The sequence below is a fragment of the Macaca fascicularis genome, chromosome 18 (assembly GCF_037993035.2).
Source record: "Macaca fascicularis isolate 582-1 chromosome 18, T2T-MFA8v1.1".
NCBI lineage: Eukaryota > Metazoa > Chordata > Mammalia > Primates > Cercopithecidae > Macaca > Macaca fascicularis.
Genome location: NC_088392.1, coordinates 33,721,368 through 34,009,725, shown reverse-complemented (window position 1 = coordinate 34,009,725; position 288,358 = coordinate 33,721,368).

Genomic DNA, 288,358 nt, shown 5'->3' with positions numbered 1-288,358 from the left:
GACTATAGGGCCAAAGGAAATATCCTCCGATAACAAAGAGAAAGAATCTTTCTGTGAAACTTCTTTCTGTTCTGTGAAATCATCTCACAGAGTTACAGCTTTCCCCTCAAGAAGCCTTTCGCTAAGACTGTTGTTGTGGAATTGGCAAAGTGATATTTGGAAGCCCATAGAGGGCTATGGTGAAACAGGAAATATCCTCACATGAAATCTGGAAAGAAGCTTTCTGAGAAACTGCTTAGTGTTCTGTTAATTTATCTCACAGCGTTACATCTGTATTTCGTGGATCTCTTTGTTACACTTATTTCTGTGGAATCTGAGAACAGATATTTCGGATCCCTTCTAAGACTATAGGGCCAAAGAAAATATCCTCCGATCACAAAGAGAAAGAAGCTTTCTGAGAAACTTCTTTGTGTTCTGTGAAATCATCTCACAGAGTTACAGCTTTCCCCTCAAAAGCCTTTCGCTAAGACAGTTCTTGTGGGATTGGCAAAGTGATATTTGGAAGCGCATAGAGGGCTATGGTGAAAAAGGAAATATCCTCAGATGAAATCTGGAAAGAAGCTTTCTGAGAAACTGCTTAGTGTTCTGTGAATTCATCTCACAGAATTGCATCTGTATTTCGTGGATCTCTTTGCTAGCCTTATTTCTGTGGATTCTGAGAACAGATATTTCGGATCCCTTTGAAGACTCTAGGGCCAAAGGAAATATCCTCCGATAACAAAGAGAAAGAAGCTTTCACAGAAACTTCTTTGTGTTCTGTGAAATCATCTCACAGAGTTACAGCTTTCCCCTCAAAAGCCTTTCGCTATGACAGTTCTTGTGGAATTGGCAAAGTGATATTTTGAAGCCCATGGAGGGCTATGGTGAAAAAGGAAATATCCTCAGATGAATTCTGGAAAGAAGCTTTCTGAGAAACTGCTTAGTGTTCTGTTTATTCATCTCACAGAGTAACATCTGTATATCGTGGATGTCTTGGCTCTCCTTATTTCTGTGGAATCTAAGAACAGATATTTCGGATACCTTTGAAGACTAAAGGGCCAAAGGAAATAAAATCCGATAACAAAGAGAAAGAAGCTTTCTGAGAAACTTCTTTGTGTTCTTTGAAATCATTTCACAGAGTTACAGCTTTCCCCTGAAGAAGCCTTTCGCTAAGACAGTTCTTGTGGAATTTGCAAAGTGATATTTGGAAGCCCATAGAGGGCTATGGTGAAAAAGGAAATATCCTCAGATGAAATCTGGAAATAAGCTTTCTGAGAAACTGCTTAGTGTTCTGTTAATTCATCTCACAGAGTTACATCTGTATTTCCTGGATCTCTTTGCTAGCCTTATATCTGTGGAACCTGGGAACAGATATTTCGGATCCCTTCTAAGACAATAGGGCCAAAGGAAATATCCTCCGATAACAAAGAGAAAGAAGCTTTCTGAGACACTTCTTAGTGTTCTGTGAAATCATCTCACAGAGTTACATCTTTCGCCTCAAGAAGCCATTCGCTAAGACAGTTCTTGTGGAATTCGCAAAGTGATATTTGGAAGCCCATAGAGGGCTATGCTGAAAAAGAAAATATCCCAAGATGAAATCTGGAAAGAAACTTTCTGAGAAACTGCTTAGTGTTCTGTTAATTCATGTCACAGAGTTACATCTGTATATCGTGGATCTCTTGGCTAGCCTTATTTCTGTGGAATCTGAGATCAGATATATCGGATCCCTTGAAGACCCTAGGGCCAAAGGAAATATCCTCCGAGAACAGAGAGAGAGAAGCTTTCTAAGAAACTTCTTTGTATTCTGTGAAATCATCTCACAGAGTTACATCTGTATTTCGTGGATGTCTTGGCTATCCTTATTTCTGTGGAATCTAAGAACAGATATTTCGGATACCTTTGAAGACTAAAGGGTCAAAGGAAATAAACTCCGATAACAAAGAGAAAGAAGCTTCCTGAGAAACTTCTTTGTGTTCTGTGAAATCATCTCACAGAGTTACAGCTTTCCCCTCAAGAAGCCTTTCGCTAAGACAGTTCTTGTGGAATTGGCAAAGTGATATTTGGAAGCCCATAGAGGGCTATGGTGAAAAAGGAAATATCCTCATATGAAATCTGGAAAGAAGCTTTCTGAGAAACTGCTTAGTGTTCTGTTAATTCATCTCACAGAGTTACATCTGTATTTCGTGGATCTCTTTGCTAGCCTTATTTCTGTGGAATCTGAGAACAGATAATTCGGATCCCTCTGAAGACTCTAGGGCCAAAGGAAATAAACTGCGATAACAAAGAGAAAGAAGCTTTCACAGAAACTTCTTTGTGTTCAGTGAAATCATCTCACAGAGTTACAGCTTTCGCCTCAAGAAGCCTTTCGCTAAGACAGTTCTTGTGGAATTGGAAAAATGATATTTGGAAGCCCCTAGAGGGCTATGGTGAAAAAGGAAATATCCTCATATGAAATCTGGAAAGAAGCTTTCTGAGAAACTGCTTAGTGTTCTGTTAATTCATCTCACAGAGTTACGTCTGTATTTCGTGGATCTCTTTGCTGGCCTTATTTCTGTGGAATCTGATAACAGATATTTCGGATCCCTTTGAAGACTACAGGGCCAAAGGAAATATCCTCCGATAACAAAGAGAAAGAAGCTTTCACAGAAACTTCTTTGTGTTCTGTGAAATCATCTCACAGAGTTACAGCTTTCCCCTCAAGAAGCCTTTCACTAAGACAGTTCTTGTGGAATTGGCAAAGTGATATTTTGAAGCCCATAGAGGGCTATGGTGAAAAAGGAAATATCCTCAGATGAATTCTGGAAAGAAGCTTTCTGAGAAACTGCTTAGTGTTCTGTTAATTCATCTCACAGAGTAACATCTGTATATCGTGGATGTCTTGGCTCTCCTTATTTCTGTGGAATCTAAGAACAGATATTTCGGATACCTTTGAAGACTAAAGGGCCAAAGGAAATAAACTCCGATAACAAAGAGAAAGAAGCTTTCTGAGAAACTTCTTTGTGTTCTGTGAAATCATCACACAGAGTTACAGCTTTCCCCTCAAGAAGCCTTTCGCTAAGACAGTTCTTGTGGAATTTGCAAAGTGATATTTGGAAGCCCATAGAGGGCTATGGTGAAAAAGGAAATATCCTCAGATGAAATCTGGAAAGAAGCTTTCTGAGAAACTGCTTAGTGTTCTGTTAATTCATCTCACAGAGTTACATCTGTATTTCCTGGATCTCTTTGCTAGCCTTATATCTGTGGAACCTGGGAACAGATATTTCGGATCCCTTCTAAGACTATAGGGCCAAAGGAAATATCCTCCGATAACAAAGAGAAAGAAGCTTTCTGAGACACTTCTTAGTGTTCTGTGAAATCACCTCACAGAGTTACATCTTTCGCCTCAAGAAGCCATTCGCTAAGACAGTTCTTGTGGAATTCGCAAAGTGATATTTGGAAGCCCATAGAGGGCTATGCTGAAAAAGAAAATATCCCAAGATGAAATCTGGAAAGAAACTTTCTGAGAAACTGCTTAGTGTTCTGTTAATTCATGTCACAGAGTTACATCTGTATATCGTGGATCCCTTGGCTAGCTTTATTTCTGTGGAATCTGAGAACAGATATATCGGATCCCTTGAAGACCCTAGGGCCAAAGGAAATATCCTCCGAGAACAGAGAGAGAGAAGCTTTCTAAGAAACTTCTTTGTATTCTGTGAAATCATCTCACAGAGTTACAGCTTTCCCCTCAAGAAGCCTTTCGCTAAGACAGTTCTTGTGGAATGGACAAAGTGATATTTGGAAGCCCTTAGAGGGCTATGGTGAAAAAGGAAATATCCTCAGATGAAATCTGGAAAGAAGATTTCTGAGAAACTGCTTAGTGTTCTGTTAATTCATCTCACAGAGTTACATCTGTATTTCATGGATCTCTTTGCTAGCCTTATTTCTGTGGAATGTGTGAACAGATATTTCGGATCCCTTTGAAGTCTCTAGGTCCAAAGGAAATATCCTCCGATCACAAAGAGAAAGAAGCTTTCTGAGAAACTTCTTTGTGTTCTGTGAAATCATCTCACAGAGTTACAGCTTTAGCCTCAAGACGCCTTTCGCTAAGACAGTTCTTGTGGAATTGGCAAAGTGATATTTGGAAGCGCATAGAGGGCTATGGTGAAAAAGGAAATATCCTCAGATGAAATCTGGAAAGAAGCTTTCTGAGAAACTGCTTAGTGTTCTGTTAATTCATCTCACAGAGTTACATCTGTATTTCGTGGATCTCTTTGCTAGCCTTATTTCTGTGGAATCTGAGAACAGATATTTCGGATCCCTTTGAAGACTATAGGTCTAAAGGAAATATCCTCCGATAACAAAGAGAAAGAAGCTTTCTGAGAAACTTCTTTGTGTTCTGTGAAATCATCTCACAGAGTTACAGCTTTCCCTTCAAGAAGCCTTTCGCTAAGACAGTTGTTGTGGAATTGGCAAAGTGATATTTGGAACCGCATAGAGTGCTATTGTGAAAAAGGAAATATCCTCAGATGAAATCTGGAAAGAAGCTTTCTGAGAAACTGCTTAGTGTTCTGTTAATTCATCTCACAGAGTTACATCTGTATTTCGTGGATCTCTTTGCTAGCCTTATTTCTGTGGAATCTGAGAACAGATATTTCGGATCCCTTTGAAAACGATAGGGCGAAAGGAAGTATCCTCCGTTAACAAAGACAAAGAATCTTTCTGTGAAACTTCTTTCTGTTCTGTGAAATCATCTCACAGAGTTACAGCTTTGCCCTCAAGATGCCTTTCGCTAAGACAGTTGTTGTGGAATTGGCAAAGTGATATTTGGAAGCCCATAGAGGACTATGGTGAAACAGGAAATATCCTCAGATGAAATCTGGAAAGAAGCTTTCTGAGAAACTGCTTAGTGTTCTGTTAATTCATCTCACAGAGTTACATCTGTATTTCGTGGATCTCTTTGTTAGCCTTATTTCTGTGGAATCTGAGAACAGATATTTCGGATCCCTGAGAAGATTATAGGTCCAAAGAAAATATCCTCTGATCACAAAGAGAAAGAAGCTTTCTGAGAAACTTCTTTGTGTTCTGTGAAATCATCTCACAGAGTTACAGCTTTCCCCTCAAGAAGCCTTTCGCTAAGACAGTTCTTGTGGAATTGGCAAAGTGATATTTGGAAGCCCATAGAGGGCTATGGTGAAAAAGGAAATATCCTCAGATGAAATCTGGAAAGAAGCTTTCTGAGAAACTGCTTAGTGTTGTGTTAATTCATCTCACAGAGTTACATCTGTATTTCGTGGATCACTTTGCTAGCCTTATTTCTGTGGAATATGAGAATAGATATTTCGGATCCCTTGGAAGACTATAGGGCCTAAGGAAATATCCTCCAATAACAAAGAGAAAGAAGCTTTCTGAGAAACTTCTTTGTGTTCTGTGAAATCATCTCACAGAGTTACAGCTTTCCCCTCAAGAAGCCTTTCGCTAAGACAGTTTTTGTGGAATTGGCAAAGTGATATTTGGAAGCCCATGGAGGGCTAGGGTGAAAAAGGAAATATCCTCAGATGAAATCTGGAAAGAAGCTTTCTGAGAAAATGCTTAGTGTTCTCTTAATTCATCTCACAGAGGTACATCTGTATTTCGTGGATCTCTTTGCTAGCCTTATTTCTGTGGAATCTGAGAACAGATATTTCGGATCCCTTTGAAGAATATAGGGCCAAAGGAAATATCCTCCAATAACAAAGAGAAAGAAGCTTTCTGAGAAACTTCTTTGTGTTCTGTGAAATCATCTCACAGAGTTACAGCTTTCGCCTCAAGAAGCCTTTCGCTATGACAGTTCTTGTGGAATTGGCAAAGTGTTATTTGGAAGCGCTTAGAGGGCTATGGTGAAAAAGGAAATATCCTCAGATGAAATCTGGAAAGAAGCTTTCTGAGAAAGTGCTTAGTGTTCTGTTAATTCATCTCACAGAGTTACATCTGTACTTCGTGGATCTCTTTGCTAGCCTTATTTCTGTGGAATCTGAAAACAGATATTTCGGATCCCTTTGAAGACTATAGGGCCAAAGGAAATATCCTCCGATAACAAAGAGAAAGAATCTTTCTGTGAAACTTCTTTCTGTTCTGTGAAATCATCTCACAGAGTTACAGCTTTCCCCTCAAGAAGCCTTTCGCTAAGACAGTTCTTGTGGAATTGGCAAAGTGATATTTGGAAGCCCATAGAGGGCTATGGTGAAACAGGAAATATCCTCACATGAAATCTGGAAAGAAGCTTTCTGAGAAACTGCTTAGTGTTCTGTTAATTTATCTCACAGCGTTACATCTGTATTTCGTGGATCTCTTTGTTACCCTTATTTCTGTGGAATCTGAGAACAGATATTTCGGATCCCTTCTAAGACTATAGGGCCAAAGAAAATATCGTCCGATCACAAAGAGAAAGAAGCTTTCTGAGAAACTTCTTTGTGTTCTGTGAAATCATCTCACAGAGTTACAGCTTTCCCCTCAAAAAGCTTTCGCTAAGACAGTTCTTGTGGAATTGGCAAAGTGATATTTGGAAGCCCTCAGAGGGCTATGGTGAAAAAGGAAATATCCTCAGATGAAATCTGGAAAGAAGCTTTCTGAGAAACTGCTTAGTGTTCTGTTAATTCATCTCACAGAGTTAAATCTGTATTTCGTGGATCTCTTTGCTAGCCTTTTTTCTGTGGAATGTGAGAACAGATATTTCGGATCCCTTTGAAGTCTCTATGGCCAAAGGAAATACCCTCCGATATCAAAGAGAAAGAAGCTTTCTGAGAAACTTCTTTGTGTTATGTAAAATCATCTCACAGGTTACAGCTTTCCCCTCAAGACGACTTTCGCTAAGACAGTTCTTGTGGAATTGGCAAAGTGATATTTGGAAGCCCCTAGAGGGCTATGTTGAAAAAGGAAATATCCTCAGATGAAATCTGGAAAGAAGCTTTCTGAGAAACTGCTTAGTGTTCTGTTAATTCATCTCACAGAATTACATCTGTATTTCGTGGATCTCTTTGCTAGCCTTATTTCTGTGGAATCTGAGAACAGATATTTCGGATCCCTTTGAAGACTCTAGGGCCAAAGGAAATATCCTCCGATAACAAAGACAAAGAAGCTTTCTGAGAAACTTCTTTGTGTTCTGTGGAATCATCTCACAGAGTTACAGCTTTCCCCTTAAGAAGCCTTTCGCTAAGACTGTTCTTGTGGAATTGGCAAAGTGATATTTGGAAGCCCATAGAGGGCTATGGTGAAAAAGGAAATATCCTCAGATGAAATCTGGAAAGAAGCTTTCTGAGAAACTGCTTAGTGTTCTGTTAATTCATCTCACAGAGTTACATCTGTATTTCGTGGATCTCTTTGCTAGCCTTATTTCTGTGGAATCTGAGAACAGATATTTCGGATCCCTTGGAAGACTATAGTGCCAAAGGAAATATCCTCTAATAACAAAGAGAAAGAAGTTTTCTGAGAAACATCTTTGTGTTCTGTGAAATCATCTCACAGAGTTACAGCTTTCCCCTCAAGAAGCCTTTCGCTAAGACAGTTCTCGTGGAATTGGCAAAGTGATATTTGGAAGCGCATAGAGGGCTATGGTGAAAAACAAAATATCCTTAGATGAAATCTGGAAAGAAGCTTTCTGAGAAACTGCTTAGTGTTGTGTTAATTCATCTCACAGAGTTACATCTGTATTTCCTGGATCTCTTTGCTAGCCTTATTTCTGTGGAATCTGAGAACAGATATTTCGGATCCCTGAGAAGACTATAGGGCCAAAGAAAACATCCTCCGATCAGAAGGAGAAGGAAGCTTTCTGAGAAACTTCTTTGTGTTCTGTGAAATCATCTCACAGAGTTACAGCTTTAGCCTCAAGAAGCCTTTCGCTATGACAGTTCTTGTAGAATTGGCAAAGTGATACTTGGAAGCGCTTAGAGGGCTATGGTGAAAAAGGAAATATCCTCAGATGAAATCTGGAAAGAAGCTTTCTGAGAAACTGCTTAGTGATCTGTTAATTCATCTCACAGAGTTACATCTGTACTTCGTGGATCTCTTTGCTAGCCTTATTTCTGTGGAATCTGCGAACAGATATTTCGGATCCCTTTGAAGACTATAGGGCCAAAGGAAATATCCTCCGATAACAAAGAGAAAGAATCTTTCTGTGAAACTTCTTTCTGTTCTGTGAAATCATCTCACAGAGTTACAGCTTTCCCCTCAAGAAGCCTTTCGCTAAGACTGTTGTTGTGGAATTGGCAAAGTGATATTTGGAAGCCCATAGAGGGCTATGGTGAAACAGGAAATATCCTCACATGAAATCTGGAAAGAAGCTTTCTGAGAAACTGCTTAGTGTTCTGTTAATTTATCTCACAGCGTTACATCTGTATTTCGTGGATCTCTTTGTTACCCTTATTTCTGTGGAATCTGAGAACAGATACTTCGGATCCCTTCTAAGACTATAGGGCCAAAGAAAATATCCTCCGATCACAAAGAGAAAGAAGCTTTCTGAGAAACTTCTTTGTGTTCTGTGAAATCATCTCACAGAGTTACAGCTTTCCCCTCAAAAGCCTTTCGCTAAGACAGTTCTTGTGGAATTGGCAAAGTGATATTTGGAAGGGCATAGAGGGCTATGGTGAAAAAGGAAATATCCTCAGATGAAATCTGGAAAGAAGCTTTCTGAGAAACTGCTTAGTGTTCTGTGAATTCATCTCACAGAATTACATCTGTATTTCGTGGATCTCTTTGCTAGACTTATTTCTGTGGAATCTGAGAACAGATATTTCGGATCCCTTTGAAGACTCTAGGGCCAAAGGAAATATCCTCCGATAACAAAGAGAAAGAAACTTTCACAGAAACATCTTTGTGTTCAGTGAAATCATCTCACAGAGTTACAGCTTTCCCCTCAAGAAGCCTTTCGCTAAGACAGTACTTGTGGAATTGGCAAAGTGATATTTTGAAGCCCATAGAGGGCTATGGTTAAAAAGGAAATATCCTCAGATGAAATCTGGAAAGAAGCTTTCTGAGAAACTGCTTAGTGTTCTGTTTATTCATCTCACAGAGTTACATCTGTATATCGTGGATGTCTTGGCTATCCTTATTTCTGTGGAATCTAAGAACAGATATTTCGGATACCTTTGAAGACTAAAGGGTCAAAGGAAATAAACTCCGATAACAAAGAGAAAGAAGCTTTCTGAGAAACTTCTTTGTGTTCTGTGAAATCATCTCACAGAGTTACAGCTTTCTCCTCAAGAAGCCTTTCGCTAAGACAGTTCTTGTGGAATTGGCAAAGTGATATTTTGAGACCATAGAGGGCTATGGTGAAAAAGGAAATATCCTCAGATGAAATCTGGAAAGAAGCTTTCTGAGAAACTGCTTAGTGTTCTGTTAATTCATCTCACAGAGTTAAATCTGTATTTCGTGGATCTCTTTGCTAGCCTTATTTCTGTGGAATCTGAGAACAGATATTTCGGATCCCTTTGAAGACTCTAGGGCCAAAGGAAATATCCTCCGATAACAAAGAGAAAGAAGCTTTCACAGAAACTTCTTTGTGTTCAGTGAAATCATCTCACAGAGTTACAGCTTTCCCCTCAAGAAGCCTTTCGCTAAGACAGTTCTTGTGGAATTGGCAAAGTGATATTTGGAAGCCCATAGAGGGCTATGGTGAAAAAGGAAATATCCTCATATGAAATCTGGTAAGAAGCTTTCTGAGAAACTGCTTAGTGTTCTGTTAATTCATCTCACAGAGTTACATCTGTATTTCGTGGATCTCTTTACTAGCCTTATTTCTGTGGAATGTGAGAACAGATATTTCGGATCCCTTTGAAGTCTCTAGGGACAAAGGAAATATCCTCCGATAACAAAGAGAAAGAAGCCTTCTGAGAAACTTCTTTGTGTTCTGTGAAATCATCTCACAGATTACAGCTTTCCCCTCAAGACGCCTTTCGCTAAGACAGTTCTTGTGGAATTGGCTAAGTGATATTTGGAAGCCCCTAGACGGCTATGTTGAAAAAGGAAATATCCTCAGATGACATCTGGAAAGAAGCTTTCTGAGAAACTGCTTAGTGTTCTGTTAATTCATCTCACAGAGTTACATCTGTATTTCGTGGATCTCTTTGCTGGCCTTATTTCTGTGGAATCTGATAACAGATGTTTCGGATCCCTTTGAAGACTACAGGGCCAAAGGAAATATCCTCCGATAACAAAGAGAAAGAAACTTTCACAGAAACTTCTTTGTGTTCAGTGAAATCATCTCACAGAGTTACAGCTTTCCCCTCAAGAAGCCTTTCGCTAAGACAGTTCTTGTGGAATTGGCAAAGTGATATTTGGAAGCCCATAGAGGGCTATGGTGAAACAGGAAATATCCTCACATGAAATCTGGAAAGAAGCTTTCTGAGAAACTGCTTAGTGTTCTGTTAATTTATCTCACAGCGTTACATCTGTATTTCGTGGATCTCTTTGTTACCCTTATTTCTGTGGAATCTGAGAACAGATATTTCGGATCCCTTCTAAGACTATAGGGCCAAAGAAAATATCCTCCGATCACAAAGAGAAAGAAGCTTTCTGAGAAACTTCTTTGTGTTCTGTGAAATCATCTCACAGAGTTACAGCTTTCCCCTCAAAAGCCTTTCGCTAAGACAGTTCTTGTGGAATTGGCAAAGTGATATTTGGAAGCCCACAGAGGGCTATGGTGAAAAAGGAAATATCCTCAGATGAAATCTGGAAAGAAGCTTTCTGAGAAACTGCTTAGTGTTCTGTTAATTCATCTCACAGAGTTACACCTGTATTTCGTGGATCTCTTTGCTAGACTTATTTCTGGGGAATCTGAGAACAGATATTTCGGATCCCTTTGAAGACTATAGGGCCAAAGGAAATATCCTCCGTTAACAAAGACAAAGAAGCTTTCTGAGAATCTTCTTTGTGTTCTGTGAAATCATCTCACAGAGTTACAGCTTTCCCCTCAAGAAGCCTTTCGCTAACACAGTTCTTGTGGAATTGGCAAAGTGATATATGAAAGCCCATAGAATGCTATGGTGAAACAGGAAATATCCTCAGATGAAATCTGAAAAGAAGCTCTCTGAGAAACTGCTTAGTGTTTTGTTAATTCATCTCACAGAGTTACATCTGTATTTCGTGGATCTCTTTGCTAGCCTTATTTCTGTGGAATCTGAGAACAGATATTTCGGATCCCTTTGAAGACTATAGGGCCAAAGGAAATATCCTCCGATAACAAAGAGAAAGAATCTTTCTGTGAAACTTCTTTCTGTTCTGTGAAATCATCTCACAGAGTTACAGCTTTCCCCTCAAGAAGCCTTTCGCTAAGACAGTTCTTGTGGAATTGGCAAAGTGATATTTGGAAGCCCATAGAGGGCTATGGTGAAACAGGAAATATCCTCACATGAAATCTGGAAAGAAGCTTTCTGAGAAACTGCTTAGTGTTCTGTTAATTTATCTCAGAGCGTTACATCTGTATTTCGTGGATCTCTTTGTTACCCTTATTTCTGTGGAATCTGAGAACAGATATTTCGGATCCCTTCTAAGACTATAGGGCCAAAGAAAATATCCTCCGATCACAAAGAGAAAGAAGCTTTCTGAGAAACTTCTTTGTGTTCTGTGAAATCATCTCACAGAGTTACAGCTTTCCCCTCAAAAGCCTTTCGCTAAGACAGTTCTTGTGGAATTGGCAAAGTGATATCTGGAAGCGCATAGAGGTCTATGTTGAAAAAGGAAATATCCTCAGATGAAATCTGGAAAAAAGCTTTCTGAGAAACTGCTTAGTGTTCTGTTAATTCATCTCACAGAGTTACATCTGTGTTTCGTGGATCTCTTTGCTAGCCTTTTTTCTGTGGAATGTGAGAACAGACATTTCGGATCGCTTTGAAGTCTCTAGGGCCAAAGGAAATATCCTCCGATAACAAAGAGAAAGAAGCTTTCTGAGAAACTTCTTTGTGTTATGTAAAATCATCTCACAGGTTACAGCTTTCCCCTCAAGACGACTTTCGCTAAGACAGTTCTTGTGGAATTGGCAAAGTGATATTTGGAAGCCCCTAGAGGGCTATGTTGATAAAGGAAATATCCTCAGATGAAATCTGGAAAGAAGCTTTCTGAGAAACTGCTTAGTGTTCTGTTAATTCATCTCACAGAGTTACATCTGTATTTCCTGGATCTCTTTGCTAGCCTTATTTCTGTGGAATCTGAGAACAGATATTTCGGATCCCTGAGAAGACTACAGGGCCAAAGAAAATATCCTCCGATCAGAAGGAGAAGGAAGCTTTCTGAGAAACTTCTTTGTGTTCTGTGAAATCATCTCACAGAGTTACAGCTTTAGCCTCAAGAAGCCTTTCGCTATGACAGTTCTTGTAGAATTGGCAAAGTGATACTTGGAAGCGCTTAGAGGGCTATGGTGAAAAAGGAAATATCCTCAGATGAAATCTGGAAAGAAGCTTTCTGAGAAACTGCTTAGTGATCTGTTAATTCATCTCACAGAGTTACATCTGTACTTCGTGGATCTCTTTGCTAGCCTTATTTCTGTGGAATCTGAGAACAGATATTTCGGATCCCTTTGAAGACTATAGGGCCAAAGGAAATATCCTCCGATAACAAAGAGAAAGAATCTTTCTGTGAAACTTCTTTCTGTTCTGTGAAATCATCTCACAGAGTTACAGCTTTCCCCTCAAGAAGCCTTTCGCTAAGACTGATGTTGTGGAATTGGCAAAGTGATATTTGGAAGCCCATAGAGGGCTATGGTGAAACAGGAAATATCCTCACATGAAATCTGGAGAGAAGCTTTCTGAGAAACTGCTTAGTGTTCTGTTAATTTATCTCACAGCGTTACATCTGTATTTCGTGGATCTCTTTGCTAGCCTTATTTCTGTGGAATGTGAGAACAGATATTTCGGATCCCTTTGAAGTCTCTAGGGACAAAGGAAATATCCTCCGATAACAAAGAGAAAGAAGCCTTCTGAGAAACTTCTTTGTGTTCTGTGAAATCATCTCACAGATTACAGCTTTCCCCTCAAGACGCCTTTCGCTAAGACAGTTCTTGTGGAATTGGCTAAGTGATATTTGGAAGCCCCTAGACGGCTATGTTGAAAAAGGAAATATCCTCAGATGACATCTGGAAAGAAGCTTTCTGAGAAACTGCTTAGTGTTCTGTTAATTCATCTCACAGAGTTACATCTGTATTTCGTGGATCTCTTTGCTGGCCTTATTTCTGTGGAATCTGATAACAGATATTTCGGATCCCTTTGAAGACTACAGGGCCAAAGGAAATATCCTCCGATAACAAAGAGAAAGAAACTTTCACAGAAACTTCTTTGTGTTCAGTGAAATCATCTCACAGAGTTACAGCTTTCCCCTCAAGAAGCCTTTCGCTAAGACAGTTCTTGTGGAATTGGCAAAGTGATATTTTGAAGCCCATAGAGGGCTAAGGTTAAAAAGGAAATATCCTCAGATGAAATCTGGAAAGAAGCTTTCTGAGAAACTGCTTAGTGTTCTGTTTATTCATCTCACAGGGTTACATCTGTATATCGTGGATATCTTGGCTATCCTTATTTCTGTGGAATCTAAGAACAGATATTTCGGATACCTTTGAAGACTAAAGGGTCAAAGGAAATGAACTCCGATAACAAAGAGAAAGAATCTTTCTGAGAAACTTCTTTGTGTTCTGTGAAATCATCTCACAGAGTTACAGCTTTCCCCTCAAGAAGCCTTTCGCTAAGACAGTTCTTGTGGAATTGGCAAAGTGATATTTGGAAGCCCCTAGAGGGCTATGGTGAAAAAGGAAATATCCTCATATGAAATCTGGAAAGAAGCTTTCTGAGAAACTGCTTAGTGTTCTGTTAATTCATCTCACAGAGTTACATCTGTATTTCGTGGATCTCTTTGCTGGCCTTATTTCTGTGGAATCTGATAACAGATATTTCGGATCCCTTTGAAGACTACAGGGCCAAAGGAAATATCCTCCGATAACAAAGAGAAAGAAGCTTTCACAGAAACTTCTTTGTGTTCTGTGAAATCATCTCACAGAGTTACAGCTTTCCCCTCAAGAAGCCTTTCACTAAGACAGTTCTTGTGGAATTGGCAAAGTGATATTTTGAAGCCCATAGAGGGCTATGGTGAAAAAGGAAATATCCTCAGATGAATTCTGGAAAGAAGCTTTCTGAGAAAATGCTTAGTGTTCTGTTAATTCATCTCACAGAGTAACATCTGTATATCGTGGATGTCTTGGCTCTCCTTATTTCTGTGGAATCTAAGAACAGATATTTCGGATACCTTTGAAGACTAAAGGGCCAAAGGAAATAAACTCCGATAACAAAGAGAAAGAAGCTTTCTGAGAAACTTCTTTGTGTTCTTTGAAATCATTTCACAGAGTTACAGCTTTCCCCTCAAGAAGCCTTTCGCTAAGACAGTTCTTGTGGAATTTGCAAAGTGATATTTGGAAGCCCATAGAGGGCTATGGTGAAAAAGGAAATATCCTCAGATGAAATCTGGAAATAAGCTTTCTGAGAAACTGCTTAGTGTTCTGTTAATTCATCTCACAGAGTTACATCTGTATTTCCTGGATCTCTTTGCTAGCCTTATATCTGTGGAACCTGGGAACAGATATTTCGGATCCCTTCTAAGACAATAGGGCCAAAGGAAATATCCTCCGATAACAAAGAGAAAGAAGCTTTCTGAGACACTTCTTAGTGTTCTGTGAAATCATCTCACAGAGTTACATCTTTCGCCTCAAGAAGCCATTCGCTAAGACAGTTCTTGTGGAATTCGCAAAGTGATATTTAGAAGCCCATAGAGGGCTATGCTGAAAAAGAAAATATCCCAAGATGAAATCTGGAAAGAAACTTTCTGAGAAACTGCTTAGTGTTCTGTTAATTCATGTCACAGAGTTACATCTGTATATCGTGGATCTCTTGGCTAGCCTTATTTCTGTGGAATCTGAGATCAGATATATCGGATCCCTTGAGGACCCTAGGGCCAAAGGAAATATCCTCCGAGAACAGAGAGAGAGAAGCTTTCTAAGAAACTTCTTTGTATTCTGTGAAATCATCTCACAGAGTTACATCTGTATTTCGTGGATGTCTTGGCTATCCTTATTTCTGTGGAATCTAAGAACAGATATTTCGGATACCTTTGAAGACTAAAGGGTCAAAGGAAATAAACTCCGATAACAAAGAGAAAGAAGCTTCCTGAGAAACTTCTTTGTGTTCTGTGAAATCATCTCACAGAGTTACAGCTTTCCCCTCAAGAAGCCTTTCGCTAAGACAGTTCTTGTGGAATTGGCAAAGTGATATTTGGAAGCCCATAGAGGGCTATGGTGAAAAAGGAAATATCCTCATATGAAATCTGGAAAGAAGCTTTCTGAGAAACTGCTTAGTGTTCTGTTAATTCATCTCACAGAGTTACATCTGTATTTCGTGGATCTCTTTGCTAGCCTTATTTCTGTGGAATCTGAGAACAGATAATTCGGATCCCTTTGAAGACTCTAGGGCCAAAGGAAATAAACTGCGATAACAAAGAGAAAGAAGCTTTCACAGAAACTTCTTTGTGTTCAGTGAAATCATCTCACAGAGTTACAGCTTTCGCCTCAAGAAGCCTTTCGCTAAGACAGTTCTTGTGGAATTGGAAAAATGATATTTGGAAGCCCCTAGAGGGCTATGGTGAAAAAGGAAATATCCTCATATGAAATCTGGAAAGAAGCTTTCTGAGAAACTGCTTAGTGTTCTGTTAATTCATCTCACAGTGTTACATCTGTATTTCGTGGATCTCTTTGCTGGCCTTATTTCTGTGGAATCTGATAACAGATATTTCGGATCCCTTTGAAGACTACAGGGCCAAAGGAAATATCCTCCGATAACAAAGAGAAAGAAGCTTTCACAGAAACTTCTTTGTTTTCTGTGAAATCATCTCACAGAGTTACAGCTTTCCCCTCAAGAAGCCTTTCACTAAGACAGTTCTTGTGGAATTGGCAAAGTGATATTTTGAAGCCCATAGAGGGCTATGGTGAAAAAGGAAATATCCTCAGATGAATTTTGGAAAGAAGCTTTCTGAGAAACTGCTTAGTGTTCTGTTAATTCATCTCACAGAGTAACATCTGTATATCGTGGATGTCTTGGCTCTCCTTATTTCTGTGGAATCTAAGAACAGATATTTCGGATACCTTTGAAGACTAAAGGGCCAAAGGAAATAAACTCCGATAACAAAGAGAAAGAAGCTTTCTGAGAAACTTCTTTGTGTTCTGTGAAATCATCACACAGAGTTACAGCTTTCCCCTCAAGAAGCCTTTCGCTAAGACAGTTCTTGTGGAATTTGCAAAGTGATATTTGGAAGCCCATAGAGGGCTATGGTGAAAAAGGAAATATCCTCAGATGAAATCTGGAAAGAAGCTTTCTGAGAAACTGCTTAGTGTTCTGTTAATTCATCTCACAGAGTTACATCTGTATTTCCTGGATCTCTTTGCTAGCCTTATATCTGTGGAACCTGGGAACAGATATTTCGGATCCCTTCTAAGACTATAGGGCCAAAGGAAATATCCTCCGATAACAAAGAGAAAGAAGCTTTCTGAGACACTTCTTAGTGTTCTGTGAAATCACCTCACAGAGTTACATCTTTCGCCTCAAGAAGCCATTCGCTAAGACAGTTCTTGTGGAATTCGCAAAGTGATATTTGGAAGCCCATAGAGGGCTATGCTGAAAAAGAAAATATCCCAAGATGAAATCTGGAAAGAAACTTTCTGAGAAACTGCTTAGTGTTCTGTTAATTCATGTCACAGAGTTACATCTGTATATCGTGGATCTCTTGGCTAGCCTTATTTCTGTGGAATCTGAGAACAGATATATCGGATCCCTTGAAGACCCTAGGGCCAAAGGAAATATCCTCCGAGAACAGAGAGAGAGAAGCTTTCTAAGAAACTTCTTTGTATTCTGTGAAATCATCTCACAGAGTTACAGCTTTCCCCTCAAGAAGCCTTTCGCTAAGACAGTTCTTGTGGAATTGACAAAGTGATATTTGGAAGCCCTTAGAGGGCTATGGTGAAAAAGGAAATATCCTCAGATGAAATCTGGAAAGAAGATTTCTGAGAAACTGCTTAGTGTTCTGTTAATTCATCTCACAGAGTTACATCTGTATTTCATGGATCTCTTTGCTAGCCTTATTTCTGTGGAATGTGTGAACAGATATTTCGGATCCCTTTGAAGTCTCTAGGTCCAAAGGAAATATCCTCCGATCACAAAGAGAAAGAAGCTTTCTGAGAAACTTCTTTGTGTTCTGTGAAATCATCTCACAGAGTTACAGCTTTCCCCTCAAGACGCCTTTCGCTAAGACAGTTCTTGTGGAATTGGCAAAGTGATATTTGGAAGCGCATAGAGGGCTATGGTGAAAAAGGAAATATCCTCAGATGAAATCTGGAAAGAAGCTTTCTGAGAAACTGCTTAGTGTTCTGTTAATTCATCTCACAGAGTTACATCTGTATTTCCTGGATCTCTTTGCTAGCCTTATATCTGTGGAACCTGGGAACAGATATTTCGGATCCCTTCTAAGACTATAGGGCCAAAGGAAATATCCTCCGATAACAAAGAGAAAGAATCTTTCTGTGAAACTTCTTTCTGTTCTGTGAAATCATCTCACAGAGTTACAGCTTTCCCCTCAAGAAGCCTTTCGCTAAGACAGTTCTTGTGGAATTGGCAAAGTGATATTTGGAAGCCCATAGAGGGCTATGGTGAAACAGGAAATATCCTCACATGAAATCTGGAAAGAAGCTTTCTGAGAAACTGCTTAGTGTTCTGTTAATTTATCTCACAGCGTTACATCTGTATTTCGTGGATCTCTTTGTTACCCTTATTTCTGTGGAATCTGAGAACAGATATTTCGGATCCCTTCTAACACTATAGGGCCAAAGAAAATATCGTCCGATCACAAAGAGAAAGAAGCTTTCTGAGAAACTTCTTTGTGTTCTGTGAAATCATCTCACAGAGTTACAGCTTTCCCCTCAAAAAGCTTTCGCTAAGACAGTTCTTGTGGAATTGGCAAAGTGATATTTGGAAGCCCTCAGAGGGCTATGGTGAAAAAGGAAATATCCTCAGATGAAATCTGGAAAGAAGCTTTCTGAGAAACTGCTTAGTGTTCTGTTAATTCATCTCACAGAGTTACATCTGTATTTCGTGGATCTCTTTGCTAGCCTTTTTTCTGTGGAATGTGAGAACAGATATTTCGGATCCCTTTGAAGTCTCTATGGCCAAAGGAAATACCCTCCGATATCAAAGAGAAAGAAGCTTTCTGAGAAACTTCTTTGTGTTATGTAAAATCATCTCACAGGTTACAGCTTTCCCCTCAAGACGACTTTCGCTAAGACAGTTCTTGTGGAATTGGCAAAGTGATATTTGGAAGCCCCTAGAGGGCTATGTTGAAAAAGGAAATATCCTCAGATGAAATCTGGAAAGAAGCTTTCTGAGAAACTGCTTAGTGTTCTGTTAATTCAACTCACAGAATTACATCTGTATTTCGTGGATCTCTTTGCTAGCCTTATTTCTGTGGAATCTGAGAACAGATATTTCGGATCCCTTTGAAGACTCTAGGGCCAAAGGAAATATCCTCCGATAACAAAGACAAAGAAGCTTTCTGAGAAACTTCTTTGTGTTCTGTGGAATCATCTCACAGAGTTACAGCTTTCCCCTCAAGAAGCCTTTCGCTAAGACTGTTCTTGTGGAATTGGCAAAGTGATATTTGGAAGCCCATAGAGGGCTATGGTGAAAAAGGAAATATCCTCAGATGAAATCTGGAAAGAAGCTTTCTGAGAAACTGCTTAGTGTTCTGTTAATTCATCTCACAGAGTTACATCTGTATTTCGTGGATCTCTTTGCTAGCCTTATTTCTGTGGAATCTGAGAACAGATATTTCGGATCCCTTGGAAGACTATAGTGCCAAAGGAAATATCCTCTAATAACAAAGAGAAAGAAGTTTTCTGAGAAACTTCTTTGTGTTCTGTGAAATCATCTCACAGAGTTACAGCTTTCCCCTCAAGAAGCCTTTCGCTAAGACAGTTCTTGTGGAATTGGCAAAGTGATATTTGGAAGCGCATAGAGGGCTATGGTGAAAAACAAAATATCCTTAGATGAAATCTGGAAAGAAGCTTTCTGAGAAACTGCTTAGTGTTGTGTTAATTCATCTCACAGAGTTACATCTGTATTTCGTGGATCACTTTGCTAGCCTTATTTCTGTGGAATATGAGAATAGATATTTCGGATCCCTTGGAAGACTATAGGGCCAAAGGAAATATCCTCCAATAACAAAGAGAAAGAAGCTTTCTGAGAAACTTCTTTGTGTTCTGTGAAATCATCTCACAGAGTTACAGCTTTCCCCTCAAGAAGCCTTTCGCTAAGACAGTTTTTGTGGAATTGGCAAAGTGATATTTGGAAGCCCATGGAGGGCTAGGGTGAAAAAGGAAATATCCTCAGATGAAATCTGGAAAGAAGCTTTCTGAGAAACTGCTTAGTGTTCTGTTAATTCATCTCACAGAGTTACATCTGTATTTCGTGGATCTCTTTGCTAGCCTTATTTCTGTGGAATCTGAGAACAGATATTTCGGATCCCTGAGAAGACTATAGGGCCAAAGAAAATATCCTCCGATCAGAAGGAGAAGGAAGCTTTCTGAGAAACTTCTTTGTGTTCTGTGAAATCATCTCACAGAGTTACAGCTTTCGCCTCAAGAAGCCTTTCGCTATGACAGTTCTTGTGGAATTGGCAAAGTGATATTTGGAAACGCTTAGAGGGCTATGGCGAAAAAGGAAATATCCTCAGATGAAATCTGGAAAGAAGCTTTCTGAGAAACTGCTTAGTGTTCTGTTAATTCATCTCACAGAATTACATCTGTACTTCGTGGATCTCTTTGCAAGCCTTATTTCTGTGGAATCTGAGAACACATATTTCGGATCCCTTTGAAGACTATAGGGCCAAAGGAAATATCCTCCGATAACAAAGAGAAAGAATCTTTCTGTGAAACTTCTTTCTGTTCTGTGAAATCATCTCACAGAGTTACAGCTTTCCCCTCAAGAAGCCTTTCGCTAAGACAGTTCTTGTGGAATTGGCAAAGTGATATTTGGAAGCCCTTAGAGGGCTATGGTGAAACAGGAAATATCCTCACATGAAATCTGGAAAGAAGCTTTCTGAGAAACTGCTTAGTGTTCTGTTAATTTATCTCACAGCGTTACATCTGTATTTCGTGGATCTCTTTGTTACCCTTATTTCTGTGGAATCTGAGAACAGATATTTCGGATCCCTTCTATGACTATAGGGCCAAAGAAAATATCCTCCGATCACAAAGAGAAAGAAGCTTTCTGAGAAACTTCTTTGTGTTCTGTGAAATCATCTCACAGAGTTACAGCTTTCCCCTCAAAAGCCTTTCGCTAAGGCAGTTCTTGTGGAATTGGCAAAGTGATATCTGGAAGCGTATAGAGGTCTATGTTGAAAAAGGAAATATCCTCAGATGAAATCTGGAAAAAAGCTTTCTGAGAAACTGCTTAGTGTTCTGTTAATTCATCTCACAGAGTTACATCTGTATTTCGTGGATCTCTTTGCTAGCCTTTTTTCTGTGGAATGTGAGAACAGACATTTCGGATCGCTTTGAAGTCTCTAGGGCCAAAGGAAATATCCTCCGATAACAAAGAGAAAGAAGCTTTCCGAGAAACTTCTTTGTGTTATGTAAAATCATCTCACAGGTTACAGCTTTCCCCTCAAGACGACTTTCGCTAAGACAGTTCTTGTGGAATTGGCAAAGTGATATTTGGAAGCCCCTAGAGGGCTATGTTGATAAAGGAAATATCCTCAGATGAAATCTGGAAAGAAGCTTTCTGAGAAACTGCTTAGTGTTCTGTTAATTCATCTCACAGAGTTACATCTGTATTTCCTGGATCTCTTTGCTAGCCTTATTTCTGTGGAATCTGAGAACAGATATTTCGGATCCCTGAGAAGTTTATAGGGCCAAAGAAAACATCCTCCGATCAGAAGGAGAAGGAAGCTTTCTGAGAAACTTCTTTGTGTTCTGTGAAATCATCTCACAGAGTTACAGCTTTAGCCTCAAGAAGCCTTTCGCTATGACAGTTCTTGTAGAATTGGCAAAGTGATACTTGGAAGCGCTTAGAGGGCTATGGTGAAAAAGGAAATATCCTCAGATGAAATCTGGAAAGAAGCTTTCTGAGAAACTGCTTAGTGATCTGTAAATTCATCTCACAGAGTTACATCTGTACTTCGTGGATCTCTTTGCTAGCCTTATTTCTGTGGAATCTGAGAACAGATATTTCGGATCCCTTTGAAGACTATAGGGCCAAAGGAAATATCCTCCGATAACAAAGAGAAAGAATCTTTCTGTGAAACTTCTTTCTGTTCTGTGAAATCATCTCACAGAGTTACAGCTTTCCCCTCAAGAAGCCTTTCGCTAAGACTGTTGTTGTGGAATTGGCAAAGTGATATTTGGAAGCCCATAGAGGGCTATGGTGAAACAGGAAATATCCTCACATGAAATCTGGAAAGAAGCTTTCTGAGAAACTGCTTAGTGTTCTGTTAATTTATCTCACAGCGTTACATCTGTATTTCGTGGATCTCTTTGTTACACTTATTTCTGTGGAATCTGAGAACAGATATTTCGGATCCCTTCTAAGACTATAGGGCCAAAGAAAATATCCTCCGATCACAAAGAGAAAGAAGCTTTCTGAGAAACTTCTTTGTGTTCTGTGAAATCATCTCACAGAGTTACAGCTTTCCCCTCAAAAGCCTTTCGCTAAGACAGTTCTTGTGGAATTGGCAAAGTGATATTTGGAAGCGCATAGAGGGCTATGGTGAAAAAGGAAATATCCTCAGATGAAATCTGGAAAGAAGCTTTCTGAGAAACTGCTTAGTGTTCTGTGAATTCATCTCACAGAATTACATCTGTATTTCGTGGATCTCTTTGCTAGACTTATTTCTGTGGAATCTGAGAACAGATATTTCGGATCCCTTTGAAGACTCTAGGGCCAAAGGAAATATCCTCCGATAACAAAGAGAAAGAAACTTTCACAGAAACTTCTTTGTGTTCAGTGAAATCATCTCACAGAGTTACAGCTTTCCCCTCAAGAAGCCTTTCGCTAAGACAGTACTTGTGGAATTGGCAAAGTGATATTTTGAAGCCCATAGAGGGCTATGGTTAAAAAGGAAATATCCTCAGATGAAATCTGGAAAGAAGCTTTCTGAGAAACTGCTTAGTGTTCTGTTTATTCATCTCACAGAGTTACATCTGTATATCGTGGATGTCTTGGCTATCCTTATTTCTGTGGAATCTAAGAACAGATATTTCGGATACCTTTGAAGACTAAAGGGTCCAAGGAAATAAACTCCGATAACAAAGAGAAAGAAGCTTTCTGAGAAACTTCTTTGTGTTCTGTGAAATCATCTCACAGAGTTACAGCTTTCCCCTCAAGAAGCTTTTGGCTAAGACAGTTCTTGTGGAATTGGCAAAGTGATATTTTGAAGACCATAGAGGGCTATGGTGAAAAAGGAAATATCCTCAGATGAAATCTGGAAAGAAGCTTTCTGAGAAACTGCTTAGTGTTCTGTTCATTCATCTCACAGAGTTAAATCTGTATTTCGTGGATCTCTTTGCTAGCCTTATTTCTGTGGAATCTGAGAACAGATATTTCGGATCCCTTTGAAGACTCTAGGGCCAAAGGAAATATCCTCCGATAACAAAGAGAAAGAAGCTTTCACAGAAACTTCTTTGTGTTCAGTGAAATCATCTCACAGAGTTACAGCTTTCCCCTCAAGAAGCCTTTCGCTAAGACAGTTCTTGTGGAATTGGCAAAGTGATATTTGGAAGCCCATAGAGGGCTATGGTGAAAAAGGAAATATCCTCATATGAAATCTGGTAAGAAGCTTTCTGAGAAACTGCTTAGTGTTCTGTTAATTCATCTCACAGAGTTACATCTGTATTTCGTGGATCTCTTTGCTAGCCTTATTTCTGTGGAATGTGAGAACAGATATTTCGGATCCCTTTGAAGTCTCTAGGGACAAAGGAAATATCCTCCGATAACAAAGAGAAAGAAGCCTTCTGAGAAACTTCTTGTGTTCTGTGAAATCATCTCACAGATTACAGCTTTCCCCTCAAGACGCCTTTCGCTATGACAGTTCTTATGGAATTGGCTAAGTGATATTTGGAAGCCCCTAGACGGCTATGTTGAAAAAGGAAATATCCTCAGATGACATCTGGAAAGAAGCTTTTTGAGAAACTGCTTAGTGTTCTGTTAATTCATCTCACAGAGTTACATCTGTATTTCGTGGATCTCTTTGCTGGCCTTATTTCTGTGGAATCTGATAACAGATGTTTCGGATCCCTTTGAAGACTACAGGGCCAAAGGAAATATCCTCCGATAACAAAGAGAAAGAAACTTTCACAGAAACTTCTTTGTGTTCAGTGAAATCATCTCACAGAGTTACAGCTTTCCCCTCAAGAAGCCTTTCGCTAAGACAGTTCTTGTGGAATTGGCAAAGTGATATTTTGAAGCCCATAGAGGGCTATGGTTAAAAAGGAAATATCCTCAGATGAAATCTGGAAAGAAGCTTTCTGAGAAACTGCTTAGTGTTCTGTTTATTCATCTCACAGGGTTACATCTGTATATCGTGGATGTCTTTGCTATCCTTATTTCTGTGGAATCTAAGAACAGATATTTCGGATACCTTTGAAGACTAAAGGGTCAAAGGAAATAAACTCCGATAACAAAGAGAAAGAATCTTTCTGAGAAACTTCTTTGTGTTCTGTGAAATCATCTCACAGAGTTACAGCTTTCCCCTCAAGAAGCCTTTCGCTAAGACAGTTCTTGTGGAATTGGCAAAGTGACATTTGGAAGCCCATAGAGGGCTATGGTGAAAAAGGAAATATCCTCAGATGAAATCTGGAAAGAAGCTTTCTGAGAAACTGCTTAGTGTTCTGTTAATTCATCTCACAGAGTTACATCTGTATTTCGTGGATCTCTTTGCTGGCCTTATTTCTGTGGAATCTGATAACAGATATTTCGGATCCCTTTGAAGACTACAGGGCCAAAGGAAATATCCTCCGATAACAAAGAGAAAGAAGCTTTCACAGAAACTTCTCTGTGTTCTGTGAAATCATCTCACAGAGTTACAGCTTTCCCCTCAAGAAGCCTTTCACTAAGACCATTCTTGTGGAATTGGCAAAGTGATATTTTGAAGCCCATAGAGGGCTATGGTGAAAAAGGAAATATCCTCAGATGAATTCTGGAAAGAAGCTTTCTGAGAAACTGCTTAGTGTTCTGTTAATTCATCTCACAGAGTAATATCTGTATATCGTGGATGTCTTGGCTCTCCTTATTTCTGTGGAATCTAAGAACAGATATTTCGGATACCTTTGAAGACTAAAGGGCCAATGGAAATAAACTCCGATAACAAAGAGAAAGAAGCTTTCTGAGAAACTTCTTTGTGTTCTTTGAAATCATTTCACAGAGTTACAGCTTTCCCCTCAAGAAGCCTTTCGCTAAGACAGTTCTTGTGGAATTTGCAAAGTGATATTTGGAAGCCCATAGAGGGCTATGGTGAAAAAGGAAATATCCTCAGATGAAATCTGGAAATAAGCTTTCTGAGAAACTGCTTAGTGTTCTGTTAATTCATCTCACAGAGTTACATCTGTATTTCCTGGATCTCTTTGCTAGCCTTATATCTGTGGAACCTGGGAACAGATATTTCGGATCCCTTCTAAGACTATAGGGCCAAAGGAAATATCCTCCGATAACAAAGAGAAAGAAGCTTTCTGAGACACTTCTTAGTGTTCTGTGAAATCATCTCACAGAGTTACATCTTTCGCCTCAAGAAGCCATTCGCTAAGACAGTTCTTGTGGAATTCGCAAAGTGATATTTGGAAGCCCATAGAGGGCTATGCTGAAAAAGAGAATATCCCAAGATGAAATCTGGAAAGAAACTTTCTGAGAAACTGCTTAGTGTTCTGTTAATTCATGTCACAGAGTTACATCTGTATATCGTGGATCTCTTGGCTAGCCTTATTTCTGTCGAATCTGAGAACAGATATATCGGATCCCTTGAAGACCCTAGGGCCAAAGGAAATATCCTCCGAGAACAGAGAGAGAGAAGCTTTCTAAGAAACTTCTTTGTATTCTGTGAAATCATCTCACAGAGTTACATCTGTATATCGTGGATGTCTTGGCTATCCTTATTTCTGTGGAATCTAAGAACAGATATTTCGGATACCTTTGAAGACTAAAGGGTCAAAGGAAATAAACTCCGATAACAAAGAGAAAGAAGCTTTCTGGGAAACTTCTTTGTGTTCTGTGAAATCATCTCACAGAGTTACAGCTTTCCCCTCAAGAAGCCTTTCGCTAAGACAGTTCTTGTGGAATTGGCAAAGTGATATTTGGAAGCCCATAGAGGGCTATGGTGAAAAAGGAAATATCCTCATATGAAATCTGGAAAGAAGCTTTCTGAGAAACTGCTTAGTGTTCTGTTAATTCATCTCACAGAGTTACATCTGTATTTCGTGGATCTCTTTGCTAGCCTTATTTCTGTGGAATCTGAGAACAGATAATTCGGATCCCTTTGAAGACTCTAGGGCCAAAGGAAATAAACTGCGATAACAAAGAGAAAGAAGCTTTCACAGAAACTTCTTTGTGTTCAGTGAAATCATCTCACAGATTACAGCTTTCGCCTCAAGAAGCCTTTCGCTAAGACAGTTCTTGTGGAATTGGAAAAATGATATTTGGAAGCCCCTAGAGGGCTATGGTGAAAAAGGAAATATCCTCATATGAAATCTGGAAAGAAGCTTTCTGAGAAACTGCTTAGTGTTCTGTTAATTCATCTCACAGAGTTACATCTGTATTTCGTGGATCTCTTTGCTGGCCTTATTTCTGTGGAATCTGATAACAGATATTTCGGATCCCTTTGAAGACTACAGGGCCAAAGGAAATATCCTCCGATAACAAAGAGAAAGAAGCTTTCACAGAAACTTCTTTGTGTTCTGTGAAATCATCTCACAGAGTTACAGCTTTCCCCTCAAGAAGCCTTTCACTAAGACAGTTCTTGTGGAATTGGCAAAGTGATATTTTGAAGCCCATAGAGGGCTATGGTGAAAAAGGAAATATCCTCAGATGAATTCTGGAAAGAAGCTTTCTGAGAAACTGCTTAGTGTTCTGTTAATTCATCTCACAGAGTAACATCTGTATATCGTGGATGTCTTGGCTCTCCTTATTTCTGTGGAATCTGAGAACAGATATTTCGGATACCTTTGAAGACTAAAGGGCCAAAGGAAATAAACTCCGATAACAAAGAGAAAGAAGCTTTCTGAGAAACTTCTTTGTGTTCTGTGAAATCATCACACAGAGTTACAGCTTTCCCCTCAAGAAGCCTTTCGCTAAGACAGTTCTTGTGGAATTTGCAAAGTGATATTTGGAAGCCCATAGAGGGCTATGGTGAAAAAGGAAATATCCTCAGATGAAATCTGGAAAGAAGCTTTCTGAGAAACTGCTTAGTGTTCTGTTAATTCATCTCACAGAGTTACATCTGTATTTCGTGGATCTCTTTGCTGGCCTTATTTCTGTGGAATCTGATAACAGATATTTCGGATCCCTTTGAAGACTACAGGGCCAAAGGAAATATCCTCCGATAACAAAGAGAAAGAAGCTTTCACAGAAACTTCTCTGTGTTCTGTGAAATCATCTCACAGAGTTACAGCTTTCCCCTCAAGAAGCCTTTCACTAAGACCATTCTTGTGGAATTGGCAAAGTGATATTTTGAAGCCCATAGAGGGCTATGGTGAAAAAGGAAATATCCTCAGATGAATTCTGGAAAGAAGCTTTCTGAGAAACTGCTTAGTGTTCTGTTAATTCATCTCACAGAGTAACATCTGTATATCGTGGATGTCTTGGCTCTCCTTATTTCTGTGGAATCTAAGAACAGATATTTTGGATACCTTTGAAGACTAAAGGGCCAATGGAAATAAACTCCGATAACAAAGAGAAAGAAGCTTTCTGAGAAACTTCTTTGTGTTCTTTGAAATCATTTCACAGAGTTACAGCTTTCCCCTCAAGAAGCCTTTCGCTAAGACAGTTCTTGTGGAATTTGCAAAGTGATATTTGGAAGCCCATAGAGGGCTATGGTGAAAAAGGAAATATCCTCAGATGAAATCTGGAAATAAGCTTTCTGAGAAACTGCTTAGTGTTCTGTTAATTCATCTCACAGAGTTACATCTGTATTTCCTGGATCTCTTTGCTAGCCTTATATCTGTGGATCCTGGGAACAGATATTTCGGATCCCTTCTAAGACTATAGGGCCAAAGGAAATATCCTCCGATAACAAAGAGAAAGAAGCTTTCTGAGACACTTCTTAGTGTTCTGTGAAATCACCTCACAGAGTTACATCTTTCGCCTCAAGAAGCCATTCGCTAAGACAGTTCTTGTGGAATTCGCAAAGTGATATTTGGAAGCCCATAGAGGGCTATGCTGAAAAAGAAAATATCCCAAGATGAAATCTGGAAAGAAACTTTCTGAGAAACTGCTTAGTGTTCTGTTAATTCATGTCACAGAGTTACATCTGTATATCGTGGATCTCTTGGCTAGCCTTATTTCTGTCGAATCTGAGAACAGATATATCGGATCCCTTGAAGACCCTAGGGCCAAAGGAAATATCCTCCGAGAACAGAGAGAGAGAAGCTTTCTAAGAAACTTCTTTGTATTCTGTGAAATCATCTCACAGAGTTACATCTGTATATCGTGGATGTCTTGGCTATCCTTATTTCTGTGGAATCTAAGAACAGATATTTCGGATACCTTTGAAGACTAAAGGGTCAAAGGAAATAAACTCCGATAACAAAGAGAAAGAAGCTTTCTGGGAAACTTCTTTGTGTTCTGTGAAATCATCTCACAGAGTTACAGCTTTCCCCTCAAGAAGCCTTTCGCTAAGACAGTTCTTGTGGAATTGGCAAAGTGATATTTGGAAGCCCATAGAGGGCTATGGTGAAAAAGGAAATATCCTCATATGAAATCTGGAAAGAAGCTTTCTGAGAAACTGCTTAGTGTTCTGTTAATTCATCTCACAGAGTTACATCTGTATTTCGTGGATCTCTTTGCTAGCCTTATTTCTGTGGAATCTGAGAACAGATAATTCGGATCCCTTTGAAGACTCTAGGGCCAAAGGAAATAAACTGCGATAACAAAGAGAAAGAAGCTTTCACAGAAACTTCTTTGTGTTCAGTGAAATCATCTCACAGATTACAGCTTTCGCCTCAAGAAGCCTTTCGCTAAGACAGTTCTTGTGGAATTGGAAAAATGATATTTGGAAGCCCCTAGAGGGCTATGGTGAAAAAGGAAATATCCTCATATGAAATCTGGAAAGAAGCTTTCTGAGAAACTGCTTAGTGTTCTGTTAATTCATCTCACAGAGTTACATCTGTATTTCGTGGATCTCTTTGCTGGCCTTATTTCTGTGGAATCTGATAACAGATATTTCGGATCCCTTTGAAGACTACAGGGCCAAAGGAAATATCCTCCGATAACAAAGAGAAAGAAGCTTTCACAGAAACTTCTTTGTGTTCTGTGAAATCATCTCACAGAGTTACAGCTTTCCCCTCAAGAAGCTTTTCACTAAGACAGTTCTTGTGGAATTGGCAAAGTGATATTTTGAAGCCCATAGAGGGCTATGGTGAAAAAGGAAATATCCTCAGATGAATTCTGGAAAGAAGCTTTCTGAGAAACTGCTTAGTGTTCTGTTAATTCATCTCACAGAGTAACATCTGTATATCGTGGATGTCTTGGCTCTCCTTATTTCTGTGGAATCTAAGAACAGATATTTCGGATACCTTTGAAGACTAAAGGGCCAAAGGAAATAAACTCCGATAACAAAGAGAAAGAAGCTTTCTGAGAAACTTCTTTGTGTTCTGTGAAATCATCACACAGAGTTACAGCTTTCCCCTCAAGAAGCCTTTCGCTAAGACAGTTCTTGTGGAATTTGCAAAGTGATATTTGGAAGCCCATAGAGGGCTATGGTGAAAAAGGAAATATCCTCAGATGAAATCTGGAAAGAAGCTTTCTGAGAAACTGCTTAGTGTTCTGTTAATTCATCTCACAGAGTTACATCTGTATTTCCTGGATCTCTTTGCTAGCCTTATATCTGTGGAACCTGGGAACAGATATTTCGGATCCCTTCTAAGACTATAGGGCCAAAGGAAATATCCTCCGATAACAAAGAGAAAGAAGCTTTCTGAGACACTTCTTAGTGTTCTGTGAAATCACCTCACAGAGTTACATCTTTCGCCTCAAGAAGCCATTCGCTAAGACAGTTCTTGTGGAATTCGCAAAGTGATATTTGGAAGCCCATAGAGGGCTATGCTGAAAAAGAAAATATCCCAAGATGAAATCTGGAAAGAAACTTTCTGAGAAACTGCTTAGTGTTCTGTTAATTCATGTCACAGAGTTACATCTGTATATCGTGGATCTCTTGGCTAGCCTTATTTCTGTGGAATCTGAGAACAGATACATCGGATCCCTTGAAGACCCTAGGGCCAAAGGAAATATCCTCCGAGAACAGAGAGAGAGAAGCTTTCTAAGAAACTTCTTTGTATTCTGTGAAATCATCTCACAGAGTTACAGCTTTCCCCTCAAGATGCCTTTCGCTAAGACAGTTGTTGTGGAATTGGCAAAGTGATATTTGGAAGCCCATAGAGGGCTATGGTGAAACAGGAAATATCCTCAGATGAAATCTGGAAAGAAGATTTCTGAGAAACTGCTTAGTGTTCTGTTAATTCATCTCACAGAGTTACATCTGTATTTCGTGGATCTCTTTGTTAGCCTTATTTCTGTGGAATCTGAGAACAGATATTTCGGATCCCTGAGAAGATTATAGGTCCAAAGAAAATATCCTCTGATCACAAAGAGAAAGAAGCTTTCTGAGAAACTTCTTTGTGTTCTGTGAAATCATCTCACAGAGTTACAGCTTTCCCCTCAAGAAGCCTTTCGCTAAGACAGTTCTTGTGGAATTGGCAAAGTGATATTTGGAAGCGCATAGAGGGCTATGGTGAAAAAGGAAATATCCTCAGATGAAATCTGGAAAGAAGCTTTCTGAGAAACTGCTTAGTGTTGTGTTAATTCATCTCACAGAGTTACATCTGTATTTCGTGGATCACTTTGCTAGCCTTATTTCTGTGGAATCTGAGAACAGATATTTCGGATCCCTTTGAAAACGATAGGGCGAAAGGAAGTATCCTCCGTTAACAAAGACAAAGAATCTTTCTGTGAAACTTCTTTCTGTTCTGTGAAATCATCTCACAGAGTTACAGCTTTCCCCTCAAGATGCCTTTCGCTAAGACAGTTGTTGTGGAATTGGCAAAGTGATATTTGGAAGCCCCTAGAGGGCTATGGTGAAACAGGAAATATCCTCAGATGAAATCTGGAAAGAAGTTTTCTGAGAAACTGCTTAGTGTTCTGTTAATTAATCTGACAGAGTTACATATGTATTTCGTGGATCTCTTTGCTAGCCTTATTTCTGTGGAATCTGAGAACAAATATTTCGGATCCCTTTGAAGACTATAGTGCCAAAGGAAATATCCTCCAATAACAAAGAGAAAGAAGCTTTTTGAGGAACTACTTTGTGTTCTGTGAAATCATCTCACAGAGTTACAGCTTTCTCCTCAAGAAGCCTTTCGCTAAGACTCTTTTTGTGGAATTGGCAAAGTGATATTTGGAAGCGCATAGAGGGCTATGGTGAAAAAGGAAATATCCTCTGATGAAATCTGGAAAGAAGCTTTCTGAGAAACTGCTTAGTGTTCTGTTAATTAATCTCACAGAGTTACATCTGTATTTCGTGGATCTCTTTGATAGCCTTATTTCTGTGGAATCTGAGAACAGATATTTCGGATCCCTTTGAAGACTATAGGTCCAAAGGAAATATCCTCCGATAACAAAGAGAAAGAAGCTTTCTGAGAAACTTCTTTGTGTTCTGTGAAATCATCTCACAGAGTTACAGCTTTCCCCTCAAGAAGCCTTTCGCTAAGACAGTTCTTGTGGAATTGGCAAAGTGATATTTGGAAGCCCATAGAGGGCTATGGTGAAAAAGGAAATATCCTCACATGAAATCTGGAAAGAAGCTTTCTGAGAAACTGCTTAGTGTTCTGTTAATTCCTCTCACAGAGTTACATCTGTATTTCGTGGATCTCTTTGCTAGTCTTATTTCTGTGGAATCTGAGAACAGATATTTCGGATCCCTTTGAAGACTATAGGGCCAAAGGAAATATCCTCCGTTAAAAAAGACAAAGAAGCTTTCTGAGAAACTTATTTGTGTTCTGTGAAATCATGTCACAGAGTTACAGCTTTCCCCTCAAGAAGCCTTTTGCTAAGACATTTCTTGTGGAATTGGCAAAGTGATATTTGGAAGCCCATAGAGGGCTAGGGTGAAACAGGAAATATCCTCAGATGAAAACTGGAAAGAAGCTTTCTGAGAAACTGCTTAGTGTTCTGTTAATTCATCTTACAGAGTTACATCTGTATTTCGTGGATCTCTTTGCTAGCCATATTTCTGTGGAATCTGAGAACAGATATATCGGATCCCTTTGAAGACTCTAGGGCCAAAGGAAATATCCTCTGATAAGAAAGAGAAAGAATCTTTCTGAGAAACTTATTTGTGTTCTGTGAAATCATCTCACAGAGTTACAGCTTCCGCCTCAAGAAGCCTTTCGCTTCGACTGTTCTTGTGGAATTGGCAAAGTGATATTTGGAAGCACTTAGAGGGCTATGGTGAAAAAGGAAATATCCTCAGATGAAATCTGGAAAGAAACATTCTGAGAAACTGCTTAGTGTTCTGTTAATTCATCTCACAGAGTTACATCTGTATTTCATGGATCTCTTTGCTAGCCTTATTTCTGTGGTATCAGAGAACAGATATTTCGGATCCCTTTGAAGACTATAGGGCCAAAGGAAACATCATGCGATAACAAAGAGAAAGAAGCTTTCTGAGAAACTTCTTTGTGTTCTGTGAAATCATCTCACAGGTTAAAGCTTTCCCCTCAAGACGCCTTTCGGTAATACAGTTCTTGTGGATTTGGCAAAGTGATATTTGGAAGCCCCTAGAGGGATATGGTGAAAAAGGATATATCCTCAGATGAAATATGGAAAGAAGCTTTCTGAGAAACTGCTTAGTGTTCTGTTAATTCATCTCAGAGAGTTACATCTGTATATCGTGGATCTCTTGGCTATCCTTATTTGTGTGGAATCTAAGAACAGATATTTCGGATCCCTTTGAAGACTATAAGGCCAAAGGAAATAAACTCCGATAAAAAAGACAAAGAAGCTTTCTGAGAAACTTCTTTGTGTTCTGTGAAATCATCTCACAGAGTTACAGCTTTCCCCTCAAGAAGCCTTTCGCTAAGACAGTTCTTGTGGAATTGGCAAAGTCATATTTGGAAGTCCTTAGAGGGCTGTGGTGAAAAGGAAATATCCTCAGATGTAATCTGGAAAGAAGCATTCTGAGAAACTGCTTAGTGTTCTGTTAATTCATTTCACAGAGTTACATCTCTATATGGTGGATCTCCTTGCTAGCCTTAATTCTGTAGAATCTGAGAACAGATATTTCGGATACCTTTGAAGACTATAGGGCCAAAGGAAATATCCTCCGATAACAAAGAGAAATAAGCTTTCTGAGAAACTTCGTTGTGTTCTGTGAAATCATCTCACAGAGTTACAGCTTTCCCCTCAAGAAGCCATTCGCAAAGACAGTTCTTGTGGAATTGGCAAAGTGATATTTGGAAGCGCATAGAGGGCTGTGGTGAAATAAAAATATCCTCAGATGAAATCTGGAAAGAAGCTTTCTGAGAAACTGCTTAGTGTTCTGTTAATTCATCTCACAGAGTTACATTTGTATTTCGTGGATCTCTTTGATAGCCTTATTTCTGTGGAATCTGAGAACAGATATTTCGGATCCCTTTGAAAACGATAGGGCGAAAGGAAGTATCCTCCGTTAACAAAGACAAAGAATCTTTCTGTGAAACTTCTTTCTGTTCTGTGAAATCATCTCACAGAGTTACAGCTTTCCCCTCAAGATGCCTTTCGCTAAGACAGTTGTTGTGGAATTGGCAAAGTGATATTTGGAAGCCCATAGAGGGCTATGGTGAAACAGGAAATATCCTCAGATGAAATCTGGAAAGAAGATTTCTGAGAAACTGCTTAGTGTTCTGTTAATTCATCTCACAGAGTTACATCTGTATTTCGTGGATCTCTTTGTTAGCCTTATTTCTGTGGAATCTGAGAACAGATATTTCGGATCCCTGAGAAGATTATAGGTCCAAAGAAAATATCCTCTGATCACAAAGAGAAAGAAGCTTTCTGAGAAACTTCTTTGTGTTCTGTGAAATCATCTCACAGAGTTACAGCTTTCCCCTCAAGAAGCCTTTCGCTAAGACAGTTCTTGTGGAATTGGCAAAGTGATATTTGGAAGCGCATAGAGGGCTATGGTGAAAAAGGAAATATCCTCAGATGAAATCTGGAAAGAAGCTTTCTGAGAAACTGCTTAGTGTTGTGTTAATTCATCTCACAGAGTTACATCTGTATTTCGTGGATCACTTTGCTAGCCTTATTTCTGTGGAATCTGAGAACAGATATTTCGGATCCCTTTGAAAACGATAGGGCGAAAGGAAGTATCCTCCGTTAACAAAGACAAAGAATCTTTCTGTGAAACTTCTTTCTGTTCTGTGAAATCATCTCACAGAGTTACAGCTTTCCCCTCAAGATGCCTTTCGCTAAGACAGTTGTTGTGGAATTGGCAAAGTGATATTTGGAAGCCCCTAGAGGGCTATGGTGAAACAGGAAATATCCTCAGATGAAATCTGGAAAGAAGTTTTCTGAGAAACTGCTTAGTGTTCTGTTAATTAATCTGACAGAGTTACATATGTATTTCGTGGATCTCTTTGCTAGCCTTATTTCTGTGGAATCTGAGAACAAATATTTCGGATCCCTTTGAAGACTATAGTGCCAAAGGAAATATCCTCCAATAACAAAGAGAAAGAAGCTTTTTGAGGAACTACTTTGTGTTCTGTGAAATCATCTCACAGAGTTACAGCTTTCTCCTCAAGAAGCCTTTCGCTAAGACTCTTTTTGTGGAATTGGCAAAGTGATATTTGGAAGCGCATAGAGGGCTATGGTGAAAAAGGAAATATCCTCTGATGAAATCTGGAAAGAAGCTTTCTGAGAAACTGCTTAGTGTTCTGTTAATTAATCTCACAGAGTTACATCTGTATTTCGTGGATCTCTTTGATAGCCTTATTTCTGTGGAATCTGAGAACAGATATTTCGGATCCCTTTGAAGACTATAGGTCCAAAGGAAATATCCTCCGATAACAAAGAGAAAGAAGCTTTCTGAGAAACTTCTTTGTGTTCTGTGAAATCATCTCACAGAGTTACAGCTTTCCCCTCAAGAAGCCTTTCGCTAAGACAGTTCTTGTGGAATTGGCAAAGTGATATTTGGAAGCCCATAGAGGGCTATGGTGAAAAAGGAAATATCCTCACATGAAATCTGGAAAGAAGCTTTCTGAGAAACTGCTTAGTGTTCTGTTAATTCCTCTCACAGAGTTACATCTGTATTTCGTGGATCTCTTTGCTAGTCTTATTTCTGTGGAATCTGAGAACAGATATTTCGGATCCCTTTGAAGACTATAGGGCCAAAGGAAATATCCTCCGTTAAAAAAGACAAAGAAGCTTTCTGAGAAACTTATTTGTGTTCTGTGAAATCATGTCACAGAGTTACAGCTTTCCCCTCAAGAAGCCTTTTGCTAAGACATTTCTTGTGGAATTGGCAAAGTGATATTTGGAAGCCCATAGAGGGCTAGGGTGAAACAGGAAATATCCTCAGATGAAAACTGGAAAGAAGCTTTCTGAGAAACTGCTTAGTGTTCTGTTAATTCATCTTACAGAGTTACATCTGTATTTCGTGGATCTCTTTGCTAGCCATATTTCTGTGGAATCTGAGAACAGATATATCGGATCCCTTTGAAGACTCTAGGGCCAAAGGAAATATCCTCTGATAAGAAAGAGAAAGAATCTTTCTGAGAAACTTATTTGTGTTCTGTGAAATCATCTCACAGAGTTACAGCTTCCGCCTCAAGAAGCCTTTCGCTTCGACTGTTCTTGTGGAATTCGCAAAGTGATATTTGGAAGCACTTAGAGGGCTATGGTGAAAAAGGAAATATCCTCAGATGAAATCTGGAAAGAAACATTCTGAGAAACTGCTTAGTGTTCTGTTAATTCATCTCACAGAGTTACATCTGTATTTCATGGATCTCTTTGCTAGCCTTATTTCTGTGGTATCAGAGAACAGATATTTCGGATCCCTTTGAAGACTATAGGGCCAAAGGAAACATCATGCGATAACAAAGAGAAAGAAGCTTTCTGAGAAACTACTTTGTGTTCTGTGAAATCATCTCACAGGTTAAAGCTTTCCCCTCAAGACGCCTTTCGGTAATACAGTTCTTGTGGATTTGGCAAAGTGATATTTGGAAGCCCCTAGAGGGATATGGTGAAAAAGGATATATCCTCAGATGAAATATGGAAAGAAGCTTTCTGAGAAACTGCTTAGTGTTCTGTTAATTCATCTCAGAGAGTTACATCTGTATATCGTGGATCTCTTGGCTATCCTTATTTGTGTGGAATCTAAGAACAGATATTTCGGATCCCTTTGAAGACTATAAGGCCAAAGGAAATAAACTCCGATAAAAAAGACAAAGAAGCTTTCTGAGAAACTTCTTTGTGTTCTGTGAAATCATCTCACAGAGTTACAGCTTTCCCCTCAAGAAGCCTTTCGCTAAGACAGTTCTTGTGGAATTGGCAAAGTCATATTTGGAAGTCCTTAGAGGGCTGTGGTGAAAAGGAAATATCCTCAGATGTAATCTGGAAAGAAGCACTCTGAGAAACTGCTTAGTGTTCTGTTAATTCATTTCACAGAGTTACATCTCTATATGGTGGATCTCCTTGCTAGCCTTAATTCTGTAGAATCTGAGAACAGATATTTCGGATACCTTTGAAGACTATAGGGCCAAAGGAAATATCCTCCGATAACAAAGAGAAATAAGCTTTCTGAGAAACTTCGTTGTGTTCTGTGAAATCATCTCACAGAGTTACAGCTTTCCCCTCAAGAAGCCATTCGCAAAGACAGTTCTTGTGGAATTGGCAAAGTGATATTTGGAAGCGCATAGAGGGCTGTGGTGAAATAAAAATATCCTCAGATGAAATCTGGAAAGAAGCTTTCTGAGAAACTGCTTAGTGTTCTGTTAATTCATGTCACAGAGTTACATCTGTATTTCGTGGATCTCTTTGATAGCCTTATTTCTGTGGAATCTGAGAACAGATATTTCGGAACCCTTTGAAGACTAAAGGGCCAAAGGAAATATCCTCCGATAACAAAGAGAAAGAAGCGTTCTGAGAAACTTCTTTGTGTTCTCTGAAATCATCTCACAGAGTTACAGCTTTCTCCTCAAGAAGCCTTTCGCTAAGACAGTTCTTGTGGAATTGTCAATGTGATATTTGGAACCGATTGGAGGGCTATGGTGAAAAAGGAAATATCCTCAGATGAAATCTGGTAAGAAGCTTTCTGAGAAAGTGCTTAGTGTTCTGTTAATTCATCTCACAGAGTTTCATCTGTATTTCGTGGATCTCTTTGCTAGCCTTATTTCTGTGGATTCGAGAAGAGATATTTCGAATCCCTTTGAAGACTACAGGGCCAAAGGAAATATCCTCCGTTAACAAAGAGAAAGAAGCTTTCTGAGAAACTTCTTTGTGTTCTGTGAAATCATCTCACAGAGTTACAGCTTTCCCCTAAAGAAGCCTTTCGCTAAGACAGTTCTTTTGGAATTGGCAAAGAGATATTTGGAAGCCCATGGAGGGCTTTGGTGAAACAGGAAATATCCTCAGATGAAATCTGGAAAGAAGCTTTCTGAGAAACTGCTTAGTGTTGTGTTAATTCATCTCACAGCGTTACATCTGTATTTAGTGGATCTCTTTGCTAGCCTTATTTCTGTGGAATCTGAGTACAGATATTTCGGATCCCTTGGAAGACTATAGTGCCAAAGGAAATATCCTCCAATAACAAAGAGAAAGAAGCTTTCTCAGAAACTTCTTTGTGTTCTGGGAAATCATCTCACAGAGTTACAGCTTTCTCCTCAAGAAGCCGTTCGCTAAGACAGTTCTTGTGGAATTGGCAAAGTGATATTTGGAAGCCCATAGAGGGCTATGGTGAAAAAGGAAATATCCTCAGATGAAATCTGGAAGGAAAAATTCTGAGAAACTGCTTTGTGTTCTGTTAATTCATCTCACAGATTTACACCTGTATTTCGTGGATCTCTTTGCTAGCCTTATTTCTGTGGAATCTGAGAACAGATATTTCGGATTCCTTTGAAGACTCAAGGGCCAAAGGAAATATCTTCCGATAACAAAGAGAAAGAAGCTTTCTGAGAAACTTCTTTGTGTTCTGTGAAATCATCTCACAGAGTTACAGCTTTCCCCTCAAGAATCCGTTCGCTAAGACAGTTCTTGTGGAATTGGCAAAGTGATATTTGGAAGCCCATAGAGGGCTATGGTGAAAAAGGAAATATCCTCAGATGAAATCTGGAAAGAAGCTTTCTGAGAAACTGCTTAGTGTTGTGTTAATTCATCTCACAGCGTTACATCTGTATTTAGTGGATCTCTTTCCTAGCCTTATTTCTGTGGAATCTGAGAACCGATATTTCGGATCCCTTGGAAGACTATAGTGCCAAAGGAAATATCCTCCAATAACAAAGAGAAAGAAGCTTTCTCAGAAACTTCTTTGTGTTCTGGGAAATCATCTCACAGAGTTACAGCTTTCTCCTCAAGAAGCCGTTCGCTAAGACAGTTCTTGTGGAATTGGCAAAGTGATATTTGGAAGTCCTTAGTGGGCTATGGTGAAAAAGGAAATATCCTCAGATGAAACCTGGAAAGAAGCTTTCTGAGAAACTGCTTAGTGTTTTGTTAATTCATCTCAAAGAGTTACATCAGTATTTCGAGGATCTCTTTTCTAGCCTTATTTCTGTGGAATCTGAGAACAGATATATCCGATCCCTTTGAAGACTATAGGGCCAAAGGAAATATCCTCCGATAACAAAGAGAAAGAAGCTTTCTGAGAAACTTCTTTGTGTTCTGTGAAATCATCTCACAGAGTTACAGCTTTCCCCTCAAGAAGCCTTTCGCTAAGACAGTTCTTGTGGAATTGGCAAAGTGATATTTGGAAGCCCTTGGAGGGCTATGGTGAAAAAAGAAATATCCTCCGATGAAATTTGGAAAGAAGCTTTCTGAGAAACTGCTTAGTGTTCTGTTAATTCATCTCACAGAGTTACATCTGTATATCGTGGATCTCTTGGCTCTCCCTATTTCTGTGGAATCTAAGAAAAGATATTTCGGATCCCTTTGAAGACTATAGGGCCAAAGGAAATAAACTCCGATAACAAAGAGAAAGAAGCTTTCTGAGAAACTTCTTTGTGTTCTGTGAAATCATCTCACAGAGTTCCTGCTTTCCCCTCCTGGAGCCTTTCGCTAAGACAGTTCTTGTGGAATTGGCAAAGTGATATTTGGAAGCGCAAATAGGGCTATGGTGAAAAAGGAAATATCCTCAGATGAAATCTGGAAAGAAGCATTCTGAGAAACTACTTAGTGTTCTGTTAATTCATCTCACAGAGTTATATCTGTATTTCGTGGATTTCTTTGCTAGCCTTATTTCTGTGGAATCTGAGAACAGATATTTCGGATCCCTTAGAAGAATATAGGGACAAAGGAAATATCCTCCGATAACAAAGAGAGAGAAGCCTTCTGAGAAACTTCTTTTTGTTCTTTGAAATCATCTCACAGAGTTACAGCTTTCCCCTCAAGAAGCCTTTCGCTAAGACAGTTCTTGTGGAATTGGCAAAGTGATATTTGGAAGCGCATAGAGGGCTATGGTGAAAAAGAAAATATCCTCAGATGAAATCTGGAAAGAAGCTTTCTGAGAAACTGCTTAGTGTTCTGTTAATTCATCTCACAGAGTTACATCTGTATCTCGTGGTTCGCTTGGCTAGCTTTTTGTCTGTGGAATCTAAGAACAGATATTTCGGATCACTTTGAAGACTATCGGGCCAAAGGAAATAAACATCGATAACAAAGAGAAAGAAGCTTTCTGAGAAACTTCTTTGTGTTCTGTGAAATCATCTCACAGAGTTACAGCTTTCCCCTCAAGAAGCCTTTCGCTAAGACAGTTCTTGTGGAATTGGCAAAGTGATATTTGGAAACCCTTAGAGGGCTATGGTGAAAAAGGAAATATCCTCAGATGAAATCTGGAAAGAAGCATTCTGTGAAACTGCTTAGTGTTCTGTTAATTCATCTCACAGAGTTACATCTGTATTTCGTGGATCTCTTTGCTAGCCTTATTTCTGTGGAAACTGAGAACAGATATTTCGGAACCCTTTGAAGACTATAGGGCCAAAGGAAATATCCTCCGATAACAAAGAGAAAGAAGATTTCTGAGAAACTTCTTTGTGTTCTGTGAAATCATCTCACAGAGTTACAGCTTTCCCCTCTAGAAGCCTTTCGCTAAGACAGTTCTTGTGGAATTGTAAAAGTGATATTTGGAAGCCCTTAGAGGGCTATGGTGAAAAAGGAAATATCCTCAGATGAAATCTGGAAAGAAGCTTTCTGAGAAACTGCCTACTGTTCTGTTAATTCATCTCACAGAGTTACTTCTGTATATCGTGGATCTCTTTAGTAGCCTAATTTCTGTGGAATCTAAGAAGAGATACTTAGGATCCCTTTGAAGAGTATAGGGCCAAAGGAAATATCCTCCGATAACAAAGAGAAAGAAGCTTTCTGAGAAACTGCTTAGTGTTCTGTTAATTCATCTCACAGAGTTACGTCTGTATTTCGTGGATCACTTTGCTATCCTTATTTCTGTGGAATCTGAACACAGATATTTCGGATCCCTTTGAAGACTATAGGGCCAAAGGAAATATCCTCGGATAACAAAGAGAAAGAAGATTTCTGAGAAACATCTTTGTGTTCTGTGAAATCATCTCACAGAGTTACAGCTTTCCCCTCAAGAATCCTTTCGGTAAGACAGTTCTTGTGGAATTGGCAAAGTGATATTTGGAAGAACATGGAGAGCTATGGTGAAAAAGGAAATATCCTCAGATGAAAAATGGAAAGAAGCTTTCTGAGAAACTGCTTAGTGTTCTGTTAATTCATCTCACAGAGTTACATCTGTATATCGTGGATCTCTTGGCTATCCATATTTCTGTGGAGTCTAAGAACAGATATTTCGGTTCCCTTTGAAGACTATAGGGCCAAAGGAAATAAACTCCGATAACAAAGAGAAAGAAGCTTTCTGAGAAACTTCTTTGTGTTCTGTGAAATCATCTCAAAGAGTTACAGCTTTCCCCTCAAGAAGCCTTTCGCTAATACAGTTCTTGTGGAATTGGAAAAGTGATATTTGGAAGCCCTTAAAGGGCTATGGTGAAAAAGGAAATATCCTCAGATGAAATCTGGAAAGAAGCTTTCTGAGAAACTGCCTAGTGTTCTGTTAATTCATCTCACAGAGTTACATCTGTATATCGTGGATCTCTTGGGTAGCCTTATTTCTGTGCAATCTAAGAAGAGATACTTCGGATCCCTTTGAAGACTATAGGGCCAAAGGAAATATCCTCCGATAACAAAGAGAAAGAAGCTTTTTGAGAAACTTCTTTGTGTTCTTTGAAATCATCTCACAGAGTTACAGCTTTCCCCTCAAGAAGCCTTTCGCTAAGACAGTTCTTGTGTAATTGGCAAAGTGATATTTGGAAGCCCCTAGAGGGCTATGATGAAAAAGGAAACATCCTCAGATGAAATCTGGAAAGAAACATTCTGAGAAAGTGCTTAGTGTTCTGTTAATTCATCTCACAGAGTTACAACTGTATTTCGTGGATCTCTTTGCTAGCCTTATTTCTGTGGAATGTGAGAACAGATATTTCGGATCCCTTTGAAGACTCCAGGGCCAAAGGAAATATCCTCCGATAACAAAGAGAAAGAATATTTCTGAGAAACTTCTTTGTGTTCTGTGAAATCATCTCACAGAGTTACAGCTTTCCCCTGAAGAAGCCTTTCGCTAAGACAGTTCTTGTGGAATTGTAAAAGTGATATTTGGAAGCCCTTAGAGGGCTATGGTGAAAAAGGAAGTATCCTCAGATGAAATCTGGAAAGAAGCTTTCTGAGAAACTGCCTAGTGTTCTGTTAATTTATCTCACAGAGTTACATCTGTATATCGTGGATCTCTTTGCTAGCCTTATTTCTGTGGAATCTAAGAAGAGATACTTCGGATCCCTTTGAAGACTATAGGGCCATTGGAAATATCCTCCGATAACAAAGAGAAAGAAGCTTTCTGGGAAACTTCTTTGTGTTCTTTGAAATCATCTCACAGAGTTACAGCTTTCCCCTCAAGAAGCCTTTCGCTAAGACACTTCTTGTGGAATTGGCAAAGTGATTTTTGGAAGTCCCTAGAGGGCTATGGTGAAAAGGAAATAAACTCAGATGAAATCTGGAAAGAAGCTTTCTGAGAAACTGCTTAGTGTTCTGTTAATTCATCTCACAGAGTTACAACTGTATTTCGTGGATCTCTTTGCTAGCCTTATTTCTGTGGAGACTGAGAACAGATATTTCGTTTCCCTTTGAAGACTATAGGGCCAAAGGAAATATCCTCCGATAACAAAGAGAAAGAAGCTTTCTGAAAATCTTCTTTGTGTTCTGTGAAATCATCTCACAGTGTTACAGCTTTCCACGCAGGACGCCTTTCACTAAGACAGTTCTTGTGGAATTGGAAAAGTGATATTTGGAAGCCCTTAAAGGGCTATGGTGAAAAAGGAAATATCCTCAGATGAAATCTGGAAAGAAGCTTTCTGAGAAACTGCTTAGTGTTCTGTTAATTCATCTCCCAGAGTTACATCTGTATATCGTGGATCTCTTGGATAGCCTTATTTCTGTGGAATCTAAGAAGACATACTTCGGATCCCTTTGAAGACTATAGGGCCAAAGGAAATATCCTCCGATAACAAAGAGAAAGAAGCTTTCTGAGAAACTTCTTTGTGTTCTTTGAAATCATCTCACAGAGTTACAGCTTTCCCCTCAAGAAGCCTTTCGCTAAGACAGTTCTTGTGTAATTGGCAAAGTGATATTTGGAAGCCCCTGGAGGGCTATGATGAAAAAGGAAATATCCTCAGATGAAATCTGGAAAGAAACATTCTGAGAAAGTGCTTAGTGTTCTGTTAATTAATCTCACAGAGTTACAACTGTATTTCGTGGATCTCTTTGCTAGCCTTTTTTCTGTGGAATGTGAGAACAGATATTTCAGATCCCTTTGAAGACTCTAGGGCCAAAGCAAATATCCTCCGATAACAAATAGAAAGAAGCTTTCTGAGAAACTTCTTTGTGTTCTGTGAAATCATCTCACAGAGTTACAGCTTTCCCCTCAAGAAGCCTTTCGCTAAGAGAGTTCTTGTGGAATTAGCAAAGTAATATTTGGAAGCCCATAGAGGGCTATGGTGAAAAAGGAAATATCCTCAGATGAAATCTGGAAAGAAGCATTCTGAGAAACTGATTAGTGTTCTGTTATTTCATCTCACAGAGTTACATCTGTATTTCGTGGATTTCTTTGCTAGCGTTATTTCTGTGGAATCTGAGAACAGATATATCGGATCCCTTAGAAGACTATAGGTACAAAGGAAATATCCTCCGATAACAAAGAGAGAGAAGCTTTCTGAGAAACTTCTTTGTGTTCTGTGAAATCATCTCACAGAGTTACAGCTTTCCCATCAAGAAGCCTTTCGCTAAGACAGTTCTTGTGGAATTGGCAAAGTGATATTTGGAAGCCCTTAGAGGGCTATTGTGAAAAAGGAAATATCCTCAGATGAAATCTGGAAAGAAGCTTTCTGAGAAACTGCTTAGTGTTTTGTTAATTCATCTCACAGAGTTACATCTGTATTTCGTGGATCTCTTTGCTAGCCTTATTTCTGTGGAATCTGAGAACAGATATTTCGTATCCCTTTGAAGTCTATAGGGCCAAAGGAAATATCCTCAGATAACAAAGAGAAAGAAGCTTTCTGAGAAACTTCTTTGTGTTCTGTGAAATCATCTCACAGGGTACAGCTTTCCCCTCAAGACGCCTTTCGCTAAGACAGTTCTTGTGGAATTGGCAAAGTGATATTTGGAAGCCCCTAGAGGGCTATGGTCAAAAAGGAAATATCCTCAGATGAAATCTGGAAAGAATCTTTCTGAGAAACTGCTTAGTGTTCTGTTAATTCATCTCACTAAGTTACATCAGTATTCCGTGGATCTCTTTGCTAGCCTTATTTTTGTGGAATCTGAGAACAGATATTTCGGATCCCTTTGAAGACTATAGGGCCAAAGGAAATATCCTCCGATAACAAAGAGAAAGAAGCTTTCTGAGAAACTTCTTTGTGTTCTGTGAAATCATCTCACAGAGTTACAGCTTTCCCCTCAAGAAGCCTTTCGCTAAGACAGTTCTTTTGGAATTGGCAAAGTGATATTTGGAAGCCCATGGAGGGCTATGGTGAAAAAGGAAATATCCTCAGATGAAATCTGGAAAGAAGCTTTCTGAGAAACTGCTTTGTGTTCTGTTAATTCATCTCACAGAGTTACATCTATGTTTCGTGGATTTCTTTCCAGCCTTATTTCTGTGGAATCTGAGAACAGATATTTCGGATCCCTTTGAACATTATAGGGCCAAAGGAAATATCTTCCAATAACAAAGAGAAAGAAGATTTCTGAGAAACTTCTTTGTGTTCTGTGAAATCATCTCACAGAGTTACAGCTTTGCCCTCAAGAAGCCTATTGCTAAGACAGTTCTTGTGGAATTGGCAAAGCGATATTTGGAAGTCCTTAGAGGGCTATGGTGAAAAAGGAAATATCCTCAGATGAAATCTGGAAAGAAGCTTTCTGAGAAACTGCTTAGTGTTCTGTTAATTCATCTCACAGAGTTACATCTGTATTTCGTGGATCTATTTGCTAGCCTTATTTCTGTGGAATCTGAGAACAGATATTTCGGATCCCTTTGAAGACTCAAGGCCCAAAGGAAATGTCCTCCGATAACAAAGAGAAAGAAGCTTTCTGAGAAACTTCTTTGTGTTCTTTGAAATCATCTCACAGAGTTACAGCTTTCCCCTCAAGAATCATTTCGCTAAGACAGTTCTTGTTGAATTGGTAGAGTGATATTTGGAAGCGCATAGAGGTCTATGTTGAAAAAGGAAAAATCCTCAGATGAAATCTGGAAAGAAGCTTTCTGAGAAACTGCTTCGTGTTCTGTTAATTCATCTCACAGAGTTACATCTGTATTTCGTGGATCTCTTTGCTAGCCTTGTTTCTGTGGAATTTGTGAACAGATATTTCGGATCCCTTTGAGGACTCTAGGGCCAAAGGAAATATCCTCCGATACTAAGTGAAAGAAGCTTTCTGAGAAACTTCTTTGTGTTCTGTGAAATCATCTCACAGAGTTACCGCTTTCCCCTCAAGAAGACTTTCGCTAAGAGAGTTCTTGTGGAATTGGCAAAGTGATATTTGGAAGCCCATAGAGGGCTATGGTGAAAAAGGAAATATCCTCAGATGAAATCTGGAAAGAAGCATTCTGAGAACCTACTTAGTGTTCTCTTAATTCATCTCAGAGATTTACATCTGTATTTCGTGGATCTCTTGGCTAGCCTTATTTCTGTGGAATCTGAGAACAGATATTTCGGATCCATTTGAAGACTATAGGGCCAAAGGAAATATCCTCCGATAACAAAGAGAAAGAAGCTTTCTGAGAAACTTCTTTGTGTTCTGTGAAGTCACCTCACAGATTTACATCTTTCCCCTCAAGAAGCCTTTCGCTAAGGCAGTTCTTGTGGAATTGGCAAAGTGATATTTGGAAGCCCATGGAGGGCTATGGTGAAAAAGGAAATATCCTCAGATGAAATCTGGAAAGAAGCTTTTGCTTAGTGTTCTGTTAATTCATCTCACAGAGTTACATCTGTATATCGTGGATCTCTTGGCTATCCTTATTTCTGTGGAATCTAAGAACAGATATTTCGGATCCCTTTGAAGACTATAGGGCCAAAGAAATAAACTCCGATAACAAAGAGAAAGAAATTTCTGAGAAACTACTTTGTGTTCTGTGAAATCTTCTCACAGTGTTACAGCTTTCCCCTCAAGAAGCCTTTCGCTAAGACAGTTCATGTGGAATTCGCAAAGTGATATTTTCAAGCGCATAGAGGGCTATGGTGAAAAAGGAACTATCCTCAGATGGAAAGAAGCATTCTGAGAAACTGCTTAGTGTTCTGTTAATTCATCTCACAGAGTTACATCTGTATTTCGTGGAACTCTTTGCTAGCCTTATTTCTGTGGATTCTGAGAACAGATATTTCGGATCCCTTATAAGACTATAGGGCCAAAGGAAATGTCCCCCGATAACAAAGAGAAAGAAGCTTTCTGAGAAACTTCTTTGTGTTCTGTGAAATCATCTCACAGAGTTACAGGTTTCCCCTCAAGAAGCCTGTCGCTAAGACAATTCTTGTGGAATTGGCAAAGAGATATTTGGAACCCTTAGAGGGCTATGGTGAAAAAGGAAATATACTCAGATGAAATCTGGAAAGAAGCTTTCTGAGAAACTGCCTAGTGTTCTCTTAATTCATCTCACAGAGTTACATCTGTACTTCGTGGATCTCTTTGCTAGCCTTATTTCTGTAGAATCTGAGAACAGATATTTCGCATCCCTTTGAAGACTATAGGTCCAAAGGAAATATCCTCCCATAACAAAGAGAAAGAAGCTTTCTGAGAAACTTCTTTGTGTTCTGTGAAATCATCTCACAGAGTTACAGCTTTCCCCTCAAGAAGCCTTTCGCTAAGACAGTTCTTGTGGAATTGGCAAAGTGATATTTGGAAGTCAATAGAGGGCTATGGTGAAAAAGGAAATATCCTCAGATGAAATCTGGAAAGAAGCATTCTGAGAAACTGCTTAGTGTTCTGTTAATTCATCTCACAGAGTTACATCTGTATTTCGTGGATCTCTTGGCTATCCTTATTTCTGTGGAATCTAAGAACAGATATTTCGGATCCCTTTGAAGACTATAGGGTCAAAGGAAATGTCCCCCGATAACAAAGAGAAAGAAGCTTTCTGAGAAACTTCTTTGTGTTCTGTGAAATCATCTCACAGAGTTACAGCTTTCCTCTCAAGAAGCCTTTCGCTAATACAGTTTTAGTGTAATTGGCAAAGTGATATTTGGAAGCCCATAGAGGGCTATGGTGAAAAAGGAAATATCCTCAGATGAAATCTGGAAAGAAGCTTTCTGAGAAACTGCTTAGTGTTGTGTTATTTCATCTCACAGAGTTACATCGGTATTTCGTGGATCTCTTTGCTTGCCTTGTTTCTGTGGAATCTGTGAACAGATATTTCGGATCCCTTTGAAGACTCTAAGGCCCAAGGAAATATCCTCCGAAAAAAAAGTGAAAGAAGCTTTCTGAGAAACTTCTTTGTGTTCTGTGAAATCATCTCACAGAGTTACCGCTTTCCCCTCAAGAAGACTTTCGCTAAGAGAGTTCTTGTGGAATTGGCAAAGTGATATTTGGAAGCCCATAGAGGGCTATGGTGAAAAAGGAAATATCCTCAGATGAAATCTGGAAAGAAGCATTCTGAGAACCTACTTAGTGTTCTCTTAATTCATCTCAGAGATTTACATCTGTATTTCGTGGATCTCTTTGCTAGCCTTATTTCCGTGGAATCTGAGAACAGATATTTCGGATCCCTTAGAAGACTCTAGGGCCAAAGGAAACATCCTCCGATAACAAAGAGAAAGAAGATTTCTGAGAAACTTCTTTGGGTTCTGTGAAGTCACCTCACAGAGTTACAGCTTTCCCCTCAAGAAGCCTTTCGCTAAGGCAGTTCTTGTGGAATTGGCAAAGTGATATTTGGAAGCCCATGGAGGGCTATGGTGAAAAAGGAAATATCCTCAGATGTAATACGAAAAGAAGCTTTCTGAGAAACTGCTTAGTGTTCTGTTAATTCATCTCACAGTGTTACATCTCTATATCGTGGATCTCTTGGCTATCCTTATTTCTGTGGAATCTAAGAACAGATATTTCGGATCACTTTGAAGTCTATAGGGCCAAAGAAATAAACTCCGATAACAAAGAGAAAGAAGCTTTCTTAGAAACTTCTTTGTGTTCTGTGAAATCATCTCACAGTGTCACAGCTTTCCCCTGAAGAAGAATGTCGCTAAGACTATTCTTGTGGAATTCGCCAAGTGATATTTGCAAGCGCATAGAGGGCTATGGTGAAAAAGGAAATATCCTCAGATGAAATCTGGAAAGAAGCATTCTGAGAACCTACTTAGTGTTCTCTTAATTCATCTCAGAGATTTACATCTGTATTTCGTGGATCTCTTTACTAGCCTTATTTCTGTGGAATCTGAGAACAGATATTTCTGATCCCTTTGAAGACTATAGGGCCAAAGGAAATATCCTCCGATAAAAAAGGGAAAGAAGCTTTCTGAGAAACTTCTTTGTGTTCTGTGAAATCATTTCACAGAGTTACAGCTTTCCCCTCAAGAAGCCTTTCGCTAAGACAGTTCTTGTGGAATTGGAAAAGTGATATTTGGAAGCCCATAGAGGGCTATGGTGAAAAAGGAAATATCCTCAGATGAAATCTGGAAAGAAGCTTTCTGAGAAACTGCTTAGTGTTCTGTTAATTCATCTCACAGAGTTACATCTGTATTTCGTGGATCTCTTTGCTAGCCTTATTTCTGTGGAAACTGAGAACAGAAATTTCTGATCGCTTTGAAGACTAAAGGGCCAAAGGAAATATCCTCTGATAACAAAGAGAAAGAAGCTTTCTGAGAAACTTCTTTGTGTTCTGTGAAATCAACTCACAGAGTTACAGCTTTCCCTTGAAGAAGCCTTTCGCTAAGACAGTTCTTCTGGAATTGGCAAAGTGATATTTGGAAGCCCTTAGAGGGCTACGGTGAAAAAGGAAATATCCTCAGATGAAATCTGGAAAGAAGCTTTCTGAGAAACTGCTTAGTGTTCTATTAATTCATCTCACAGAGTTACATCTGTAATTTCGTGGATCTCTTTGCTAGCCTTGTTTCTGTGGAATCTGAGAACAGATACTTCCGATCCCATTGAAGACTCTAGGGCGAAAGGAAATATCCTCCGATAACAAAGAGAAAGAAGCTTTCTGAGAAAGTTCTTTGTGTTCTGTGAAATCATCTCACAGAGTTACAGCTTTCCCCTCAAGAAGCCTTTCGCTAAGACAGTTCTTGTGGAATTGCCAAAGTGATATTTGGAAGCCCATAGAGGGCTACGGTGAAAAAGGAAATATCCTCAGATGAAATCTGGAAAGAAGCTCTCTGAGAAACTGCTTAGTGTTCTGTTAATTCATCTCTCAGAGATACATCTGTATTTCGTGGATCTCTTTGCTAGCCTTGTTTCTGTGGAATCTGAGAACAGATGCGTCGGATCCCATTGAAGACTCTAGGGCCAAAGGAAATATCCTCTGATAACAAAGTGAAAGAAGCTTTCTGAGAAACTTCTTTGTGTTCTGTGAAATCATCTCACAGAGTTACAGCTTTCCCCTCTAGAAGCCTTTAGCTAAGACAGTCCCTGTGGAATTGGCAAAGTGATATTTGGAAGCCAATAGAGGGCTATGCTGAAAAAGGGAGTATCCTCAGATGAAATCTGGAAAGAAGCTTTCTGAGAATCTGATTAGTGTTTTGTTAATTCATCTCACAGTGTTACATCTGTATTTCGTGTATCTCTTTGCTAGCCTTATTTCTCTGGAATCTGAGAACAGATATTTCGGATCCCTTTGAAGACTATAGGGCCAATGGAAATATCCTCCGATAACAAAGAGAAAGAAGCTTTCTGAGAAACTTCTTTGTGTTCCCTGAAATCATATCACAGAGTTACATCTTTTCCCTCAAGAAGCCTTTCGCTAACACAGTTCTTGTGGAATTGGCAAAGTGGTATTTGGAAGCGCATAGAGGGCTACGGTGAAAAAGGAAATATCCTCAGATGAAATCTGGAAAGAAGCATTCTGAGAAACTGCTTCGTGTTCTGTTAATTCATCTCAGAGTTACATCTGTATTTCGTGGATCTCTTTGCTAGCCTTATTTCTGTGTAATCTAAGAACAGATATTTCGGATCCCTTTGAAGACTATAGGGCCAAAGAAAATATCCTCCAATAACAAAGAGAAAGAAGCTTTCTGAGAAACTTCTTTGTGTTCTGTGAAATCATTTCACAGAGTTACAGCTTTTCCCTCAAGAAGCCTTTCGCTAAGACAGTTCTTGTGGAATTGGAAAAGTGATGTTTGGAGGCGCCTAGAGGGCTATGGTGAAAAAGGAAATATCCTCTGATGAAATCTGGAAAGAAGTTTTCTGAGAAACTACTTAGTGTTCTGTTGATTCATCTCACAGAGTTACATCTGTATTTCTTGGATCTCTTTGCTAGCCTTATTTCTGTGGAATCTGAGAACAGATATTTCGGATCCTTTGAAGACTGTAGGGCCAAAGGAAATATCCTCCGATAACAAAGAGAAAGAAGCTTTCTGAGAAACTTCTTTGTGTTCTGTGAAATCATCTCACAGAGTTACAGCTTTCCCCTCAAGAAGCCTTTCGCTAAGACAGTTCTTGTGGAATTGGCAAAGTGATATTTGGAAGCCGATAGAGGGCTATGGTGAAAAAGGAAATATCCTCAGATGAAATCTGGAAAGAAGCTTTCTGAGAAACTGCTTAGTGTTCTGTTAATTCATCTCACAGAGTTACATCGGTATTTCGTGGATCTCTTTGCTAGCCTTTTTTCTGTGGAATCTGAGAACAGATATTTCGGATCCTTTGAAGACTATAGGGCCAAAGGAAAAATCCTCCGATAACAAAGGAAAGAAGCTTTCTGAGAAACTTCTTTGTGTTCTGTGAAATCATCTCACTGAGTTACAGCTTTCCCCTCAAGAAGCCTTTCGCTAAGACAGTTCTTGTGGAATAGGCAAAGTGATATTTGGAAGCCCATAGAGGGCTATGCTGAAAAAGGAAATATCCTCAGATGAAATCTGGATAGAAGCTTTCTGAGAAACTTCTTAGTGTTCTGTTAATTCATCTCACAGAGTTACATCTGTATTTCGTGGATCTCTTTGCTAGCCTTATTTCTGTGGAATCTGAGAACAGATATTTCGGATCCCTTTGAAGACTATAGGGCCAAAGGAAATATCCTCCGATAACAAAGAGAAAGAAGCTTTCTGAGAAACTTCTTTGTGTTCTGTGAAATCATCTCACAGAGTTACAGCTTTCCCCTCAAGAAGCCTTTTGCTAAGACAGTTCTTGTGGAATTGGCAAAGTGATATTTGGAAGCTCATAGAGGGCTATGGTGAAAAAGGAAATATCCTCAGATGAAATCTGGAAAGAAGCTTTCTGAGAAACTACTTAGTGTTCTGTTAATTCAACTCACAGAGTTACATCTGTATTTCGTGGATCTCTTTGCTAGCCTTATTTCTGTGGAATCTGAGAACAGATATTTCGGATCCCTTTGAAGACTACAGGGCCAAGGGAAATATCCTCCGATAACAAAGAGAAGGAAGTTTTCTGAGAAACTTCTTTGTGTTCTGTGAAATCATCTCACAGAGTTTCAGCTTTCCCCTCAAGAAGCCTTTCGCTAGGACAGTTCTTGTGGAATTGGCAAAGTGATATTTGGAAGCCCATAGAGGGCTTTGGTGAAAAAGGAAATATCCTCAGATGAAATCGGGAAAGACGCTTTCTGAGAAACTGCTTAGTGTTCTGTTAATTCATCTCACAGAGTTACATCTGTATTTCTTGGATCTCTTTGCTAGCCTTATTTCTGTGGAATCTGAGAACAGATATTTCGGATCCCTTTGAAGACTATAGGGCCAAAGGAAAGATCCTCCGATAACAAAGAGAAAGAAGCCTTCTGAGAAACTTCTTTGTGTTCTGTGAAATCATCTCACAGTGTTACAGCTTTCCCCTCAGGAAGCCTTTCGCTAAGACAGTTCTTGTGGAATTGGCAAAGTGATATTTGGAAGCCCTTGGAGGGCTATGTTGAAAAAGGAAATATCCGAAGATGAAATCTGGAAAGTAGCTTTCTGAGAAACTGCTTAGTGTTCTGTTAATTCATCTCACAGAGTTACATGTGTATTTCGTGGATCTCTTTACTAGCCTTATTTCTGTGGAATCTGGGAACAGATATTTCGGATCCCTTGGAAGACAATACGACCAAAGGAAATATCCTCCGAAAACAAAGAGAAAGAAGCTTTCTGAGAAACTTCTTTGTGTTCTGTGAAATCACCTCACAGAGTTACAGCTTTCCCCTCAAGAAGCCTTTCGCTAAGGCAGCTCTTGTGGAACTGGCAAACTGATATTGGAAGCCCATGGAGGTCTGTGGTGAAAAAGGAAATATCCTCAGATGAAATCTGGAAAGAAGCTTTCTGAGAAACTGCTTAGTGTTCTGTTAATTAATCTCACAGAGTTACATAAGTATATCGTGGATCTCTTGGCTATCCTTATTTCTGTGGAATCTAAGAACAGATATTTCAGAACCCTTTGAAGACTATAGGGCCAAAGGAAATAAACTCCGATAACAAAGAGAAAGAAGCTTTCTGAGAAACTTCTTTGTGTTCTGTGAAATCATCTCACAGAGTTACAGCTTTCCCCTCAAGAAGCCTTCCGCTAAGACAGTTCTTGTGGAATTGGTAAAGAGATATTTGGAAGCGCATAGAGGGCTATGGTGAAAACGGAAATATCCTCAGATGAAATCTGGAAAGAAGCATTCTGAGAAACTGCTTAGTGTTCTGTTAATTCATCTCACAGAGTTACATCTGTATTTCGTGGATCTCTTTACTAGCCTTATTTCTGTGGAATCTGAGAACAGATATTTCGGATCCCTTTGAAGACTATAGGTCCAAAGGAAATATCCTCCCAAAACAAAGAGAAAGAAGCTTTCTGAGAAACTTCTTTGTGTTCTGTGAAATCATCTCACAGAGTTACAGCTTTCCCCTCATGAAGCCTTTCGCTAAGACAGTTCTTGTGGAATTTGCAAAGAGATATTAGGAAGCGCATAGAGGGCTATGGTGAAAAAGGAAATATCCTCAGATGAAATCTGGAAAGAAGCTTTCTGAGAAACTGCTTAGTGTTCTGTTAATTCATCTCACAGAGTTACATCTGTATTTCGTGGATCACTTTGCTAGACTTATTGCTGTGGAATCTGAGAACAGATATTTCGGATCCCTTTGAAGACTATAGGGCCAAAGGAAATATCCTCCGATAACAAAGAGAAAGAAGCTTTCTGAGAAACTTCTTTGTGTTCTGTGAAATCATCTCACAGAGTTACAGCTTTCCCCTCAAGAAGCCTTTCGCTAAGACAGTTCTTGTGGAATTGGCAAAGTGATATTTGGAAGTCCATAGAGGGCTATGGTGAAAAAGGAAACATCCTCAGAAAAATCTGGAAAGAAGCTTTCTGAGAAACTGCTTAGTGTCCTGTTAATTCATCTCATAGGGTTACATCTGTATTTCGTGGATCTCTTTGTTAGCCTTCTTTCTGTGGAATCTGAGAACAGATATTTCGGATCCCTTAGAATACTACAGGGCCAAAGGAAATATCCTCCGATAACAAAGAGAAAGAAGCTTTCTGAGAAACTTCTTTGTGTTCTGTGAAATCATCTCACAGAGTTACAGCTTTCCCCTCAAGAAGCCTTTCGCTAAGACAGTTCTTGTGGAATTGGCAAAGTGATATTTGGAAGCCCATAGAGGGCTATGGTGAAAAAGGAAATATCCTCAGATGAAATTTGGAAAGAAGCTTTCTGAAAAAGTGCTTAGTGTTCTGTTAATTCATCTCACAGAGTTACATCTGCATTTCGTGGATCTCTTTGCTAGCCTTATTTCTGTGGAATCTGAGAACAGATATTTCGGATCCCTTAGGAGACTATAGGGCAAAGGAAATATCCTCCGATAAAAAAGAGAAAAAAGCTTTCTGAGAAACTTCTTTGTGTTCTGTGAAATCATCTCACAGAGTTACAGCTTTCCCCTCAAGAAGCCTTTCGCTAAGACAGCTCTTGTGGAATTGGCAAAGTGATATTTGGAAGTCCATAGAGGGCTATGGTGAAAAAGGAAATATCCTCAGATGAAATCTGGAAAGAAGATTTCTGAGAAACTGCTTAGTGGTCTGTTAATTCATCTCACAGAATTACATCTGTATTTCGTGGATCTCTTTGCTAGCTTTGTTTCTGTGGAATCTCAGAACAGATACTTCGGATCCCTTTGAAGACTCTAAGGCCAAATAAATATCCTCCGATAACAAAGAGAAAGAAACTTTCTGAGAAACTTCTTTGTGTTCTGTGAAATCATCTCACAGAGTTAAAGCTTTCCCCTCAAGAAGCCTTTCGCTAAGACAGTTTTTGTGGAATTGGCAAAGTGATATTTGGAAGTCCATAGAGGGCTATGGTGAAAAAGGAAACATCCTCAGAAAAATCTGGAAAGAAGCTTTCTGAGAAACTGCTTAGTGTCCTGTTAATTCATCTCACAGGGTTACATCTGTATTTCGTGGATCTCTTTGCTAGTCTTAATATTGTGGAATCTGAGAACAGATATTTCTTTTCCCTTTGAAGTCTATAGGGCCAAAGAAAATATCCTCCGATAACAAAGAGAAAGAAGCTTTCTGAGAAACTTCTTTGTGTTCTGTGAAATCATCTCACAGAGTTACAGCTTTCCCCTCAAGAAGCCTTTGACTAAGACAGTTCTTGTGGAATTGGCAAAGTGATATTTGGAAGCCCTTAGAGGGCTATGGTGAAAAAGGTAATATCCTCAGATGAAATCTGGAAAGAAGCTTTCTGAGAAACTGCTTAGTGTTCTGTTAATTCATCTCACAGAGTTACATCTGTATTTCGTGGATCTCTTTGCTAGCCTTATTTCTCTGGAATCTGAGAAGAGATATTTCGGATCCCTTAGAAGACAATAGAACGAAAGGAAATATCCTCCGATAACAAAGAGAAAGAAGCTTTCTGAGAAACTTCTTTGTGTTCTGTGAAATCATCTCACAGAGATACAGCTTTCCCCTCAAGAAGCCTTTCTATAGGACAGTTCTTGTGGAATTGGGAAAGTGATATTTGGAAGCCCATAGAGGGCTATGGTGAAAAAGGATATATCCTCAGATGAAATCTGGAAAGAAGCTTTCTGAGAAACTGCTTAGTGTTCTGTTATTTCATCTCACAGAGTTACATCTGTATTTCGTGGATCTCTTTGCTAGTCTTATTATTGTGGAATCTGAGAACAGATATTTCGTTTCCCTTTGAAGACTATAGGGGCTCAGGAAATATCCTCCGATAACAAAGAGAAAGAAGCTTTCTGAGAAACTTCTTTGTGTTCTGTGAAATCATCTCACAGAGTTACAGTTTCCCCTCAAGAAGCCTTTGGCTAAGACAGTTCTTGTGGAATTGGCAAAGTGATATTTGGAAGCCCATAGAGGGCTATGGTGAAAAAGGAAATATCCTCAGATGAAATCTGGAAAGAAGCTTTCTGAGAAACTGCTTAGTGTTCTGTTAATTCATCTCACAGAGTTACATCTGTATTTCGTGGAGCTCTTTGCTAGCCTTATTTCTGTGGAATCTGAGAACAGATATTTTGGATCCCTTAGAAGACCATAGGGCCAAAGGAAATATCCTCCGATAACAAAGAGAAAGAAGCTTTCCGAGAAACTTCTTTGTGTTCTGTGAAATCATCTCACAGAGTTACAGCTTTCCCCTCAAGAAGCCTTTCGGTAAGACAGTTCTTGTGGAATTGGCAAAGGGATATTTGGAAGCGCCTAGAGGGCTATGGTGAAAAAGGAAATATCCTCAGATGAAATATGGAAAGAAGCTTTCTGAGAAAGTGCTTAGTGTTCTGTTAATTCATCTCACAGAGTTACATCTGCATTTCGTGGATCTCTTTGCTAGCCTAATTTCTGTGGAATCTGAGAACAGATATTTCGGATCCCTTAGAAGACTATAGGGCCAAAGGAAATATCCTCCGATAAAAAAGAGAAAGAAGCTTTCTGAGAAACATTTTTGTGTTCTGTGAAATCATCTCACAGAGTTACAGCTTTCCCCTCAAGAAGCCTTTCGCTAAGACAGCTCTTGTGGAATTGGAAAAGTGATATTTGGAAGTCCATAGAGGGCTATGGTGAAAAAGGAAATATCCTCAGATGAAATCTGTAAAGAAGATTTCTGAGAAACTGCTTAGTGTTCTGTTAATTCATCTCACAGAATTACATCTGTATTTCGTGGATCTCTTTGCTAGCATTGTTTCTGTGGAATCTGAGAATAGATACTTCGGATCCCTTTGAAGACTCTAAGGCCAAATAAATATCCTCCGATAACAATGAGAAAGAAGCTTTCTGAGAAACTTCTTTGTGTTCTGTGAAATCATCTCACAGAGTTAAAGCTTTCCCCTCAAGAAGCCTTTCGCTAAGACAGTTTTTGTGGAATTGGCAAAGTGATATTTGGAAGTCCATAGAGGGCTATGGTGAAAAAGGAAACATCCTCAGAAAAATCTGGAAAGAAGCTTTCTGAGAAACTGCTTAGTGTCCTGTTAATTCATCTCACAGAGTTACATCTGTATTTCGTGGATCTCTTTGCTAGTCTTATTATTGTGGAATCTGAGAACAGATATTTCGTTTCACTTTGAAGACTATAGGCCAAAGGAAATATCTTCCGATAACAAAGAGAAAGAAGCTTTCCGAGAAAGTTCTTTGTGTTCTGTGAAATCATCTCACAGAGTTACAGCTTTCCCCTCAAAAAGCCTTTCTCTAGGACAGGTCTTGTGGAATTGGGAAAGTGATATTTGGAAGCCCATAGAGGTCTGTGTTGAAAAAGGATATATCCTCAGATGAAATCTGGAAAGAAGCTCTGAGAAACTGCTTAGTGTTCTGTTAATTCATCTCACAGAGTTACATCTGTATTTCGTGGATCTCTTTGCTTGTCTTATTATTGTGGAATCTGAGAACAGAAATTTCCTTTCCCTTTGAAGACTATAGGGCCAAAGGAAATATCCTCCGATAACAAAGAGAAAGAAGCTTTCTGAGAAGCTTCTTTGTGTTCTTTGAAATCATCTCACAGAGTTACAGATTTCCCCTCAAGAAGCGTTTCCCTAAGACAGTTCTTGTGGAATTGGCAAAGTGATATTTGGAAGCGCCTAGAGGGCTAAGGTGAAAAAGAAAATATCCTCAGATGAAATCTGGAAAGAAGCTTTCGGATAAACTACTTAGTGTTCTGTTAATTCATCTCACAGAGTTACATCTGTATTTCGTGGATCTCTTTGCTAGTCTTATTATTGTGGAATCTGAGAACAGATATTTCGTTTCCCTTTGCAGACTATAGGGCCAAAGGAAATATCCTCTGATAACAAGGAGAAAAAAGCTTTCTGAGAAACTTCTTTGTGTTCTGTGAAATCATCTCACAGAGTTACAGCTTCCCCTCAAGAAGCCCTTCGCTAAGACAGTTCTTGTGGTATTGGCAAAGTGATATTTTGAAGCGCAAAGAGGGCTACGGTGAAAAAGGAAATATCCTCAGATGAAATCTGAAAAGAAGCTTTCTGAGAAACTGCTTAGTGTTCTGTTAATTCATCTCACCTAGTTACATCTGTATTTCGTGGATCTCTTTGCTAGTCTTATTATTGTGGAATCTGAGAACAGATATTTCGGATCCCTTTGAAGACTATAGGGCCAAAGGAAATATATTCCGATAACAAAGAGAAAGAAGCTTTCCGAGAAACTTCTTTGTGTTCTGTGAAATAATCTCACAGAGTTACAGCTTTCCCCTCAAGAAGCCTTTCTCTAGGACAGTTCTTGTGGAATAGGCAAAGTGATATTTGGAAGCCCATAGAGATCTATGGTGAAAAAGGAAATATCCTCAGATGAAATCTGGAAAGAAGCTTTCTGAGAAACTGCTTAGTGTTCTGTTAATTCATCTCACAGAGTTACATCTGTATTTCGTGGATCTCTTTGCTAGTCTTATTATTGTGGGATCTGAGAACAGACATTTCGTTTCCCTTTGAAGACTATATTGCCAAAGGAAATATCCTCCGATAACAAAGAGAAAGTAGCTTTCTGAGAAACTTCTTTGTGTTCTGTGAAATAATCTCACAGAGTTACAGCTTTCCCCTCAAGAAGCGTTTCGGTAAGACAGTTGTTGTGGAATTGGCAAAGTGATATTTGGAAGAGCATACAGGGCTACGGGGAAAAAGGAAATATCCTCAGATGAAATGTGGAAAGAAGCTTTCTGAGAAACTGCTTAGTGTTCTGTTAATTCATCTCACAGAGTTACATCTGTATTTCGTGGATCTCTTTGCTAGTCTTATTATTGTGGAGTGTGAGAATAGATATTTCGTTTCCCTTTGCAGACTATAGGGCCAAAGGAAATATCCTCCGATAACAAAGAGAAAGAAGCTTTCTGAGAAACATCTTTGTGTTCTGTGAAATCATCTCACAGAGTTACAGCTTTCCCCTCAAAAGCGTTTCGCTAAGACAGTTCTTGTGGAATTGGCAAAGTGATATTTGGAAGCGCATTGAGGGCTACGGTGAAAAAGAAAATATCCTCAGATGAAATGTGGAAAGAAGCTTTCTGAGAAACTTCTTAGTGTTCTGTTAATTCATCTCACAGAGTTACATCTGTATTTCGTGGATCTCTTTGCTAGTCTTATTATTGTGGAATCTGAGAACAGATATTTCGTTTCCCTTTGAAGACTATAGGCCAAAGGAAATATCCTCCGATAACAAAGAGAAAGAAGCTTTCCGAGAAACTTCTTTGGGTTCTGTGAAATCATCTCACAGAGTTACAGCTTTCCCCTCAAGAAGCCTTTCTCTAGGACAGTTCTTGTGGAATTGGGAAAGTGATATTTGGAAGCCCATAGAGGTCTATGGTGAAAAAGGATATATCCTCAGATGAAATCTGGAAAGAAGCTTTCTGAGAAACTGCTTAGTGTTCTGTTAATTCATCTCAAAGAGTTACATCTGTATTTCGTGGATCTCTTTGCTTTTCTTATTATTGTGGAATCTGAGAACAGATATTTCCTTTCCCTTTGAAGACTATAGGGCCAAAGGAAATATACTCCGATAACAAAGAGAAAGAAGCTTTCTGAGAAACTTCTTTGTGTTCTGTGAAATCATCTCACAGAGTTACACTTTCCCCTCAAGAAGCCCTTCGCTAAGACAATTCTTGTGGAATTGGCAAAGTGATATTTGGAAGCCCATAGAGGGCTATGGTGAAAAAGGAAATATCCTCAGATGAAATCTGGAAAGAAGCTTTCTCAGAAACTGCTTAGTGTTCTGTTAATTCATCTCACAGATTTACATCTGTATTTCGTGGATCTCTTTGCTAGCCTTATTTCTCTGGAATCTGAGAAGAGATATTTCGGATCCCTTAGAAGACAATAGAACCAGAGGAAATATCCTCCGATAACAAAGAGAAAGAGGCTTTCTCAGAAACTTCTTGGTGTTCTGTGAAATCATCTCACAGAGTTACAGCTTTCCCTTCAAGAAGCCTTTCGCTAAGACAGTTGTTGTGGAATTGGCAAAGTGATATTTGGAATCCCATAGAGGGCTATGGTGAAAAAGGAAATATCCTCAGATGAAATCTGGAAAGAAGTTTTCTGAGAAACTGCTTAGTGTTCTGTTAATTCCGCTCACAGAGTTACATCTGTATTTCGTGGATCTCTTTGCTAGTCTTATTATTGTGGAATCTGAGAACAGATATTTCGTTTCCCTTTGAAGACTACAGGCCAAAGGAAATATCCTCCGATAACAAAGAGAAAGAAGCTTTCCGAGAAACTTCTTTGTGTTCTGTGAAATCATCTCACAGAGTTACAGCTTTCCCCTCAATAAGCCTTTCTCTAGGACAGTTCTTGTGGAATTGGCAAAGTGATATTTGGAAGCCCATAGAGGTGTATGGTGAAAAAGAAAATATCCTCAGATGAAATCTGGAAAGAAGCTTTCTGAGAAACTGCTTAGTGTTCTGTTAATTCATCTCACAGAGTTACATCTGTATTTCATGGATCTCTTTGCTAGTCTTATTATTGTGGGATCTGAGAACAGACATTTCGTTTCCCTTTGAAGACTATATTGCCAAAGGAAATATCCTCCGATAACAAAGAGAAAGTAGCTTTCTGCGAAACTTCTTTGTGTTCTGTGAAATCATCTCACAGAGTTACAGCTTTCCCCTCAAGAAGCCTTTCGATAAGACAGTTCTTATGGAATTGGCAAAGTGATATTTGGAAGCCCATAGAAGTCTAAGGGGAAAAAGGAAATATCCTCAGATGAAATCTGGAAAGAAGCTTTCTGACAAACTTCTTAGTGTTCTGTTAATTCATCTCACAGAGTTACATCTGTATCTCGTGGATCTCTTTGCTAGCCTTATGTCTGTGGAATCTGAGAACAGATATTTAGGATTCCTTTAAGATTTTAGGGCCAAAGGAAATATCCTCCGATAACAAAGAGAAAGAAGCTTTCTGAGAAACTTCTTTGTGTTCTGTGAAATCATCTCACAGAGTTACAGCTTTCCCCTCAAGGAGCCTTTCGCTAAGACAGTTCTTGTGGAATTGGCAAAGTGATATTTGGAAGCCCATAGAGGGCTATGGTGAAAAAGGAAATAACCTCAGATGAAATCTGGAAAGAAGCTTTCTGAGAAACTGCTTAGTGTTCTGTTAATTCATCTCACAGATTTACAACTGTATTTCGTGGATCACTTTGTTAGCCTTATTTCTCTGGAATCTGAGAAGAGATATTTCGGATCCCTTCGAAGACAATAGAACCAAAGGATATATCCTCCGATAACAAAGAGAAATAGTCTTTCTGAGAAACTTCTTTGTGTTCTGTGAAATAATCTCACAGAGTTACAGCTTTCCCCTCAAGAAGCCTTTCGGTAAGACAGTTCTTGTGGAATTGGCAAAGGGATATTTGGAAGCGCCTAGAGGGCTATGGTGAAAAAGGAAATATCCTCAGATGAAATTTGGAAAGAAGCTTTCTGAGAAAGTGCTTAGTGTTCTGTTAATTCATCTCACAGAGTTACATCTGCATTTCGTGGATCTCTTTGCTAGCCTTATTTCTGTGGAATCTGAGAACAGATATTTCGGATCCCTTAGAAGACTATAGGGCCAAAGGAAATATCCTCCGATAAAAAAGAGAAAGAAGCTTTCTGAGAAACATTTTTGTGTTCTGTGAAATCATCTCACAGAGTTACAGCTTTCCCCTCAAGAAGCCTTTCGCTAAGACAGCTCTTGTGGAATTGGAAAAGTGATATTTGGAAGTCCATAGAGGGCTATGGTGAAAAAGGAAATATCCTCAGATGAAATCTGTAAAGAAGATTTCTGAGAAACTGCTTAGTGTTCTGTTAATTCATCTCACAGAATTACATCTGTATTTCGTGGATCTCTTTGCTAGCCTTGTTTCTGTGGAATCTGAGAATAGATACTTCGGATCCCTTTGAAGACTCTAAGGCCAAATAAATATCCTCCGATAACAAAGAGAAAGAAGCTTTCTGAGAAACTTCTTTGTGTTCTGTGAAATCATCTCACAGAGTTAAAGCTTTCCCCTCAAGAAGCCTTTCGCTAAGACAGTTTTTGTGGAATTGGCAAAGTGATATTTGGAAGTCCATAGAGGGCTATGGTGAAAAAGGAAACATCCTCAGAAAAATCTGGAAAGAAGCTTTCTGAGAAACTGCTTAGTGTCCTGTTAATTCATCTCACAGAGTTACATCTGTATTTCGTGGATCTCTTTGCTAGTCTTATTATTGTGGAATCTGAGAACAGATATTTCGTTTCACTTTGAAGACTATAGGCCAAAGGAAATATCCTCCGATAACAAAGAGAAAGAAGCTTTCCGAGAAAGTTCTTTGTGTTCTGTGAAATCATCTCACAGAGTTACAGCTTTCCCCTCAAAAAGCCTTTCTCTAGGACAGGTCTTGTGGAATTGGGAAAGTGATATTTGGAAGCCCATAGAGGTCTGTGTTGAAAAAGGATATATCCTCAGATGAAATCTGGAAAGAAGCTCTGAGAAACTGCTTAGTGTTCTGTTAATTCATCTCACAGAGTTACATCTGTATTTCGTGGATCTCTTTGCTTGTCTTATTATTGTGGAATCTGAGAACAGAAATTTCCTTTCCCTTTGAAGACTATAGGGCCAAAGGAAATATCCTCCGATAACAAAGAGAAAGAAGCTTTCTGAGAAGCTTCTTTGTGTTCTTTGAAATCATCTCACAGAGTTACAGATTTCCCCTCAAGAAGCGTTTCCCTAAGACAGTTCTTGTGGAATTGGCAAAGTGATATTTGGCAGCCCATAGAGGGCTACGGTGAAAAAGGAAATATCCTCAGATGAAATGTGTAAAGAAGCTTTCTGAGAAACTGCTTAGTGTTCTGTTAATTCATCTTACAGTGTTACATCTGTATTTCGTGGATCTCTTTGCTAGTGTTATTATTGTGGAATCTGAGAACAGATATTTCATTTCCCTTTGCAGACTATAGGGCCAAAGGAAATATCCTCCGATAACAAAGAGAAAGAAGCTTTCTGAGAAACTTCTTTGTGTTCTGTGAAATCATCTCACAGAGTTACAGTTTCCCCTCAAGAAGCCTTTCGCTAAGACAGTTCTTGTGGAATTGGCAAAGTGATATTTGGAAGCGCATAGAGGGCTACAGTGAAAAAGGAAATATCCTCAGATGAAATCTGGAAAGAAGCTTTCTGAGAAACTGCTTAGTGTTCTGTTAATTCATCTCACATAGTTACATCTGTATTTCATGGATCTCTTTGCTTTTCTTATTATTGTGGAATCTGAGAACAGATATTTCGGATCCCTTAGAAGACAATAGAACCAAAGGAAATATCCTCCCATAAAAAAGAGAAAGAGGCTTTCTCAGAAACTTCTTTGTGTTCTGTGAAATCATCTCACAGAGTTACAGCTTTCCCTTCAAGAATCCTTTCGCTAAGACAGTTGCTGTGGAATTGGCAAAGTGATATTTGGAATCCCTTAGAGGGCTATGGTGAAAACGGAAATATCCTCAGATGAAATCTGGAAAGAAGCTTTCTGAGAAACTGCTTAGTGTTCTGTTAATTCATCTCACCGAGTTACATCTGTATTTCGTGGATCTCTTTGCTAGCCTTGTTTCTGTGGAATCTGAGAACAGATATTTCGGATCCCTTTGAAGACTATAGGGCCAAAGGAAATATCCTCCGATAACAAAGAGAAAGAAGCTTTCTGAAAAACTTCTTTGTGTTCTGTGAAATCATCTCACAGAGTTACAGTTTCCCCTCAAGAAGCCTTTCGCTAAGACAGTTCTTGTGGAATTGGCAAAGTGATATTTGGAAGCGCATAGAGGGCTATGGTGAAAAAGGAAATATCCTCAGATGAAATGTGGAAAGAAGCTTTCTGAGAAACTGCTTAGTGTTCTGTTAATTCATCTCACAGAGTTACATCTGTATTTCGACATCTCTTTGCTAGTCATATTATTGTGGAAACTGAGAACAGATATTTCGGATCCCTTTGCAGACTATAGGGCCAAAGGAAATATCCTCCGATAACAAAGAGAAAGAAGCTTTCTGAGAAACTTCTTTGTGTTCTGTGAAATCATCTCACAGAGTTACAGCTTTCCCCTCAAGAAGCGTTTCGCTAAGACAGTTGTTGTGGAATTGGCAAAGTGATATTTGGAAGCGCATTGAGGGCTACGGTGAAAAAGTTAATATCCTCAGATGAAATCTGGAAAGAAGTTTTCTGAGAAACTGCTTAGTGTTCTGTTAATTCCGCTCACAGAGTTACATCTGTATTTCGTGGATCTCTTTGCTAGTCTTATTATTGTGGAATCTGAGAACAGATATTTCGTTTCACTTTGAAGACTATAGGCCCAAGGAAATATCCTCCGAAAACAAAGAGAAAGAAGCTTTCCGAGAAAGTTCTTTGTGTTCTGTGAAATCATCTCACAGAGTTACAGCTTTCCCCTCAAAAAGCCTTTCTCTAGGACAGTTCTTGTGGAATTGGGAAAGTGATATTTGGAAGCCCATAGAGGTCTGTGGTGAAAAAGGATATATCCTCAGATGAAATCTGGAAAGAAGATTTTTGAGAAACTGCTTAGTGTTCTGTTAATTCATCTCACAGAGTTACATCTGTATTTCGTGGATCTCTTTGCTTGTCTTATTATTGTGGAATCTGAGATCAGATATTTCCTTTCCCTTTGAAGACTATAGGGGCAAAGGAAATATCCTCCGATAACAAAGAGAAAGAAGCTTTCTGAGAAGCTTCTTTGTGTTCTTTGAAATCATCTCACAGAGTTACAGCTTTCGCCTCAAGAAGCCTTTCGCTAAGAGACTTCTTGTGGAATTGGCAAAGTGATATTAGGAAGCCCATAGAGGGCTATGGTGAAAAAGGAAATATCCTCAGATGAAATCTGGAAAGAAGCTTTCTGAGAAACTGCTTAGTGTTCTGTTAATTCATCTCACAGAGTTACATCTGTATTTCGTGGATCTCTTTGCTAGCCTTATTTCTGTGGAATCTGAGAACAGATACTTCAGAACCCTTTGAAGACTCTAGGGACTAAGGAAATAAACTCCGATTCAAAGGGAAAGAAGCTTTCTGAGAAACTTCTTTGTGTTCTGTGAAATCATCTCACAGAGTTACAGCTTTCCCCTCCAGAAGCCTTTCGCTAAGACAGTTCTTGTGGAATTGGCAAAGTGATATTTGGAAGCGCATAGAGGGCTATGATGAAAAAGGAAATATCCTCAGATGAAATCTGGAAAGAAGCTTTCTGAGAAACTGCTCAGTGTTCTGTTAATTTATCTGACAGAGTTACATCTGTATTTCGTGGATCTCTTTGCTAGCCTTATTTCTGTGGAATCTGAGAACAGATATTTCGGATCCCTTTGAAGACTATAGGGCCAAAGGAAATATCCTCCGATAACAAAGAGAAAGAAGCTTTCTGAGAAACTTCTTTGTGTTCTGTGAAATCATCTCACAAAGTTACAGCTTTCCCCTCAAGAAGCCTTTCGCTAAGACAGTTGTTGTGGAATTGGCAAAGTGATATTTGGAAGCCCAAAGAGGGCTATGGTGAAAAAGGAAATATCCTCAGATGAAATCTGGAAAGAAGCTTTCTGAGAAACTGCTTAGTGTTCTGTTAATTCATCTCACAGAGTTACATATGAATTTCGTGGATCTCTTTGCTAGCCTTATTTCTGTGGAATCTGAGAACAGATATTTCGGTTCCCTTTGAAGACTATAGGGCCAAAGGAAATATCCTCCGATAAGAAAGAGAAAGAAGCTTTCTGAGAAACTTCTTTGTGTTCTGTGAAATCATCTCACAGAGTTACAGCTTTCCCCTCAAGAAGCCTTTAGCTAAGACAGTTCTTGTGGAATTGGCAAAGTGATATTTGGAAGCCCATAGAGGTCTAAGGTGAAAAAGGAAATGTCCTCAGATGAAATCTGGAAAGAAGCTTTCTGAGAAACTGCTTAGTCTTCTGTTAATTCATCTCACAGAGTTACATCTGTATTTCGTGGATCTCTTTGCTAGCCTTATTTCTGTGGAATCTGAGAACAGATATTCCGGATCCCTTTGAAGACTATAGGGCCAAAGGAAATATCCTCCGATAACAAAGAGAAAGAAGCTTTCCGATAAACTTCTTTGTGTTCTGTGAGATCATCCCACAGAGTTACACCTTTCGCCTCAAGAAGCCTTTCTCTAGGACAGTTCTTGTGGAATTGGGAAAGTGATATTTGGAAGCCCATAGAGATCTATTGTGAAAAAGGAAATATCCTCAGATGAAATCTGGAAAGAAGCTTTCTGAGAAACTGCTTAGTGTTCTGTTAATTCGTCTCACAGAGTTTCATCTGTATTTCGTGGATCTCTTTGCCAATCTTATTATTGTGGAATCTGAGAACAGATATTTCGTTTCCCTTTGAAGACTATAGGGCCAAATTAAATATCCTCCGATAACAAAGAGAAAGAAGCTTTCTGAGAAACTTCTTTGTGTTTTGTGAAATCATCTCACAGAGTTACAGCTTTCCCCTCAAGAAACCTTTCTCTAGGACAGTTCTTGTGGAATTGCGCAAGTGATATTTGGAAGCCCTTAGAGGTCTATGGTGAAAAAGGAAATATCCTCAGATGAAATGTGGAAAGAAGGTTTCTGAGAAACTGCTTAGTGTTCTGTTAATTCATCTCACAGAATTACATCTGTATTTCGTGGATCTCTTTGCTAGCCTTATTTCTGTGGAATCTGAAAACAGATATTTCGGATCCCTTAGAAGACTATAGGGCAAAAGGTAATATCCTCCGATAACAAAGAGAAAGAAGCTTTCCGAGAAACTTCTTTGTGTTCTGTGAAATAATCTCACAGAGTTACAGCTTTCCCCTCAAGAAGCCTTTCGGTAAGACAGTTCTAGTGGAATTGGCAAAGTGATATTTGGAAGCGCATAGAGGGCTAAGTGAAAAAGGAAATATCCTCGGATGAAATGTGGAAAGAAGCTTTCCGAGAAACTGCTTAGTGTTCTGTTAATTCATCTCACAGAGTTACATCTGTATTTCGTGGATCTCTTTGCTAGTCTTATTTCTGTGGAATCTGAGAACAGATATTTCGTTTCCCTTTGAAGACTATAGGCCAAAGGAAATATCCTCCGATAACAAAGAGAAAGAAGCTTTCTGAGAAACTTCTTTGTGTTCTCTGAAATCAACTCACAGAGTTACAGCTTTCCCCTCAAGAAGCCTTTCGCTAAGACAGTTGTTGTGGAATTGGCAAAGTGATATTTGGAATCCCAAAGAGGACTATGGTGAAAAAGGAAATATCCTCAGATGAAATCTGGAAAGAAGCTTTCTGAGAAACTGCTTTGTGTTCTGTTAATTCATCTCACAGAGTTACATATGAATTTCGTGGATCTCTTTGCTAGCCTTATTTCTGTGGAATCTGAGAACAGATATTTCGGATCCCTTTGAAGACTATACGACCAAAGGAAATATCCTCCGATAACAAAGAGAAAGAAGCTTTCTGAGAAACTTCTTTGTGTTCTGTGAAATCATCTCACAGAGTTTCAGCTTTCCCCTCAAGAAGCGTTTCGCTAAGATAGTTCTTGTGGAATTTGCAAAGTGATATTTGGAAGCGCATAGAGGGCAATGGTGAAAAAGGAAATATCCTCAGATGAAATCTGGAAAGAAGCTTTCTGAGAAACTGCTTAGTGTTCTGTTAATTCATCTCACAGAGTTACATCTGTATTTCGTGGATCTCTTTGCTAGCCTTTTTTCTGTGGAATCTGAGAACAGATATTTCGGATCCCTTTGAAGACTATAGGGCCAAAAGAAATATCCTCCGATAACAAAGAGAAAGAAGCTTTCCGAGAAACTTCTTTGTGTTCTGTGAAATCATCTCACAGAGTTACTGCTTTCCCCTCAAGAAGCCTTTCTCTAGGACAGTTCTTGTGGAATTGCGCAAGTGATATTTGGAAGCCCTTAGAGGTCTATGGTGAAAAAGGAAATATCCTCAGATGAAATGTGGAAAGAAGCTTTCTGAGAAACTGCTTAGTGTTCTGTTAATTCATCTCACAGAATTATATCTGTATTTCGTGGATCTCTTTGCTAGCCTTATTTCTGTGGAATCTGAGAACAGATATTTCGGATACCTTAGAAGTCTATAGGGCAAAAGGAAATATCCTCCGATAACAAAGAGAAAGAAGCTTTCCGAGAAACTTCTTTGTGTTCTGTGAAATAATCTCACAGAGTTACAGCGTTCCCCTCAAGAAGCCTTTCGGTAAGACAGTTCTTGTGGAATTGGCAAAGTGATATTTGGAAGCGCATAGAGGGCTAAGTGAAAAAGGAAATATCCTCAGATGAAATGTGGAAAGAAGCTTTCCGAGAAACTGCTTAGTGTTCTGTTAATTCATCTCACAGAGTTACATCTGTATTTCGTGGATCTCTTTGCTAGTCTTATTATTGTGGAATCTGAGAACAGATATTTCGTTTCCCTTTGATGACTATAGGCCAAAGGAAATATCCTCCGATAACAAAGAGAAAGCAGCTTCCTGAGAAACTTCTTTGAGTTCTGCGAAATCATCCAACAGAGTTACAGCTTTCCCCTCACGAAGCCCTCCGCTAAGACAGTTCTTGTGGAATTGTCAAAGTGATATTTGGAAGCGCATAGAGGGCTACGGTGAAAAAGGAAATATACTCAGATGAAATCTGGAAAGAAGTTTTCTGAGAAACTGCTTAGTGTTCTGTTAATTCATCTCACAGAATTACATCTGTGTTTCGTGGATCTCTTTGCTAGTCTTACTATTGTGGAATCTGAGAACAGATATTTCATTTCCCTATGAAGACTATAGGCCAAAGGAAATATCCTCCGATAACAAAGAGAAAGAAAATTTCTGAGAAACTCCTTTGTGTTCTGTGAAATCATCCAACAGAGTTACAGCTTTCCCCTCAAGAAGCCTTCCGCTAAGACAGTTCTTGTGGAATTGGCAAAGTGATATTTGAAAGCGCATAGAGGGCAATGGTGAAAAAGGAAATATCCTCAGATGAAATCTGGAAAGAAGCTTTCTGAGAAACTGCTTAGTGTTCTGTTAATTCATCTCACAGAGTTACATCTGTATTTCGTGGATCTCTTTGCTAGCCTTATTTCTGTGGAATCTGAGAGCAGATATTTCGGATCCCTTTGAAGACTATAGGGCCAAAGGAAATATCCTCCGATAACAAAGAGAAAGAAGCTTTCCGAGAAACTTCTTTGTGTTCTGTGAAATCATCTCACAGAGTTACAGCTTTCCCCTCAAGAAGCCTTTCTCTAGGACAGTTCTTGTGGAATTGGGCAAGTGATATTTGGAAGCCCTTAGAGGTCTATGGTGGAAAAGGAAATATCCTCAGATGAAATCTGGAAAGCAGCTTTCTGAGAAACTGCTTAGTGTTCTGTTAATTCATCTCAAAGAATTACATCTGTATTTCGTGGATCTCTTTGCTACCCTTATTTCTGTGGAATCTGAGAACAGATATTTCGGATCACTTAGGAGACTATAGGGCAAAGGAAATATCCTCCGATAACAAACAGAAAGAAGCTTTTTGAGAAACTTCTTTGAGTTCTGCGAAATCATCCAACAGAGTTACAGCTTTCCCCTCAAGAAGCCTTCCGCTAAGACAGTTCTTGGGAATTGTCAAAGTGATATTTGGAAGCGCATAGAGGGCTACGGTAAAAAAGGAAATATCCTCAGATGAAATCTGGAAAGAAGTTTTCTGAGAAACTGCTTAGTGTTCTGTGAATTTATCTCACAGAGTTACATCTGTATTTCGTGGATCTCTTTGCTAGCCTTATTTCTGTGGAATCTGAGAACAGATATTTCAGATCCCTTTGAAGACTATGGGGCCAAAGGAAATATCCTCCGATAACAAAGAGAAAGAAGCTCTACGAGAAACTTCTTTGTGTTCTGTGAAATCATCTCACAGAGTTACAGCTTTCCCCTCAAGAAGCCTTTCTCTAGGACAGTTCTTGTGCAATTGGGAAAGTGATATTTGGAAGCCCATAGAGGTCTATGGTGAAAAAGGAAATATCCTCAGATGAAATCTGGAAAGAAGCTTTCTGAGAAACTGCTTAGTGTTCTGTTAATTCATCTCACAGAGTTACATCTGTATTTCGTGGATCTCTTTGCCAATCTTATTATTGTTGAATCTGAGAACAGATATTTCGTTTCCCTTTGAAGACAATAGGGCCAAAGGAAATATCCTCCGATAACAAAGAGAAAGAAGCTTTCCGAGAAACTTCTTTGTGTTCTGTGAAATCATCTCAGAGAGTTACAGCTTTCCCCTCAAGAAGCCTTTCGCTAAGACAGTTCTTGTGGAATTGGCAAAGTGATATTAGGAAGCCCATAGAGGGCTATGGTGAAAAAGGAAATATCCTCAGATGAAATCTGGAAAGAAGCTTTCTGAGAAACTGCTTAGTGTTCTGTTAATTCATCTCACAGAGTTACATCTGTATTTCGTGGATCTCTTTGCTAGCCTTATTTCTGTGGAATCTGAGAACAGATACTTCAGATCCCTTTGAAGACTATAGGGACAAAGGAAATAAACTCCGATATCAAAGGGAAAGAAGCTTTCTGAGAAACTTCTTTGTGTTCTGTGAAATCATCTCACAGAGTTACAGCTTTCCCCTCCAGAAGCCTTTCGCTAAGACAGTTCTTGTGGAATTGGCAAAGTGATATTTGGAAGCGCATAGAGGGCTATGATGAAAAAGGAAATATCCTCAGATGAAATCTGGAAAGAAGCTTTCTGAGAAACTGCTTAGTGTTCTGTTAATTCATCTCACAGAGTTACATCTGTAGTTCGTGGATCTCTTTGCTAGCCTTATTTCTGTGGAATCTGAGAACAGATATTTCGGATCCCTTAGAAGACTATAGGGCCAAAGGAAATATCCTCCGATAACAAAGAGAAAGAAGCTTTCTGAGAAACTTCTTTGTGTTCTGTGAAATCATCTCACAGAGTTACAGCTTTCCCCTCAAGAAGCCTTTCGCTAAGAAAGTTCTTGTGGAATTGGCAAAGTGATATTTGGAAGCCCAAAGAGGGCTATGGTGAAAAAGGAAATATCCTCAGATGAAATCTGGAAAGAAGCTTTCTGAGAAACTACTTAGTGTTCTGTTAATTCATCTCACAGAGTTACATATGAATTTCGTGGATCTCTTTGCTAGTCTTATTTCTGTGGAATCTGAGAACAGATATTTCGGATTCCTTAGAAGACTATAGGGCCAAAGGAAATATCCTCCGATAACAAAGAGAAAGAAGCTTTCTGAGAAACTTCTTTGTGTTCTGTGAAATCATCTCACAGAGTTACAGCTTTCCCCTCAAGAAGTCTTTCGCTAAGACAGTTCTTGTGGAATTGGCAAAGTGATATTTGGAAGCCCAAAGAGGGCTATGGTGAAAAAGGAAATATCCTCAGATGAAATCTGGAAAGAAGCTTTCTGAGAAACTGCTTAGTGTTCTGTTAATTCATCTCACAGAGTTACATCTGTATTTCGTGGATCTCTTTGCCAATCTTATTATTGTGGAATCTGAGAACAGATATTTCGTTTCCCTTTGAAGACTATAGGGCCAAAGGAAATATCCTCCGATAACAAAGAGAAAGAAGCTTTCTGAGAAACTTCTTTGTGTTCTGTGAAATCATCTCACAGAGTTACATCTTTCCCCTCAAGAAACCTTTCTCTAGGACAGTTCTTGTGGAATTGCGCAAGTGATATTTGGAAGCCCTTAGAGGTCTATGGTGAAAAAGGAAATATCCTCAGATGAAATGTGGAAAGAAGGTTTCTGAGAAACTGCTTAGTGTTCTGTTAATTCATCTCACAGAATTACATCTGTATTTCGTTGATCTCTTTGCTAGCCTTATTTCTGTGGAATCTGAAAACAGATATTTCGGATCCCTTAGAAGACTATAGGGCAAAAGGTAATATCCTCCGATAACAAAGAGAAAGAAGCTTTCCGAGAAACTTCTTTGTGTTCTGTGAAATAATCTCACAGAGTTACAGCTTTCCCCTCAAGAAGCCTTTCGGTAAGACAGTTCTTGTGGAATTGGTAAAGTGATATTTGGAAGCGCATAGAGGGCTAAGTGAAAAAGGAAATATCCTCGGATGAAATGTGGAAAGAAGCTTTCCGAGAAACTGCTTAGTGTTCTGTTAATTCATCTCACAGAGTTACATCTGTATTTCGTGGATCTCTTTGCTAGTCTTATTATTGTGGAATCTGAGAACACATATTTCATTTCCCTATGAAGACTATAGGCCAAAGGAAATATCCTCCGATAACAAAGAGAAAGAAAATTTCTGAGAAACTTCTTTGTGTTCTGTGAAATCATCCAACAGAGTTACAGCTTTCCCCTCAAGAAGCCTTCCGCTAAGACAGTTCTTGTGGAATTGGCAAAGTGATATTTGGAAGCGCATAGAGGGCAATGGTGAAAAAGGAAATATCCTCAGATGAAATCTAGAAAGAAGCTTTCTGAGAAACTGCTTAGTGTTCTGTTAATTCATCTCACAGAGTTACATCTGTATTTCGTGGATCTCTTTGCTAGCCTTATTTCTGTGGAATCTGAGAACAGATATTTCGGATCCCTTAGAAGACTATAGGGCCAAAGGAAATATCCTCCGATAACAAAGAGAAAGAAGCTTTCCGAGAAACTTCTTTGTGTTCTGTGAAATCATCTCACAGAGTTACAGCTTTCCTCTGAAGAAGTCTTTCTCTAGGACAGTTCTTGTGGAATTGGGCAAGTGATATTTGGAAGCCCTTAGAGGTCTATGGTGAAAAAGGAAATATCCTCAGATGAAATGTGGAAAGAAGTTTTCTGAGAAACTGCTTAGTGTTCTGTTAATTCATCTCACAGAATTACATCTGTATTTCGTGGATCTCTTTGCTAGCCTTATTTCTGTGGAATCTGAGAACAGATATTTCGGATCCCTTAGAAGACTATAGGGCAAAAGGAAATATCCTCCGATAACAAAGAGAAAGAAGCTTTCCCAGAAACTTTTTTGTGTTCTGTGAAATAATCTCACAGAGTTACAGCTTTCCCCTCAAGAAGCCTTTCGCTAAGACAGTTCTTGTGGAATTCGCAAAGTGATATTTGGAAGCGCATAGAGGGCTAAGTGAAAAAGGAAATATCCTCAGATGAAATCTGGAAAGAAGCTTTCCGAGAAACTGCTTAGTGTTCTGTTAATTCATCTCACAGAGTTACATCTGTATTTCGTGGATCTCTTTGCTAGCCTTATTTCTGTGGAATCTGAGAACAGATATTTCGGATCCCTTAGAAGACTACAGGGCCAAAGGAAATATCCTCCGATAACAAAGAGAAAGAAGCTTTCTGCGAAACTTCTTTGTGTTCTGTGAAATCAACTCACAGAGTTACAGCTTTCCCCTCAAGAAGCCTTTCGCTAAGACAGTTGTTGTGGAATTGGCAAAGTGATATTTGGAATCCCAAAGAGGACTATGGTGAAAAAGGAAATATCCTCAGATGAAATCTGGAAAGAAGCTTTCTGAGAAACTGCTTAGTGTTCTGTTAATTCATCTCACAGAGTTACATATGAATTTCGTGGATCTCTTTGCTAGCCTTATTTCTGTGGAATCTGAGAACAGATATTTCGGTTCCCTTTGAAGACTATAGGGCCAAAGGAAATATCCTCCGATAACAAAGAGAAAGAAGCTTTCTGAGAAACTTCTTTGTGTTCTGTGAAATCATCTCACAGAGTTACAGCTTTCCCCTCAAGAAGCCTTTCGCTAAGACAGTTCTTGTGGAATTGGCAAAGTGATATTTGGAAGCCCATAGAGGTCTATGGTGAAAAAGGAAATATCCTCAGATGAAATCTGGAAAGAAGCTTTCTGAGAAACTGCTTAGTGTTCTGTTAATTCATCTCACAGGGTTACATCTGTATTTCGTGGATCTCCTTGCTAGCCTTATTTCTGTGGAATCTGAGAACAGATACTTCAGCTCCCTTTGAAGACTATAGGGACAAAGGAAATAAACTCCGATATCAAAGGGAAAGAATCTTTCTGAGAAACTTCTTTGGGTTCTGTGAAATCATCTCACAGAGTTACAGCTTTCCCCTCCAGAAGCCTTTCGCTAAGACAGTTCTTGTGGAATTGGCAAAGTAATATTTGGAAGCGCATAGATGGCTATGATGAAAAAGGAAATATCCTCAAATGAAATCTGGAAAGAAGCTTTCTGAGAAACTGCTTAGTGTTCTCTTAATTCATCTCACAGAGTTACATCTGTATTTTGTGGATGTCTTTGCTAGCCTTATTTCTGTGGAATCTGAGAACAGATATTTCGTTTCCCTTTGAAGACTATAGGGCCAAAGGAAATATCCTCCGATAACAAAGAGAAGGAAGCTTTGTGAGAAACTTCCTTGTGTTCTGTGAAATCATCTCAGCGAGTTACAGCTTTCTCCTCAAGAAGACTTTCGCTTAGACAGTTCTTGTGGAATTGGCAAAGTGATATTTGGAAGCCCAAAGAGGGCTATGGTGAAAAAGGAAATATCCTCAGATGAAATCTGGAAAGAAGCTTTCTGAGAAACTGCTTAGTGTTCTGTTAATTCATCTCACAGAGTTACATCTGTATTTCGTGGATCTCTTTGCTAGCCTTATTTCTGTGGAATCGGAGAACAGATATTTCGGATCCCTTTGAAGACTATAGGGCAAAAGTAAATATCCTCCGATAACAAAGAGAAAGAAGCTTTCCGAGAAACTCGTTTGTGTTCTGTGAAATCATCTCACAGAGTTACAGCTTTCCCCTCAAGAAGCCTTTCGCTAAGACAGTTTTTGTGGAATAGGCAAAGTGATATTTGGAAGCCCTTAGAGGGCTATGGTGAAAAAGGAAATATCCTCAGATGAATTCTGGAAAGAAGCTTTCTGAGAAACTGCTTAGTGTTCTGTTAATTCATCTCACAGAGTTACATCTGTATTTCGTGGATCTCTTTGCTAGCCTTATTTCTGTGGAATCTGAGAACAGATAGTTCAGCTCCCTTTGAAGACTATAGGGACAAAGGAAATAAACTCCGATATCAAAGGGAAAGAATCTTTCTGAGAAACTTCTTAGGGTTCTGTGAAATCATCTCACAGAGTTACAGCTTTCCCCTCCAGAAGCCTTTCGCTAAGACAGTTCTTGTGGAATTGGCAAAGTAATATTTGGAAGCGCATAGATGGCTATGATGAAAAAGGAAATATCCTCAGATGAAATCTGGAAAGAAGCTTTCTGAGAAACTGCTTAGTGTTCTGTTAATTCATCTCACAGAGTTACATCTGTATTTTGTGGATCTCTTTGCTAGCCTTATTTCTGTGGAAATGAGAACAGATATTTCGGATCACTTAGAAGACTATAGTGCCAAAGGAAATATCCTCCGATAACAAAGAGAAAGAAGCTTTCTGAGAAACTTCTTTGTGTTCTGTGAAATCATCTCACAGAGTTACAGCTTTCCCCTCAAGTAGCTTTTCGCAAAGACAGTTCTTGTGGAATTGGCAAAGTGATATTTGGAAGCCCATAGAGGGCTATAGGGAAAAAGGAAATATCCTCAGATGAAATCTGGAAAGAAGCTTTCTGAGAAACTGCTTAGTGTTCTGTTAATTCATCTCACAGAATTACATCTGTATTTCGTGGATCTCTTTGCTAGCCTTATTTCTGTGGAATCTGAGAACAGATATTTCGGATCCCTTTGAAGACTATAGGGCCAAAGGAAATATCCTCCGATACCAAAGAGAAAGAAGCTGTCTGAGAAACTTCTTTGTGTTCTGTGAAATCATCTCAGAGAGTTACAGCTTTCCCCTCAAGAAGCCCTTCTCTAGGACAGTTCTTGTGGAATTGGCAAAGTGATATTTGGAAGTCCCTAGAGGTCTATGGTGAAAAAGGAAATATCCTCAGATGAAATCCGGAAAGAAGCTTTCTGAGAAACTGCTTAGTGTTCTGTTAATTCATCTCACAGAGTTACATCTGTATTTCGTGGATCTCTTTGCTAGCCTTATTTCTGTGGAATCTGGGAACAAATATTTCGAATCCCTTTGAAGATTATAGGGCCAAAGGAAATATCCTCCGATAAAAAAGAGAAAGAAGCTTTCTGACAAACTCCTTTGTGTTCCGTGAAATCATCTCACAGAGTTACAGCATTCCCGTCAAGCAGACTTTCGCTAAGACAGTTCTTGTGGAATTGGCAAATTGATATTTGGAAGCCCATAGAGGTCTATGGTGAAAAAGGAAATATCCTCAGATGAAATCTGGAAAGAAGCTTTCTGAGAAATTGCTTAGTGTTCTCTTAATTCATCTCACATAGTTACATCTGTATTTCGTGGATCTCTTTGCTAGCCTTATTTCTGTGGAATCTGAGTACAGATATTTCTGATCCCTTAGAAGATTATAGGGCCAAAGGGAATATCCTCCCATAACAAAGAGAAAGAAGCTTTCTGAGAAAATTCTTTGTGTTCCGTGAAATCACCTCACAGAGTTACAGCTTTCCCCTCAAGAAGCCTTTCGCGAAGACAGTTTTTGTGGAATTGGCAAAGGGATATTTGGAAGCCCATAGAGGTCTATGGTGAAAAAGGAAATATCCTCAGATGAAATCTGGAAAGAAGCTTTCTGAGAAACTGCTTAGTGTTCTGTTAATTCATCTCACAGAGTTACATCTGTATTTCGTGGATCTCTTTGCTAGCCTTATTTCTGTGGAATCTGAGAACAGATATTTCGGATCCCTTTGAAGACTATAGGGCCAAAGGAAATATCCTCAGATAACAAAGATAAAGAAGCTTTCCGAGAAACTTCTTTGTGTTCTGTGAGATCATCTCACAGAGTTACACCTTTCCCCTCCAGAAGCCTTTCTCTAGGACATTTCTTGTGGAATTGGGAAAGTGATATTTGGAAGCCCGTAGAGGTCTATTGTGAAAAAGGAAATATCCTAAGATGAAATCTGGAAAGAAGCTTTTTGAGAAACTGCTTAGTGTTCTGTTAATTCATCTCACAGAGTTACATCTGCATTTCGTAGATCTCCTTGCTAGTCTTATTATTGTGGAATCTGAGAACAGATATTCCGATCCCTTTGAAGACAATAGAACCAAAGGACATATCCTCCGATAACAAAGAGAAAGAAGCTTTCTGAGAAATTTCTTTGTGTTCGCTGAAATCATCTCACAGAGTTACGGCTTTCCCCTCAAGAAGCCTTTCGCTAAGACAGTTCTTCTGAAATTGGTAAAGTGATATTTGGAAGCCCATAGAGGGCTATGGTGAAAAAGGAAATATCCTCAGATGAAATCTGGAAAGAAGCTTTCTGAGAAACTGCTTAGTGTTCTGTTAATTCATCTCACAGAGTTACATCTGTATTTCGTGGTTCTCTTTGCTAGCCTTATTTCTGTGGAATCTGAGAACAGATATTTCGGATCCCTTTGAAGACTCTAGGGACAAAGGAAATGTCCTCCGATAACAAAGAGAAAGAAGCTTTCCGAGAAACTTCTTTGTGTTCTGTGAAATCATCTCACAGAGTTACAGCTTTCCCCTCAAGAAGCCTTTCTCTAGGACAGTTCTTGTGGAAATGGCAAAGTGGTATTTGGAAGCCCATAGAGGTCTATGGTGAAAAAGGAAATATCCTCAGATGAAATCTGGAAAGAAGCTTTCTGAGAAACTGCTTAGTGTTCTGTTAATTCATCTCACAGAGGTACATCTGTATTTCGTGGATCTCTTTGCTCGTCTTATTATTGTGGAATCTGAGAACAGATAATTCGTTTCCCTTTGTAGACTATATTGCCAAAGGAAATATCCTCCGATAACAAAGAGAAAGCAGCTTTCTGAGAAACTTCTTTGTGTTCTGTGAAATCATCTCACAGAGTTACAGCTTTCCCCTCAAGAAGCCTTTCGCTAAGACAGTTCTTGTGGAATTGGCAAAGTGATATTTGGAAGCCCATAGAGGGCTATGGTGAAAAAGGAAATATCCTCAGATGAAATCTGGAAAGAAGCTTTCTGAGAAACTGCTTAGTGTTCTGTTAATTCATCTCACAGAGTTACATCAGTATTTCGTGGATCTCTTTGCTAGCCTTATTTCTGTGGAATCTGAGAAGAGATATTTCGGATCCCTTAGAAGACAGTAGAACCAAAGGAAATATCCTCCGATATCAAAGAGAAAGAAGATTTCTGAGAAACTTCTTTGGGTTCTGTGAAATCATCTCACAGAGTTACAGTTTTCCCTTCATGAAGGCTTTCGCTAAGACAGTTCTTGTGTAACTGGCAAAGTGATATTTGGAAGCCCATAGAGGGCTATGTTGAAAAAGGAAATATCCTCAGATGAAATCTGGAAAGAACCTTTCTGAGAAACTGCTTAGTGTTCTGTTAATTCATCTCACAGATTTACATCTGTATTTCTTGGATCTCTTTGCTAGCCTTATTTCTGTGGAATCTGAGAACAGATATTTCGGATCCCTTTGAAGACTCTAGGGCCAAAGGAAATATCCTCCGATAACGAAGAGAAAGAAGCTTTCTGAGAAACTTCTTTGTGTTCTGTGAAATCAACTCACAGAGTTACAGCTTTCCCCTCAAGAAGCCTTTTGCTAAGACAGGTCTTGTGGAATTGGCAAAGTGATATTTGGAAGCCCATAGAGGGCTACGGAGAAAAATAAAATATCCTCAGATGAAATCTGGAAAGAATCTTTCTGAGAAACTGCTTAGTGTTCTGATAATTCATCTCACAGAGTTACATGTGTATTTCGTGGATCTCTTTGCTAGCCTTATTTCTGTGGATTCTGAGAACAGATATTTCGGATCCCTTTGAAGACTATAGGGCCTAAGGAAATATCCTCCGATAACAAAGAGAAAGAAGCTTTCTGAGAAACTCCTTTGTGTTCTGTGAAATCATCTCACAGAGATACAGCTTTCCCCTCAATAAGCCTTTCGCTGAGACAGTTCTTATGGAATTGGCAAAGTGATATTTGGAAGCCCATAGATGGCTATTGTGAAAAAGGAAATATCCTCAGATGAAATCTGGAAAGAAGCTTTCTGAGAAACTGCTTAGTGTTCTGTTAATTCATCTCACAGAGTTACATCTGTATTTCGTGGATCTCTTTGCTAGCCTTATTTCTGTGGAATCTGAGAACAGATATTTCGGATCCCTTTGAAGACTATAGGTCCAAAGGAAATATCCTCCGATAACAAAGAGAAAGAAGCTTTCCGAGAAACTTCTTTGTGTTCTGTGAGATCATCTCACAGAGTTACAGCTTTCTGCTCAAGAAGCCTTTCTCTAGGACAGTTCTTATGGAATTGGGAAAGTGATATTTGGAAGCCCATAGAGGTCTATGGTGAAAAAGGAAATATCCTCCGATGAAATCTGGAAAGAAGCTTTCTGAGAAACTGCTTAGTGTTCTGTTAATTCATCTCACAGAGTTACATCTGTATTTCGTGGATCTTTTTGCTAGTCTTTTTATTGTGGAATCTGAGAAGAGACATTTCGGATCCCTTTGATGACAATATTGCCAAAGGAAATATCCTCCGATAATAAATAGAAAGATGCTTTCGGAGAAACTTCTTTGTGTTCTGTGAAATCATCTCACAGAGTTACAGCTTTCCCCTCAAGAAGCCTTTCGCTAAGACAGTTCTTGTGGAATTGGCAAAGTCATATTTGGAAGCCCATAGAGGGCTACGGTGAAAAAGGAAATATCCTCAGATGAAATCTGGAAAGAAGCTTTCTGAGAAACTGCTTAGTGTTCTGATAATTCATCTCACAGAGTTACATCTGTATTTCGTGGATCTCTTTGCTAGCCTTATTTCTGTGGATTCTGAGAACAGATATTTCGGATCCCTTTGAAGACTATAGGGCCTAAGGAAATATCCTCCGATAACAAAGAGAAAGAAGCTTTCTGAGAAACTCCTTTGTGTTCTGTGAAATCATCTCACAGAGATACAGCTTTCCCCTCAATAAGCCTTTCGGTAAGACAGTTCTTGTGGAATTGGCAAAGTGATATTTGGAAGCCCATAGATGGCTATTGTGAAAAAGGAAATATCCTCAGATGAAATCTGGAAAGAAGCTTTCTGAGAAACTGCTTAGTGTTCTGTTAATTCATCTCACAGAGTTACATCTGTATTTCGTGGATCTCTTTGCTAGCCTTATTTCTGTGGAATCTGAGAACAGATATTGCGGATCCCTTTGAAGACTATAGGGCCAAAGGAAATATCCTCCGATAACAAAGAGAAAGAAGCTTTCCGAGAAACTTCTTTGTGTTCTGTGAGATCATCTCACAGAGTTACAGCTTTCTGCTCAAGAAGCCTTTCTCTAGGACAGTTCTTATGGAATTGGGAAAGTGATATTTGGAAGCCCATAGAGGTCTATGGTGAAAAAGGAAATATCCTCCGATGAAATCTGGAAAGAAGCTTTCTGAGAAACTGCTTAGTGTTCTGTTAATTCATCTCACAGAGTTACATCTGTATTTCGTGGATCTGTTTGCTAGTCTTATTATTGTGGAATCTGAGAAGAGACATTTCGGATCCCTTTGAAGACTATATTGCCAAAGGAAATATCCTCCGATAACAAAGAGAAAGTAGCTTTATGAGAAACTTCTTTGTGTTCTGTGAAATCATCTCACAGAGTTACAGCTTTCCCCTCAAGAAGCTTTTCGCTAAGACAGTTCTTGTGGAATTGGCAAAGTCATATTTGGAAGCCCATAGAGGGCTACAGTGAAAAAGGAAATATCCTCAGATGAAATCTGGAAAGAAGCTTTCTGAGAAACTGCTTAGTGTTCTGTTAATTTATCTCACAGAGTTACATCTGTATTTCGTTGATCTCTTTGCTAGCCTTATTTCTGTGGAATCTGAGAACAGATATTTCGGATCCCTTTGAAGACTATAGGGCCTAAGGAAATATCCTCCGATAACAAAGAGGGAGAAGCATTCTGAGAAACTCCTTTGTGTTGTGTGAAATCATCTCACAGAGTTACAGCTGTACCCACAAGAAGCCTTTCGCTAAGACAGTTCTTGTGGAATTGGCAAAGTGATATTTGGAAGCCCAAAGAGGGCTATGGTGAAAAAGGAAATATCCTCAGATGAAATCTGGAAAGAAACTTTCTGAGAAACTGCTTAGTGTTGTTTTAATTCATCTCACAGAGTTACATCTGTATTTCGTGGATCTCTTTGCTAGCCTTATTTCTGTGGAATCTGAGAATAGATATTTCGGATCCCTTTGAAGACTATAGGGCCAAAGGAAACATCCTCCGATAACAAAGAGAAAGAAGCTTTCCGAGAAACTTCTTTGTGTTCTGTGAGATCATCTCACAGAGTTACAGCTTTCCCCTCAAGAAGCCTTTCTCTAGGACAGTTCTTATGGAATTGGGAAAGTGATATTTGGAAGCCCATAGAGGTCTATGGTGAAAAAGGAAATATCCTCCGATGAAATCTGGAAAGAAGCTTTCTGAGAAACTGCTTAGTGTTCTGTAATTCATCTCACAGAGTTACATCTGTATTTCGTGGATCTTTTTGCTAGTCTTATTATTGTGGAATCTGAGAAGAGACATTTCGGATCCCTTTGAAGACTATATTGCCAAAGGAAATATCCTCCGATAACAAAGAGAAAGTAGATTTCTGAGAAACTTCTTTGTGTTCTGTGAAATCATCTCACAGAGTTACAGCTTTCCCATAAGGAAGCCTTTCACTAAGACAGTTCTTGTGGAATTGGCAAAGTGATATTTGGAAGCCCATAGAGGCCTATGGTGAAAAAGGAAGTATCCTCAGATGAAATCTGGAAAGAAGCTTTCTGAGAAACTGCTTAGTGTTCTGTTAATTCATCTCACAGAGTTACATCTGTATTTCGTGGATCTCTTTGCTAGCCTTATTTCTGTGGAATCTGAGAAGAGATATTTCGGATCCCTTAGAAGACAATAGAACCAAAGGAAATATCCTCCGATAACAAAGAGAAAGAAGCTTTCTGCGAAACTTCTTTGTGTTCTGTGAAATCATCTCACAGAGTTACAGTTTTCACTTCATGAAGGCTTTCGCTAAGACAGTTCTTGTGTAATTGGCAAAGTGATATTTGGAAGCCCATAGAGGGCTAAGTTGAAAAAGGAAATATCCTCAGATGAAATCTGGAAAGAACCTTTCTGAGAAACTGCTTAGTGTTCCGTTAATTCATCTCACAGATTTACATCTGTATTTCGTGGATCTCTTTGCTAGCCTTATTTCTGTGGAATCTGAGAGCAGATATTTCGGATCCCTTTGAAGACTCTAGGGCCAAAGGAAATAACCTCCGATAACGAAGAGAAAGAAGCTTTCTGAGAAACTTCTTTGTGTTCTGTGAAATCATCTCACAGAGTTACAGCTTTCCCCTCAAGAAGCCTTTTGCTAAGACAGTTCTTGTGGAATTGCAAAGTGATATTTGGAAGCCCATAGAGGGCTACGGTGAAAAAGGAAATATCCACAGATGAAATCTGGAAAGAAGCTTTCTGAGAAACTGCTTAGTGTTCTGTTAATTCATCTTACAAGTTACATCTGTGTTTCTTGGTTCTCTTTGCTAGCCTTATTTCTGTGGAATCTGAGAACAGATATTTCGGATCACTTTGAAGACTATAGGGCCTAAGGAAATATCCTCCGATAACAAAGAGAGAGAAGCTTTCTGAGAAACTCCTTTGTGTTCTGTGAAATCATCTCACAGAGTTACAGCTTTCCCCTCAAGAAGCCTTTCGCTAAGACAGTTCTTGTGGAATTGGCAAAGTGATATTTGGAAGCCCATAGAGGGCTGTGGTGAAAAAGGAAATATCCTAAGATGAAATCTGGAAAGAAGCTTTCTGAGAAACTGCTTAGTGTTCTGTTAATTAATGTCACAGAGATACATCTGTATTTCGTGGATTTCTTTGCTAGCCTTATTTCTGTGGAATCTGAGAACAGATGTTTCGGATCCCTTAGAAGACTATATAGCCAAAGGAAATGTCCTCCGATAACAAAGAGAAAGAAGCTTTCTGAGAAACTTCTCTGTGTTCTGTGAAATCATCACCCAGAGTTACAGCTTTCCCCTCAAGAAGCCTTTCGTTAAGACAGTTCTTGTGGAATTGGCAAAGTGAAATTTGGAAGCGCATATAGGGCTATGGTGAAAAAGGAAATATCCTCTGATGAAATCTGGATAGAAGCTTTCTGAGAAACTGCTTAGTGTTCTGTTAATTCATCTCACAGAGTTACATCTGTATTTCGTGGATCTCTTTGCTAGCCTTATTTCTGTGGAATCTGAGAACAGATATTTCGATTCCCTTTGAAGACTACAGGGCCACCGGAAATATCCTCCGATAACAAAGAGAAAGATGCTTTCTGAGAAACTTCTTTGTGTTCTTTGAAATCATCTCACAGAGTTACAGCTTTCCCCTCAAGAAGCCTTTCGCTAAGACAGTTGTAGTGGAATTGGCAAAGTGATATTTGGAACCCCTAGAGGGCTATGGTGAAAAAGAAAATGTCCCCAGATGAAATCTGGAAAGAAGCTTTCTGAGAAACTGCTTAGTGTTCTGTTAATTCATCTCTCAGAGTTACATCTGTATTTCGTGGATCTCTTTTCTAGCCTTATTTCTGTGGAATCTGAGAACAGATATTTCGGATCCCTTTGAAGACTCTAGGGCCAAAGGAAATATCCTCCGATAACAAAGAGAAAGAAGCTTTCTGAGAAACTTCTATGTGTTCTGTGAAATCATCTCACAGAGTTACAGCTTTCCCCTCAAGAAGCCTTTCGCTAAGACAGTTCTTGTGGAATTGGAAAAGTGGTATTTGGAAGCCCATAGAGGGCTGTGGTGAAAAAGGAAATATCCTAAGATGAAATCTGGAAAGAAGCTTTCTGAGAAACTGCTTAGTGTTCTGTTAATTCATCTCAAAGAGTTACATCTGTATTTCGTGGATCTCTTTGCTAGCCTTATTTCTGTGGAATCTGAGAAGAGATATTTCGGATCCCTTAGAAGACAATAGAAGAAAAGGAAATATCCTCCGATAACAAAGAAAAAGAAGCTTTCTGAGAAACTTCTTTGTGTTCTGTGAAATCATCTCAAAGAGTTACAGATTTCCCTTCATGAAGACTTTCGCTAAGACAGTTCTTGTGTAATTGGCAAAGTGATATTTGGAAGCCCATAGAGGGCTATGTTGAAAAAGGAAATATCCTCAGATAAAATCTGGAAAGAACCTTTCTGAGAAACTGCTTAGTGTTCTGTTAATTCATCTCACAGATTTACATCTGTATTTCTTGGGTCTTTTTGCTAGCCTTATTTCTGTGGAATCTGAGAAGAGATATTTCGGATCCCTTTGAAGATTGTAGGGCCAAAGGAAATATCCTCCGATAACGAAGAGAAAGAAGCTTTCTGAGAAACTTCTTTGTGTTCTGTGAAATCATCTCACAGAGTTACAGCTTTCCCCTCAAGAAGCCTTTCGCTAAGACATTTTTTGTGGAATTGGCAAAGTGATATTTGAAAGCGCATAGAGGGCTATGATGAAAAAGGAAATATCCTCAGATGAAATATGGAAAGAAGCTTTCTGAGAAACTGCTTAGTGTTCTTTTAATTCATCTCAGAGTGTTACAGCTGTATTTCGTGGATCTCTTTGCTAGCCTTATTTCTGTGGAATCTGAGAACAGATATTTCGGATCATTTTGACTACTATAGGGCCAAGGAAATATCCTCCGATAACAAAGACAAACAAGCTTTCTGAGAATCTCCTTTGTGTTCTGTGAAATCATCTCACAGAGTTACAGCTTTACCCACAGGAAGCTTTTCGCTAAGACAGTTCTTGTGGAATTGGCAAAGTGATATTTGGAAGCCCATAGAGGGCTATGTTGAAAAAGGAAATAGGCACAGATGAAATCTGGAAAGAAGCTTTCTGAGAAACTGCTTAGTGTTCTGTTAATTCATCTCACAGAGTTACATCTGTATTTCGTGGATCTCTTTGCTAGCCTTATTTCTGTGGAATCTGAGAACAGATATTTCGGATCCCTTTGAAGACTATAGGGCCAAAGGAAATATCCTCCGATAAAAAAGAGAAAGAAGCTTTCTAACAAACTTCTTTGTGTTCTGTGAAATCATCTCACAGAGTTACAGCTTTCCCGTCAAGAAGCCTTTCACTAAGTCAGTTCTTGTGGAATTCGCAAAGTGATATTTGAAAGCCCATAGAGGGCTGTGGTGAAAAAGGAAATATCCTAAGATGAAATCTGGAAAGAAGTTTTCTGAGAAACTGCTTAGTTTTATGTTAATTCATCTCACAGAGTTACATCTGTATTTCGTGGATCTCTTTGCTAGCCTTATTTCTGTGGAATCTGAGAACAGATATTTCGGATCCCTTTGAAGACTCTGGGGCCAAGGAAATATCCTCCGATAACAAAGAGAGAGAGAAGCTTTCTGAGAAACTTCTTTGTGTTCTGTGAAATCATCTCACAGAGTTACAGCTTTCCCCTAAAGAAGCCTTTCGCTAAGACAATTCTTGTGGAATTGGCTAAGTGATATTTGGCAGCTCATAGAGGGCAATGGTGAAAAAGGAAATATCCTCAGATGAAATCTGGAAAGAAGCTTTCTGAGAAACTGCTTAGTGTTCTGTTAATTCATCTCAGAGAGTTACATCTGTATTTCGTGGATCTCTTTGCTAGCCTTATTTCTGTGGAATCTGAGAACAGATACTTCGGATCCCTTTGAAGACTATAGGGCCAAAGGAAATATCCTCCGATAACAAAGAAAAAGATGCTTTCTGAGAAACTTCTTTGTGTTCCATGAAATCATCTCACAGAGTTACAGCTTTCTCCTCAAGAAGCCTTTCGCTAAGACAGTTGTTGTGGAATTGGCAAAGTGATATTTGGAAGCCCATAGAGGGCTAGAGTGAAAAAGAAAATGTCCTCAGATGAAATCTTTAAAGAAGCTTTCTGAGAAACTGCTTAGTGTTCTGTTAATTCATCTCACAGAGTTACATCTGGATTTCATGGATCTCATTGCTAGCCTTATTTCTGTGGAATGTGAGAACAGATATTTCGGATCCCTTAGAAGACTATAGGGTCAAAGGAAATATCCTCCGATAACAAAGAGAAAGAAACTTTCTGAGAAACTACTTTGTTTTCTGTGAAATCGTCTCACAGAGTTATAGCTTTCCCCTAAAGAAGTCTTTCGTTAAGACAGTTCTTGTGGAATTGGCAAAGTGATATTTGGAAGCGCATAGAGGGCTATGACGAAAAAGGAAATATCCTCAGATGAAATCTGGAAAAAAGCTTTCTGAGAAACTGCTTAGTGTTCTGTTAATTCATCTCACAGAGTTACATCTGTATTTCGTGGATCTATTTGCTAGCCTTATTTCTGGGGAATCTGAGAACAGATATTTCGGATCCCTGTGAACACTGTAGGGCCAAAGGAAATATCCTCCGATAACAAAGAGAAAGAAGCTTTCTGAGAAACTCCTTTGTGGTCTGTGAAATCATCTCACAGAGTTACAGCTTTACCCACAAGAAACATTTCGCTAAGCCAGTTCTTGTGGAATTGGCAAAGTGATATTTGGAAGCCCATAGAGGGCTATGGTGAAAAGGGAAATATCCACAGATGAAATCTGGAAAGAATGTTTCTGAGAAACTGCTTAGTGTTCTGTTAATTCATCTCACAGAGTGACATCTGTATTTCGTGGATCTCTTTGCTAGCCTTATTTCTGTGGAATCTGAGAACAGATATTTCGGATCCCTTTGAAGACTATAGGGCCAAAGATAATATCCTCCGATAACAAATAGAAAGAAACTTTCCGAGAATCTTCTTTGTGTTCTGTGAAATCATCTCACAGAGTTACAGCTTTCCCCTCCAGAAGCCTTTCGCTAAGACAGTTCTTGTGGAATTGGCAAAGTGATATTTGGATGCCCATAGAGGGCTATGGTGAAAAAGGAAATATCCTCAGATTATATCTGGAAAGAAGGTTTCTTAGAAACTGCTTAGTGTTCTGTTAATTCATCTCACAGAGTTACATCTGTATTTCGTGGATCTCTTTGCTAGCCTTATTTCTGTGGAATCTGAAAAGAGATATTTCGGATCCCTCAGAAGACAATAGAACCAAAGGAAATATCCTCCGATAACAAAGAGAAACAAGCTTTCTGAGAAACTTCTTTGTGTTCTGTGAAATCATCTCACAGAGTTACAGCTTTCCCCTCAAGAAGCCTTTCGCTGAGACAGTTGTTGTGGAATTGGTAAAGTGATATTTGGAAGCCCATAGAGGGCTATGGTGAAAAAGAAAATGTCCTCAGAAAAAATCTGGAAAGAAGCTTTCTGAGAAACTGCTTAGTGTTCTGTTAATTCATTTAACAGAGTTACGTCTGTATTTCGTGGATCTCTTTGCTAGCCTTATTTCTGTGGAATCTGAGAAGAGATATTTCGGATCCCTTAGAAGACTATAGGGCCAAAGGAAATATCCTCCGATAACAAAGAGAAAGAAGCTTTCCGAGAAACTTCTTTGTGTTCTGTGAGATCATCTCACAGAGTTACAGCTTTTCCCTTAGAAGCCTTTCTCTAGGACAGTTCTTGTGTAATTGGAAAAGTGATATTTGGAAGCCCATAAAGGGCTGTCGGGAAAAAGGAAATATCCTAAGATGAAATCTGGAAAGAAGCTTTCTTAGAAACTGCTTAGTGTTCTGTTAATTCATCTCACAGAGTTACATATGGATTTCGTGGATCTCTTTGCTAGCCTTATTTCTGTGGAATCTGAGAACAGATATTTCGATCCCTTAGAAGATTATAGGGACAAAGGAAATATCCTCCCATAACAAAGAGAAATAAGCTTTCTGAGAAACTTCTTTGTGTTCTGTGAAATCATGTCCCAGAGTTACAGCTTTCCCCTCAAGAAGCCTTTCGCTAAGACAGTTTTTGTGGTATTGGCAAAGTGATATTTGGAAGCCCATAGAGGGTATGGTGAAAAAGGAAATATCCTCAGATGAAATCTGGAAAGAAGCTTTCTGAGAAACTGCTTAGTGTTCTGTTAATTCATCTCACAGAGTGACATCTGTATTTCGTGGATCTCTTTGCTAGCCTTATTTCTGTGGAATCTGAGAACAGATATTTCGGATCCCTTTGAAGACTATAGGGCCAAAGATAATATCCTCCGATAACAAATAGAAAGAAACTTTCCGAGAATCTTCTTTGTGTTCTGTGAAATCATCTCACAGAGTTACAGCTTTCCCCTCCAGAAGCCTTTCGCTAAGACAGTTCTTGTGGAATTGGCAAAGTGATATTTGGATGCCCATAGAGGGCTATGGTGAAAAAGGAAATATCCTCAGATTATATCTGGAAAGAAGGTTTCTTAGAAACTGCTTAGTGTTCTGTTAATTCATCTCACAGAGTTACATCTGTATTTCGTGGATCTCTTTGCTAGCCTTATTTCTGTGGAATCTGAAAAGAGATATTTCGGATCCCTCAGAAGACAATAGAACCAAAGGAAATATCCTCCGATAACAAAGAGAAACAAGCTTTCTGAGAAACTTCTTTGTGTTCTGTGAAATCATCTCACAGAGTTACAGCTTTCCCCTCAAGAAGCCTTTCGCTGAGACAGTTGTTGTGGAATTGGTAAAGTGATATTTGGAAGCCCATAGAGGGCTATGGTGAAAAAGAAAATGTCCTCAGAAAAAATCTGGAAAGAAGCTTTCTGAGAAACTGCTTAGTGTTCTGTTAATTCATCTAACAGAGTTACGTCTGTATTTCGTGGATCTCTTTGCTAGCCTTATTTCTGTGGAATCTGAGAAGAGATATTTCGGATCCCTTAGAAGACTATAGGGCCAAAGGAAATATCCTCCGATAACAAAGAGAAAGAAGCTTTCCGAGAAACTTCTTTGTGTTCTGTGAGATCATCTCACAGAGTTACAGCTTTTCCCTTAGAAGCCTTTCTCTAGGACAGTTCTTGTGTAATTGGAAAAGTGATATTTGGAAGCCCATAAAGGGCTGTCGGGAAAAAGGAAATATCCTAAGATGAAATCTGGAAAGAAGCTTTCTTAGAAACTGCTTAGTGTTCTGTTAATTCATCTCACAGAGTTACATATGGATTTCGTGGATCTCTTTGCTAGCCTTATTTCTGTGGAATCTGAGAACAGATATTTCGATCCCTTAGAAGATTATAGGGACAAAGGAAATATCCTCCCATAACAAAGAGAAATAAGCTTTCTGAGAAACTTCTTTGTGTTCTGTGAAATCATGTCCCAGAGTTACAGCTTTCCCCTCAAGAAGCCTTTCGCTAAGACAGTTTTTGTGGTATTGGCAAAGTGATATTTGGAAGCCCATAGAGGGTATGGTGAAAAAGGAAATATCCTCAGATGAAATCTGGAAAGAAGCTTTCTGAGAAACTGCTTAGTGTTCTGTTAATTCATCTCACAGAGTTACATCTGTATTTCTTGGATCTCTTTGCTAGCCTTATTTCTGTGGAATCTGAGAAGAGATATTTCGGATCCCTTAGAAGACTATAGGGCCAAAGGAAATATCCTCCGATAACAAAGAGAAAGAAGCTTTCCGAGAAACTTCTTTGTGTTCTGTGAGATCATCTCACAGAGTTACAGCTTTCCCCTCAAGAAGCCTTTCGCTAAGACAGTTCTTGTGGAAATGGCAAAGTGATATTTGGAAGCCCATAGAGGGCAATGGTGAAAAAGGAAATATCCTCAGATGAAATCTGGAAAGAAGCTTTCTGAGAAACTGCTTAGTGATCTGTTAATTCATCTCACAGAGTTACATCTGTATTTCGTGGATCTCTTTGCGAGCCTTATTTCTGTGGAATCTGAGAACAGATATTTTGGATCCCTTAGAAGATTATAGGGCCAAAGGAAATATCCTCCCATAACAAAGAGAAAGAATCTTTCTGAGGAACTTCTTTGTGTTCTGTGAAATCATCTCTCAGGGTTACAGCTTTCCCCTCCAGAAGCTTTTCGCTAAGACAGTTTTTGTCGTATTGGCAAAATGATATTTGGAAGGCCATAGAGGGTATGGTGAAAAAGGAAATATCCTCACATGAAATATGGAAAGAAGCTTTCTGAGAAACTGCTTAGTGTTCTGTGAATTCATCTCACAGAGTTACATCTGTATTTCGTGGATCTATTTGCTAGTCTTATTATTGTGGAATCTGAGAACAAATAATTCGTTTCCCTTTGAAAACTGTATTGCCAAAGGAAATATCCTCCGATAACAAAGAGAAAGAAGCTTTCTGAGAAACTTCTTTGTGTTCTGTGAAATCATCTCACAGAGTTACAGATTTCCTATCAAGAAGCCTTTCTCTAAGACAGTTCTTGTGGAATTAGCAAAGTGATATTTGGAAGGGCATAGAGGGCCATGTTGGAAAAGGAATTATCCTCAGATGAAATCTGGAAAGAAGCTTTCTGAGAAACTGCTTAGTGTTCTGTTAATTCATCTCACATAGTTACATCTGTATTTCGTGGATCTCTTTGCTAGCCTTATTTCTGTGGATTCTGAGAACAGATATTTCGGATCCCTTAGAAGACTATAGGGCCAAAGGAAATAAACTCCGATATCAAAGAGAAAGAAGCTTTATGAGAAACTTCTTTGTGATCTGTGAAATTATCTCACAGAGTTACAGCATTCCCCTCAAGAAGCCTTTCGCTAAGACAGTTCTTGTGGAATTGGCAGAGTGATATTTGGAAGCCCATAGAGGGCTATGGTGAAAAAGGAAATATCCTCAGATGAAATGTGGAAAGAAGCTTCCTGAGAAACTACTTAGTGTTCTGTTAATTCATCTCACAGAGTTACATCTGTATTTCGTGGATCTCTTTGCTAGCCTTATTTCTGTGGAATCTGAGAACAGATATTTTGGATCCCTTTGAAGACTATAAGGCCAAAGGAATATCCTCCGATAACAAAGAGAAAGAAGCTTTATGAGAAACTTCTTTGTGTTCTGTGAAATCATCTCACAGAATTACAGCTTTCCCCTCAAGAAGCCTTTCGCTAAGAGAGTTCTTGTGGAATTGGCAAAGTGATATTTGGAAGCCCATAGAGGGCTATGGTGAAAAAGGAAATATCCTCAGATGAAATCTGGAAAGAAGCTTTCTCAGAAAATGCTTAGTGTTCTGTTAATTCATCTCACAGAGTTACATCTGTATTTCGTGGATCTCTTTGCTAGCCTTATTTCTGTGGAATCTGAGAACAGATATTTCGGATTCCTTAGAAGAATATAGGGCCAAAGGAAATATCCTCCGATAACAAAGAAAAAGAAGCTTTCTGAGAAACTTCTTTGTGTTCTGTGAAATCATCTCACAGAGTTACAGCTTTCTCCTCAAGAAGCCTTTCGCTAAGACAGTTCTTGTGGAATTGGCAGAGTGCTATTTGGAAGCCCATAGAGGGCTATGGTGAAAAAGGAAATATCCTCAGATGAAATCTGGAAAGAAGTTTTCTGAGAAACTGCTTAGTGTTCTGTTAATTCATCTCACAGAGTTACATCTGTATTTCGTGGATCTCTTTGCTAGCCTTATTTCTGTGCAATCTCAGAACAGATATTTCGGATCCCTGAGAAGACTATAGGGCTAAAGGAAATATCCTCCGATAACAAAGAGAAAGAAGCTTTCTGAGAAACTTCTTTGTGTTCTGTGAAATCATCTCACAGAGATACAGCTTTCCCCTCAAGAAGCCTTTCGCTAAGACAGTTTTTTTGGAATTGGCAAAGTGATATTTGGAAGCCCTTAGAGGGCTATGGTGAAAAATTAAATATCTTCAAATGAAATCTGGAAAGAAGCTTTCTGAGAAACTCTTAGTTTTCTGTTAATTCATCTCACAGAGTTACATCTGTATTTCTTGGATCTCTTTGCTAGCCTTATTTCTGTGGAATCTGAGAACAGATATTTCGGAACCCTTTGAAGACTATAGGGCCAAAAGAAATATCCTCCGATAACAAAGAGAAAGAAGCTTTATGAGAAACTTCCTTGTGTTCTGTGAAATCATCTCACAGAGTTACAGCTTTCCTCTGAAGAAGCCTTTCCCTAAGACAGTTTTGGTGGAATTGGCAAAGTGATATTTGGAAGCCCATAGAGGGCTGTGGTGAAAAAGGAAATGTCCGCAGAGGAAATCTGGAAAGAAGCTTTCTGAGAAACTGCTTAGTGTTCTGTTAATTCATCTCACAGAGTTACTTGTGTATATCGAGGATCTCTTTGCTAGCCTTATTTCTGTGGAATCTGAGAACAGATATTTCGGATCCCTTTGAAGGCTATAGGGCCAAAGGAGTTATCCTCTCATAACAAAGAGAAAGAAGCTTTTTGAGAAACTCCTTTGTGTTCTGTGAAATGATCTCACAGAGTTACAGATTTACCCACAAGAAGCCTTTCGCTAAGACAGTTCTTGTGGAATTGGCAAAGTGATATTTGGAAGCCCATAGAGGGCTGTGGTGAAAAAGGAACTATCCTCAGATGTAATCTGGAAAGAAGCTTTCTGAGAAACTCTTAGTGTTCTGTTAATTCATCTCACAGAGTTACTTCTGTATTTCGTGGATCTCTTTGCTAGCCTTATTTCTGTGGAATCTGAGAACAGATATTTCGGATCCCTTTGAAGACTATAGGGCCAAAGGAAATATCCTCCGATAACAAAGAGAAAGAAGCTTTCTGAGAAACTTCTTTGTGTTCTGTGAAATCATCTCACAGAGTTACAGCTTTCCCCTCAAGGAGCCTTTCGCTAAGACAGTTCTTGTGGAATTGGCAAAGTGATATTTGGAAGCGCATAGAGGGCTATAGTGAAAAAGGAAATATCCTCAGATGAAATCTGGAAAGAAGCTTTCTGAGAAACTGCTTAGTGTTCTGTTAATTCATCTCACAGAGTTACATATGAATTTCGTGGATCTCTTTACTAGACTTATTTCTGTGGAATCTGAGAACAGATATTGCGGATCCCTTTGAAGACTATAGGGCCAAAGGAAATATCCTCCGATAACAAAGAGAAAGAAGCTTTCTGAGAAACTTCTTTGTGTTCTGTGAAATCATCTCTCAGAGTTACAGCTTTCCCCTCAAGAAGCTTTTCGCTAAGACAGTTCTTGTGGAATTGGCAAAGTGATATTTGGAAGCCCATGGAGGGCAATGGTGAAAAAGGAAATATCCTCAGATGAAACCTGGAAAGAAGCTTTCTGAGAAACTTCTTAGTGTTCTGTTAATTCATCTCACAGAGTTACATCTGTATTTCGTGGATCTCTTTGCTAGCCTTATTTCTGTGGAATCTGAGAAGAGATATTTCGGATCCCTTTGAAGACTATAGGGCCAAAGGAAATATGCTCCGATAACAAGGAGAAAGAAGCTTTCTGAGAAACTTCTTTGTGTTCTGCGAAATCATCTCACAGAGTTACAGCTTTCCCCTCAAGAAGCCTTTCGCTAAAACAGTTCGTGTCGAATTGGCAAAGTGATATTTGGAAACCCGTAGAGGGCCATGTTGAAAAAGGAATTATCATCAGATGAAATCTGGAAAGAAGCTTTCTGAGAAACTGCTTAGTGTTCTGTTAATTCATCTCACAGAGTTACATCTGTATTTCGTGGATCTCTTTGCTAGCCTTATTTCTGTGGAATCTGAGAACAGATATTTCGGATCCCTTTGAAGACTATAGGGCCAAAGGAAATAAACTCCGATATCAAAGAGAAAGAAGCTTTATGAGGAACTTCTTTATGTTCTGTGAAATCATCTCACAGAGTTATAGCTTTCCCTTCAAGAAGCCTTTCTCTAAGACAGGTCTTGTCGAATTAGCAAAGTGATATTTGGAATCCCATAGAGGGTTATGGTGAAAAAGGAAATATCCTCAGATGAAACCTGGAAAGAAGCGTTCTGAGAAACTGCTTAGTGTTCTGTTAATTCATCTCACCGGGTTACATCTGTATATCATGGATGTCTTTGCTAGCCTTATTTCTGTGGAATCTGAGAACAGATATTTCGGATCCCTTTGAAGACTATAGGGCCAAAGGAAATATCCTCCGATAACAAAGAGAAAGTAGCTTTCTGAGAAACTCCTTTGCGTTCTGCGAAATCATCTCACAGAATTACAGCTTTCCCCTCAAGAAGCCTTTCGCTAAGACACTTCTTGTGGAATTGGCAAAGTGATATTTGGAAGCCCATAGAGGGCTGTGGTGAAAAAGGAAATATCCTAAGATGAAATCTGGAAAGAAGCTTTCTGAGAAACTCTTAGTGTTCTGTTAATTCATCTCACAGAGTTACATCTGTATTTCGTGGAATTCTTTGCTAGCCTTATTTCTGTGGAATCTGAGAATAGATATTTCTGATCCCTTAGAAGACTATAGGGCCAAAGGAAATATCCTCCGATAACAAAGATAAAGAAGCTTTCTGAGAAACTTCTTTGTTTTCTGTGAAATCATCTCACAGAGTTACAGCTTTCCCCTCAAGAAGCCTTTCGCTAAGACAGTTCTTGTGGAATTGGCAAAGTGATATTTGGAAGCCCATAGAGGGCAATGGTGAAAAAGGAAATATCCTCAGATGAAACCGGGAAAGAAGCTTTCTCAGAAAATGCTTGGTGTTCTGTTAATTCATCTCACAGAGTTACATCTGTATTTCGTGGATCTCTTTGCTAGCCTTATTTCTGTGGAATCTGAGAACAGATATTTCGGATCCCTTAGAAGAATATAGGGCCAAAGGAAATATCCTCCGATAACAAAGAAAAAGAAGCTTTCTGAGAAACTTCTTTGTGTTCTGTGAAATCATCTCACAGAGTTACAGCTTTCCCCTCAAGAAGCCTTTCGCTAAGACAGTTCTTGTGGAATTGGCAGAGTGATATTTGGAAGCCCATAGAGGGCTATGGTGAAAAAGGAAGTATCCTCAGATGAAATCTGGAAAGAAGCTTTCTGAGAAACTGCTTAGTGTTCTGTTAATTCATCTCAGAGAGTTACATCTGTATTTCGTGGATCTCTTTGCTAGCCTTATTTCTGTGGAATATGAGAACAGATATTTCGGATCCCTTTGAAGACTATAGGGCCAAAAGTAATATCCTCCGATAACAAAGAGAAAGAAGCTTTCTGAGAAACTTCTTTGTGTTCTGTGAAATCATCTTACAGAGTTACAACTTTCCCCTCAAGAAGCCTTTCGCTAAGACAGTTCTTGTGGAATTGGCAAAGTGATATTTGGAAGCGCATAGAGGGCTATGATGAAAAAGGAAATATCCTCATATGAAATCTGGAAAGAAGCTTTCTGACAAACTGCTTAGTGTTCTCTTAATTCATCTCACAGAGTTACATATGAATTTCGTGGATCTCTTTGCTAGCCTTATTTCTGCGGAATCTGAGAACAGATATTTCGGATCCCTTTGAAGACTATAGGCCCAAAGGAAATATCCTCCGATAACACAGAGAATGAAGCTTTCTGAGAAACTTCTTTGTGTTCTGTGAAATCATCTCACAGAGTTACATGTGTATTTCGTGGATCTCTTTGCTAACCTTATTTCTCTGGAAACTGAGAACAGAGATTTCGGATCCCTTTGAAGACTATAAGGCCAAAGGAAATATCCTCCAATAACAAAGAGAAAGAAGCTTTCTGAGAAACTTCTTTGTGTTCTGTGAAATCATCTCACAGAGTTACAGCTTTCCCCTCAAGAAGCCTTTCGCTATGACAGTTCTTGTGGAATGGGCAAAGTGATATTTGGAAGGGCATAGAGGGCTATGGTGAAAAAGGATATATCCTCAGATGAAATCTGGAAAGAAGCTTTCTGAGAAACTGCTTAGTGTTCTGTTAATTCATCTCACAGAGTTACATCTGTATTTCGTGGATCTCTTTGCTAGCCTTATTTCTGTGGAATCTAAGAACAGATATTTCGGATCCCTTTGAAGACTACAGGGCCAAAGGAAATATCCTCCGATAACAAAGAGAAAGATACTTTCTGAGAAATTTATTTGTGTTCTGCGAAATCATCTCACAGAATTACAGCTTTCCCCTCAAGAAGCCTTTCGCTAAGACAGTTCTTGTGGAATTGGCAAAGTGATATTTGGAAGCCCATAGAGGGCTGTGGTGAAAAAGGTAATATCCTCAGATGAAACCGGGAAAGAAGCTTTCTCAGAAAATGCTTGGTGTTCTGTTAATTCATCTCACAGAGTTACATCTGTATTTCGTGGATCTCTTTGCTAGCCTTATTTCTGTGGAATCTGAGAACAGATATTTCGGATCCCTTAGAAGAATATAGGGCCAAAGGAAATATCCTCCGATAACAAAGAAAAAGAAGCTTTCTGAGAAACTTCTTTGTGTTCTGTGAAATCATCTCACAGAGTTACAGCTTTCCCCTCAAGAAGCCTTTCGCTAAGACAGTTCTTGTGGAATTGGCAGAGTGATATTTGGAAGCCCATAGAGGGCTATGGTGAAAAAGGAAATATCCTCAGATGAAATCTGGAAAGAAGCTTTCTGAGAAACTGCTTAGCGTTCTGTTAATTCATCTCAGAGAGTTACATCTGTATTTCGTGGATCTCTTTGCTAGCCTTATTTCTGTGGAATCTGAGAACAGATATTTCGGATCCCTTTGAAGACTATAGGGCCAAAAGTAATATCCTCCGATAACAAAGAGAAAGAAGCTTTCTGAGAAACTTCTTTGTGTTCTGTGAAATCATCTTACAGAGTTACAACTTTCCCCTCAAGAAGCCTTTCGCTAAGACGTTCTTGTGGAATTGGCAAAGTGATATTTGGAAGCGCGTGGAGGGCTATGTTGAAAACGGAAATATCCTCAGATGAATTCTGGAAAGAAGCTTTCTGAGAAACTGCTTAGTGTTCTGTTAATTCATCTCACAGAGTTACATGTGTATTTCGTGGATCTCTTTGCTAGCCTCATTTCTGTGGAATCTGAGAACAGATATTTCGGATCCCTTAGAAGAATATAGGGCCAAAGGAAATATCTTCCGATAACAAAGAAAAAGAAGCTTTCTGAGAAACTTCTTTGTGTTCTGTGAAATCGTCTCACAGAGTTACAGCTTTCCCCTCAAGAAGCCTTTCGCTAAGACAGTTTTTGTGGAATTGGCAAAGTGATATTTGGAAGCCCTTAGAGGGCTATGGTGAAAAAGGAAATATCTTCAGATGAAATCTGGAAAGAAGCTTTCTGAGAAACTCTTAGTGTTCTGTTAATTCATCTCACAGAGTTACATCTGTATTTCTTGGATGTCTTTGCTAGCCTTATTTCTGTGGAATCTGAGAACAGATACTTCGGATCCCTTTGAAGACTACAGGGCCAAAGGAAATATCCTCCGATAACAAAGAGAAAGATACTTTCTGAGAAATTTATTTGTGTTCTGTGAAATCATCTCACAGAGTTACAGCTTTCCCCTCAAGAAGCCTTTCGCTAAGACAGGTCTTGTCGAATTGGCAAAGTGATATTTGGAAGCCAATAGAGGGCTGTGGTGAAAAAGGAAATATCCTCAGATGATATCTGGAAAGAAGCTTTCTGAGAAACTGCTTAGTGTTCTGTTAATTCATCTCACAGAGTTGCATCTGTATTTCGTGGAATGCTTTGCTAGCCTTATTTCTGTGGAATCTGAGAACAGATATTTCGGATCCCTTTGAAGACTATAGGGCTAAAGGAAATATCCTCCGATAACAAAGAGAAAAAGCTTTCTGAGAAACTTCTTTGTGTTCTGTGAAATCATCTCACAGAGTTACAGCTTTCCCCTCAGGAAGCCTTTCGCTAAGACAGTTCTTGTGGAATTCGCAAAGTGATATTTGGAAGCGCATAGAGGTCTATGATGAAAAAGGAAATATCCTCAGATGAAATCTGGAAAGAAGCTTTCTGAGAAGCTGCTTAGTGTTCTGTTAATTCATCTCACAGAGTTACATATGAATTTCGTCGATGTTTTTGCTAGCCTTATTTCTGTGGAATCAGAGAACAGATATTTCGGATCCCTTTGAAGACTATTTGGCCAAAGGAAATATGCTCCGATAACAAAGAGAATGAAGCTTTCTGAGAAACTTCCTTGTGTTCTGTGAAATCACCTCACAGAGTTACATCTGTATTTCGTGGATCTCTTTGCTAGCCTTATTTCTGTGGAATCTGAGAACAGATATTTCGGATCCCTTTGAAGACTCTAGGGCCAAAGGAAATATCCTCCGATAACAAAGAGAAAGAAGCTTTCTGAGAAACTTCTTTGTGTTCTGTGAAATCATCTCACAGAGTTACAGATTTCCTATCAAGAAGCCTTTCTCTAAGACAGTTCTTGTGGAATTGGCAAAGTGATATTTGGAAGGGCATAGAGGGCCATGTTGGAAAAGGAATTATCCTCAGATGAAATCTGGAAAGAAGCTTTCTGAGAAACTGCTTAGTGTTCTGTTAATTCATCTCACATAGTTACATCTGTATTTCGTGGATCTCTTTGCTAGCCTTATTTCTGTGGATTCTGAGAACAGATATTTCGGATCCCTTAGAAGACTATAGGGCCAAAGGAAATAAACTCCGATATCAAAGAGAAAGAAGCTTTATGAGAAACTTCTTTGTGTTCTGTGAAATTATCTCACAGAGTTACAGCATTCCCCTCAAGAAGCCTTTCGCTAAGACAGTTCTTGTGGAATTGGCAGAGTGATATTTGGAAGCCCATAGAGGGCTATGGTGAAAAAGGAAATATCCTCACATGAAATGTGGAAAGAAGCTTCCTGAGAAACTACTTAGTGTTCTGTTAATTCATCTCACAGAGTTACATCTGTATTTCGTGGATCTCTTTGCTAGCCTTATTTCTGTGGAATCTGAGAACAGATATTTTGGATCCCTTTGAAGACTATAGGGCCAAAGGAATATCCTCCGATAACAAAGAGAAAGAAGCTTTATGAGAAACTTCTTTGTGTTCTGTGAAATCATCTCACAGAATTACAGCTTTCCCCTCAAGAAGCCTTTCGCTAAGAGAGTTCTTGTGGAATTGGCAAAGTGATATTTGGAAGCCCATAGAGGGCTATGGTGAAAAAGGAAATATCCTCAGATGAAATCTGGAAAGAAGCTTTCTCAGAAAATGCTTAGTGTTCTGTTAATTCATCTCACAGAGTTACAACTGTATTTGTGGAACTCTTTGCTAGCCTTATTTCTGTGGAATCTGAGAACAGATATTTCGGATTCCTTAGAAGAATATAGGGCCAAAGGAAATATCCTCCGATAACAAAGAAAAAGAAGCTTTCTGAGAAACTTCTTTGTGTTCTGTGAAATCATCTCACAGAGTTACAGCTTTCTCCTCAAGAAGCCTTTCGCTAAGACAGTTCTTGTGGAATTGGCAGAGTGCTATTTGGAAGCCCATAGAGGGCTATGGTGAAAAAGGAAATATCCTCAGATGAAATCTGGAAAGAAGTTTTCTGAGAAACTGCTTAGTGTTCTGTTAATTCATCTCACAGAGTTACATCTGTATTTCGTGGATCTCTTTGCTAGCCTTATTTCTGTGCAATCTCAGAACAGATATTTCGGATCCCTTAGAAGACTATAGGGCTAAAGGAAATATCCTCCGATAACAAAGAGAAAGAAGCTTTCTGAGAAACTTCTTTGTGTTCTGTGAAATCATCTCACAGAGATACAGCTTTCCCCTCAAGAAGCCTTTCGCTAAGACAGTTTTTGTGGAATTGGCAAAGTGATATTTGGAAGCCCTTAGAGTGCTATGGTGAAAAATTAAATATCTTCAAATGAAATCTGGAAAGAAGCTTTCTGAGAATCTCTTAGTGTTCTGTTAATTCATCTCACAGAGTTACATCTGTATTTCTTGGATCTCTTTGCTAGCCTTATTTCTGTGGAATCTGAGAACAGATATTTCGGATCCCTTTGAAGACTATAGGGCCAAAAGAAATATCCTCCGATAACAAAGAGAAAGAAGCTTTATGAGAAACTTCTTTGTGTTCTGTGAAATCATCTCACAGAGTTACAGCTTTCCTCTGAAGAAGCCTTTCCCTAAGACAGTTTTGGTGGAATTGGCAAAGTGATATTTGGAAGCCCATAGAGGGCTGTGGTGAAAAAGGAAATGTCCGCAGAGGAAATCTGGAAAGAAGCTTTCTGAGAAACTGCTTAGTGTTCTGTTAATTCATCTCACAGAGTTACTTGTGTATATCGAGGATCTCTTTGCTAGCCTTATTTCTGTGGAATCTGAGAACAGATATTTCGGATCCCTTTGAAGGCTATAGGGCCAAAGGAGTTATCCTCTCATAACAAAGAGAAAGAAGCTTTTTGAGAAACTCCTTTGTGTTCTGTGAAATCATCTCACAGAGTTACAGATTTACCCACAAGAAGCCTTTCGCTAAGACAGTTCTTGTGGAATTGGCAAAGTGATATTTGGAAGCCCATAGAGGGCTGTGGTGAAAAAGGAACTATCCTCAGATGTAATCTGGAAAGAAGCTTTCTGAGAAACTCTTAGTGTTCTGTTAATTCATCTCACAGAGTTACTTCTGTATTTCGTGGATCTCTTTGCTAGCCTTATTTCTGTGGAATCTGAGAACAGATATTTCGGATCCCTTAGAAGACTATAGGGCCAAAGGAAATATCCTCCGATAACAAAGAGAAAGAAGCTTTCTGAGAAACTTCTTTGTGTTCTGTGAAATCATCTCACAGAGTTACAGCTTTCCCCTCAAGGAGCCTTTCGCTAAGACAGTTCTTGTGGAATTGGCAAAGTGATATTTGGAAGCGCATAGAGGGCTATAGTGAAAAAGGAAATATCCTCAGATGAAATCTGGAGAGAAGCTTTCTGAGAAACTGCTTAGTGTTCTGTTAATTCATCTCACAGAGTTACATATGAATTTCGTGGATCTCTTTACTAGCCTTATTTCTGTGGAATCTGAGAACAGATATTGCGGATCCCTTTGAAGACTATAGGGCCAAAGGAAATATCCTCCGATAACAAAGAGAAAGAAGCTTTCTGAGAAACTTCTTTGTGTTCTGTGAAATCATCTTACAGAGTTACAACTTTCCCCTCAAGAAGCCTTTCGCTAAGACAGTTCTTGTGGAATTGGCAAAGTGATATTTGGAAGCGCGTGGAGGGCTATGTTGAAAAAGGAAATATCCTCAGATGAATTCTGGAAAGAAGCTTTCTGGGAAACTGCTTAGTGTTCTGTTAATTCATCTCACAGAGTTACATGTGTATTTCGTGGATCTCTTTGCTAGCCTAATTTCTGTGGAATCTGAGAACAGATATTTCGGATCCCTTAGAAGAATATAGGGCCAAAGGAAATATCTTCCGATAACAAAGAAAAAGAAGCTTTCTGAGAAATTTCTTTGTGTTCTGTGAAATCGTCTCACAGAGTTACAGCTTTCCCCTCAAGAAGCCTTTCGCTAAGACAGTTTTTGTGGAATTGGCAAAGTGATATTTGGAAGCCCTTAGAGGGCTATGGTGAAAAAGGAAATATCTTCAGATGAAATCTGGAAAGAAGCTTTCTGAGAAACTCTTAGTGTTCTGTTAATTCATCTCACACAGTTACATCTGTATTTCGTGGATCTCTTTGCTAGCCTTATTTCTGTGGAATCTGAGAATAGATATTTCGGATCCCTTAGAAGACTATAGGGCCAAAGGAAATATCCTCCGATAACAAAGAGAAAAAGCTTTCTGAGAAACTTCTTTGTGTTCTGTGAAATCATCTCACAGAGTTACAGCTTTCCCCTCAAGAAGCATTTCGCTAAGACAGTTCTTGTGGAATTGGCAAAGTGATATTTGGAAGCTCATAGAGGGCTATGATGAAAAAGGAAATATCCTCATATGAAATCTGGAAAGAAGCTTTCTGACAAACTGCTTAGTGTTCTGTTAATTCATCTCACAGAGTTACATATGAATTTCGTGGATCTCTTTGCTAGCCTTATTTCGGCGGAATCTGAGAACAGATATTTCGGATCCCTTTGAAGACTATAGGCCCAAAGGAAATATCCTCCGATAACACAGAGAATGAAGCTTTCTGAGAAACTTCTTTGTGTTCTGTGAAATCATCTCACAGAGTTACATCTGTATTTCGTGGATCTCTTTGCTAGCCTTATTTCTCTGGAATCTGAGAACAGATATTGCGGATCCCTTTGAAGACTATAGGGCCAAAGGAAATATCCTCCGATAACAAAGAGAAAGAAGCTTTCTGAGAAACTTCTTTGTGTTCTGTGAAATCATCTCACAGAGTTACAGCTTTCCCCTCAAGAAGCTTTTCGCTAAGACAGTTCTTGTGGAATTGGCAAAGTGATATTTGGAAGCCCATGGAGGGCAATGGTGAAAAAGGAAATATCCTCAGATGAAACCTGGAAAGAAGCTTTCTGAGAAACTTCTTAGTGTTCTGTTAATTCATCTCACAGAGTTACATCTGTATTTCGTGGATCTCTTTGCTAGCCTTATTTCTGTGGAATCTGAGAACAGATATTTCGGATCCCTTTGAAGACTATAGGGCCAAAGGAAATATGCTCCGATAACAAGGAGAAAGAAGCTTTCTGAGAAACTTCTTTGTGTTCTGCGAAATCATCTCACAGAGTTACAGCTTTCCCCTCAAGAAGCCTTTCGCTAAGACAGTTCGTGTCGAATTGGCAAAGTGATATTTGGAAACCCGTAGAGGGCCATGTTGAAAAAGGAATTATCATCAGATGAAATCTGGAAAGAAGCTTTCTGAGAAACTGCTTAGTGTTCTGTTAATTCATCTCACAGAGTTACATCTGTATTTCGTGGATCTCTTTGCTAGCCTTATTTCTGTGGAATCTGAGAACAGATATTTCGGATCCCTTTGAAGACTATAGGGCCAAAGGAAATAAACTCCGATATCAAAGAGAAAGAAGCTTTATGAGGAACTTCTTTATGTTCTGTGAAATCATCTCACAGAGTTATAGCTTTCCCTTCAAGAAGCCTTTCGCTAAGACAGGTCTTGTCGAATTAGCAAAGTGATATTTGGAATCCCATAGAGGGTTATGGTGAAAAAGGAAATATCCTCAGATGAAACCTGGAAAGAAGCGTTCTGAGAAACTGCTTAGTGTTCTGTTAATTCATCTCACCGGGTTACATCTATATATCATGGATGTCTTTGCTAGCCTTATTTCTGTGGAATCTGAGAACAGATATTTCGGATCCCTTTGAAGACTATAGGGCCAAAGGAAATATCCTCCGATAACAAAGAGAAAGTAGCTTTCTGAGAAACTCCTTTGCGTTCTGCGAAATCATCTCACAGAATTACAGCTTTCCCCTCAAGAAGCCTTTCGCTAAGACACTTCTTGTGGAATTGGCAAAGTGATATTTGGAAGCCCATAGAGGGCTGTGGTGAAAAAGGAAATATCCTAAGATGAAATCTGGAAAGAAGCTTTCTGAGAAACTCTCAGTGTTCTGTTAATTCATCTCACAGAGTTACATCTGTATTTCGTGGAATTCTTTGCTAGCCTTATTTCTGTGGAATCTGAGAATAGATATTTCTGATCCCTTAGAAGACTATAGGGCCAAAGGAAATATCCTCCGATAACAAAGATAAAGAAGCTTTCTGAGAAACTTCTTTGTTTTCTGTGAAATCATCTCACAGAGTTACAGCTTTCCCCTCAAGAAGCCTTTCGCTAAGACAGTTCTTGTGGAATTGGCAAAGTGATATTTGGAAGCCCATAGAGGGCTATGGTGAAAAAGGAAATATCCTCAGATGAAACCGGGAAAGAAGCTTTCTCAGAAAATGCTTGGTGTTCTGTTAATTCATCTCACAGAGTTACATCTGTATTTCGTGGATCTCTTTGCTAGCCTTATTTCTGTGGAATCTGAGAACAGATATTTCCGATCCCTTAGAAGAATATAGGGCCAAAGGAAATATCCTCCGATAACAAAGAAAAAGAAGCTTTCTGAGAAACTTCTTTGTGTTCTGTGAAATCATCTCACAGAGTTACAGCTTTCCCCTCAAGAAGCCTTTCGCTAAGACAGTTCTTGTGGAATTGGCAGAGTGATATTTGGAAGCCCATAGAGGGCTATGGTGAAAAAGGAAATATCCTCAGATGAAATCTGGAAAGAAGCTTTCTGAAAAACTGCTTAGTGTTCTGTTAATTCATCTCAGAGAGTTACATCTGTATTTCGTGGATCTCTTTGCTAGCCTTATTTCTGTGGAATCTGAGAACAGATATTTCGGATCCCTTTGAAGACTATAGGGCCAAAAGTAATATCCTCCGATAACAAAGAGAAAGAAGCTTTCTGAGAAACTTCTTTGTGTTCTGTGAAATCATCTTACAGAGTTACAACTTTCCCCTCAAGAAGCCTTTCGCTAAGACAGTTCTTGTGGAATTGGCAAAGTGATATTTGGAAGCGCGTGGAGGGCTATGTTGAAAAAGGAAATATCCTCAGATGAATTCTGGAAAGAAGCTTTCTGGGAAACTGCTTAGTGTTCTGTTAATTCATCTCACAGAGTTACATGTGTATTTCGTGGATCTCTTTGCTAGCCTAATTTCTGTGGAATCTGAGAACAGATATTTCGGATCCCTTAGAAGAATATAGGGCCAAAGGAAATATCTTCCGATAACAAAGAAAAAGAAGCTTTCTGAGAAATTTCTTTGTGTTCTGTGAAATCGTCTCACAGAGTTACAGCTTTCCCCTCAAGAAGCCTTTCGCTAAGACAGTTTTTGTGGAATTGGCAAAGTGATATTTGGAAGCCCTTAGAGGGCTATGGTGAAAAAGGAAATATCTTCAGATGAAATCTGGAAAGAAGCTTTCTGAGAAACTCTTAGTGTTCTGTTAATTCATCTCACACAGTTACATCTGTATTTCGTGGATCTCTTTGCTAGCCTTATTTCTGTGGAATCTGAGAATAGATATTTGGGATCCCTTAGAAGACTATAGGGCCAAAGGAAATATCCTCCGATAACAAAGAGAAAAAGCTTTCTGAGAAACTTCTTTGTGTTCTGTGAAATCATCTCACAGAGTTACAGCTTTCCCCTCAAGAAGCATTTCGCTAAGACAGTTCTTGTGGAATTGGCAAAGTGATATTTGGAAGCTCATAGAGGGCTATGATGAAAAAGGAAATATCCTCATATGAAATCTGGAAAGAAGCTTTCTGACAAACTGCTTAGTGTTCTGTTAATTCATCTCACAGAGTTACATATGAATTTCGTGGATCTCTTTGCTAGCCTTATTTCTGCGGAATCTGAGAACAGATATTTCGGATCCCTTTGAAGACTATAGGCCCAAAGGAAATATCCTCCGATAACACAGAGAATGAAGCTTTCTGAGAAACTTCTTTGTGTTCTGTGAAATCATCTCACAGAGTTACATCTGTATTTCGTGGATCTCTTTGCTAGCCTTATTTCTCTGGAATCTGAGAACAGATATTGCGGATCCCTTTGAAGACTATAGGGCCAAAGGAAATATCCTCCGATAACAAAGAGAAAGAAGCTTTCTGAGAAACTTCTTTGTGTTCTGTGAAATCATCTCACAGAGTTACAGCTTTCCCCTCAAGAAGCTTTTCGCTAAGACAGTTCTTGTGGAATTGGCAAAGTGATATTTGGAAGCCCATGGAGGGCAATGGTGAAAAAGGAAATATCCTCAGATGAAACCTGGAAAGAAGCTTTCTGAGAAACTTCTTAGTGTTCTGTTAATTCATCTCACAGAGTTACATCTGTATTTCGTGGATCTCTTTGCTAGCCTTATTTCTGTGGAATCTGAGAACAGATATTTCGGATCCCTTTGAAGACTATAGGGCCAAAGGAAATATGCTCCGATAACAAGGAGAAAGAAGCTTTCTGAGAAACTTCTTTGTGTTCTGCGAAATCATCTCACAGAGTTACAGCTTTCCCCTCAAGAAGCCTTTCGCTAAGACAGTTCGTGTCGAATTGGCAAAGTGATATTTGGAAACCCGTAGAGGGCCATGTTGAAAAAGGAATTATCATCAGATGAAATCTGGAAAGTAGCTTTCTGAGAAACTGCTTAGTGTTCTGTTAATTCATCTCACAGAGTTACATCGGTATTTCGTGGATCTCTTTGCTAGCCTTATTTCTGTGGAATCTGAGAAAAGATATTTCGGATCCCTTTGAAGACTATAGGGCCAAAGGAAATAAACTCCGATATCAAAGAGAAAGAAGCTTTATGAGGAACTTCTTTATGTTCTGTGAAATCATCTCACAGAGTTATAGCTTTCCCTTCAAGAAGCCTTTCGCTAAGACAGGTCTTGTCGAATTAGCAAAGTGATATTTGGAATCCCATAGAGGGTTATGGTGAAAAAGGAAATATCCTCAGATGAAACCTGGAAAGAAGCGTTCTGAGAAACTGCTTAGTGTTCTGTTAATTCATCTCACCGGGTTACATCTGTATATCATGGATGTCTTTGCTAGCCTTATTTCTGTGGAATCTGAGAACAGATATTTCGGATCCCTTTGAAGACTATAGGGCCAAAGGAAATATCCTCCGATAACAAAGAGAAAGTAGCTTTCTGAGAAACTCCTTTGCGTTCTGCGAAATCATCTCACAGAATTACAGCTTTCCCCTCAAGAAGCCTTTCGCTAAGACACTTCTTGTGGAATTGGCAAAGTGATATTTGGAAGCCCATAGAGGGCTGTGGTGAAAAAGGAAATATCCTAAGATGAAATCTGGAAAGAAGCTTTCTGAGAAACTCTTAGTGTTCTGTTAATTCATCTCACAGAGTTACATCTGTATTTCGTGGAATTCTTTGCTAGCCTTATTTCTGTGGAATCTGAGAATAGATATTTCTGATCCCTTAGAAGACTATAGGGCCAAAGGAAATATCCTCCGATAACAAAGATAAAGAAGCTTTCTGAGAAACTTCTTTGTTTTCTGTGAAATCATCTCACAGAGTTACAGCTTTCCCCTCAAGAAGCCTTTCGCTAAGACAGTTCTTGTGGAATTGGCAAAGTGATATTTGGAAGCCCATAGAGGGCTATGGTGAAAAAGGAAATATCCTCAGATGAAACCGGGAAAGAAGCTTTCTCAGAAAATGCTTGGTGTTCTGTTAATTCATCTCACAGAGTTACATCTGTATTTCGTGGATCTCTTTGCTAGCCTTATTTCTGTGGAATCTGAGAACAGATATTTCCGATCCCTTAGAAGAATATAGGGCCAAAGGAAATATCCTCCGATAACAAAGAAAAAGAAGCTTTCTGAGAAACTTCTTTGTGTTCTGTGAAATCATCTCACAGAGTTACAGCTTTCCCCTCAAGAAGCCTTTCGCTAAGACAGTTCTTGTGGAATTGGCAGAGTGATATTTGGAAGCCCATAGAGGGCTATGGTGAAAAAGGAAATATCCTCAGATGAAATCTGGAAAGAAGCTTTCTGAGAAACTGCTTAGTGTTCTGTTAATTCATCTCAGAGAGTTACATCTGTATTTCGTGGATCTCTTTGCTAGCCTTATTTCTGTGGAATCTGAGAACAGATATTTCGGATCCCTTTGAAGACTATAGGGCCAAAAGTAATATCCTCCGATAACAAAGAGAAAGAAGCTTTCTGAGAAACTTCTTTGTGTTCTGTGAAATCATCTTACAGAGTTACAACTTTCCCCTCAAGAAGCCTTTCGCTAAGACAGTTCTTGTGGAATTGGCAAAGTGATATTTGGAAGCGCGTGGAGGGCTATGTTGAAAAAGGAAATATCCTCAGATGAATTCTGGAAAGAAGCTTTCTGGGAAACTGCTTAGTGTTCTGTTAATTCATCTCACAGAGTTACATGTGTATTTCGTGGATCTCTTTGCTAGCCTAATTTCTGTGGAATCTGAGAACAGATATTTCGGATCCCTTAGAAGAATATAGGGCCAAAGGAAATATCTTCCGATAACAAAGAAAAAGAAGCTTTCTGAGAAATTTCTTTGTGTTCTGTGAAATCGTCTCACAGAGTTACAGCTTTCCCCTCAAGAAGCCTTTCGCTAAGACAGTTTTTGTGGAATTGGCAAAGTGATATTTGGAAGCCCTTAGAGGGCTATGGTGAAAAAGGAAATATCTTCAGATGAAATCTGGAAAGAAGCTTTCTGAGAAACTCTTAGTGTTCTGTTAATTCATCTCACACAGTTACATCTGTATTTCGTGGATCTCTTTGCTAGCCTTATTTCTGTGGAATCTGAGAATAGATATTTCGGATCCCGTAGAAGACTATAGGGCCAAAGGAAATATCCTCCGATAACAAAGAGAAAAAGCTTTCTGAGAAACTTCTTTGTGTTCTGTGAAATCATCTCACAGAGTTACAGCTTTCCCCTCAAGAAGCATTTCGCTAAGACAGTTCTTGTGGAATTGGCAAAGTGATATTTGGAAGCGCATAGAGGGCTATGATGAAAAAGGAAATATCCTCATATGAAATCTGGAAAGAAGCTTTCTGAGAAACTGCTTAGTGTTCTGTTAATTCATCTCAGAGAGTTACATATGAATTTCGTGGATCTCTTTGCTAGCCTTATTTCTGCGGAATCTGAGAACAGATATTTCGGATCCCTTTGAAGACTATAGGCCCAAAGGAAATATCCTCCGATAACACTGAGAATGAAGCTTTCTGAGAAACTTCTTTGTGTTCTGTGAAATCATCTCACAGAGTTACATCTGTATTTCGTGGATCTCTTTGCTAGCCTTATTTCTCTGGAATCTGAGAACAGAGATTTCGGATCCCTTAGAAGACTATAAGGCCAAAGGAAATATCCTCCGATAACAAAGAGAAAGAAGCTTTCTGAGAAACTTCTTTGTGTTCTGTGAAATCATCTCACAGAGTTACAGCTTTCCCCTCAAGAAGCCTTTCGCTATGACAGTTCTTGTGGAATGAGCAAAGTGATATTTGGAAGCGCATAGAGGGCTATGGTGAAAAAGGAAATATCCTCAGATGAAATCTGGAAAGAAGCTTTCTGAGAAACTGCTTAGTGTTCTGTTAATTCATCTCACAGAGTTACATCTGTATTTCGTGGATCCCTTTGCTAGCCTTATTTCTGTGGAATCTGAGAACAGATATTTCGGATCCCTTTGAAGACTACAGGGCCAAAGGAAATATCCTCCGATAACAAAGAGAAAGATACTTTCTGAGAAATTTATTTGTTTTCTGTGAAATCATCTCACAGAGTTACAGCTTTCACCTCAAGAAGCCTTTCGCTAAGACAGGTCTTGTCGAATTGGCAAAGTGATATTTGGAAGCCAATAGAGGGCTGTGGTGAAAAAGGAAATATCCTCAGATGATATCTGGAAAGCAGCTTTCTGAGAAACTGCTTAGTGTTCTGTTAATTCATCTCACAGGGTTGCATCTGTATTTCGTGGAATACTTTGCTAGCCTTATTTCTGTGGAATCTGAGAACAGATATTTCGGATCCCTTTGAAGACTATAGGGCTAAAGGAAATATCCTCCGATAACAAAGAGAAAAAGCTTTCTGAGAAACTTCTTTGTGTTCTGTGAAATCATCTCACAGAGTTACAGCTTTCCCCTCAAGAAGCCTTTCGCTAAGACAGTTCTTGTGGAATTCGCAAAGTGATATTTGGAAGCGCATAGAGGTCTATGATGAAAAAGGAAATATCCTCAGATGAAATCAGGAAAGAAGCTTTCTGAGAAGCTGCTTAGTGTTCTGTTAATTCATCTCACAGAGTTACATATTAATTTCGTAGATCTTTTTGCTACCCTTATTTCTGCGGAATCAGAGAACAGATATTTCGGATCCCTTTGAAGACTATATGACCAAAGGAAATATCCTCCGATAACAAAGAGAATGAAGCTTTCTGAGAAACTTCCTTGTGTTCTGTGAAATCATCTCACAGAGTTACATCTGTATTTCGTGGATCTCTTTGCTAGCCTTATTTCTGTGGAATCTGAGAACAGATATTTAGGATCCCTTTGAAGACTCTAGGGCCAAAGGAAATATCCTCCGATAACAAAGAGAAAGAATCTTTCTGAGAAACTTCTTTGTGTTCTGGGAAATCATCTCACAGAGTTACAGCTTTCCCCTCAAGAAGCCTGTCTCTAAGACAGTTCTTGTGGAATTGGCAAAGTGATATTTGGAAGGGCATAGAGGGCCATGTTGGAAAAGGAAATATCCTCAGATGAAATCTGGAAAGAAGCTTTCTGAGAAACTGCTTAGTGTTCTGTTAATTCATCTCACAGAGTTACATCTGTATTTCGTGGATCTCTTTGCTAGCCTTATTTCTGTGGATTCTGAGAACAGATATTTCGGATCCCTTAGAAGACTATAGGGCCAAGGAAATAAACTCCGATATGAAAGAGAAAGAAGCTTTATGAGAAACTTCTTTGTGTTCTGTGAAATTATCTCACAGAGTTACAGCATTCCCCTCAAGAAGCCTTTCGCTAAGACAGTTCTTTTGGAATTGCCAGAGTGATATTTGGAAGCCCAAAGAGGGCTATGGTGAAAAAGGAAATATCCTCAGATGAAATGTGGAAAGAAGCTTCCTGAGAAACTTCCTTGTGTTCTGTGAAATCATCTCACAGAGTTACATCTGTATTTCGTGGATCTCTTTGCTAGCCTTATTTCTGTGGAATCTGAGAACAGATATTTCGGATCCCTTTGAAGACTCTAGGGCCAAAGGAAATATCCTCCGATAACAAAGAGAAAGAAGCTTTATGAGAAACTTCTTTGTGTTCTGTGAAATCATCTCACAGAGTTACAGCTTTCCCCTCAAGAAGCCTTTCTCTAAGACAGTTCTTGTGGAATTGGCAAAGTGATATTTGGAAGGGCATAGAGGGCCATGTTGGAAAAGGAATTATCCTCAGATGAAATCTGGAAAGAAGCTTTCTGAGAAACTGCTTAGTGTTCTGTTAATTCATCTCACAGAGTTACATCTGTATTTCGTGGATCTCTTTGCTAGCCTTATTTCTGTGGATTCTGAGAACAGATATTTCGGATCCCTTAGAAGACTATAGGGCCAAGGAAATAAACTCCGATATCAAAGAGAAAGAAGCTTTATGAGAAACTTCTTTGTGTTCTGTGAAATTATCTCACAGAGTTACAGCATTCCCCTCAAGAAGCCTTTCGCTAAGACAGTTCTTTTGGAATTGGCAGAGTGATATTTGGAAGCCCAAAGAGGGCTATGGTGAAAAAGGAAAGATCCTCAGATGAAATGTGGAAAGAAGCTTCCTGAGAAACTTCCTTGTGTTCTGTGAAATCATCTCACAGAGTTACATCTGTATTTCGTGGATCTCTTTGCTAGCCTTATTTCTGTGGAATCTGAGAACAGATATTTCGGATCCCTTTGAAGACTCTAGGGCCAAAGGAAATATAATCCGATAACAAAGAGAAAGAAGCTTTCTGAGAAACTTCTTTGTGTTCTGTGAAATCATCTCACAGAGTTACAGCTTTCCCCTCAAGAAGCCTTTCTCTAAGACAGTTCTTGTGGAATTGGCAAAGTGATATTTGGAAGGGCATAGAGGGCCATGTTGGAAAAGGAATTATCCTTAGATGAAATCTGGAAAGAAGCTTTCTGAGAAACTGCTTAGTGTTCTGTTAATTCATCTCACAGAGTTACATCTGTATTTCGTGGATCTCTTTGCTAGCCTTATTTCTGTGGATTCTGAGAACAGATATTTCGGATCCCTTAGAAGACTATAGGGCCAAGGAAATAAACTCCGATATCAAAGAGAAAGAAGCTTTATGAGAAACTTCTTTGTGTTCTGTGAAATTATCTCACAGAGTTACAGCATTCCCCTCAAGAAGCCTTTCGCTAAGACAGTTCTTTTGGAATTGGCAGAGTGATATTTGGAAGCCCAAAGAGGGCTATGGTGAAAAAGGAAATATCCTCAGATGAAATGTGGAAAGAAGCTTCCTGAGAAACTAGTTAGTGTTCTGTTAATTCATCTCACAGAGTTACATCTGTATTTCGTGGATCTCTTTGCTAGCCTTATTTCTGTGGAATCTGAGAACAGATATTTTGGATCCCTTTGAAGACTATAGGGCCAAAGGAATATCCTCCGATAACAAAGAGAAAGAAGCTTTATGAGAAACTTCTTTGTGTTCTGTGAAATCATCTCACAGAATTACAGCTTTCCCCTGAAGAAGCCTTTCGCTAAGAGAGTTCTTGTGGAATTGGCAAAGTGATATTTGGAAGCGCATAGAGGGCTATGGTGAAAAAGGAAATATCCTCAGATGAAATCTGGAAAGAAGCTTTCTCAGAAAATGCTTAGTGTTCTGTTAATTCATCTCACAGAGTTACATCTGTATTTCGTGGATCTCTTTGCTAGCCTTATTTCTATGGAATCTGAGAACAGATATTTCGGATTCCTTAGAAGAATATAGGGCCAAAGGAAATATCCTCCGATAACAAAGAAAAAGAAGCTTTCTGAGAAACTTATTTGTGTTCTGTGAAATCATCTCACAGAGTTACAGCTTTCCCCTCAAGAAGCCTTTCGCTAAGACAGTTCTTGTGGAATTGGCAAAGTGATATTTGGAAGCCCATAGAGGGCTGTGTTGAAAAAGGAAATGTCCGCAGAGGAAATCTGGAAAGAAGCTTTCTGAGAAACTGCTTAGTGTTCTGTTAATTCATCTCACAGAGTTACTTCTGTATTTCGTGGATCTCTTTGCTAGCCTTATTTCTGTGGAATCTGAGAACAGATATTTCGGATCCCTTAGAAGACTATAGGGCCAAAGGAAATATCCTCCGATAACAAAGAGAAAGAAGCTTTCTGAGAAACTTCTTTGTGTTCTCTGAAATCATCTCACAGAGTTACAGCTTTCCCCTCAAGAAGCCTTTCGCTAATACAGTTCTTGTGGAATTCGCAAAGTGATATTTGGAAGCGCATAGAGGGCTATGGTGAAAAAGGAAATATCCTCAGATGAAATCTGGAAAGAATCTTTCTGAGAAACTGCTTAGTGTTCTGTTAATTCATCTCACAGAGTTACATATGTATTTCGTGGATCTGTTTGCTAGCCTTATTTCTGTGGAATCTGAGAACAGATATTTCGGATCCCTTTGAAGAGTATATGGCCAAAGGAAATATCCTCCGATAACAAAGAGAAATAAGCTTTATGAGAAACTTCTTTGTGTTCTGTGAAATCATCTCACAGAGTTTCAGCTTTCCCCTCAAGAAGCCTTTCGCTAAGACAGTTCTTGTGGAATTGGCAAAGTGATATTTGGAAGCGCCTAGAGGGCTATGGTGAAAAAAGGAAATATCCTCAGATGAAATCTGGAAAGAAGCTTTCTCAGAAAATGCTTAGTGTTCTGTTAATTCATCTCACACAGTTACATGTGTATTTCGTGGATCTCTTTGCTAGCCTTATTTCTGTACAATCTGAGAACAGATATTTCGGATCCCTTTAAAGACTATAGGGCCAAAGGAAATATCCTCCGATAACAAAGAGAAAGAATTTTTCTGAGAAACTCCTTTGTTTTCTGTGAAATCATCTCACAGAGTTACAGCTTTACCCACAAGAGGCCTGTCGTTAAGACAGTTCTGGTGGAATTGGCAAATAGATATTTTGAAGCCCATAGAGGGCTGTTGTGAAAAACGAAATATCCTAAGATGAAATATGGAAAGAAGCTTTCTGAGAAACTGCTTAGTGTTCTGTTTATTCATCTCACAGAGTTACATCTGTATTTCGTGGATTTCTTTGCTAGCCTTACTTCTGTGGAATTTGAGAACAGATACTTCGGATCCCTTTGAAGACTATTGGGCCAAAGGAAATATCCTCCGATAACAAAGAGAAAGATGCTTTCTGAGAAATTCTTTGTGTTCTGTGAAATCATCTCACAGAGTTACAGCTTTCCCCTCAAGAAGCCTTTCGCTAAGACAGTTCTTGTGGAATTGGCAAAGTGATATTTGGAAGCCCATAGAGGGCTATGGTGAAAAAGGAAATATCCTCAGATGAAATCTGGAAAGGAGCTTTCTGAGAAACTGTTTAGCGTTCTGTTAATTCATCTCACAGAGTTACATCTGTATTTCATGGATCTCTTTGCTAGCCTTATTTCTCTGGAATCTGAGAACAGATATTTCGGATCCCTTTGAAGACTATAGGGCCAAAGGAAATATCCTCCGATAACAAAGAGAAAGAAGCTTTCTGAGAAACTTCTTTGTGTTCTGTGAAATCATCTCACAGAGTTTCAGCTTTCCCCTCAAGAAGCCTTTCGCTAAGACGTTTCTTGTGGAATTTGCAAAGTGATATTTGGAAGCCCTTAGAGGGCTTTGGTAAAAAAGGAAATAACCTCAGATGAAATCTGGAAAGAAGCTTTCTGAGAAACTGCTTAGTGTTCTGTTAATTGATCTCACAGAGTTACATCTGTATTTCGTGGATCTCTTTGCTAGCCTTTATTCTGTGGAATCTGAGAACAGATATTTCGGATCACACTGAGAACTATAGGGCCAAAGGAAATATCCTCCGATAACAAAAAGAAAGAAGCTTTCTGAGAAACTTCTTTGTGTTCTGTGAAATCATCTCACAGAGTTTCAGCTTTCCCCTCAGGAAGCCTTTCGCTAAGACCGTTCTTGTGGAATTGGCAAAGTGATATTTGGAAGCCCATAGAGGGCTATGGTGAAAAAGGAAATATCCTCAGATGAAATTTGGAAAGAAGCTTTATGAGAAACTTCTTAGTGTTCTGTTAATTCATCTCACAGAGTTACATCTGTATTTCGTGGATGTCTTTGCTAGCCTTATTTCTGTGGAATCTGAGAACATATATTTCAGATCCCTTAGAAGAATATAGGGCCAAAGGAAATATCCTCCGATAACAAAGAGAAAGAAGCTTTCTGAGAAACTACTTTGTGTTCTGTGAAATCATCTCACAGAGTTACAGCTTTAACCACAAGAAGCCTTTCGCTAAGACAGTTCTTGTGGAATTGGCAAAGTGATATTTGGAAGCCCATAGCGGGCTATGGTGAAAAAGTAAATATCCTCAGATGAAATCTGGAAAGAAGCTTTCTGAGAAACTGCTTAGTGTTCAGTTAATTCATCTCACCGAGTTACATCTGTATTTCGTGGGTCTCTTTTCTAGCCTTATTTCTGTGGACTCTGAGAAAAGATAATTCGGATCCCTTAGAAGAGTATAGGGCCAAAGGAAATATCCTCCGATAACAAAGAGAAAGAAGCTTTCTGAGAAACTCCTTTGTGTTCTGTGAAATCATCTCACAGAGTTACAGCTTTAACCACAAGAAGCCTTTCGCTAAGACAGTTCTTGTGGAATTGGCAAAGTGATATTTGGAATCCCATAGAGAGCTATGGTGATAAAGGAAATATCCTCCGATGAAATCTGGAAAGAAGCTTTCTGAGAAACTGCGTAGTGTTCTGTTAATTCATCTCACAGAGTTACATCTGTATTTCGTGGATCACTTTGCTAGCCTTATTTCTGTGGAATCTGAGAACAGATATTTCGGATCCCTTTGAAGACTATAGGGCCAAAGGAAATATCCTCCGATAACAAAGAGAAAGAAGCTTTCTGAGAAACTTCTTTGTGTTCTTTGAAAACATCTCACAGAGTTACAGCTTTCCCTTCAAGAAGCCTTTCGCTAAGACAGTTCTTGTGGAATTGGCAAAGTGATATTTGGAAGCCCATAGAGGGCTATGGTGAAAAAGGAAATATCCTCAGATGAAATCTGGAAAGATGCTTTCTGAGAAAGTGCCTAGTGTTCTGTTAATTCAACTCACAGAGTTACATCTGTATTTCGTGGATCTCTTTGCTAGCCTTATTTCTGTGGAATCTGAGAATAGATATTTCGGATCCCTTTGAAGGCTCCAGGGCCAAAGGAAATATCCTCCGATAACAAAGAGAAAGAAGCTTTATGAGAAACTTGTTTGTTTTCTGTGAAATCATCTCACATACTTACAGCTTTCCCCTCAAGAAGCCTGTCGCTAAGACGGTTCATGTGGAATTGGCAAAGTGATATTTGGAAGCCCATAGAGGGCTAAGGTGAAAAAGGAAATATCCACAGATGAAACCTGGAAAGAAGCTTTCTGAGAAACTGCTTAGTGTTTTGTTAATTCATCTGACCGTGTTACATCTGTATTTCGTGGATCTCTTTGCTTGCCTTATTTCTGTGGAATCTGAGAACAGATATTTTGGATCCCTTAGAAGACTATAGGGCTAAAGGAAATATCCTCCGTTAACAAAGAGAAAGAAGCTTTCTTAGAAACTTCTTTGTTTTCTGTGAACTCATCTCACAGAGTTACAGCTTTCCCCTCAAGAAGCCTTTCGCTAAGACAGTTCTTGTGGAATTGGCAAAGTGATATTTGGAAGCGCATAGAGGGCTATGGAGAAAAAGGAAATATCCTCAGATGAAATCTGGACAGAAGCTTTCTGAGAAACTACTTAGTGTTCTGTTAATTCATCTCACACAGTTACATCTGTATTTCGTGGATCTCTTTGCTAGTCTTATTATTGTGGAATCTGAGAACAGATATTTCGTTTCCCTTTGAAGACTATAGGGCCAAAGGAAATATCCTCCGATAACAAAGAGAAAGAAGCTTTCTGAGAATCTTCCTTGTGTTCTGTGAAATCATCTCACAGAGTTACAGCTTTCCTCTCAAGAAGCCTTTCGCTAAGACAGTTCTTGTGGAATAGGCAGAGTGATATTTGGAACCCCTAGAGGGCTTGGTGAAAAAGGAAATATCCTCAGATGAAATCTGGAAAGAAGCTTTCTGAGAAACTTCTTTGTGTTCTGTTAATTCATCTCACAGAGTTACATCTGTATTTCGTGGATCTCTTTGCTAGCCTTATTTCTTTGGAATCTGAGAACAGATATATCGGATCCCTTAGAAGTCTATAGGGCCAAAGGAAATATCCTCCGATAACAAAGAGAAAGAAGCTTTATGAGAAACTTCTTTGTGTTCTGTGAAATCATCTCACAGAGTTACACCTTTCCCCTCTAGAAGCCTTCCGCTAAGACAGTTCTTGTGGAATTTACAAAGTGATATTTCGAAGCACCTAGAGGGCTATGGTGAAAAAGGAAATATCCTCAGATGAAATCTGGAAAGAAGCTTTCTGAGAAACTTCTTTGTCTTCTGTGAAATCATGTCACAGAGTTACAGCTTTCCACTCAAGAAGCCTTTCGCTAAGACAGATCTTGTGGAATTGACAAAGTGATAGTTGGAACCGCGTAGATGGCTATGGTGAAAAAGGAAATATCCTCAGATGAAATCTGGAAAGAAGCTTGCAGAGAAACCGCTTAGTGTTCTGTTAATTCATCTCACAGAGTTACATCTGTATTTCGTGGATCTCTTTGCTAGCCTTATTTCTGTGGAATCTGAGAACAGATATTTCGGATCCCTTTGAAGGCTATAGGGCCAAAGGAAGTATCCTCCGATAACAAAGAGAAAGAAGCTTTATGAGAAACTTCTTTGTGTTCTGTGAAATCATCTCACAGAGTTACAGCTTTCCCCTCAAGAAGCCTTTCGCTAAGACAGTGCTTGTGTAATTGGCAAAGTGATATTTGGAAGCCCAAACAGGGCTATGGTGAAAAAGGAAATATCCTCAGATGTAATCTGGAAAGAAGCTTTTGAGAAACTGCTTAGTGTTCTGTTCATTCATCTCACAGAGTTACATCTGTATTTCGTGGATCTCTTTGCTAGCATTATTTCTGTGGAATCTGAGAACAGATATTTCGGATCCCTTTGAAGACTATAGGGCCACAGGAAATATCCTTCGATAACAAAGAGAAAGAAGCTTTCTGAGAAACTTCTTTGTGTTCTTTGAAATCATCTCACAGAGTTACAGCTTTCCCCTCAAGAGGCCTTTCGCTAAGAAAGTTCTTGTGGAATTGGCAAAGTGATATTTGGAAGCGCGTAGAGGGCTACGGTGAAAAAGGAAATATCCTCAGATGAAATGTGGAAAGAAGCTTTCTGAGAAACTGCTTAGTGTTCTGTTAATTCATCTCACAGAGTTACATCTGTATTTCGTGGATCTCTTTGCTAGCCTTACTTCTGTGGAATCTGAGAACAGATATTTCGGATCCCTTTGAAGAGTATAGGGCCAAAGGAAATATCCTCCGATAACAAAGAGAAAGAAGCTTTCTGAGAAACTTCTTCGTGTTCTGTGAAATCATCTTACAGAGTTACAGCTTTCGCCTCAAGAAGCCTTTCGCTAAGACAGTTCTTGTGGTATTGGCAAAGTAATGTTTGGAAGCCCATAGAGTGCTATGGTGAAAAAGGAAATATCCTCAGATGAAATCTGGAAAGAAGCTTTCTGAGAAACTGCCTAGTGTTCTGTTAATTCATCTCACCGAGTTACATCTGTATTTCGTGGATCTCTTTGCTAGCCTTATTTCTGTGGAATCTGAGAACAGATATTTCGGATCCCTTTGAAGACTATAGGGCCAAAGGAAATATCCTCCGATAACAAAGAGAAAGAAGCTTTATGAGAAACTTCTTTGTGTTCTGTGAAATCATCTCACAGAGTTACATCTTTCCCCTAAAGAAGCCTTTCGCTAAGAAAGTTCTTGTGTTATTGGCAAAGTGATATTTGGAAGCCCTTAGAGGGCTAAGGTGAAAAAGGAAAGATGCTCAGATGAAATCTGGAAAGAAGCTTTCTGAGAAACTGCTTAGTGTTCTCTTCATTCATCTCACAGAGTTACATCTGTATTTCGTGGATCTCTTTGCTAGCCTTATTTCTGTGGAATCTGAGAACAGATATTTCGGATCCCTTTGAAGACTATAGGGCCACAGGAAATATCCTTCGATAACAAAGAGAAAGAAGCTTTCAGAGAAACTTCTTTGTGTTCTTTGAAATCATCTCACAGAGTTACAGCTTTCCCCTCAAGAAGCCTTTCGCTAAGACAGTTGTTGTGGAATTGGCAAAGTGATATTTGGAAGCGCATAGAGAGCTATGGTGATAAAGGAAATATCCTCAGATGAAATATGGAAAGAAGCTTTTTGAGAAACTGCTTAGTGTTCTGTTAATTCATCTCACAGAGTTACATCTGTATTTCGTGGATCTCTTTGCTAGCCTTATTTTTGTGGAATCTGAGAACAGATATTTCGGATCCCTTTGAAGACTATAGGGCCAGAGGAAATATCCTCTGATAACACAGAGAACGAAGCTTTCTGAGAAACTTCTTTGTGTTCTTTGAAATCATCTCACAGAGTTACAGCTTTCCCTTCAAGAAGCCTTTCGCTAAGACAGTTCTTGTGGAATTGGCAAAGTGATATTTGGAAGCCCATAGAGGGCTAAGGTGAAAAAGGAAATATCCTCAGATGATATCTGGAAAGAAACTTTCTGAGAAACTGCTTAGTGTTCTGATAATTCATCTCACAGAGTTACATCTGTATTTCCTGGATCTCTTTGTTACCCTTATTTCTGTGGAATCTGAGAACAGATATTTCGGATCCCTTTGAAGACTATAGGGCCAAAGGAAATATCCTCTGATAATAAAGAGAAAGAAGCTTTCTGAGAAACTTCTTTGTGTTCTTTGAAATCATCTCACAGAGTTACTGCTTTCCCCTCAAGAAGCCTTTCGCTAAGACAGTTCTTGTGGAATTGGCAAAGTGATATTTGGAAGCCCTTAGAGGGCTATGGTGAAAAAGGAAATATCCTCAGATGAAATCTGGAAAGAAGCTTTTTTGAGAAACTGCTTAGTGTTCTGTTAATTCATCTCACAGAGTTACATCTGTATTTCGTGGATCTCTTTGCTAGCCTTACTTCTGTGGAACCTGAGAACAGATATTTCGGATCACTTTGAAGACCATAGGGCCAAAGGAAATATAATCCGATAACAAAAGAAAGAAGCTTTCTGAGAAACTTCTTTGTGTTCTGTGAAATCATCTCACAGAGTTACAGCTTTCCCCTCAAGAAGCCTTTCGCTAAGACAGTTCTTGTGGAATTGGCAAAGTGATATTTGGAAGCCCATAGGGGGCTATGGTGAAAAAGGAAATATCCTCAGATGAAATCTGGAAAGAAACTTTCTGAGAAACTGCTTAGTGTTCTGATAATTCATCTCACAGAGTTACATCTGTATTTCATGGATCTCTTTGCTAGCCTTATTTCTCTGGAATCTGAGAACAGATATTTCGGATCCCTTTGAAGACTATAGGGCCAAAGGAAATATCCTCCGATAACAAAGCGAAAGAAGCTTTATGAGAATCTTCTTTGTGTTCTGTGAAATCATCTCACAGAGTTACAGCTTTCCCCTCTAGAAGCCTTTCGCTAAGACAGTTCTTGTGGAATTGGCAAAGTGATATTGGAAGCCCATAGAGGGCCATGGTGAAAAAGGAAATATCCTCAGATGAAATCTGGAAAGAAACTTTCTGAGAAACTGCTTAGTGTTCTGTTAATTCATCTCACAGAGTTTCATGTGTATTTCGTGGATCTCTTTGCTAGCGTTATTTCTGTGGAATCTGACAACAGATATTTCGGATCCCTTTGAAGACTATAGTGCCAAAGGAAATAACCTCCGATAACAAAGAGAAAGAAGCTTTCTGAGAAAATTCTTTGTGTTCTGTGAAATCATCTCACTGAGTTACAGCTTTCCCCTCAAGAAGCCTTTCGCTAAGACAGTTCTTGTGGAATTGGGAATGTGACATTTGGAAGCGCATAGAGAGCTATGGTGATAAAGGAAATATCCTCAGATGAAATATGGAAAGAAGCTTTTTGAGAAACTGCTTAGTGTTCTGTTAATTCATCTCACAGAGTTACATCTGTATTTCGTGGATCTCTTTGCTAGCCTTATTTTTGTGGAATCTGAGAACAGATATTTCGGATCCCTTTGAAGACTATAGGGCCAAAGGAAATATCGTCTGATAACACAGAGAACGAAGCTTTCTGAGAAACTTCTTTGTGTTCTTTGAAATCATCTCACAGAGTTACAGCTTTCCCTTCAAGAAGCCTTTTGCTAAGACAGTTCTTGTGGAATTGGCAAAGTGATATTTGGAAGCCCATAGAGGGCTAAGGTGAAAAAGGAAATATCCTCAGATGAAATCTGGAAAGAAACTTTCTGAGAAACTGCTTAGTGTTCTGATAATTCATCTCACAGAGTTACATCTGTATTTCCTGGATCTCTTTGTTACCCTTATTTCTGTGGAATCTGAGAACAGATATTTCGGATCCCTTTGAATACTATAGGGCCAAAGGAAATATCCTCCGATAATAAAGAGAAAGAAGCTTTCTGAGAAACTTCTTTGTGTTCTTTGAAATCACCTCACAGAGTTACAGCTTTCCCCTCAAGAAGCCTTTCGCAAAGACAGTTCTTGTGGAATTGGGAAAGTGACATTTGGAAGCCCACAGAGGGCTATGGTGAAAAAGGAATTATCCTCAGATGAAATCTGGAAAGAAGCTTTCTGAGAAACTACTTAGTGTTCTGTTAATTCATCTCAGAGTGTTACATCTGTATTTCGTGGATCTCTTTGCTAGCGTTATTTCTGTGGAATCTGAGAACAGATATTTCGGATCCCTTTTAAGACTATAGGGCCAAAGGAAATATCCTCCGATAACAAAGAGAAAGAAGCTTTCTGAGAAACTTCTTTGTGTTATGTGAAATCATCTCACAGAGTTACAGCTTTCCCCTCAAGAAGCCTTTCGCTAAGACAGTTCTTGTGGAATTGGCAAAGTGATATTTGGAAGCCCATAGGGGGCTATGGTGAAAAAGGAAATATCCTCAGATGAAATCTGGAAAGAAACTTTCTGAGAAACTGCTTAGTGTTCTGATAATTCATCTCACAGAGTTACATCTGTATTTCGTGGATCTCTTTGCTAGCCTTATTTCTCTGGAATCTGAGAACAGATATTTCGGATCCCTTTGAAGACTATAGGGCCAAAGGAAATATCCTCCGATAACAAAGCGAAAGAAGCTTTATGAGAATCTTCTTTGTGTTCTGTGAAATCATCTCACAGAGTTACAGCTTTCCCCTCTAGAAGCCTTTCGCTAAGACAGTTCTTGTGGAATTGGCAAAGTGATATTGGAAGCCCATAGAGGGCCATGGTGAAAAAGGAAATATCCTCAGATGAAATCTGGAAAGAAACTTTCTGAGAAACTGCTTAGTGTTCTGTTAATTCATCTCACAAAGTTTCATGTGTATTTCGTGGATCTCTTTGCTAGCGTTATTTCTATGGAATCTGACAACAGATATTTCGGATCCCTTTGAAGACTATAAGGCCAAAGGAAATAACCTCCGATAACAAAGAGAAAGAAGCTTTCTGAGAAACTTCTTTGTGTTCTTTGAAAACATCTCACAGAGTTACAGCTTTCCCTTCAAGAAGCCTTTCGCTAAGACAGTTCTTGTGGAATTGGCAAAGTGATATTTGGAAGCCCATAGAGGGCTATGTTGAAAAAGGAAATATCCTCAGATGAAATCTGGAAAGAAGCTTTCTGAGAAACTGCTAAGTGTTCTGTTAATTCATCTCACAGAGTTACATCTGTATTTCGTGAATTTCTTTGCTCGACTTATTTCTGTGAAATCTGAGAACAGATATTTCGGATCCCTCAGAGGACTATAGTTCCAAAGGAAATATCCTCCAATAACAAAGAGAAAGAAGCTTTCCGAGAAACTTCTTTGTGTTCTGTGAAATCATCTCACAGAGTTACAGCTATCCCCTCAAGAAGCCTTTCGCTAAGACAGTTTTTGTGGAATTGGCAAAGGGATATTTGGAAGCCCTTAGAGGGCTATGGTGCAAAAGGAAATATCCTCAGATGAAATCTGGAAAGAAGCTTTCTGAGAAACTGCTTAGTGTTCTGTTAATTCACCTCACAGAGTTACATCTGTATTTCATGGATCTCTTTGCTACCGTTATTTCTGTGAAGTCTGAGAACAGATATTTCGGATCCCTTAGAAGACTATAGGGCCAAAGGAAATATCCTCCGATAACAAAGAGAAAGAAGCTTTCTGAGAAACTGCTTTGTGTTCTCTGAAATCATCTCACAGAGTTACAGCTTTCCCCTCAAGAAACTTTTGTCTAAGACAGTTCTTGTGGAATTGGCAAAGTGATATTTGGAAGCCCATAGAGGGCTATGGTGAAAATGGAAATATCCTCAGATGAAATCTGGAAAGAAGCTTTGTGAGAAACTGCTTAGTGTTCTGTTAATTCATCTCACAGAGTTACATCTGTATTTCGTGGATCTCTTTGCTAGCCTTACTTCTGTGGAATCTGAGAACAGATATTTCGGATCACTTTGAAGACTATAGGGCCAAAGGAAATATCCTCCGATAACAAAGAGAAAGAAGCTTTCTGAGAAACTTCTTTGTGTTCTGTGAAATCATATGACAGAGTTGCAGCTTTCCCCTCAAGAAGCCTTTCGCTAAGACAGTTCTTGTGGAATTGGCAAAGTGATATTTGGAAGCGCATAGAGGGCTATGGTGAAAAAGGAAATATACTCAGTTGAAATCTGGAAAGAAGCTTTCTGAGAAACTGCTTAGTGTTCTGTTAATTCATCTCACCGAGTTACATCTGTATATCGTGGACGTCTTTGCTAGCCTTTTTTCTGTGGAATCTGAGAACAGATATTTCAGATCCCTTTGAAGACTATAGGGCCAAAGGAAATATCCTCCAATAACAAATAGAAAGATGCTTTCTGAGAAACTTATTTGTGTTCTGTGAAATCATCTCACAGAGTTACAGCTTTCCCCTCAAAAGCCTTTCGCTAAGACTGTTGTTGTGGAATTGTAAAAGTGATATTTGGAAGCCCATAGAGGGCTAAGGTGAAAAAGGAAAGATCCTCAGATGAAATCTGGAAAGAAGCTTTTGAGAAACTGCTTAGTGTTCTCTTCATTCATCTCACAGAGTTACATCTGTATTTCGTGGATCTCTTTGCTAGCCTTATTTCTGTGGAATCTGAGAACAGATACTTCGGATCCCTTTGAAGACTATAGGGCCAAAGTAAATTTCCTCCGATAACAAAGAGAAAGAAGCTTTCTTAGAAACTTCTTTGTGTTCTTTGAAATCATCTCACAGAGTTACAGCTTTCCCCTCAAGAAGCCTTTCGCTAAGACAGTTCCTGTGGAATTGGCAAAGTGATATTTGGAAGCGCATAGAGGGCTATGGTGAAAAAGGAAATATCCTCAGATGAAATCTGGGAAGAAGCTTTATGAGAAACTGCTTAGTGTTCTGTTAATTCATCTCACAGAGTTACATCTGTATTTCGTGGATCTCTGTGCTAGCCTTACTTCTGTGGAATCTGAGAACAGATATTTCGGATCCCTTTGAAGACTATAGGGCCAAAGGAAATATCCTCCGATAACAAAGAGAAAGAAGCTTTCTGAGAAACTTCTTTGTGTTCTGTGAAATCATCTAACAGAGTTACAGCTTTTCCCTCAAGAAGCCTTACGCTAAGACAGTTCTTGTGGAATTGGCAAAGTGACATTTGGAAGCCCACAAAGGGCTATGGTGAAAAAGGAAATATCCTCAGATGAAATCTGGAAAGAAGCTTTCTGAGAAACTGCTTAGTGATCTGATAATTCATCTGACAGAGTTACATCGGTATTTCGTGGATCTCTTTGCTAGCCTTATTTCTTTGGAATCTGAGAACATATATTTCGGATCCCTTAGAAGACTATAGGGCCAAAGGAAATATCCTCCGATAACAAAGAGAAAGAAGCTTTCTGAGATACTTCTTGTGTTCTGTGAAATCATCTCACAGAATTACAGCTTTCCCCTCAAGAAGCCTTTCGCTAAGACGGTTCTTGTGGAATTGGCAAAGTGATATTTGAAAGCCCATAGAGGGCAATGGTAAAAAAGAAAATATCCACAGATGGAATCTGGAAAGAAGCTTTCTGAGAAACTGCTAAGTGTTCTGTTAATTCATCTCACACAGTTACATCTGTATTTCGTGGATCTCTTTGCTAGCCTTATTTCTGTTCAATCTGAGAACAGATATTTCGAATCCCTTAGAAGACTATAGGGCCAAAGGAAATAACCTCCGATAACAAAGAGAAAGAAGCTTTCTGAGAAACTTCTTTGTTGTCTGTGAAATCATCTCACAGAGTTACAGCTTTCCCCTCAAAAATCCTTTCGCTAAGACAGTTCTTGTGGAATTGGCAAAGTGATATTCGGAAGCTCATAGAGGGCTATGGTGAAAAAGGAAATATCCTCAGATGAAATCTGGAAAGAAGCCTTCTGAGAAACTGCTTAGTGTTCTGTTAATTCATCTCACAGAGTTACATCTGTATTTCGTGGATCTCTTTGCTAGCCTTACTTCTGTTGAATCTGAGAACAGATATTTCGGATCACTTTGAAGAGTATAGGGCCAAAGGATATATCCTCCGATAACAAAGAGAAAGAAGCTTTCTGAGAATCTTCTTTGTGTTCTGTGAAATCATCTCACAGAGTTACAGCTTTCCCCTCAAGAAGCCTTTCGCTAAGACAGTTCTTGTGGAATTGGGAAAGTGACATTTGGAAGCCCACAGAGGGCTATGGTGAAAAAGGAAATATCCTCAGATGAAATCTGGAAAGAAGCTTTCTGAGAAACTGCCTAGTGTTCTGTTAATTCATCTCATAGAGTTACATCGGTATTTCGTGGATCTCTTTGCTAGCCTTATTTCTTTGGAATCTGAGAACATATATTTCTAATCCCTTAGAAGACTATAGGGCCAAAGAAAATATCCTCTGATAACAAAGAGAAAGAAGCTTTCTGAGATACTTCTTGTGTTCTGTGAAATCATCTCACAGAGTTACAGCTTTCCCCTCAAGAAGCCTTTCGCTAAGACGGTTCTTGTGGAATTGGCAAAGTGATATTTGAAAGCCCATAGAGGGAAATGGTAAAAAAGAAAATATCCACAGATGAAATCTGGAAAGAAGCTTTCTGAGAAACTGCTAAGTGTTCTGTTAATTCATCTCACAGAGTTACATCTGTATTTCGTGGATCTCTTTGCTAGCCTTATTTCTGTGGAATCTGAGAACAGATATTTCGGATCCCTTAGAAGACAATAGAACCAAAGGAAATATCCTCCAATAACAAAGAGAAAAAAACTTTCTGAGAATCTTCTTTGTGTTCTGTGAAATCATCTCACAGAGTTACAGCTTTCCCCTCAAGAAGCCTTTCTCTAAGACAGTTCTTGTCGAATTGGCAAAGTGATATTTGGAAGCCCATAGATGGCTAAGGTGAAAAAGGAAATATCCTCAGATGAAATCTGGAAAGAAGCTTTCTGAGAAACTGCTAAGTGTTCTGTTAATTCATCTCAGAGAGTTACATCTGTATTTCGTGGATCCCTTTGCTATCCTTATTTCTGTGGAATCTGAGAACAGATATTTCGGATATCTTAGAAGATTATAGGGCCAAAGGAAATATCCTCCAATAACAAAGAGAAAGACGCTTTCTGAGAAACTTCTTTGTGTTCTGTGAAATCATCTCACAGAGTTACAGCTTTCGCCTCCAGAAGCCTTTCGCTTAGACAGTTCTTGTGGAATTGGCAAAGTAATATTTGGAACCCCTAGAGGGCAAGAGTGAAAAAAGAAATATCCTCAGATGAAATCTGGAAAGAAGCTTTCTGAGAAACTCCTTAGTGTTCTGTTAATTCATCTCACAGAGTTACATCTGTATTTCGTGGATCTCTTTGCTAGCCTTATTTCTGTGGAATCTGAGAACAGATATTTCGGATCCCTTTGAAGACTATAGGGCCAAAGGAAATATCCTCCGATAACAAAGAGAAAGAAGCTTTATGAGAAACTTCTTTGTGTTCTGTGAAATCATCTCACAGAGTTACAGCTTTCCCCTCAAGAAGCCTTTCGCTAAGACTGTTCTTGTGTAATTGGCAAAGTGATATTTGGAAGTCCATAGAGGGCTAAGGTGAAAAAGGAAAGATCCTCAGATGAAATCTGGAAAGAAGCTTTTGAGAAACTACTTAGTGTTCTCTTCATTCATCTCACAGTATTACATCTGTATTTCATGGATCTCTTTGCTAGCCTTATTTCTGTGGAATCTGAGAACAGATATTTCGGATCCCTTTGAAGACTATAGGGCCAAAGGAAATATCCTCCGATAACAAAGAGAAAGAAGCTTTCTGAGAAACTTCTTTGTGTTCTTTGAAATCATCTCACAGAGTTACAGCTTTCCCCTCAAGAAGCCTTTCGCTAGGACAGTTCCTGTGGAATTGGCAAAGTGATATTTGGAATCCCATGGAGGGCTATGGTGAAAAAGAAAATATCCTCAGATGAAATCTGGAAAGAAGCTTTCTGAGAAACTTCTTAGTGTTCTGTTAACTCATCTCACAGAGGTACATCTCTATTTCGTGGATCTCTTTGCTAGCCTTATTTCTGTGGAATCTGAGAACAGATATTTCGGATCCCTTTGAAGACTGTAGGGCCAAAGGAAATATCCTCCGATAACAAAGAGAAAGAAGCTTTCTGAGAAACTTCTTTGTGTTCTTTGAAATCATCTCACAGAGTTACAGCCTTCCCCTCAAGAAGCCTTTCGCTAAGACAGTTCCTGTGGAATTGGCAAAGTGATATTTGGAAGCCCACAGAGGGCTATGGTGAAAAAGGAAATATCCTCAGATGAAATCTGGTAAGAAGCTTTATGAGAAACTGCTTAGTGTTCTGTTAATTCATCTCACAGAGTTACATCTGTATTTCGTGGATCTCTTTGCTAGCATTACTTCTGTGGAATCTGAGAACAGATATTTCGGATCCCTTTGAAGACTATAGGGCCAAAGGAAATATCCTCCGATAACAAAGAGAAAGAAGCTTTCTGAGAAACTTCTTTGTGTTCTGTGAAATCATCTCACAGAGTTACAGCTTATCCCTCAAGAACCCTTACGCTAAGACAGTTCTTGTGGAATTGGGAAAGTGACATTTGGAAGACCACAGAGGGCTATGGTGAAAAAGGAAATATCCTCAGATGAAATCTGGAAAGAAGCTTTCTGAGAAACTGCTAAGGGTTCTGTTAATTCATCTCACACAGTTACATCTGTATTTCGTGAATCTCTTTGCTAGCCTTATTTCTGTGGAATCTGAGAACAGATATTTCGAATCCCTTAGAAGACTATAGGGCCAAAGGAAATATCCTCCGATAACAAAGAGAAAGAAGCTTTCTGAGAAACTTCTTTGTTGTCTGTGAAATCATCTCACAGAGTTACAGCTTTCCCCTCAATAAGCCTTTCCCTAAGACAGTTTTTGTGGAATTGGCAAAGTGATATTTGGAAGCCCACAGAGTGCTATGGTGAAAAAGGAAATATCCTCAGATGAAATCTGGATAGAAGCTTTCTGAGAAACTGCTTAGTGTTCTGTTAATTCATCTCACAGAGTTACATCTGTATTTCCTGGATCTCTTTGTTACCCTTATTTCTGTGGAATCTGAGAACAGATATTTCGGATCCCTTTGAAGACTACAGTGCCAAAGGAAATATCCTCCGATAACAAAGAGAAAGATGCTTTCTGATAAACTTATTTGTGTTCTGTGAAATCATCTCACAGAGTTACAGCTTTCCCCTCAAGAAGCCTTTCGCTAAGACAGTTCTCGTGGAATTGGCAAAGTGATATTTGGAAGCCCATAGGGGGCTGTGGTGAAAAAGGAAATGTCCGCAGAGGAAATCTGGAAAGAAACTTTCTGAGAAACTGCTTAGTGTTCTGTTAATTCATCTCACAGAGTTACATCTGTATTTCGTGGATCTCTTTGCTAGCCTTATTTCTGTGGAATCTGAGAACAGATATTTCGGAACACTTAGAAGACTATAGGGCCGAAGGAAATATCCTCCGATAACAGAGAGAAAGAAGCTTTCTGAGAAACTTCTTTGTTTTCTGTGAAATCATCTCACAGAGTTACAGTTTTCCACTCAAGAATCCTTTCGCTAAGACAGTTCTTGTGAAATTGGCAAAGTGATGTTTGGAAGCCCATTGTGGGCTACGGTGAAAAAGGAAATATCCTCAGATGAAATCTGGAAAGAAGCTTTCTGAGAAGCTGCTTAGTGTTCTGTTAATTCATCTCACAGAGTTACATCTGTATTTCGTGGATCTCTTTGCTACCCTTATTTCTATGGAATCTGAGAACAGATATTTTGGATCCCTTTGAAGACTATAGGGCCAAAGGAAATATCCTCTGAAAACAAAGAGAAAGAAACTTTATGAGAAACTTCTTTGTGTTCTTAGAAATCATCTCACAGAGTTACAGCTTTCCCCTCAAGAAGCCTGTCGCAAAGACAGTTCTTGTGTAATTAGCAAAGTGATATTTAGAATCCCATAGTGGGCTACGGTGAAAAAGGAAATATCCTCAGATGAAATCTGGAAAGAAGCTTTCTGAGAAACTGCTCATGTTCTGTTAATTCATCTCACAGAGTTATATCTGTATTTCGTGGATCTCTTTGCTAGCCTTATTTCTGTGGAATCTGAGAACAGATATTTCGGATCCCTTTGAAGACTATAGGGCCAAGGGAAATATCCTCCGATAAAAAAGAGAAAGAAGCTTTCTGAGAAACTTCTTTGTGTTCTGTGAAATCATCTCACAGAGTTACAGCTTTTCGTTCAAGAAACGTTTCGCTAAGACAGTTCCTGTGGAAATGGCAAAGTGATATTGCGAAGCCCATAGAGGTCTATGGTGGAAAAGGAAATATCCTCAGATGAAATCTGCAAAGAAGCTTTCTGAGAAACTGCTCTGTGATGTGTGACTGCCACTCACAGTTACATCTGTATTTCTTGGATCTTTTTGCTGCCTTATTTCTGTGGAATCTGAGAACAGATATTTCGGATCCCTTTGAAGACTATAGGGCCAAAGGAAATATCCTCCGATAACAAAGAGAAAGAAGCTTTCTGAGAAACCTCCTTGTGTTCTGTGAAATCGTCTCACTGAGTGCAGCTTTCCCCTCAAGAAGCCTTTCGCTAAGACAGTTCCTGTGGAATTGGCAAAGTGATATTTGGAAGCCTATAGAGTGCTATGTTGAAAAAGGAAACTTTCTGAGAAACTACTTAGAGTTCTGTTAATTCATCTCACTGAGTTACATCTGTATATCTTGGATCTCTTTGCTAGCCTTATTTCTGTGCAATCTGAGAACAGATATTTCGGATCCCTTTGAAGACAATAGGGCCAAAGGAAATATCCTCCGATAACAAAGAGAAAGAAGCTTTCTGAGAAACTTCTTCGTGTTCTAAGAAATCATCTCACAGAGTTAGAGCTTTCCCCTCAAGAAGCCTTTCGCTAAGACAGTTCTTGTGGAATTGGCAAAGTGATATTTGGAAGCCCATAGAGGGCTATGTTGAAAAAGGAAATATCCTCAGATGAAATCTGCAAAGAAGCTTTCTGAGAAACTGCTCTGTGATGTGTGACTTCTACTCAAACAGTTACCTCTGTATTTCGTGCATAACTTTGCTAGCCTTATTTCTGTGGAATCTGAGAACAGATATTTCGGATCCCTTTAAAGCCTATAGGACAAAGAAATTATCCTCCGATAACAAAGAGAAGGAAGCTTTCTGAGAAACTTCTTTGTGTTCTGTGAAATCATCTCACAGAGGTACAGCTTTCTGCTCAAGAAGCCTTTCGCTAAGACAGTCCTTGTGTAATTGGCAAAGTGACATTTGAAAGCCCATAGATGGCTATGGTGAAAAAGGAAATATCCTCAGATGAAATCTGGAAAGAAGCTTTCTGAGAAACTGCTTAGTGTTCTGTTAATACATCTTACAGAGTTACATCTGTATTTCGTGGATTTCTTTGCTAGCCTTATTTCTGTGGAATCTGAGAACAGATATTTCGGATCCCTTTGAAGACTATAGGGCCAAAGGAAATATTCTCCGATAACAAAGAGAAAGAAGCTTTCTGAGAAACATCTTTGTGTTCTGTGAATTCATCTCACAGAATTAGAGCTTTCCCCTGAAGAAGCCTTTCGCTAAGACAGTCCTTGTGGAATTGGCAAACTGATATTTGGAAGCCCATAGAGCGCTATGGTGAAAAGGAAATGTCCTCAGATGAAATCTGGAAAGAAGCTTTCGGAGAAACTGCTCTGTGATGTGTGACTTCCACACAAAGAGTTACATCTGCATTTCCTGGATCTCTTTGCTAGCCTTATTTCTGCGGAATCTGAGAACAGACATTTCGGAACCCTTTGAAGACTAAAGGGCCAAAGGAAATATCCTCCCATAACAAAGAGAAAGAAGCTTTCTGAGAAACTGCTTAGAGTTCTGTTAATTCATCTCACAGAGTTACATCTGTACTTCGAGGATATCTTTGCTAGCCTTATTTCTCTGGAATCTGAGAACAGATATTTCGGATCCCTTTGAAGACAATAGGGCCAAAGGAAATACCCTCCGTTAACAAAGAGAAAGAAGCTTTCTGAGAAACTTCTTTGTTTTCTGTGAATCTTCTCACAGAGTTACAGCTTTCCCCTCAAGAAGCGTTTTGCGAAGACAGTTGTTGTGGAATTGGCAAAGTGATATTTGGAAACCCGTAAAGGGCTGTGGTGAAAAAGCAAATATCCTCAGATGAAATCTGGAAAGAAGCTTTCTGAGAAACTGCTTAGTGGTCTGTTAATTCATCTCACATAGTTACATCTGTATTTCGTGGATCTCTTTGCTAGCCTTATTTCTGTGGAATCTGAGAACAGATATTTCGGATCCCTTTGAAGACTATACGCCAAAAAGGATATATCCTCCGATAACAAAGAGAAAGAAGGTTTCTGAGAAACTTCTTTGTGTTCTGTGAATTCATCTCACATAGTTACAGCGTTCGCCTCAAGTAGCCGTTCACTAAGACAGTTCTTGTGGAATTGGCAAAGTGATATTTGGAAGCCCATAGAAGGCTTTGGTGAAAAAGGAAATATCCTCAGATGAAATCTGGAAAGAAGCTTTCTGAAAAACTGCTTAGTGTTCTGTTAATTCATCTCACAGAGTTACATCTGTATTTCGTGGATCTCTTTGCTAGCCTTATTTCTGTGGAATCTGAGAACAGATATTTCGGATCCCTTTGAAGACTATAGGGCGAAAGGATATATCCTACATTAACAAAGAGAAAGAAGTTTTCTGAGAAACTTCTTTGAGTTGTGTGAAATCATCTCACAGAGTTACAGCTTTCCCCTCAAGAAGCGTTTTGCGAAGAAGTTGTTGTGGAATTGGCAAAGTGATATTTGGAAACCCGTAAAGGGCTGTGGTGAAAAAGGAAATATCCTCAGATGAATTCTGGAAAGAAGCTTTCTGAGAAACTGCTTAGTGTTCTGTTAATTCATGTCACAAAGTTACATCTGTATTTCGTGGATCTCTTTGCTAGCCTTATTTCTGGGGAATCTGAGAACAGATATTTCGGATCCCTTTGAAGAAAATAGGGCCAAAGGAAATATCCTCCAATAAAAAAGAGAAAGAAGCTTTCTGAGAAACTTCTTTGTGTTCTGAGAAATCATCTCACAGAGTTACAGATTTCCCCTCAAGAAGCGTTTTGCTAAGACAGTTCTTGTGGAATTAGCAAAGTGATATTTGGAAACCCATAAAGGGCTATGGTGAAAATGGAAATATCCTCAGATGAAATCTGGAAAGAAGCTTTCTGAGAAACTGCTTAGTGTTCTGTTAATTCATCTCAGAGAGTTGCATCTGTATTTCGTGGATCGCTTTGCTAGCCTTATTTCTGTGGAATCTGAGAACAGATATTTCGGATCCCTTTGAAGACTACAGGGCCAAAGGAAATATCCTCCGATAACAAAGAGAGAGAAGATTTCTGAGTAACTACTTTGTGTTCTGTGAAATCATCTCACAGAGTTACAGCTTTCCCCTCAAGAACGCTTTCGCTTAGAGAGTTCTTGTGGAATTGGCAAAGTGATATTTGGAAGCCCATAGAGGGCTATATTGAAAAAGGAAATATCCTCAGATGAAATCTGGAAAGAAGCTTTCAGAGAAACTGCTCTGTGATACGTGACTTCCACTTACAGAGTTACATCTCTATTTCGTGGATCTCTTTGCTAGCCTTATTTCTGTGGAATCTGAGAACAGATATTTTGGATCCCTTTGAAAACAATAGGGCCAAAGGAAATATCCTCTGTTAACAAAGGGAAAGAAGCTTTCTGAGAAACTTCTTTGCGTTCTGTGAAATCATCTCACAGAGTTACAGCTTTCCCCTCCAGAAGCGTTTTGCTAAGGCAGTTCTAGTGGAATTGGCAAAGTGATAATTGGAAATCCATAAAGGGCTATGGTGAAAAAGGAAATATCCTCAGATGAAATCTGGAAAGAAGCTTTCTGAGAAACAGCTTAGTGTTCTGTTAATTCATCTCACAGAGTTGCATCTGTATTTCGTGGATCGCTTTGCTAGCCTTATTTCTGTGGAATCTGAGAACAGATATTTCGGATCCCTTTGAAGACTACAGGGCCAAAGGAAATATCCTCCGATAACAAAGAGAAAGAAGATTTTTGAGTAACTTCTTTGTGTTCTGTGAAATCATCTCACAGAGTTACAGCTTTCCCCTCAAGAAGGCTTTCGCTTAGAGAGTTCTTGTGGAATTGGCAAAGTGATATTTGGAAGCCCATAGTGGGCTATATTGAAAAAGGAAATATCCTCAGATGAAATCTGGAAAGAAGCTTTCTGAAAAACTGCTCTGTGATATGTGACTTCCACTTACAGAATTACATCTGTATTTCGTGGATCTCTTTGCTAGCCTTATTTCTGTGGAATCTGAGAACAGATATTTCGGATCCCTTTGAAGACAATAGGGCCAAATTAAATATCCTCCGTTAAGAATGGCAAAGATGCTTTCTGAAAAATTTCTTTGTGTTCTGTGAAATCATCTCACAGAGTTACAGCTTTCGCCTCAAGAAGCCTTTCACAAAGACAGTTCTTGTGGAATTGGCAAAGTGATATTTGGAAGCCCATAGAGGGTATGGTGAAAAAGGAAATATCCTCAGATGAATTCTGGAAAGAATCTTTCTGAGAAACTGCTCTGTGATGTGTGACTTCCACTTACAGAGTTACAACTGTATTTCGTGGATCTCCCTGCTAGCCTTATTTCTGTGGAATCTGAGAACAGATATTTCGGATCCCTTTGAAGACAATAGGGCCAAAGGAAATATCCTCCGATAACAAAGAGAAAGAAGATTTCTGAGTAACTTATTTGTGTTCTGTGAAATCATCTCACAGAATTACAGCTTTCCCCTCAAGAACGCTTTCGCTTAGAGAGTTCTTGTGGAATTGGCAAAGTGATATTTGGAAGCCCATAGAGGGCTATATTGAAAAAGGAAATATCCTCAGATGAAATCTGGAAAGAAGCTTTCTGAGAAACTGCTCTGTGATATGTGAATTCCACTTACAGAGTTACATCTGTATTTCGTGGATCTCTTTGCTAGCCTTATTTCTGTGGAATCTGAGAACAGATATTTTGGATCCCTTTGAAGACAATAGGGCCAAAGGAAATATCCTCCGTTAACAAAGAGAAAGAAGCTTTCTGAGAAACTTCTTTGCGTTCTGTGAAATCATCTCACAGAGTTACAGCTTTCCCCTCCAGAAGCCTTTTGCTAAGACAGTTCTTGTGGAATTGGCAAAGTAATAATTGGAAATCCATAAAGGGCTATGGTGAAAAAGGAAATATCCTCAGATGAAATCTGGAAAGAAGCTTTCTGAAAAACTGCTCTGTGATATGTGACTTCCACTTACAGAATTACATCTGTATTTCGTGGATCTCTTTGCTAGCCTTATTTCTGTGGAATCTGAGAACAGATATTTCGGATCCCTTTGAAGACAATAGGGCCAAAGGAAATATCCTCCGTTAAGAAAGAGAAAGATGCTTTCTGAAAAACTTCTTTGTGTTGTGTGAAATCATCTCACAGAGTTACAGCTTTCGCCTCAAGAAGCCTTTCAGAAAGACAGTTCTTGTGGAATTGGCAAAGTGATATATGGAAGCCCATAGAGGGAATGGTGAAAAAGGAAATATCCTCAGATGATTTCTGGAAAGAAGATTTCTGAGAAACTGCTACGTGATGTGTGACTTCCACTTACAGAGTTACAACTGTATTTCGTGGATCTCCTTGCTAGCCTTATTTCCGTGGAATCTGAGAACAGATATTTCGGATCCCTTTGAAGACAATAGGGCCAAAGGAAATATCCTCCGATATCAAAGAGAAAGAAGATTTCTGAGTAACTTCTTTGTGTTCTGTGAAATCATCTCACAGAATTACAGCTTTCCCCTCAAGAAAACTTTCGCTTAGAGAGTTCTTGTAGAATTGGCAAAGTGATATTTGGAAGCCCATAGAGGGCTATATTGAAAAAGGAAATATCCTCAGATGAAATGTGGAAAGAAGCTTTCAGAGAAAGTGCTCTGTGATATGTGAATTCCACTTACAGAGTTACATCTGTATTTCGTGGATCTCTTTGCTAGCCTTATTTCTGTGGAATCTGAGAACAGATATTTTGGATCCCTTTGAAGACAATAGGGCCAAAGGAAATATCCTCCGTTAACAAAGAGAAAGAAGCTTTCTGTGAAACTTCTTTGTGTTCTGTGAAATCATCTCACAGAGTTACAGCTTTCGCCTCAAGAAGCCTTTCACAAAGACAGTTCTTGTGGATTTGGCAAAGTGATATTTGGAAGCCCATAGAGGGTATGGTGAAAAAGGAAATATCCTCAGATGAATTCTGGAAAGAATCTTTCTGAGAAACTGCTTTGTGATGTGTGACTTCCACTTACAGAGTTACAACGGTATTTCATGGATATCCTTGCTAGCCTTATTTCTGTGGAATCTGAGAACAGATATTTCGGATCCCATTGAAGACCCTAGGGCCAAAGGAAATATCCTCCGTTACCAAAGGGAAAGAAGCTTTCTGAGAAACTTCTTTGTGTTCTGTGAAATCATCTCTCAGAGTTACAGCTTTCCCCTCAAGAAGCGTTTTGCTAAGACAGTTCTTGTGGAATTGGCAAAGTGATAATTGGAAATCCATAAAGGGCTATGGTGAATAAGGAAATATCCTCAGATGAAATCTGGAAAGAAGCTTTCTGAGAAACTGCTTAGTGTTCTGTTAATTCATCTCACAGAGTTACATCTGTATTTCATGGATCTCTTTGCTAGCCTTATTTCTGTGGAATCTGAGAACAGATATTTCGGATCCCTTTGTAGACTATAGGGCCAAAGGAAACATCCTCCGATAACAAAGAGAAAGAAGCTTTCTGAGAAACTTCTTTGTGTTCTGTGAAATCATCTCACAGAATTACAGGTTTACCCTCAAGAAGCGTTTTGCGAAGACAGTTCTTGTGGAATTGGCAAAGTGATATTTGGAAACCCATAAAGGGGTATGGCGAAAAAGTAAATATCCTCAGATGAAAAGTGGAAGGAAGCTTTCTGAGAAACTGCTTAGTGTTCTGTTAATTCATCTCACAGAGTTGCATCTGTAATTCCTGGATCTCTTTGCTAGCCTTATTTCTGTGGAATCTGAGAACAGATATTTCGGATCCCTTTGAAGACTACAGGGCCAAAGGAAATATCCTCCGATAACAAAGAGAAAGAAGATTTCTGAGTAACTTCTTTGTGTTCTGTGAAATCATCTCACAGAGTTACAGCTTTCCCCTCAAGAAGCCTTTCACAAAGACAGTTCTTTTGGAATTGGCAAAGTGATATTTGGAAGCCCATAGAGGGTATGGTGTAAAAGGAAATATCCTCAGATGAATTCTGGAAAGAATCTTTCTGAGAAACTGCTCTGTGATGTGTGACTTCCACTTACAGAGTTACAACGGTATTTCGTGGATATCCTTGCTAGCCTTATTTCTGTGGAATCTGAGAACAGATATTTCGGATCCCATTGAAGACAATAGAACCAAAGGAAATATCCTCCAATAACAAAGAGAAAAAAACTTTCTGAGAATCTTCTTTGTGTTCTGTGAAATCATCTCACAGAGTTACAGCTTTCCCCTCAAGAAGCCTTTCTCTAAGACAGTTCTTGTCGAATTGGCAAAGTGATATTTGGAAGCCCATAGATGGCTAAGGTGAAAAAGGAAATATCCTCAGATGAAATCTGGAAAGAAGCTTTCTGAGAAACTGCTAAGTGTTCTGTTAATTCATCTCAGAGAGTTACATCTGTATTTCGTGGATCCCTTTGCTATCCTTATTTCTGTGGAATCTGAGAACAGATATTTCGGATCACTTTGAAGAGTATAGGGCCAAAGGAAATATCCTCTGAAAACAAAGAGAAAGAAACTTTATGAGAAACTTCTTTGTGTTCTTAGAAATCATCTCACAGAGTTACAGCTTTCGCCTCCAGAAGCCTTTCGCTTAGACAGTTCCTGTGGAATTGGCAAAGTGATATTTGGAATCCCATGGAGGGCTACGGTGAAAAAGGAAATATCCTCAGATGAAATCTGGAAAGAAGCTTTCTGAGAAGCTGCTTAGTGTTCTGTTAATTCATCTCACAGAGTTACATCTGTATTTCGTGGATCTCTTTGCTACCCTTATTTCTATGGAATCTGAGAACAGATATTTTGGATCCCTTTGAAGACTATAGGGCCAAAGGAAATATCCTCTGAAAACAAAGAGAAAGAAACTTTATGAGAAACTTCTTTGTGTTCTTAGAAATCATCTCACAGAGTTACAGCTTTCCCCTCAAGAAGCCTGTCGCAAAGACAGTTCTTGTGTAATTAGCAAAGTGATATTTAGAATCCCATAGTGGGCTACGGTGAAAAAGGAAATATCCTCAGATGAAATCTGGAAAGAAGCTTTCTGAGAAACTGCTCATGTTCTGTTAATTCATCTCACAGAGTTATATCTGTATTTCGTGGATCTCTTTGCTAGCCTTATTTCTGTGGAATCTGAGAACAGATATTTCGGATCCCTTTGAAGACTATAGGGCCAAGGGAAATATCCTCCGATAAAAAAGAGAAAGAAGCTTTCTGAGAAACTTCTTTGTGTTCTGTGAAATCATCTCACAGAGTTACAGCTTTTCGTTCAAGAAACGTTTCGCTAAGACAGTTCCTGTGGAAATGGCAAAGTGATATTGCGAAGCCCATAGAGGTCTATGGTGGAAAAGGAAATATCCTCAGATGAAATCTGCAAAGAAGCTTTCTGAGAAACTGCTCTGTGATGTGTGACTGCCACTCACAGTTACATCTGTATTTCTTGGATCTTTTTGCTGCCTTATTTCTGTGGAATCTGAGAACAGATATTTCGGATCCCTTTGAAGACTATAGGGCCAAAGGAAATATCCTCCGATAACAAAGAGAAAGAAGCTTTCTGAGAAACCTCCTTGTGTTCTGTGAAATCGTCTCACTGAGTGCAGCTTTCCCCTCAAGAAGCCTTTCGCTAAGACAGTTCCTGTGGAATTGGCAAAGTGATATTTGGAAGCCTATAGAGTGCTATGTTGAAAAAGGAAACTTTCTGAGAAACTACTTAGAGTTCTGTTAATTCATCTCACTGAGTTACATCTGTATATCTTGGATCTCTTTGCTAGCCTTATTTCTGTGCAATCTGAGAACAGATATTTCGGATCCCTTTGAAGACAATAGGGCCAAAGGAAATATCCTCCGATAACAAAGAGAAAGAAGCTTTCTGAGAAACTTCTTCGTGTTCTAAGAAATCATCTCACAGAGTTAGAGCTTTCCCCTCAAGAAGCCTTTCGCTAAGACAGTTCTTGTGGAATTGGCAAAGTGATATTTGGAAGCCCATAGAGGGCTATGTTGAAAAAGGAAATATCCTCAGATGAAATCTGCAAAGAAGCTTTCTGAGAAAGTGCTCTGTGATGTGTGACTTCTACTCAAACAGTTACCTCTGTATTTCGTGCATAACTTTGCTAGCCTTATTTCCGTGGAATCTGAGAACAGATATTTCGGATCCCTTTAAAGACTATAGGACAAAGAAATTATCCTCCGATAACAAAGAGAAGGAAGCTTTCTGAGAAACTTCTTTGTGTTCTGTGAAATCATCTCACAGAGGTACAGCTTTCTGCTCAAGAAGCCTTTCGCTAAGACAGTCCTTGTGTAATTGGCAAAGTGACATTTGGAAGCCCATAGATGGCTATGGTGAGAAAGGAAATATCCTCAGATGAAATCTGGAAAGAAGCTTTCTGAGAAACTGCTTAGTGTTCTGTTAATATATCTCACAGAGTTACATCTGTATTTCGTGGATTTCTTTGCTAGCCTTATTTCTGTGGAATCTGAGAACAGATATTTCGGATCCCTTTGAAGACTATAGGGCCAAAGGAAATATTCTCCGATAACAAAGAGAAAGAAGCTTTCTGAGAAACATCTTTGTGTTCTGTGAATTCATCTCACAGAATTAGAGCTTTCCCCTGAAGAAGCCTTTCGCTAAGACAGTCCTTGTGGAATTGGCAAACTGATATTTGGAAGCCCATAGAGCGCTATGGTGAAAAGGAAATGTCCTCAGATGAAATCTGGAAAGAAGCTTTCGGAGAAACTGCTCATGTTCTGTTAATTCATCTCACAGAGTTATATCTGTATTTCGTGGATCTCTTTGCTAGCCTTATTTCTGTGGAATCTGAGAACAGATATTTCGGATCCCTTTGAAGACTATAGGGCCAAGGGAAATATCCTCCGATAAAAAAGAGAAAGAAGCTTTCTGAGAAACTTCTTTGTGTTCTGTGAAATCATCTCACAGAGTTACAGCTTTTCGTTCAAGAAACGTTTCGCTAAGACAGTTCCTGTGGAAATGGCAAAGTGATATTGCGAAGCCCATAGAGGTCTATGGTGGAAAAGGAAATATCCTCAGATGAAATCTGCAAAGAAGCTTTCTGAGAAACTGCTCTGTGATGTGTGACTGCCACTCACAGTTACATCTGTATTTCTTGGATCTTTTTGCTGCCTTATTTCTGTGGAATCTGAGAACAGATATTTCGGATCCCTTTGAAGACTATAGGGCCAAAGGAAATATCCTCCGATAACAAAGAGAAAGAAGCTTTCTGAGAAACCTCCTTGTGTTCTGTGAAATCGTCTCACTGAGTGCAGCTTTCCCCTCAAGAAGCCTTTCGCTAAGACAGTTCCTGTGGAATTGGCAAAGTGATATTTGGAAGCCTATAGAGTGCTATGTTGAAAAAGGAAACTTTCTGAGAAACTACTTAGAGTTCTGTTAATTCATCTCACTGAGTTACATCTGTATATCTTGGATCTCTTTGCTAGCCTTATTTCTGTGCAATCTGAGAACAGATATTTCGGATCCCTTTGAAGACAATAGGGCCAAAGGAAATATCCTCCGATAACAAAGAGAAAGAAGCTTTCTGAGAAACTTCTTCGTGTTCTAAGAAATCATCTCACAGAGTTAGAGCTTTCCCCTCAAGAAGCCTTTCGCTAAGACAGTTCTTGTGGAATTGGCAAAGTGATATTTGGAAGCCCATAGAGGGCTATGTTGAAAAAGGAAATATCCTCAGATGAAATCTGCAAAGAAGCTTTCTGAGAAACTGCTCTGTGATGTGTGACTTCTACTCAAACAGTTACCTCTGTATTTCGTGCATAACTTTGCTAGCCTTATTTCTGTGGAATCTGAGAACAGATATTTCTGATCCCTTTAAAGCCTATAGGACAAAGAAATTATCCTCCGATAACAAAGAGAAGGAAGCTTTCTGAGAAACTTCTTTGTGTTCTGTGAAATCATCTCACAGAGGTACAGCTTTCTGCTCAAGAAGCCTTTCGCTAAGACAGTCCTTGTGTAATTGGCAAAGTGACATTTGGAAGCCCATAGATGGCTATGGTGAAAAAGGAAATATCCTCAGATGAAATCTGGAAAGAAGCTTTCTGAGAAACTGCTTAGTGTTCTGTTAATACATCTTACAGAGTTACATCTGTATTTCGTGGATTTCTTTGCTAGCCTTATTTCTGTGGAATCTGAGAACAGATATTTCGGATCCCTTTGAAGACTATAGGGCCAAAGGAAATATTCTCCGATAACAAAGAGAAAGAAGCTTTCTGAGAAACATCTTTGTGTTCTGTGAATTCATCTCACAGAATTAGAGCTTTCCCCTGAAGAAGCCTTTCGCTAAGACAGTCCTTGTGGAATTGGCAAACTGATATTTGGAAGCCCATAGAGCGCTATGGTGAAAAGGAAATGTCCTCAGATGAAATCTGGAAAGAAGCTTTCGGAGAAACTGCTCTGTGATGTGTGACTTCCACACAAAGAGTTACATCTGCATTTCCTGGATCTCTTTGCTAGCCTTATTTCTGCGGAATCTGAGAACAGACATTTCGGAACCCTTTGAAGACTAAAGGGCCAAAGGAAATATCCTCCCATAACAAAGAGAAAGAAGCTTTCTGAGAAACTGCTTAGAGTTCTGTTAATTCATCTCACAGAGTTACATCTGTACTTCGAGGATATCTTTGCTAGCCTTATTTCTCTGGAATCTGAGAACAGATATTTCGGATCCCTTTGAAGACAATAGGGCCAAAGGAAATACCCTCCGTTAACAAAGAGAAAGAAGCTTTCTGAGAAACTTCTTTGTTTTCTGTGAATCTTCTCACAGAGTTACAGCTTTCCCCTCAAGAAGCGTTTTGCGAAGACAGTTGTTGTGGAATTGGCAAAGTGATATTTGGAAACCCGTAAAGGGCTGTGGTGAAAAAGCAAATATCCTCAGATGAAATCTGGAAAGAAGCTTTCTGAGAAACTGCTTAGTGGTCTGTTAATTCATCTCACATAGTTACATCTGTATTTCGTGGATCTCTTTGCTAGCCTTATTTCTGTGGAATCTGAGAACAGATATTTCGGATCCCTTTGAAGACTATACGCCAAAAAGGATATATCCTCCGATAACAAAGAGAAAGAAGGTTTCTGAGAAACTTCTTTGTGTTCTGTGAATTCATCTCACATAGTTACAGCGTTCGCCTCAAGTAGCCGTTCACTAAGACAGTTCTTGTGGAATTGGCAAAGTGATATTTGGAAGCCCATAGAAGGCTTTGGTGAAAAAGGAAATATCCTCAGATGAAATCTGGAAAGAAGCTTTCTGAAAAACTGCTTAGTGTTCTGTTAATTCATCTCACAGAGTTACATCTGTATTTCGTGGATCTCTTTGCTAGCCTTATTTCTGTGGAATCTGAGAACAGATATTTCGGATCCCTTTGAAGACTATAGGGCGAAAGGATATATCCTACATTAACAAAGAGAAAGAAGTTTTCTGAGAAACTTCTTTGAGTTGTGTGAAATCATCTCACAGAGTTACAGCTTTCCCCTCAAGAAGCGTTTTGCGAAGAAGTTGTTGTGGAATTGGCAAAGTGATATTTGGAAACCCGTAAAGGGCTGTGGTGAAAAAGGAAATATCCTCAGATGAATTCTGGAAAGAAGCTTTCTGAGAAACTGCTTAGTGTTCTGTTAATTCATGTCACAAAGTTACATCTGTATTTCGTGGATCTCTTTGCTAGCCTTATTTCTGGGGAATCTGAGAACAGATATTTCGGATCCCTTTGAAGAAAATAGGGCCAAAGGAAATATCCTCCAATAAAAAAGAGAAAGAAGCTTTCTGAGAAACTTCTTTGTGTTCTGAGAAATCATCTCACAGAGTTACAGATTTCCCCTCAAGAAGCGTTTTGCTAAGACAGTTCTTGTGGAATTAGCAAAGTGATATTTGGAAACCCATAAAGGGCTATGGTGAAAATGGAAATATCCTCAGATGAAATCTGGAAAGAAGCTTTCTGAGAAACTGCTTAGTGTTCTGTTAATTCATCTCAGAGAGTTGCATCTGTATTTCGTGGATCGCTTTGCTAGCCTTATTTCTGTGGAATCTGAGAACAGATATTTCGGATCCCTTTGAAGACTACAGGGCCAAAGGAAATATCCTCCGATAACAAAGAGAGAGAAGATTTCTGAGTAACTACTTTGTGTTCTGTGAAATCATCTCACAGAGTTACAGCTTTCCCCTCAAGAACGCTTTCGCTTAGAGAGTTCTTGTGGAATTGGCAAAGTGATATTTGGAAGCCCATAGAGGGCTATATTGAAAAAGGAAATATCCTCAGATGAAATCTGGAAAGAAGCTTTCAGAGAAACTGCTCTGTGATACGTGACTTCCACTTACAGAGTTACATCTCTATTTCGTGGATCTCTTTGCTAGCCTTATTTCTGTGGAATCTGAGAACAGATATTTTGGATCCCTTTGAAAACAATAGGGCCAAAGGAAATATCCTCTGTTAACAAAGGGAAAGAAGCTTTCTGAGAAACTTCTTTGCGTTCTGTGAAATCATCTCACAGAGTTACAGCTTTCCCCTCCAGAAGCGTTTTGCTAAGGCAGTTCTAGTGGAATTGGCAAAGTGATAATTGGAAATCCATAAAGGGCTATGGTGAAAAAGGAAATATCCTCAGATGAAATCTGGAAAGAAGCTTTCAGAGAAACAGCTTAGTGTTCTGTTAATTCATCTCACAGAGTTGCATCTGTATTTCGTGGATCGCTTTGCTAGCCTTATTTCTGTGGAATCTGAGAACAGATATTTCGGATCCCTTTGAAGACTACAGGGCCAAAGGAAATATCCTCCGATAACAAAGAGAAAGAAGATTTTTGAGTAACTTCTTTGTGTTCTGTGAAATCATCTCACAGAGTTACAGCTTTCCCCTCAAGAAGGCTTTCGCTTAGAGAGTTCTTGTGGAATTGGCAAAGTGATATTTGGAAGCCCATAGTGGGCTATATTGAAAAAGGAAATATCCTCAGATGAAATCTGGAAAGAAGCTTTCTGAAAAACTGCTCTGTGATATGTGACTTCCACTTACAGAATTACATCTGTATTTCGTGGATCTCTTTGCTAGCCTTATTTCTGTGGAATCTGAGAACAGATATTTCGGATCCCTTTGAAGACAATAGGGCCAAATTAAATATCCTCCGTTAAGAATGGCAAAGATGCTTTCTGAAAAATTTCTTTGTGTTCTGTGAAATCATCTCACAGAGTTACAGCTTTCGCCTCAAGAAGCCTTTCACAAAGACAGTTCTTGTGGAATTGGCAAAGTGATATTTGGAAGCCCATAGAGGGTATGGTGAAAAAGGAAATATCCTCAGATGAATTCTGGAAAGAATCTTTCTGAGAAACTGCTCTGTGATGTGTGACTTCCACTTACAGAGTTACAACTGTATTTCGTGGATCTCCCTGCTAGCCTTATTTCTGTGGAATCTGAGAACAGATATTTCGGATCCCTTTGAAGACAATAGGGCCAAAGGAAATATCCTCCGATAACAAAGAGAAAGAAGATTTCTGAGTAACTTATTTGTGTTCTGTGAAATCATCTCACAGAATTACAGCTTTCCCCTCAAGAACGCTTTCGCTTAGAGAGTTCTTGTGGAATTGGCAAAGTGATATTTGGAAACCCATAGAGGGCTATATTGAAAAAGGAAATATCCTCAGATGAAATCTGGAAAGAAGCTTTCTGAGAAACTGCTCTGTGATATGTGAATTCCACTTACAGAGTTACATCTGTATTTCGTGGATCTCTTTGCTAGCCTTATTTCTGTGGAATCTGAGAACAGATATTTTGGATCCCTTTGAAGACAATAGGGCCAAAGGAAATATCCTCCGTTAACAAAGAGAAAGAAGCTTTCTGAGAAACTTCTTTGCGTTCTGTGAAATCATCTCACAGAGTTACAGCTTTCCCCTCCAGAAGCCTTTTGCTAAGACAGTTCTTGTGGAATTGGCAAAGTAATAATTGGAAATCCATAAAGGGCTATGGTGAAAAAGGAAATATCCTCAGATGAAATCTGGAAAGAAGCTTTCTGAAAAACTGCTCTGTGATATGTGACTTCCACTTACAGAATTACATCTGTATTTCGTGGATCTCTTTGCTAGCCTTATTTCTGTGGAATCTGAGAACAGATATTTCGGATCCCTTTGAAGACAATAGGGCCAAAGGAAATATCCTCCGTTAAGAAAGAGAAAGATGCTTTCTGAAAAACTTCTTTGTGTTGTGTGAAATCATCTCACAGAGTTACAGCTTTCGCCTCAAGAAGCCTTTCACAAAAAGACAGTTCTTGTGGAATTGGCAAAGTGATATATGGAAGCCCATAGAGGGAATGGTGAAAAAGGAAATATCCTCAGATGATTTCTGGAAAGAAGATTTCTGAGAAACTGCTACGTGATGTGTGACTTCCACTTACAGAGTTACAACTGTATTTCGTGGATCTCCTTGCTAGCCTTATTTCCGTGGAATCTGAGAACAGATATTTCGGATCCCTTTGAAGACAATAGGGCCAAAGGAAATATCCTCCGATATCAAAGAGAAAGAAGATTTCTGAGTAACTTCTTTGTGTTCTGTGAAATCATCTCACAGAATTACAGCTTTCCCCTCAAGAAAACTTTCGCTTAGAGAGTTCTTGTAGAATTGGCAAAGTGATATTTGGAAGCCCATAGAGGGCTATATTGAAAAAGGAAATATCCTCAGATGAAATGTGGAAAGAAGCTTTCAGAGAAAGTGCTCTGTGATATGTGAATTCCACTTACAGAGTTACATCTGTATTTCGTGGATCTCTTTGCTAGCCTTATTTCTGTGGAATCTGAGAACAGATATTTTGGATCCCTTTGAAGACAATAGGGCCAAAGGAAATATCCTCCGTTAACAAAGAGAAAGAAGCTTTCTGTGAAACTTCTTTGTGTTCTGTGAAATCATCTCACAGAGTTACAGCTTTCGCCTCAAGAAGCCTTTCACAAAGACAGTTCTTGTGGATTTGGCAAAGTGATATTTGGAAGCCCATAGAGGGTATGGTGAAAAAGGAAATATCCTCAGATGAATTCTGGAAAGAATCTTTCTGAGAAACTGCTTTGTGATGTGTGACTTCCACTTACAGAGTTACAACGGTATTTCATGGATATCCTTGCTAGCCTTATTTCTGTGGAATCTGAGAACAGATATTTCGGATCCCATTGAAGACCCTAGGGCCAAAGGAAATATCCTCCGTTACCAAAGGGAAAGAAGCTTTCTGAGAAACTTCTTTGTGTTCTGTGAAATCATCTCTCAGAGTTACAGCTTTCCCCTCAAGAAGCGTTTTGCTAAGACAGTTCTTGTGGAATTGGCAAAGTGATAATTGGAAATCCATAAAGGGCTATGGTGAATAAGGAAATATCCTCAGATGAAATCTGGAAAGAAGCTTTCTGAGAAACTGCTTAGTGTTCTGTTAATTCATCTCACAGAGTTACATCTGTATTTCATGGATCTCTTTGCTAGCCTTATTTCTGTGGAATCTGAGAACAGATATTTCGGATCCCTTTGTAGACTATAGGGCCAAAGGAAACATCCTCCGATAACAAAGAGAAAGAAGCTTTCTGAGAAACTTCTTTGTGTTCTGTGAAATCATCTCACAGAATTACAGGTTTACCCTCAAGAAGCGTTTTGCGAAGACAGTTCTTGTGGAATTGGCAAAGTGATATTTGGAAACCCATAAAGGGGTATGGCGAAAAAGTAAATATCCTCAGATGAAAAGTGGAAGGAAGCTTTCTGAGAAACTGCTTAGTGTTCTGTTAATTCATCTCACAGAGTTGCATCTGTAATTCCTGGATCTCTTTGCTAGCCTTATTTCTGTGGAATCTGAGAACAGATATTTCGGATCCCTTTGAAGACTACAGGGCCAAAGGAAATATCCTCCGATAACAAAGAGAAAGAAGATTTCTGAGTAACTTCTTTGTGTTCTGTGAAATCATCTCACAGAGTTACAGCTTTCCCCTCAAGAAGCCTTTCACAAAGACAGTTCTTTTGGAATTGGCAAAGTGATATTTGGAAGCCCATAGAGGGTATGGTGTAAAAGGAAATATCCTCAGATGAATTCTGGAAAGAATCTTTCTGAGAAACTGCTCTGTGATGTGTGACTTCCACTTACAGAGTTACAACGGTATTTCGTGGATATCCTTGCTAGCCTTATTTCTGTGGAATCTGAGAACAGATATTTCGGATCCCATTGAAGACCCTAGGGCCAAAGGAAATATCCTCCGATAACAAAGAGAAAAAAGCTTTCTGAGAATCTTCTTTGTGTTCTGTGAAATCATCTCACAGAGTTACAGCTTTCACCAACAGGAGCGTTTCGCTCAGACAGTTATTGTGGAATTGGCAAAGTGATATTTGGAAGCCCATAGAGGGCTATGGTGAAAAAGGAAATATCCTCAGATGAAATCTGGAAAGAAGATCTCTGAGAAACTGCTTATTGTTCTGTTAATTCATCTCACAGTGTTACTTCTGTTTTTCGTGGATCTCTTTGCTAGCCTTATTTCTGTGGAATCTGAGAACAGATATTTCGGATCCCTTTGAAGAGTATAGGGCCAAAGGACATATCCTCCGATAACAAAGAGAAAGAAGCTTTCTGAGAAACTTCTTTGTGTCTGTCAAATCATCTCACAGAGTTACAGCATTCCCCTCGAGAAGCCCTTCGCCTAGAGAGTTCTTTTGATATTGACAAAGTGATATTTGGAAGCCCATAGAGGGCTATGGTGAAAAAGGAAATATGCTCAGATGAAATCTGGGAAGAAGCTTTCTGAGAAACTGCTCTGTGATGTGTGACTTCCACTTACAGAGTTACATCTGTATTTCGTGGATCTCTTTCCTCAACTTATTTCTGTGGAATCAGAGAACCGATATTTCGAATCCCTTTGAAGACAATAGGGCCAAAGGAAATATCCTCCGATAACAAAGAGAAAGAAGCTTTCTGAAAAACTTCTTTATGTTCTGTGAAATCATCTCACAGAGTTACAGCTTTCCCCTCAAGAAGCGTTTTGCTAAGACAGTTCTTGAGGAATTGGCAAAGTGATATTCGGATGCCCATAAAGGGCTATGATGTAAAAGGAAATATCCTCAGATGAAATGTGGAAAGAAGCTTTCTGAGAAACTGCTTAGTGTTCTGTTAATTCATCTCACAGTGTTACATCTGTATTTCGTGAACGTCTTTGCTAGCCTTATCTGTGTGGAATCTGCGAACAGATATTTCGGATCCCTTTGAAGACTATAGGGCCAAAGGAAATATCCTTCCAAAACAAAGAGAAAGAAGCTTTCTGAGAAACTTCTTTGTGTTCTGAGAAATCATCTCAAAAAGATACAGCTTTCACCTCAAGAAGCCTTTCGCTTAGACAGTTCTTGTGGAATTGGCAAAGTGATATTTGGAAGCCTATAGAGGGCTATGGTGAAAAAGGAAATATCCTCAGATGAAATCTGGAAAGAAGTTTTCTGAGAAACTGCTCAGTGTTCTGTTAATTCATCTCACAGAGTTGCACTGTATTTGTGGATCTCTTTGCTAGCCTCATTTCTGTGGAATCTGAGAACAGATATTTCGTATCCCTTTGAAGGCTATAAGGACCAAAGGAAATATCCTCCGATAACAAAGAGAAAGAAGCTTTCTGAGAAACTTCTTTGTGTTCCCTGAAATCATCTCACAGAGTTACAGCTTTCCCCTCAAGAAGCCTTTCGCTAAGACGGTTCTTGTGGAATTGGCAAAGTGATATTTGGAAGCACCTAGAGGGCTATGGTGAGAAAGGAAATATCCTGAGATGAAATCTGGAAAGAAGGTTTCTGAGAAACTGCTCATTGTTCTGTTAATTCATCTCACAGAGGTACATCTGTATTTTGTGGATCTCTTTGCTAGCCTTATTTATGTGGAATCTGAGAATAGATATTTTGGATCCCTTTGAAGACTATAGGGCCAAAGGAAATATCCTCCGATAACAAAGAGAAAGAAGCTTTCTGAGAAACTTCTTTGTGTTCTGTGAAATCATCTCACAGAGGTACAGCTTTCCCCTTAAGAAGCCTTTCGCTAAGACATTTCTTGTGGAATTGGCAAAGTGATATTTGGAAGCCCATAGAGGGCTATGGTGGAAAAGTAAATATCCTGAGATGAAATGTACAAAGAAACTTTCTGAGAAACTGCTCAGAGTTCTGTTAATTCATCTCACAGACTTACATCGTATTTTGTGGATCTCTTTGCTAGACTTATTTCGGTGGAAACTGAGAACAGATATATGGGATCCTATTGAAGACTATAGGGCCAAAGGAAATATCCTCCGATATCAAAGAGAAAGAAGCTTTCTGAGAAACTTCTTTGTGTACTGCGAAATCATCTCAAAAAGATACAGCTTTCCCCTCAAGAAGTCTTTCGCTAAGGCAGTTCTTGCGGAATTGGCAAAGTGATATTTGGAAGCCTATAGAGAGCTACGGTGAAAAAGGAAATATCCTCAGATGAAATCTGGAAAGAATTTTTCGAAGAAACTGCTCAGTGTTCTGTTAATTCATCTCACAGAGTTACATCTCTATTTCGTGGATCTCTTTGCTAGCCTTTTTTCTGTGGAATCCGAGAACTGATATTTCTGATCACTTTGAAGACTATAGGGCCAAAGGAAATATCCTCCGATAACAAAGAGAAAAAAGCTTTCTGAGAAACTTCTTTGTGTTCTGTGAAATCACCTCACAGAGTTAAAGCTTTCCCCTCAAGAAGCCTTTCGCTAAGACAGTTCTTGTGGAATTGACAAAGTGATATTTGGAAGCCCATAGTGCGCCATGGTGAAAAAGGAAGTATCCTCCGATGAAATCTGAAAAGAAGCTTTCTGAGAAACTTCTCAGTGTTCTGTTAATTCATCTCACAGAGTTACATCTGTATTTCGTGGATCTCTTTGCTAGCCTTATTTCTGTGGAATCTGAGAACAGATATTTCTGATCCCTTTGATGACAATAGGTCCAATGGAAATATCCTCCGAAAAAAAGAGGAAGAAGCTTTCTGAGGAACTTCTTTGTGTTCTGTGAAATCATCTCAGAGATTTACAGCTTTCCCCTCAAGAAGCCTTTCGCTAAGACAGTTCTTGTGGAATTGGCAAAGTGATATTCGGAAGCCCATAGAGGGCTTTGGTGAGAAAGGAAATATAGTCAGATGAAATCTGGAAAGAAGTTTTCTGAGAAACTGTTCAGTGTTCTGTTAATTCATCTCACAGAGTTACATCTGTATTTCGTGGATCTCTTTGCTAGCCTTATTTCTGTGGAATCTGAGAATACATATTTCGGATCCCTTTGAAGACTATAGGGCCTAAGGAAATATCCTCCGATAACAAAGAGAAAGAAGCTTTCGGAGAAACTTCTTTGTGTTCAGTGAAATCATGTCACAGAGATACAGCTTTCCCCCCAAGAAGCCTATCGCTAAGACAGTTCTTGTGGAATTGGCAAAATGATATTTGGAAGCCCATAGTTCTATGGTGAAAAAGGAAATATCCTCAGATGAAATCTGAAAAGAAGCTTTCTTGCAAACTACTCAGTGTTCTGTTAATTCATCTCACAGAGTTACATCTGTAGTTCGTGGATCTCTTTGCTAGCCTTATTTCTGTGGAATCTGAGAATAGATATTTCGTATCCCTTTGAAGACTATAGGGCCAAAGGAAATACACTCCGATAACAAAGAGAAAGAAGTTTTCGGAGAAACTTCTTTGTGTTCTGTGAAATCATCTCACAGAGATTCAGCTTTCCCCTCAAGAAGCCTATCGCTAAGACAGTTCTTGTGGAATTGGCAAAGTGATATTTGGAAGCCCATAGAGGGCAATGATAAAAAAGGAAATATCCTCAGATTAAATCTGGGAAGAAGATTTCTGAGAAACTGCTCAGTGTTCTGTTAATTCATCTTACAGAGTTACATCTGTATTTCGTGGAACTGTTTGCTAGCCTTATTTCTGTGGAAACTGAGAACAGATATTTCTTATCCCTTTGAAGACTATAGGGCCACAGGAAATATCCTCCGATAAGAAAGAGAAAGAAGCTTTCTGAGAAACTTCTTTGTGTTCTGTGAAATCACCTCACAGAGTTACACCTTTCCCCTCAAGAAGTCTTTCGCTAAGACATTTCTTGTGGAATTGGAAAAGTGGTATTTGGAAGCCCGTAGAGGGCTACGTTGAAAAAGGAAATATCCTCAGATGAAATCTGGAAAGAAGTTTTCTGAGAAACTGCTCAGTATTCTGTTAATTAATCTCACAGAGTTACATCTGTATTTCGTGGATCTCTTTGCTAGCCTTATTTCTGTGGAATCTGAGAAGAGATATTTCGGATCCCTTAGAAGACAATAGAACCAAAGGAAATATCCTCCGATAACAAAGAGAAAGAAGCTTTCTGAGAAACTTCTTTGTGTTCTGTGAAATCATCTCACAGAGTTACAGCTTTCCCCTCAAGAAGCCTTTCGCTAAGACATTTCTTGTGGAATTGGCAAAGTGATATTTGGAAGCCCCAAAATGGCCATGGTGAAAAAGGAAATATCCTCAAATGAAATCTCGAAAGAAGCTTTCTGAGAAAATGCTTAGTGTTCTGTTAATTCAGCTCACAGAGTTAAATCTGTATTTCGTGGATTTCTTTGCTAGCCTTATTTCTGTGGAATCTGAGAACAGATATTTCGGAACCCTTTGAAGACAATAGGGCCAAAGGAAATATCCTCCGATAACAAACAGAAAGAAGATTTCTGAAACCTTCCTTGTGTTCTGGGAAATCATCTCACAGAGTTACAGCTTCCCTCAAGAAGCCTTTCGGTAAGACAGTTCTTGTGGAATTCGCAAAGTGATATTTCGAAGCCCATAGAGGGCTATGGTGAAAAAGGAAATATCCTCAGATGAAATCTGGAAAGAAGCTTTCTGAAAAAACTGCTTAGTGTTCTGTTAATTCATCTCACTGAGTTACATCTGTATTTCGTGGATCTCTTTGCAAGCCTTATTTCTGTGGAATCTGAAAACAGATATTTCGGATCCCTTTGAAGACTATAGGGCCAAAGGAAATATCCTCCGATAACAAAGAGAAAGAAGCTTTCTGAGAACCTTCCTTGTGTTCTGTGAAATCATCTCACAGAGTTACAGCTTTCCCCTCAAGAAGCCTTTCGCTAAGACAGTTCTTGTGGAATTAGCAAAGTGATATTTGGAAGCCCCAAAATGGCCATGGTGAAAAAGGAAATATCCTCAAATGAAATCTCGAAAGAAGCTTTCTGAGAAAATGCTTAGTGTTCTGTTAATTCAGCTCACAGAGTTACATCTGTATTTCGTGGATCTCCTTGCTAGCCTTATTTCTGTGGAATCTGAGAACAGATATTTCGGATCCCTTTGAAGACAATAGGGCCACAGGAAATATCCTCCGATAACAAAGAGAAAGAAGATTTCTGAGAAAGTTCCTTGTGTTCTGTGAAATCATCTCACAGAGTTACAGCCTCCCTCAAGAAGCCTTTCGGTAAGACAGTTCTTGTGGAATTAGCAAAGTGATATTTCGAAGCCCATAGAGGGCTATGGCGAAAAAGGAAATATCCTCAGATGAAATCTGGAAAGAAGCTTTCTGAAAAAACTGCTAAGTGTTCTGTTAATTCATCTCACTGTGTTACATCTGTATTTCGTGGATCTCTTTGCAAGCCTTATTTCTGTGGAATCTGAAAACAGATATTTCGGATCCCTTTGAAGACTATAGGGCCAAAGGAAATATCCTCCGATAACAAAGAGAAAGAAGCTTTCTGAGAAACTTCTTTGTGTTCTGTGAAACCATCTCACAGAGTTACAGCTTTCCCCTCAAGAAGTCTTTCGCTAAGACAGTTCTTGTGGAATTGGCAAAGTGATATTTGGAAGCCCATAGAGGGCTGTGGTGAAAAAGGAAATATCCTCAGATGAAATCTGGAAACAAGCTTTCTGAGAAACTGCTTAGTGTTCTGTTAATTCTTCTCAAAGAGTTACATCTGTATTTCGTAGATCTCTTTGTTAGCTTTATTTCTGTGGAATCTGAGGACAGATATATCTGATCCCTTTGAAGACTATAGGGCCAAGGGAAATATACTCCGATAAAAAAGAGGAAGAAGCTTTCTGAGGAACTTCTTTGTGTTCTGTGAAATCATCTCACAGATTTACAGCTTTCCCCTCAAGAAGCGTTTCGCTAAGACAGTTCATGTGGAATTGGCAATGTGATATTCGGAAGGCCATAGAGGGCTTTGGTGAGAAAGGAAATATACTCAGATGAAATGTGGAAAGAAATTTTATGAGAAACTGTTCAGTGTTCTGTTAATTCATCTCACAGAGTTACATCTGTGTTTGGTGGATCTCTTTGCTAGCCTTATTTCTGTGGAATCTGAGAATAGATATTTCGGATCCCTTTGAAAACTATAGGGCCAAAGGAAATATCCTCCGATAATAAAGAAAAAGAAGCTTTCGGAGAAACTTCTTTGTGTTCTGTGAAATTATCTCACAGATTTACAGCTTTCCCCTCAAGAATTCTTTCGCTAAGATAGTTCTTGTGGAATTGGCAAAGTGATATTTGGAAGCCCGTAGAGGGCTACGGTGAAAAAGGAAGTATCCTCAGATGAAATCTGGAAAGAAGCTTTCTGAGAAACTGCTCAGTGTTCTGTTAATTAATCTCACAGTGACACATCTGTATTTCGTGGATCTCTTTGCTAGCCTTATTTCTGTGTAATCTGAGAACAGATATTTCGGATCCCTTTGAAGACAATAGGTCCAATGGAAATATCCTCCGAAAAAAAGAGGAAGAAGCTTTCTGAGGAACTTCTTTGTGTTCTGTGAAATCATCTCACAGATTTACAGCTTTCCCCTCAAGAAGCCATTCGCTAAGACAGTTCTTGTGGAATTGGCAAAGTGATATTCGGAAGCCCATAGAGGGCTTTGGTGAGAAAGGAAATATAGTCAGATGAAATCTGGAAAGAAGTTTTCTGAGAAACTGTTCAGTGTTCTGTTAATTCATCTCACAGAGTTACATCTGTATTTCGTGGATCTCTTTGCTAGCCTTATTTCTGTGGAATCTGAGAATACATATTTCGGATCCCTTTGAAGACTATAGGGCCTAAGGAAATATCCTCCGATAACAAAGAGAAAGAAGCTTTCGGAGAAACTTCTTTGTGTTCAGTGAAATCATGTCACAGAGATACAGCTTTCCCCCCAAGAAGCCTATCGCTAAGACAGTTCTTGTGGAATTGGCAAAATGATATTTGGAAGCCCATAGTTCTATGGTGAAAAAGGAAATATCCTCAGATGAAATCTGAAAAGAAGCTTTCTTGCAAACTACTCAGTGTTCTGTTAATTCATCTCACAGAGTTACATCTGTATTTCGTGCATCTCTTTGCTAGCCTTATTTCTGTGGAATCTGAGAACAGATATTTCGGATCCCTTTGAAGACTACAGTTCCAAAGGAAATATCCTCCGTTAACAAAGAGAAAGAAGCTTTCTGAGAAACTTCTTTGTCTTCTGTGAGATCATCTCACAGAGTTAAGCTTACCCCTCAAGAATCCTTTCGATAAGACAGTTCTTGTGGAATTGTCAAAGAGATATTTCGAAGCCCATAGAGGGCTATGGTGAAAAAGGAAATATCCTCAGATGAAATCTGGAAAGAGGCTTTCTGAGAAACTGCTCAGTGTTCTGTTAATTCATCTCACAGAGTTACATCTGTATTTCCTGGATCTCTTTGCTAGTCTTATTTCTGTGGAATCTGAGAACATATATTTCGGATCCCTTTGAAGACTATAGGGCCAAAGGAAATATCCTCCGATAACAAAGAGAAAGAAGCTTTCTGAGAACCTTCCTTGTGTTCTGTGAAATCATCTCACAGAGTTACAGCTTCCCTCAAGAAGCCTTTCGGTAAGACAGTTCTTGTGGAATTCGCAAAGTGATATTTCGAAGCCCATAGAGGGCTATGGTGAAAAAGGAAATATCCTCAGATGAAATCTGGAAAGAAGCTTTCTGAAAAAACTGCTTAGTGTTCTGTTAATTCATCTGACTGAGTTACATCTGTATTTCGTGGATCTCTTTGCAAGCCTTATTTCTGTGGAATCTGAAAACAGATATTTCGGATCCCTTTGAAGGCTATAGGGCCAAAGGAAATATCCTCCGATAACAAAGAGAAAGAAGCTTTCTGAGAAACTTCTTTGTGTTCTCTGAAATCATCTCACAGAGTTACAGCTTTCCCCTCAAGAAGCCTTTCGCTAAGACAGTTCCTGTGGAATTGGCAAAGTGATATTTGGAAGCCCCAAAATGGCCATGGTGAAAAAGGAAATATCCTCAAATGAAATCTCGAAAGAAGTTCTGAGAAAATGCTTAGTGTTCTGTTAATTCAGCTCACAGAGTTACATCTGTATTTCGTGGATCTCTTTGCTAGCCTTATTTCTGTGGAATCTGAGAACAGATACTTCGGATCCCTTTGAAGACAATAGGGCCAAAGGAAATATCCTCCGATAACAAAGAGAAAGAAGATTTCTGAGACCCTTCCTTGTGTTCTGTGAAATCATCCCACAGCGTCACAGCTTCCCTCAAGAAGCCTTTCGGTAAGACAGTTCTTGTGGAATTAGCAAAGTGATATTTCGAAGCCCATAGAGGGCTATGGTGAAAAAGGAAATATCCTCAGATGAAATCTGGAAAGAAGCTATCTGAAAAAACTGCTTAGTGTTCTGTTAATTCATCTCACTGAGTTACATTTGTATTTCGTGGATCTCATTGCAAGCCCTATTTCTGTGGAATCTGAAAACAGATATTTCGGATCCCTTTGAAGACTATAGGGCCAAAGGAAATATCCTCCGATAACAAAGAGAAAGAAGGTTTCTGAGAAACTTCTTTGTGTTCTGTGAAACCATCTCACAGTGTTACAGCTTTCCCCTCAAGAAGTCTTTCGCTAAGACAGTTCTTGTGGAATTGGCAAAGTGATATTTGGAAGCCCATAGAGAGCTGTGGTGAAAAAGGAAATATCCTCATATGAAATCTGAAAAGAAGCTTTCTTGGAAACTGCTCAGTGTTCTGTTAATTCATCTCACAGAGTTACATCTGTATTTCGTAGATCTCTTTGGTAGCCTTATTTCTGTGGAATCTGAGGACAGATATATCTGATACTTTTGAAGACTATAGGGCCAAGGGAAATATACTCCGATAAAAAAAGAGGAAGAAGCTTTCTCAGGAACTTCTTTGAGTTCTGTGAAATCATCTCACAGATTTACAGCTTTCCCCTCAAGAAGCCTTTCGCTAAGACAGTTCTTGTGGAATTGGCAAAGTGATATTCGGAATCCCATAGAGGGCTTTGGTGAGAAAGGAAATATGCTCAGATGAAAACTTGAAAGAAATTTTCTGAGAAACTGTTCAGTGTTCTGTTAATTCATCTCACAGAGTTACATCTGTGTTTCGTGGATCTCTTTGCTAACCTTATTTCTGTGGAATCTGAGAATAGATATTTTGGATCCCTTTGAAGACTATAGGGCCAAAGGAAATACCCTCCAATAACAAAGAGAAAGAAGCTTTGGGAGAAACTTCTTTGTGTTCTGTGAAATCATCTCACAGAGTTAAGCTTACCCCTCAAGAAGCCTTTCGATAAGACAGTTCTTGTGGAATTGTCAAAGTGATATTTCGAAGCCCATAGAGGGCTATGGTGAAAAAGGAAATATCCTCAGATGAAATCTGGAAAGAAGCTTTCTGAGAAACTGCTCAGTGTTCTGTTAATTCATCTCACAGGGTTACATCTGTATTTCGTGGATCTCTTTGCTAGCCTTATTTCTGTGGAATCTGAGAACAGATATTTCGGATCCATTTGAAGACTATTGGGCCAAAGGAAATATCCTCCGATAACAAAGAGAAAGAAGCTTTCTGAGAACCTTCCTTGTGTTCTGTGAAATCATCTCATAGAGTTACAGCTTCCCCCTCAAGAGGCCTTTCGCTAAGACAGTTCTTGTGGAATTAGCAAAGTGATATTTGGAAGCCCCAAAATGGCCATGGTGAAAAAGGAAATATCCTCAAATGAAATCTCGAAAGAAGCTTTCTGAGAAAATGCTTAGTGTTCTGTTAATTCAGCTCACAGAGTTACATCTGTATTTCGTGGATCTCCTTGCTAGCCTTATTTCTGTGGAATCTGAGAACAGATATTTCGGATCCCTTTGAAGACAATAGGGCCAAAGGAAATATCCTCCGATAACAAAGAGAAAGAAGATTTCTGAGAAACTTCCTTGTTTTCTGTGAAATCATCTCACAGAGTTACAGCCTCCCTCAAGAAGCCTTTCGGTAAGACAGTTCTTGTGGAATTAGCAAAGTGATATTTCGAAGCCCATAGAGGGCTATGGCGAAAAAGGAAATATCCTCAGATGAAATCTGGAAAGAAGCTTTCTGAAAAAACTGCTTAGTGTTCTGTTAATTCATCTCACTGAGTTACATCTGTATTTCGTGGATCTCTTTGCAAGCCTTATTTCTGTGGAATCTGAAAACAGATATTTCGGATCCCTTTGAAGACTATAGGGCCAAAGGAAATATCCTCCGATAACAAAGAGAAAGAAGCTTTCTGAGAAACTTCTTTGTGTTCTGTGAAACCACCTCACAGAGTTACAGCTTTCCCCTCAAGAAGCCTTTCGCTAAGTCAGTTCATGTGGAATTGGCAATGTGATATTCGGAAGCCCATTGTTCTATGGTGAAAAAGGAAATATCCTCATATGAAATCTGAAAAGAAGCTTTCTTGGAAACTGCTCAGTGTTCTGTTAATTCATCTCACAGAGTTACATCTGTATTTCGTGGATCTCTTTGCTAGCCTTATTTCTGTGGAATCTGAGAACAGATATTTCGGATCCCTTTGAAGACTATAGGGCCAAAGGAAATATCCTGCGATAACAAAGAGAAAGAAGCTTTCTGAGAACCTTCCTTGTGTTCTGTGAAATCATCTCACAGATTTACAGCTCCCCTCAAGAAGCCTTTCGGGAAGACAGTTCTTGTGGAATTAGTGAAGTGATATTTCGAAGCCCACAGAGGGCTACGGTGGAAAAGGGAATATCCTCAGATGAAATCTGGAAACAAGCTTTCTGAGAATTTGCTTAGTGTTCTGTTAATTCATCTCACAGAGTTACATGTGTATTTCGTGGATCTCTTTGCTTTCCTTATTGCTGTGGAAACTGAGGACAGATATATGGGATCCCTTTGAAGACTATAGTGCCAAAGGAAATATTCTCCGATAACAAAGAGAAAAAGCTTTCTGAGAAACTTCTTTGTGTTCTGCGAAATCATCTCAAAAAGTTACAGCTTTCCCCTCAAGAAGCCTTTTGCTAAGACAGGTCTTGTGGAATTGGCAAAGTGATATTTGGAAGCCTATAGAGGGCTATGGTGAAAAAGGAAATATCCTCAGATGAAATATGGAAAGAAGTTTTCTGAGAAACTGCTCAGTGTTCTGTTAATTCATCTCACAGAGTTGCATCTGTATTTCGTGGATCTCTTTGCTAGCCTTATTTCTATGGAATCTGAGAACAGATATTTCGGATCACTTTGAAGACTATAGGACCAAAGGAAATACCCTCCGATAACAAAGAGAAAGAAGCTTTCTGAGAAACTTCTTTGTGTTCTGTGAAATCATCTCGCAGATTTACAGCTTTCCCCTCAAGAAGCCATTCGCTAAAACAGTTCTTGTGAAATTGGCAAAGTGATATTTGGAAGCCTATAGAGGTCTACGGTGAAAAAGGAAATATCCTCAGATGAAATCTGGAAAGAAGCTTTCTGAGACTTCTTAGTGTTCTGTTAATTCATCTCACAGAGTTACATCTGTATTTCGTGGATCTCTTTGCTAGCCTTATTTCTGTGGAATCTGAGAACACATATTTCGGATCCCTTTGAAGAATATAGGGCCAAAGGAAATATCCTCCCATAACAAAGAGAAAGAAGCTTTCCGAGAAACTTCTTTGTGTTCTTTAAAATCATGTCACAGAGTTACAGCTTACTCCTCAAGAAACGTTTCGCTAAGACACTTCTTGTGGAATTGGCAAAGTGATATTTGGAAGCCCATAGAGGGCTATGGTGAAAAAGTAAATATCCTCAGATGAAACCTGGAAAGAAGCTTTCTGAGAAACTGCTTAGTGTTCTGTTAATTCATCTCACAGAGTTACATCTATATTTCGTGCATCTCTTTGCTAGCCTTATTTCTGTGGAATCTGAGAACACATACTTCGGATCCCTTTGAAGACTATAGGGCCAAAGGAAATATCCTCCGATAACAAAGAGAAAGAAGCTTTGTGAGAAACTTCTTTGTTTTCTGTGAAATCATCTCACAGAGTTACAGCTTTCCCTCAAGAAGTCTTTCGCTAAGACAGTTCTTGTGGAATTGGCAAAGTGATATTTGGAAACCCATAGAGGGCTTCGGTGAAAAAGGAAATATCCTCAAATGAAATCTGAAAGAAGCTATCTGAGAAACTGCTTTGTGTTCTGTTAATTCAACTCACAGAGTTACATCTGTATTTCGTGGATCTCTTTGCTAGCCTTATTTCTGCGGAATCTGAGAACAGATATTTCGGATCCCTTTGAAGACTATAGGGCCAAAGGAAATATCCTCCGATAACAAAGAGAAAGAAGTTTCTGAGAAACTTCTTTGTGTTCTGTGAAATCATCTCACAGAGTTACAGCTTTCCATTCTAGAAGCCTTTCGCTAAGACAGTTCTTGTGGAATTGGCAAAATGATATTTGGAAGCATATAGAGGGCTAAGGTGAAAAAGGAAATATCCTAAGATGTAATCTGGAAAGAAGCTTTCTGAGAAACTGCTCTGTGATATGTGACTTCCACTCACAGAGTTACATCTGTATTTCGTTAATCTCTTTGCTAGCCTTATTTCTGTGGAATCTGAGAACAGATATTTCGGATCCCTTTGAAGACTATAGGGCCAAAGGAAATATCCTCCCAAAACAAAGAGAAGGAAGCGTTCTGAAAAACTTCTTTGTGTTCTGAGAAATCATCTCACAGAGTTACAGCTTATCCCTCAGTAAGCCTTTCGCTAAGACAGTTCTTGTGGAATTGGCAAAGTGATATCTGGAAGCCTATAGAGGGCTGTGGTGAAAAAGGAAATATCCTCAGATGAAATCTGGAAACAAGCTTTCTGAGAATCTGCTTAATGTTCTGTTAATTCATCTCACAGAGTTACATGTGTATTTCGTGGCTCTCTTTGCTTTCCTTATTTCTGTGGAAACTGAGGACAGATATATGGGATCCCTTTGAAGACCATAGTGCCAAAGGAAATATCCTCCGATAACAAAGAGAAAGAACCTTTCTGAGAAACTTCTTTGTGTTCTGCGAAATCATCTCAAAAAGTTACAGCTTTCCCCTCTAGAAGCCTTTTGCTAAGACAGTTCTTCTGGAATTGGCAAAGTGATATTTGGAAGCCTATAGAGGGCTATGGTGAAAAAGGAAATATCCTCAGATGAAATCTGGAAAGAAGTTTTCTGAGAAACTGCTCAGTGTTGTGTTAATTTATCTCACAGCGTTACTTCTGTATTTCGTGGATCTCTTTGCTAGCCTTATTTCTGTGGAATCTGAGAACAGATATTTCGGAACACGTTGAAGACTATAGGACCAGAGGAAATATCCTCCGATAACAAAGAGAAAGAAGCTTTCTGAGAAACTTCTTTGTGTTCTGTTAAATCATCTCACAGAGTTACAGCTTTCCACTCAAGAAGCCTTTCGCTAAGACACTTCTTTTGGAATTGGCAAAGTGATATTTGGAAGCCCATAGTGGGCTATGGTGAAAAAGGAAATATCCTCAGATGAAATCTGAAAAGAAGCTTTCTGAGAAACTGCTCAGTGTTCTGTTAATTTTCTCACAGAGTTACATCTGTATTTCGTGGATCTCTTTGCTAGCCTTATTTCTGTGGAATCTGAGAACAGATATTTCGGAACACGTTGAAGACTATAGGACCAGAGGAAATATCCTCCGATAACAAAGAGAAAGAAGCTTTCTGATAAACTTCTTTGTGTTCTGTGAAATCATCTCACAGAGTTACAGCTTTCCCCTCAAGAAGCCGTTCGCTAAGACAGTTCATGTGGAAATGGCAATGTGATATTTGGAAGCCCATAGAGGGCTATGGTGAAAAAGGAAATATCCTCAGATGAAATCTGGAAAGAAGCTTTCCGAGAAACTGCTTACTGTTCTGTTCATTTGTCTCACAGAGTTACATCTGTATTTTGTGGATCTCTTTTCTAGCCTTATTTCTGTGGAATCTCAGAACAGATATTTTGCATCCCTTTGAAGACTACAGGGCCAAAGGAAATAACCTACGATAACAAAGAGAACGAAGCTTTCTGAGAAACTTCTTTGTGTTCTGTGAAATCATCTCACAGAGTTACAGCTTACCCCTCAAGAAGCCTTTCGCTAAGACAGTTCTTGTGGAATTGGCAAAGTTATATTTGGAAGCCTACAGACGGCTACGTTGAAAAAGGAAATATCCTCTGATGAAATCTGGAAAGAAGCTTTCTGAGAAACTGCTCAGTGTTCTGTTAATTCATCTCACAGAGTTACATCTGTATTTCGTGGATCTCTTTGCCAGCCTTATTTCTGTGGAATCTGAGAACAGATATTTCGGATTCGTTTGAATACTATAGGGCCAAAGGAAATATCCTCCGATAACAAAGAGAAAGAAGCCTTCTGAGAAACTGCTTAGTGTTCTGTTAATTCATCTCACAGAGTTACATCTGTATTTCGTGGATCTCTTTGCTAGCCTTCTTTCTGTGGAATCTGAGAACAGATATTTCGGATCCCTTGGAAGACTCTAGGGCCAAAGGAATTATCCTCCCATAACAAAGAGAAAGAAGCTTTCTGAGAATCTTCTTTGTGTTCTTTGAAATCATCTCACAGAGATACAGCTTACCCCTCAAGAAACGTTTGCTAAGACAGTTCTTGTGGAATTGGGAAAGTGATATTTGGAAGCCCATAGAGGGCTATGGTGAAAAAGGAAATATCCTCAGGTGAAATCTGGAAAGAAGCTTTCTGGGAAACTGCTTAGTGTTCTGTTAATTCATCTCACAGAGTTACATCTGTATTTCGTTGATCTGTTTGATAGCCTTATTTCTGTGGAATCTGAGAACAGATGTTTCGGATCGCATTGAAGACTATAGGGCCAAAGGAAATATCCTCCGTTAACAACGAGAAAGAAACTGTCTGAGAAACTTCTTTGTGTTCTGCGAAATCATCTCACAGAGTTACAACTTTCCCCTCAAGAAGCATTTCGCTAAGACAGTTCTTGTGGAAGTGGCAAAGTGATATTTGGAAGCCCATAGAGGCTATGGTGAAAAAGAAAATATCCTCAGATGAAATCTGGAAATAAGCTTTCTGAGAAACTGCTTAGTGTTCTGTTAATTCATCTCACGGAGTTACATCTGTGTTTCGTGGATCTCATTGCTAGCCTTATTTCTGTGGTATCTGAGAACAGATATTTCGGATCCCTTTGAAGACTATAGGGCCAAAGGAAATATCCTCCGATAACAAAGAGAAAGAATCTTTCTGAGAAACTTCTTTGTGTTCTGTGAAATCATCGTACAAAGTTACAGCTTTCCCCTCAAGAAGTCTTTCGCTAAGACAGTTCTTGGGGAATTGGTAAAGTGATATGTGGAAGCCCATAGAGGGCTATGGTGAAAAAGAAAATATCCTCAGATGAAATCTGGAAAGAAGCTTTCTGAGAAACTGCTCAGTGTTCTGTTAATTCATCTCACAGAGTTTCATTTGTATTTTGTGGATCTCTTTGCTAGCCTTATTTCTGTGGAATATGAGAACAGATGTTTCGGATCCCTTTGAAGACTATAGGGCCAAAGGATATATCCTCCGGTAACAACGAGAAAGAAGCTTTCTGAGAAACTCTTTGTGTTCTGTGAAATCATCTCACAGAGTTACAGCTTTCCCCTCAAGAAGCCTTCCGGTAAGACAGTTCTTGTGGAATTGGCAAAGCGATATTTGGAAGCCCATAGAGGGCTATGGTGAAAAAGGAAATATCCTCAGATGAAATCTGGAAAGAAGCTTTCTGAGAAACTGCTTAGTGTTCCGTTAATTCGTCTCACAGAGTTACATCTGTATGTCCTGGATCTCTTTGCTAGCCTTATTTCTGTGGAATCTGAGAACAGATATTTCGGATCCCTTTGAAGACTATAGGGCCAAAGGAAATATCCTGCGTTAACAAAGAGAAAGAAGCTTTCTGAGAAACTTCTTTGTGTTCTGTGAAATCATCTCACAGAGTTACAGCTTTCCTCTCAAGAAGCCTTTTGCTAAGACAATTTTTGTGGAATTGGTAAAGTGATATTTGGAAGCCCATAGAGGGCTATGGTGAAAAAGGAAATATCCTCAGATGAAATCTGTAAAGAAGCTTTCTGAGATACTGCTTAGTGTTCTGTTAATTCATCTCACAGAGTTACACCTGTATTTCGTGGATCTCTTTGCTAGAATTATTTCTGTGGAATCTGAGAACAGATGTTTCGGATCCCTTTGAAGACTATAGGACCAAAGGAAATATCCTGCGTTAACGAAGAGAAAGAAGCTTTCTGAGAAACTTCTTTGTGTTCTGTGAAATCATCTCACAGAGTTACAGCTTTCCCCTCAAGAAGCCTATCGCTAAGACAGTTCTTGTGGAATTGGCAAAGTGATATCTGGTAGCCCTTTGTGGGCTATGGTGAAAAAGAAAATATCCTCAGATGAAATCTGGAAAGAAGCCTTCTGAGAAACTGCTCTCTGATATGTGACTTCCACACACAGAGTTACATGTGTATTTCGTGGATCTCTTTTCTAGCCTTATTTCTGTGGAATCTGAGAAAAGATATTTCGGATCCCTTTGAAGACTATAGGGCCAAAGGAAATATCCTCCGATAACAAAGAGAAAGCAGCTTTCTGAGAAACTTCTTTGTGTTCTGCGAAATCATCACAAACAGTTACAGCTTTCCCCTCAAGAAGCCTTTCGCTAAGAAAGTTCCTGTGGAATTGGCAAAGTGATATTTGGAAGCCTATAGAGGGCTACGGTGAAAAAGGAAATATCCTCAGAAAAAATCTGGAAAGAAGCTTTCTGAGAAATTGCTTAGTGTTCTGTTAATTCATCTCACAGAGTTACATCTGTATTTTGTGGATCACTTTGCTAGCCTTCTTTCTGTGGAATATGGGAACGGATATTTCGGATCCCTTAGAAGACAATAGGGCCAAAGGAAATATCCTCCGATAACAAAGAGAAAGAAACTTTCTGAGAAACTTCTTTGTGTTCTGTGAAATCATCTCACAGAATTACAGCTTTCCCCTCAAGAAGCCTTTCGCTAAGACAGTTCTTGTGGAATTGGCAAAGTGATATTTGGAAGCCCATAGAGGGCTATGGTGAAAAAGGAAATATCCTCAGATGAAATCTGGAAAGAAGCTTTCTGATAAACTGCTTAGTGTTCTGTTAATTCATCTCACAGAGTATATATGTATTTCGTGGATCTCTTTGATAGCCTTGTTTCTGTGGAATCTGAGAACAGATATTTCGGATCGCTTTGAAGACTATAGGGCCAAAGGAAATATCCTCTGATACAAAGAGAAAGAAGCTTTCTGAGAAACTTCTTTGTGTTCTGTGAAATCATCTCACAGAGTAACAGCTTTCCCCTCAAGAAGCCTTTCGATAAGACAGTTCTTGTGGAATTGGCAAGTGATATTTGGAAGCGCATAGAGGGCTATGGTGAAAAAGGAAATATCCTCCGATGAAATCTGGAAAGAAGCTTTCTGAGAAACTGCTTAGTGTTCTCTGAATTCATCCCAGAGAGTTACATCTGTATGTCTTGGATCTCTTTGCTAGCCAAATTTCTGTGGAATCTGAGAACAGATATTTCGGATCCCTTTGAAGACTATAGGGCCAATGGAAATATACTCCGATAACAAAGAGAAAGAACCTTTCTGAGAAACTTCTTTGTGTTCTGTGAAATCATCTCACAGAGTAACAGCTTTCCCCTCAAGAAGCCTTTCGCTAAGACAGTTCATGTGTAATTGGCAAAGTGATATTTGGAAGCGCGTAGAGGGCTATGGTGAAAAAAGAAATATCCTCCGATGAAATCTGGAAAGAAGCTTTCTGAGAAACTGCTTAGTGTTCTATTAATTCATCTCACAGAGTTACATCTGTATTTCGTGGATCTCTTTGCTAGCCTTATTTCTGTGGAATCTGAGAACAGATATTTCGGATCCCTTTGAAGACTATAGGGCCAAAGGAAATATCCTCCGATAACAAAGAGCAAGAAGCTTTCTGAGAAACTTCTTTGTGTCTGTGAAATCATCTCACAGAGTTACAGTTTTCCCTTCAAGAAGCCTTTCGCCAAGACAGTTTTTGTGGTACTGGCAAAGTGATATTTGGAAGCCCATAGAGGGCTATGGTGAAAAAGGAAATATCCTCAGATGAAATCTGGAAAGAAGCTTTCTGAGAAACTGCATAGTGTTCTGTTAATTCATCTCACAGGGTTACATCTGTATTTCGTGGATCTCTTTGCTAGCCTTATTTCTGTGGAATCTGAGAACAGATATTTCGGATCCCTTTGAAGACTATAGGGACAAAGGCAATATCCTCCGACAACAAAGAGAAAGAAGATTTCTGAGAAACTTCTTTGTGTTCTGTGAAATCATCTCACAGAGTTACAGCTTTCCCCTCAAGAAGCCTTTCGCTAAGACAGTTCTTGTGGAATTGGCAAAGTGATATTTGGAAGCCCCTTGAGGGCTATGGTGAAAAAGGAATATCCTCAGATGAAATCTGGAAAGAAGCTTTCTGAGAAACTTCTTTGTATTCTGTTAATTCATCTCACAGAGTTACATCTGTATTTCGTGGATCTCTTTGCTAGCCTTATTTCTCTGGAATCTGAGAACAGTTATTTCTGATCCCTTTGAAGAATATAGGGCCAAAGAAAATATCCTCCGATAACAAAGAGAAAGAAGGTTTCTGAGAAACTTTTTGTGTTCTGTGAAATCGTCTCACAGACTTACAGCTTTCCCCTCAAGAAGCCTTTCGCTTAGACAGTTCTTGTGGAATTGGCAAAGTGATATTTGGAAGTCCATAGACGTCAATGGTGAAAAACGAAACATCCTAGATGAAATCTGGAAAGAAGCTTTCTGAGAAACTGCTTAGTGTTCTGTTAATTCATCTCACAGAGTTATATCTGTATTTCGTGCATCTCTTTGCTAGCCTTATTTCTGTGGAATCTGAGAACAGACATTTCGGATCCCTTTGAAGACTATAGGGCCAAAGGAAATAATCTCCGATAAGAAAGAGAAAGAAGCTTTCTGAGAAACTTCTTTGTATTCTGTGAAATCATCTCACAGAGTTACAGCTTTCCCCTCAAGAAGCCTTTCGCAAAGACAGTTCTGGTGGAATTCACAAAGTGATATTTGGAAGCCCATATTGGGCTACGGTGAAAATGGAAATATCCTCAGATGAAATCTGGAAAGAAGCTTTCTGATAAACTGCTTAGTGTTCTGTGAGTTCATCTCACAGAGTTACATCTGTATTTCGTCGATCTCTTTGCTAGCCTTATTTCTGTGGAATCTCAGAACAGATATTTCGTATCCCTTTGAAGACTACAGGGCCAAAGGCAATATCCTCCGATAACAAAGAGAAAGAAGCTTTCTGAGAAACTTCTTTGTGTTCTGTGAAATCATCTCACAGAGTAACAGCTTTCCTCTCAAGAAGCCTTTCGCTAAGACAGTTCTTGTGTAATTGGCAAAGTGATATTTGGAAGCGCATAGAGGGCTATGGTGAAAAAAGAAATATCCTCCGATTAAATCTGAAAAGAAGCATTCTGAGAAACTGCTTAGTGTTCTATTAATTCATCTTACAGAGTTACATCTGTATTTCGTGGATCTCTTTGCTAGCCTGATTTCTGTGGAATCTGAGAACAGATATTTCGGATCCCTTTGAAGACTATAGGGCCAAGGAAATATCCTCCGATAACAAAGAGAAAGAAGCTTTCTGAGAAACTTCTTTGTGTCTGTGAAATCATCTCACAGAGTTACAGCTTTCCCCTCAAGAAGCCTTTCGCCAAGACAGTTTTTGTTTTACTGGCAAAGTGATATTTTGAAGCCCATAGGGGGCTATAGTGAAATAGAAAATATCCGCAGATGAAATCTGGAAAGAAGTTTTGTGAGAAACTGCTTAGTGTTCTGTTTTTTCATCTCACAGAGTTACATCTGCATTTCATGGATCTCTTTGCTAGCCTTATATCTGTGGAATCTGAGAACAGATATTTCGGATCCCTTTGAAGACTATAGGGCCAAAGGAAATATCCTCCCAAAACAAAGAGAAGGAAGCGTTCTGAAAAACTTCTTTGTGTTCTGAGAAATCATCTCACAGAGTTACAGCTTATCCCACAGTAAGCCTTTCGCTAAGACAGTTCTTGTGGAATTGGCAAAGTGATATTTGGAAGCCTATAGAGGGCTGTGGTGAAAAAGGAAATATCCTCAGATGAAATCTGGAAACAAGCTTTCTGAGAATCTGCTTAGTATTCTGTTAATTCATCTCACAGAGTTACATGTGTATTTCGTGGCTCTCTTTGCTTTCCTTATTCCTGTGGAAACTGAGGACAGATATATGGGATCCCTTTGAAGACCATAGTGCCAAAGGAAATATCCTCCGATAACAAAGAGAAAGAACCTTTCTGAGAAACTTCTTTGTGTTCTGCGAAATCATCTCAAAAAGTTACAGCTTTCCCCTCTAGAAACCTTTTGCTAAGACAGTTCTTCTGGAATTGGCAAAGTGATATTTGGAAGCCTATAGAGGGCTATGGTGAAAAAGGAAATATCCTCAGAGGAAATATGAAAAGAACCTTTCTGAGAAACTGCTTAGAGTTCCTTTAATTCATCTCACAGAGTTACATCGGTATTTCGTGGATCTCTTTGCCAACCTTATTTCTCTGGAATCTGAGAACAGATGATTCGGATCCCTTTGAAGACTATAGGGCCAAAGGAAATATCCTCCGTGTGAAATCATCTCACAGAGTTACAGCTTTCCCCTCTAGAAACCTTTTGCTAAGACAGTTCTTCTGGAATTGGCAAACTGACATTTGGACGTCCATGGAGGGTTATGGTGAAAAATTAAATATCCTCAGATGAAATCTGGAAAGAAGCTTTCTGAGAAACTGCTTAGTGTTCCGTAAATTCATCTCACAGAGTTACATCTGTATTTCGTGCATCTCTTTGCTAGTCTTATTTCTGTGGAATCTGAGAACAGATATTTCGGATCCCTTAGAAGACTATAGGGCCAAAGGACATATCCTCCGATAACAAAGAGAAAGAAGCTTTCTGAGAAACTTCTTTGTGTTCTGTGAAATCATCTCACAGAGTTACAGCTTTCTCCTCAAGAAGCCTTTCGCTAAGACAATTCTTGTGGAATTGGCAAAGTGATATTTGGAAGCCCTTAGAGGGCTATGGTGAGAAAGGAAATATCCTCAGATGAAATCTGGAAAGAAGTTTTCTGAAAACCTGCTTAGTGTTCTGTTAATTCATCTCACAGAGTTACATCTGTATTTCGTGGATGTCTTTGCTATCCTTATTTTTGTGGAATGTGACAACAGATATTTCGGATCCCTCTGAAGACTACAGGGCCAAAGGAAATATCCTCCGATAACAAAGAGAAAGAATCTTTCTGAGAAACTTCTTTGTGTTCTGTGAAATCATCTCACAGAGTTACAGCCTTCCCCTCAAGAAGCCTTTCGCTAAGACAGTTCTTGTGTAATTGGAAAAGTGATATTTGGAAGCGCTTAGAGGGCTATGGTGAAAAAGGATATATCCTCAGAGGAAATCTGGAAAGTAGCTTTCTGAGAAACTGTTTAGTGTTCTGTTATTTCATCTCACAGAGTTACATCTGTATTTCGTGGATCTCTTTGCTAGCCTTATTTCTGTGGAATCTGAGAACAGATATTTCGGATCCCTTTGAAGATTATAGGGTCAAAGGAAATATCCTCCGATAACAAAGAGAAAGAAGCTTTCTGAGAAACTTCTTTGTGTTCTGTGAAATCATCTCACAGAATTACAGCCTTCCCCTCAAGAAGCCTTTCGCTAAGACAGTTCTTGTGTAATTGGCAAAGTGATATTTGGAAGCGCCTAGAGGGCTATGGTGAAAAAGGAAATATCCTCAGATGAAATCTGGAAAGAAGCTTTCTGTGAAACTGCTTAGTGTTCTGTTAATTCATCTCACAGAGTTACATCTGTATTTCGTGGATCTCTTCGCTAGCCTTAATTCTGTGGAATCTGAGAACAGATATTTCGGATCCCTTTGAAGACTATAGGGCCAAAGGAAATATCCTCCGATAACAAAGAGTAAGAAGCTTTATGAGAAACTTCTTGGTGTTCTGTGAAATCATCTCACAGAGTAACAGCTTTCCCCTCAAGAAGCCTTTCGCTAAGACAGTTCTTGTGGAATTGGCAAAGTGATATTTAGAAGCCCATAAAGGGCTATGGTGAAAACGGAAATATCCTGAGAAAAAATCTGGAAAGAAGCTTTCTGAGAAACTGCTTAGTGTTCTGTTAATTCATCTCACAGAGTTACATCTGTATTTCGTGGATCTCTTTGCTAGCCTTATTTCTGTGGAATCTGAGAACAGATATTTCGGATCCCTTTGAAGACTATAGGGCCAAAGGAAATATCCTCCGATAACAAAGAGAAAGAAGCTTTCTGAGAAACTTCTTTGTGTTCTGTGAAATCTTCTTTGAGGGTTACAGCTTTCCCCTCAAGAAGCCTTTCACTAAGACAGTTCTTATGGAATTGGCAAAGTGATTTTTGGATGCCCCTTGAGGGCTATGGTAAAAAAGGAAATATCCTCAGATGAAATCTGGAAAGAAGCTTTCTGAGAAACTGCTTAGTGTTCTGTTAATTCATCTCACAGAGTTACATCTGTATTTCGTGGATGTCTTTGCTAGCCTTATTTTTGTGGAATCTGAGAACAGATATTTCGGATCCCTTTGAAGACTATAGGGCCAAATTAAGTAATCTCCGATAACAAAGAGAAAGAAGCTTTCTGAGAAACTTCTTTGTGTTCTGTGAAATCATCTCACAGAGTTACAGCCTTCCCGTCAAGAAGCTTTTCGCTAAGACAGTTCTTTTGGAAATGGCAAAGTGATATTATCAAGCGCATAGAGGGCTATGGTGAAAAAGGAAATATCCTCAGATGAAATCTGGAAAGAAGCTTTCTGAGAAACTGCTTAGTGTTCTGTTAATTCATCTCACAGAGTTACATCTGTAGTTCGTGGATCTCTTAGCTAGCCTTATTTCTGTGGAATCTGAGAACAGATATTTCGGATCCCTTTGAAGAATATAGGGCCAAAGGAAATATCCTCTGATAACAAAGAGAAAGAAGCATTCTGAGAAACTTCTTTGTGTTCTGTGTAATCATATCACAGAGTTACTGCTCTCCCCTCAAGAAGCCTTTCGCTAAGATAGTTCTTGTGGAATTCGAAAAGTGATATTTGGAAGCCCCTTGAGGGCTATGGTGAAAAAGGAAATATCCACAGATGAAATCTGGAAAAAAGCTTTCTGAGAAACTGCTAAGTGTTCTGTTAGTTCATCTCACAGAGTTACATCTGTATTTCGTGGATCTGTTTGCTAGCCTTATTTCTGTGGAATCTGAGAACAGATATTTCGGATCCCTTAGAACACTATAGGGCCAAAGGAAATATCCTCCGATAACAAAGAGAAAGAAGCTTTCTGAGAAACTTCTTTGTGTTCTGTGAAATCATCTCACAGAGTTACAGGTTTCCCCTCAAGAAGCCTTTCGTTAGACAGTTCTTGTGGAATTGGCAAAGTGATATTTGGAAGCCCATAGAGTGCTATGGTGAAAAAGGAGATATCCTCACATGAAATCTGGAAAGAAGCTTTCTGAGAAACTTTTAGTGTTGTGTTAATTCATCTCACAGAGTACATATGTATTTCGTGGATCTCTTTGCTAGCCTAATTTCTGTGGAATCTGAGAAAAGATATTTTCGATCCCTTTGAAGACTATAGGGCCAAAGGAAATATCCTCCGATAACAAAGAGAAAGAAGCCTTCTGAGAAACTTCTTTGTGTTCTGTGAAATCACCTCACAGTGTTACAGCTTTCCCCTCAAGAAGCCTTTCGTTAAGACAGTCCTTGTGGAATTGGCAAAGTGATATTTGGACGTCCATAGAGGGCTATGGTGAAAAATTAAATATCCACAGATGAAATCTGGAAAGAAGCTTTCTGAGAAACTGCTTAGTGTTCCGTAAATTCATCTCACAGAGTTACATCTGTATTTCGTGCATCTCCTTGGTAGCCTTATTTCTCTGGAATCTGAGAACAGATATTTCGGATCCCTTTGAAGACTATAGGGCCAAAGGAAATATCCTCCGATACAAAGACAAAGAAGCTTTCTAGAAACTTGTTTGTGTTCTGTGAAATCATCTCACAGAGTTACAGCTTTCCCTTCAAGAAGCCTTTCGCTAAGACAGTTCTTGTGGAATTGGCAAAGTGATATTTGGTAGCCCCTAGAGGGCTATGGTGAAAAATTAAATATCCTCAGATGAAATCTGGAAAGAAGCTTTCTGAGAAACTGCTAAGTGTTCTGTTAGTTCATCTCACAGAGTTACATCTGTATTTCGTGGATCTCTTTGCTAGCCTTATTTCTGTGGAATCTGAGAACAGATATTTCGGATCCCTTAGAACACTATACGGCCAAAGGAAATATCCTCCGATAACAAAGAGAAAGAAGCTTTCTGAGGAACTTCTTTGTGTTCTGTGAAATCATCTCACAGAGTTACAGCCTTCCCCTCAAGAAGCCTTTCGCTAAGACAGTTCTTGTGTAATTGGCAAAGTGATATTTGGAAGCGCACAGAGGGCTATGGTGAAAAAGGAAATATCCTCAGATGAAATCTGGAAAGAAGCTTTCTGAGAAACTGCTTAGTGTTCTGTAAATTCATCTCAGAGAGTTACATCTGTATTTCTTGGATCTCTTTGCTAGCCTTATTTCTGTGGAATCTGAGAACAGATATTTCGGATCCCTTTGAAGACTATAGGGCCAAAGGAAATATCCTCCGATAACAAAGAGTAAGAAGCTTTATGAGAAACTTCTTTGTGTTCTGTGAAATCATCGCACAAAGTAATAGCTTTCCCCTCAAGAAGCCTTTCTTTAAGACAGTTCTTGTGGAATTGGCAAAGTGATATTTGGAAGCCCATAGAGGACTATGGTGAGAAAGAAAATATCCTCAGATGAAATCTAGAAAGAAGCTTTCTGAGAAACTGCTTAGTGTTCTGTTAATTCATCTAACACAGTTACATCTGTAGTTCTTGGATCTCTTTGTTAGCCTTATTTCTATTGAATCTGAGAACAGATATTTCGGATCCCTTTGAAGACTATAGGGCCAAAGGAAATATCCTCCGATAACAAAGAGAAAGAAGCTTTCTGAGAAACTTCTTTGTGTTCTGTGAAATCATCTCACAGAGTTACAGCTTTCCCCTCAAGAAGCCTTTCGCTAAGACAGTTCTTTTGGAATTGTCAAAGTGATATTTGGAAGCGCATAGAGGGCTATGGTCAAAAAGGAAATATCCTCAGATGAAATCTGGAAAGAAGCTTTCTGAGAAACTTCTTAGTGTTCTGTTAATTCAACTCACAGAGTTACATCTGTATTTCGTGGATCTCTTTGCTAGCCTTATTTCTGTGGAATCTGAGAACAGATATTTCGGATCCCTTTGAAGAATATAGGGCCAAAGGAAATATCCTCCGATAACAAAGAGAAAGAATCTTTCTGAGAAACTTCTTTGTGTTCTGTGAAATCATCTCACAGAGTTACAGCCTTCCCCTCAAGAAGCCTTTCGCTAAGACAGTTCTTGTGTAATTGGCAAAGTGATATTTGGAAGCGCATAGAGGGCTATGGTGAAAAAGGATATATCCTCAGAGGAAATCTGGAAAGAAGCTTTCTGAGAAACTGTTTAGTGTTCTGTTATTTCATCTCACAGAGTTACATCTGTATTTCGTGGATCTCTTTGCTAGCCTTATTTCTGTGGAATCTGAGAACAGATATTTCGGATCCCTTTGAAGATTATAGGGTCAAAGGAAATATCCTCCGATAACAAAGAGAAAGAAGCTTTCTGAGAAACTTCTTTGTGTTCTGTGAAATCATCTCACAGAATTACAGCCTTCCCCTCAAGAAGCCTTTCGCTAAGACAGTTCTTGTGTAATTGGCAAAGTGATATTTGGAAGCGCCTAGAGGGCTATGGTGAAAAAGGAAATATCCTCAGATGAAATCTGGAAAAAAGCTTTCTGTGAAACTGCTTAGTGTTCTGTTAATTCATCTCACAGAGTTACATCTGTATTTCGTGGATCTCTTCGCTAGCCTTAATTCTGTGGAAACTGAGAACAGATATTTCGGATCCCTTTGAAGACTATAGGGCCAAAGGAAATATCCTCCGATAACAAAGAGTAAGAAGCTTTATGAGAAACTTCTTGGTGTTCTGTGAAATCATCTCACAGAGTAACAGCTTTCCCCTCAAGAAGCCTTTCGCTAAGACAGTTCTTGTGGAATTGGCAAAGTGATATTTGGAAGCCCATAAAGGGCTATGGTGAAAACGGAAATATCCTGAGAAGAAATCTGGAAAGAAGCTTTCTGAGAAACTGCTTAGTGTTCTGTTAATTCATCTCACAGAGTTACATCTGTATTTCGTGGATCTCTTTGCTAGCCTTATTTCTGTGGAATCTGAGAACAGATATTTCGGATCCCTTTGAAGACTATAGGGCCAAAGGAAATATCCTCCGATAACAAAGAGAAAGAAGCTTTCTGAGAAACTTCTTTGTGTTCTGTGAAATCTTCTTTGAGGGTTACAGCTTTCCCCTCAAGAAGCCTTTCACTAAGACAGTTCTTGTGGAATTGGCAAAGTGATTTTTGGAAGCCCCTTGAGGGCTATGTTAAATAAGGAAATATCCTCAGATGAAATCTGGAAAGAAGCTTTCTGAGAAACTGCTTAGTGTTCTGTTAATTCATCTCACAGAGTTACATCTGTATTTCGTGGATCTCTTTGCTAGCCTTATTTCTGTGGAATCTGAGAACAGATATTTCGGATCCCTTAGAACACTATAGGGCCAAAGGAAATATCCTCCGATAACAAAGAGAAAGAAGATTTCTGAGAAACTTCTTTGTGTTCTGTGAAATCATCTCACAGAGTTACAGCCTTCCCCTCAAGAAGCCTTTCGCTAAGACAGTTCTTGTGTAATTGGCAAAGTGATATTTGGAAGCACATAGGGGTCTATGGTGAAAAAGGAAATATCCTCAGATGAAATCTGGAAAGAAGCTTTCTGAGAAACTGCTTAGTGTTCTTTAAATTCATCTGAGAGAGTTACATCTGTATTTCTTGGATCTCTTTGCTAGCCTTATTTCTGTGGAATCTGAGAACAGATATTTCGGATCCCTTTGAAGACAATTGGGCCAAAGGAAATACCCTCTGATAACAAAGAGAAAGAAGCTTTCTGAGAAACTTCTTTGTGTTCTGTGAAATCATCTCACAGAGTTACTGCTTTCCCCTCAAGAAGCCTTTCGTTAGACAGTTCTTGTGGAATTGGCAAAGTGATATTTGGAAGCCCATAGAGGGCTATGGTGAAAAAGGAAATATCCTCAGATGAAATCTGGAAAGAAGCTTTCTGGGAAACTTTTAGTGTTGTGTTAATTCATCTCACAGAGTACATATGTATTTCGTGGATCTCTTTGCTAGCCTTATTTCTGTGGAATCTGAGAACAGATATTTCCATTCCCTTTGAAGACTATAGGGCCAAAGGAAATATCCTCCGATATCAAAGAGTAAGAAGCTTTATGAGAAACTTCTTTGTGTTCTGTGAAATCATCTCACAGAGTAACAGCTTTCCCCTCAAGAAGCCTTTCGCTAAGACAGTTCTTGTGGAATTGGCAAAGTGATATTTGGAAGCGCACAGAGGGCTATGGTCAAAAAGGAAATATCCTCAGATGAAATCTGGAAAGAAGCTTTCTGAGAAACATCTTAGTGTTCTGTTAATTCATCTCACAGAGTTACATCTGTATTTCGTGGATCTCTTTGCTAGCCTTATTTCTGTGGAATCTGAGAACAGATATTTCGGATCCCTTTGAAGACTATAGGGCCAAAGGAAATATCCTCCGAAAACAAAGAGAAAGAAGCTTTCTGAGAAACTTCTTTGTGTTCTGTGAAATCATCTCACAGAGTTACAGCTTTCCCCTCAAGAAGCCTTTCGTTAGACAGTTCTTGTGGAATTGGCAAAGTGACTTTTGGAAGCCCATAGAGGGCTATGGTGAAAAAGGAAATATCCTCAGATGAAATCTGGAAAGAAGCTTTCTGAGAAACTTTTAGTGTTGTGTTAATTCATCTCACAGAGTACATATGTATTTCGTGGATCTCTTTGCTAGCCTAATTTCTGTGGAATCTGAGAACAGATATTTCCATTCCCTTTGAAGACTATAGGGCCAAAGGAAATATCCTCCGATATCGAAGAGTAAGAAGCTTTATGAGAAACTTCTTTGTGTTCTGTGAAATCATCTCACAGAGTAACAGCTTTCCCCTCAAGAAGCCTTTCGCTAAGACAGTTCTTGTGGAATTGGCAAAGTGATATTTGGAAGCGCACAGAGGGCTATGGTCAAAAAGGAAATATCCTCAGATGAAATCTGGAAAGAAGCTTTCTGAGAAACATCTTAGTGTTCTGTTAATTCATCTCACAGAGTTACATCTGTATTTCGTGGATCTCTTTGCTAGCCTTATTTCTGTGGAATCTGAGAACAGATATTTCGGATCACTTTGAAGACTATAGGGCCAAAGGAAATATCCTCCGAAAACAAAGAGAAAGAAGCTTTCTGAGAAACTTCTTTGTGTTCTGTGAAATCATCTCACAGAGTTACAGCTTTCCCCTCAAGAAGCCTTTCGCTAAGACAGTTCTTGTGGAATTGGCAAAGTGACATTTGGACGTCCATAGAGGGCTATGGTGAAAAATTAAATATCCTCAGATGAATTCTGGAAAGAAGCTTTCTGAGAAACTGCTTAGTGTTCCGTAAATTCATCTCACAGAGTTACATCTGTATTTCGTGGATCTCTTTGCTAGCCTTATTTCTGTGGAATCTGAGAACAGATATTTCGGATCCCTTAGAAGACAATTGGGCCAAAGGAAATACCCTCCGATAACAAAGAGAAAGAAGCTTTCTGAGAAACTTCTTTGTGTTCTGTGAAATCATCTCACAGAGTTACAGCTTTCCCCTCAAGAAGCCTTTCGTTAGACAGTTCTTGTGGAATTGGCAATGTGATATTTGGAAGCCCATAGAGGGCTATGGTGAAAAAGGAAATATCCTCAGATGAAATCTGGAAAGAAGCTTTCTGAGAAACTTTTAGTGTTGTGTTAATTCATCTCACAGAGTACATATGTATTTCGTGGATCTCTTTGCTAGCCTAATTTCTGTGGAATCTGAGAACAGATATTTCCAATCCCTTTGAAGACTATAGGGCCAAAGGAAATATCCTCCGATAACAAAGAATAAGATGCTTTATGAGAAACTTCTTTGTGTTCTGTGAAATCATCTCACAGAGTAACAGCTTTCCCCTCAAGAAGCCTTTCGCTAAGACAGTTCTTGTGGAATTGGCAAAGTGATATTTGGAAGCCCATAGAGGGCTACGGTGAGAAAGGAAATATCCTCAGATGAAATCTGGAAAGAAGCTTTCTGAGAAACTGCTTAGTGTTCTGTTAATTCATCTCACAGAGTTACATCTGTATTTCGTGGATCTCTTTGCTACTCTTATTTCTGTGGAATCTGAGAACAGATATTTCTGATCCCTTTGAAGACTATAGGGCCAAAGGAAATATCCTCCGATAACAAAGAGAAAGAAGCTTTCTAGAAACTTCTTTGTGTTCTGTGAAATCATCTCACAGAGTTACAGCTTTCCCCTCAAGAAGCCTTTCGCTAAGATAGTTCTTGTGGAATTGGCAAAGTGATATTTGGAAGCCCCTAGAGGGCTATGGTGAAAAAGGATATATCCTCAGAGGAAATCTGGAAAGAAGCTTTCTGAGAAACTGTTTAGTGTTCTGTTATTTCATCTCACAGAGTTACATCTGTATTTCGTGGATCTCTTTGCTAGCCTTATTTCTGTGGAATCTGAGAACAGATATTTCGGATCCCTTTGAAGATTATAGGGTCAAAGGAAATATCCTCCGATAACAAAGAGAAAGAAGCTTTCTGAGAAACTTCTTTGTGTTCTGTGAAATCTTCTCACAGAATTACAGCCTTCCCCTCAAGAAGCCTTTCGCTAAGACAGTTCTTGTGTAATTGGCAAAGTGATATTTGGAAGCGCCTAGAGGGCTATGGTGAAAAAGGAAATATCCTCAGATGAAATCTGGAAAAAAGCTTTCTGTGAAACTGCTTAGTGTTCTGTTAATTCATCTCACAGAGTTACATCTGTATTTCGTGGATCTCTTCGCTAGCCTTAATTCTGTGGAATCTGAGAACAGATATTTCGGATCCCTTTGAAGACTATAGGGCCAAAGGAAATATCCTCCGATAACAAAGAGTAAGAAGCTTTATGAGAAACTTCTTGGTGTTCTGTGAAATCATCTCACAGAGTAACAGCTTACCCCTCAAGAAGCCTTTCGCTAAGACAGTTCTTGTGGAATTGGCAAAGTGATATTTGGAAGCCCATAAAGGGCTATGGTGAAAACGGAAATATCCTGAGAAGAAATCTGGAAAGAAGCTTTCTGAGAAACTGCTTAGTGTTCTGTTAATTCATCTCACAGAGTTACATCTGTATTTCGTGGATCTCTTTGCTAGCCTTATTTCTGTGGAATCTGAGAACAGATATTTCGGATCCCTTTGAAGACTACAGGGCCAAAAGAAATATCCTCCGATAACAAAGAGAAAGAAGCTTTCTGAGAAACTTCTTTGTGTTCTGTGAAATCTTCTTTGAGGGTTACAGCTTTCCCCTCAAGAAGCCTTTCACTAAGACAGTTCTTGTGGAATTGGCAAAGTGATGTTTGGAAGCCCCTTGAGGGCTATGGTAAATAAGGAAATATCCTCAGATGAAATCTGGAAAGAAGCTTTCTGAGAAACTGCTTAGTGTTCTGTTAATTCATCTCACAGAGTTACATCTGTATTTCGTGGATCTCTTTGCTAGCCTTATTTCTGTGGAATCTGAGAACAGATATTTCGGATCCCTTAGAACACTATAGGGCCAAAGGAAATATCCTCCGATAACAAAGAGAAAGAAGATTTCTGAGAAACTTCTTTGTGTTCTGTGAAATCATCTCACAGAGTTACAGCCTTCCCCTCAAGAAGCCTTTCGCTAAGACAGTTCTTGTGGAATTGGCAAAGTGATATTTGGAAGCGCATAGAGGGCTATGGTCAAAGAGGAAATATCCTCAGATGAAATCTGGAAAGAAGCTTTCTGAGAAACTGCTTAGTGTTCCGTAAATTCATCTCACAGAGTTACATCTGTATTTCGTGCATCTCTTTGATAGTCTTATTTCTGTGGAATATGAGAACAGATATTTCGGATCCCTTAGAAGACTAGAGGGCCTAAGGACATATCCTCCGATAACAAAGAGAAAGAAGCTTTCTGAAAAACTTCTTTGTGTTCTGTGAAATCATCTCACAGAATTACAGCTTTCCCCTCAAGAAGCCTTTCGCTAAGACTGTTCTTGTGGAATTTGCAAAGTGATATTTGGAAGCGCTTAGAGGGCTATGGTCAAAAAGGAAATATCCTCAGATGAAATCTGGAAAGAAGCTTTCTGAGAAACTTCTTTGTGTTCTGTGTAATCATATCACAGAGTTACAGCTTTCCCCTCAAGAAGCCTTTCGCTAAGATAGTTCTTGTGGAATTCGAAAAGTGATATTTGGAAGCCCCTTGAGGGCTATGGTGAAAAAGGAAATATCCACAGATGAAATCTGGAAAGAAGCTTTCTGAGAAACTGCTTAGTGTTCTGTTAGTTCATCTCACAGAGTTACATCTGTATTTCGTGGATCTCTCTGCTAGTCTTATTTCTGTGGAATCTGAGAACAGATATTTCTGATCCCTTTGAAGACTATAGGGCCAAAGGAAATATCCTCCGATACAAAGAGAAAGAAGCGTTCTTAGAAACTTCTTTGTGTTCTGTGAAATCGTCTCACAGAGTTACAGCTTTCCCCTCAAGAAGCCTTTCACTAAGACAGTTCTTGTGGAATTGGCAATGTGATATTTGGAAGCCCCTAGAGGGCTATGGTGAAAAAGGAAATATCCTCAGATGAAATCTGGAAAGAAGCTTTCTGAGAAACATCTTAGTGTTCTGTTAATTCATCTCACATAGTTACATCTGTATTTCGTGGATCTCCTTGCTAGCCTTATTTCTGTGGAATCTGAGAACAGATATTTCAGATCACTTAGAAGATTATAGGGCCAAAGGAAATATCCTCTGATAACAAATAGAAAGAAGCTTTCTGAGAAACTTCCTTGTGTTCTTTGAAATCATCTCACAGAGTTACAGCTTTCCCCTCAAGAAGCCTTTTGCTAAGACACTTCTTGAGAATTGGCAAAGTGATATTTGGAAGCGCATAGAGGGCTATGGTGAAAAAGGAAATATATTCAGATGAAATCTGGAAAGAAGCTTTCTGAGAATCTGCTTAGTGTTCTGTTAGTTCATCTCACTGAGTTATATCTGTATTTCGTGGATATCTTTGCTAGCCTTATTTCTGTGGAATCTGAGAACAGACATTTTGGATCCCTTTGAAGACTAAAGGGACAAAAAAAATAATCTCCGAAACAAAGAGAAAGAAGCTTTCTGAGAAACTTCTTTGTGTTCTGCAAAATCATCTCACAGAGTTACAGGTTTCCCCTCAAGAAGCCTTTCGCTAAGACAGTTCTTGTGAAATTGGCAAAGTGATATTTCGACGTCCATAGAGGGGTATGGTGAAAAATTAAATATCCTCAGATGAAATATGGAAAGAAGCTTTCTGAGAAACTGCTTAGTGTTCCGTAAATTCATCTCACAGAGTTACATCTGTATTTCGTGCATCTCTTTGATAGTCTTATTTCTGTGGAATCTGAGAACAGATATTTCGGATCCCTTAGTAGAGTAAAGGGCTAAAGGACATATCCTCCGATAACAAAGAGAAAGAAGCTTTCTGAGAAACTTCTTTGTGTTCTGTGAAATCATCTCACAGAGTTACAGCTTTCCCCTCAAGAAGCCTTTCGCTGGACAGTTCTTGTGGAATTGGCAAAGTGATTTTGGAAGCCCATAGAGGGCTATGGTGAGAAAGGAAATATCCTCAGATGAAATCTAGAAAGAAGCTTTCTGAGAAACTGCTTAGTGTTCTGTTAATTCATCTCACAGAGTTACATCTGTATTTCGTGGATATCTTTGCTAGCCTTAATTCTGTGGAATCTGAGAACAGATATTTCGGATCCATTTGAAGACTATAGGGCCAAAGGAAGTATCCTCCGATAACAAAGAGAAAGAAGTTCTCTGAGAAACTTCTTTGTGTTCTGTGAAATCATCTCACAGAGTTACAGCTTTCCCCTCAAGAAGCCTTTCGCTAAGACAGTTCTTGTGTAATTGGCAAAGTGATATTTGGAAGCGCATGGAGGGCTATGCTGAAAAAGGAAATATCCTCAGATGAAATCTGGAAAGAAGCTTTCTGAGAAACTGCTTAGTGTTCTGTTAATTCATCTCACAGAGTTACATCTGTATTTCGTGGATCTCTTTGCTAGTCTTATTTCTGTGGAATCTGAGAACAGATATTTCTGATCCCTTTGAAGGCTATAGGGCCAAATGAAATATCCTCTGATACAAAGAGAAAGAAGCTTTCTTATAAACTTCTTTGTGTTCTGTGAAATCATCTCACAGAGTTACAGCTTTCCCCTCAAGAAGCCTTTCGCTAAGACAGTTCTTGTGGAATTGGCAATGTGATATTTGGAAGCCCCTAGAGGGCTATGGTGAAAAAGGAAATATCCTCAGATGAAATCTGGAAAGAAGCTTTCTGAGAAACATCTTAGTGTTCTGTTAATTCATCTCACATAGTTACATCTGTATTTCGTGGATCTCTTTGCTAGCCTTATTTCTGTGGAATCTGAGAACAGATATTTCAGATCACTTGGAAGATTATAGGGCCAAAGGAAATATCCTCTGATAACAAAGAGAAAGAAGCTTTCTGAGAAACTTCTTTGTGTTCTGTGAAATCATCTCACAGAGTTACAGTCTTCCCCTCAAGAAGCCTTTCGCTAAGACAGTTCTTGTGTAATTGGCAAAGTGATATTTGGAAGCGCAAAGAGGGCTATGGTGAAAAAGGAAATATCCTCAGATGAAATCTGGAAAGAAGCTTTCTGAGAAACTGCTTAGTGTTCTGTTATTTCATCTCACAGAGTTACAACTGTATTTCGTGGATCTCTTAGTTGGCCTTATTTCTGTGGAATCTGAGAACAGATATTTCGGAACCCTTTGAAGACTATAGGGCCAAAGGAAATATCCTCCGATAACAAAGAGAAACAAGATTTCTGAGAAACTTCTTTGTCTTCTGTGAAATCATCTCACAGAGTTACAGCCTTCTCCTCAAGAAGCCTTTCGCTAAGACAGTTCTTGTGTAATTGGCAAAGTGATATTTGGAAGCGCCTAGAGGGCTATGGTGAAAAAGGAAATATCCTCAGATGAAATATGGAAAGAAGCTTTCTGAGAAACTGCTTAGTGTTCTGTTAATTCATCTCACAGAGTTACATCTGTATTTCATGGATCTCTTTGCTAGCCTTAATTCTGTGGAATCTGAGAACAGATATTTCGGATCCCTTTGAAGACTATAGGGCCAAAGGAAATATCCTCCGAAAACAAAGAGAAAGAAGCTTTATGAGAAACTTCTTGGTGTTCTGTGAAATCATCTCACAGAGTAACAGCTTTCCCCTAAAGAAGCCTTTCGCTACGACAGTTCTAGTGGAATTGGCAAAGTGATATTTGGAAGCCCATAGAGGGCTATGGTGAAAACGGAAATATCCTGAGAAGAAATCTGGAAAGAGCTTTCTGAGAAACTGCTTAGTGTTCTGTTAATTCATCTCACAGAGTTACATCTGTATTTCGTGGATCTCTTTGCTAGCCTTATTTCTGTGGAATCTGAGAACAGATATTTCGGATCCCTTTGAAGACTGTAGGGCCAAAGGAAATATCCTCCGATAACAAAGAGAAAGAAGCTTCCTGAGAAACTTCTTTGTGTTCTGTGAAATCATCTTTGAGAGTTACAGCTTTCCCCTCAAGAAGCCGTTCGCTAAGACAGTTCTTGTGGAATTGGCAAAGTGATATTTGGAAGCCCCTTGAGGGCTACGGTGAAAAAGGAAATATCCTCAGATGAAATCTGGAAAGAAGCTTTCTGAGAAACTGCTTAGTGTTCTGTTAATTCATCTCACAGAGTTACATCTGTATTTCGTGGATCTCTTTGCTAGCCTTATTTCTGTGGATTCTGAGAACAGACATTTCGGATCCCTTAGAAGACTATAGGGCCAAAGGACATATCCTCCGATAACAAAGAGAAATAAGCTTTCTGAGAAACTTCTTTGTGTTCTGTGAAATCATCTCACAGAGTTACAGCTTTAACCTCAAGAAGCCTTTCGCTAGAACAGTTCTTGTGTAATTGGCAAAGTGATATTTGGAAGCGCATAGAGGGCTATGGTGAAAAAGGAAATATCCTGAGAAGAAATCTGGAAAGAAGCTTTCTGAGAAACTGCTTAGTGTTCTGTTAATTCATCTCACAGAGTTACATCTGTATTTCGTGGATCTCTTTGCTAGCCTTATTTCTGTGGAATCTGAGAACAGATATTTCGGATCCCTTTGAAGACTATAGGGCCAAAGGAAATATCCTCCGATAACAAAGAGAAAGAAGCTTTCTGAGAAACTTCTTTGTGTTCTGTGAAATCCTCTCACAGAGTTACAGCTTTCACCTCAAGAAGCCTTTCGCTAAAACAGTTCTTGTGGAATTGGCAAAGTGATATTTGGAAGCCCATAGAGGGCTATGGTGAAAAAGGAAATATCATCAGATGAAATCTGGAAAGAAGCTTTCTGAGAAACTGCTTAGTGTTCTGTTAATTCATCTCACAGAGTTACATCTGTAGTTCGTGGATCTCTTTGCTAGCCTTATTTCTGTGGAATCGGAGAACAGATATTTCGGATCCCTTTGAAGACTATAGGGCCAAAGGAAATAATCTCCGATAACAAAGAGAAAGAAGCTTTCTGAGAAACTTCTTTGTTTTCTGTGAAATCATCTCACAGAGTTACAGCTTTCCCCTCAAGAAGCCTTTCGCAAAGACAGTTCTGGTGGAATTCACAAAGTGATATTTGGAAGCCCATATTGGGCTACGGTGAAAATGGAAATATCCTCAGATGAAATCTGGAAAGAAGCTTTCTGATAAACTGCTTAGTGTTCTGTGAGTTCATCTCACAGAGTTACATCTGTATTTCGTCGATCTCTTTGCTAGCCTTATTTCTGTGGAATCTGAGAACAGATATTTCGTATCCCTTTGAAGACTACAGGGCCAAAGGCAATATCCTCCGATAACAAAGAGAAAGAAGCTTTCTGAGAAACTTCTTTGTGTTCTGTGAAATTATCTCACAGAGTAACAGCTTTCCTCTCAAGAAGCCTTTCGCTAAGACAGTTCTTGTGTAATTGGCAAAGTGATATTTGGAAGCGCATAGAGGGCTATGGTGAAAAAAGAAATATCCTCCGATTAAATCTGAAAAGAAGCATTCTGAGAAACTGGTTAGTGTTCTATTAATTCATCTTACAGAGTTACATCTGTATTTCGTGGATCTCTTTGCTAGCCTTATTTCTGTGGAATCTGAGAACAGATATTTCGGATCCCTTTGAAGAATATAGGGCCAAAGGAAATATCCTCTGATAACAAAGAGAAAGAAGCTTTCTGAGAAACTTCTTTGTGTCTGTGAAATCATCTCACAGAGTTACAGCTTTCCCCTCAAGAAGCCTTTCGCCAAGACAGTTTTTGTGGTACTGGCAAAGTGATATTTTGAAGCCCATAGGGGGCTATAGTGAAATAGAAAATATCCTCAGATGAAATCTGGAAAGAAGTTTTCTGAGAAACTGCTTAGTGTTCTGTTTTTTCATCTCACAGAGTTACATCTGTATTTCATGGATCTCTTTGCTAGCCTTATTTCTGTGGAATCTGAGAACAGATATTTCGGATCCCTTTGAAGACTATAGGGCCAAAGGAAATATCCTCCCAAAACAAAGAGAAGGAAGCGTTCTGAAAAACTTCTTTGTGTTCTGAGAAATCATCTCACAGAGTTACAGCTTATCCCACAGTAAGCCTTTCGCTAAGACAGTTCTTGTGGAATTGGCAAAGTGATATTTGGAAGCCTATAGAGGGCTGTGGTGAAAAAGGAAATATCCTCAGATGAAATCTGGAAACAAGCTTTCTGAGAATCTGCTTAATGTTCTGTTAATTCATCTCACAGAGTTACATGTGTATTTCGTGGCTCTCTTTGCTTTCCTTATTTCTGTGGAAACTGAGGACAGATATATGGGATCCCTTTGAAGACCATAGTGCCAAAGGAAATATCCTCCGATAACAAAGAGAAAGAACCTTTCTGAGAAACTTCTTTGTGTTCTGCGAAATCATCTCAAAAAGTTACAGCTTTCCCCTCTAGAAACCTTTTGCTAAGACAGTTCTTCTGGAATTGGCAAAGTGATATTTGGAAGCCTATAGAGGTCTATGGTGAAAAAGGAAATATCCTCAGATGAAATCTGGAAAGAAGTTTTCTGAGAAACTGCTCAGTGTTGTGTTAATTCATCTCACAGCGTTACTTCTGTATTTCGTGGATCTCTTTGCTAGTCTTATTTCTGTGGAATCTGAGAACAGATATTTCGGAACACGTTGAAGACTATAGGACCAGAGGAAATATCCTCCGATAACAAAGAGAAAGAAGCTTTCTGAGAAACTTCTTTGTGTTCTGTTAAATCATCTCACAGAGTTACAGCTTTCCACTCAAGAAGCCTTTCGCTAAGACACTTCTTTTGGAATTGGCAAAGTGATATTTGGAAGCCCATAGTGGGCTATGGTGAAAAAGGAAATATCCTCAGATGAAAACTGAAAAGAAGCTTTCTGAGATACTGCTCAGTGTTCTGTTAATTTTCTCACAGAGTTACATCTGTATTTCGTGGATCTCTTTGCTAGCCTTATTTCTGTGGAATCTGAGAACAGATATTTCGGATCCCTTAGAAGACTATAGGGCCAAAGGAAATATCCTCCGATAACAAAGAGAAAGAAGCTTTCTGAGAAACTTCTTTGTGTTCTGTGAAATCATCTCACAGCGTTACAGCTTTCCCCTTAAGAAGCCTTTCGCTAAGACAGTTCTTGTGGAATTGGAAAAGTGACATTTGGAAGCACCAAGAGGGCTATGGTGAAAAAGGAAATATCCTGAGATGAAATCTGGAAAGAAGGTTTCTGAGAAACTGCTCAGTGTTCTGTTAATTCATCTCACAGAGGTACATCTGTATTTTGTGGATCACTTTGCTAGCCTTATTTCTGTGGAAACTGAGAACAGATATTTCGGATACCTTTGAGGACTATAGGGCCAAAGGAAATATCCTGCGATAACAAAGAGAAAGAAGTTTCTGATAAACTTCTTTGTGTTCTGTGAAATCATCTCACAGAGTTACAGCTTTCCCCTCAAGAAGCCGTTCGCTAAGACAGTTCTTGTGGAAATGGCAATGTGATATTTGGAAGCCCATAGAGGGCTATGGTGAAAAAGGAAATATCCTCAGATGAAATCTGGAAAGAAGCTTTCTGAGAAACTGCTTACTGTTCTGTTCATTTGTCTCACAGAGTTACATCTGTATTTTGTGGATCTCTTTTCTAGCCTTATTTCTGTGGAATCTCAGAACAGATATTTTGCATCCCTTTGAAGACTATAGGGCCAAAGGAAATAACCTACGATAACAAAGAGAACGAAGCTTTCTGAGAAACTTCATTGTGTTCTGTGAAATCATCTCACAGAGTTACAGCTTACCCCTCAAGAAGCCTTTCGCTAAGACAGTTCTTGTGGAATTGGCAAAGTTATATTTGGAAGCCTACAGACAGCTACTTTGAAAAAGGAAATATCCTCTGATGAAATCTGGAAAGAAGCTTTCTGAGAAACTGCTCAGTGTTCTGTTAATTCATCTCACAGAGTTACATCTGTATTTCGTGGATCTCTTTGCCAGCCTTATTTCTGTGGAATCTGAGAACAGATATTTCGGATTCGTTTGAATACTATAGGGCCAAAGGAAATATCCTCCGATAACAAAGAGAAAGAAGCTTTCTGAGAAACTGCTTAGTGTTCTGTTAATTCATCTCACAGAGTTACATCTGTATTTCGTGGATCTCTTTGCTAGCCTTCTTTCTGTGGAATCTGAGAACAGATATTTCGGATCCCTTGGAAGACTCTAGGGCCAAAGGAATTATCCTCCCATAACAAAGAGAAAGAAGCTTTCTGAGAAACTTCTTTGTGTTCTTTGAAATCATCTCACAGAGATACAGCTTACCCCTCAAGAAACGTTTGCTAAGACAGTTCTTGTGGAATTGGCAAAGTGATATTTGGAAGCCCATAGAGGGCTATGGTGAAAAAGGAAATATCCTCAGATGAAATCTGGAAAGAAGCTTTCTGAGAAAGTGCTCAGTTTTCTTTTAATTCATCTCACAGTGTTACATCTGTATTTCGTGGATCCTTTTGCTATTCTTCTTTCTGTGGAATCTGGGAACAGATATTTCGGATCCCTTTGAAGACTATAGGGCCAAAGGAAATATCCTCCGATAACAGAGAGAAAGAAGCTTTCTGAGAAACTTCTTTGTGTTCTGTGAAATCATCTCAGAGAGTTACAGCTTTCCCCTCAAGAAGCTTTTCGCTAAGATAGTTCTTGTGGAAATGGCACAGTGATATTTGGAAGCCCATAGTGGACTATGGTGAAAAAGGAAATATCCTCAGGTGAAATCTGGAAAGAAGCTTTCTGGGAAACTGCTTAGTGTTCTGTTAATTCATCTCACAGAGTTACATCTGTGTTTCGTTGATCTGTTTGATAGCCTTATTTCTGTGGAATCTGAGAACAGATGTTTCGGATCGCATTGAAGACTATAGGGCCAAAGGAAATATCCTCCGTTAACAACGAGAAAGAAACTGTCTGAGAAACTTCTTTGTGTTCTGCGAAATCATCTCACAGAGTTACAACTTTCCCCTCAAGAAGCATTTCGCTAAGACAGTTCTTGTGGAATTGTCAAAGTGATATTTGGAAGCGAATAGAGGGCTATGGTCAAAAGGGAAATATCCTCAGATGAAATCTGGAAAGAAGCTTTCTGAGAAACTTCTTAGTGTTCTGTTAATTCATCTCACAGAGTTTCATCTGTATTTCGTGGATCTCTTTGCTAGCCTTATTTCTGTGGAATCTGAGAACAGATATTTCGGATCCCTTAGAAGACTATAGGGCCAAAGGACATATCCTCCGATAACAAAGAGAAAGAAGCTTTCTGAGAAACTTCTTTGTGTTCTGTGAAATCATCTCACAGAGTTACAGCTTTCTCCTCAAGAAGCCTTTCGCTAAGACAATTCTTGTGGAATTGGCAAAGTGATATTTGGAAGCCCTTAGAGGGCTATGGTGAGAAAGGAAATATCCTCAGATGAAATCTTGAAAGAAGCTTTCTGAAAAACTGCTTAGTGTTCTGTTAATTCATCTCACAGAGTTACATCTGTATTTCGTGGATGTCTTTGCTATCCTTATTTTTGTGGAATCTGACAACAGATATTTCGGATCCCTTTGAAGACTACAGGGCCAAAGGAAATATCCTCTGATAACAAAGAGAAAGAATCTTTCTGAGAAACTTCTTTGTGTTCTGTGAAATCATGTCACAGAGTTACAGCCTTCCCCTCAAGAAGCCTTTCGCTAAGACAGTTCTTGTGTAATTGGCAAAGTGATATTTGGAAGCGCCTAGAGGGCTATGGTGAAAAAGGAAATATCCTCAGATGAAATCTGGAAAGAAGCTTTCTGTGAAACTGCTTAGTGTTCTGTTAATTCATCTCACAGAGTTACATCTGTATTTCGTGGATCTCTTCGCTAGCCTTAATTCTGTGGAATCTGAGAACAGATATTTCGGATCCCTTTGAAGACTATAGGGCCAAAGGAAATATCCTCCGATAACAAAGAGTAAGAAGCTTTATGAGAAACTTCTTGGTGTTCTGTGAAATCATCTCACAGAGTATCAGCTTTCCCCTCAAGAAGCCTTTCGCTAAGACAGTTCTTGTGGAATTGGCAAAGTGATATTTGGAAGCCCATAAAGGGCTATGGTGAAAACGGAAATATCCTGAGAAAAAATCTGGAAAGAAGCTTTCTGAGAAACTGCTTAGTGTTCTGTTAATTCATCTCACAGAGTTACATCTGTATTTCGTGGATCTCTTTGCTAGCCTTATTTCTGTGGAATCTGAGAACAGATATTTCGGATCCCTTTGAAGACTATAGGGCCAAAGGAAATATCCTCCGATAACAAAGAGAAAGAAGCTTTCTGAGAAACTTCTTTGTGTTCTGTGAAATCATCTCACAGAGTTACAGCCTTCCCGTCAAGAAGCTTTTCGCTAAGACAGTTCTTTTGGAAATGGCAAAGTGATATTTTCAAGCGCATAGAGGGCTATGGTGAAAAAGGAAATATCCTCAGATGAAATCTGGAAAGAAGCTTTCTGAGAAACTGCTTAGTGTTCTGTTAATTCATCTCACAGAGTTACCTCTGTAGTTCGTGGATCTCTTAGCTAGCCTTATTTCTGTGGAATCTGAGAACAGATATTTCGAATCCCTTTGAAGAATATAGGGCCAAAGGAAATATCCTCTGATAACAAAGAGAAAGAAGCATTCTGAGAAACTTCTTTGTGTTCTGTGTAATCATATCACAGAGTTACAGCTCTCCCCTCAAGAAGCCTTTCGCTAAGATAGTTATTGTGGAATTCAAAAAGTGATATTTTCGAAGCCCCTTGAGGGCTATGGTGAAAAAGGAAATATCCACAGATGAAATCTGGAAAAAAGCTTTCTGAGAAACTGCTTAGTGTTCTGTTAATTCATCTCACAGAGTTACATCTGTATTTCGAGGATCTCTTTGCTACTCTTATTTCTGTGGAATCTGAGAACAGATATTTCGGATCCCTTTGAAGACTCTAGGGCCAAAGGAAATATCCTCCGATAACAAAGAGAAAGAAGCTTTCTAGAAACTTCTTTGTGTTCTGTGAAATCATCTCACAGAGTTACAGCTTTCCCCTCAAGAAGCCTTTCCTAAGACAGTTCTTGTGTAATTGGCAAAGTGATATTTGGAAGCGCATAGAGGGCTATGGTGAAAAAGGAAATATCCTCAGATGAAATCTGGAAAGAAGCTTTCTGAGAAACTGCTTAGTATTCTGTAAATTCATCTCAGAGAGTTACATCTGTATTTCGTGGATCTCTTTGCTAGCCTTATTTCTGTGGAATCTGAGAACAGATATTTCGCATCCCTTTGAAGACAATTGGGCCAAAGGAAATACCCTCTGATAACAAAGAGAAAGAAGCTTTCTGAGAAACTTCTTTGTGTTCTGTGAAATCATCTCACAGAGTTACAGCTTTCCCCTCAAGAAGCCTTTCGTTAGACAGTTCTTGTGGAATTGGCAAAGTGATATTTGGAAGCCCATAGAGGGCTATGGTGAAAAAGGAAATATCCTCAGATGAAATCTGGAAAGAAGCTTTCTGAGAAACTTCTAGTGTTGTGTTAATTCATCTCACAGAGTACATATGTATTTCGTGGATCTCTTTGCTAGCATAATTTCTGTGGAATCTGAGAACAGATATTTCCATTCCCTTTGAAGAATATAGGGCCAAAGGAATTATCCTCCGATATCAAAGAGTAAGAAGCTTTATGAGAAACTTCTTTGTGTTCTGTGAAATCATCTCACAGAGTAACAGCTTTCCCCTCAAGAAGCCTTTCGCTAAGACAGTTCTTGTGGAATTGGCAAAGTGATATTTGGAAGCGCATAGAGGGCTATGGTCAAAAAGGAAATATCCTCAGATGAAATCTGGAAAGAAGCTTTCTGAGAAACTTCTTAGTGTTCTGTTAATTCATCTCACAGAGTTACATCTGTATTTCGTGGATCTCTTTGCTAGCCTTATTTCTGTGGAATCTGAGAACAGATATTTCGGATCCCTTTGAAGACTATAGGGCCAAAGGAAATATCCTCCGAAAACAAAGAGAAAGAAGCTTTCTGAGAAACTTCTTTGTGTTCTGTGAAATCATCTCAGAGAGTTACAGCTTTCCCCTCAAGAAGCCTTTCGCTAAGACAGTTCTTGTGGAATTGGCAAAGTGACATTTGGACGTCCATAGAGGGCTATGGTGAAAAATTAAATATCCTCAGATGAATTCTGGAAAGAAGCTTTCTGAGAAACTGCTTAGTGTTCCGTAAATTCATCTCACAGAGTTACATCTGTATTTCGTGGATCTCTTTGCTAGCCTTATTTCTGTGGAATCTGAGAACAGATATTTCGGATCCCTTAGAAGACAATTGGGCCAAAGGAAATACCCTCCGATAACAAAGAGAAAGAAGCTTTCTGAGAAACTTCTTTGTGTTCTGTGAAATCATCTCACAGAGTTACAGCTTTCCCCTCAAGAAGCCTTTCGTTAGACAGTTCTTGTGGAATTGGCAATGTGATATTTGGAAGCCCATAGAGGGCTATGGTGAAAAAGGAAATATCCTCAGATGAAATCTGGAAAGAAGCTTTCTGAGAAACTTTTAGTGTTGTGTTAATTCATCTCACAGAGTACATATGTATTTCGTGGATCTCTTTGCTAGCCTAATTTCTGTGGAATCTGAGAACAGATATTTCCAATCCCTTTGAAGACTATAGGGCCAAAGGAAATATCCTCCGATAACAAAGAATAAGATGCTTTATGAGAAACTTCTTTGTGTTCTGTGAAATCATCTCACAGAGTAACAGCTTTCCCCTCAAGAAGCCTTTCGCTAAGACAGTTCTTGTGGAATTGGCAAAGTGATATTTGGAAGCCCATAGCGGGCTACGGTGAGAAAGGAAATATCCTCAGATGAAATCTGGAAAGAAGCTTTCTGAGAAACTGCTTAGTGTTCTGTTAATTCATCTCACAGACTTACATCTGTATTTCGTGGATCTCTTTGCTATTCTTATTTCTGTGGAATCTGAGAACAGATATTTCTGATCCCTTTGAAGACTATAGGGCCAAAGGAAATATCCTCCGATAACAAAGAGAAAGAAGCTTTCTAGAAACTTCTTTGTGTTCTGTGAAATCATCTCACAGAGTTACAGCTTTCCCCTCAAGAAGCCTTTCGCTAAGACAGTTCTTGTGGAATTGGCAAAGTGATATTTGGAAGCCCCTAGAGGGCTATGGTGAAAAAGAAATTTCCTCAGATGAAATCTGGAAAGAGGCTTTCTGAGAAACTGCTAAGTGTTCTGTTAGTTCATCTCACAGAGTTACATCTGTATTTCGTGGATCTCTTTGCTAGCCTTATTTCTGTGGAATCTGAGAACAGATATTTCGGATCCCTTAGAAGACAATAGGGCCAAAGGAAATATCCTCCGATAACAAAGAGAAAGAAGCTTTCTGAGAAACTTCTTTGTGTTCTGTGAAATCATCTCACAGAGTAACAGCTTTCCCCTCAAGAAGCCTTTCGCTAAGACAGTTCTTGTGGAATTGGCAAAGTGATATTTGGAAGCCCATAGAGGGCTACGGTGAGAAAGGAAATATCCTCAGATGAAATCTGGAAAGAAGCTTTCTGAGAAACTGCTTAGTGTTCAGTTAATTCATCTCACAGAGTTATATCTGAATTTCGTGGATCTCTTTGCTAGCCTTATTTCTGTGGAATCTGAGAACAGATATTTCGGATCCCTTAGAAGACTATAGGGCCAAAGGAAATATCCTCCGATAACAAAGAGAAAGAAGCTTTCTGAGAAACTTCTTTGTGTTCTGTGAAATCATCTTTGAGAGTTACAGCTTTCCCCTCAAGAAGCCTTTCACTAAGACAGTTCTTGTGGAATTGGCAAAGTGATATTTCAAGCCCCTTGAGGGCTATGGTGAAAAAGAAAATATCCTCAGATGAAATCTGGAAAGAAGCTTTCTGAGAAACTGCTTAGTGTTCTGTTAATTCATCTCACAGAGTTACATCTGTATTTCGTGGATGTCTTTGCTAGCCTTATTTTTGTGGAATCTGAGAACAGATATTTCGGATCCCTTTGAAGACTATAGGGCCAAATTAAATAATCTCCGATAACAAAGAGAAAGAAGCTTTCTGAGAAACTTCTTTGTGTTCTGTGAAATCATCTCACAGAGTTACAGCTTTCCCCTCAAGAAGCCTTTCGCTAAGACAGTTCTTGTGGAATTGGCAAACTGACATTTGAACGTCCATGGAGGGTTATGGTGAAAAATTAAATATCCTCAGATGAAATCTGGAAAGAAGCTTTCTGAGAAACTGCTTAGTGTTCCGTAAATTCATCTCACAGAGTTACATCTGTATTTCGTGCTTCTCTTTGCTAGTCTTATTTCTGTGGAATCTGAGAACAGATATTTCGGATCCCTTAGAAGACTATAGGGCCAAAGGACATATCCTCCGATAACAAAGAGAAAGAAGCTTTCTGAGAAACTTCTTTGTGTTCTGTGAAATCATCTAACAGAGTTACAGCTTTCTCCTCAAGAAGCCTTTCGCTAAGACAATTCTTGTGGAATTGGCAAAGTGATATTTGGAAGCCCTTAGAGGGCTATGGTGAGAAAGGAAACATCCTCAGATGAAATCTGGAAAGAAGCTTTCTGAAAAACTGCTTAGTGTTCTGTTAATTCATCTCACAGAGTTACATCTGTATTTCGTGGATGTCTTTGCTATCCTTATTTTTGTGGAATCTGACAACAGATATTTCGGATCCCTTTGAAGACTACAGGGCCAAAGGAAATATCCTCTGATAACAAAGAGAAAGAATCTTTCTGAGAAACTTCTTTGTGTTCTGTGAAATCATCTCACAGAGTTACAGCCTTCCCCTCAAGTAGCCTTTCGCTAAGACAGTTCTTGTGTAATTGGCAAAGTGATATTTGGAAGCGCCTAGAGGGCTATGGTGAAAAAGGAAATATCCTCAGATGAAATCTGGAAAGAAGCTTTCTGTGAAACTGCTTAGTGTTCTGTTAATTCATCTCACAGAGTTACATCTGTATTTCGTGGATCTCTTCGCTAGCCTTAATTCTGTGGAATCTGAGAACAGATATTTCGGATCCCTTTGAAGACTATAGGGCCAAAGGAAATATCCTCCGATAACAAAGAGTAAGAAGCTTTATGAGAAACTTCTTGGTGTTCTGTGAAATCATCTCACAGAGTATCAGCTTTCCCCTCAAGAAGCCTTTCGCTAAGACAGTTCTTGTGGAATTGGCAAAGTGATATTTGGAAGCCCATAAAGGGCTATGGTGAAAACGGAAATATCCTGAGAAAAAATCTGGAAAGAAGCTTTCTGAGAAACTGCATAGTGTTCTGTTAATTCATCTCACAGAGTTACATCTGTATTTCGTGGATCTCTTTGCTAGCCTTATTTCTGTGGAATCTGAGAACAGATATTTCGGATCCCTTTGAAGACTATAGGGCCAAAGGAAATATCCTCCGATAACAAAGAGAAAGAAGCTTTCTGAGAAACTTCTTTGTGTTCTGTGAAATCTTCTTTGAGGGTTACAGCTTTCCCCTCAAGAAGCCTTTCACTAAGACAGTTCTTGTGGAATTGGCAAAGTGATTTTTGGAAGCCCCTTGAGGGCTATGGTAAAAAAGGAAATATCCTCAGATGAAATCTGGAAAGAAGCTTTCTGAGAAACTGCTTAGTGTTCTGTTAATTCATCTCACAGAGTTACATCTGTATTTCGTGGATGTCTTTGCTAGCCTTATTTTTGTGGAATCTGAGAACAGATATTTCGGATCCCTTTGAAGACTATAGGGCCAAATTAAATAATCTCCGATAACAAAGAGAAAGAAGCTTTCTGAGAAACTTCTTTGTGTTCTGTGAAATCATCTCACAGAGTTACAGCCTTCCCGTCAAGAAGCTTTTCGCTAAGACAGTTCTTTTGGAAATGGCAAAGTGATATTTTCAAGCGCATAGAGGGCTATGGTGAAAAAGGAAATATCCTCAGATGAAATCTGGAAAGAAGCTTTCTGAGAAACTGCTTAGTGTTCTGTTAATTCATCTCACAGAGTTACATCTGTAGTTCGTGGATCTCTTAGCTAGCCTTATTTCTGTGGAATCTGAGAACAGATATTTCGGATCCCTTTGAAGAATATAGGGCCAAAGGAAATATCCTCTGATAACAAAGAGAAAGAAGCATTCTGAGAAACTTCTTTGTGTTCTGTGTAATCATATCACAGAGTTACAGCTCTCCCCTCAAGAAGCCTTTCGCTAAGATAGTTCTTGTGGAATTCGAAAAGTGATATTTGGAAGCCCCTTGAGGGCTATGGTGAAAAAGGAAATATCCACAGATGAAATCTGGAAAAAAGCTTTCTGAGAAACTGCTTAGTGTTCTGTTAATTCATCTCACAGAGTTACATCTGTATTTCGAAGATCTCTTTGCTACTCTTATTTCTGTGGAATCTGAGAACAGATATTTCGGATCCCTTTGAAGACTCTAGGGCCAAAGGAAATATCCTCCGATAACAAAGAGAAAGAAGCTTTCTAGAAACTTCTTTGTGTTCTGTGAAATCATCTCACAGAGTTACAGCTTTCCCCTCAAGAAGACTTTCGCTAAGACAGTTCTTGTGGAATTGGCAAAATGATATTTGGAAGCCCCTAGAGGGCTATGGTGAAAAAGGAAATATCCTCAGATGAAATCTGGAAAGAAGCTTTCTGAGAAACTGCTAAGTGTTCTGTTAGTTCATCTCACAGAGTTACATCTGTATTTCATGGATCTCTTTGCTAGCCTTATTTCTGTGGAATCTGAGAACAGATATTTCGGATCCCTTAGAACACTATAGGGCCAAAGGAAATATCCTCCGATAACAAAGAGAAAGAAGATTTCTGAGAAACTTCTTTGTGTTCTGTGAAATCATCTCACAGAGTTACAGCCTTCCCCTGAAGAAGCATTTCCTAAGACAGTTCTTGTGTAATTGGCAAAGTGATATTTGGAAGCGCAAAGAGGGCTATGGTGAAAAAGGAAATATCCTCAGATGAAATCTGGAAAGAAGCTTTCTGAGAAACTGCTTAGTGTTCTGTAAATTCATCTCAGAGAGTTACATCTGTATTTCGTGGATCTCTTTGCTAGCCTTATTTCTGTGGAATCTGAGAACAGATATTTCGGATCCCTTTGAAGACAATTGGGCCAAAGGAAATACCCTCTGATAACAAAGAGAAAGAAGCTTTCTGAGAAACTTCTTTGTGTTCTGTGAAATCATCTCACAGAGTTACAGCTTTCCCCTCAAGAAGCCTTTCGTTAGACAGTTCTTGTGGAATTGGCAAAGTGATATTTGGAAGCCCATAGAGGGCTATGGTGAAAAAGGAAATATCCTCCGATGAAATCTGGAAAGAAGCTTTCTGAGAAACTTCTAGTGTTGTGTTAATTCATCTCACAGAGTACATATGTATTTCGTGGATCTCTTTGCTAGCCTAATTTCTGTGGAATCTGAGAACAGATATTTCCTTTCCCTTTGAAGAATATAGGGCCAAAGGAATTATCCTCCGATATCAAAGAGTAAGAAGCTTTATGAGAAACTTCTTTGTGTTCTGTGAAATCACCTCACAGAGTAACAGCTTTCCCCTCAAGAAGCCTTTCGCTAAGACAGTTCTTGTGGAATTGGCAAAGTGATATTTGGAAGCGCATAGAGGGCTATGGTCAAAAAGGAAATATCCTCAGATGAAATCTGGAAAGAAGCTTTCTGAGACACTTCTTAGTGTTCTGTTAATTCATCTCACAGAGTTACATCTGTATTTCGTGGATCTCTTTGCTAGCCTTATTTCTGTGGAATCTGAGAACAGATATTTCGGATCCCTTTGAAGACTATAGGGCCAAAGGAAATATCCTCCGAAAACAAAGAGAAAGAAGCTTTCTGAGAAACTTCTTTGTGTTCTGTGAAATCATCTCAGAGAGTTACAGCTTTCCCCTCAAGAAGCCTTTCGCTAAGACAGTTCTTGTGGAATTGGCAAAGTGACATTTGGACGTCCATAGAGGGCTATGGTGAAAAATTAAATATCCTCAGATGAATTCTGGAAAGAAGCTTTCTGAGAAACTGCTTAGTGTTCCGTAAATTCATCTCACAGAGTTACATCTGTATTTCGTGGATCTCTTTGCTAGCCTTATTTCTGTGGAATCTGAGAACAGATATTTCGGATCCCTTAGAAGACAATTGGGCCAAAGGAAATACCCTCCGATAACAAAGAGAAAGAAGCTTTCTGAGAAACTTCTTTGTGTTCTGTGAAATCATCTCACAGAGTTACAGCTTTCCCCTCAAGAAGCCTTTCGTTAGACAGTTCTTGTGGAATTGGCAATGTGATATTTGGAAGCCCATAGAGGGCTATGGTGAAAAAGGAAATATCCTCAGATGAAATCTGGAAAGAAGCTTTCTGAGAAACTTTTAGTGTTGTGTTAATTCATCTCACAGAGTACATATGTATTTCGTGGATCTCTTTGCTAGCCTAATTTCTGTGGAATCTGAGAACAGATATTTCCAATCCCTTTGAAGACTATAGGGCCAAAGGAAATATCCTCCGATAACAAAGAATAAGATGCTTTATGAGAAACTTCTTTGTGTTCTGTGAAATAATCTCACAGAGTAACAGCTTTCCCCTCAAGAAGCCTTTCGCTAAGACAGTTCTTGTGGAATTGGCAAAGTGATATTTGGAAGCCCATAGAGGGCTACGGTGAGAAAGGAAATATCCTCAGATGAAATCTGGAAAGAAGCTTTCTGAGAAACTGCTTAGTGTTCTGTTAATTCATCTCACAGACTTACATCTGTATTTCGTGGATCTCTTTGCTATTCTTATTTCTGTGGAATCTGAGAACAGATATTTCTGATCCCTTTGAAGACTATAGGGCCAAAGGAAATATCCTCCGATAACAAAGAGAAAGAAGCTTTCTAGAAACTTCTTTGTGTTCTGTGAAATCATCTCACAGAGTTACAGCTTTCCCCTCAAGAAGCCTTTCGCTAAGACAGTTCTTGTGGAATTGGCAAAGTGATATTTGGAAGCCCCTAGAGGGCTATGGTGAAAAAGAAATTTCCTCAGATGAAATCTGGAAAGAGGCTTTCTGAGAAACTGCTAAGTGTTCTGTTAGTTCATCTCACAGAGTTACATCTGTATTTCGTGGATCTCTTTGCTAGCCTTATTTCTGTGGAATCTGAGAACAGATATTTCGGATCCCTTAGAAGACAATAGGGCCAAAGGAAATATCCTCCGATAACAAAGAGAAAGAAGCTTTCTGAGAAACTTCTTTGTGTTCTGTGAAATCATCTCACAGAGTAACAGCTTTCCCCTCAAGAAGCCTTTCGCTAAGACAGTTCTTGTGGAATTGGCAAAGTGATATTTGGAAGCCCATAGAGGGCTACGGTGAGAAAGGAAATATACTCAGATGAAATCTGGAAAGAAGCTTTCTGAGAAACTGCTTAGTGTTCTGTTAATTCATCTCACAGAGTTACATCTGTATTTCGTGGATCTCTTTGCTATTCTTATTTCTGTGGAATCTGAGAACAGATATTTCTGATCCCTTTGAAGACTATAGGGCCAAAGGAAATATCCTCCAATAACAAAGAGAAAGAAGCTTTCTAGAAACTTCTTTGTGTTCTGTGAAATCATCTCACAGAGTTACAGCTTTCCCCTCAAGAAGCCTTTCGCTAAGACAGTTCTTGTGGAATTGGCAAAGTGATATTTGGAAGCCCCTAGAGGGCTATGGTGAAAAAGAAATTTCCTCAGATGAAATCTGGAAAGAAGCTTTCTGAGAAACTGCTAAGTGTTCTGTTAGTTCATCTCACAGAGTTACATCTGTATTTCGTGGATCTCTTTGCTAGCCTTATTTCTGTGGAATCTGAGAACAGATATTTCGGATCCCTTAGAAGACAATAGGGCCAAAGGAAATATCCTCCGATAACAAAGAGAAAGAAGCTTTCTGAGAAACTTCTTTGTGTTCTGTGAAATCATCTCACAGAGTTACAGCTTTCCCCTCAAGAAGCCTTTCGCCAAGACAGTTTTTGTGGAATTGGCAAAGTGATATTTGGAAGCCCATAGTGGGCTATGGTGAGAAAGGAAATATCCTGAGATGAAATCTGGAAAGAAGCTTTCTGAGAAACTGCTTAGTGTTCTGTTAATTCATCTCACAGAGTTACATCTGTATGTCGTGGATCTCTTTGCTAGACTTATTTCTGTGGAATCTGAGAACAGATATTTCGGATCCCTTAGAAGACAATAGGGCCAAAGGAAATATCCTCCGATAACAAAGAGAAAGAAGCTTTCTGAGAAACTTCTTTGTGTTCTGTGAAATCATCTCACAGAGTTACAGGTTTCCCCTCAAGAAGCCTTTCGTTAGACAGTTCTTGTGGAATTGGCAAAGTGATATTTGGAAGCCCATAGAGTGCTATGGTGAAAAAGGAGATATCCTCACATGAAATCTGGAAAGAAGCTTTCTGAGAAACTTTTAGTGTTGTGTTAATTCATCTCACAGAGTACATATGTATTGCATGGATCTCTTTGCTAGCCTAATTTCTGTGGAATCTGAGAACAGATATTTTCGATCCCTTTGAAGACTATAGGGCCAAAGGAAATATCCTCCGATAACAAAGAGAAAGAAGCCTTCTGAGAAACTTCTTTGTGTTCTGTGAAATCACCTCACAGTGTTACAGCTTTCCCCTCAAGAAGCCTTTCGTTAAGACAGTCCTTGTGGAATTGGCAAAGTGATATTTGGACGTCCATAGATGGCTATGGTGAAAAATTAAATATCCTCAGATGAAATCTGGAAAGAAGCTTTCTGAGAAACTGCTTAGTGTTCCGTAAATTCACCTCACAGAGTTACATCTGTATTTCGTGCATCTCCTTGGTAGCCTTATTTCTCTGGAATCTGAGAACAGATATTTCGGATCCCTTTGAAGACTATAGGGCCAAAGGAAATATCCTCCGATACAAAGAGAAAGAAGCTTTCTAGAAACTTGTTTGTGTTCTGTGAAATCATCTCAAAGAGTTACAGCTTTCCCTTCAAGAAACCTTTCGCTAAGACAGTTCTTGTGGAATTGGCAAAGTGATATTTGGAAGCCCCTAGAGGGCTATGGTGAAAAATTAAATATCCTCAGATGAAATCTGGAAAGAAGCTTTCTGAGAAACTGCTAAGTGTTCTGTTAGTTCATCTCACAGAGTTACATCTGTATTTCGTGGATCTCTTTGCTAGCCTTATTTCTCTGGAATCTGAGAACAGATATTTCGGATCCCTTAGAACACTATACGGCCAAAGGAAATATCCTCCGATAACAAAGAGAAAGAAGCTTTCTGAGGAACTTCTTTGTGTTCTGTGAAATCATCTCACAGAGTTACAGCCTTCCCCTCAAGAAGCCTTTCGCTAAGACAGTTCTTGTGTAATTGGAAAAGTGATATTTGGAAGCGCACAGAGGGCTATGGTGAAAAAGGAAATATCCTCAGATGAAATCTGGAAAGAAGCTTTCTGAGAAACTGCTTAGTGTTCTGTAAATTCATCTCAGAGAGTTACATCTGTATTTCTTGGATCTCTTTGCTAGCCTTATTTCTGTGGAATCTGAGAACAGATATTTCGGATCCCTTTGAAGACTATAGGGCCAAAGGAAATATCCTCCGATAACAAAGAGTAAGAAGCTTTATGAGAAACTTCTTTGTGTTCTGTGAAATCATCTCACAGAGTAATAGCTTTCCCCTCAAGAAGCCTTTCTTTAAGACAGTTCTTGTGGAATTGGCAAAGTGATATTTGGAAGCCCACAGAGGGCTATGGTGAGAAAGAAAATATCCTCAGATGAAATCTAGAAAGAAGCTTTCTGAGAAACTGCTTAGTGTTCTGTTAATTCATCTCACACAGTTACATCTGTAGTTCTTGGATCTCTTTGTTAGCCTTATTTCTGTTGAATCTGAGAACAGATATTTCGGATCCCTTTGAAGACTATAGGGCCAAAGGAAATATCCTCCGATAACAAAGAGAAAGAAGCTTTCTGAGAAACTTCTATGTGTTCTGTGAAATCATCTCACAGAGTTACAGCTTTCCCCTCAAGAAGCCTTTCGTTAGACAGTTCTTGTGGAATTGGCAAAGTGATATTTGGAAGCCCATAGAGGGCTATGGTGAAAAAGGAGATATCCTCACATGAAATCTGGAAAGAAGCTTTCTGAGAAACTTTTAGTGTTGTGTTAATTCATCTCACAGAGTACATATGTATTTCGTGGATCTCTTTGTTAGCCTAATTTCTGTGGAATCTGAGAACAGATATTTTCGATCCCTTTGAAGACTATAGGACCAAAGGAAATATCCTCTGATAACAAAGAGAAAGAAGCCTTCTGAGAAACTTCTTTGTGTTCTGTGAAATCACCTCACAGTGTTAGAGCTTTCCCCTCAAGAAGCCTTTCGTTAAGACAGTTCTTGTGTAATTGGCAAAGTGATATTTGGAAGCGCCTAGAGGGCTATGGTGAAAAAGGAAATATCCTCAGATGAAATCTGGAAAGAAGCTTTCTGTGAATCTGCTTAGTGTTCTGCTAATTCATCTCACAGAGTTACATCTGTATTTCGTGGATCTCTTTGCTAGCCTTAATTCTGTGGAATCTGAGAACAGATATTTCGGATCCCTTTGAAGACTATAGGGCCAAAGGAAATATCCTCCGATAACAAAGAGTAAGAAGCTTTATGAGAAACTTCTTGGTGTTCTGTGAAATCATCTCACAGAGTAACAGCTTTCCCCTCAAGAAGCCTTTCGCTACGACAGTTCTTGTGGAATTGGCAAAGTGATATTTGGAAGCCCATAAAGGGCTATGGTGAAAACGGAAATATCCTGAGAAGAAATCTGGAAAGAAGCTTTCTGAGAAACTGCTTAGTGTTCAGTTAATTCATCTCACAGAGTTATATCTGTATTTCGTGGATCTCTTTGCTAGCCTTATTTCTGTGGAATCTGAGAACAGATATTTCGGATCCCTTTGAAGAATATAGGGCCAAAGGAAATATCCTCCGATATCAAAGAGAAAGAAGCTTTCTGAGAAACTTCTTTGTGTTCTGTGAAATCATCTTTGAGAGTTACAGCTTTCCCCTCAAGAAGCCTTTCGCTAAGACAGTTCTTGTGGAATTGGCAAACTGACATTTGGACGTCCATGGAGGGTTATGGTGAAAAATTAAATATCCTCAGATGAAATCTGGAAAGAAACTTTCTGAGAAACTGTTTAGTGTTCCGTAAATTCATCTCACAGAGTTACATCTGTATTTCGTGCTTCTCTTTGCTAGTCTTATTTCTGTGGAATCTGAGAACAGATATTTCGGATCCCTTAGAAGACTATAGGGCCAAAGGACATATCCTCCGATAACAAAGAGAAAGAAGCTTTCTGAGAAACTTCTTTGTGTTCTGTGAAATCATCTCACAGAGTTACAGCTTTCTCCTCAAGAAGCCTTTCGCTAAGACAATTCTTGTGGAATTGGCAAAGTGATATTTGGAAGCCCTTAGAGGGCTATGGTGAGAAAGGAAATATCCTCAGATGAAATCTGGAAAGAAGCTTTCTGAAAAACTGCTTAGTGTTCTGTTAATTCATCTCACAGAGTTACATCTGTATTTCGTGGATGTCTTTGCTATCCTTATTTTTGTGGAATCTGACAACAGATATTTCGGATCCCTTTGAAGACTACAGGGCCAAAGGAAATATCCTCTGATAACAAAGAGAAAGAATCTTTCTGAGAAACTTCTTTGTGTTCTGTGAAATCATCTCACAGAGTTACAGCCTTCCCCTCAAGAAGCCTTTCGCTAAGACAGTTCTTGTGTAATTGGCAAAGTGATATTTGGAAGCGCCTAGAGGGCTATGGTGAAAAAGGAAATATCCTCAGAAATCTGGAAAGAAGCTTTCTGTGAAACTGCTTAGTGTTCTGTTAATTCATCTCACAGAGTTACATCTGTATTTCGTGGATCTCTTCGCTAGCCTTAATTCTGTGGAATCTGAGAACAGATATTTCGGATCCCTTTGAAGACTATAGGGCCAAAGGAAATATCCTCCGATAACAAAGAGTAAGAAGCTTTATGAGAAACTTCTTGGTGTTCTGTGAAATCATCTCACAGAGTATCAGCTTTCCCCTCAAGAAGCCTTTCGCTAAGACAGTTCTTGTGGAATTGGCAAAGTGATATTTGGAAGCCCATAAAGGGCTATGGTGAAAACGGAAATATACTGAGAAAAAATCTGGAAAGAAGCTTTCTGAGAAACTGCTTAGTGTTCTGTTAATTCATCTCACAGAGTTACATCTGTATTTCGTGGATCTCTTTGCTAGCCTTATTTCTGTGGAATCTGAGAACAGATATTTCGGATCCCTTTGAAGACTATAGGGCCAAAGGAAATATCCTCCGATAACAAAGAGAAAGAAGCTTTCTGAGAAACTTCTTTGTGTTCTGTGAAATCTTCTTTGAGGATTACAGCTTTCCCCTCAAGAAGCCTTTCACTAAGACAGTTCTTGTGGAATTGGCAAAGTGATTTTTGGAAGCCCCTTGAGGGCTATGGTAAAAAAGGAAATATCCTCAGATGAAATCTGGAAAGAAGCTTTCTGAGAAACTGCTTAGTGTTCTGTTAATTCATCTCACAGAGTTACATCTGTATTTCGTGGATGTCTTTGCTAGCCTTATTTTTGTGGAATCTGAGAACAGATATTTCGGATCCCTTTGAAGACTATAGGGCCAAATTAAATAATCTCCGATAACAAAGAGAAAGAAGCTTTCTGAGAAACTTCTTTGTGTTCTGTGAAATCATCTCACAGAGTTACAGCCTTCCCGTCAAGAAGCTTTTCGCTAAGACAGTTCTTTTGGAAATGGCAAAGTGATATTTTCAAGCGCATAGAGGGCTATGGTGAAAAAGGAAATATCCTCAGATGAAATCTGGAAAGAAGCTTTCTGAGAAACTGCTTAGTGTTCTGTTAATTCATCTCACAGAGTTACATCTGTAGTTCGTGGATCTCTTAGCTAGCCTTATTTCTGTGGAATCTGAGAACAGATATTTCGAATCCCTTTGAAGAATATAGGGCCAAAGGAAATATCCTCTGATAACAAAGAGAAAGAAGCATTCTGAGAAACTTCTTTGTGTTCTGTGTAATCATATCACAGAGTTACAGCTCTCCCCTCAAGAAGCCTTTCGCTAAGATAGTTATTGTGGAATTCAAAAAGTGATATTTTCGAAGCCCCTTGAGGGCTATGGTGAAAAAGGAAATATCCACAGATGAAATCTGGAAAAAAGCTTTCTGAGAAACAGCTTAGTGTTCTGTTGATTCATCTCACAGAGTTACATCTGTATTTCGAGGATCTCTTTGCTACTCTTATTTCTGTGGAATCTGAGAACAGATATTTCGGATCCCTTTGAAGACTCTAGGGCCAAAGGAAATATCCTCCGATAACAAAGAGAAAGAAGCTTTCTAGAAACTTCTTTGTGTTCTGTGAAATCATCTCACAGAGTTACAGCTTTCCCCTCAAGAAGACTTTCGCTAAGACAGTTCTTGTGGAATTGGCAAAATGATATTTGGAAGCCCCTAGAGGGCTATGGTGAAAAAGGAAATATCCTCAGATGAAATCTGGAAAGAAGCTTTCTGAGAAACTGCTAAGTGTTCTGTTAGTTCATCTCACAGAGTTACATCTGTATTTCATGGATCTCTTTGCTAGCCTTATTTCTGTGGAATCTGAGAACAGATATTTCGGATCCCTTAGAACACTATAGGGCCAAAGGAAATATCCTCCGATAACAAAGAGAAAGAAGATTTCTGAGAAACTTCTTTGTGTTCTGTGAAATCATCTCACAGAGTTACAGCCTTCCCCTGAAGAAGCCTTTCCTAAGACAGTTCTTGTGTAATTGGCAAAGTGATATTTGGAAGCGCATAGAGGGCTATGGTGAAAAAGGAAATATCCTCAGATGAAATCTGGAAAGAAGCTTTCTGAGAAACTGCTTAGTGTTCTGTAAATTCATCTCAGAGAGTTACATCTGTATTTCGTGGATCTCTTTGCTAGCCTTATTTCTGTGGAATCTGAGAACAGATATTTCGGATCCCTTTGAAGACAATTGGGCCAAAGGAAATACCCTCTGATAACAAAGAGAAAGAAGCTTTCTGAGAAACTTCTTTGTGTTCTGTGAAATCATCTCACAGAGTTACAGCTTTCCCCTCAAGAAGCCTTTCGTTAGACAGTTCTTGTGGAATTGGCAAAGTGATATTTGGAAGCCCATAGAGGGCTATGGTGAAAAAGGAAATGTCCTCAGATGAAATCTGGAAAGAAGCTTTCTGAGAAACTTCTAGTGTTGTGTTAATTCATCTCACAGAGTACATATGTATTTCGTGGATCTCTTTGCTAGCCTAATTTCTGTGGAATCTGAGAACAGATATTTCCATTCCCTTTGAAGAATATAGGGCCAAAGGAATTATCCTCCGATATCAAAGAGTAAGAAGCTTTATGAGAAACTTCTTTGTGTTCTGTGAAATCATCTCACAGAGTAACAGCTTTCCCCTCAAGAAGCCTTTCGCTAAGACAGTTCTTGTGGAATTGGCAAAGTGATATTTGGAAGCGCATAGAGGGCTATGGTCAAAAAGGAAATATCCTCAGATGAAATCTGGAAAGAAGCTTTCTGAGAAACTTCTTAGTGTTCTGTTAATTCATCTCACAGAGTTACATCTGTATTTCGTGGATCTCTTTGCTAGCCTTATTTCTGTGGAATCTGAGAACAGATATTTCGGATCCCTTTGAAGACTATAGGGCCAAAGGAAATATCCTCCGAAAACAAAGAGAAAGAAGCTTTCTGAGAAACTTCTTTGTGTTCTGTGAAATCATCTCAGAGAGTTACAGCTTTCCCCTCAAGAAGCCTTTCGCTAAGACAGTTCTTGTGGAATTGGCAAAGTGACATTTGGACGTCCATAGAGGGCTATGGTGAAAAATTAAATATCCTCAGATGAATTCTGGAAAGAAGCTTTCTGAGAAACTGCTTAGTGTTCCGTAAATTCATCTCACAGAGTTACATCTGTATTTCGTGGATCTCTTTGCTAGCCTTATTTCTGTGGAATCTGAGAACAGATATTTCGGATCCCTTAGAAGACAATTGGGCCAAAGGAAATACCCTCCGATAACAAAGAGAAAGAAGCTTTCTGAGAAACTTCTTTGTGTTCTGTGAAATCATCTCACAGAGTTACAGCTTTCCCCTCAAGAAGCCTTTCGTTAGACAGTTCTTGTGGAATTGGCAATGTGATATTTGGAAGCCCATAGAGGGCTATGGTGGAAAAGGAAATATCCTCAGATGAAATCTGGAAAGAAGCTTTCTGAGAAACTTTTAGTGTTGTGTTAATTCATCTCACAGAGTACATATGTATTTCGTGGATCTCTTTGCTAGCCTAATTTCTGTGGAATCTGAGAACAGATATTTCCAATCCCTTTGAAGACTATAGGGCCAAAGGAAATATCCTCCGATAACAAAGAATAAGATGCTTTATGAGAAACTTCTTTGTGTTCTGTGAAATCATCTCACAGAGTAACAGCTTTCCCCTCAAGAAGCCTTTCGCTAAGACAGTTCTTGTGGAATTGGCAAAGTGATATTTGGAAGCCCATAGCGGGCTACGGTGAGAAAGGAAATATCCTCAGATGAAATCTGGAAAGAAGCTTTCTGAGAAACTGCTTAGTGTTCTGTTAATTCATCTCACAGACTTACATCTGTATTTCGTGGATCTCTTTGCTATTCTTATTTCTGTGGAATCTGAGAACAGATATTTCTGATCCCTTTGAAGACTATAGGGCCAAAGGAAATATCCTCCGATAACAAAGAGAAAGAAGCTTTCTAGAAACTTCTTTGTGTTCTGTGAAATCATCTCACAGAGTTACAGCTTTCCCCTCAAGAAGCCTTTCGCTAAGACAGTTCTTGTGGAATTGGCAAAGTGATATTTGGAAGCCCCTAGAGGGCTATGGTGAAAAAGAAATTTCCTCAGATGAAATCTGGAAAGAGGCTTTCTGAGAAACTGCTAAGTGTTCTGTTAGTTCATCTCACAGAGTTACATCTGTATTTCGTGGATCTCTTTGCTAGCCTTATTTCTGTGGAATCAGAGAACAGATATTTCGGATCCCTTAGAAGACAATAGGGCCAAAGGAAATATCCTCCGATAACAAAGAGAAAGAAGCTTTCTGAGAAACTTCTTTGTGTTCTGTGAAATCATCTCACAGAGTAACAGCTTTCCCCTCAAGAAGCCTTTCGCTAAGACAGTTCTTGTGGAATTGGCAAAGTGATATTTGGAAGCCCATAGAGGGCTACGGTGAAAAAGGAAATATACTCAGATGAAATCTGGAAAGAAGCTTTCTGAGAAACTGCTTAGTGTTCTGTTAATTCATCTCACAGAGTTACATCTGTATTTCGTGGATCTCTTTGCTATTCTTATTTCTGTGGAATCTGAGAACAGATATTTCTGATCCCTTTGAAGACTATAGGGCCAAAGGAAATATCCTCCGATAACAAAGAGAAAGAAGCTTTCTAGAAACTTCTTTGTGTTCTGTGAAATCATCTCACAGAGTTACAGCTTTCCCCTCAAGAAGCCTTTCGCTAAGACAGTTCTTGTGGAATTGGCAAAGTGATATTTGGAAGCCCCTAGAGGGCTATGGTGAAAAAGAAATTTCCTCAGATGAAATCTGGAAAGAAGCTTTCTGAGAAACTGCTAAGTGTTCTGTTAGTTCATCTCACAGAGTTACATCTGTATTTCGTGGATCTCTTTGCTAGCCTTATTTCTGTGGAATCTGAGAACAGATATTTCGGATCCCTTAGAAGACAATAGGGCCAAAGGAAATATCCTCCGATAACAAAGAGAAAGAAGCTTTCTGAGAAACTTCTTTGTGTTCTGTGAAATCATCTCACAGAGTTACAGCTTTCCCCTCAAGAAGCCTTTCGCCAAGACAGTTTTTGTGGAATTGGCAAAGTGATATTTGGAAGCCCATAGTTGGCTATGGTGAGAAAGGAAATATCCTGAGATGAAATCTGGAAAGAAGCTTTCTGAGAAACTGCTTAGTGTTCTGTTAATTCATCTCACAGAGTTACATCTGTATGTCGTGGATCTCTTTGCTAGACTTATTTCTGTGGAATCTGAGAACAAATATTTCGGATCCCTTAGAAGACAATAGGGCCAAAGGAAATATCCTCCGATAACAAAGAGAAAGAAGCTTTCTGAGAAACTTCTTTGTGTTCTGTGAAATCATCTCACAGAGTTACAGGTTTCCCCTCAAGAAGCCTTTCGTTAGACAGTTCTTGTGGAATTGGCAAAGTGATATTTGGAAGCCCATAGAGTGCTATGGTGAAAAAGGAGATATCCTCACATGAAATTTGGAAAGAAGCTTTCTGAGAAACTTTTAGTGTTGTGTTAATTCATCTCACAGAGTACATATGTATTGCATGGATCTCTTTGCTAACCTAATTTCTGTGGAATCTGAGAACAGATATTTTCGATCCCTTTGAAGACTATAGGGCCAAAGGAAATATCCTCCGATAACAAAGAGAAAGAAGCCTTCTGAGAAACTTCTTTGTGTTCTGTGAAATCACCTCACAGTGTTACAGCTTTCCCCTCAAGAAGCCTTTCGTTAAGACAGTCCTTGTGGAATTGGCAAAGTGATATTTGGACGTCCATAGAGGGCTATGGTGAAAAATTAAATATCCTCAGATGAAATCTGGAAAGAAGCTTTCTGAGAAACTGCTTAGTGTTCCGTAAATTCATCTCACAGAGTTACATCTGTATTTCGTGCATCTCCTTGGTAGCCTTATTTCTCTGGAATCTGAGAACAGATATTTCGGATCCCTTTGAAGACTATAGGGCCAAAGGAAATATCCTCCGATACAAAGAGAAAGAAGCTTTCTAGAAACTTGTTTGTGTTCTGTGAAATCATCTCAAAGAGTTACAGCTTTCCCTTCAAGAAACCTTTCGCTAAGACAGTTCTTGTGGAATTGGCAAAGTGATATTTGGAAGCCCCTAGAGGGCTATGGTGAAAAATTAAATATCCTCAGATGAAATCTGGAAAGAAGCTTTCTGAGAAACTGCTAAGTGTTCTGTTAGTTCATCTCACAGAGTTACATCTGTATTTCGTGGATCTCTTTGCTAGCCTTATTTCTCTGGAATCTGAGAACAGATATTTCGGATCCCTTAGAACACTATACGGCCAAAGGAAATATCCTCCGATAACAAAGAGAAAGAAGCTTTCTGAGGAACTTCTTTGTGTTCTGTGAAATCATCTCACAGAGTTACAGCCTTCCCCTCAAGAAGCCTTTCGCTAAGACAGTTCTTGTGTAATTGGCAAAGTGATATTAGGAAGCGCACAGAGGGCTATGGTGAAAAAGGAAATATCCTCAGATGAAATCTGGAAAGAAGCTTTCTGAGAAACTGCTTAGTGTTCTGTAAATTCATCTCAGAGAGTTACATCTGTATTTCTTGGATCTCTTTGCTAGCCTTATTTCTGTGGAATCTGAGAACAGATATTTCGGATCCCTTTGAAGACTATAGGGCCAAAGGAAATATCCTCCGATAACAAAGAGTAAGAAGCTTTATGAGAAACTTCTTTGTGTTCTGTGAAATCATCTCACAGAGTAATAGATTTCCCCTCAAGAAGCCTTTCTTTAAGACAGTTCTTGTGGAATTGGCAAAGTGATATTTGGAAGCCCATAGAGGGCTATGGTGAGAAAGAAAATATCCTCAGATGAAATCTAGAAAGAAGCTTTCTGAGAAACTGCTTAGTGTTCTGTTAATTCATCTCACACAGTTACATCTGTAGTTCTTGGATCTCTTTGTTAGCCTTATTTCTGTTGAATCTGAGAACAGATATTTCGGATCCCTTTGAAGACTATAGGGCCAAAGGAAATATCCTCCGATAACAAAGAGAAAGAAGCTTTCTGAGAAACTTCTTTGTGTTCTGTGAAATCATCTCACAGAGTTACAGCTTTCCCCTCAAGAAGCCTTTCGCTAAGACAGTTCTTTTGGAATTGTCAAAGTGATATTTGGAAGAGCATAGAGGGCTATGGTCAAAAAGGAAATATCCTCAGATGAAATCTGGAAAGAAGCTTTCTGAGAAACTTCTTAGTGTTCTGTTAATTCAACTAACAGAGTTACATCTGTATTTCGTGGATCTCTTTGCTAGCCTTATTTCTGTGGAATCTGAGAACAGATATTTCGGATCCCTTTGAAGACTATAGGGCCAAAGGAAATATCCTCCGATAACAAAGAGAAAGAATCTTTCTGAGAAACTTCTTTGTGTTCTGTGAAATCATCTCACAGAGTTACAGCCTTCCCCTCAAGAAGCCTTTCGCTAAGACAGTTCTTGTGTAATTGGCAAAGTGATATTTGGAAGCGCATAGAGGGCTATGGTGAAAAAGGATATATCCTCAGAGGAAATCTGGAAAGAAGCTTTCTGAGAAACTGTTTAGTGTTCTGTTATTTCATCTAACAGAGTTACATCTGTATTTCGTGGATCTCTTTGCTAGCCTTATTTCTGTGGAATCTGAGAACAGATATTTCGGATCCCTTTGAAGATTATAGGGTCAAAGGAATTATCCTCCGATAACAAAGAGAAAGAAGCTTTCTGAGAAACTTCTTTGTGTTCTGTGAAATCATCTCACAGAATTACAGCCTTCCCCTCAAGAAGCCTTTCGCTAAGACAGTTCTTGTGTAATTGGCAAAGTGATATTTGGAAGCGCCTAGAGGGCTATGGTGAAAAAGGAAATATCCTCAGATGAAATCTGGAAAGAAGCTTTCTGTGAAACTGCTTAGTGTTCTGTTAATTCATCTCACAGAGTTACATCTGTATTTCGTGGATCTCTTCGCTAGCCTTAATTCTGTGGAATCTGAGAACAGATATATCGGATCCCTTTGAAGACTATAGGGCCAAAGGAAATATCCTCCGATAACAAAGAGTAAGAAGCTTTATGAGAAACTTCTTGGTGTTCTGTGAAATCATCTCACAGAGTAACAGCTTTCCCCTCAAGAAGCCTTTCGCTAAGACAGTTCTTGTGGAATTGGCAAAGTGATATTTGGAAGCCCATAAAGGGCTATGGTGAAAACGGAAATATCCTGAGAAGAAATCTGGAAAGAATTTTTCTGAGAAACTGCTTAGTGTTCTGTTAATTCATCTCACAGAGTTACATCTGTATTTCGTGGATCTCTTTGCTAGCCTTATTTCTGTGGAATCTGAGAACAGATATTTCGGATCCCTTTGAAGACTATAGGGCCAAAGGAAATATCCTCCGAAAACAAAGAGAAAGAAGCTTTCTGAGAAAGTTCTTTGTGTTCTGTGAAATCTTCTTTGAGGGTTACAGCTTTCCCCTCAAGAAGCCTTTCACTAAGACAGTTCTTGTGGAATTGGCAAAGTGATTTTTGGAAGCCCCTTGAGGGCTATGGTAAAAAAGGAAATATCCTCAGATGAAATCTGGAAAGAAGCTTTCTGAGAAACTGCTTAGTGTTCTGTTAATTCATCTCACAGAGTTACATCTGTATTTCGTGGATCTCTTTGCTAGCCTTATTTCTGTGGAATCTGAGAACAGATATTTCGGATCCCTTAGAACACTATAGGGCCAAAGGAAATATCCTCCGATAACAAAGAGAAAGAAGATTTCTGAGAAACTTCTTTGTGTTCTGTGAAATCATCTCACAGAGTTACAGCCTTCCCCTCAAGAAGCCTTTCGCTAAGACAGTTCTTGTGTAATTGGCAAAGTGATATTTTTAAGCGCATAGAGGTCTATGGTGAAAAAGGAAATATCCTCAGATGAAATCTGGAAAGAAGCTTTCTGAGAAACTGCTTAGTGTTCTGTAAATTCATCTCAGAGAGTTACATCTGTATTTCTTGGATCTCTTTGCTAGCCTTATTTCTGTGGAATCTGAGAACAGATATTTCGGATCCCTTTGAAGACAATTGGGCCAAAGGAAATACCCTCTGATAACAAAGAGAAAGAAGCTTTCTGAGAAACTTCTTTGTGTTCTGTGAAATCATCTCACAGAGTTACAGCTTTCCCCTCAAGAAGCCTTTCGTTAGACAGTTCTTGTGGAATTGGCAAAGTGATATTTGGAAGCCCATAGAGGGCTATGGTGAAAAAGGAAATATCCTCAGATGAAATCTGGAAAGAAGCTTTCTGAGAAACTTTTAGTGTTGTGTTAATTCATCTCACAGAGTACATATGTATTTCGTGGATCTCTTTGCTAGCCTAATTTCTGTGGAATCTGAGAACAGATATTTCCATTCCCTTTGAAGACTATAGGGCCAAAGGAAATATCCTCCGATATCAAAGAGTAAGAAGCTTTATGAGAAACTTCTTTGTGTTCTGTGAAATCATCTCACAGAGTAACAGCTTTCCCCTCAAGAAGCCTTTCGCTAAGACAGTTCTTGTGGAATTGGCAAAGTGATATTTGGAAGCGCATAGAGGGCTATGGTCAAAAAGGAAATATCCTCAGATGAAATCTGGAAAGAAGCTTTCTGAGAAACTGCTTAGTGTTCTGTTAATTCATCTCACAGAGTTACATCTGTATGTCCTGGATCTCTTTGCAAGCCTTATTTCTGTGGAATCTGAGAACAGATATTTCGGATCCCTTAGAAGACAATAGGGCCAAAGGAAATATCCTCCGATAACAAAGAGAAAGAAGCTTTCTGAGAAACTTCTTTGTGTTCTGTGAAATCATCTCACAGAGTTACAGGTTTCCCCTTAAGAAGCCTTTCGTTAGACAGTTCTTGTGGAATAGGCAAAGTGATATTCGGAAGCCCATAGAGTGCTATGGTGAAAAAGGAGATATCCTCACATGAAATCTGGAAAGAAGCTTTCTGAGAAACTTTTAGTGTTGTGTTAATTCATCTCACAGAGTACATATGTATTTCGTGGATCTCTTTGCTAGCCTAATTTCTGTGGAATCTGAGAACAGATATTTTCGATCGCTTTGAAGACTATAGGGCCAAAGGAAATATCCTCCGATAACAAAGAGAAAGAAGCCTTCTGAGAAACTACTTTGTGTTCTGTGAAATCACCTCACAGTGTTACAGCTTTCCCCTCAAGAAGCCTTTCGTTAAGACAGTTCTTGTGGAATTGGCAAAGTGATATTTGGACGTCCATAGAGGGCTATGGTGAAAAATTAAATATCCTCAGATGAAATCTGGAAAGAAGCTTTCTGAGAAACTGCTTAGTGTTCCGTAAATTCATCTCACAGAGTTACATCTGTATTTCTTGCATCTCTTTGATAGTCTTATTTCTGTGGAATCTGAGAACAGATATTTCGGATCCCTTAGAAGACTAGAGGGCCTAAGGACATATCCTCCGATAACAAAGAGAAAGAAGCTTTCTGAAAAACTTCTTTGTGGTCTGTGAAATCATCTCACAGAATTACAGCTTTCCCCTCAAGAAGCCTTTCGCTAAGACAGTTCTTGTGGAATTGGCAAAGTGATATTTGGAAGCGCTTAGAGGGCTATGGTCAAAAAGGAAATATCCTCAGATGAAATCTGGAAAGAAGCTTTCTGAGAAACTTCTTTGTGTTCTGTGTAATCATATCACAGAGTTACAGCTTTCCATTCTAGAAGCCTTTCGCTAAGACAGTTCTTGTGGAATTGGCAAAGTGATATTTGGAAGCATATAGAGGGCTATGCTGAAAAAGGAAATATCCTCCGATAAAATCTGGAAAGAAGCTTTCTGAGAAACTGCTTAGTGTTCTGTTAATTCATCTCAAAGAGTTACATCTGTATGTCGTGGATCTCTTTGCTAGCCTTATTTCTGTGGAATCTGAGAACAGATATTTCGGATCCCTTAGAAGACAATTGGGCCAAAGGAAGTAACCTCCGATAAAAAAAAGAAAAAAGCTTTCTGAGAAACTTCTTTCTGTTCTGTGAAATCATCTCACAGAGTTACAGCTTTCCACTCAAGAAGCCTTTCGTTAGACAGTTCTTGTGGAATTGGCAAAGTGATATTTGGAAGCCCATAGAGGGCTATGGTGAAAAAGGAAATATCCTCCGAAGAAATCTGGAAAGAAGCTTTCTGAGAAACTGCTTAGTGTTCTGTTAATTCATCTCACAGATTTACATCTGTATTTCGTGGATCTCTTTGCTAGCCTTATTTCTGTGGAATCTGAGAACAGATATTTCGGATCCCTTTGAAGACTATAGGGCCAAAGGAAATATCCTCCGATAACAAAGAGAAAGAAGCTTTCTGAGAAACTTCTTTGTGTTCTGTGAAATCATCTCACAGAGTTACAGCTTTCCCCTCAAGAAGCCTTTCGCTAAAACAGTTCTTGTGGAATTGGCAAAGTGATATTTGGAAGCCCATAGAGGGCTATGGTGAAAAAGGAAATATCATCAGATGAAATCTGGAAAGAAGATTTCTGAGAAACTGCTTAGTGTTCTGTTAATTCATCTCACAGAGTTACATCTGTAGTTCGTGGATCTCTTTGCTAGACTTATTTCTGTGGAATCTGAGAACAGATATTTCGGATCCCTTTGAAGACAACAGGGCCAAAGGAAATATCCTCCGATAACAAAGAGAAAGAAGCTTTCTGAGAAACTTCTTTGTGTTCTGTGAAATCATCTTAGAGAGTTACTGCTTTCCCCTCAAGAAGCCTTTCGCTAAGACCGTTCTTGTGGAATTGCAAAGTGATATTTGGAAGCCCCTTGAGGGCTATGGTGAAAAAGGAAATATCCTCAGATGTAATCTGGAAAGAAGCTTTCTGAGAAACTGCTTAGTGTTCTGTTAATTCATCTCACAGAGTTACATCTGTAGTTCGTGGATCTCTTTGCTAGCCTTATTTCCGTGGAATCTGTGAACAGATATTTCTGATCCCTTTGAAGACTATAGGGCCAAAGGAAATATCCTCTGTAACAAATAGAAAGAAGCTTCCTGAGAAACTTCTCTGTGTTCTTTGAAATCATCTCACAGAGTTACAGCTTTCCCCTCAAGAAGCCTTTCGCTAAGATAGTTCTTGAGGAATTGGCAAAGTGATATTTGGAAGCCCAAAGAGGGCTATGTTAAAAAAGAAATATACTCAGATGAAATCTCGAAAGAAGCTTTCTGAGCAACTGCTTAGTGTTCTGTTAATTCATCTCACAGAGTTACATCTGTATTTCGTGGTTCTCTTTGCTAGACTTATTTAAGTGGAATCTGAGAACAGATATTTCGGATCCCTTTGAAGACTATAGGGCCAAAGAAATATCCTCCGATAACAAAGAGAAAGAAGCTTTCTGAGAAACTTCTTTGTGTTCTGTGAAATCATCTCACAGAGTTACAGCTTTCCCCTCAAGAAGCCGTTCGCTAAGACAGTTCTTGTGGAATTGGCAAAGTGATATTTGGAACCGCAAGAGGGCTATGGTGAAAAAGGAAATATCCTCAGATGAAATCCGGAAAGAAGCTTTCAGAGAAACTGCTTAGTGTTCTGTTAATTCATCTCACAGAATTACATCTGTATTTCGTTGATCTCTTTGCTGGCCTTATTTCTGTGGAATCTGAGAACAGATATTTCGGATCCCTTTGAAGACTATAGGGCCAAAGTAAATATCCTCCCAATGCAAAGAGAAAGAAGCTTTCTGAGAAACTTCTTTGTGTTCTGTGAAATCATCTCACAGAGTTACAGCTTTACCCTCAAGAAGCCTTTCGCTAAGACAGTTCATGTGGAATTGGCAAAGTGATATTTGGAAGCCCTTAGAGGGCTATGGTGAGAAAGGAAATATCCTCAGATGTAATCTGGAAAGAAGCTTTCTGAGAAACTGCTTAGGGTTCTGTTAATTCATCTCACAAAGTTACATGTGTATTTCGTGGATCTCTTTGCTAGACTTATTTAAGTGGAATCTGAGAACAGATATTTCGGATCCCTTTGAAGACTATAGGGCCAAAGAAATATCCTACGATAACAAAAAGAAAGAAGCTTTCTGAGAAACTTCTTTGTGTTCTGTGAAATCATCTCACAGAGTTACAACTTTCCCCTCAAGAATCCTTTCGCTAAGATTGTTCTTGTGGAATTGGCAAAGTGATATTTGGAAGCCCAAAGAGGGCTATGGTGAAAAAGGAAATATCATCAGATGAAATCTGGAAAGACACTTACTGAGAAACTGCTTAGTGTTCTGTTAATTCAGCTCACAGAGTTACATCTGTATTTCGTGGATCTCTTTGCTAGCCTTATTTCCGTGGAATCTGTGAACAGATATTTCTGATCCCTTTAAAGACTATAGGGCCAAAGGAAATATCCTCCGATACAAAGAGAAAGAAGCGCTCTGAGAAACTTCTTTGTGTTCTGTGAAATCATCTCACAGAGTTACAGCTATCCGCTCAGGATGCCTTTCGCTAAGACAGTTCTTGTGGAATTGGCAAAATGATATTTGGAAGCCGATAGAGGGCTACGGTGAAAAAGGAAATATCCTCAGATGAAATCTGGAAAGAAGCTTTATGATACACTGCTTAGTGTTCTGTTAGTTCATCTCACAGAGTTACATCTGTATTTCGTGGCTCTCTTTGCTAGCCTTATTTCTGTGGAATCTGAGAGCAGATATTTCGGATCCCTTAGAAGACTATAGGGTCAAAAGAAATATCCTCCGATAACAAAGAGAAAGAAGGTTTCTCAGAAACTTCTTTGTGTTCTGTGAAATCATCTCACAGAGTTACAGCCTTCCCCTCAAGAAGCCTTTCGCTGAGACAGTTCTTGTGTAATTGGCAAAGTGATATTTGGAACCGCAAGAGGGCTATGGTGAAAAAGGAAATATCCTCAGATGAAATCTGGAAAGAAGCTATCAGAGAAACTGCTTAGTGTTCTGTTAATTCATCTCACAGAATTACATCTGTATTTCGTGGATCTCTTTGCTGGCCTTATTTCTGTGGAATCTGAGAACAGATATTTCGGATCCCTTTGAAGACTATAGGGCCAAAGTAAATATCCTCCGATAACAAAGAGAAAGAAGCTTTCGGAGATACTTCTTTGTGTTCTGTGAAATCATCTCACAGAGTTTCAGCTTTCCCCTTCAAAAAGCCTTTCGCTAAGACAGTTCTTGTGGAATTGGCAAAGTGATATTTGGAAGACCATAGAGGGCTATGCTGAAAAAGGAAATATCCTCCGATGAAATCTGGAAAGAAGCTTTCTGAGAAACTGCTTAGAGTTCTGTTAATACATCTCACAGAGTTACATCTGTATTTCGTGGATCTCTTTGCTAGCCTTATTTCTGTGGAATCTGAGAACAGATATTTCGGATCCCTTAGAAGACTAAGGGCCAAAGGACATATCCTTCGATAACAAAGAGAAAGAAGCTTTCTGAGGAACTTCTTTGTGTTCTGTGAAGTAATCTCACAGAGTTACAACTTTCCCCTCAAGAAGCCTTTCGCTAAGACAGTTCTTGTGGAATTGGCAAAGTGATATTTGGAAGCCCATAGAGGGCTATGGTGAGAAAGGAAATATCCTCAGATGAAATCTAGAAAGAAGCTTTCTGAGAAACTGCTTAGTGTCCTGTTAATTCATCTCACAGAGTTACATCTGTATTTCGTGGATCTCTTTGCTAGCCTTATTTCTGTGGAATCTGAGAACAGATATTTCGGATCCCTTTGAAGACTATGGGGACAAAGAAAATATCCTCCGATAACAAAGAGAAAGAAGCTTTCTGAGAAACTTCTTTGTGTTCTGTGAAATCATCTCACAGAGTTACAGCTTTCCCCTCAAGAAGCCTTTCGCTTGGACAGTTCTTGTGGAATTGGCAAAGTGATATTTGGAAGCCCATAGAGGGCTATGGTGATAAAGGAAATATCCTCCGATGAAATCTAGAAAGAAACTTTCTGAGAAACTGCTTAATGTTCTCTTAATTCATCTCACAGAGTTACATCTGTGTTTCTTGGATCGCTTTGCTAGTCTTATTTCTGTGGAATCTGAGAACAGATATTTCGGATCCCTAAGAAGACTAAGGGCCAAAGGACATATCCTCCGATAACAAAGAGAAATAAGTTTCCTGAGAAAGTTCTTTGTGTTCTGTGAAATCATCTCACAGAGTTACAGCTTTCCCCTCAAGAAGCCTTTCGCTAAGACAGTTCTTCTGGAATTGGCAAAGTGATATTTGGAAGCCCATAGAGGGTTATGGTGAGAAAGGAAATATCCTCAGGTGAAATCTAGAAAGAAGCTTTCTGAGAAACTGCTTAGTGTTCTGTTAATTCATCTCACAGAGTTACATCTGTATTTCATGGATCTCTTTGCTAGCCTTATTTCTGTGGAATCTGAGAACAGATATTTCGGATCCCTTTGAAGACTATAGGGACAAAGGAAATATACTCCGATAACAAAGAGAAAGAAGCTTTCTGAGAGACTTCTTTGTGTTTGTGAAATCATCTCACAGAGTTACAGCTTTCCCCTCAAGAAGCCTTTCGCTAAGACAGTTCTTGTGGAATTGGCAAAGTGATATTTGGAAGCCCATAGAGGGCTATGGTGAAAAAGGAAATATCCTCAGATGAAATCTGGAAAGAAGCTTTCTGAGAAACTGCTTAGTGTTCTGTTAATTCATCTCACAGAGTTACATCTGCATTTCGTGGATCTCTTTGCTGGCCTTATTTCTGTGGAATCTGAGAACAGATATTTCGTATCCCTGAGAAGACTATAGGGCCAAAGAAAATATACTCCGATCACAAAGAGAAAGAAGCTTTCTGAGAAACTTCTTTGTGTTCTGTGAAATCATCTCACAGAGTTACAGCTTTCCCCTCAAGAAGCCTTTCGCTAAGACAGTTCTTGTGGAATTGGCAAAGTGATATTTGGAAGCGCATAGAGGGCTATGGTGAAAAAGGAAATATCCTCAGATGAAATCTGGAAAGAAGCTTTCTGAGAAACTGCTTAGTGTTCTGTTAATTCATCTCACAGAGTTACATCTGTATTTCGTGGATGTCTTTGCTAGCCTTATTTATGTGGAATCTGAGAACAGATATTTCGGATCCCTTGGAAGACTGTAGTGCCAAAGGAAATATCCTCCAATAACAAAGAGAAAGAAGCTTTCTGAGAAACTTCTTTGTGTTCTGTGAAATCATCTCACAGAGTTACAGTTTTCCCTCAAGAAGCCTTTCGCTAAGACAGTTCTTGTGGAATTGGCAAAGTGATATTTGGAACCGCATAGAGGGCTAAGGTGAAAAAGGAAATATCCTCAGATGAAATCTGGAATGAAGATTTCTGAGAAACTGCTTAGTGTTCTGTTAATTCATCTCACAGATTTACACCTGTATTTTGTGGATCTCTTTTCTAGCCTTATTTCTGCGGAATCTGAGAACAGATATTTCGGATCCCTTTGAAGACGATAGGGCCAAAGGAAATATCCTCCGTTAACAAAGACATAGAAGCTTTCTGAGAAACTTCTTTGTGTTCTGTGAAATCGTCTCACAGAGTTACAACTTTCCCCTCAAGAAGCCTTTCCTAAGACAGTCCTTGTGGAATTGGCAAAGTGATATTTGAAAGCCCATAGAGGGCTATGGTGAAACAGGAAATATCCTCAGATGAAATCTGGAAAGAAGCTTTCTGAGAAACTGCTTAGTGTTCTGTTAATTCATCTCACAGAGTTACATCTGTATTTCGTGGATCTCTTTGCTAGCCTTATATCTGTGGAATCTGAGAACAGATATTTCGGATCCCTTTGAAGACTATAGGGCCAAAGGAAATATCCTCCGATAACAAAGAGAAAGAAGCTTTCTGAGAAACTTCTTTGTGTTCTGTGAAATCATCTCACAGAGTTACAACTTTCCCCTCAAGAAGCCTTTCACTAAGACAGTTCTTGTGGAATTGGCAAAGTGATATTTGGAAGCACTTAGAGGGCTATGGTGAAAAAGGAAATATGCTCAGATGAAATCTGGAAAGAAACATTCTGAGAAACTGCTTAGTGTTCTGTTAATTCATCTCACAGAGTTACATCTGTATTTCATGGATCTCTTTGCTAGCCTTATTTCTGTGGTATCAGAGAACAGATATTTCGGATCCCTTTGAAGACTATAGGGCCAAAGGATACATCATCCGATAACAAAGAGAAAGAAGCTTTCTGAGAAACTTCTTTGTGTTCTGTGAAATCATCTCACAGGATACAGCTTTCCCCAAAGACGCCTTTCGGTAATACAGTTCTTGTCGATTTTTGCAAAGTGATATTTGGAAGACCCTAGAGGGATATGGTGAAAAATGATATATACTCAGATGAAATCTGGAAAGAAGCTTTCTGAGAAACTCCTTAGTGTTCTGTTAATTCATCTCAGAGAGTTACATCTGTATATCGTGGATCTCTTGGCTATCCTTATTTGTGTTGAATCTAAGAACAGATATTTCGGATCCCTTTGAAGACTATAGGGCCAAAGGAAATAAACTCCGATAAAAAAGGCAAAGAAGCTTTCTGAGAACTTCTTTGTGTTCTGTGAAATCATCTCACAGAGTTACAGCTTTCCCCTCAAGAAGCCTTTCCCTAAGACAGTTCTTGTGGAATCGGAAAAGTGATATTTGGAAGCACTTAGAGGGCTCTGGTGAAAAAGGAAATCTCCTCAGATGAAATCTGGAAAGAAGCTTTCTGAGAAACTGCTTAGTGTTCTGTTAATTCATCTCACAGAGTTACTTCTGTATTTCGTGGATCTCTTTGCTAGCCTTATTTCTCTGGAATCTGAGAACAGATATTTCGGATCCTTTGAAGTGTATAGGGCCAAAGGAAATAACCTCCGATAACAAAGAGAAAGAAGCTTTCTGAGAAACTTCTTTGTGTTCTGTGAAATCATCTCACAGAGTTACAGCTATCCCCTCAAGAAGCCTTTCGCTAGACAGTTCTTGTGGAATTGGCTAAATCATCTCACAGAGTTACATCTGTATTTCGTGGATCTCTTTGCTAGCCTTATGTCTGTGGAATCTGAGAACAGATATTTCGGATCCCTTAGAAGACTATAGGGCCAAAGGAAATCCTCCGATAACAAAGAGAAAGAAGCTTTCTGAGAAACTTCTTTGTGTTCTATGAAATCATCTCACAGAGTTACAGCTTTCCCCTCAAGAAGCCTTTCGCTAAGACAGTTCTTGTGGAATTGGCAAAGTGATATTTGGAAGCGCATAGAGGGTTGTGGTGAAATAAAAATATCCTCAGATTAAATCTGGAAAGAAGCTTTCTGAGAAACTGCTTAGTGTTCTGTTAATTAATCTCACAGAGTTACATCTGTATTTCGTGGATCTCTTTGATAGCCTTATTTCTGTGGAATCTGAGAACAGATATTTCGGAACCCTTTGAAGACTAAAGGGCCAAAGGAAATATCCTCCGATAACAAAGAGAAAGAAGCTTTCTGAGAAACTTCTTTGTGTTCTCTGAAATCATCTCACAGAGTTACAGCTTTCCCTTCAAGAAGCCTTTCGCTAAGACAGTTCTTGTGGAATTGGCAAAGTGATATTTGGAACCGATTAGAGGGCTATGGTGAAAAAGGAAATATCCTCAGATGAAATCTGGAAAGAAGCTTTCTGAGAAACTGCTTAGTGTTCTGTTAATTCATCTCACAGAGTTACATCTGTATTTCGTGGATCTCTTTGCTAGCCTTATTTCTGTGGATCTGAGAAGAGATATTTCGAATCCCTTTGAAGACTACAGGGCCAAAGGAAATATCCTCCGTTAACAAAGAGAAAGAAGCTTTCTTAGAAACTTCTTTGTGTTCTGTGAAATCACCTCACAGAGTTACAGCTTTACCCTAAAGAAGCCTTTCGCTAAGACAGTTCTTGTGGAATTGGCAAAGAGATATTTGGAAGCCCATGGAGGGCTATGGTGAAAAAGGAAATATCCTCAGATGAAATCTGGAAAGAAGCTTTCTGAGAAACTGCTTAGTGTTCTGTTACTTCATCTCACAGAGTTACATCTGTATTTAGTGGATCTCTTTGCTAGCCTTATTTCTGTGGAATCTGTGAACAGATATTTCGGATCCCTTGGAAGACTATAGGGCCAAAGGAAATATCCTCCGATAACAAAGAGAAAGCAGTTTTCTGAGAAACTTCTTTGTGTTCTGTGAAATCATCTCACAGAGTTACAGCTTTCCCCTCAAGAAGCCTGGCGCTAAGACAGTTCTTGTGGAATTGGCAAAGTGATATTTGGAAGCCCTTGGAGGGGTATGGTGAAAGAGGAAATATCCTCCGATGAAATCTGGAAAGAAGCTTTCTGAGAAACTGCTTAGTGTTCTGTAAATTCATCTCACAGAGTTACATCTGTATATCGTGGATCTCTTGACTATCCTTATTTCTGTGGAATCTAAGAACAGATATTTCAGATCCCTTTGAAGACTATAGGGCCAAAGGAAATAAACTCCGATAACAAAGAGAAAGAAGCTTTCTGGGAAACTTCTTTGTGTTCTGTGAAATCATCTCACAGAGTTCCTGCTTTCCCCTCCTGGAGACTTTCGCTACGACAGTTCTTGTGGAATTGGCAAAGTGATATTTGGAAGCGTATAGAGGGCTATGGTGAAAAAGGAAATATCCTCAGATGAAATCTGGAAAGAAGCATTCTGAGAAACTGCTTAGTGTTCTGTTAATTCATCTCACAGAGTTACATCTGTATTTCGTGGATCTCTTTGCTAGCCTTATTTCTGTGGAATCTGAGAACAGATATTTCGGATCCCTTAGAAGAATATAGGGACAAAGGTAATATCCTCCGATAACAAAGAGAAAGAAGCTTTCCCAGAAACTTCTTTGTGTTCTGTGAAATCATCTCACAGAGTTACAGCTTTCCCCTCAAGAAGCGTTTCGCTAAGACAGTTCTTGTGGAATTGGCAAAGTGATATTTGGACGCCCATGAGGGCTATGGTGAAACAGGAAATATCCTCAGATGAAATCTGGAAAGAAGCTTTCTGAGAAGCTGCCTAGTGTTCTGTTAATTCATCTCACAGATTTACATCTGTATTTCGTGGATCTCTTGGCTAGCCTTGCTTCTGTGGAATCTAAGAACAGATATTTCGGATCCCCTTGAAGACTAGTGGGCCGTAGGAAATAAACTCCGATAACAAAGAGAAAGAAGCTTTCTGAGAAACTTCTTTGTGTTCTGTGAAATCATCTCACAGAGGTACAGCTTTCCCCTCAAGAAGCCTTTCGCTTAGACAGTTCTTGTGGAATTGGCAAAGTGATATTTGGAAGCCCTTAGACGGATATGGTGAAAAAGGAAATATCCTCAGATGAAATCTGGAAAGAAGCTTTCTGAGAAACTGCTTAGTGTTCTGTTAATTCATCTCACAGAGTTACATCTGTATTTCCTGGATCTCTTTGCTAGCCTTATTTCTGTGGAATCTGAGAACAGATATTTCGGATCCGTTTGAAGACTCTAGGCCCAAAGGAAAAGTCCTCCGAAAACAAAGAGAAAGAAGCTTTCTGAGAAACTACTTTGTGTTCTGTGAAATCATCTCACAGAGTTACAGCTTTCCCCTCAAGAAGCCTTTCGCTAATATAGTTTTAGTGGAATTGGCAAAGTGATATTTGGAAGCCCATAGAGGGCTATGGTGAAAAAGGAAATATCCTAAGATGAAATCTGGAAGGAAGCTTTCTGAGAAAATGCTTAGTGTTCTGTTAATTCATCTCACAGAGTTACATCTGTATTTCGTGGATCTCTTTGCTAGCCTTGTTTCTGTGGAATCTGTGAACAGATATTTCGGATCCCTTTGACGACTCTAGGGCCAAAGGAAATATCCTCCGATACTAAGTGAAAGAAGCATTCTGAGAAATTTCTTTGTGTTCTGTGAAATCATCTCACAGAGTTACAGCTTTCCCCTCAAGAAGCCTTTCGCTAAGAGAGTCCTTGTGGAATTGGCAAAGTGATATTTGGAAGCTCATAGAGGGCTATGGTGAAAAAGGAAATATCCTCAGATGAAATCTGGAAAGAAGCATTCTGAGAACCTACTTAGTGTTCTCTTAATTCATCTCAGTGATTTACATCTGTATTTCGTGGATCTCTTGGCTAGCCTTATTTCTGTGGAATCTGAGAACAGATATTTCGGATCCCTTTGAAGACTATAGGGCCATAGGAAATATCCTCCGATATCAAAGAGAAAGAAGCTTTCTGAGAAACTTCTTTGTGTTCTGTGAAGTCACCTCACAGAGTTACAGCTTTCCCCTCAAGAAGCCTTTCGCTAAGGCAGTTCTTGTGGAATTGGCAAAGTGAAATTTGGAAGCCAATGGAGGGCTATGGTGAAAAAGGAAATATCCTCAGATGAAATCTGGAAAGAAGCTTTCTGAGAAACTGCTTAGTGTTCTGTTAATTCATCTCACAGAGTTACATCTGTATATCGTGGATCTCTTGGCTATCCTTATTTCTGTGGAATCTAAGAACAGAAATTTCGGATCCCTTTGAAGACTATAGGGCCAAAGAAATAAACTCCGACATCAAAGAGAAAGAAATTTCTGAGAAACTACTTTGTGTTCTGTGAAATCATCTCACAGTGTTACAGCTTTCCCCTCAAGAAGCCTTTCGCTAAGACAGTTCATGTGGAATTCGCAAAGTGATATTTGCAAGCGCATAGAGGGCTATGGTGAAAAAGGAACTATCCTCAGATGTAAAGAAGCATTCTGAGAAACTGCTTAGTGTTCTGTTAATTCATCTCACAGAGTTACATCTGTATTTCGTGGAACTCTTTGCTAGCCTTATTTCTGTGGAATCTGAGAACAGATATTTCGGATCCCTTATAAGACTATAGGGCCAAAGGAAATATCCTCCGATAACAAAGAGAAAGAAGCTTTCCGAGAAACTTCTTTGTGTTCTGTGAAATCATCTCACAGAGTTACAGGTTTCCCCTCAAGAAGCCTGTCGCTAAGACAATTCTTGTGGAATTGGCAAAGTGATATTTGGAAGCCCTTAGAGGGCTATGGTGAAAAAGGAAATATCCTCAGATGAAATCTGGAAAGAAGCAATCTGAGAACCTACTTAGTGTTCTCTTAATTCATCTCAGAGATTTACATCTGTATTTCGTGGATCTCTTTGCTAGCCTTATTTCTCTGGAATCTGAGAACAGATATTTCGGATCCCTTTGAAGACTATAGGGCCAATGGAAATATCCTCCGATAACAAAGAGAAAGAAGCTTTCTGAGAAACTTGTTTGTGTTCCCTAAAATCATACCACAGAGTTACAGCTTTCCCCTCAAGAAGCCTTTCGCTAACACAGTTCTTGTGGAATTGGCAAAGTGATATTTGGAAGCGCATAGAGGGCTACGGTGAAAAAGGAAATATCCTCAGATGAAATCTGTTAAGAAGCATTCTGAGAAACTGCTTAGTGTTCTGTTAATTCATCTCACAGAGTTACATCTGTATTTCGTGGATCTCTTTGCTAGCCTTATTTCTGTGGAATCTGAGAACAGATATTTCGGATCCCTTTGAAGACTATAGGGCCAAAGAAAATATCCTCCAATAACAAAGAGAAAGAAGCTTTCTGAGAAACTTCTTTGTGTTCTGTGAAATCATTTCACAGAGTTACAGCTTTTCCCTCAAGAAGCCTTTCGCTAAGACAGTTCTTGTGGAATTGGCAAAGTGATGTTTGGAAGCGCATAGAGGGCTATGGTGAAAAAGGAAATATCCTCCGATGAAATCTCTTAAGAAGCATTCTGAGAAACTGCTTAGTGTTCTGTTAATTCATCTCACAGAGTTACATCTGTATTTCGTGGATCTCTTTGCTAGCCTTATTTCTGTGGAATCTGAGAACAGATATTTCGGATCCTTTGAAGACTATAGGGCCACAGAAAATATCCTCCGATAACAAAGAGAAAGAAGCTTTCTGAGAAACTTCTTTGTGTTCTGTGAAATCATCTCACAGAGTTACAGCTTTCCCCTCAAGAAGCCTTTCGCTAAGACAGTTCTTGTGGAATTGGCAAAGTGATATTTGGAAGCCTATAGAGGGCTATGGTGCAATAGGAAATATCCTCAGATGAAATCTGGAAAGAAGCTTTCTGAGAAACTGCTTAGTGTTCTGTTAATTCATCTCACAGAGTTACATCGGTATTTCGTGGATGTCTTTGCTAGCCTTATTTCTGTGGAATCTGAGAACAGATATTACGGATCCCTTAGAAGACTATAGGGCCAAAGGAAATATCCTCTGAAAACAAAGACAAATAAGCTTTCTGAGAAACTCCTTTGTGTTCTGTGAAATCATCTCACAGAGTTACAACTTGACCCTCAAGAAGCCTTTCGCTAAGACAGTTCTTGTGGAATTGGCAAGGTGATATTTGAAAGCCCATAGAGGGCTGTGGTGAAAAAGGAAATATCCTAAGATGAAATCTGGAAAGAAGCTTTCTGAGAAACTGCTTAGTGTTCTGTTAATTCATCTCACAGAGTTACATCTGTATTTCGTGGATCTCTTTGCTAGCCTTTTTTCTGTGGAATCTGAGAACAGATATTTCTGATCCTTTGAAGCTTATAGGGTCAAAGGAAATATCCTCCGATAACAAAGAGAAAGAAGCTTTCTGAGAAACTTCTTTGTGTTCTGTGAAATCATCTCACAGAGTTACAGCTTTCCCCTCAAGAAGCCTTTCGCTAAGACAGTTCTTGTGGAATTGGCAAAGTGATATTTGGAAGCCCTTAGAGGGCTATGCTGAAAAAGGAAATATCCTCAGATGAAATCTGGAAAGAAGCTTTCTGAGAAACTGCTTAGTGTTCTGTTAATTCATCTCACAGAGTTACATAAGTATATCGTGGATCTCTTGGCTATCCTTATTTCTGTGGTATCTAAGAACAGATTTTTCGGATCCCTTTGAAGCATATAGGGCCAAAGGAAATAAACTCCGATAACAAAGAGAAAAAAGCTTTCTGAGAAACTTCTTTGTGTTCTGTGAAATCATCTCACAGTGTTACAGCTTTCCCTTCAAGAAACCTTACGCTAAGTCAGTTCTTGTGGAATTGGCAAAGTGATATTTGGAAGGGCATAGAGGGCTACGGTGAAAAAGGAAATATCCTCAGATGAAATCTGGAAAGTAGCTTTCTGAGAAACTGCTTAGTGTTCTGTTAATTCATCTCACAGAGTTACATCTGTATTTCATGGATCTCTTTGCTAGCCTTATTTCTGTGGAACGTGAGAACAGATATTTCGGATCCCTTTGAAGTCTCTAGGGCCAAAGGAAATATCCTCCGATCACAAAGAGAAAGAAGCTTTCTGAGAAACTTCTTTGTGTTCTGTGAAATCATCTCACAGGTTACAGCTTTCCCCTCAAGACGCCTTTCGCTACGACAGTTGTTGTGGAATTGGCAAAGTGATATTTGGAAGCGCATAGAGGGCTCTGGTGAAAAAGGAAATATCCTCAGATGAAATCTGGAAAGTAGCTTTCTGAGAAACTGCTTAGTGTTCTGTTAATTCATCTCACAGAGTTACATCTGTATTTCGTGGATCTCTTTGCTAGCCTTATTTCTGTGGAATCTGAGAACAGATATTTCGGATCCATTTGAAGACTATAGGGCCAAAGGAAATATCCTCCGATAACAAAGAGAAAGAAGGTTTCTGAGAAACTTTTTTTCTTCTGTGAAATCATCTCACAGAGTTACAGCTTTCCCCTCAAGAAGCCTTTCGCTAAGAGAGTTCTTGTGGAATTGGCAAAGTGATATTTGGAAGCCCATAGAGAGCTATGGTGAAAAAGGAAATATCCTCAGATGAAATCTGGAAAGAAGCTTTCTGAAAAACTGCTTAGTGTTCTGTTAATTCATCTCACAAAATTACATCTGTATTTCGTGGATGTCTTTGCTAGCCTTATATCTGTGGAACCTGGGAACAGATATTTCGGATCCCTTCTAAGACTATAGGGCCAAAGGAAATATCTTCCGATAACAAAGACAAAGAATCTTTCTGTGAAACTTCTTTGTGTTCTGTGAAGTCATCTCACAGAGTTACAGCTTTCCCCTCAAGAAGCCTTTTGCTAAGACAGTTGTTGTGGAATTGGCAAAGTGATATTTGGAAGCCCATAGAGGGCTATGGTGAAACAGGAAATATCCTCAGATGAAATCTGGAATGAAGCTTTCTGAGAAACTGCTTAGTGTTCTGTTAATTCATCTCACAGAGTTACATCTGCATTTCGTGGATCTCTTTGCTGGCCTTATTTCTGTGGAATCTGAGAACAGATATTTCGTATCCCTGAGAAGACTATAGGGCCAAAGAAAATATACTCCGATCACAAAGAGAAAGAAGCTTTCTGAGAAACTTCTTTGTGTTCTGTGAAATCATCTCACAGAGTTACAGCTTTCCCCTCAAGAAGCCTTTCGCTAAGACAGTTCTTGTGGAATTGGCAAAGTGATATTTGGAAGCGCATAGAGGGCTATGGTGAAAAAGGAAATATCCTCAGATGAAATCTGGAAAGAAGCTTTCTGAGAAACTGCTTAGTGTTCTGTTAATTCATCTCACAGAGTTACATCTGTATTTCGTGGATGTCTTTGCTAGCCTTATTTATGTGGAATCTGAGAACAGATATTTCGGATCCCTTGGAAGACTGTAGTGCCAAAGGAAATATCCTCCAATAACAAAGAGAAAGAAGCTTTCTGAGAAACTTCTTTGTGTTCTGTGAAATCATCTCACAGAGTTACAGTTTTCCCTCAAGAAGCCTTTCGCTAAGACAGTTCTTGTGGAATTGGCAAAGTGATATTTGGAACCGCATAGAGGGCTAAGGTGAAAAAGGAAATATCCTCAGATGAAATCTGGAATGAAGATTTCTGAGAAACTGCTTAGTGTTCTGTTAATTCATCTCACAGATTTACACCTGTATTTTGTGGATCTCTTTTCTAGCCTTATTTCTGCGGAATCTGAGAACAGATATTTCGGATCCCTTTGAAGACGATAGGGCCAAAGGAAATATCCTCCGTTAACAAAGACATAGAAGCTTTCTGAGAAACTTCTTTGTGTTCTGTGAAATCGTCTCACAGAGTTACAACTTTCCCCTCAAGAAGCCTTTCCTAAGACAGTCCTTGTGGAATTGGCAAAGTGATATTTGAAAGCCCATAGAGGGCTATGGTGAAACAGGAAATATCCTCAGATGAAATCTGGAAAGAAGCTTTCTGAGAAACTGCTTAGTGTTCTGTTAATTCATCTCACAGAGTTACATCTGTATTTCGTGGATCTCTTTGCTAGCCTTATATCTGTGGAATCTGAGAACAGATATTTCGGATCCCTTTGAAGACTATAGGGCCAAAGGAAATATCCTCCGATAACAAAGAGAAAGAAGCTTTCTGAGAAACTTCTTTGTGTTCTGTGAAATCATCTCACAGAGTTACAACTTTCCCCTCAAGAAGCCTTTCACTAAGACAGTTCTTGTGGAATTGGCAAAGTGATATTTGGAAGCACTTAGAGGGCTATGGTGAAAAAGGAAATATGCTCAGATGAAATCTGGAAAGAAACATTCTGAGAAACTGCTTAGTGTTCTGTTAATTCATCTCACAGAGTTACATCTGTATTTCATGGATCTCTTTGCTAGCCTTATTTCTGTGGTATCAGAGAACAGATATTTCGGATCCCTTTGAAGACTATAGGGCCAAAGGATACATCATCCGATAACAAAGAGAAAGAAGCTTTCTGAGAAACTTCTTTGTGTTCTGTGAAATCATCTCACAGGATACAGCTTTCCCCAAAGACGCCTTTCGGTAATACAGTTCTTGTCGATTTTTGCAAAGTGATATTTGGAAGACCCTAGAGGGATATGGTGAAAAATGATATATACTCAGATGAAATCTGGAAAGAAGCTTTCTGAGAAACTCCTTAGTGTTCTGTTAATTCATCTCAGAGAGTTACATCTGTATATCGTGGATCTCTTGGCTATCCTTATTTGTGTTGAATCTAAGAACAGATATTTCGGATCCCTTTGAAGACTATAGGGCCAAAGGAAATAAACTCCGATAAAAAAGGCAAAGAAGCTTTCTGAGAACTTCTTTGTGTTCTGTGAAATCATCTCACAGAGTTACAGCTTTCCCCTCAAGAAGCCTTTCCCTAAGACAGTTCTTGTGGAATCGGAAAAGTGATATTTGGAAGCACTTAGAGGGCTCTGGTGAAAAAGGAAATCTCCTCAGATGAAATCTGGAAAGAAGCTTTCTGAGAAACTGCTTAGTGTTCTGTTAATTCATCTCACAGAGTTACTTCTGTATTTCGTGGATCTCTTTGCTAGCCTTATTTCTCTGGAATCTGAGAACAGATATTTCGGATCCTTTGAAGTGTATAGGGCCAAAGGAAATAACCTCCGATAACAAAGAGAAAGAAGCTTTCTGAGAAACTTCTTTGTGTTCTGTGAAATCATCTCACAGAGTTACAGCTATCCCCTCAAGAAGCCTTTCGCTAGACAGTTCTTGTGGAATTGGCTAAATCATCTCACAGAGTTACATCTGTATTTCGTGGATCTCTTTGCTAGCCTTATGTCTGTGGAATCTGAGAACAGATATTTCGGATCCCTTAGAAGACTATAGGGCCAAAGGAAATCCTCCGATAACAAAGAGAAAGAAGCTTTCTGAGAAACTTCTTTGTGTTCTATGAAATCATCTCACAGAGTTACAGCTTTCCCCTCAAGAAGCCTTTCGCTAAGACAGTTCTTGTGGAATTGGCAAAGTGATATTTGGAAGCGCATAGAGGGTTGTGGTGAAATAAAAATATCCTCAGATTAAATCTGGAAAGAAGCTTTCTGAGAAACTGCTTAGTGTTCTGTTAATTAATCTCACAGAGTTACATCTGTATTTCGTGGATCTCTTTGATAGCCTTATTTCTGTGGAATCTGAGAACAGATATTTCGGAACCCTTTGAAGACTAAAGGGCCAAAGGAAATATCCTCCGATAACAAAGAGAAAGAAGCTTTCTGAGAAACTTCTTTGTGTTCTCTGAAATCATCTCACAGAGTTACAGCTTTCCCTTCAAGAAGCCTTTCGCTAAGACAGTTCTTGTGGAATTGGCAAAGTGATATTTGGAACCGATTAGAGGGCTATGGTGAAAAAGGAAATATCCTCAGATGAAATCTGGAAAGAAGCTTTCTGAGAAACTGCTTAGTGTTCTGTTAATTCATCTCACAGAGTTACATCTGTATTTCGTGGATCTCTTTGCTAGCCTTATTTCTGTGGATCTGAGAAGAGATATTTCGAATCCCTTTGAAGACTACAGGGCCAAAGGAAATATCCTCCGTTAACAAAGAGAAAGAAGCTTTCTTAGAAACTTCTTTGTGTTCTGTGAAATCACCTCACAGAGTTACAGCTTTACCCTAAAGAAGCCTTTCGCTAAGACAGTTCTTGTGGAATTGGCAAAGAGATATTTGGAAGCCCATGGAGGGCTATGGTGAAAAAGGAAATATCCTCAGATGAAATCTGGAAAGAAGCTTTCTGAGAAACTGCTTAGTGTTCTGTTACTTCATCTCACAGAGTTACATCTGTATTTAGTGGATCTCTTTGCTAGCCTTATTTCTGTGGAATCTGTGAACAGATATTTCGGATCCCTTGGAAGACTATAGGGCCAAAGGAAATATCCTCCGATAACAAAGAGAAAGCAGTTTTCTGAGAAACTTCTTTGTGTTCTGTGAAATCATCTCACAGAGTTACAGCTTTCCCCTCAAGAAGCCTGGCGCTGAGACAGTTCTTGTGGAATTGGCAAAGTGATATTTGGAAGCCCTTGGAGGGGTATGGTGAAAGAGGAAATATCCTCCGATGAAATCTGGAAAGAAGCTTTCTGAGAAACTGCTTAGTGTTCTGTAAATTCATCTCACAGAGTTACATCTGTATATCGTGGATCTCTTGACTATCCTTATTTCTGTGGAATCTAAGAACAGATATTTCAGATCCCTTTGAAGACTATAGGGCCAAAGGAAATAAACTCCGATAACAAAGAGAAAGAAGCTTTCTGGGAAACTTCTTTGTGTTCTGTGAAATCATCTCACAGAGTTCCTGCTTTCCCCTCCTGGAGACTTTCGCTACGACAGTTCTTGTGGAATTGGCAAAGTGATATTTGGAAGCGTATAGAGGGCTATGGTGAAAAAGGAAATATCCTCAGATGAAATCTGGAAAGAAGCATTCTGAGAAACTGCTTAGTGTTCTGTTAATTCATCTCACAGAGTTACATCTGTATTTCGTGGATCTCTTTGCTAGCCTTATTTCTGTGGAATCTGAGAACAGATATTTCGGATCCCTTAGAAGAATATAGGGACAAAGGTAATATCCTCCGATAACAAAGAGAAAGAAGCTTTCCCAGAAACTTCTTTGTGTTCTGTGAAATCATCTCACAGAGTTACAGCTTTCCCCTCAAGAAGCGTTTCGCTAAGACAGTTCTTGTGGAATTGGCAAAGTGATATTTGGACGCCCATGAGGGCTATGGTGAAACAGGAAATATCCTCAGATGAAATCTGGAAAGAAGCTTTCTGAGAAGCTGCCTAGTGTTCTGTTAATTCATCTCACAGATTTACATCTGTATTTCGTGGATCTCTTGGCTAGCCTTGCTTCTGTGGAATCTAAGAACAGATATTTCGGATCCCCTTGAAGACTAGTGGGCCGTAGGAAATAAACTCCGATAACAAAGAGAAAGAAGCTTTCTGAGAAACTTCTTTGTGTTCTGTGAAATCATCTCACAGAGGTACAGCTTTCCCCTCAAGAAGCCTTTCGCTTAGACAGTTCTTGTGGAATTGGCAAAGTGATATTTGGAAGCCCTTAGACGGATATGGTGAAAAAGGAAATATCCTCAGATGAAATCTGGAAAGAAGCTTTCTGAGAAACTGCTTAGTGTTCTGTTAATTCATCTCACAGAGTTACATCTGTATTTCCTGGATCTCTTTGCTAGCCTTATTTCTGTGGAATCTGAGAACAGATATTTCGGATCCGTTTGAAGACTCTAGGCCCAAAGGAAAAGTCCTCCGAAAACAAAGAGAAAGAAGCTTTCTGAGAAACTACTTTGTGTTCTGTGAAATCATCTCACAGAGTTACAGCTTTCCCCTCAAGAAGCCTTTCGCTAATATAGTTTTAGTGGAATTGGCAAAGTGATATTTGGAAGCCCATAGAGGGCTATGGTGAAAAAGGAAATATCCTAAGATGAAATCTGGAAGGAAGCTTTCTGAGAAAATGCTTAGTGTTCTGTTAATTCATCTCACAGAGTTACATCTGTATTTCGTGGATCTCTTTGCTAGCCTTGTTTCTGTGGAATCTGTGAACAGATATTTCGGATCCCTTTGACGACTCTAGGGCCAAAGGAAATATCCTCCGATACTAAGTGAAAGAAGCATTCTGAGAAATTTCTTTGTGTTCTGTGAAATCATCTCACAGAGTTACAGCTTTCCCCTCAAGAAGCCTTTCGCTAAGAGAGTCCTTGTGGAATTGGCAAAGTGATATTTGGAAGCTCATAGAGGGCTATGGTGAAAAAGGAAATATCCTCAGATGAAATCTGGAAAGAAGCATTCTGAGAACCTACTTAGTGTTCTCTTAATTCATCTCAGTGATTTACATCTGTATTTCGTGGATCTCTTGGCTAGCCTTATTTCTGTGGAATCTGAGAACAGATATTTCGGATCCCTTTGAAGACTATAGGGCCATAGGAAATATCCTCCGATATCAAAGAGAAAGAAGCTTTCTGAGAAACTTCTTTGTGTTCTGTGAAGTCACCTCACAGAGTTACAGCTTTCCCCTCAAGAAGCCTTTCGCTAAGGCAGTTCTTGTGGAATTGGCAAAGTGAAATTTGGAAGCCAATGGAGGGCTATGGTGAAAAAGGAAATATCCTCAGATGAAATCTGGAAAGAAGCTTTCTGAGAAACTGCTTAGTGTTCTGTTAATTCATCTCACAGAGTTACATCTGTATATCGTGGATCTCTTGGCTATCCTTATTTCTGTGGAATCTAAGAACAGAAATTTCGGATCCCTTTGAAGACTATAGGGCCAAAGAAATAAACTCCGACATCAAAGAGAAAGAAATTTCTGAGAAACTACTTTGTGTTCTGTGAAATCATCTCACAGTGTTACAGCTTTCCCCTCAAGAAGCCTTTCGCTAAGACAGTTCATGTGGAATTCGCAAAGTGATATTTGCAAGCGCATAGAGGGCTATGGTGAAAAAGGAACTATCCTCAGATGTAAAGAAGCATTCTGAGAAACTGCTTAGTGTTCTGTTAATTCATCTCACAGAGTTACATCTGTATTTCGTGGAACTCTTTGCTAGCCTTATTTCTGTGGAATCTGAGAACAGATATTTCGGATCCCTTATAAGACTATAGGGCCAAAGGAAATATCCTCCGATAACAAAGAGAAAGAAGCTTTCCGAGAAACTTCTTTGTGTTCTGTGAAATCATCTCACAGAGTTACAGGTTTCCCCTCAAGAAGCCTGTCGCTAAGACAATTCTTGTGGAATTGGCAAAGTGATATTTGGAAGCCCTTAGAGGGCTATGGTGAAAAAGGAAATATCCTCAGATGAAATCTGGAAAGAAGCAATCTGAGAACCTACTTAGTGTTCTCTTAATTCATCTCAGAGATTTACATCTGTATTTCGTGGATCTCTTTGCTAGCCTTATTTCTCTGGAATCTGAGAACAGATATTTCGGATCCCTTTGAAGACTATAGGGCCAATGGAAATATCCTCCGATAACAAAGAGAAAGAAGCTTTCTGAGAAACTTCTTTGTGTTCCCTAAAATCATACCACAGAGTTACAGCTTTCCCCTCAAGAAGCCTTTCGCTAACACAGTTCTTGTGGAATTGGCAAAGTGATATTTGGAAGCGCATAGAGGGCTACGGTGAAAAAGGAAATATCCTCAGATGAAATCTGTTAAGAAGCATTCTGAGAAACTGCTTAGTGTTCTGTTAATTCATCTCACAGAGTTACATCTGTATTTCGTGGATCTCTTTGCTAGCCTTATTTCTGTGGAATCTGAGAACAGATATTTCGGATCCCTTTGAAGACTATAGGGCCAAAGAAAATATCCTCCAATAACAAAGAGAAAGAAGCTTTCTGAGAAACTTCTTTGTGTTCTGTGAAATCATTTCACAGAGTTACAGCTTTTCCCTCAAGAAGCCTTTCGCTAAGACAGTTCTTGTGGAATTGGCAAAGTGATGTTTGGAAGCGCATAGAGGGCTATGGTGAAAAAGGAAATATCCTCCGATGAAATCTGTTAAGAAGCATTCTGAGAAACTGCTTAGTGTTCTGTTAATTCATCTCACAGAGTTACATCTGTATTTCGTGGATCTCTTTGCTAGCCTTATTTCTGTGGAATCTGAGAACAGATATTTCGGATCCTTTGAAGACTATAGGGCCACAGAAAATATCCTCCGATAACAAAGAGAAAGAAGCTTTCTGAGAAACTTCTTTGTGTTCTGTGAAATCATCTCACAGAGTTACAGCTTTCCCCTCAAGAAGCCTTTCGCTAAGACAGTTCTTGTGGAATTGGCAAAGTGATATTTGGAAGCCTATAGAGGGCTATGGTGCAATAGGAAATATCCTCAGATGAAATCTGGAAAGAAGCTTTCTGAGAAACTGCTTAGTGTTCTGTTAATTCATCTCACAGAGTTACATCGGTATTTCGTGGATGTCTTTGCTAGCCTTATTTCTGTGGAATCTGAGAACAGATATTACGGATCCCTTAGAAGACTATAGGGCCAAAGGAAATATCCTCTGAAAACAAAGACAAATAAGCTTTCTGAGAAACTCCTTTGTGTTCTGTGAAATCATCTCACAGAGTTACAACTTGACCCTCAAGAAGCCTTTCGCTAAGACAGTTCTTGTGGAATTGGCAAGGTGATATTTGAAAGCCCATAGAGGGCTGTGGTGAAAAAGGAAATATCCTAAGATGAAATCTGGAAAGAAGCTTTCTGAGAAACTGCTTAGTGTTCTGTTAATTCATCTCACAGAGTTACATCTGTATTTCGTGGATCTCTTTGCTAGCCTTTTTTCTGTGGAATCTGAGAACAGATATTTCTGATCCTTTGAAGCTTATAGGGTCAAAGGAAATATCCTCCGATAACAAAGAGAAAGAAGCTTTCTGAGAAACTTCTTTGTGTTCTGTGAAATCATCTCACAGAGTTACAGCTTTCCCCTCAAGAAGCCTTTCGCTAAGACAGTTCTTGTGGAATTGGCAAAGTGATATTTGGAAGCCCTTAGAGGGCTATGCTGAAAAAGGAAATATCCTCAGATGAAATCTGGAAAGAAGCTTTCTGAGAAACTGCTTAGTGTTCTGTTAATTCATCTCACAGAGTTACATAAGTATATCGTGGATCTCTTGGCTATCCTTATTTCTGTGGTATCTAAGAACAGATTTTTCGGATCCCTTTGAAGCATATAGGGCCAAAGGAAATAAACTCCGATAACAAAGAGAAAAAAGCTTTCTGAGAAACTTCTTTGTGTTCTGTGAAATCATCTCACAGTGTTACAGCTTTCCCTTCAAGAAACCTTTCGCTAAGTCAGTTCTTGTGGAATTGGCAAAGTGATATTTGGAAGGGCATAGAGGGCTATGGTGAAAACGGAAATATCCTCAGATGAAATCTGGAAAGAAGCATTCTGAGAAACTGCTTAGTGTTCTGTTAATTCATCTCACAGATTTACATCTGTATTTCGTGGATCTCTTTGCTAGTCTTATTTCTCTGGAATCTAAGGACACATATTTCGGATCCCTTTGAAGACTATAGGGCCAAAGGAAATATCCTCCGATAACAAAGAGAAAGAAGCTTTCTGAGAAACTTCTTTGTGTTCTGTGAAGTCATCTCACAGAGTTACAGCTTTCCCCTCAAGAAGCCTTTCCCTAAGACAGTTCTTGTGGAATTGGAAAAGTGATATTTGGAAGCCCATGGAGGGCTATGGTGAAAAAGGAAATATCCTCAGATGAAATCTGGAAAGAAGCATTCTGAGAAACTGCTTAGTGTTCTGTTAATTCATCTCACAGAGATATATCTGTATTTCGTGTATCCCTTTGCTAGCCTTATTTCTGTGGAAACTGAGAACAGATATTTCAGATCCCTTTGAAGTCTATAGGGCCAAAGGAAATATCCTCCGACAACAAAGAGAGAGAAGTTTTCTGAGAAACTTCTTTGTGTTCTGTGAAGTCATCTCACAGAGTTACAGCTTTCCCCTCATTTAGCCTTTCGCTAAGACAGTTCTTGTGGAATTGGCAAAGTGATATTTGGAAGCCCATAGAGGGCTGCGGCGAAAAAGGAAATATCCTCAGATGAAATCTGGAAAGAAGCTTTATGAGAAACTGATTTGTGTTCTGTTAATTCATCTCACAGAGTTACATCTGTATATCGTGGATCTCTTGGCTATCCTTATTTCTGTGGAATCTAAGAACAGATATTTCGGATCCCGATGAAGACTATAGGGCCAAAGGAAATATCCTCCTATAACAAAGAGAAAGAAGCTATCTGAGAAACTTCTTTGTGTTCTGTGAAATCATCTCACAGTGTTACAGCTTTCCCCTCAAGAAGCCTTTCGCTAAGACAGTTCTTGTGGAATTCGCAAAGTGATATTTGCAAGCGCATAGAGGGCTAAGGTGAAAAAGGAAATATCCGAAGATGAAAGCTGGAAAGAAGCATTCTGAGAAACTCCTTAGGGTTCTGTTTATTCATCTCACAGAGTTGCATATGTATTTCGTGGATCTCTTTGCTAGCCTTATTTCTGTGGAATCTGAGAACAGATATTTCGGATCCCTTAGAAGACTATAGGGCCAAAGGAAATATCCTCCGATAACAAAGAGAAAGAAGCTTTCTGAGAAACTTCTTTGTGTTCTGTGAAATCATCTCACAGAGTTACAGCTTTCCCCTCAAGAAGACTTTCGCTAAGACAGTTCTTGTGGAATTGGCAGAGTGATATTTGGAAGCCCTTAGAGGGCTATGGTGAAAAAGGAAATATCCTCAGATGAAATCTGGAAAGAAGCATTCCTAGAAACTGCTTAGTGTTCTGTTAATTCATCTCACAGAGTTACATCTGTATTTCGTGGATCTCTTTGCTAGCCTTATTTCTGTGAAATCTGAGAACAGATATTTCGGATCCCTTTGAAGACTATAGGGCCAAAGGAAATATCCTCCGATAACAAAGAGAAAGAAGCTTTCTGAGAAACTTCTTTGTGTTCTGTGAAATCATCTTACAGAGTTACAGCTTTCCCCTCAAGAAGCCTTTCGCTAAGAGAGTTCTTGTGGAATTGGCAAAGTGATATTTGGAAGCCCGTAGAGGGCTATGGCGAAAAGGAAATATCCTCAGATGAAATCTGGAAAGAAGCTTTCTGAGAAACTGCTTAGAGTTCTCTTAATTCATCTCACAGAGTTACATCTGTATATCGTGGATCTCTTGGCTATCCTTTTTTCTGTGGAATCTAAGAACAGATATTTCGGATCCCCTTGAAGACTATAGGGCCAAAGGAAATATCCTCCGATAACAAAGAGAAAGAAGCTTTCTGAGAAACTTCTTTGTGTTCTGTGAAATCATCTCACAGGTTACAGCTTTACCCTCAAGACGACTTTCGCTAAGACAGTTCTTGTGGAATTGTCAAAGTGATATTTGGAAGCCCCTAGAGGGCTATGGTGAAAAAGGAAATATCCTCAGATAAAATCTGGAAAGTAGCTTTCTGAGAAACTGCTTAGTGTTCTGTTAATTCATCTCAGAGAGTTACATCTTTATTTCGTGGATCTCTTTGCTAGCCTTATTTCTTTGAAATATGAGAACAGATATTTCGGATCCCTTTGAAGACAATACTATCAAAGGAAATATCCTCCGATAACAAAGAGAAAGAAGCTTTCTGAGAAACTTCTTTGTGTTCTGTGAAATCATCTCACAGAGTTACATCCTTCCCCTCAAGAAGCCTTTCACTAAGACAGTTGTTGTGGAATTGGCAAACTGATATTTGGAAGTCCATGGAGGGCTGTGGTGAAAAAGGAAATATCCCCAGATGAAATCTGGAAAGAAGTTTCTGAGAAACTGCTTAGTGTTCTGTTAATTAATCTCACAGACTTACATAAGTATATCGTGGATCTCTTGGCTATCCTTATTTCTGTGGTATCTAAGAACAGATTTTTCGGATCCCTTTGAAGAATATAGGGCCAAAGGAAATAAACTCCGATAACAAAGAGAAAGAAGCTTTCTGAGAAACTTCTTTGTGTTCTGTGAAATCATCTCACAGTGTTACAGCTTTCCCTTCAAGAAGCCTTTCGCTAAGACAGTTCTTGTGGAATTGGCAAAGTGATATTTGGAAGGGCATAGAGGGCTATGGTGAAAACGGAAATATCCTCAGATGAAATCTGGAAAGAAGCTTTCTGAGAAACTGCTTAGTGTTCTGTTAATTCATCTCACAGATTTACATCTGTATTTCGTGGATCTCTTTGCTAGCCTTACTTCTCTGGAATCTAAGGACACATATTTCGGATCCCTTTGAAGACTACAGGGCCAAAGGAAATATCCTCCGATAACAAAGAGAAAGAAGCTTTCTGAGAAACTTCTTTGTGTTCTGTGAAGTCATCTCACAGAGTTACAGCTTTCCCCTCAAGAAGCCTTTCCCTAAGACAGTTCTTGTGGAATTGGAAAAGTGATATTTGGAAGCCCATGGAGGGTTATGGTGAAAAAGGAAATATCCTCAGACGAAATCTGGAAAGAAGCATTCTGAGAAACTGCTTAGTGTTCTGTTAATTCATCTCACAGAGTTATATCTGTATTTCGTGTATCCCTTTGCTAGCCTTATTTCTGTGGAAACTGAGAACAGATATTTCAGATCCCTTTGAAGTCTATAGGGCCAAAGGAAATATCCTCCGACAACAAAGAGAGAGAAGTTTTCTGAGAAACTTCTTTGTGTTCTGTGAAGTCATCTCACAGAGTTACAGCTTTCCCCTCATTTAGCCTTTCGCTAAGACAGTTCTTGTGGAATTGGCAAAGTGATATTTGGAAGCCCATAGAGGGCTACGGCGAAAAAGGAAATATCCTCAGATGAAATCTGGAAAGAAGCTTTATGAGAAACTGATTTGTGTTCTGTTAATTCATCTCACAGAGTTACATCTGTATATCGTGGATCTCTTGGCTATCCTTATTTCTGTGGAATCTAAGAACAGATATTTCGGATCCCGATGAAGACTATAGGGCCAAAGGAAATATCCTCCTATAACAAAGAGAAAGAAGCTATCTGAGAAACTTCTTTGTGTTCTGTGAAATCATCTCACAGTGTTACAGCTTTCCCCTCAAGAAGCCTTTCGCTAAGACAGTTCTTGTGGAATTCGCAAAGTGATATTTGCAAGCGCATAGAGGGCTAAGGTGAAAAAGGAAATATCCGAAGATGAAAGCTGGAAAGAAGCATTCTGAGAAACTCCTTAGTGTTCTGTTTATTCATCTCACAGAGTTGCATATGTATTTCGTGGATCTCTTTGCTAGCCTTATTTCTGTGGAATCTGAGAACAGATATTTCGGATCCCTTAGAAGACTATAGGGCCAAAGGAAATATCCTCCGATAACAAAGAGAAAGAAGCTTTCTGAGAAACTTCTTTGTGTTCTGTGAAATCATCTCACAGAGTTACAGCTTTCCCCTCAAGAAGACTTTCGCTAAGACAGTTCTTGTGGAATTGGCAGAGTGATATTTGGAAGCCCTTAGAGGGCTATGGTGAAAAAGGAAATATCCTCAGATGAAACCTGGAAAGAAGCATTCTTAGAAACTGCTTAGTGTTCTGTTAATTCATCTCACAGAGTTACATATGTATTTCGTGGATCTCTTTGCAAGCCTTATTTCTGTGAAATCTGAGAACAGATATTTCCGATCCCTTTGAAGACTATAGGGCCAAAGGAAATATCCTCCGATAACAAAGAGAAAGAAGCTTTCCGAGAAACTTGTTTGTGTTCTGTGAAATCATCTCACAGAGTTACAGGTTTCCCCTCAAGAAGCCTGTCGCTAAGACAATTCTTGTGGAATTGGCAAAGTGATATTTGGAAGCCCTTAGAGGGCTATGGTGAAAAAGGAAATATCCTCAGATGAAATCTGGAAAGAAGCATTCTGAGAACCTACTTAGTGTTCTCTTAATTCATCTCAGAGATTTACATCTGTATTTCGTGGATCTCTTTGCTAGCCTTATTTCTCTGGAATCTGAGAACAGATATTTCGGATCCCTTTGAAGACTATAGGGCCAATGGAAATATCCTCCGATAACAAAGAGAAAGAAGCTTTCTGAGAAACTTGTTTGTGTTCCCTAAAATCATACCACAGAGTTACAGCTTTCCCCTCAAGAAGCCTTTCGCTAACACAGTTCTTGTGGAATTGGCAAAGTGATATTTGGAAGCGCATAGAGGGCTACGGTGAAAAAGGAAATATCCTCAGATGAAATCTGTTAAGAAGCATTCTGAGAAACTGCTTAGTGTTCTGTTAATTCATCTCACAGAGTTACATCTGTATTTCGTGGATCTCTTTGCTAGCCTTATTTCTGTGGAATCTGAGAACAGATATTTCGGATCCCTTTGAAGACTATAGGGCCAAAGAAAATATCCTCCAATAACAAAGAGAAAGAAGCTTTCTGAGAAACTTCTTTGTGTTCTGTGAAATCATTTCACAGAGTTACAGCTTTTCCCTCAAGAAGCCTTTCGCTAAGACAGTTCTTGTGGAATTGGCAAAGTGATGTTTGGAAGCGCATAGAGGGCTATGGTGAAAAAGGAAATATCCTCCGATGAAATCTGTTAAGAAGCATTCTGAGAAACTGCTTAGTGTTCTGTTAATTCATCTCACAGAGTTACATCTGTATTTCGTGGATCTCTTTGCTAGCCTTATTTCTGTGGAATCTGAGAACAGATATTTCGGATCCTTTGAAGACTATAGTTCCACAGAAAATATCCTCCGATAACAAAGAGAAAGAAGCTTTCTGAGAAACTTCTTTGTGTTCTGTGAAATCATCTCACAGAGTTACAGCTTTCCCCTCAAGAAGCCTTTCGCTAAGACAGTTCTTGTGGAATTGGCAAAGTGATATTTGGAAGCCTATAGAGGGCTATGGTGCAATAGGAAATATCCTCAGATGAAATCTGGAAAGAAGCTTTCTGAGAAACTGCTTAGTGTTCTGTTAATTCATCTCACAGAGTTACATCGGTATTTCGTGGATGTCTTTGCTAGCCTTATTTCTGTGGAATCTGAGAACAGATATTACGGATCCCTTAGAAGACTATAGGGCCAAAGGAAATATCCTCTGAATAGAAAGACAAATAAGCTTTCTGAGAAACTCCTTTGTGTTCTGTGAAATCATCTCACAGAGTTACAACTTGACCCTCAAGAAGCCTTTCGCTAAGACAGTTCTTGTGGTATTGGCAAGGTGATATTTGAAAGCCCATAGAGGGCTGTGGTGAAAAAGGAAATATCCTAAGATGAAATCTGGAAAGAAGCTTTCTGAGAAACTGCTTAGTGTTCTGTTAATTCATCTCACAGAGTTACATCTGTATTTCGTGGATCTCTTTGCTAGCCTTTTTTCTGTGGAATCTGAGAACAGATATTTCTGATCCTTTGAAGCTTATAGGGTCAAAGGAAATATCCTCCGATAACAAAGAGAAAGAAGCTTTCTGAGAAACTTCTTTGTGTTCTGTGAAATCATCTCACAGAGTTACAGCTTTCCCCTCAAGAAGCCTTTCGCTAAGACAGTTCTTGTGGAATTGGCAAAGTGATATTTGGAAGCCCTTAGAGGGCTATGCTGAAAAAGGAAATATCCTCAGATGAAATCTGGAAAGAAGCTTTCTGAGAAACTGCTTAGTGTTCTGTTAATTCATCTCACAGAGTTACATAAGTATATCGTGGATCTCTTGGCTATCCTTATTTCTGTGGTATCTAAGAACAGATTTTTCGGATCCCTTTGAAGCATATAGGGCCAAAGGAAATAAACTCCGATAACAAAGAGAAAGAAGCTTTCTGAGAAACTTCTTTGTGTTCTGTGAAATCATCTCACAGTGTTACAGCTTTCCCTTCAAGAAACCTTTCGCTAAGTCAGTTCTTGTGGAATTGGCAAAGTGATATTTGGAAGGGCATAGAGGGCTATGGTGAAAACGGAAATATCCTCAGATGAAATCTGGAAAGAAGCATTCTGAGAAACTGCTTAGTGTTCTGTTAATTCATCTCACAGATTTACATCTGTATTTCGTGGATCTCTTTGCTAGTCTTATTTCTCTGGAATCTAAGGACACATATTTCGGATCCCTTTGAAGACTATAGGGCCAAAGGAAATATCCTCCGATAACAAAGAGAAAGAAGCTTTCTGAGAAACTTCTTTGTGTTCTGTGAAGTCATCTCACAGAGTTACAGCTTTCCCCTCATTTAGCCTTTCGCTAAGACAGTTCTTGTGGAATTGGCAAAGTGATATTTGGAAGCCCATAGAGGGCTGCGGCGAAAAAGGAAATATCCTCAGATGAAATCTGGAAAGAAGCTTTATGAGAAACTGATTTGTGTTCTGTTAATTCATCTCACAGAGTTACATCTGTATATCGTGGATCTCTTGGCTATCCTTATTTCTGTGGAATCTAAGAACAGATATTTCGGATCCCGATGAAGACTATAGGGCCAAAGGAAATATCCTCCTATAACAAAGAGAAAGAAGCTATCTGAGAAACTTCTTTGTGTTCTGTGAAATCATCTCACAGTGTTACAGCTTTCCCCTCAAGAAGCCTTTCGCTAAGACAGTTCTTGTGGAATTCGCAAAGTGATATTTGCAAGCGCATAGAGGGCTAAGGTGAAAAAGGAAATATCCGAAGATGAAAGCTGGAAAGAAGCATTCTGAGAAACTCCTTAGGGTTCTGTTTATTCATCTCACAGAGTTGCATATGTATTTCGTGGATCTCTTTGCTAGCCTTATTTCTGTGGAATCTGAGAACAGATATTTCGGATCCCTTAGAAGACTATAGGGCCAAAGGAAATATCCTCCGATAACAAAGAGAAAGAAGCTTTCTGAGAAACTTCTTTGTGTTCTGTGAAATCATCTCACAGAGTTACAGCTTTCCCCTCAAGAAGACTTTCGCTAAGACAGTTCTTGTGGAATTGGCAGAGTGATATTTGGAAGCCCTTAGAGGGCTATGGTGAAAAAGGAAATATCCTCAGATGAAATCTGGAAAGAAGCATTCCTAGAAACTGCTTAGTGTTCTGTTAATTCATCTCACAGAGTTACATCTGTATTTCGTGGATCTCTTTGCTAGCCTTATTTCTGTGAAATCTGAGAACAGATATTTCGGATCCCTTTGAAGACTATAGGGCCAAAGGAAATATCCTCCGATAACAAAGAGAAAGAAGCTTTCTGAGAAACTTCTTTGTGTTCTGTGAAATCATCTTACAGAGTTACAGCTTTCCCCTCAAGAAGCCTTTCGCTAAGAGAGTTCTTGTGGAATTGGCAAAGTGATATTTGGAAGCCCGTAGAGGGCTATGGCGAAAAGGAAATATCCTCAGATGAAATCTGGAAAGAAGCTTTCTGAGAAACTGCTTAGAGTTCTCTTAATTCATCTCACAGAGTTACATCTGTATATCGTGGATCTCTTGGCTATCCTTTTTTCTGTGGAATCTAAGAACAGATATTTCGGATCCCCTTGAAGACTATAGGGCCAAAGGAAATATCCTCCGATAACAAAGAGAAAGAAGCTTTCTGAGAAACTTCTTTGTGTTCTGTGAAATCATCTCACAGGTTACAGCTTTACCCTCAAGACGACTTTCGCTAAGACAGTTCTTGTGGAATTGGCAAAGTGATATTTGGAAGCCCCTAGAGGGCTATGGTGAAAAAGGAAATATCCTCAGATAAAATCTGGAAAGTAGCTTTCTGAGAAACTGCTTAGTGTTCTGTTAATTCATCTCAGAGAGTTACATCTTTATTTCGTGGATCTCTTTGCTAGCCTTATTTCTTTGAAATATGAGAACAGATATTTCGGATCCCTTTGAAGACAATACTATCAAAGGAAATATCCTCCGATAACAAAGAGAAAGAAGCTTTCTGAGAAACTTCTTTGTGTTCTGTGAAATCATCTCACAGAGTTACATCCTTCCCCTCAAGAAGCCTTTCACTAAGACAGTTGTTGTGGAATTGGCAAACTGATATTTGGAAGTCCATGGAGGGCTGTGGTGAAAAAGGAAATATCCCCAGATGAAATCTGGAAAGAAGTTTCTGAGAAACTGCTTAGTGTTCTGTTAATTAATCTCACAGACTTACATAAGTATATCGTGGATCTCTTGGCTATCCTTATTTCTGTGGTATCTAAGAACAGATTTTTCGGATCCCTTTGAAGAATATAGGGCCAAAGGAAATAAACTCCGATAACAAAGAGAAAGAAGCTTTCTGAGAAACTTCTTTGTGTTCTGTGAAATCATCTCACAGTGTTACAGCTTTCCCTTCAAGAAGCCTTTCGCTAAGACAGTTCTTGTGGAATTGGCAAAGTGATATTTGGAAGGGCATAGAGGGCTATGGTGAAAACGGAAATATCCTCAGATGAAATCTGGAAAGAAGCTTTCTGAGAAACTGCTTAGTGTTCTGTTAATTCATCTCACAGATTTACATCTGTATTTCGTGGATCTCTTTGCTAGCCTTACTTCTCTGGAATCTAAGGACACATATTTCGGATCCCTTTGAAGACTACAGGGCCAAAGGAAATATCCTCCGATAACAAAGAGAAAGAAGCTTTCTGAGAAACTTCTTTGTGTTCTGTGAAGTCATCTCACAGAGTTACAGCTTTCCCCTCAAGAAGCCTTTCCCTAAGACAGTTCTTGTGGAATTGGAAAAGTGATATTTGGAAGCCCATGGAGGGCTATGGTGAAAAAGGAAATATCCTCAGACGAAATCTGGAAAGAAGCATTCTGAGAAACTGCTTAGTGTTCTGTTAATTCATCTCACAGAGTTATATCTGTATTTCGTGTATCCCTTTGCTAGCCTTATTTCTGTGGAAACTGAGAACAGATATTTCAGATCCCTTTGAAGTCTATAGGGCCAAAGGAAATATCCTCCGACAACAAAGAGAGAGAAGTTTTCTGAGAAACTTCTTTGTGTTCTGTGAAGTCATCTCACAGAGTTACAGCTTTCCCCTCATTTAGCCTTTCGCTAAGACAGTTCTTGTGGAATTGGCAAAGTGATATTTGGAAGCCCATAGAGGGCTACGGCGAAAAAGGAAATATCCTCAGATGAAATCTGGAAAGAAGCTTTATGAGAAACTGATTTGTGTTCTGTTAATTCATCTCACAGAGTTACATCTGTATATCGTGGATCTCTTGGCTATCCTTATTTCTGTGGAATCTAAGAACAGATATTTCGGATCCCGATGAAGACTATAGGGCCAAAGGAAATATCCTCCTATAACAAAGAGAAAGAAGCTATCTGAGAAACTTCTTTGTGTTCTGTGAAATCATCTCACAGTGTTACAGCTTTCCCCTCAAGAAGCCTTTCGCTAAGACAGATCTTGTGGAATTCGCAAAGTGATATTTGCAAGCGCATAGAGGGCTAAGGTGAAAAAGGAAATATCCGAAGATGAAAGCTGGAAAGAAGCATTCTGAGAAACTCCTTAGTGTTCTGTTTATTCATCTCACAGAGTTGCATATGTATTTCGTGGATCTCTTTGCTAGCCTTATTTCTGTGGAATCTGAGAACAGATATTTCGGATCCCTTAGAAGACTATAGGGCCAAAGGAAATATCCTCCGATAACAAAGAGAAAGAAGCTTTCTGAGAAACTTCTTTGTGTTCTGTGAAATCATCTCACAGAGTTACAGCTTTCCCCTCAAGAAGACTTTCGCTAAGACAGTTCTTGTGGAATTGGCAGAGTGATATTTGGAAGCCCTTAGAGGGCTATGGTGAAAAAGGAAATATCCTCAGATGAAATCTGGAAAGAAGCATTCTTAGAAACTGCTTAGTGTTCTGTTAATTCATCTCACAGAGTTACATCTGTATTTCGTGGATCTCTTTGCAAGCCTTATTTCTGTGAAATCTGAGAACAGATATTTCCGATCCCTTTGAAGACTATAGGGCCAAAGGAAATATCCTCCGATAACAAAGAGAAAGAAGCTTTCTGAGAAACTTCTTTGTGTTCCGTGAAATCATCTTACAGAGTTACAGCTTTCCCCTCAAGAAGCCTTTCGCTAAGACAGTTCTTGTGGAATTGGCAAAGTGATATTTGGAAGCCCGTAGAGGGCTATGGCGAAAAGGAAATATCCTCAGATGAAATCTGGAAAGAAGCTTTCTGAGAAACTGCTCAGTGTTCTGTTAATTCATCTCACAGAGTTACATCTGTATTTCGTGGATCTCTTTGCTAGAATTATTTCTGTGGAATCTGAGAACAGATATTTCGGATCCCTTAGAAGACCATAGGACCATAGGAAATATCCTCCGATAACAAAGAGAAATAATCTTTCTGAGAAACTTCTTTGTGTTCTGTGAAATCATCTCACAGAGTTACAGCTTTCCACTCTAGAAGCCTTTCGCTAAGATAGTTCTTGTGGAATTGGCAAAGTGGTATTTGAAGCCCATAGAGGGCTGTGGTGAAAAAGGAAATATCCTACGATGAATTCTGGAAAGAAGCTTTCTGAGAAACTGCTTAGTGTTCTGTTAATTCATCTCACAGAGTTACATCTGTATTTCGTGGATCTCTTTGCTAGCCTTATTCTGTGGAATCTGAGAACAGATATTTCGGATCCCTTTGAAGACTATAGGGACAAAGGAAATATCCTCCGATAACAAAGAGAAAGAAGCTTTCTGAGAAACTTCTTTGTGTTCTGTGAAATCATCTCACCGAGTTACAGCTTTCCCCTGAAGAAGCCTTTCGCTAAGACAGTTCTTGTGGAATAGGGAAAGTGATATTTGGAAGCGCATAGAAGGCTATGTTGAAGAAGGAAATATTCTCAGATGAAATCTTTAAAGAAGCTTTCTGAGAAACTGCTTAGTGTTCTGTTAATTCATCTCACAGAGTTACATAAGAATTTCGTGGATCTCTTTGCTAGCCTTATTTCTGTGGAATCTGAGAACAGATATTTCTGATCCTTTGAAGACTATAGGGCCATAGGAAATATCCTCCGATAACAAAGAGAAAGAAGCTTTCTGAGAAACTTCTTTGTGTTCTGTGAAATCATCTCACAGAGTTACAGCTTTCCCCTCAAGAAGCCGTTCGCAAAGACAGTTCTAGTGGAATTGGCAAAGTGATATTTGTAAGTCCTTAGAGGGCTATGGTGAAAAAGGAAATATCCTCAGAAAAATCTGGAAAGAAACTTTCTGAGAAACTGCTTAGTGTTCTGTTAATTCATCTCACAGAGTTACATCTGTATTTCGTGGATCTCTTTGCTAGCCTTGTTTCTGTGGAATCTGAGAACAGATACTTCGAATCACTTTGAAGACTCTTAGGCCAAAGGAAATATCCTCCGATAACAAAGAGAAAGAATCTTTCTGAGAAACTACTTTGTGTTCTGTGAAATCAACTCACAGAGTTACCGCTTTCCCCTCAAGAAGTCTTTCGCTAAGACAGTTTTTGTGGAATTGGCAAAGTGATATTTGGAAGCCCATAGAGGGCTACGGTGAAAAAGGAAATATCCTCAGATGAAATCTGGAAAGAAGCTTTCTGATAAACTGCTTAGTGTCGTGTTAATTCATCTCACAGGGTTACATCTGTATTTCGTGGATCTCTTTGCTAGCCTTATTTCTGTGGAATCTGAGAACAGATATTTCGGTTCCCTTTGAAGACTATAGGGCCAAAGATAATATCCTAGGATAACAAAGAGAACGAAGTTTTCTGAGAAACTTCTTTGTGTTTTCTGAAATCATCTCACAGAGTTACAGCTTTCCCCTCAAGAAGCCTTTCGCTAAGACAGTTCTTGTGGAATTGGCAGAGTGATATTTGGATGCGCATAGAGGGCTATGGTGAAAAAGGAAATATCCTCAGATGAAATCTGGAAAGAAGCTTTCTGAGAAACTGCTTAGTGTTCTGTTAATTCATCTCAAAGAGTTACATCTGTATTTCGTGGATCACTTTGCTAGACTTATTTCTGTGGAATCTGAGAACAGATATTTCTGATCCCTTTGAAGACTATAGGGCCAAAGGAAATATCCTCCGATAACAAAGAGAAAGAAGCTTTCTGAGAAACTTCTTTGTGTTCTGTGAAATCATCTCACAGAGTTACAGCTTTCCCTTCAAGAAGCCTTTCGCTAAGACAGTTCTTGTGGAATTGGCAAAGTGATATTTGGAAGTCCATAGAGGGCTATGGTGAAAAAGGAAACATCCTCAGAAAAATCTGGAAAGAAGCTTTCTGAGAAACTGCTTAGTGTCCTGTTAATTCATCCCACAGGGTTACATCTGTATTTCGTGGATCTCTTTGCTAGTCTTATTATTGTGGAATCTGATAACAGATATTTCGTTTCCCTTTGAAGACTGTAGGGACACAGGAAATATCCTCCGATAAAAAAGAGAAAGAAGCTTTCTGAGAAACTTCTTTGTGTTCTGTGAAATCATCACACAGAGTTACAGTTTCCCTCAAGAAGCCTTTCGCTAAGACAGTTCTTGTGGAATTGGAAAAGTGATATTTGGAAGCCCATAGAGGGCTATGGTAAAAAAGGAAATATCCTCAGATGAAATCTGGAAAGAAGCTTTCTGAGAAACTGCTTAGTGTTCTGTTAATTCATCTCACAGAGTTACATCAGTATTTCGTGGATCTCTTTGCTAGCCCTATTTCTGTGGAATCTGAGAACAGATATTTCGAATCCCTTGGAAGACCATAGGGCAAAAGGAAATATCCTCCGATAACAAAGAGAAAGAAGCTTTCTGAGAAACTTCTTTGTGTTCTGTGAAATCATCTCACAGAGTTACAGCTTTCCCTTCAAGAAGCCTTTCGGTTAGACAGTTCTTCTGGAATTGACAAAGTGATATTTGGAAGCGCCTAGATGGCTATGGTGAAAAAGGAAATATCCTCAGATGAAATCTGGAAAGAAGCTTTCTGAGAAACTGCTTAGTGTTCTGTTAATTCATCTCACAGAGTTACATCTGCATTTCGTGGATCTCTTTGCTAGTCTTATTTCTGTGGAATCTGAGAACAGATATTTCGGATCCCTTAGAAGACCATAGGGCCAGAGGAAATATCCTCCGATAACAAAGAGAAAGAAGCTTTCTGAGAAACGTCTTTGCGTTCTGTGAAATCATCTCACAGAGTTACAGCTTTCCCCTAAAGAAGCCTTTCGCTAAGACAGTTCTTGTGGAATTGGCAAAGTGATATTTGGAAGCGCCTAGAGGGCTATGGTGAAAAAGGAAATATCCTCAGATGAAATCTGGAAACAAGCTTTCTGAGAAACTGCTTAGTGTTCTGTTAATTCATCTCAGAGAGTTACATCTGTATTTCTTGGATCTCTTTGCTAGCCTTATTTCTGTGGAATCTGAGAACAGATATTTCGGATCCCTTAAAAGACTATAGGGCCAAAGGAAATATCCTACAATAACAAAGAGAAAGAAGCTTTCTGAGAAACTTCTTTGTGTTCTGTGAAATCATCTCACGGAGTTACAGCTTCCCCCTCAAGAAGCCTTTCGCTAAGACAGTTCTTGTGTAATTGGCAAAGTGATATTTGGAAGCCTATAGAGGGCTATGGTGAAAAAGGAAATATCCTCAGAAAAATCTGGAAAGAAGCTTTCTGAGAAACTGCTTAGTGTTCTGTTAATTCATCTTACAGAGTTCTTCTGTATTTCTTGGATCTCTTTGCTAACCTTATTTCTGTGGAATCTGGGAACAGATATTTCGTTTCCCTTTGAAGACTAAAGGCCAAAGGAAATATCCTCCGATAACAAAGAGAAAGAAGCTTTCTGAGGAACTTCTTTGTGTTCTGTGAAAGCATCCAACAGAGTTACAGCTTTCCCCTCAAGAAGCCTTCCGCAAAGACAGTTCTTGTGGAATTGGCAAAGTGATATTTGGAAGCGCATAGAGGGCTATGGTGAAAAAGGAAATATCCTCAGATGAAATCTGGAAGGAAGCTTTCTGAGAAACTGCTTATTGTTCTGTTAATTCATCTCACAGAGTTACATCTGCATTTCGTGGATCTCTTTGCTAGCCTTATTTCTGTGGAATCTGAGAACAGATATTTCGGATCCCTTAAAAGACTATAGGGCCAAAGGAAATATCCTCCGATAACAAAGAGAAAGAAGCTTTCTGAGAAACTTCTTTGTGTTCTGTGAAATCATCTCACAGAGTTACAGCTTCCCCCTCAAGAAGCCTTTCGCTAAGACAGTTCTTGTGGAATTGGCAAAGTGATATTTGGACGCCCATAGAGGGCAATGGTGAGAAAGGAAATACCCTCAGATGAAATCTGGAAAGAAGCGTTCTGAGAAAGTGCTTAGTGTTCTGTTAATTCATCTCACAGAGTTACATCTGTATTTCGTGGATCTCTTTGCTAGCCTTATTTCTGTGGAATCTGAGAACAGATAATTGGGATCCCTTAGAAGACTATAGGGCCAAAGGAAATATCCTCCAATAACCAAGAGAAGGAAGCTTTCTGAGAAACTTCTTTGTGTTCTGTGAAATCATCTCACAGAGTTACAGCTTTCCCCACAAGAAGCCTTTCGCTAAGACAGTTCTTGTGGAATAGGGAAAGTGATATTTGGAAGCCCATAGAGGGCTATGCTGAAAAAGGAAATATCCTCAGATGAAATCTGGAAAGAAGATTTCTGAGAAACTGCTTAGTGTTCTGTTAATTCATCTCACAGACTTACATCTGTATTTCGTGGATCTCTTTGCTAGCCTTGTTTCTGTGGAATCTGAGAACAGATACTTCGGATCCCTTTGAAGACTCTAAGGCCAAATAAATATCCTCCGATAACAAAGAGAAAGAAGCTTTCTGAGAAACTTCTTTGTGTTCTGTGAAATCATCTCACAGAGTTAAAGCTTTCCCCTCAAGAAGCCTTTCGCTAAACAGTTTTTGTGGAATTGGCAAAGTGATATTTGGAAGTCCATAGAGGGCTATGGTGAAAAAGGAAACATCCTCAGAAAAATCTGGAAAGAAGCTTTCTGAGAAACTGCTTAGTGTCCTGTTAATTCATCTCACAGGGTTACATCTGTATTTCGTGGATCTCTTTGCTAGTCTTATTATTGTGGAATCTGAGAACAGATATTTCGGATCCCTTAGAATACTACAGGGCCAAAGTAAATATCCTCCGATAACAAAGAGAAAGAAGCTTTCTGAGAAACTTCTTTGTGTTCTGTGAAATCATCTCACAGAGTTACAGCTTTCCCCTCAAGAAGCCTTTCGCTAAGACAGCTCTTGTGGAATAGGGAAAGTGATATTTGGAAGCCCATAGAGGGCTATGGTGAAAAAGGAAAAATCCTCAGATGAAATCTGGAAAGAAGATTTCTGAGAAACTGCTTAGTGTTCTGTTAATTCATCTCACAGAGTTACATCTGTATTTCGTGGATCTCTTTGCTAGTCTTATTATTGTGGTATCTGAGAACAGATATTTCGGATCCCTTAGAATACTACAGGGCCAAAGGAAATATCCTCCGATAACAAAGAGAAAGAAGCTTTCTGAGAAACTTCTTTGTGTTCTGTGAAATCATCTCACAGAGTTACAGCTTTCCCCTCAAGAAGCCTTTCGCTAAGACAGTTCTTGTGGAATTGGCAAAGTGATATTTAGAAGGCCATTGAGGGCTACGGTGAAAAAGGAAATATCCTCAAATGAAATCTATAAAGAAGCTTTCTGAGAATGATTAGTGTTCTGTTAATTCATCTCACAAAGTTACATCTGTATTTCGTGGATCTCTTTGCTAGTCTTATTATTGTGGAATCTGATAACAGATATTTCGTTTCCCTTTGAAGACTGTAGGGCCACAGGAAATATCCTCCGATAACAAAGAGAAAGAAGCTTTCTGAGAAACTTCTTCGTGTTCTGTGAAATCATCCAACAGAGTTACAGCTTTCCCCTCAAGAAGCCTTCCGCTAAGACAGTTCTTGTGGAATTGGAAAAGTGATATTTGGAAGCCCATAGAGGGCTATGGTGAAAAAGGAAATATCCTCAGATGAAATCTGGAAAGAAGCTTTCTGAGAAACTGCTTAGTGTTCTGTTAATTCATCTCACAGAGTTACATCTGTATTTCGTGGATCTCTTTGCTAGCCCTATTTCTGTGGAATCTGAGAACAGATATTTCGAATCCCTTAGAAGACCATAGGGCAATGGAAATATCCTCCGATAACAAAGAGAAAGAAGCTTTCTGAGAAACTTCTTTGTGTTCTGTGAAATCATCTCACAGAGTTACAGCTTTCCCTTCAAGAAGCCTTTCGGTTAGACAGTTCTTCTGGAATTGGCAAAGTGATATTTGGAGGCGCCTAGATGGCTATGGTGAAAAAGGAAATATCCTCAGATGAAATCTGGAAAGAAGCTTTCTGAGAAACTGCTTAGTGTTCTGTTAATTCATCTCACAGAGTTACATCTGCATTTCGTGGATCTCTTTGCTAGTCTTATTTCTGTGGAATCTGAGAACAGATATTTCGGATCCCTTAGAAGACCATAGGGCCAAAGGAAATATCCTCCGATAACAAAGAGAAAGAAGCTTTCTGAGAAACGTCTTTGCGTTCTGTGAAATAATCTCACAGAGTTACAGCTTTCCCCTAAAGAAGCCTTTCGCTAAGACAGTTCTTGTGGAATTGGCAAAGTGATATTTGGAAGCGCCTAGAGGGCTACGGTGAAAAAGGAAATATCCTCAGATGAAATCTGGAAACAAGCTTTCTGAGAAACTGCTTAGTGTTCTGTTAATTCATCTCACAGAGTTACATCTGTATTTCGTGGATCTCTTTGCTAGCCTTATTTCTGTGGAATCTGAGAACAGATATTTCGGATCCCGTTGAAGACTATAGGGCCAAAGGAAATATCCTCCGATAACAAAGAGAAAGAAGCTTTCCGAGAAACTTCTTTGTGTTCTATGAAATCATCTCACAGAGATACAGCTTTCCCCTCAAGAAGCCTTTCTCTAGGACAGTTCTTGTGGAATTGGGAAAGTGATATTTGGAAGCCCTTAGAGGTCTATGATGAAAAACGATATATACACAGATGAAATCTGGAAAGAAGCTTTCTGAGAAACTGCTTAGTGTTCTGTTAATTCATCTCACAGAGTTACATCTGTATTTCGTGGATCTCTTTGCTAGTCTTATTATTGTGGAATCTGAGAACAGATATTTCGTTTCCCTTTGAAGACTAGAGGGCCAAAGGAAATATCCTCCGATAACAAAGAGAAAGAAGCTTTCTGAGAAACTTCTTTGTGTTCTGTGAAATCATCTCACAGAGTTACAGCTTTCCCCTCAAGAAGCGTTCCGCTAAGACAGTTCTTGTGGAATTGGCAAAGTGATATTTGGAAGCGCATAGAGGGCTACGGTGAAAAAGGAAATATCCTCAGATGAAATGTGTAAGGAACCTTTCTGAGAAACTGCTTAGTGTTCTGTTAATTCATCTCACAGAGTTACGTCTGTATTTCGTGGATCGCTTTGCTAGTCTTATTATTGTGGAATCTGAGAACAGATATTTCATTTCCCTTTGAAGACTCTAAGGCCAAAGGAAATATCCTCCGATAACAAAGAGAAAGAAGCTTTCTGAGAAACTTCTTTGTGTTCTGTGAAATCATCCAACAGAGTTACAGCTTTCCCCTCAAGAAGCCTTTCGCTAAGAGAGTTCTTGTGGAATTGGCAAAGTGATATTTGGAAGCGCATAGAGGGCTATGGTGAAAAAGGAAATATCCTCAGATGAAATCTGGAAAGAAACTTTCTGAGAAACTGCTTAGTGTTCTGTTAATTCGTCTCACAGGGTTACATCTGTATTTCGTGGATCTCTTTGCTAGCCTTATTTCTGTGGAATCTGAGAAGAGATATTTCGGATCCCTTAGAAGACAATAAAACCAAAGGAAATATCATCCGATGACAAAGAGAAAGAAGCTTTCTCAGAAACTTCTTTGTGTTCTGTGAAATCATCTCACAGAGTTACAGCTTTCCCCTCAAGAATCCTTTCGCTAAGACAGTTGTTGTGGAATTGGCAAAGTGATATTTGGAAGCCCATAGAGGGCTATGGTGAAAAAGGAAATATCCTCAGATGAAATCTGGAAAGAAGTTTCTGAGAAACTGCTTAGTGTTCTGTTAATTCATCTCTCAGATTTACATCTGTATTTCTTGGATCACTTTGCTAACCTTATTTCTGTGGAATCTGAGAACAGATACTTCAGATCCCTTTGAAGACTATAGGGACAAAGGTAATAAACTCCGATATCAAAGGGAAAGAAGCTTTCTGAGAAACTTCTTTGTGTTCTGTGAAATCATCCCACAGAGTTACAGCTTTCCCCTCCAGAAGCCTTTCGCTAAGACAGTTCTTGTGGAATTGGCAAAGTGATATTTGGAAGCGCATAGAGGGCTATGATGAAAAAGGAAATATCCTCAGATGAAATCTGGAAAGAAGCTTTCTGAGAAACTACTTAGTGTTCTCTTAATTCATCTCACAGAGTTACATCTGTGGAATCTGAGAACAGATATTTCGGATCCCTTAGAAGACTATAGGGCCAAAGGAAATATCCTCCGATAACAAAGAGAAAGAAGCTTTCTGAGAAACTTCTTTGTGTTCTGTGAAATCATCTCTCAGAGTTACAGCTTTCCCCTCAAGAAGCCTTTCGCTAAGACAGTTCTTGTGGAATTGGCAAAGTGATATTTGGAAGCCCATAGAGGTCTATGGTCAAAAAGGAAATATCCTCAGATGAAATCTGGAAAGAAGCTTTCTGAGAAACTGCTTCGTGTTCTGTTAATTCATCTCACTGAGTTACATCTGTATTTCGTGGATCTATTTGCTAGCCTTATTTCTGTGGAATCTGAGAACAGATATTTCGGATCCCTTTGAAGACTATAGGGTCAAAGGAAATATCCTCCGATAACAAAGAGAAAGAAGCTTTCCGATAAACTTCTTTGTGATCTGTGAGATCATCTCACAGAGTTACACCTTTCCCCTCAAGAAGCCTTTCTCTAGGACAGTTCTTGTGGAATTGGGAAAGTGATATTTGGAAGCGCATAGAGGTCTATTGTGAAAAAGGAAATATCCTCAGATGAAATCTGGAAAGAAGCTTTCTGAGAAACTGCTTAGTGTTCTGTTAATTCATCTCACAGAGTTACATCTGTATTTCGTGGATCTCTTTGCCAATCTTATTATTGTGGAATCTGAGAACAGATATTTCGTTTCCCTTTGAAGACTATAGGGCCAAAGGAAATATCCTCCGATAACAAAGAGAAAGAAGCTTTCTGAGAAACTTCTTTGTGTTCTGTGAAATCATCTCACAGAGTTACAGCTTTCACCTCCAGAAGCCTTTCGCTAAGACAGTTCTTGTGGAATTGGCAAAGTGATATTTGGAAGCGCATAAAGGGCTATGATGAAAAAGGAAATATCCTCAGATGAAATCTGGAAAGAAGCTTTCTGAGAAACTGCTTAGTGTTCTGTTAATTCATCTCACAGAGTTACATCTGTATTTCGTGGATCTCTTTGCTAGCCTTATTTCTGTGGAATCTGAGAACAGATATTTCGGATCCCTTGGAAGACTATAGGGCCAAAGGAAATATCCTCCGATAACAAAGAGAAAGAAGCTTTCTGAGAAACTTCTCTGTGTTCTGTGAGATCATCTCACAGAGTTACAGCTTTCCCCTCAAGAAGCCTTTCGCTAAGACAGTTGTTGTGGAATTGGCAAAGTGATATTTGGAAGCTCAAAGAGGGCTATGGTGAAAAAGGAAATATCCTCAGATGAAATCTGGAAAGAAGCTTTCTGAGAAACTGCTTAGTGTTCTGTTAATTCATCTCACAGAGTTACATATGAATTCCGTGGATCTCTTTGCTAGCCTTATTTCTGTGGAATCTGAGAACAGATATTTCGGATCCCTTTGAAGACTATAGGGCCAAAGGAAATATCCTCCTATAACAAAGAGAAAGAAGCTTTCCGATAACCTTCTTTGTGTTCTGTGAGATCATCTCACAGAGTTACACCTTTCCCCTCCAGAAGCCTTTCTCTAGGACAGTTCTTGTGGAATTGGCAAAGTGATATTTGGAAGCCCATAGAGGTCTATTGTGAAAAAGGAAATATCCTCAGATGAAATCTGGAAAGAAGCTTTCGGAGAAACTGCTTAGTGTTCTGTTAGTTCATCTCACAGAGTTACATCTGTATTTCGTGGATCTCTTTGCCAATCTTATTATTGTGGAATCTGAGAACAGATATTTCGTTTCCCTTTGAAGACTATAGGGCCAAGGAAATATCCTCCGATAACAAAGAGAAAGAAGCTTTCTGAGAAACTTCTTTGAGTTCTGCGAAATCATCCAACAGAGTTACAGCTTTCCCCTCAAGAAGCCTTCCGCTAAGACAGTTCTTGTGGAATTGTCAAAGTGATATTTGGAAGCGTATAGATGGCTTCGGTGAAAAATGAAATATCCTCAGATGAAAACTGGAAAGAAGTTTTCTGAGAAACTGCTTAGTGTTCTGTTAATTCATCTCACAGAATTACATCTGTATTTCGTGGATCTCTTTGCTAGTCTTATTATTGTGGAATCTGAGAACAGATATTTCATTTCCCTATGAAGACTATAGGCCAAGGGAAATATCCTCCGATAACAAAGAGAAAGAAAATTTCTGAGAAACTTCTTTGTGTTCTGTGAAATCATCCAACAGAGTTACAGCTTTCCACTCAAGTAGCCTTCCGCTAAGACAGTTCTTCTGGAATTGACAAAGTGATATTTGGAAGCGCATAGAGGGCAATGGTGAAAAAGGAAATATCCTCAGATGAAATCTGGAAAGAAGCTTTCTGAGAAACTACTTAGTGTTCTGTTAATTCATCTCACAGAGTTATATCTGTATTTCGTGGATCTCTTTGCTAGCCTTATTTCTGTGGAATCTGAGAACAGATATTTCGGATCCCTTTGAAGACTACAGGGCCAAAGGAAATATCCTCCGATAACAAAGAGAAAGAAGCTTTCCGAGAAACTTCTTTGTGTTGTGTGAAATCATCTCACAGAGTTACAGCTTTCCCCTCAAGAAGCCTTTCTCTAGGACAGTTCTTGTGGAATTGCGCAAGTGATATTTGGAAGCCCTTAGAGGTCTATGGTGAAAAAGGAAATATCCTCAGATGAAATGTGGAAAGAAGGTTTCTGAGAAACTGCTTAGTGTTCTGTTAATTCATCTCACAGAATTACATCTGTTTTTCGTGGATCTCTTTGCTAGCCTTATTTCTGTGGAATCTGAGAACAGATATTTCGGATCCCTTAGAAGACTAGAGGGCAAAAGGAAATATCCTCCGATAACAAAGAGAAAGAAGCTTTCCGAGAAACTTCTTTGTGTTCTGTGAAATAATCTCACAGAGTTACAGCTTTCCCCTCAAGAAGCCTTTCGGTAAGACAGTGCTTGTGGAATTGGCAAAGTGATATTTGGAAGCGCATAGAGGGCTAAGTGAAAAAGGAAATATCCTCAGATGAAATGTGGAAAGAAGCTTTCCGAGAAACTGCTTAGTGTTCTGTTAATTCATCTCACAGAGTTCCATCTGTATTTCGTGGATCTCTTTGCTAGTCTTATTATTGTGGAATCTGAGAACAGATATTTCGTTTCCTTTTGAAGACTATAGGCCAAAGGAAATATCCTCCGATAACAAAGAGAAAGAAGCTTTCTGAGAAACTTCTTTGAGTTCTGCGAAATCATCCAACAGAGTTACAGCTTTCCCGTCAAGAAGCCTTTCGCTAAGACAGTTCTTGTGGAATTGTCAAAGTGATATTTGGAAGCGCATAGAGGGCTACGGTGAAAAAGGAAATATGCTCAGATGAAATCTGGAAAGAAGTTTTCTGAGAAACTGCTTAGTGTTCTGTTAATTCATCTCACAGAATTACATCTGTATTTCGTGGATCTCTTTGCTAGTCTTATTATTGTGGAATCTGAGAACAGATATTTCATTTCCTTATGAAGACTATAGGCCAAAGGAAATATCCTCCGATAACAAAGAGAAAGAAAATTTCTGAGAAACTTCTTTGTGTTCTGTGAAATCATCCAACAGAGTTACAGCTTTCCCCTCAAGAAGCCTTCCGCTAAGACAGTTCTTGTGGAATTGGCAAAGTGATATTTGGAAGCGCATCGAGGGCAATGGTGAAAAAGGAAATATCCTCAGATGAAATCTGGAAAGAAGCTTTCTGAGAAACTGCTTAGTGTTCTGTTAATTCATCTCACAGAGTTACATCTGTATTTCGTGGATCTCTTTGCTAGCCTTATTTCTGTGGAATCTGAGAACAGATATTTCATTTCCTTATGAAGACTATAGGCCAAAGGAAATATCCTCCGATAACAAAGAGAAAGAAAATTTCTGAGAAACTTCTTTGTGTTCTGTGAAATCATCCAACAGAGTTACAGCTTTCACCTCCAAAAGCCTTTCGCTAAGACAGTTCTTGTGGAATTGGCAAAGTGATATTTGGAATCGCATAGAGGGCTTTGATGAAAAAGGAAATATCCTCAGATGAAATCTGGAAAGAAGCTTTCTGAGAAACTGCTTAGTGTTCTGTTAATTCATTTCACAAAGTTACTTCTGTTTTTCATGGATCTCTTTGCTAGCCTTATTTCTGTGGAATCTGAGAACAGATATTTCGGATCCCTTAGAAGACTATAGGGCCAAAGGAAATATCCTCCGATAACAAAGAGAAAGAAGCTTTCTGAGAAACTTCTTTGTGTTCTGTGAAATCATCTCACAGAGTTACAGCTTTCCCCTCCAGAAGCCTTTCGCTAAGACAGTTGTTGTGGAATTGGCAATGTGATATTTGGAAGCCCAAAGAGGGCTATGGTGAAAAAGGAAATATCCTCAGATGAAATCTGGAAAGAAGCTTTCTGAGAAACTGCTTAGTGTTCTGTTAATTCATCTCACAGAGTTACATATGAATTTCGTGGATATCTTTGCTAGCCTTATTTCTGTGGAATCTGAGAACAGATATTTCGGTTCCCTTTGAAGACTATAGGGCCAAAGGAAATATCCTAAGATAACAAAGAGAAAGAAGCTTTCTGAGAAACTTCTTTGTGTTCTGTGAAATCATCTCACAGAGTTACAGCTTTCCCCTCAAGAAGCCTTTCGCTAAGACAGTTCTTGTGGAATTAGCAAAGTGATATTTGCAAGCCCATAGAGGTCTATGGTGAAAAAGGAAATATCCTCAGATGAAATCTGGAAAGAAGCTTTCTGAGAAACTGCTTAGTGTTCCGTTAATTCATGTCACAGTGTTACATCTGTATTTCGTGGATCTCTTTGCTGGCCTTATTTCTGTGGAATCTGAGAACAGATATTTCGGATCCCTTTGAAGACTATAGGGCCAAAGGAAATATCCTCCGATAACAAAGAGAAAGAAGCTTTCTGAGAAACTCCTTTGTGTTCTGTGAAATCATCTCACAGAGTTACAGCTTTCCCCTCAGGAAGCCTTTCGCTAAGATAGTTCTTGTGGAATTGGCAAAGTGATATTTGGAAGCCCATAGAGGTCTATGGTGAAAAAGGAAATATCCTCAGATGAAATCTGGAAAGAAGCTTTCTGAGAAACTGCTTAGTGTTCTGTTAATTCATCTCACAGAGTTACATCTGTATTTCGTGGATCTCTTTGCTAGCCTTATTTCTGTGGAATCTGAGAACAGATATTTCGGATCCCTTTGAAGACTATAGGGCAAAAGGAAATATCCTCCGATAACAAAGAGAAAGAAGCTTTCTGAGAAACTTCTTTGTGTTCTGTGAAATAATCTCACAGAGTTACAGCTTTCCCCTCAAGAAGCCTTTCGGTAAGACAGTGCTTGTGGAATTGGCAAAGTGATATTTGGAAACCCATAGAGGGCTAAGTGAAAAAGGAAATATCCTCAGATGAAATCTGGAAAGAAGCTTTCCGAGAAACTGCTTAGTGTTCTGTCAATTCGTCTCACAGAGTTACATCTGTATTTCGTGGATCTCTTTGCTAGTCTTATTATTGTGGAATCTGAGAACAGATATTTCGTTTCCCTTTGAAGACTACAGGCCAAAGGAAATATCCTCCGATAACAAAGAGAAAGAAGCTTTCTGAGAAACTTCTTTGAGTTCTGCGAAATCATCCAACAGGGTTACAGCTTTCCCCTCAAGAAGCCTTCCGCTAAGACAGTTCTTGTTGAATTGTCAAAGTGATATTTCGAAGCGCATAGAGGACTACGGTGCAAAAGGAAATATCCTCACATGAAATCTGGAAAGAAGTTTTCTGAGAAACTACTTAGTGTTCTGTTAATTCATCTCACAGGATTACATCTGTATTTCGTGGATATCTTTGCTAGTCTTATTATTGTGGAATCTGAGAACAGATATTTCATTTCCCTATGAAGACTATAGGCCAAAGGAAATATCCTCCGATAACAAAGAGAAAGAAAATTTCTGAGAAACTTCTTTGTGTTCTGTGAAATCATCCAACAGAGTTACAGCTTTCCCCTCAAGAAGCCTTCCGCTAAGAAAGGTCTTGTGGAATTGGCAAAGTGATATTTGGAAGCGCATAGAGGGCAATGGTGAAAAAGGAAATATCTTCAGATGAAATCTGGAAAGAAGCTTTCTGAGAAACTGCTTAGTGTTCTGTTAATTCATCTCACAGAGTTACATCTGTATTTCGTGGATCTCTTTGCTAGCCTTATTTCTGTGGAATCTGAGAACAGATATTTCGGATCCCTTTGAAGACTATAGGGCCAAAGTAAATATCCTCCGATAACAAATAGAAAGAAGCTTTCCGAGAAACTTCTTTGTGTTCTGTGAAATCATCTCACAGAGTTACAGCTTTCCCCTCAAGAAGCCTTTCTCTAGGACAGTTCTTGTGGAATTGGGCAAGTGATATTTGGAAGCCCTTAGAGGTCTATGGTGAAAAAGGAAATATCCTCAGATGAAATGTGGAAAGAAGGTTTCTGAGAAACTGCTTAGTGTTCTGTTAAATCATCTCACAGTATTACATCTGTATTTCGTGGATCTCTTTGCTAGCCTTACTTCTGTGGAATCTGAGAACAGATATTTCGGATCCCTTAGAAGACTATAGGGCAAAAGGAAATATCCTCCGATAACAAAGAGAAAGAAGCTTTCCGAGAAACTTTTTTGTGTTCTGTGAAATAATCTCACAGAGTTACAGCTTTTCCCTCAAGAAGCCTTTCGGTAAGACAGTTCTTGTGGAATTGGCAAAGTGATATTTGGTAGCGCATAGAGGGCTAAGTGAAAAAGGAAATATCCTCAGATGAAATGTGGAAAGAAGCTTTCCGAGAAACTGCTTCGTGTTCTGTTAATTCATCTCACAGAGTTACATCTGTATTTCGTGGATCTCTTTACTAGTCTTATTATTGTGGAATCTGAGAACAGATATTTCGTTTCCCTTTGAAGACTGTAGGCCAAAGGAAATATCCTCCGATAACAAAGAGAAAGAAGCTTTCTGAGAAACTTCTTTGAGTTCTGCGAAATCATCCAACAGAGTTACAGCTTTCCCCTCAAGAAGCCTTCCGCTAAGACAGTTCTTGTGGAATTGGCAAAGTGATATTTGGAATGCATAGAGGGCTACGGTGAAAAAGGAAATATCCTCAGATGAAATCTGGAAAGAAGTTTTCTGAGAAACTGCTTAGTGTTCTGTGAATTTATCTCACAGAGTTACATCTGTATTTCGTGGATCTCTTTGCTAGCCTTATTTCTGTGGAATCTGGGAACCGATATTTCGGATCCCTTTGAAGACTATAGGGCCAAAGGAAATATCCTCCGATAACAAAGACAAAGAAGCTTTCCGAGAAACTTCTTTGTGTTCTGTGAAATCATCTCACAGAGTTACAGCTTTCCCCTCAAGAAGCCTTTCTCTAGGACAATTCTTGTGCAATTGGGAAAGTGATATTTGAAAGCCCTTAGAGGTCTATGGTGAAAAAGGAAATATCCTCAGATGAAATCTGGAAAGAAGCTTTCTGAGAAACTGCTTAGTGTTCTGTTATTTCATCTCACAGAGTTACATCTGTATTTCGTGGATCTCTTTGCCAATCTTATTATTGTGGAATCTGAGAACAGATATTTCGTTTCCCTTTGAAGACTATAGGGCCAAAGGAAATATCCTCCGATAACAAAGAGAAAGAAGCTTTCCGAGAAACTTCTTTGTGTTCTGTGAAATCATCTGACAGAGTTACAGCTTTCCCCTCCAGAAGCCTTTCGCTAAGACAGTTCTTGTGGAATTGGCAAAATGATATTAGGAAGCCCATAGAGGGCTATGGTGAAAAAGGAAATATCCTCAGATGAAATCTGGAAAGAAGCTTTCTGAGAAACTGCTTAGTGTTCTGTTAATTCATCTCACAGAGTTACATCTGTATTTCGTGGATCTCTTTGCTAGCCTTATTTCTGTGGAATCTGGGAACCGATATTTCGGATCCCTTTGAAGACTATAGGGCCAAAGGAAATATCCTCCGATAACAAAGACAAAGAAGCTTTCCGAGAAACTTCTTTGTGTTCTGTGAAATCATCTCACAGAGTTACAGCTTTCCCCTCAAGAAGCCTTTCTCTAGGACAATTCTTGTGCAATTGGGAAAGTGATATTTGAAAGCCCTTAGAGGTCTATGGTGAAAAAGGAAATATCCTCAGATGAAATCTGGAAAGAAGCTTTCTGAGAAACTGCTTAGTGTTCTGTTATTTCATCTCACAGAGTTACATCTGTATTTCGTGGATCTCTTTGCCAATCTTATTATTGTGGAATCTGAGAACAGATATTTCGTTTCCCTTTGAAGACTATAGGGCCAAAGGAAATATCCTCCGATAACAAAGAGAAAGAAGCTTTCCGAGAAACTTCTTTGTGTTCTGTGAAATCATCTGACAGAGTTACAGCTTTCCCCTCCAGAAGCCTTTCGCTAAGACAGTTCTTGTGGAATTGGCAAAATGATATTAGGAAGCCCATAGAGGGCTATGGTGAAAAAGGAAATATCCTCAGATGAAATCTGGAAAGAAGCTTTCTGAGAAACTGCTTAGTGTTCTGTTAATTCATCTCACAGAGTTACATCTGTATTTCCTGGATCTCTTTGCCAATCTTATTATTGTGGAATCTGAGAACAGATATTTCGTTTCCCTTTGAAGACTATAGGGCCAAAGGAAATATCCTCCGATAAAAAAGAGAAAGAAGCTGTCTGAGAAACTTCTTTGTGTTCTGTGAAATCATCTCACAGAGTTACAGCTTTCCCCTGAAGAAGCCTTTCTCTAGGACAGTTCTTGTGGAATTGCGCCAGTGATATTTGGAAGCCCTTAGAGGTCTATGGTGAAAAAGGAAATATCCTCAGATGAAATGTGGAAAGAAGGTTTCTGAGAAACTGCTTAGTGTTCTGTTAATTCATCTCACAGAATTACATCTGTATTTCGTGGATCTCTTTGCTAGCCTTATTTCTGTGGAATCTGAGAACAGATATTTCGGATCCCTCAGAAGACTATAGGTCCAAAGGAAATATCCTCCGATAACAAAGAGAAAGAAGCTTTCTGAGAAACTTCTTTGTGTTCTGTGAAATCATCTCACAGAGTTACAGCTTTCCCCTCAAGAAGACTTTCGCTAAGACAGTTCTTGTGGAATGGGCAAAGTGATATTTGGAAGCCCATAGAGGTCTATTGTGAAAAAGGAAATATCCTCAGATGAAATCTGGAAAGAAGCTTTCTGAGAAACTGCTTAGTGTTCTGTTAATTCATCTCACAGAGTTACATCTGTATTTAGTGGATCTCTTTGCTAGCCTTATTTCTGTGGAATCTGAGAACAGATATTTCGGATCCCTTTGAAGGCTATAGGGCCAAAGGAAATATCCTCCGATAACAAAGAGAAAGAAGCTTTCCGATAAACTTCTTTGTGTTCTGTGAGATCATCTCACAGAGTTACACCTTTCCCCTCAAGAAGCCTTTCTCTAGGACAGTTCTTGTGGAATTGGCAAAGTGATATTTGGAAGCCCATAGAGGTCTATTGTGAAAAAGGAAATATCCTCAGATGAAATCTGGAAAGAAGCTTTCTGAGAAACTGCTTAGTGTTCTGTTAATTCATCTCACAGAGTTACATCTGTATTTCGTGGATCTCTTTGCCAATCTTATTATTGTGGAATCTGAGAACAGATATTTCGTTTCCCTTTGAAGACTATAGGGCCAAAGGAAATATCCTCCGATAACAAAGAGAAAGAAGCTTTCTGAGAAACTTCTTTGTGTTCTGTGAAATCACCTCACAGAGTTACAGCTTTCCCCTCAAGAAGCCTTTCTCTAGGACAGTTCTTGTGGAATTGGGCAAGTGATATTTGGAAGCCCTTAGAGGTCTATGGTGAAAAAGGAAATATCCTCAGATGAAATGTGGAAAGAAGGTTTCTGAGAAACTGCTTAGTGTTCTGTTAATTCATCTCACAGAATTACATCTGTATTTCGTGGATCTCTTTGCTAGCCTTATTTCTGTGGAATCTGAGAACAGATATTTCGGATCCCTTAGAAGACTATAGGGCAAAAGGAAATATCCTGCGATAACAAAGAGAAAGAAGCTTTCCGAGAAACTTTTTTGTGTTCTGTGAAATAATCTCACAGAGTTACAGCTTTTCCCTCAAGAAGGCTTTCTGTAAGACAGTTCTTGTGAAATTGGCAAAGTGATATTTGGAAGCGCATAGAGGGCTAAGTGAAAAAGGAAATATCCTCAGATGAAATGTGGAAAGAAGCTTTGCGAGAAACTGCTTAGTGTTCTGTTAATTCATCTCACAGAGTTACATCTGTATGTCATGGATCTCTTTGCTAGCCTTATTTCTGTGGAATCTGAGAACAGATACTTCAGATCCCTTTGAAGACTATAGGGACATAGGAAGTAAACTCCGATATCAAAGGGAAAGAAGCTTTCTGAGAAACTTCTTTGTGTTCTGTGAAATCATCCCACGGAGTTACAGCTTTCCCCTCCAGAAGCCTTTCGCTAAGACCGTTCTTGTGGAATTGGCAAAGTGATATATGGAAGCGCATAGAGGGCTATGATGAAAAAGGAAATATCCTCAGATGAAATCTGGAAAGAAGCTTTCTGAGAAACTACTTAGTGTTCTGTTAATTCATCTCACAGAGTTACATCTGTATTTCGTGGATCTCTTTGCTAGCCTTATTTCTGTGGAATCTGAGAACAGATATTTCGGATCCCTTTGAAGACTATAGGGCCAAAGGAAATATCCTCCGATAACAAAGAGAAAGAAGCTTTCTGAGAAACTTCTTTGTGTTCTGTGAAATCATCTGACAGAGTTACAGCTTTCCCCTCAAGAAGCCTTTCGCTAAGACAGTTGTTGTGGAATTGGCAAAGTGATATTTGGAAGCCCAAAGAGGGCTATGGTGAAAAAGGAAATATCCTCAGATGAAATCTGGAAAGAAGCTTTCTGAGAAACTGCTTAGTGTTCTGTTAATTCATCTCACAGAGTTACATATGAATTTCGTGGATCTCTTTGCTAGCCTTATTTCTGTGGAATCTGAGAACAGATATTTCGGTTCCCTTTGAAGACTATAGGGCCAAAGGAAATATCCTAAGATAACAAAGAGAAAGAAGCTTTCTGAGAAACTTCTTTGTGTTCTGTGAAATCATCTCACAGAGTTACAGCTTTCCCCTCAAGAAGCCTTTCGCTAAGACAGTTCTTGTGGAATTGGCAAAGTGATATTTGGAAGCCCATAGAGGTCTATGGTGAAAAAGGAAATATCCTCAGATGAAATCTGGAAAGAAGCTTTCTGAGAAACTTCTTAGTGTTCTGTTAATTCATTTCACAGAGTTACATCTGTATTTCGTGGATCTCTTTGCTAGCCTTATTTCTGTGGAATCTGAGAACAGATATTTCGGATCCCTTTGAAGACTATAGGGCCAAAGGAAATATCCTCCGATAACAAAGAGAAAGAAGCTTTCTGAGAAACTTCTTTGTGTTCTGTGAAATCATCTCACAGAATTACAGCTTTCACCTCCAGAAGCCTTTCGCTAAGACAGTTCTTGTGGAATTGGCAAAGTGATATTTGGAAGCGCATAGAGGGCTAAGTGAAAAAGGAAATATCCTCAGATGAAATGTGGAAAGAAGGTTTCCGAGAAACTGCTTAGTGTTCTGTTAATTCATCTCACAGAGTTACATCTGTATTTCATGGATCTCTTTGCTAGCCTTATTTCTGTGGTATCTGAGAACAGATACTTCAGATCCCTTTGAAGACTATAGGGACAAAGGAAATAAACTCCGATATCAAAGGGAAAGAAGCTTTCTGAGAAACTTCTTTGTGTTCTGTGAAATCATCCCACAGAGTTACAGCTTTCCCCTCCAGAAGCCTTTCGCGAAGACAGTTCTTGTGGAATTGGCAAAGTGATATTTGGAAGCGCATAGAGGGCTATGATGAAAAAGGAAATATCCTCAGATGAAATCTGGAAAGAAGCTTTATGAGAAACTACTTAGTGTTCTGTTAATTCATCTCACAGAGTTACATCTGTATTTCGTAGATCTCTTTGCTAGCCTAATTTCTGTGGAATCTGAGAACAGATATTTCGGATCCCTTAGAAGACTATAGGGCCAAAGGTGAAATCATCTGACAGAGTTACAGCTTTCCCCTCAAGAAGCCTTTCGCTAAGACAGTTGTTGTGGAATTGGCAAAGTGATATTTGGAAGCCCAAAGAGGGCTATGGTGAAAAAGGAAATATCCTCAGATGAAATCTGGAAAGAAGCTTTCTGAGAAACTGCTTAGTGTTCTGTTACCTCATCTCACAGAGTTACATATGAATTTCGTGGATTTCTTTGCTAGCCTTATTTCCGTGGAATCTGAGAACAGATATTTCGGTTCCCTTTGAAGACTATAGGGCCAAAGGAAATATCCTCCGATAACAAAGAGAAAGAAGCTTTCTGAGAAACTTCTTTGTGTTCTGTGAAATCATCTCACAGAGTTACAGCTTTCCCCTCAAGAAGCCTTTCGCTAAGACAGTTGTTGTGGAATTGGCAAAGTGATATTTGGAAGCCCAAAGAGGGCTATGGTGAAAAAGGAAATATCCTGAGATGAAATCTGGAAAGAAGCTTTCTGAGAAACTGCTTAGTGTTCTGTTAATTCATTTCACAGAGTTACATCTGTATTTCGTGGATCTCTTTGCTAGCCTTATTTCTGTGGAATCTGAGAACAGATACTTCGGATCCCTTAGAAGACTATAGGGCCAAAGGAAATATCCTCCGATAACAAAGAGAAAGAAGCTTTCTGAGAAACTTCTTTGTGTTCTGTGAAATCATCTGACAGAGTTACAGCTTTCCCCTCAAGAAGCCTTTCGCTAAGACAGTTGTTGTGGAATTGGCAAAGTGAAATTTGGAAGCCCAAAGAGGGCTATGGTGAAAAAGGAAATATCCTCAGATGAAATCTGGAAAGAAGCTTTCTGAGAAACTGCTTAGTGTTCTGTTAATTCATCTCACAGAGTTACATTTGAATTTCGTGGATCTCTTTGCTAGCCTTATTTCTGTGGAATCTGAGAACAGATATTTCGGTTCCCTTTGAAGACTATAGGGCCAAAGGAAATATCCTCCGATAAAAAAGAGAAAGAAGCTTTCTGAGAAACTTCTTTGTGTTCTGTGAAATCATCTCACAGAGTTACAGCTTTCCCCTCAAGAAGCCTTTCGCTAAGACAGTTCTTGTGGAATTGGCAAAGTGATATTTGGAAGCCCATAGAGGTCTATTGTGAAAAAGGAAATATTGTCAGATGAAATCTGGAAAGAAGCTTTCTGAGAAACTGCTTAGTGTTCTGTTAATTCATCTCACAGAGTTACATCTGTATTTCGTGGATCTCTTTGCCAATCTTATTATTGTGGAATCTGAGAACAGATATTTCGTTTCCCTTTGAAGACTATAGGGCCAAAGGAAATATCCTCCGATAACAAAGAGAAAGAAGCTTTCTGAGAAACTTCTTTGTGTTCTGTGAAATCATCTCACAGAGTTACAGCTTTCCCCTCAAGAAGCCTTTCTCTAGGACAGTTCTTGTGGAATTGCGCAAGTGATATTTGGAAGCCCTTAGAGGTCTATGGTGAAAAAGGAAATATCCTCAGATGAAATGTGGAAAGAAGGTTTCTGAGAAACTGCTTAGTGTTCTGTTAATTCATCTCACAGAATTACATCTGTATTTCGTGGATCTCTTTGCTAGCCTTATTTCTGTGGAATCTGAGAACAGATATTTCGGATCCCTTAGAAGACTATAGGGCAAAAGGAAATATCCTCCGATAACAAAGAGAAAGAAGCTTTCCGAGAAACTTCTTTGTGTTCTGTGAAATAATCTCACAGAGTTACAGCTTTCCCCTCAAGAAGCCTTTCGGTAAGACAGTTCTTGTGGAATTGGCAAAGTGATATTTGGAAGCGCATAGAGGGCTAAGTGAAAAAGGAAATATCCTCAGATGAAATGTGGAAAGAAGCTTTCCGAGAAACTGCTTAGTGTTCTGTTAATTCATCTCACAGAGTTACATCTGTATTTCATGGATCTCTTTGCTAGCCTTATTTCTGTGGAATCTGAGAACAGATACTTCAGATCCCTTTGAAGACTATAGGGACAAAGGAAATAAACTCCGATATCAAAGGGAAAGAAGCTTTCTGAGAAACTTCTTTGTGTTCTGTGAAATCATCCCACAAAATTACAGCTTTCTCCTCCAGAAGCCTTTCGCTAAGACAGTTCTTGTGGAATTGGCAAAGTGATATTTGGAAGCGCATAGAGGGCTATGATGAAAAAGGAAATATACTCAGATGAAATCTGGAAAGAAGCTTTCTGAGAAACTACTTAGTGTTCTGTTAATTCATCTCACAGAGTTACATCTGTATTTCGTGGATCTCTTTGCTAGCCTAATTTCTGTGGAATCTGAGAACAGATATTTCGGATCCCTTAGAAGACTATAGGGCCAAAGGAAATATCCTCCGATAACAAAGAGAAAGAAGCTTTCTGAGAAACTTCTTTGTGTTCTGTGAAATCATCTCACAGAGTTACAGCTTTCCCCTCAAGAAGCCTTTCGCTAAGACAGTTGTTGTGGAATTGGCAAAGTGATATTTGGAAGCCCAAAGAGGGCTATGGTGAAAAAGGAAATATCCTCAGATGAAATCTGGAAAGAAGCTTTCTGAGAAACTGCTTAGTGTTCTGTAACTTCATCTCACACAGTTACATATGAATTTCGTGGATCTCTTTGCTAGCCTTATTTCTGTGGAATCTGAGATCAGATATTTCGGTTCCCTTTGAAGACTATAGGGCCAAAGGAAATATCCTCCGATAAAAAAGACAAAGAAGCTTTCTGAGAAACTTCTTTGTATTCTGTGAAATCATCTCACAGAGTTACAGCTTTCCCCTCAAGAAGCCTCTCGCTAAGACAGTTCTTGTGGAATTGGCAAAGTGATATTTGGAGGCCCAAAGAGGGCTATGTTGAAAAAGGAAATATCCTCAGATGAAATCTGGAAAGAAGCTTTCTGAGAAACTGCTTAGTGTTCTGTTAATTCATCTCACAGAGTTACATATGAATTTCGTGGATCTCTTTGCTAGCCTTATTTCTGTGGAATCTGAGAACAGATATTTCGGTTCCCTTTGAAGACTATAGGGCCAAAGGAAATATCCTCCGATAACAAAGAGAAAGAAGCTTTCTGAGAAACTTCTTTGTGTTCTGTGAAATCATCTCACAGAGTTACAGCTTTCCCCTGAAGAAGCCTTTCGCTAAGACAGTTCTGGTGGAATTGGCAAAGTGATATTTGGAAGCCCATAGAGGTCTATGGTGAAAAAGGAAATATCCTCAGATGAAATCTGGAAAGAAGCTTTCTGAGAAACTGCTTAGTGTTCTGTTAATTCATCTCACAGAGTTACATCTGTATTTCGTGGATCTCTTTGCTAGCCTTATTTCTGTGGAATCTGAGAACAGATATTTCGGATCCCTTTGAAGACTATAGGGCCAAAGGAAATATCCTCCGATAACAAAGAGAAAGAAGCTTTCCGATAAACTTCTTTGTGTTCTGTGAGATCATCTCACAGAGTTACACCTTTCCCCTCAAGAAGCCTTTCTCTAAGACAGTTCTTGAGGAATTGGCAAAGTGATATTTGGAAGCCCATAGAGGTCTATTGTGAAAAAGGAAATATCCTCAGATGAAATCTGGAAAGAAGCTTTCTGAGAAACTGCTTAGTGTTCTGTTAATTCATCTCACAGTGTTACATCTGTATTTCGTGGATCTCTTTGCCAATCTTATTATTGTGGAATCTGAGAACAGATATTTCTTTTCCCTTTGAAGACTATACGGCCAAAGGAAATATCCTCCGATAAGAAAGAGAAAGAAGCTTTCTGAGAAACTTCTTTGTGTTCTGTGAAATCATCTCACAGAGTTACAGCTTTCCCCTCAAGAAGCCTTTCTCTAGGACAGTTCTTATGGAATTGCGCAAGTGATATTTGGAAGAACTTAGAGGTCTATGGTGAAAAAGGAAATATCCTCAGATGAAATGTGGAAAGAAGGTTTCTGAGAAACTGCTTAGTGTTCTGTTAATTCATCTCACAGAATTACATCTGTATTTCGTGGATCTCTTTGCTAGCCTTATTTCTGTGGAATCTGAGAACAGATATTTCGGATCCCTTAGAAGACTATAGGGCAAAAGGAAATATCCTCCGATAACAAAGAGAAAGAAGCTTTCCGAGAAACTTCTTTGTGTTCTGTGAAATAATCTCACAGAGTTACAGCTTTCCCCTCAAGAAGCCTTTCCGTAAGACAGTTCTTGTGGAATTGGCAAAGTGATATTTGGAAGCGCATAGAGGGCTAAGTGAAAAAGGAAATATCCTCAGATGAAATGTGGAAAGAAGCTTTCCGAGAAACTGCTTAGTGTTCTGTTAATTCATCTCACAGAGTTACATCTGTATTTCGTGGATCTCTTTGCTAATCTTATTATTGTGGAATCTGATAACAGATATTTCGTTTCCCTTTGAAGACTATAGGCCAAAGGAAATATCCTCCGATAACAAAGAGAAAGAAGCTTTCAGAGAAACTTCTTTGTGTTCTGTGAAATCATCTCACAGAGTTACAGCTTTCCCCTCAAGAAGCCTTTCGCTAAGACAGTTGTTGTGGAATTGGCAAAGTGATATTTGGAAGCCCAATGAGGGCTATGGTGAAAAAGGAAATATCCTCAGATGAAATCTCGAAAGAAGCTTTCTGAGAAACTGCTTAGTGTTCTGTTAATTCATCTCACAGAGTTACATATGAATTTCGTGGATCTCTTTGCTAGCCTTATTTCTGTGGAATCTGAGAACAGATATTTCGGTTCCTATTGAAGACTATAGGGCCAAAGGAAATATCCTCCGATAACAAAGAGAAAGAAGCTTTCTGAGAAACTTCTTTGTGTTCTGTGAAATCATCTGACAGAGTTACAGCTTTTCCCTCAAGAAGCCTTTCTGTAAGACAGTTCTTGTGGAATTGGCAAAGTGATATTTGGAAGCGCATAGAGGGCTAAGTGAAAAAGGAAATATCCTCAGATGAAATGTGGAAAGAAGCTTTCCGAGAAACTGCTTAGTGTTCTGTTAATTCATCTCACAGAGTTACATCTGTATTTCATGGATCTCTTTGCTAGCCTTATTTCTGTGGAATCTGAGAACAGATACTTCAGATCCCTTTGAAGACTATAGGGACAAAGGAAATAAACTCCGATATCAAAGGGAAAGAAGCTTTCTGAGAAACTTCTTTGTGTTCTGTGAAATCATCCCACAGAATTACAGCTTTCCCCTCCAGAAGCCTTTCGCTAAGACAGTTCTTGTGGAATTGGCAAAGTGATATTTGGAAGCGCATAGAGGGCTATGATGAAAAAGGAAATATCCTCAGATGAAATCTGGAAAGAAGCTTTCTGAGAAACTACTTAGTGTTCTGTTAATTCATCTCACAGAGTTACATCTGTATTTCGTGGATCTCTTTGCTAGCCTAATTTCTGTGGAATCTGAGAACAGATATTTCGGATCCCTTACAAGACTATAGGGCCAAAGGAAATATCCTCCGATAACAAAGAGAAAGAAGCTTTCTGAGAAACTTCTTTGTGTTCTGTGAAATCATATGACAGAGTTACAGCTTTCCCCTCAAGAAGCCGTTCGCTAAGACAGTTGTTGTGGAATTGGCAAAGTAATATTTGGAAGCCCAAAGAGGGCTATGGTGAAAAAGGAAATATCCTCAGATGAAATCTGGAAAGAAGCTTTCTGAGAAACTGCTTAGTGTTCTGTAACTTCATCTCACAAAGTTACATATGAATTTCGTGGATCTCTTTGCTAGCCTTATTTCTGTGGAATCTGAGATCAGATATTTCGGTTCCCTTTGAAGACTATAGGGCCAAAGGAAATATCCTCCGATAAAAAAGACAAAGAAGCTTTCTGAGAAACTTCTTTGTGTTCTGTGAAATCATCTCACAGAGTTACAGCTTTCCCCACCAGAAGCCTTTCGCTAAGACAGTTCTTGTGGAATTGGCAAAGTGATATTTGGAAGCCCAAAGAGGGCTATGGTGAAAAAGGAAATATCCTCAGATGAAATCTGGAAAGAAGCTTTCTGAGAAACTGCTTAGTGTTCTGTTAATTCATCTCACAGAGTTACATATGAATTTCGTGGATCTCTTTGCTAGCCTTTTTTCTGTGGAATCTGAGAACAGATATTTCGGTTCCCTTTGAAGACTATAGGGCCAAAGGAAATATCCTCCGATAACAAAGAGAATGAAGATTTCTGAGAAACTTCTTTGTGTTCTGTGAAATCATCTCACAGAGTTACAGCTTTCCCCTCCAGAAGCCTTTCGCTAAGACAGTTCTTGTGGAATTGGCAAAGTGATATTTGGAAGCCCAAAGAGGGCTATGGTGAAAAAGGAAATATCCTCAGATGAAATGTGGAAAGAAGCTTTCTGAGAAACTGCTTAGTGTTCTGTTAATTCATCTCACAGAGTTACATCTGTATTTCGTGGATCTCTTTGCTAGTCTTATTATTGTGGAATCTGATAACAGATATTTCGTTTCCCTTTGAAGACTATAGGCCAAAGGAAATATCCTCCGATAACAAAGAGAAAGAAGCTTTCTGAGAAACTTCTTTGAGTTCTGCGAAATCATCCAACCGAATTACAGCTTTCCCCTCAAGAAGCCTTTCGCTAAGAGAGTTCTTGTGGAATTGTCAAAGTGATATTTGGAAGCGCATAGAGGGCTACGGTGAAAAAGGAAATATCCTCAGATGAAATCTGGAAAGAAGTTTTCTGAGAAACTGCTTAGTGTTCTGTTAATTCATCTCACAGAATTACATCTGTATTTCGTGGATCTCTTTGCTAGTCTTATTATTGTGGAATCTGAGAACAGATATTTCATTTCCCTATGAAGACTATAGACCAAAGGAAATATCCTCCGATAACAAAGAGAAAGAAAATTTCTGAGAAAATTCTTTGTGTTCTGTGAAATCATCCAACAGAGTTACAGCTTTCCCCTCAAGAAGGCTTCCGCTAAGACAGTTCTTGGGGAATTGGCAAAGTGATATTTGGAATCGCATAGAGGGCAATGGTGAAAAACGAAATATCCTCAGATGAAATCTGGAAAGAAGCTTTCTGAGAAACTGCTTAGTGTTCTGTTAATTCATCTCACAGAGTTACATCTGTATTTCGTGGATCTCTTTGCTAGCCTTATTTCTGTGGAATCTGAGAACAGATATTTCGGATCCCTTTGAAGACTATAGGGCAAAAGGAAATATCCTCCGATAACAAAGAGAAGAAGCTTTCCGAGAAACTTTTTTGTGTTCTGTGAAATAATCTCACAGAGTTACAGCTTTTCCCTCAAGAAGCCTTTCTGTAAGACAGTTCTTGTGGAATTGGCAAAGTGATATTTGGAAGCGCATAGAGGGCTAAGTGAAAAAGGAAATATCCTCAGATGAAATGTGGAAAGAAGGTTTCCGAGAAACTGCTTATTGTTCTGTTAATTCATCTCACAGAGTTACATCTGTATTTCATGGATCTCTTTGCTAGCCTTATTTCTGTGGTATCTGAGAACAGATACTTCAGATCCCTTTGAAGACTATAGGGACAAAGGAAATAAACTCCGATATCAAAGGGAAAGAAGCTTTCTGAGAAACTTCTTTGTGTTCTGTGAAATCATCCCACAGAGTTACAGCTTTCCCCTCCAGAAGCCTTTCGCTAAGACAGTTCTTGTGGAATTGGCAAAGTGATATTTGGAAGCGCATAGAGGGCTATGATGAAAAAGGAAATATCCTCAGATGAAATCTGGAAAGAAGCTTTATGAGAAACTACTTAGTGTTCTGTTAATTCATCTCACAGAGTTACATCTGTATTTCGTAGATCTCTTTGCTGGCCTAATTTCTGTGGAATCTGAGAACAGATATTTCGGATCCCTTAGAAGACTATAGGGCCAAAGGAAATATCCTCCGATAACAAAGAGAAAGAAGCTTTCTGAGAAACTTCTTTGTGTTCTGTGAAATCATCTCACAGAATTACAGCTTTCCCTTCAAGAAGCCTTTCGCTAAGACAGTTGTTGTGGAATTGGCAAAGTGATATTTGGAAGCCCAAAGAGGGCTATGGTGAAAAAGGAAATATCCTCAGATGAAATCTCGAAAGAAGCTTTCTGAGAAACTGCTTAGTGTTCTGTTAATTCATCTCACAGAGTTACATTTGAATTTCGTGGATCTCTTTGCTAGCCTTATTTCTGTGGAATCTGAGAACAGATATTTCGGTTCCCTTTGAAGACTATAGGGCCAAAGGAAATATCCTCCGATAACAAAGAGAAAGAAGCTTTCTGAGAAACTTCTTTGTGTTCTGTGAAATCATCTCACAGAGTTACAGCTTTCCCCTCAAGAAGCCTTTCGCTAAGACAGTTCTTGTGGAATTGGCAAAGTGATATTTGGAAGCCCATAGAGGTCTATGGTGAAAAAGGAAATATCCTCAGATGAAATCTGGAAAGAAGCTTTCTGAGAAACTGCTTAGTGTTCTGTTAATTCATCTCACAGAGTTACATCTGTATTTCGTGGATATCTTTGCTAGCCTTATTTCTGTGGAATCTGAGAACAGATATTTCGGATCCCTTTGAAGACTATATGGCCATAGGAAATATCCTCCGATAACAAAGAGAAAGAAGCTTTCCGATAAACTTCTTTGTGTTCTGTGAGATCATCTCACAGAGTTACACCTTTCCCCTGAAGAAGCCTTTCTCTAGGACAGTTCTTGTGGAATTGGCATAGTGATATTTGGAAGCCCATAGAGGTCTATTGTGAAAAAGGAAATATCCTCAGATGAAATCTGGAAAGAAGCTTTCTGAGAAACTGCTTAGTGTTCTGTTAATTCATCTCACAGAGTTACATCTGTATTTCGTGGATCTCTTTGCCAATCTTATTATTGTGGAATCTGAGAACAGATATTTCGTTTCCCTTTGAAGACTATAGGGCCAAAGGAAATATCCTCCGATAAAAAAGGGAAAGAAGCTTTCTGAGAAACTTCTTTGTGTTCTGTGAAATCATCCCACGGAGTTACAGCTTTCCCCTCGAGAAGCCTTTCGCTAAGACAGTTCTTGTGGAATTGGCAAAGTGATATTTGGAAGCGCATAGAGGGCTATGATGAAAAAGGAAATATCCTCAGATGAAATCTGGAAAGAAGCTTTCTGAGAAACTGCTTAGTGTTCTGTTAATTCATCTCACAGAGTTACATCTGTATTTCGTGGATCTCTTTGCTAGCCTTATTTCTGTGGAATCTGAGAACAGATATTTCGGATCCCTTAGAAGACTATAGGGCCAAAGGAAATATCCTCCGATAACAAAGAGAAAGAAGCTTTCTGAGAAACTTCTTTGTGTTCTGTGAAATCATCTGACAGAGTTACAGCTTTCCCCTCAAGAAGCCTTTCGCTAAGACAGTTGTTGTGGAATTGGCAAAGTGATATTTGGAAGCCCAAAGAGGGCTATGGTGAAAAAGGAAATATCCTCAGATGAAATCTGGAAAGAAGCTTTCTGAGAAACTGCTTAGTGTTCTGTTAATTCATCTCACAGAGTTACATATGAATTTCGTGGATCTCTTTACTAGCCTTATTTCTGTGGAATCTGAGAACAGATATTTCGGTTCCCTTTGAAGACTATAGGGCCAAAGGAAATATCCTAAGATAACAAAGAGAAAGAAGCTTACTGAGAAACTTCTTTGTGTTCTGTGAAATCATCTCACAGAGTTACACCTTTCCCCTCAAGAAGCCTTTCTCTAGGACAGTTCTTGTGGAATTGGCAAAGTGATATTTGGAAGCCCATAGAGGTCTATTGTGAAAAAGGAAATATCCTCAGATGAAATCTGGAAAGAAGCTTTCTGAGAAACTGCTTAGTGTTCTGTTAATTCATCTCACAGAGTTACATCTGTATTTCGTGGATCTCTTTGCCAATCTTATTATTGTGGAATCTGAGAACAGATATTTCGTTTCCCTTTGAAGACTATAGGGCCAAAGGAAATATCCTCCGATAACAAAGAGAAAGAAGCTTTCTGAGAAACTTCTTTGTGTTCTGTGAAATCATCTCACAGAGTTACAGCTTTCACCTCCAGAAGTCTTTCGCTAAGACAGTTCTTGTGGAATTGGCAAAGTGATATTTGGAAGCGCATAGAGGGCTATGATGAAAAAGGAAATATCCTCAGATGAAATCTGGAAAGAAGCTTTCTGAGAAACAGCTTAGTGTTCTGTTAATTCATGTCACAGAGTTACATCTGTATTTCGTGGATCTCTTTGCTAGCCTTATTTCTGTGGAATCTGAGAACAGATATTTCGGATCCCTTAGAAGACTATAGGGCAAAAGGAAATATCCTCCGATAACAAAGAGAAAGAAGCTTTCCGAGAAACTTCTTTGTGTTCTGTGAAATAATCTCACAGAGTTACAGCTTTCCCCTCAAGAAGCCTTTCAGTAAGACAGTTCTTGTGGAATTGGCAAAGTGATATTTGGAAGCGCATAGAGGGCTAAGTGAAAAAGGAAATATCCTCAGATGAAATGTGGAAAGAAGCTTTCCGAGAAACTGCTTAGTGTTCTGTTAATTCATCTCACAGAGTTACATCTGTATTTCGTGGATGCCTTTACTAGTCTTATTATTGTGGAATCTGAGAACAGATATTTCGTTTCCCTTTGAAGACTATAGGCCAAAGGAAATATCCTCCGATAACAAAGAGAAAGAAGCTTTCTGAGAAACTTCTTTGAGTTCTGCGAAATCATCCAACAGAGTTACAGCTTTCCCCTCAAGAAGCCTTCCGCTAAGACAGTTCTTGTGGAATTGTCAAAGTGATATTTGGAAGCGCATAGAGGGCTACGGTGATAAAGGAAATATCCTCAGATGAAATCTGGAAAGAAGTTTTCTGAGAAACTGCTTTGTGTTCTGTTAATTCATCTCACAGAATTACATCTGTATTTCGTGGATCTCTTTGCTATTCTTATTATTGTGGAATCTGAGAACAGATAATTCATTTCCCTATGAAGACTATAGGCCAAAGGAAATATCCTCCGATAACAAAGAGAAAGAAAATTTCTGAGAAAATTCTTTGTGTTCTGTGAAATCATCTCACAGTGTTACAGCTTTCCCCTCAAGAAGCCTTCCGCTAAGACAGTTCTTGTGGAATTGACAGAGTGATATTTGGAAGCGCATAGAGGGCAATGGTAAAAAAGGAAATATCATCAGATGAAATCTGGAAAGAAGCTTTCTTAGAAACTGCTTAGTGTTCTGTTAATTCATCTCACAGAACTATATCTGTATTTCGTGGATCTCTTTGCTAGCCTTATTTCTGTGGAATCTGAGAACAGATATTTCGGATCCCTTTGAAGACTATAGGGCCAAAGTAAATATCCTCCGATAACAAAGAGAAAGAAGCTTTCCGAGAAACTTCTTTGTATTCTGTGAAATCATCTCACAGAGTTACAGCTTTCCCATCAAGAAGCCTTTCTCTAGGACAGTTCTTGTGGAATTGGGCAAGTGATATTTGGAAGCCCTTAGAGGTCTATGGTGAAAAAGGAAATATCCTCAGATGAAATGTGGAAAGAAGGTTTTTGAGAAACTGCTTAGTGTTCTGTTAATTCATCTCACAGAATTACATCTGTATTTCGTGGATCTCTTTGCTAGCCTTATTTCTGTGGAATCTGAGAATAGATATTTCGGATCCCTTAGAAGACTATAGGGCAAAAGGAAATATCCTCCGATAACAAAGAGAAAGAAGCTTTCCGAGAAACTTTTTTGTGTTCTGTGAAATAATCTCACAGAGTTACAGCTTTTCCCTCAAGAAGCCTTTCTGTAAGACAGTTCTTGTGGAATTGGCAAAGTGATATTTGGAAGCGCATAGAGGGCTAAGTGAAAAAGGAAATATCCTCAGATGAAATCTGGAAAGAAGCTTTCTGAGAAACTGCTTAGTGTTCTGTTACTTCATCTCACAGAGTTACATATGAATTTCGTGGATTTCTTTGCTAGCCTTATTTCTGTGGAATCTGAGAACAGATATTTCGGTTCCCTTTGAAGACTATAGGGCCAAAGGAAATATCCTCCGATAACAAAGAGAAAGAAGCTTTCTGAGAAACTTCTTTGTGTTCTGTGAAATCATCTCACAGAGTTACAGCTTTCCCCTCAAGAAGCCTTTCGCTAAGACAGTTGTTGTGGAATTGGCAAAGTGATATTTGGAAGCCCAATGAGGGCTATGGTGAAAAAGGAAATATCCTCAGATGAAATCTCGAAAGAAGCTTTCTGAGAAACTGCTTAGTGTTCTGTTAATTCATCTCACAGAGTTACATATGAATTTCGTGGATCTCTTTGCTAGCCTTATTTCTGTGGAATCTAAGAACAGATATTTCGGTTCCTATTGAAGACTATAGGGCCAAAGGAAATATCCTCCGATAACAAAGAGAAAGAAGCTTTCTGAGAAACTTCTTTGTGTTCTGTGAAATCATCTCACAGAGTTACAGCTTTTCCCTCAAGAAGCCTTTCTGTAAGACAGTTCTTGTGGAATTGGCAAAGTGATATTTGGAAGCGCATAGAGGGCTAAGTGAAAAAGGAAATATCCTCAGATGAAATGTGGAAAGAAGCTTTCCGAGAAACTGCTTAGTGTTCTGTTAATTCATCTCACAGAGTTACATCTGTATTTCGTTTATCTCTTTACTAGTCTTATTATTGTGGAATCTGAGAACAGATATTTCGTTTCCCTTTGAAGACTATAGGCCAAAGGAAATATCCTCCGATAACAAAGCGAAAGAAGCTTTCTGAGAAACTTCTTTGAGTTCTGCGAAATCATCCAACAGAGTTACAGCTTTCCCCTCAAGAAGCCTTCCGCTAAGACAGTTCTTGTGGAATTGTCAAAGTGATATTTGGAAGCGCATAGAGGGCTACGGTGAAAAAGGAAATATCCTCAGATGAAATCTGGAAAGAAGCTTTCTGAGAAACTGTTTAGTGTTCTGTGAATTTATCTCACGGAGTTACATCTGTATTTCGTGGATCTCTTTGCTAGCCTTATTTCTGTGGAATCTGAGAACACATATTTCGGATCCCCTTGAAGACTATAGGGCCAAAGGAAATATTCTCCGATAACAAGGAGAAAGAAGCTTTCCGAGAAACTTCTTTGTGTTCTGTGAAATCATCTCACAGAGTTACAGCTTTCCCCTCAAGAAGCCTTTCTCTAGGACAGTTCTTGTGCCATTGGGAAAGTGATATTTGGAAGCCCATAGAGGGCTATGGTGAAAAAGGAAATATCCTCAGATGAAATCTGGAAAGAAGCTTTCTGAGAAACTGCTTAGTGTTCTGTTAATTCATCTCACAGAGTTACATCTGTATTTCGTGGATCTCTTTGCCAATCTTATTATTGTGGAATCTGAGAACAGATATTTCGTTTCCCTTTGAAGACTATAGGGCCAAAGGAAATATTCTCCGATAACAAAGAGAAAGAAGCTTTCCGATAAACTTCTTTGTGTTCTGTGAGATCATCTCACAGAGTTACACCTTTCCCCTCAAGAAGCCTTTCTCTAGGACAGTTCTTGTGGAATTGGGAAGTGATATTTGGAAGCCCATAGAGGTCTACTGTGAAAAAGGAAATATCCTCAAATGAAATCTGGAAAGAAGCTTTCTGAGAAACTGCTTATTGTTCTGTTAATTCATCTCACGGAGTTACATCTGTATTTCGTGGATCTCTTTGCCAATCTTATTATTGTGGAATCTGAGAACAGATATTTCGTTTCCCTTTGAAGACTATAGGGACAAAGGAAATATCCTCCGATAACAAAGAGAAAGAAGCTTTCTGAGAAACTTCTTTGTGTTCTGTGAAATCAGCTCACAGAGTTACAGCTTTCCCCTCCAGAAGACTTTCGCTAAGACAGTTCTTGTGGAATTGGCAAAGTGATATTTGGAAGCGCATAGAGGGCTATGATGAAAAAGGAAATATCCTCAGATGAAATCTGGAAAGAAGCTTTCTGAGAAACTGCTTAGTGTTCTGTTAATTCATCTCACAGAGTTACATCTGTATTTCGTGGATCTCTTTGCTAGCCTTATTTCTGTGGAATCTGAGAACAGATATTTCGGATCCCTTAGAAGACAATAGGGCCAAAGGAAATATCCTCCGATAACAAAGAGAAAGAAGCTTTCTGAGAAACTTCTTTGTGTTCTATGAAATCACCTCACAGAGTTACAGCTTTCCCCTCAAGAATCCTTTCGCTAAGACAGTTGTTGTGGAATTGGAAAAGTGATATTTGGAAGCCCAAAAAGGGTTATAGTGAAAAAGGAAATATCCTCAGATGAAATCTGGAAAGAAGCTTTCTGAGAAACTGCTTAGTGTTCTGTTAATTCATCTCACAGAGTTACATATGAATTTCGTGGATCTCTTTGCTAGCCTTATTTCTGTGGAATCTGAGAACAGATATTTCGGTTCCCTTTGAAGACTATAGAGCCAAAGGAAATATCCTCCGATAACAAAGAGAAAGAAGCTTTCTGAGAAACTTCTTTGTGTTCTGTGAAATCATCTCACAGAGTTACAGCTTTCCCCTCAAGAAGCCTTTCGCTAAGACAGTTCTTGTGGAATTGGCAAAGTGATATTTGGAAGCCCATAGAGGTCTATGGTGAAAAAGGAAATATCCTCAGATGAAATCTGGAAAGAAGCTTTCTGAGAAACTGCTTAGTGTTGTGTTAATTCATCTCACAGAGTTACATCTGTATTTCGTGGATCTCTTTGCTAGCCTTATTTCTGTGGAATCTGAGAACAGATATTTCGGATCCCTTTGAAGACTATATGGCCAAAGGAAATATCCTCCGATAACAAAGAGAAAGAAGCTTTCCGATAAACTTCTTTGTGTTCTGTGAGATCATCTCACAGAGTTACACCTTTCCCCTCAAGAAGCCTTTCTCTAGGACAGTTCTTGTGGAATTGGGAAGTGATATTTGGAAGCCCATAGAGGTCTACTGTGAAAAAGGAAATATCCTCAAATGAAATCTGGAAAGAAGCTTTCTGAGAAACTGCTTATTGTTCTGTTAATTCATCTCACGGAGTTACATCTGTATTTCGTGGATCTCTTTGCCAATCTTATTATTGTGGAATCTGAGAACAGATATTTCGTTTCCCTTTGAAGACTATAGGGACAAAGGAAATATCCTCCGATAACAAAGAGAAAGAAGCTTTCTGAGAAACTTCTTTGTGTTCTGTGAAATCAGCTCACAGAGTTACAGCTTTCCCCTCCAGAAGACTTTCGCTAAGACAGTTCTTGTGGAATTGGCAAAGTGATATTTGGAAGCGCATAGAGGGCTATGATGAAAAAGGAAATATCCTCAGATGAAATCTGGAAAGAAGCTTTCTGAGAAACTGCTTAGTGTTCTGTTAATTCATCTCACAGAGTTACATCTGTATTTCGTGGATCTCTTTGCTAGCCTTATTTCTGTGGAATCTGAGAACAGATATTTCGGATCCCTTAGAAGACAATAGGGCCAAAGGAAATATCCTCCGATAACAAAGAGAAAGAAGCTTTCTGAGAAACTTCTTTGTGTTCTATGAAATCATCTCACAGAGTTACAGCTTTCCCCTCAAGAAGCCTTTCGCTAAGACAGTTGTTGTGGAATTGGCAAAGTGATATTTGGAAGCCCAAAAAGGGTTATGGTGAAAAAGGAAATATCCTCAGATGAAATCTGGAAAGAAGCTTTCTGAGAAACTGCTTAGTGTTCTGTTAATTCATCTCACAGAGTTACATATGAATTTCGTGGATCTCTTGCTAGCCTTATTTCTGTGGAATCTGAGAACAGATATTTCGGTTCCCTTTGAAGACTATAGTGCCGAAGGAAATATCCTCCGATAACATAGAGAAAGAAGCTTTCCGATAAACTTCTTTGTGTTCTGTGAGATCATCTCACAGAGTTACACCTTTCCCCTCAAGAATCCTTTCTCTAGGACAGTTCTTGTGGAATTGGGAAAGTGATATTTGGAAGTCCATAGAGGTCTATTGTGAAAAAGGAAATATCCTCAGATGAAATCTGGAAAGAAGCTTTCTGAGAAACTGCTTAGTGTTCTGTTAATTCATCTCACAGAGTTACATCTGTATTTCGTGGATCTCTTTGCCAATCTTATTATTGTGGAATCTGAGAACAGATATTTCGTTTCCCTTTGAAGACTATAGGGCCAAAGGAAATATCCTCCGATAACAAAGAGAAAGAAGCTTTCTGAGAAACTTCTTTGTGTTCTGTGAAATCATCTCACAGAGTTACAGCTTTCCCCTCAAGAAGCCTTTCTCTAGGACAGTTCTTGTGGAATTGCGCAAGTGATATTTGGAAGCCCTTAGAGGGCTATGGTGAAAAAGGAAATATCCTCAGATGAAATGTGGAAAGAAGCTTTCTGAGAAACTGCTTAGTGTTCTGTTAATTCATCTCACAGAATTACATCTGTATTTCGTGGATCTCTTTGCTAGCCTTATTTCTGAGGAATCTGAGAACAGATATTTCGGATCCCTTAGAAGACTATAGGGCCAAAGGAAATATCCTCCGATAACAAAGAGAAAGAAGCTTTCTGAGAAACTTCTTTGTGTTCTGTGAAATCATCTCACAGAGTTACAGCTTTCCCCTCAAGAAGCCTTTCGCTAAGACAGTTCTTGTGGAATTGGCAAAGTGATATTTGGAAGCCCATAGAGGTCTATGGTGAAAAGGGAAATATCCTCAGATGAAATCTGGAAAGAAGCTTTCTGAGAAACTGCTTAGTGTTCTGTTAATTCATCTCACAGAGTTACATCTGTATTTCGTGGTTCTCTTTGCTAGCCTTATTTCTGTGGAATCTGAGAACAGATATTTCGGATCCCTTTGAAGGCTATAGGGCCAAAGGAAATATCCTCCGATAACAAAGAGAAAGAAGCTTTCCGATAAACTTCTTTGTGTTCTGTGAGATCATCTCACAGAGTTACTCCTTTCCCCTCAAGAAGCCTTTCTCTAGGACAGTTCTTGTGGAATTGGGAAAGTGATATTTGGAAGCCCATAGAGGTCTATGGTGAAAAAGGAAATATCCTCAGATGAAATCTGGAAAGAAGCTTTCTGAGAAACTGCTTAGTGTTCTGTTAATTCATCTCACAGAGTTACATCTGTATTTCTGGATCTCTTTGCCAATCTTATTATTGTGGAATCTGAGAACAGATATTTCTTTTCCCTTTGAAGACTATAGGGCCAAAGGAAATATCCTCCGATAACAAAGAGAAAGAAGCTTTCTGAGAAACTTCTTTGTGTTCTGTGAAATCATCTCACAGAGTTACAGCTTTCCCCTCAAGAAGCCTTTCTCTAGGACAGTTCTTGTGGAATTGCGCAAGTGATATTTGGAAGCCCTTAGAGGTCTATGGTGAAAAAGGAAATATCCTCAGATGAAATGTGGAAAGAAGGTTTCTGAGAAACTGCTTAGTGTTCTGTTAATTCATCTCACAGAATTACATCTGTATTTCGTGGATCTCTTTGCTAGCCTTATTTCTGTGGAATCTGAGAACAGATATTTCGGATCCCTTAGAAGACTATAGGGCAAAAGGAAATGTCCTCCGATAACAAAGAGAAAGAAGCTTTCCGAGAAACTTCTTTGTGTTCTGTGAAATCATTTCACAGAGTTACAGCTTTCCCCTCAAGAAGCCTTTCGGTAAGACAGTTGTTGTGGAATTGGCAAAGTGAGATTTGAAAGCGCATAGAGGGCTAAGTGAAGAAGGAAATATCCTCAGATGAAATGTGGAAAGAAGCTTTCCGAGAAACTGCTTAGTGTTCTGTTAATTCATCTCACAGAGTTACATCTGTATTTCGTGGATCTCTTTGCTAGTCTTATTATTGTGGAATCTGAGAATAGATATTTCGTTTCCCTTTGAAGACTATAGGCCAAAGGAAATATCCTCCGATAACAAAGAGAAAGAAGCTTTCCGAGAAACTTCTTTGAGTTCTGCGAAATCATCCAACAGAGTTACAGCTTTCCCCTCAAGAAGCCTTCCGCTAAGACAGTTCTTGTGGAATTGTAAAAGTGATATTTGGAAGCGCATAGAGGGCTACGGTGAAAAAGGAAATATCCTCAGATGAAATCTGGAAAGAAGTTTTCTGAGAAACTGCTTAGTGTTCTGTTAATTCATCTCACAGAATTACATCTGTATTTCGTGGATCTCTTTGCTATTCTTATTATTGTGGAATCTGAGAACAGATATTTCATTTCCCTATGAAGACTATAGGCCAAAGGAAATATCCTCCGATAACAAAGAGAAGGAAAATTTCTGAGAAACTTCTTTGTGTTCTGTGAAATCATCCAACAGTGTTACAGCTTTCCCCTCAAGAAGCCTTCCGCTAAGACAGTTCTTGTGGAATTGGCAAAGTGATATTTGGAAGCGCATAGAGGACAATGGTGAAAAAGGAAACATCCTCAGATTAAATCTGGAAAGAAGCTTTCTGAGAAACTGCTTAGTATTCTGTTAATTCATCTCACAGAGTTACATCTGTATTTCGTGGATCTCTTTGCTAGCCTTATTTCTATGGAATCTGAGAACAGATATTTCGGATCCCTTAGAAGACTATAGGGCCAAAGGAAATATCCTCCGATAACAAAGAGAAAGAAGCTTTCTGAGAAACTTCTTTGTGTTCTGTGAAATCATCTGACAGAGTTACAGCTTTCCCCTCAAGAAGTCTTTCGCTTAGACAGTTGTTGTGGAATTGGCAAAGTGATATTTGGAAGCCCAAAGAGGGCTATGGTGAAAAAGGAAATATCCTCAGATGAAATCTGGAAAGAAGCTTTCTGAGAAACTGCTTAGTGTTCTGTTAATTCATATCACAGAGTTACATATGAATTTCGTGGATCTCTTTGCTAGCCTTATTTCTGTGGAATCTGAGAACAGATATTTCGGTTCCCTTTGAAGACATAGGGCCAAAGGAAATATCCTCCGATAACAAAGAGAAAGAAGCTTTCTGAGAAACTTCTTTGTGTTCTGTGAAATCATCTCACAGAGTTACAGCTTTCCCCTCAAGAAGCCTTTCGCTAAGACGGTTGTTGTGGAATTGGCAAAGTGATATTTGGAAGCCCAAAGAGGGCTATGGTGAAAAAGGAAATATCCTCAGATGAAATCTGGAAAGAAGCTTTCTGAGAAACTGCTTAGTGTTCTGTTAATTCATCTCACAGAGTTACATCTGTATTTCGTGGATCTCTTTGCCAATCTTATTATTGTGGAATCTGAGAACAGATATTTCGTTTCCCTTTGAAGACTATAGGGCGAAAGGAAATATCCTCCGATAACAAAGAGAAAGAAGCTTTCTGAGAAACTTCTTTGTGTTCTGTGAAATCATCTCACAGAGTTACAGCTTTCACCTCCAGAAGCCTTTCGCTAAGACAGTTCTTGTGGAATTGGCAAAGTTATATTTGGAAGCGCATAGAGGGCTATGATGAAAAATGAAATATCCTCAGATGAAATCTGGAAAGAAGCTTTCTGAGAAACTGCTTAGTGTTCTGTTAATTCATTTCACAGAGTTACATCTGTATTTCGTGGATCTCTGTGCTAGCCTTATTTCTGTGGAATCTGAGAACAGATATTTCGGATCCCTTAGAAGACTATAAGGCCAAAGGAAATATCCTCCGATAACAAAGAGAAAGAAGCTTTCTGAGAAACTTCTTTGTGTTCTGTGAAATCATCTCACAGAGTTACAGCTTTCCCCTCAAGAAGCCTTTCGCTAAGACAGTTCTTGTGGAATTGGCAAAGTGATATTTGGAAGCCCAAAGAGGGCTATGGTGAAAAAGGAAATATCCTCAGATGAAATCTGGAAAGAAGCTTTCTGAGAAACTGCTTAGTGTTCTGTTAATTCATCTCACAGAGTTACATATGAATTTCGTGGATCTCTTTGCTAGCCTTATTTCTGTGGAATCTGAGAACAGATATTTCGGTTCCCTTTGAAGACTATAGGGCCAAAGGAAATATCCTCCGATAACAAAGAGAAAGAAGCTTTCTGAGAAACTTCTTTGTGTTCTGTGAAATCATCTCACAGAGTTACAGCTTTCCCCTCAAGAAGCCTTTCGCTAAGACAGTTCTTGTGGAATTGGCAAAGTGATATTTGGAAACCCATAGAGCTCTATGGTGAAAAAGGAAATATCCTCACATGAAATCTGGAAAGAAGCTTTCTGAGAAACTGCTTAGTGTTTTGTTAATTCATCTCACAGAGTTACATCTGTATTTCGTGGATCTCTTTACTAGCCTTATTTCTGTGGAATCTGAGAACAGATATTTCGGATCCCTTTGAAGACTATAGGGCCAAAGGAAATATCCTCCGATAACAAAGAGAAAGAAGCTTTCCGATAAACTTCTTTGTGTTCTGTGAGATCATCTCACAGAGTTACACCTTTCCCCTCAAGAAGCCTTTCTCTAGGACAGTTCTTGTGGAATTGGCAAAGTGATATTTGGAAGCCCATAGAGGTCTATTGTGAAAAAGGAAATATCCTCAGATGAAATCTGGAAAGAAGCTTTCTGAGAAACTGCTTAGTGTTCTGTTAATTCACCTCACAGAGTTACATCTGTATTTCGTGGATCTCTTTGCCAATCTTATTATTGTGGAATCTGAGAACAGATATTTCGTTTCCCTTTGAAGACTATAGGGCCAAAGGAATTATCCTCCGATAACAAAGAGAAAGAAGCTTTCTGAGAAACTTCTATGTGCTCTCTGAAATCATCTCACAGAGTTACAGCTTTCCCCTCAAGAAGCCTTTCTCTAGGACAGTTCTTGTGGAATTGCGCAAGTGATATTTGGAAGCCCTTAGAGGGCTATGGTGAAAAAGGAAATATCCTCAGATGAAATGTGGAAAGAAGGTTTCTGAGAAACTGCTTAGTGTTCTGTTAATTCATCTCACAGAATTACATCTGTATTTCGTGGATCTCTTTGCTAGCCTTATTTCTGTGGAATCTGAGAACAGATATTTCGGATCCCTTAGAAGACTATAGGGCAAAAGGAAATATCCTCCGATAACAAAGAGAAAGAAGCTTTCCGAGAAACTTCTTTGTGTTCTGTGAAATAATCTCACAGAGTTACAGCTTTCCCCTCAAGAAGCCTTTCGGTAAGACAGTTCTTGTGGAATTGGGAAAGTGATATTTGGAAGCGCATAGAGGGCTAAGTGAAAAAGGAAATATCCTCAGATGAAATGTGGAAAGAAGCTTTCTGAGAAACTGCTTAGTGTTCTGTTAATTCATCTCACAGAGTTACATCTGTATTTCGTGGATCTCTTTGCTAGTCTTATTATTGTGGAATCTGAGAACAGATATTTCGTTTCCCTTTGAAGACTGTAGGCCAAAGGAAATATCCTCCGATAACAAAGAGAAAGAAGCTTTCTGAGAAACTTCTTTGAGTTCTGCGAAATCATCCAACAGAGTTACAGCTTTCCCCTCAAGAAGCCTTTCTCTAAGACAGTTCTTGTGGAATTGTAAAAGTGATATTTGGAAGCGCATAGAGGTCTACGGTGAAAAAGGAAATATCCTCAGATGAAATCTGGAAAGAAGATTTCTGAGAAACTGCTTAGTGTTCTGTTAATTCATCTCACAGAATTACATCTGTATTTCGTGGATCTCTTTGCTAGTCTTATTATTGTGGAATCTGAGAACAGATATTTCATTTCCCTATGAAGACTATAGGCCAAAGGAAATATCCTCCGATAACAAAGAGAAAGAAGCTTTCCGAGAAACTTCTTTGTGTTCTGTGAAATCATCCAACAGAGTTACAGCTTTCCCCTCAAGAAGCCTTCCGCTAAGACAGTTCTTGTGGAATTGCCAAAGTGATATTTGGAAGCGCATAGAGGGCAATGGTGAAAAAGGAAATATCCTGAGATGAAATCTGGAAAGAAGCTTTCCGAGAAACTGCTTAGTGTTCTGTTAATTCGTCTCACAGAGTTACATCTGTATTTCGTTGATCTCTTTGCTAGTCTTATTATTGTGAAATCTGAGAACAGATATTTCGTTTCCCTTTGAAGACTATAGGCCAAAGGAAATATCCTCCGATAACAAAGAGAAAGAAGCTTTCTGAGAAACTTCTTTGAGTTCTGCGAAATCATCCAACAGAGTTACAGCTTTCCCCTCAAGAAGCCTTCCGCTAAGACAGTTCTTGTGGAATTGTCAAAGTGATATTTGGAAGCGCATAGAGGGCTACGGTGAAAAAGGAAATATCCTCAGATGAAATCTGGAAAGAAGTTTTCTGAGAAACTCCTTAGTGTTCTGTTAATTCATCTCACAGAATTACATCTGTATTTCGTGGATATCTTTGCTAGTCTTATTATTGTGGAATCTGAGAACAGATATTTCATTTCCCTATGAAGACTATAGGCCAAAGGAAATATCCTCCGATAACAAAGAGAAAGAAAATTTCTGAGAAACTTCTTTGTGTTCTGTGAAATCATCCAACAGAGTTACAGCTTTCCCCTCAAGAAGCCTTCCGCTAAGACAGTTCTTGTGGAATTGGCAAAGTGATATTTGGAAGCGCATAGAGGGCAATGGTGAAAAAGGAAATATCCTCAGATGAAATCTGGAAAGAAGCTTTCTGAGAAACTGCTTAGTGTTCTGTTAATTCATCTCACAGAGTTACATCTGTATTTCGTGGATCTCTTTGCTAGCCTTATTTCTGTGGAATCTGAGAACAGATATTTCGGATCCCTTTGAAGACTATAGGGCCAAAGGAAATATCCTCCGATAACAAAGAGAAAGAAGCTTTCCCAGAAACTTCTTTGTGTTCTGTGAAATCATCTCACAGAGTTACAGCTTTCCCCTCAAGAAGCCTTTCTCTAGGACAGTTCTTGTGGAATTGGGCAAGTGATATTTGGAAGCCCTTAGAGGTCAATGTTGAAAAAGGAATATCCTCAGATGAAATGTGGAAAGAAGGTTTCTGAGAAACTGCTTAGTGTTCCGTTAATTCATCTCACAGAATTACATCTGTATTTCGTGGATCTCTTTGCTAGCCTTATTTCTGTGGAATCTGAGAAGAGATATTTCGGATCCCTTAGAAGACTATAGGGCAAAAGGAAATATCCTCCGATAACAAAGAGAAAGAAGCTTTCCGAGAAACTTTTTTGTGTTCTGTGAAATAATCTCACAGAGTTACAGCTTTTCCCTCAAGAAGCCTTTCGGTAAGACAGTTCTGGTGGAATTGGCAAAGTGATATTTGGAAGCGCACAGAGGGCTAAGTGAAAAAGGAAATATCCTCAGATGAAATGTGGAAAGAAGCTTTCCGAGAAACTGCTTAGTGTTCTGTTAATTCATCTCACAGGGTTACATCTGTATTTCGTGGATCTCTTTTCTAGTCTTATTATTGTGGAATCTGAGAACAGATATTTCGTTTCCCTTTGAAGACTATAGGCCAAAGGAAATATCCTCCGATAACAAAGAGAAAGAAGCTTTCTGAGAAACTTCTTTGAGTTCTGCGAAATCATCCAACAGAGTTACAGCTTTCCCCTCAAGAAGCCTTCCGCTAAGACAGTTCTTGTGGAATCGTCAAAGTGATATTTGGAAGCGCATAGAGGGCTACGGTGAAAAAGGAAATATCCTCAGATGAAATCTGGAAAGAAGTTTTCTGAGAAACTGCTTAGTGTTCTGTGAATTTATCTCACAGAGTTACATCTGTATTTCGTGGATCTCTTTGCTAGCCTTATATCTGTGGAATCTGAGAACAGATATTTCGGATCCCTTTGAAGACTATAGGGCCAAAGGAAATATCCTCCGATAACAAAGAGAAAGAAGCTTTCCGAGAAACTTCTTTGTGTTCTGTGAAATCATCTCACAGAGTTACAGCTTTCCCCTCAAGAAGCCTTTCTCTAGGACAGTTCTTGTGCAATTGGGAAAGTGATATTTGGAAGCCCATAGAGGTCTATGGTGAAAAAGGAAACATCCTCAGATGAAATCTGGAAAGAAGCTTTCTGAGAAAATGTTTAGTGTTCTGTTAATTCATCTCACAGAGTTACATCTGTATTTCGTGGATCTCTTTGCCAATCTTATTATTGTGGAATCTGAGAACAGATATTTCGTTTCCCTTTGAAGACTATAGGGCCAAAGGAAATATCCTCCGATAACAAAGAGAAAGAAGCTTTCCGATAAACTTCTTTGTGTAATGTGAGATCATCTCACAGAGTTACACCTTTCCCCTCAAGAAGCCTTTCTCTACGACAGTTCTTGTGGAATTTTGAAAGTGATATTTGGAAGCCCATAGAGGTCTATTGTGAAAAAGGAAATATCCTCAGATGAAATCTGGAAAGAAGCTTTCTGAGAAACTGCATAGTGTTCTGTTAATTCATCTCACAGAGTTACATCTGTATTTCGTGGATCTCTTTGCTAGCCTTATTTCTGTGGAATCTGAGAACAGATATTTCAGATCCCTTTGAAGACTATAGTGCCAAAGGAAATATCCTCCGATAACAAAGAGAAAGAAGCTTTCCGATAAA